The sequence below is a fragment of the Aethalodelphis obliquidens genome, unplaced genomic scaffold, assembly GCF_003676395.1.
Source record: "Aethalodelphis obliquidens isolate GAN/ISIS:26980383/991018 unplaced genomic scaffold, ASM367639v1 scaffold22, whole genome shotgun sequence".
Taxonomy (NCBI): domain Eukaryota; kingdom Metazoa; phylum Chordata; class Mammalia; order Artiodactyla; family Delphinidae; genus Aethalodelphis; species Aethalodelphis obliquidens.
The window spans coordinates 12,489,330-12,768,809 of record NW_020837966.1 but is presented as its reverse complement, the minus strand read 5'-3'; the positions used below and the strand labels follow the sequence as shown (position 1 = coordinate 12,768,809).

Sequence of the window (279,480 nt, the reverse complement as noted above, 5' to 3'; positions counted from 1 at the left end):
GCTTCCCTGGTGGCGCAGTGGTTGAGAGTCCGCCTGCCGATGCAGGGGACACGGGTTCGTGCCCCGGTCCGGGAAGATCCCACATGCCGGGGAGCGGCTGGGCCCGTGAGCCATGGCCGCTGAGACTGCATGTCCGGAGACTGTGCTCCACAACGGGAGACCCCACAACAGTGAGAGGCCCGCGTACTGCAAAAAAAATTAAAAATAAAGTACCGATTTGGGGGTTTTTTATTTTTACTTTTTTAAATTTTTGGCTGCGTTGGGTCTTCGTTGCTACACACGGGCTTTCTTTAGTTGCGGTGAGCGGGGGCTACTCTTCATTGCAGTGCGGGGGCTTCTCATTGTGGTGGCTTCTCTTGTTACGGAACACGGGCTTTAGGCGCATGGGCTTCGGTAGTTGTGACACGTGGGCTCAGTAGTTGTGGCGCACGGGCTTAGTTTGCTCCGCGGCATGTGGGATCTTCCCGGACCAGGGCTCGAACCTGTGTCCCCTGCATTGGCAGGCAGATTCTTAACCACTGCACCACCAGGGAAGTCCGAGCTTGGTACCCTCTTTAGAGGAATTAAGCAGAAGTATGTTTCTTAATGTTACTTTCTTACTATTTTAAAGGTGAAGTATCAGTTGTAAGCTAAGTGATCTTAGTTTGACCACTTAGCTGATCACAAGCTAGGTCACAAGAAATTGGGTCACCATGATGCTTTTCTCAAAAGGGTTTTAAACTTTCCCACAATAAAGTTCTGGTTAAAAAAATAAAACAATCCAACCTTTGGACATAAAGTTAATGTAGAACAGAAGCCGGCAGCTTTGTTGCTCTAAGGATAGCATATGTGTGTAGATACTGAGATCACGAACTTGCGAATCAGAGACCTGGATTTGAATCACAGCTCTGAAATTTACTAACTGGTTGTTCTTGCATGTGTTGGGTAGCCTTTCAGATTCGTGAGTTTTGTTAGCTGTAAGATGGAGATACCCAAGACTACCTCAAGAAATGGTTGGGAAGACTAAATAACATAGATAAAGCATTTAGCCCAGTGCCTGGCGCATCATAGGAACATGAAGCACTGATAATGTTGATGATGATGTTGATAATGAGGAGGAGAGTGAAGCAGAAGACAGAAAAGATGAAGATGCTGATAAGCATGATATTGACGAGCTCAGTGATTCTGTCTCCCACCCAACCCATACCTTCACCTGTGATGCTTTTCTAAAGGCCAATTTTATATATTATATATACAAGCTTGAAAAATAATAGAACTCTATCTTTACAGGCCAAAACTCTTTGAATTGCGTTTCTAATTCTACAAATGTTAAATTATTCCTCTAGAGTCCCTAGGCCAGGCTGCCTAGAACAAGAACAAGAACTTCAGCTGGTAAGATGGTTGTTTGTTTTCAGGCCCAGATAGGGACCCAGCTAGGATAATATCTTGGCCCGACTAGCACCACACTTGTAACCAATTGAGCTAACTAGTCTGACTTGAAGGAAGAAGGAAATCCCAAACTAGTCCCTGAGTTATTTTCTTGGGCTCCCCAATAGAACTATCTGCAAGAAATATTTTTATTATTTGGGTCCTTTCTTATCCTCAGTGAAGTTTCCTTTAGCATATTTTTCTTCCAATTACAGTGACTCTTTGGGTGAACGCTTGAGAATGAGGTAACGTTCTTTCCTGGGCCTTAAGAGGAACCACTCCGTTTCATTGTGTTGATTTAATAGCGACAAAATTACGAGTGTCATAGAAAAATGAAGAAATCAGGGCAATTTGAAAATCTACAGGGAGAGAAGAAAACAGTGAAATTACAGCTTCGCTTTGTAACTACACCTTCTTTGCAATGTGAAAACTACCCATTACTACTCTGCATATGACAAAAAGATATCTGCAGAACAGCCTATTTTTTCTTATACTCTAAGAGATTTTAATGCCCTTAGATGGTAGAATTTCAGCATACTGGATGAAATGAGGGCTGTGAATACCAGGCAACTCAAAATACATTTGCTGAGAAGTATCAGAGCAATGTGTTAGCATTTGACACTACTAAAACCAGGCTGCTGTTTTGGCAAAGTGATACACTTAACCTGTAGCTATTGCAATTTAGTGAAATGTGTCATAAAATCCTCCCTTAGCAATAGGACTTTCAGAAACCCTAATAAATTTTAAATGGAGTCAAGATTGAATTTTCAGATAAGTATCTCATCCTATGACATTTTTATTTAGGAATTAGAACACCAGGGATTGACTTTAAATGAAGTCTGTCTAACACTGAACACTTTATTCTTCAGATCTTAGCCGCTTTATATTTTAAACGTGATCACATTTTGTTAAGAGTTGGAAGTTATATGTTTCAGGGCAAATAGTGAAAACCCTGGGAAACAGAAATAAAGTCATTTAAGGAGAATATAGGTTAGTAATGGTTTTTGACTTAAAACTACTTCCCCTAACGTTTTCATGGGAAGGCTGATAAAAAAATGAATTTTTAAATAGGTTAATAGGTTCAAATAACAGTTAGCACTTACTGAGTACTTCTAATTGGCTGGTGCTATTGTGCTAAGCATTTTGCAGGGATATCTCATTTAATTAGCACAACTCTTTGAACTTGATAATACTATGAAGAACAATTTGTCAGGCTACCCAGTTTAAATGGCATCGTAGGAAAGGAGCATCCAAACCACCAAAATACTATAAACATTATTTATTTATTTATGTAGCACCCCCTAGTGTTAAGAATGGAGAAAGCGATTCCCAACCAAAACTGCTTTTATATTTCATTCATTCACCATTCATTCATTCCACCGATATGCATCAATTTCCTATTATGTGCAAGACACTGTGATGGTGCTGGTATTGAGTAAGGAATAGACCTGCTCCTGTCTTCAAGAAATGTACCATCTATTATGAGACAAACAACAAAAGTAAGGTTAAAAATGTGCAGTTATGGGCTTCCCTGGTGGCGCAGTGGCTGAGAATCTGCCTGCCGATGCAGGGGACACGGGTTCGTGCCCCAGTCCGGGAAGATCCCACATGCCGCGGAGCGGCTGGGCCCGTGAGCTGTGGCCACTGAGCCTGCGCGTCCGGAGCCTGTGCTCCGCAACAGGAGAGGCCACAGCAGTGAGAGGCCCGCGTACCGCCAAAAAAAAAAAAAAAAAAAAAAAGTGCAGTTACAAATTGTGCTGAAGGCACTTATGGAAACAGCTAGAGTCCTGTGATAGAAAGTACAGAGCACTCTAGGCAGGGGATAGCTCGTGTCAAGGTGCTGAGGTGTACAGATGTTTGGAATACTGGGGAAGAATTCCCCCATGGCTGGAACATAGAGACATGCACAAGATTAGGTTGGAGTGAGGGCCAGGACCCAGTGGAGATGGACATGGTTGGGAGTATCTGTTCTAAGTGTGAAGAAAAGCAGGTCAGGGGTTTAGGCTGCTATGTGAACTGATGAAATGCATGTGGTGTAAAGACCTCTCCGACGGCTCCGTGGAGAAAGGCTTTACAGGGAGTGAAGGAGGGTGTAATCCTTACCTGGGAGAGACCATTAAGGAGGCTTTGTAGGAGTTGAAGTAGGAAATGAGAGTAATTTGGGCTGGATCAGTAGTTCTCAACTGGGGAGACTTTTGCTCCCCGGGGAACATTTGGCAATGTCTGCAGACATTTTTGGTTGTCACAAATAGGGAGGCCCTCTGGCATCCAGTAGGTAGAGAATAGGGGTACTGCTAACAATTCTACAATGCACAGGACAGCCCTCCACAGCAAAGAATTTTTTGGCCCAAAATGTCAATAGTGCAGAGGTTGAAAACCTTAGGTTAGAGGTTTAGCAATAGTGATAGAGATAAGTAGATAATTAAATTTTTTTTAAACTGTGTAATGAATGGGACTTAGTGATGGATGACTATTGAGTGGTGAGAGAGAGGGAGGTATCAGGTGTGACTCACAAGATTTCTGGCTTGAGCAAATGTGGGGTGTTGTTTACTAAGATGGGGAGGATTGTGGGAGGAGCCAGATTGCAACAGGGAAGAAATAAATAAATCATCTTTGTATATGTCAAGTTTGAGTGGCTGGGAGATAGCCAAAAGGAGATGTGAAATAAGTTGACTTTCTGAGTCCACAGCTTAATCATAATCATACAGTTAAATTATTGAGCAGTTATAATGCGGCAGGCATCATTCTAAGAATTTCTGGTACATGATTTTATTAATCCTACTGACAGTAAAGATCAACATACATTCTTTGAATCCTCTTGATGTCTACTTAAGTCTCCAAATTATGAGCAAAGGATATATCATTCTAGTCTTCAAAATTTTTCTTTCCACATAGGAAAACACATTGCTGAAAGCTAACAGTAAATATTATGCCTTCTCTAATAAAACAGAATGTGTCAGTAAGATAAAACATCTTAAGCACCGTGCCGTCAAAGATACTCAAAATTATATTTGTCATTTTTCAAAAAGCTTTCATCATCTTTGTTTTAGAAAATACCCTGAAAGTATTTATCTTCCTTATTATTTCTGGTTTGGATAAAATAGCAAAATTTTACCCCAAAGAGGACACTATTTAGGAAATATAAGCATGATGTCTAGAAACAGTTAAGCATTCCAAGGCAGCCTTCTGCCATTTAATATTCTTTCAAAGCCATCTGGCCCTCCTTTTTCTCGGTCAAATGATACAGTGTCTTCAAAACACATTCCCCACATGAGCACATGCAGCTAACTAAAGTCAGGAAGCCTGAAGGAATCAAACTACCCCATTCTAAGTTACATGATATGTAAGTCACTCTTGTGATACTTGGGATGGATGTCTGGGAGTAGTTTTGCTTATTTAGTCTGAGAGAAAGAATCTTAAATAGCAAGGCTATGAAAGCTCATATTGTTACAGTGAGCCCTACTGCACTTGTAAGTTTCAGCTAAGACCTCAGTTAAAAATGGGACTCCACTTTGGAATTTGTTAACAAGGCCAATTCCTGGTAGTGTATATTTGTAACTTGGCCCAGGCCTGAAGTTTCAGGTCAACTCACAGTAAAGTAGAAAATAAAGAACTTTGTTCAGTTGAGAAGGAACCACTCAGCTCAGAATCTAGGAATACAAACGATTTGTGATCCTCATATGTCTTGAGGCAGTCTTTCAGAGATTTTTCTCCAGTTTCTTTTATCTCCACTTTACTGAGAATCTGCTAGTATTAAATCAGGTGAGAAACAGTGCTGATAAGCCTGGATCCTTCCGGTCCTTAGTGGAGGTACTCATCCGGCTGTGGGAGGACAAATAAGGTTTCAAATTGCACCCTGCAATCTATTTTTAGTTTTGTTGGGTTCTAGGTACCTTCCGAAAAATCCTACAAGTTCTAAATTCTTGGCTAGACCATATTGAAAATCCCTCTCTTAGAGCCACCAGGAAGCATTTCCTGCACCTCATTACACAACTTCCTTAGCTGTTCTAAAAGTGGCTTAGGGATTTTCTTTTCCCCTAGGGAAGGAGGTGGGTCAGGAAACTGAAAGAGAAGAACGCACAGTTCTGGGAGTGCTGGTCCCAGTGTCAGTCCTTCTACTGAAATTAGCCCCACGTGCTCAGTGATTTCATGACACCTAGAGATTCTCCCCCAACGTCTTGGGTCAACATGCAAAGGCAGCCTGATCAACAAAGCAGTTCTTACTTATCTCAGTAGTACTCCAAAGAGTATTTTACATAGTCTATGATGCCTAAAGAATGTTTTCTCATCAAAACTCTTCTAACTTGCAACATAGTATTTACTTTTCCACCCATCTTTCTGGAAGAGAATATCGTTTTTGTGGGGGGACGCATCCATAATATTTGCAATTCCACAAAAATATGTGATACATTCTTAATAAACAATATGCAAGTCTACCATCGAGGAACATAGAGTAGTACTGATTCACTAAAAAGATTAAATTGTACTTATTAGAAGACCTACATTCCATCTCTTTTTACCTCCTACCCACATTTCTAAATTGTGTTGACTCTTTTGTCTCTGGTAGTTAGACCTGAATATCATTAGCTATTCCTGGGACACCTGTATCCTGTTGTATGGTTGGAAACTAGTCTGGCCCATATGTAGACAAAGAGAGCTAACCTTGACTGAGCTCATAGTCTGGACCAGGCACTATGCCAGGTGTTTACATCTGGTGATTAGCTCATTTAATTATTAATGTATGATGAACTCATATGCATTTTCATACTGGTGGTGGATAATTTTCTTTAATCATAAAAGAAATACGTGCTTATGAAAGAAATGTAGGCAAAAAGGAGAATAAACTAGGGGGAGGGGAACAGTCATAATGCCATTCCCCAAAAGTAATCACTGGTCAGTATATTCCTCACAAGCCTTTTTCTATGGTAGGCTTTAGAAAAAAACCTAGTTATAATGATGCCATAGGTATAATTATAATATATATACTCTACATATAGTTATGCATAATTGCAATAATAATGTACATACAACTGGTTTACATTGTTTTTTCAATTAAGACTAAAAATGCTTTTCGCTACATGGTGTTGCTACATTTTTTAAAAACAGCTGCATTTTACTCCATACAGAACTATCTCATGTTTACCTTAATTACTCAGAGGTTATGCACAGTCATTTTAAGCAACTTACAAAGGTCAGGAAAGAAAGAAAACTGACACTGTCATTTTAAGTTAAAAAGAAGAAATCCAAGTTAGGCCATGCAAAGAAATCAAAGCCTTGTAAAAAACACATTAATACTCTTTCATTTTTAAATTATCCTATAGGCCATACATGGTTCAGAATTTTTTTGTTAATTAATTTATTTACAGCTGCACTGGGTCTTCGTTGCAGCATGTGGGCTTCTCACTGCGGTGGCTTCTCTTGTTGCAGAGCACGGGCTCTAGGCGCATGGGCTTCAGTAGTTGTGGTGCACGGGCTTAGTTGCTCTGTGGCATATGGGATCCTCCCAGACCAGGGCTCAAACCCGTGTCCCCTGCATTCGCAGGCGGATCCTTAACCACTGTGCCACCAGGGAAGCCCCCAGAATTTTATTAAGCATATTAAAATAAATTCAAATTAACAAATGTGACTGAAATACATTCTCCCCCCCCCGAAAAATAACTAACTCAACTGAAACTAAAATTCCCTAATTCTATATGCACTTTTAAGAGCTAGCTAAAAACGTATAACAGAGAGCAGAAAAGCAAGCCACCATTTCTCTCTTCAAACAAGGAGTTGTCATTCCCCATTGGCAATATTCTTTGGCAGAAATAGTCATTTGACTTACTGTGCTATTTTCCTGGGGCTGCCATAACAAAATACCACAGACTGGGTGGCTTAAACATCAGAAATGTATTGTCTCACGGTTCTGGGGGCCAGAAGACCAAGATCAAAGTGTTGACAGGGTTGAGTTCTTCTGAGGCCTCTCTCCTTGACTTGCTGAGGGCAGCCTTCTCACAGCGTCCTCACATGGTCTCTTTCCTCTGTGTGTGCATGTCTGGGTACAGCCTGCCTCTTCTTATAAGGACATCAGTCATATTGGATGAGGGCCCACCCATTTGACCGCATTTTATCTTAATCACCTCTTTAAAGGCACTGTCTCCAAATTCAGTCACGTTCTGAGGTACTGGGGCTTAGGACTTCAACATGTGAATTGGGGCTGGGGGGCAGGACACAATTCATCCCATAACGCTTGGCAAGATTAGCAATGAGAAGATCGCTGCCTCCTTTTTTCTTTCCTGCTAGGATGTATGGTTAACAAAGTATCTTCCTTTTAAAAAAACAAGAAAGAAAAAGAAAAGAAAAAAGCAAACAAAAACACATGCACCTTGTCTTTAATACTCCCCCATCCCACCACCAAGAAAAAAAAAATTATTTTGAACTTATTTTCTTCGTTTGAAGTCTCATCATATCTGCATTGGGCACATTTTCAAATCTTAGGCAAGATCTCAGAATAGCAAGGGACACAACTTTTGCACTAAATTCCTTTAAGAAATAGCCATAGACTTGCTGCAATTTCACGAAAAAGAAAAAGAAATGAAGAGAAAATGCTGCTGCCGACATACCCTGGAGGCTGTACTTTCAAGCCAGCCTCCTGGTATTTGATGCCACAGAACCATTGTCCTTCCACAACTCCTACCTGCCTGTCCAAACCAAAAATAAACCCTATTTTCTTCTCAGGACCTGACCATAGAATTTCCTACCAAATTCAAACACCTAAAAATCCTCCCTGGAATGTTTCCTAAATGAAAAGAAGAAGAAGATAAAACACTTAACTTTGTAAAGATTTTGTTAAACACCAGCCACCCAAATTCAAAAGTAAGAAAAAAGTAGATTTTAAGTGGAAACAGTCCAAGGAAAGCTCTTCTTTGAAGAAATGGCCACTGGCTCTTTTGTTCTTTTATTTTTGCAGGAGACACGGTGAGGGATTTTGTATCCTTTCCCATATCTTTTTGTGAAATCTAATCCTCTTTTGCTAGAGGTTGCCTTTCCCGTTCAGTTTGCCAGGCCAGCGGGGGGTGAAAAGTTGCATTTTAACGTCGCATAGGGCTGTCTCAAGTTTATTAACACCGTACTGCTGAGGAAATTCAGTCCCCCAGTGACTGCCCTGGTTCCCAGATGAAATATTCCCTTTCCCTATGATATGTTATCATAAATAGAATACCAAAAGGTTATTATATTTTAGACTAGGTGACTGATTTTGAATTAACTGCCTCAACCAAAATGAAAATTAAAAGACCACTCAATAGTGTAGTGGGAATGCATTTGGAAGCCTACTTTCCCTTTCTTGTGGATGGTGACAGTGTGAGGTGAAGCGTAAGACCCTCAGGTCTTTTCGGGTTTCGTGACCTCGGGCCGGCAGATGGGGAGCCAGTTCATCTGCATGGATCAGGGAGGTCCTCGCTCTTCGTGAGGAGCTGGCTGGCTCTAGACTGGTCCATGTGATAGGGAAGAGGACCCTGGACTCCTTCGATCTACTAATCCATGAAAATGTAAAAAGAGGAACCCCCTGGCCTGACCAGACGTGGTCATTTCAGGCTAATTAACTTTCTCCTCCTCCATGGCCAAAGGCTATACTGCAACCCCAAGGTGTCCATGTTGCAAGAAAATACAGACACAGTGGAAACATCTGAGAGTGGGTGGATTCAGAGAAATCCCTAGAAAAACCACACATGAACAATTGCCTGCCAGTAGTACATTTAACACAATGGCAATTTGAATTATTTGTAAGGTAGCTACGTATTAAATGTCTGTGTCTTCTACACTTTAAATTCTATGAGGGCAGGGATCGATTAGGTGAGTGAAGAATTGAATGAAAGAATGAATAAAAACACCGTAGAAAAAGAACGGGATTTGGATTTAGAAGCCTTAGATACGAATCCTAAGAGGTTTAATTCTCTAGTCATAATGGATGATTTTTTTTTAAAACAAAATGTTCCTTACACCGTGGTAAGTATTTTAGTCTTCACTTTTCTCCTCTAAAACAAAAATAGATAATATTTTCTAAGCAAGTTTGAGTTCCTGCCTCTTGGATGACCAGCCATCACAGTTTACCTGGGACTGACCAGATTCTGAGGATAAGGGGTTTATGATGCTAAAACCAGGGAAGTTCTGGGAAAACTGGGATGCGTTGGTCATGGTGCAACACTGAATTAGTTGCTTTTTATTCATTTTTATCTCAGCTAATCCTCAACTGTGCACTGTTAGATAAGTAGACACTTTTATTATCCCATATTACAGATGAGGCTATCGGGGCTCAGGCAGGTTAAGCAACAAAAAGCCAGGACCGTCTTAGTTGGGAGTCCAAGGACTAGTTATCATGAAGCTGTGCTGCCTCTCATCAGAAAAATGGGAACCATGGTAACCCCACCACATGGGTTTCACCTCGTCATTGAGGTGATGATAATGAATTCATATGTGGCATTTCACTGTCTGCAAAGCCCTTTCCCACTGGACCCTACAGTGAAGGGAGGCCATTAAAACTATGTTGTGATCAGTCAGCAATAAAACTTCCTGATCTGGAGCCAGAAAAAGAAAAAAAAAAAAAAAACTATGTTGTGGTCAACCCAGGTTGACCACTCCTTTGGGAACTTCATGGCCCATTACTCTGGGCTCTGGTCAACTCTTTTCTCACTTCTCTTTTTAGAGACACAGAGAAAATAGGAGAGGAAGGGAGACAGAAATTATTCTTCATCAGCAAGTTACTTTCTCCAAAGGCACTTTTTAATCATTATTATCATGAAATGTTTATTTTTCAAAAGTCTGTGCTAAGCTTGAGAGAACAACTTTAACTGAAGAATAAATGAGTGCCTTAAAGAGGTAAGGTTGTAAATTGCCCATCAGGTCCAAGGATTCATGGTTGGTTGGTTGCGTTCTTTGTATTTATGTCTGAGAGCTCCCTGGTCCTTCACCTGAGCTTGCCCATACTAATATGTATTTTTCAGTTTAACCAAACCCCAAAGTTATAGGCAAGAGGGAAATATAATAAGCTGGGGGAGACAGATACATTGAGGAAACATAATGAAACTTTTCCAAGTAGTAGGTCGAGCAAACATATATAGTTTAATTGCAAATAAATGCCTTATAAATGAAGCAAATAACTACAAAACAGACTCTTAAAGAAAATACCAAAAAAATAACTGATTTTCAATTATACTTGATGATATATTTATTATATATGTAATATGTGATGATATTTGGGGGTACTTCTTTGGCTCCCCACTCCCTTTAAAACTGGCCATGTGGGCTTCCCTGGTGGCACAGTGGTTGAGAGTCCACCTGCCGATGCAGGGGACACGGGTTCGTGCCCTGGTCCGGGAACATCCCACATGCCACGGAGCGGCTGAGCCCGTGAGCCATGGCCACTGAGCCTGTGCGTCCGGAGCCTGTGCTCCGCAATGGGAGAGGCCACAAGAGTGAGAGGCCCGTGTACCTCAAAAAAAAAAAAAAAAAAACTGGCCATGTGTGTGTGTGTGTATACACGTATACATACAATGGAATATTACTCAGCCATAAAAAAGAATGAAATATTGCCATTTGCAGCAACATGGATGGAACTAGTGATTATCATACTAAGTGAAGTCAGTCAGAGAAAGACAAATATGATATGTGGAATCTAAAAAATGATACAAATGAACTTATTTACAAAACAGAGACAAACTCACAGACATAGAAAACAAATTTATGGTTACCAGAGAGGTAAGGGGGGGAGGGATAAATTAGGAGTTTGGGGATTAACAGATACTACTATATATAAAATAGACAAAGAACAAGGACCTACTGTGTAGCACAGGGAACTGTATTCAATATCTTGTAATAACCTATAATGGAAAAGAATCTGAAAAAGTATACACACACACACACACACACACACACACATACACACACACATATAACTGAATTACTTTGCTGTACACCTGAGAGTAACACAACATTGTCAATCAACTATACATCAATTAAAAAAACAAAAACAAAAAACTGGACTTAAACACCTTATCCTGACAGTCAAGGCTTTTTATAATACAGTTCCAGCTTAATTTTTCTCTCTTCCTCATCTTGTCCAACTGGACTCTCCTCTCCTGTCTTGCCTCCATGCCTTCATTCAAGCAGTTGCCTGCACCTGGGATTCCCTCCTCATTCTCATCTGCACCTGTGAACCTTGTGATGGACCTCTGTTGTTCTTGACTATCCAGCATCCATTTCTCCTCTTTCTCATTTTAAAGCTTCCTTTGTAATTTGGGGGAACCAATCCTGAGCAGGTTCACTCTGTGGGTTCAACAGGCTGAGCCCATCTTCAATTCCAGAAGTGGGCATGTGATCCAGACCTGGCCAAACAGCCCTGTTTATATATTCTGCCTCATTTATCAGGAGAGAGGCACTCTCTTTATGCTGGCGTGGTGGAGCTGGTAACAAGGCAGCCTAGGAGGGATGGTGTCCATCCTTACCTCTACAAGGAATAAGCCTGTCTGAAAACAAAGCCAGTACAAGGTAAAACCACCAAGAGATAGACGGCTCTCTAATGGCATTGTTTAAATTTATTTATTTATTTATTTATTTATGGCTGTGTTGGGTCTTCGTTTCTGTGCGAGGGCTTTCTCCAGTTGCAGCGAGCGGGAGCCACTCTTCATCGTGGTGCGCCGGCCTCTCACTGTCACGGCCTCTCCCATTGTGGAGCACAGGCTCCAGACGCTCAGGCCCAGTAGTTGTGGCTCACGGGCTTAGTTGCTCCGCGGCATGTGGGATCTTCCCAGACCAGGGCTCGAACCCATGTCCGCTGCATTGGCAGGCAGATTCCCAACCACTGCGTAATGGCATCATTTAGATACCCTGGATCCAACTCTGCCTGATGTAAGATATTCCTGCATTTCTCAGTTAGTTAAACCAACACATTTTTCTATGTTTGCGTAAATTAGTTTCAGTTGGGCTTCTATCACTAAAAACCAAAAAAAAAAAAAAAAAACCCACAAAAAATAAAACCCCAAATCTCGGTTATACAAACTCTACCCATAATTCTGGGTTCATTTCGAAGGTCACCAAATTCCTAAAGCTTTCTTGTCCTCAAAAGAGAGATGGCGGTTTTTTTTTTTGGGGGGGGGGGGTTGTTTTTTTTTTTTACTTTTTGGCCACACGATGCGCGGCAGATGGGATATTAGTTCCCTGACCAGGGGTCAAACCCACACCCCCTGCATTGGAAGTGCCGAGTCTTAACCACTGTACTGCCAGGGAAGTCCCAAGATAACCTTTTTTATTTAACAATCTCCTAGTACTCTATACTTAATATTTCTTGTCATCTGTCATGGGTTAAAATTTCTTATCAATCTCACAGGACTGCAAGCACCTTGAGGACAGGGTTCTGGGACTGATTTGTTTTTGCTGTCCTCACGGTGTCATACATAGCTGAGTGTTCCTACCCACTTGTGAATAAGTGAGTCAAATTTACTTAGCACTAAAACAATTTTTAAAAAGACTTAAGATGGGCTTCCCTGGTGGCGCACTGGTTGAGAGTCTGCCTGCTGATGCAGGGGACGTGGGTTCGTGCCCTGGCCCGGGAGAATCCCACATGCCGCGGAGCTGCTGGGCCCGTGAGCGATGGCCGCTGAGCCTGTGCGTCCGGAGCCTGTGCTCCGCAACGGGAGAGGCCACAACAGTGAGAGGCCCATGTACCGCTAAAAAAAAAAAAAAAAAAAGACTTAAGATGACTTGAAAATAGCTTTCACACTTATTTTGTTTGGAGGTCAGGAAAAAATGAATCAGGAAAGGGAGAGAAGGCATAAATGTGCAAAGAGAACTCATAAATGTGTTTCTCTCTACATCGTTAGCAGTGTGATTACTGTGATTTATAATGTGTACAAAAATCTAATCATATAATCAGCAAGGTAGAGACTTGAAAATTAAGTGCCTATAAAGAACTATAAATTCTTCAGGAAAAGAACAGTGAGAAAACTTGGTCTTTCCAGTTTTGATTTGAACCCCCAGATTTGATCTGAACTTTCCTGCTATGTGACTAAGGGGTGAATTCATTATTATTTGTGATTTTCCATTTCTTAATATCTAAAATGACACAAATAGCTATCACCAAACGATTGCTGTGAAGATGTAGTGGGAAGATAGATATTGTGTATTAGTTGGTATACATATCCAGCTGCTGTCACAGAGATGTATAACATGAATGGTTTAAACAAGAAAGATTTTTATTTCTCTCTCATGTGAAAAACAAGACTCAAGTAGTCTGGGGCTGGTATGGTGGCTCCATAGTAGCATCACAGACCCAGGTTCCTTCTATCTTGTGGCTCTGCCATTCCCACTGTGTTGTTCTCATCTTTAATTGTCCAAGATGGCTTAATGCAGTGATCTCATTCTAGCCAACAGAAAGAGGAAAGGGGAAGTGGAGTGTATGCACCTTTCATTTCAAGGCACAGTGCAGGTTTTCCACATGGACTGCTCACATCCCAGTGGAGAGAGCTTGGTCACATGTCTCATAGGGGACAAGTTAGGAAATACAGTGTTGATTCTCAGCTGCCATGGCTCAAATAATGTTATGGGGTTTTTTTAAAGTTATTATTATTATTACTAGAGATAAAGGGGACAACACTGGATTTATTTAACCACCTGGAAGGTTTCCTGGTACACCTGATATTAGCTCTTTCCATCCCCTTTCTGGTTACTGGTGTGTTAAAAATTCTGAGTAGCATCCTCTCCTTTTTGCTGGCTTTGTTAACCAGCAAAATCCTTCTGGAAAGCAGCATGAAAATGCATAGGATTCATGATAATATAACTGTTAGGAATTTATTCAAATCAAATCATGAATGAAATAATAAAAGGCAGAAGCTGTGCATTCCAGTCTTCCTGGAAGAGCACGATTGTAAAGCGTTTCGCTATTCCACATTAGTAGACCATAAGCCATCCCTTCCTTTTCTGAGACCAGCTTTGAAATCCTCAGGTGTTGGTCTTAGATACCATGACGTTACCCCAGTGCCTGGGCCAGTGCTGACTGGAGTAAAGACTTTAACATGCTGGGTTGCTGAGAAATGAGTCTTGTTTAGGTATTAGTGTGCAGGAGGTACGTTAGGGGTCAGTACCTGTGGGGAATTAAAGTAAGCAGGACTGGGCAGAGAGAAAAGTGAACTCTGATGCAGTCAAGAGAAGGCTTTAGCCAACCTCCCAAGCACCTCCAGAGCTGGAACAACCCCTCAGAGTTGTCCTGCATCACCCGTTCCACGGAAGGAGACATGCATATATGAATAAGGTATCTTAAGGCAAGGGCAAGTCCTGGGGAAGAATTTAGCCAAGAGCAGGAAGCAGCCAACACTGCTGGCATCTGGAGAAAGAGCACCTGAGTCCAGAAGAGGGAGATCTGGGCCGCGCAGTTCTGCGTCCCCGGCAGGGGTCAACACTGATCCATGCTGCGCTAGTAGGATACTGTTGTCCGGTAGTTTGAAATGGGAGACTAGGAAACTGGAAGTGGGGAGGCAAGTTTACTGCAGTGTTCGAGGCAAAGTCCACGAACTCTTGTGGATCCTCAGAACCACCTGGTCCCTGCCCTTCTTAATGCCTGGCTGTTGAATGCTTCACTGGATTTAATTTGTTCCGGTTACCATGAGAACCTTATATATTTTGCCAACAATCCATGAATTACTATGAATGTGACAGAATATTATGCATCCCTCGAAACGATAAGAATGCCATCCTGATAATAATGTCAAACACAAAAATATGTCCACGTTATCATTTTAGGTGAACTGACAAAACAGAAAAGAATATTCCTGGAGGTAAACACTAATAAATAAAAGTAACAGATGCATCCCAGGACATTATCAAAAAAGTGAAAAGACAACCTACAGAATGGGAGAAAATATTTGCAAAGCATATATCTGGTAAGGGTCTAGTATGTAGAATATATTAAGAACTTTCAACTCTCACAGCTCAACAAGAAGGCAACCCAATTTTAAAAAATGGGAAAAGGACTTGAACAGATCTTTCTCCAAAGAAGATACACAAATGGCCAAGAAACCCAGGAAGAGATGTCAGCATCATTAGTCATGAGAGGCATATTGAAACCACCACAGGGCACCACTTCACATCTACTAGGATTGTTATTTAAAGAAAAAAAAGAAAGAAATATAAAAAAGAAATATAGCCAAGAGTTGGCAAGGATGTGGAGAAACTGGAACTCGTAGACATTTTTGGTGGGATTTAAAATGGTTCTGCTGCTGTGGAAAACAGTTTGGTGGTTCCTTAAAAAGTAAAATTTAGAATTACCACATGATGCAGCAATTCTTTGTCTAGGTATAAGAGAATTAGAACTAGAGGCTCAAACAGTTGTACACAAATATTCATAGTAGCTCTATTCACAACAGCCAAAAGGGGGAAACAGTCCAGATGTCCATCACAGAGGGATGGATAAACAAACTGTGGTATATCCATAGAATGGAGTATTATTCAGCCATAAATAGGAACAGACTAGTGTTATATGCTACAATATAGATGATACTTGAAAACATGCTATGGCAAAAAAGCCAGACACAAAGGCCATATATTGTATGATTTCATTTCTATGAAGTGTCCAGAATAGGTTAATCTTTTTTGTTTTTTTGTGGGTTTTTTTGCGGTACATGGGCCTCTCACTGCTGTGGCCTCTCCCGTTGTGGAGCACAGGCTCCGGACGCGCAGGCTCAGCGGCCATGGCTCACGGGCACAGCCGCTCCGCAGCATGTGGGATCTTCCCGGACCGCGGCACGAACCCGTGTCCCCTGCACTGGCAGGCGGACTCTCAACCACTGCGCCACCAGGGAAGCCCCAGAATAGGTTAATCTTTTGAGACAGAATACAGATCGGTAGTTGGCAGGGGCAGTGGGGAGAGAAAAATGGGAAGCATCTTGCTTAATATATATGGAACTTCCTTTGGGGGTGATAAAAATGTTTTGGAACTAGATAGAGGTGGTGGTTGCACAACCTTATGAGTGCAGTTAATGCCACTGACTTGTTCACTTTAAAGTAGTTAAAATTATGTGACTCTCACCTCAACTAAAAAAAAGGTAATAAAGAATAAAAGATTCTATTGGATTAGAAGTGGTTTTAAAAAGCATTATATCACCATGTCATATATATTTTATTTTTCAGTTTCTTTTTGTTTCAGGGTAGACAGTTACTTCCTAAAAGAATTAAAATACTTTGGAATGAGAGAAATAATTGTCAGAGTGTAAGTGGTCCACATGGGCCATATGGAGACAGTGCCCCAGGGTAACACATCCCTTGCCAATAAAACTTGAGGTATAAAGTGACTGGCAACTGGCTCTTGTCCTTCACAGCAGTCTTGGTTCTGTCACTTCGTTAACCTCAATTTAGTGCAGCCCTTCACTGTTTGCAGTTGAATCTTTTGGGGCTGCACTTACATTGTACTGGCAGGGTTTATTTGTAGCACCTTTAAAAATATTCTCTAATTCTTTTATTATACATTTTCTAGTTTAAAATATAAGCATAGTATAGTTCTTTTTGAAAATCCATGTAAGAATAGAAATAGAAAATTAAAATGCCCATCATTCTATCACCTAGAACAGCGGCCCCCAACCTTTTTGGCAACAGGGACTGGTTTCATGGAAGACAATTTTTCCATGGACCAGGGGTGGGGGATGGTCTCAGGATGATTCAAGCACATTACATTTATTGTGCACTTTATTTCTTTTATCATTACATTTGTAATATATAATGAAATAATCATACAACTAACCATAATGCAGAATCAGTGGGAGCCCTGAGCTCGTTTTCCTGCAACTAGACGGTCCCATCTGGGGGTGGTGGGAGACAACGACACCCGACGTGTGTTGCTTATGTCGTCTGCTCCTATGAGAATCTAATGCTACCACTGATCTGACAGGAGGCATAGCTCAGGCGGTAATGCGAGCGATGGGGAACAGCTGATGAAGCTTCGCTCGCACGCCCGCTGCTCACCTCCTGCTATGCGGCCGGTTCGTAACAGGCCACGGACCGCTACTGGTCGGTGGCCGAGGGGTTGGGGACCCCTGACCTAGAATGAAAGTGTTAGATGTTTTACACACATGTGTGTACACCAACACGTATACACAGTGATATGGGTGCATTTGGGGCCACAAATAGTATTATGCTGTACATGTTTTATAGTTTTCACTCCCTAATGTTATAAACAATTTTCTTTGTCATTCTTTTAAAATGGCATTTTTAATGTATAGGTGTACCATAATTTATGGAACTGATCATCTGTTTCATACATCTATTTTTCCCAATATTTCTGCAATCCAGTCCTTCACTCTGCTCCATTATAACCATTCCTTCCTTCATTCTTCTTTTCTTGGGGAGGGGGAGCAGCAGCTTCCAATTTTCACCAAAATATTTACAATTTTATTATAAAGAAAAATAAGATGAAATTCCTGTGTATAAGTCCTTTTGTGTATCACTGATTATTTTATTCAGATAACTTCATGTTGGGATATAATTGACATTAACATTGTTAGTTTCAGATGTATGCCATAATAATTCAGTATTTCCAGTGGTGAAACGATCACCACAATGTTTAGTTAACTTCCATCATTACACATAGTTACAGTGATTTTTTCATGTGAAAAGTTTTAAGATCTACTCTCTTAGCAACTTTCAAGTATACAATACAGTGATATTAACTATAGTAACCATGCTGTACATTACATCCCCTGGACTTATTTATTTTATAACTGGAAGTTTGTACCTTTTGACCACATTTACTCACTTCGTCCAAACCCCACCCCCCTCCTCTGGCAACCACCAATCTGCTCTCTGCATCTATGAGTTTGTTTTTCTTTGTTGATGTTTTTGGATTCCACACATAAGTGAGATCATACAGTATTTGTTTTTCTCTAGCTGACTTATTTCACTTAGCGTAATATCCTCAGGGTCCATCCGTGTTGTCACATATGGCAAGATTTCCTTCTTTTTTATGGCTGAGTAATATATATATATATATATAATTTTATATATATATATATATAATTATATACTACATATATATTATATATAACAACTTCTTTATCCATTTATCCATCAGTGGACACTTGGCTACCGTAAATAATGCTGCAATGAACACGGGGATGCATGTATCTTTTCAAGTTAGGGTTTTTGTTTCCTTTGGAAGTGGAATTGCTGGATCATGTGCTAATTTTATTTTTAATTTTTTGAGGAACCTCCATACTATTTTCCATAGTGGCTAAACCAATTTATATTCTCACCAACAGTGTACAACATTTCCCTTTTCTCCATATCCTCCCTGATACCTATTATTTCTTGCCTTTTTTATAATAGTCATTATAATATGTGTGTTGTGATATCTCACTGTGGTTTTGATTTGCATTTCCTTGTTGCTTAATGACACTGAGCACCTTTTCATGTAACTGTTGCCATCTGTATGTCTTCTTCGGAAAAATACCTATTCAGACTCTCTGCCCATTTTTCAGTTGGATTGTGTTTGTTTCTTTGCTCCTTTGGCTGTTGAGTTATATGAGGTCTTTATATATTTTGGATATTAATTCCTTATCAGATACATGATTTATAAATATTTTCTCCATTCCATATGTTGCCTCTTCATTTTGTTGATCATTTTTTGTTGTGCAGAAGCTTTTTAGCTTCATGTAGTCACGCTTGTTTATTTTTGCTTTCCTTGCCTTTGCTTTTCGTTTCAAATCTAAAAAAATCATTGCCAAGACCAATGTCAAGGAGCTTAATGCCTATGTTTTCTTCTAAGAGTTTTATGGATTCAGGTCTTATATTCAGGTCTTTAATCTCATTTTTAGGGGTGTGTGTGTGTGTGTGTGTGTGTGTGTGTGTGTTGTAAGATAGGGGTTTCAGTCTCGTTCTTTTGCATGTGCCTGTCTGGTTTTCCCATCACCATTAATTGAGGAGACTCTCCTTTCCCCACTGCATATTCTTTACTCCTTTGTCAAAAGTTAATTGACCATAGGTACATAGATTTTTTTCTGGGCTGTCTGTTCCATTCCATTGATCTAAGTGTCTGTTTTTATGCCAGTACACACAGTTTTGATTACTATGGCTTTGTAATATAGTTTGAAATCAGAAAGCGTGGTGCCTCCAGCTTTGTTCTTCTCTCACTTCTTTCCACTTTTTATTTTCTTTGTATTTCTTTCACCCTGACTGCTTTGGCTATTCGGGCTCTTTTATGGTTTCATACAAATTTTAGGATCGTTTGTTCTGTGTCTTTGAAAAACACCATTGAATTTTGACAGAGATTGCACCTGAATCTGTAGGTTACTTTGGGTAGTATGGGCATTTTAACAATATTAATTCTTCCAATTTATGAGCATGGAATATCTTTCCATTTATTTCTGTCTTCTCCAACGTCTTTCATCACTGTCTTAATAGTTACAGTTACATTCTTAAAAATAAATTCCTAGGACTGGAAATACCCAGTCAAAAGGAAAATGTGAAAGTTTTTGATATGTGACAAATTGCCTTCCTGTTAGGTTATCCCATTTTCCCGTTCCAACAATGGTGCATGAGATTCTGCCTCTGTTCTACATCCTTTGCAAAATCAGGGCTCTCTCTAATAACCACTGCCAAAAGTATTACTTTATGTTTTTAAAAATTTGTTTTTGATGAGACAGTACATAACATGGTTTAAATGTCCATGGAACCAAAGGTATCTGGGGGAGTCTCTTTCCTGCCCAGGTGCCACAGTTCCCTGTGTGTTCTTTCCAGAAATCATTTATGTATTCATAAATGGTAGCAGTCTAAACACACTGTCTGGACCTTGCACTTGCTATATCTCATAAATGTAGCCTCTTCATTCTTTTCTACTGTCATGTACTTTTCTATTGTTGAATGCTATATATTTTAAAAGTTCCCTTTTGATGGACAGTTCAGTTGCCTTCAAGCTTTTGCTGTTACAGACAACGTATCTGTGAGTTACCTTGTAATTCCCTCACTTTGTACATGTACAAGGAAATAAGTGTAAGTTAAACTTCTGGGTTCCTAGGTTCAAGGATTTTTTTAAATGTTTTTGTTATTATTATCAAGAAGAAAAGAAGAAAAAAGAATGAGGGAGAGAGAGAAAAGAAAAAAATTAGAAGATTTAGTGAGTCTGGTGGTTATTAAATGGTAGAAAATGTCACATATTTTCCCCAGATTGCTCATCTCTGAAGTTGCTGGTTTTCTTTCAGTAGTCTTCCTTGTCTGTTCAAGGGGTCAGAAATTTCAAAAGAGTAAGGGCAGGAAATAGAATGGGTGCTAAAGACCCAATAGCAGAGCTGCCTCCAGTCCTATAACAGGTGTTTTACCAGCAGCTGAATTCCAATAAGGAAGAGCAAAACCTTAGAAGAGAGCGAGCTAAGCCTTTAAGCCCTGGAGGTGATGTTACACATCTTCTCTTCAGAAATACAAAATGAAAATACGTTTAGGGTTGGAAAATAATTTTCCAGGGGTAACATCATCTGTGACACAAAGGATGAAAACTTCAAAACTTCAGTTAATGTACATTTATTTAACAGTGACTTCTTTAATGGAAAAAGTGACTTTCCATTTAAGTAAACTTAAAAATAAATAACATGCATGCAGCAAAGCGCACAATATATTATATAGCACACAATTATATAGCTTAATGAACTTTTACAAAGTGAACACATCCCTGTAACTGCCACCAAGATCAAGCAATAGAGAGTGACCAGCATCCCAAAAGCCCCCACTGTGCCCTTCCAGATCACTACCCACCACCAAAGTAACCATTTTCTCTCACCACCAATTAATTGTGTGTGTTATTTAACATTATACACGTGGAAAATATAGGATGCGCTTTTCTGTGTCTGGTTTCTTTCACTCAACATTATGTAGAATTCATCCCTGATTTTGTTTGTATCTTTCTTTTGTGTGGCTTCATTCATTCCACAAATATTTACTGAGCACCTACTGTACGCCAAGCAGTATGCTAGGTACTGGAGAAACAATGACAATGATACAGATGCGGTCCCTGCTTTCCTGGAACTTACATAAAGAGACTGTCTTCTGACTCTGAAAATAAGTATCTAAGGATTTAAATGTCATCGCTTCCCAGAGAGACAATGAGGTTTGTCAACACAGGTAGCTCCGAGGTACCCGTTTGTCTAGAAAGTCACAGATATGGTCCGGCTAATGTGTACTTCAGTAGATTTCCAAATCTTTATCTCCAGAATCTCCCAGCATTGTTTACCTGCTATTGAAGAGTCAGAAGCCTGCAAAATAAAAATCTCGACTGCCTTGTTAGAATTGCATTCCAGGATAGCTCCTTGATTGAATAACTAGAATGTCTGCCAGGCAAGGCTCTGGGGAAGTTGTCTGTATCTTTGAAATGCTATTTCAAACGTGCTTCTTTGGCAGAAAAATTCAGAGAAGAGTAACGGCCAAGCAATGGCTTTTTTCCTTTGAAGTTATAGTTTCTGCCCTTTTCTCAGTTTAGGAAATGGATTGGGAGATAATATTTCATGTGGTCACTGAAGATCTCCAATTAACCCCAAAATCAGGAGGGGGGCACAGAGAATGTTATTTCAAGACCCCACATAAAGTCAAAAATTCTAGTGCGTGCATACATGAACTTCAGATTTGCTAGCAATTACTGACTTTCATAAATGACTTTGAAATATTTAAATTAGTACAACATTGATAAAATTAAATATGTGCATTTATCAAAAGTCTTAAAAATTTTAAGAGCATGACAAATCTATAGTGCCTTTACCATCACCCTCAAATTTGTCCCCTCTCCCTTTCTCCAGGTATGAATTTAGAGAGCATCCTTCCAGACCTCTTTTTATATTTTTATACACAAATACACATAGGTGTGAGTTGTTTTTCACCTAAATGGTATACACATCAGGCTGCAACTTGCTTTTTGCCCTTCAACAATATTTTTTGAGATATCGCCAGTTACTCTCTACCTGGTTTGCTCCTTTGAACTTCTGTACAGGGTTCTGTGCCATATAAATGTACCATTTTCTATAACACAGCCATCCTTCTGCTGAGGACACGCCGTCTCCAGTTTTTCACTATGACAGGCAGTGCTGCCATGACAGCCTTGACCTGCATCCTTTTTTTTTTTTTTTTTAAGATTTTTCTGATGTGGACCATTTTTAAGTCTTTATTGAACTTGTTACAACACTGCTTCTGTTTTATGTTTTGGTTTATGGCCACAAGGCATGTGGGCCCTTAGCTCCCCGACCAGGGATCGAACCCACACCCTCTGCATTGGAAGACAAAGTCTTAAGCACGAACCACCAGGGAAGTCCCTTGACCTGCATTCTTGGGCTTGTGAGCAAATATTTCTCCAGGACAGACACCAAGAAATGGATAGATGATGGCATTGCTTTTTTAAAAGAGCAGCTTGGTCCTTAACGGTAAGGAAGCTCCTTGAAGGCTGTGTAGGTCTTATTTGTATCTGCATTGCCAGAGTCCAGCACAGAGCCTGCTGGCTTGTGACTGCCTGCCATGTATGGGGGTCCTGGTTTTCCCTTCAACTCTTTACTTCTCAATCTCTTGGTCTGTCCCTCCTTGCCTCCAGGTCATTTCAAAGGTAGCAGCATAAGGTCTTCCTTCTTGGCCTTCTCTTGTTTCTCCCGTGTGTCTTTCCCTTGGTCAGAAGCTCTCTTCTCAAGCTGTACATTGGAATCAAATGGGGAGCTTTTGAAATTTACCAGTGCCCAGGCCCACTTCCCAGAGGTTCTGACTTCACTGGCCTGCAGTGAGGTGGATCCCAGGTAATGGGTTTTATTCCTTCTTAGCTTTCTGTTTTCTACTATTAGGAGGCTAGAATGGAGCATCGTTGCCTTAGGCCAGTGGTTCTCCAAGTGTGGTTCCCATCCAGCAGTACCAGCATCCTCTGGGATTTGTTAGAAGTGTGAATTCCTGGGCTTGACCTTAGAACTACCAAATCAGAAACTGGAGGGTAGGACCCTAAGTATAGGTTTGGCAAGCCCTGCAGATGATTCTGAAGCATGCTAAATCAAAGTTGAGAACTGCTGCCCTGCGTGATCTCCTGCCTTTCCCTGACTCTGTGAACAGGTAGAAGACTTCCTTTTTCTCACCTCCAACCTCGACTCCTCTCCTGAACACCAGCTGCCCCACTGACATACCACTAGGGTGCCTCGTCCACATCTCCAGTGCTCCCCACCCCACTCCCACCTTGCCAAACTATTTTTCCCTCAGCCTTCTCCATCCCAACAAATAGCACCTATGTCCTCCAGGTCATTAGAAGCAGAAATGTGGAATTCATTTAAAAAATCTTTTAAAATTGGTAATACATTCTGGTGGCTTAAAACCCAGTAGGTATAAAAGGGTAAACGATGAAAGTGTCTCCCACCCTTACCCCCTTGTTATGGACTGAATTGTGTCCCTGCCAAATTTATATCTTAAAGCCCTAATCCCAAAGTGACTACATTTGGAGATAGGGCCTTTAAGGAGATAATTAAGGTTAAATGAGATAAGGGTGGGACCCTAATTAAATAGGACTGGTGTCCTTGTAAGAAGAGGAAGAGATACCAGGAATGTATTGTATAGAAGAATGGACAGGTGAGGACACAGCAAGAAGGTGGCCATCTGTAAGCCAAGGAGAGAGGCCTCACCAGAAAAACCTTGGCAGTACTTTGATCTTGGACTTGCATCCTCCAAAACTGTGAGAAAATAAATTTCTGTTGTGTAAGCCACCCAGTCTGTGGTGTTTTATGATGGTTAATTTTGTGTGTCATTTGACTAGGCCACGGGGTGCCCAGATATTTGATCAAACATTATTCCGGGTGTTTCTGCAAGGGTGTTTTGGGATGAGATGAACATTTAAACCAGTGGACCTAGTAAAGCACATTGCCCTCCATAACGTGAGTGGGCCTCATCCAACCACTTGAAGGCCTGAAGAGAACAAAAAGACTGACCTTCCCTTAGAATTTTTCCTGCCTGACTGCCTTGAAACTGGGACATATGCCGCTTCTTGTCTTCAGACTCCAACTGAAACATAGACTCTTCCTGGGTCTTCAGCTGGCTGGCCTTCAGATGGAATTAAACCATCATCAGCTCTCCTGGGCCTCCAGCTTGCTGACTTACTGTGCAGAGCTTGGGTCTTGGTAGCCTCCATAAGCACAGGAGCCCATTGCTTATAATAAATCTCTCTACATCACACACACAGAGAGTCTTGGATCCATTTCTGTGAAGAACCTTGACTAATATGCAGCCTTAGCAGAATAATACATCCCCTTATGTCCAGTTCCCAATCTTCTTCCTTCCAGGGTAACCACTGTGCTTCGTTTCTTATGTATCCATTCAGACTTTCTTTAGAATATATAAGCAAATAAAAATATGTAATATTATTTTCTCCATCCTTTACACACGCAGACACATGCACAAGAAGTCCCATTCCTTTTACAGATACATTGTCTTTCATTGTATGCATGTATCTTAATTGATTTAATCAGTCCCTATAGTTTATGTTTTCATTCCTTGTGATTTTGTGCCATTAGAAATGATACTGCAGGGACTTCCCTGGTCGTGCAGTGGTTAAGAATCCACTTGCCAATGCAGGGGACAGGGATTTGAGCCCTGGTCCGGGAAGATCCCACATGCTGCGGAGCAACTAAGCCTGTGCACCACAACTACTGAACCTGCGCTCCAGAGCCCGCGAGCCACAACTACTGAAGCCCACGCACCTAGAGCCCATGCTCCGCAACAAGAGAAGCCACCATAATAAGCCCACGCACTGCAATGAAGAGTAGCCCCCGCTCGCCGCAACTAGAGGAAGCCCGCGCACAGCAACGAAGACCCAAGGCAGCCATAAATAAATAAATAAATAAATTTATTTAAAAAATGATACTGCAATCAACAAAGAACTTTGTGCATGTCATCTTTCTACATATGCAAAAATATCTCATTTATATATAACACGTAGAATGCTAGGTCAAAGTGTATGTGATTTTTGCAGTTTTGATAGATGTTGTCAAATTACCTTCTTAGGGCTTATGTCAATTTACATACTCAACAACAATGTATTAGAGTTCCCCAGTCTTAATAATTGACTGTATTTATCAGTATTGTGCCTGATAGCTGAAAAACTAGTGTTGGTATAGGGTTTTTTTTGTTTTGTTTTTTTAATGAGGATTGCCTTCCTCACTTTGTAACAGATTCTTTTTTTTCTTTTTTTAAAATTTATTTATTTATTTATTTATTTTTGGCTGTGTTGCGTCTTCGTTTCTGTGTGAGGGCTTTCTCTAGTTGCGGCGAGCGGGGGGGCCACTCTTCATCGCGGTGCGCCGGCCTCTCACTGTCGCGGCCTCTCGTTGCAGAGCACAAGCTCCAGACGCACAGGCTCAGTAGTTGTGGCTCACGGGCCTAGTTGCTCCGCGGCATGTGGGATCTTCCCACACCAGGGTTCGAACCTGTGTCCCCTGCATTGGCAGGCAGATTCTCAACCACTGCGCCACCAGGGAAGCCCTTGGTATAGTTTTAATTTGAATTTTTTTATTATGATAAAACTGAGTATGCTTTCACAAGCTTGTACCATTTGTATTTCCTTTATTGTGAGCTGTTAATCGATACCTTTTGCAGAGTTTTCTTTTGGATTGAGGAAAGATTTCTCTCTGTGTTATGAGCAGAACATTTTCTTAGTTTGTCATCTGACTTTTGATTTGGATTATGATGTTTCTTGTCAAGTAGAACATTATTTGTTTCATAATGAAGTTAAATATTTCAGTTTTTTTTTCCTGTGTGGCTTGTGCATTTCGAGTCAGCATTAGGAGGTCTTCCTTATGCCACAGATAGAAAGGAATTATTCACTCCTGTTTCTTTCTAAGCCTGTTTTGGTTTAATTTTTACAGTCAATTTTTTATTCATTTGATATGGATCAAGCATATAATTTAAAGTATGAGGTACAGATTTAACTTTTTAAAAAAATTTTTATCCAATTTTTAAAGGTTATACTCCATTTATAGTTATTACAAAATATGGGCTATATTCCCCATGTTGTACAATACATCCTTGTAGTCTATCTTACACCCAATAGTTTGTTCCTTCCACTCCCCCACCCTGACATTGCCCCTCCCACCATTGGTAATTCAGTAGTTTGTTGTATTTTTTAGATTCTACATATAAGTGATATCATACAGTATTTGTCTTTCTCTGTCTGACTTATTTCATGTAGCATAATGCCCTCCAAGTCCATCCGCGTTGCTGCAAATTTTTGTTATTTTTTATGGCCGAGTAGTGTTCCATTGTACATATATATGTATAAATATATCACGTCTTCTTTATTCATCTGTTGATGGACACTTAACTTGTTTCCATATCTTAGTAATTGTAAATAAAGCAGCTATGAACATTGAGCTGCATGTATCTTTTTGAATTAGTGGGGGTTTTGGGGATATATACCCAGGAGTGGATTTGCTGGGTCATATGATAGTTCTATTTTTAATTTTTGAGAAACCGCCATACTGTTTTCCACAGTGGCTGCATCAATTTACATTTCTCCCAACAGTGTACAAGGGTTCCCTTTTCTCCACATCCTCAACATCAACTTTAAATTTATTTTTTATTATTAAAAATTAATTTTAAACCACATGGCTACCAAGTCATTCTAGCACTGCATAGTGACTGGTCCAAGTTTTCCCAGTCAGTTTCAGAAACCATCTCTATCAGAAACTAAACTGTCCCAGTCAGATCTGTTTCTGGATTTTCTAGTCTCTTCCACTGGGTTTTCTGTTCATTCGCAGTCCAGTATCGCCCAGTTTATTTACTGAGGCTTTCCATTATATTTTAGTATCTGTTATTAATACTAGATTCTCCACATTGCTCTTCATTTTCAAAGTTTTCCAAGCTGTTTTTTTGTTTATCTTCCCAAATAAACTTTTGTTCAATTTTGTCTCAATCAAACAAAAGAAGAATAACAGAAACAAAATGTTGGTATTGATGTTGTGTTTCCAGTCATTTTATAAACTGTCTTAGGGAGAATGGGCACCTTGGTGACATTCCGTCATCCTAAGAATATGGTATTTTTCCATCTACTCACATCTCTGAAGTCCTCATTAGTGTTCTAAAATAGTATTCCTACAGGCATTGTATGTTCCTTGTTATTTCTATCCCCAGTGATTTTGTTGCTATTGTATGTGGGGTTTTTTTCTTTTATATTTTCTATGTGGTTGTTATTTGTATATATAAAAGACAGCAATTTCTGCATAATCATTTTGGGACTCATTCTTGATGCCCCCACTTCTCATCCCCATGATAACATCCTTCACCATGTCCTACTGATTCTGTCTTTAAAATATACTTTCTCCATATCTAAATCCTGCCACCTCCACTCCCACTACCCTAGTTAAAGCCAGTGTCATCCTTGTTTGAACAACACAATAGCCTCCTTGATCCCATTGTTCACACAACAGCCAGAGGGATTTTTTCAAAATGAAAGAAGTGTCTTGCTGTCTCCTTGCCTAAGAATTTTCTGTGGCTTGCCCTTACATTCAGAGTAAAATACAAACTCCTCACCTGGAAGGCCCCATATCACCTGGCTCCTGGCTCACTGGCCTGCAGCCCCACTCTCCATCCCCTCCCTTTCATTCACAGAACTCCAACCACAAGGGCTCCTCTGGGTTCTGAAACCCTCCCACTTCTTTCCTATCTCAGACATTGTCCTGCTGGTCTCTCTGCCGAGAATATTCTTCTGCTTGTTGTTTAAGGGGCTGGTTCCTTCTTACTATCTAGGCTTCCATTTAACTAGCACTTCTCAAAGAGGCTTTCTCTGTCCACCTAATCTCAACTATCTCCCTTTTAATCTCCTCCACAATACTTAGAACAGTGTTTAATTATATACTTGTTCACCTATTTACTTATTTTATGTTTCCCTTCCCCCCAGACTGTGAGCTCTTCTGCTATCTGCAAACTTCATGGTGCATAGTAGGTGTTCAATAAATATTTATTGAATAAATAAACAAATGTCTTCCTTGTTTATATAGTCAGGGGTTGGGTAAACTTCTACTTTTTCCTGCTACTCAGTCATTATTCTCTAACCCCGTTTTAAATCCACAGTTACCGTATATCAACTGCTTCTATTTCTGTCTAAATCACAAGCTCCCCTCAAACTTCACTCAGAAGCCTGACTTAGCTATCATAAATCTCTTCTTAGCACCTATCCACATATACACAATATATATAAGGTTATTTTCAAATAGTGAAACACATATTGAATGTTACAGAAAAAGCTAATATTATGCATAATTTATAAGAAAACTTTTCCCTAAGGGTGGTGACAACATCATATTTTCTTTATATACTGTCTCTTTATTAAACCAGAAACAACTACTGGTCTCATTAAGAAAATAATATATTCTCGTCGTAAACATAAGTAAACAATATGAGAATGGGTATCATAGAAATGTAAAATGTGTAAAAGATCTCCATAATTCCCAGTTTCAGAGATCACAGTCATATGGTTATAATACGATGTATATCCATCTTTCTAGACGTTTTTTTTTCCTATGCGGATCCTTTCCTGGCACAGGCTGAGGTTTTGCTGCTTTATTTTGTTTTTACTACTAAAGGAACCAATTACACAAACCACACTGTGACTCACTTACTTAATAATACACCTTGGACATGTTTATATGCTAAAACATACTGCTCTTCCTGACTCTTAAATAACTGCCTAATAGTTCATTGCATTTGCTGTCTCTTGATGGTTCCCTTCCCTTTACACCTGCTTAGTGAAGTGGGGAGGACAGGGTCTTGAATTGTGTCTCTTTTCAATTTTTAGGACCTTTGGCCCTCCTGGACACGAGGGCCAGTCACCGCTCAGGGAAGTCTACTGTGACTTCCGTTCTGTCGGAAAAGGTACGTTAGAGCAAATATAAGTTCCATGAGGTCCAGATTGGTGGTGAGAATTAATGAACGGAATAATCAGCTGTAAGAAGTGTAAAAAATGTATGTGGGTGAACTTGCGTTGCTGAGTGTAATCAGGATTCAGGCCGCATCACCACCATGGTGCGAGTGCCCAGGAGAACATTATACCTCCAACGTCTTGCTTTCTGTAACTGTACCTCTAGCACAGAGCCCAGCAGTAGCTGAACTTTATTCCAGTTATGCTTGCCGTGAATGCCAGAGATATGTACTGTCAGACCTGTTTTTAAGTGGGAAAAACAAAAACCATTTTTTTCATTGCCAACTTCTGATAGGGACTTGACAAGGCGCTAATTACTAGGCTTACATTTCAGGAAGCAACCTATTTTGTGTTATTGGTGCCAGTTTATACAAAGATGGTGCATGGTGAATATACCATTTCCAACTGGCGCTGATTTGATGTCGCATAACCTCATTACTGCGTCAAGCTGGTGCATGCAATGCATCTATGTTTTTGCACATTAATTTGGAAAATGAAGGTATTTCTCCCTGCCCCTAGCCCCTCTCCGTTGTCCTTGGTAGTCACAGCAGCTGAGATATTTTGAAAAGCTCTTTGAAGACCATCTTTGTAGCAGGCTTCCACATAAGCTCACAGGGAATTCAAATCCTGCACTACTTTGTAACTCTAAGGCAGGCCTCTCGGCCATATGCTGTTGTAATAGCAAGGGCCACAGTATGGCCTGAACAACACAAAGATACTGGGCTGAACTGAGGGCCTTGACAGTCTATAAGGATGGTTGTTGCCATGAGACCACTGAAGAAGAGCAGTGTTCCTAAGGGCCAGTCTTACAGTTAGGTCAATGAGTGGTCTGGGCATTGGAAAGGAATTCTCTCCCTCAACCCCAGGTGGACTGATATCCAGAAGCCCCACCATTTGTGACTGACTCCCTAAACCAGACCCCCTATAGGCCTCTTCCCCCAGTTGACCTGATACCTGAATTATTTCTAATGTATAGATTTCTACTCTTTGAGATTGTGTTCCAGACCATCACAGTTTATCCTATATTAAGCTTAAAAAAGCATAACTACACATGAGAGTCAATATAATATTATGGTTTAACAATACGCCTTGAAATCAGAAAGCCTACCTGTGAAGGCCCACTTAGCTGCTCACTAGCTGTGTGACCTTGGGCCAGTTACTTATCCTCTGTGTCTTTATTTCTTCCTCTCAAAAGTGGAGCTCACGGCATTCCTATTTCATTGGGTTGTCAGAAGGATTGAATACTGTCTTATCAATTGTGCCTAGAAGTAGTAAGCAATCACAAAGGTTCACCATTACTGTAATAAATACCTTTACGGTAGACAGCCTATTACGCATCATCTGGCAGAGGAAATTACATTTTTGCATATGTAAATATTGTTTACCATACAAAAATATATTTCTGGGCTTCCTTGATGGCACAGTGGTTGAGAATCTGCCTGCCAATGCAGGGGATATGGGTTCGAGCCCTGGTCTGGGAAGATCCCACATGCCACGGAGCAACTGGGCCCGTGAGCCACAGCTACTGAGCCTGCGCGTCTGGAGCCTGTGCTCCGCACCAAGAGAGGCCGCAACAGTGAGAGGCCCGCGCACCGCGATAAAAGAGTGGCCCCCGCTTGCCACAAGTAGAGAAAGCCCTCGCACAGAAACGAAGACCCAACACAGCCAAAAATAAATAAATTTTAAAATATATATATATATATATATTTCTGTAAATGTTCTATGGGAAAATCATGTTTTGGCTAATGTTTTGGCTATTTAAAATATTCTGCCAGAGGGGCTTCCCTGGCAGCACAGTGGTTAAGAATCCACCTGCCAATGCAGGGGACCCAGGTTCAATCCCTGGTCTGGCAGGATCCCACATGCCACAGAGCACCTAAGCCTGTGCGCCACAACTACTGAGCCTGCACTCTAGAGCCCGCGAGCCACAACTACTGAAGCCTATGTGCCACAACTACTGAAGCCCGTGCGCCTAGAGCCCGTGCTCTGCAACAAACAAGAGAAGCCACCACAATAAGAAGCCCACACACCACAACAATAAAGACGTAGCACAAAAAATATATATATATATATATATATATATATATATATATATATTCTGCCAGGAAAAAAAGCCCAATGTTTGAAAAAATGCCAAGTCTGACTTACAGGAACTGCTAATATAAGCAGAATATGAGAAAGCGTAAAGCTGTTTAAAAATGAAAAAAAAGTTTAAAAGGACAGGGGGGCTAACAACAAGGATGAATGTGAAAAAATACATAGTCAATGAAATATAAGCACGCACATGGCATACTTTCTTTCCCGGAAGAAGAAAGGCCCATAAATCAGTGGTGGAAGAAGGAGGTTAACTGAGGAAGGAGCGCTAGGTGCCAGTGCTCTTCTCTGTAAGACTGAATCAGGAACTGCTCTTCTTAACTAGTAGGTGGGTTAGTCAGCAGGTGAGGCTGCCGATTTGAATGTTTAGAGATCACTTCCTACATGCCAGCCACTAAGCCAACACCTCGGTCCATTCATTTTCACAGCATCCCTTTGAGGCAGGCAACTGTGATTATTACCCTCTTTTCAGGATATGGAAAGGATATGGAAAGTGCCCACACTACTGGTCTCTTACTTTCCATGCTCACAATCTTGATGTAGGCATTGGGGAAAGCCTAGCTCTGGAAATTTCTACTCCAGAAGATTCTAATTAAAGCAGGACTTTCCTCCCCCTGAGAAAGAGATTACCTCCATCATTCCTGCAGAGGTGTGTGTGTGTGTGTGTGTGTGAGAGAGAGAGAGAGAGAGAATGGCTTTTACAAATTAAACAAAATACTGGCTCTGAAAACTAGAAACAGTTTTGTAGCAATTGTAAACTCATTCATTTAAGAAATATTTATAGAGTGCCTATTAGGTAGCACCAAGGGGATACAGTGGGGAGGGCAATAGATTTCCTCCTTGCCCTTGTGTAGTTTAAAGTCTAACAGAGAACACCAAACAACAAGACAAAAGGGATGAAACAAACCAGGACGGGAGAAGTTCAGGGCTCAGGGGGCAGGTAGCATCCTGGCGCATCCCACAGTACTCTGAGCATTGTCAGATTCCACGCTAGCACATCTGTAACAACTGTCTATGTTGAATGTGGACTTTTGGCAAATGGAGAAATTGTATTTGCACACGTTGTATTGCTTTATAACTTGGCTTTAGTTGAAGAGTGGTTTGAATCTGAGCACTTCTGAATCATTTGTAGTTATGATGTTGAACCCAGGTCTGAAGGTCGCATTCTACGGATACTAGAGGGGGCAGAATAAGGATCTGAGGCCCTAAGTGTTTCAACTGATTATTAGTGGGATTCATTTGGGGCTCCAAAGCCTGGGCAATAGCTAAAATATGGTCTTCTGGAATGATAAGTAGGAAAGGAGCACCTGGTATGTAAACACCTTTGTAGAATTGCCATAAGCTAGTCATGAGCTATCTAGAGCCATCATAAAGACCAGACTATGATGTTCCACACAGGCTCAAGAGGAGTTATTTAGAACTTAGATTTAGCATTCACATTAAAGAAAGGATGTTCTTGCAGATCATACTCATAAGGCCAGGTATAAAGGCTGAACGATCAAGAACCATTAGGTGACCGTCTTTCTGTCACTAGGCTGCTCTAATTCATAGAGATGGCAAGCTTTGCAGGTAAAGTGACTCCTGGTCAAATCCCAGCTCAGCACATTCTAGCTCTGTAATGTCACTTAACTTTGCTGAGTCTAATTTTCATCATTTGTAAAATGGAGAGAGTAGAACCCAGACAGCAGGACTGCTATGAGGAATAAATAATTAGCACAAAGTAGGAACTCAATGCAAAGAATCTCATGTTGTTATTACAAATGATATAAACTACTTTCTCTATGTTATGCTACGCTTGAAGTCAGTATTTGGAAGGCTTTAAAAAATATACTAAGATCATTTCCCCTGTGGCAAGTAAAAGATGACACAGTTTCTCCCCACCTCCACTCTGCAAACAGGAAACTGGATCAAAGAGGGTGTTGCTCAGGGCTGCAGAGTTTGACCATCACCAGCTTGGTGCTTCATTTACCAGAATCCTATGCTACCCAGTACCACGGACTCACCTATTCCTGAAACCACTTACTACTGACCACTCGGGAAACAATTCATTTTAATTCTGCCTCCTGGTGTCTCCCTATCATTTGGGTGTGGGTTTTCCCTTTCTGTGGAAATTTGCTTCAGATCTCCTTCCTGTTCTTTTCACTGGTGTTCTGCAAAGTCATTTGGGATGTCATCCTTCGCATTTCTGTTCACCAGACTATCTCTCCCTAGTGACTAATCTCCATCATCACTCCTCTGGGATTCAGTTTTCATGAAGCAGCAGCCAAAGAAGCTTCCCATTTAACCTACAATAACATTCAATTCCAGTAAAGCCTGGGAGAAGAAAATGGGCTAACATCTGTCCTTCCATTAACTCCAGGTGATCTCAGTAAGCGGTTCTTCCTTCAGAGCAAACTTCTGTGAGGGGCCAGCTATTACAGAATCCAGTCTCCCCTCCTGCACTCAGGTAATTTTATATTCTTATTTGTAGAACCAACTTCCAAACTGCATGTACATATATTTTTCTTTCATAATTTACATTTTATTGGTGGTTTTGAGGCTCAATACACATTTTAATTTGTACACAATTTTAACGGATGTACCAAAAATCTAAAAGGTCATGTAGCTGTGATTCTTTCCTAAACAGTTATTCCAGTCAGTTTCCGGCCTAAAATTTGGTGGCAAGTATTCCTTAAAAAGATATCAAGTATAAATTTATTTATCACTTATTAATTTGTATTATTTATATATCACATATATTTATATACATTAATACAATAATTACATATTATAAATATGATAAAGAAGTCATTTTAGCACAATTGAAACAAAATAGAAGGTTTATATTTATTCATTCATTCAATAAACATTTCTTGAGCTCCTACTATGTGCCAGACCTGTACTAGATGCTGAAGGAAACATCATGAAATATGAATGAAATAGATTAAGAGGATTATCATGAAATACTCAACCTTAGAGAAAGGAGCAAGAGAGCCAAAAACAAATCATACATAGCAAAGACAGTTGAGACAATTCTCTTGATGATTTTAGCCACCCTCACCCAAACCAACCCCCCCAAACCTGGCAACATTTCTCATTTATTCATTCTATATGATAACTATGAACTTGGACTAAACTGCTGAAACAGAGTTTGAATCTCAAACAGAGTTTGAGACAAACAAGCGTTTGTCTCTCACTAGTTGGGGGACCCTTATCAAATTATTTTACCTCTTTAAACGTTCATATCCTTATCTGTAAAATGAAATTACTAATACTGCCTGCCTCAAAGGGCTGCTGTAAGAATTAAATGCACAAGGTGTAGCACATGGTATGTACTCAAAGTTGATTATTATCATTATTATTATTCAGATTTTGGCCTGAATTATTTAGTTAGCTAGCTCAATCTACCTATTAATTTCTTATAATTTCAAACATCTTACTAAGATTTTTTTTGAGACTTGTTTATAGATGTAAATTCAGAGGTAAGCTAATAACACTTAAGAAAGGATGAACAGACTCACTGAGGATGAGAAACTTAGAAATCCAGGCTCTTGGTCACCTCAGGAGGTTGCAAGAGATACTGTGTAGTTTTCATCCCTATTAGCTGTGGAAATGATTGGTTGTATTAGGAGCAATTTTAAAGAACCGTAAACAAAGTTCATCCTTTAATGCCAAGTCCTAGAAAGAAAACTAGGGAGAGAGAGTACCCAAAGGAAACTTCTACCCTTACATATAATCATTTCTATACTGTTAGATTCTCTATCAGGAGGGATTTAAATTGAAAAAGAGGAAAATTGTTTAATGGGAAATACTGAACACGTGCTACATTTTAAAGTAATTTTATAGTGGATGTCCTAGAATATTGTCCATAGGAATCACCTAATAGTTTGATTTCTTGATATTTTTCTGTTCCTTGCTAAACTCTCAGCAAACCTTAGACACTGTGATTGTGAGGAATTTTTATTACATAATGGAAAGAAAGATTGTGTATTAGCAGAAATGTCTTTTAGTCAATTACTTTGAAGGTTTTAGAAAAAGCTTTAAATGTTACCCTTTAACAATCTGATTGTGCACTTGACAGGTATTTCTGTTTTGCCATCTTCACGTTGTGTACCCATCCTAAATCCCAGTCAGACAGATAATGGTAACATTGGTCTATCTGGGTTAACAACTTCTTTAGGAAATTTCAGTCTTGCCAAGTCATTTTTCCCTCTTCCAGGAGAAATATATGCATTAATGTTTCCAGAGTAGTGGACACGTATAGAATATTGCTATTTGGTCCCCGGTGTTGGCAATCTGGTATTTTCAACCTTGAGCGCCAGCCTACCAAGCAACAGAAAACTCTCGTTTTGGGACTTTTGGGCAAATACTCATTTTTACAGAAACTCTTTGAAACATCAGGGATTAAACACCTCTCTCCCTCTCTCTTTCCTCCCCCCCCCCCCCCCCCCCCAAACACATCCTCCCTCTCTGGCCTGAATTCTTCTGACTTCCAAATATGCATCCCAAGGCAGAGGTAGTTATAGCTTGCAGTGTCAGCTTTGAGCTGCTCCAAGCATCTCTTTGGCAAAAAGCAAGCGGAAGTGATTGAGAAATCCCTCCAGGCACTGGTGCTTCCCCTCGAGTCCACGACAGTCCCCTCACACTCCTCCCCACCTCCCCCCCCCATGCCCATATCTCTAAACCCGGAGGCAGTCGGGGGCGCCTAAGTCCCCGCCTCCTCTCGCTGCCCAGAGCGGTTCTTAACCTTTTTTGGGCCCGAGACGTACAGAAGGCTATGGACCTTCTCGAGATGGGGACGGAGGTTGGGAAAAGCACAGCTTTAAAGCTTTGCGAAACTTTCAGGAGACCATGGATTTGTAACACACCGCGAACTGCAAAATAAGAACCCCAACTCTAAACCTCTTGACTTGAGGCGATTAAACCGAGAGCGGAGCTCCGATGCCAAATCTCGGCCCTAGTGAGAAAGTGTAGGAAGGGAAGGCGCTCCTGCGCTGGGCCACTTTCACTTGTAAGAAACCAAAAGAAGGGGTAGTCAGGGACAGAAATTCATAAAGGGGGAAGGAGAAGAGGGAGGGATGGGGACAGCAGAGAAAAAGAAAAGGAAAGGGGGATATGCGGGAACTAGAGAAGGAGGGGGGAAGAGACCACAACGGGGGGACAGAGACAGAGCGGCACAGAGATACAGGGCGAGGGAGAGAGATTCGGAAGGGAGAGAGGAGACGGCAGAGAGACAGACTGGGAACGCCAGGAAAGGGAGAGAACTTTCTCCGCTCTCCCTCCCCAGGGCAGGGAGTCTCAGGAAAGCCCGTCCCGGTGTGGTGGCAGGACCGCAATGAGCTGCCCCAGCGCTCCCGGCGCCTCTGGGAGCTCGAGTCCCGCACGGGCGGCCGAGGAGCGGACTCGATCTGGGAGGAGGCGGTCCCCACTCCCTCCGCTTTCTCCTCCCCTCTCCTCCTAGAGGCGGGGACCTGGGTACTTGAGCAGCGGAGGACCCGCGGCCCCCCCCACGCCTCCGCCCCCCAGCCCCCCATTCAAGAAGCCGCTCCGCTATCCCCGCCAGCACAGGGCGCCCGGCGCGCCTCGGAGCGCACGTTCCGCGCCTTCTCCTGTCCTCTCCCTGGACATTATGCGGCCGAGCAGCCGAGCCCCAGTTCTCCTCCTCCTCCTCCTCCTCCGGCTCCTCCTGCGGCCCGAGCGGCTCAGCTCTCGGCAGGCGGCGGCGTTGCTCAGCCGAGCGCAGACGGGACCCTCGCCGCGAGACCTCAGCGACTCCTAAAGTCAAAAGTTGGCGGCGGGCGCCGGGCTCCGAGCGCTCTCCGCGGCCGCTGCCTAGCGTCGCCGCCGCAGCCGCCAAGGAGGACAGGAGGGAGGGGGGAGTGGGGGCGGCGGGGGAGGGGTGGGGAGCACCATGCAGTTTGTATCCTGGGCCACACTGCTAACGCTCCTAGTGCGGGACCTGGCCGAGACGGGGAGCCCAGACGCCGCGGCGGCCGTGCGCAGGGACAGGCTGCACCCGAGGCAAGGTAACGAGGCTCGGCCACCGGGACCCCTCCGCCCCTGTCGCCAGCTCCCCAGCCTCCGTGTCCGACAGCGGGCACCCCGCAGCGGAGGCCTCTCTCTCTCTCTCTCTTTCTCTCTCTTATCCTTTTCCTAGAAAGAATGGTCTCCGCTTTGCAGCCTCTCCCTTCTTTAGGTCATTCCCAGCCTATTTCTAGAGAGAGACACACTGTGGAACGAACTTTGTCGTCTCCCCCTTCTTTTAGCCGGATCTTTTTCCTTCCCCACCCCAGGCCCCAAACTACAGTTACTTAGTAACTGGGGGCACCCCATCGTGGCGTGTTTTATTTTATTCAGGGTATTTGTCAGGATCTGTAATCATGTTATGTTTTGACTTATTCATTGTCTGGCTCCGACAGCGCCTAACACGGTTCCTGGCACATAGTAGGTGTTCAGCAAATATTTGTCCAGTGACTGAAGGTGAAGGGATTGACTCAAATGGGGGGGGGGAAGGGGGAAGCTGGAAAATAACTCAGGACGAAACCGCCCACTTCATTTTTAAATTAAAACTTGCGGAAAATTGAATTATTGGTTCATGTGCCTCTGCTTCTCTCTTCAGTGAAACTATTAGAGACTCTGAGCGAATACGAAATCGCGTCTCCCATCCGAGTGAACGCTCTCGGAGAACCCTTTCCCACGAACGTACACTTCAAAAGAAGGCGACGGAGCCTTAACTCTGCCGCTGACCCCTGGCCTGCCTTCGCCGCCTCCTCTTCCTCCGCTACCTACACCCAAGCGCATTACCGCCTCTCCGCCTTCGGCCAGCAATTTCTATTTAATCTCACCGCCCATGCCGGATTTATCGCTCCAATGTTCACTGTCACCCTCCTCGGGGCACCCGGGGTGAACCAGACAAAGTTTTATTCTGAGGAGGAAGCGGAACTCAAGCACTGTTTCTACAAAGGCCATGTCAATACCAAGTCCGAGCACACGGCCGTCATCAGCCTCTGCTCGGGAATGGTAAGTGGACGCGCACCCCTCCCCTGCCCTCTCGCCTCCTCACCCGCTTCTAGGAGACTTAATTGCTCTCTCGCCTAAGACCCTCACTGCGCCGTCTCTGCTCCGGCGTTAAGTATCAGCTACAAACTTGTTTGCGTCCTACGCTTTGGGTTCGCTACACCGGTGAGTGCGCGAGAGGAGCGCACGCATCCGCCCCCCGGGGAGTTCTGGATGTTTCGGAGCTTTCTAGGGTCCGAATTCGACTCAGCTGAGTGTTGCCCCACACCGGTAGGTGGCTGGGAAGTCGGTTTCCAAACTCGGAGAGAGTTGTCCTTCCTTGCTGCAAACTCGGCTGCCCAGGAGCCGAGCAGCTGAGCGCAGGGAGAACCCGACTCCTTATTGGCGCGTCTTGAGTCGGGGGTGTGGGCTGAGAATCCCCAGCCACGGGTATGGGGAGTTCCTTCCGTGTGTCTTGGAGCGCGCTGCGTCATCTAGAGTCCCCACGTTCTCTCAGGGCCTTTTTTCACGCGCCAGGAACCCTGAGGCTGAGCTGGATTGACAGGGAACAGGTCCCGTCCCAGGAACGGAAGGGTGGGCCGAGGGCTCAGGGGGCGGGGAATGGGGCGGAGGCTTCCCTGGACGCTTTGCATTAGGGAGGAAACTGGGAATGGGGGTGCGGCGCAGTGCGACTCTGCACCCTGCTGGTGGGGTGGCCCCAAGAAGCAGAAATACTGGGAGAGAGCTTGGAGAGGCTGCCCGGAGGAAGTTTCAGTTCTTCTGGGATTTCCACCACCCATGGGGTGCCAGAGAATCGGAAAAGAGAGCCTGCGGCGCGCGTTTCCCTAGAGAGGGAAGGCGAGAGGGCGGGGCGGCCACCTCTCTGCGCTGCAAAATACGCACTTAGCAGGGGATCCAAGTTGATACCCCTACCCCCTGCTTAGTTACGCCCCCCCGCCCCACTTGCCCTCCAGTGGGCCCCACGCGGCGTCCGCCCTCTCCACTCCTGATATTTGAGGACCCGTTGTCATGTTCTGACCCGGGCAAGAGCTGTTCTAGGACTTTCCCAAGCAACGTGCGTTTCTCCCTCGCGCTGTGACGCAGAAACTATCGCGGGTCAGACTCTCCCAGCGCACGGGCGCTCTCCGCCGTGCGCCCCCGTGATACGATTATTTTTCCCCAGAGCACCCATTAACTCCCCGTCGTTACCTTTTCCAAGTGGGAGCTTGGATACTTACCCGGGGCTCTTGGCTGCCCCCTCCACGGGCTGCTGTGAGTGGCTCCAGAGTCCCGCATCTGGATGTTTCATCTATCTCCGCTGCTCAACCGAAGGGTCGGGTGGGGAGCGAGGCAAGCTTGAAGACTCGGACGGGGGAGGGTTAGCCTGCTGGGATGCGAGGACGAAGATGAACGCCTTTAGCCCCCAGCAAAGCTCCCAGAGCCGCCGTGCTTTGTTGACATGGTTTGGGGGTGGGCGGAGACGGCAGTTAGGCGAAGGGGAGGGGGTGCTGCAGTGAGTCACCACTGCTCCAAGACGCCTGGAATCTTTCTGCTCTTAGCAAGGTTGGGGTTTGGGTGGGCACAAGTCGGGTGCCGGAACCCAGGGCATCAGAGTGTACCCAAATCCCAAGGTTGTAACCCACAATTCCAGAACCTTACTGATAGGGCTACGTGTGTACGTCAAGTTTGTAAACAGCCTTTACTCCTCCTCCCTCCCCGCCTCCACACCCCGCTGAGTGGCCCCAGCAGTGGTATGTTTTACTGCGCAGGACCTTAGTTTCTATTGGCAATTTTAGGTGGTAATTCGCACGTGTTAACTGCGGAGTGGTAACTCTCTCAGGGAACTGAGGGCCGGGACTTCAGAAGGACTGTCTAGACCTTGAGGAGTCCATTTATATTGCGTTTAATTTGCAATCTGGCCCTTTTTTGGGGAGGTGAGGGGCAAGGTCTGGCATACATACGAAAAATATGTGAGCTGGCTGTTTCTATCTTCAGGGACGAATCTAGCTCCAAAACCCTTGCCCCTTTGTCTTCCTCCTGGAATTTATCTTTCTTCCCAAGATGCCCCCTTACCGTTTCAGTACTAATAGTATCCTGACGTTCCTCGTGGCCCACACAGGAAACCTTCCTGGAAATGTTTCACTCTTCAGAGTGAGTCATGCCAACCTCCCCCACTCCCGTCACCCCTCTGGTCAGTTACTAGTTTCCCTGAATTCCCTCTCAGATGCGTTTCTCACCTGTTCTGAACATCCCTCCTATGACTCTGGACCTGTTTCCCTCTCTCTTCCTGTGTCGTTAGGACTGACGTCTAAGAAATATTTCCATCTGGCTTCTTCTCTGGTCTTTTTTTTTTAATCCCTGCCACACACTGCTAACAGATGACTGATGACAAGGCACCACAAGATCGCATGGCTACCCTGTTCATTTACTTCACAGACCACCCCACTGCCTAGTGAACGACTGTAAACTCCTCCATCTGGCACGTCAGACCATTGACAGTGGACCTCCTCACCCCTTTCACATCCACATGTCCAGTCTCATCTGTTAAGCTTTCCTTCACAAATCCTGCATTTCAGGCAACCTGCTCTCACGCATTTCTCTGCATTTCCCTCCCGTCCTAGTTCTACCTCATAGCCTTTGGGCCTTTGGATTTACTTGGTGATCTCACCCTGCTTCACATGCTCAAATCATACCCTTCTTTCAAAGTGTAACTAAGGTATCTTGTTCCCCGGGAAACCTCTTTGTCGTCCTTCAGACTGCTGTTGTCTCTCCGTCTCCACTTTCATAGACTCTTACCTGCATTTCTCTTTGATGTTTAGTGTGCTGTCCCTTGTAGTATGGTTCTTGGAACACGTGTTCTATCCCCTTTTCCTTGGCAGTAGGGTCAGCATCAATTCATTCCTCTCCCGTATTGGAGCCTTGTATATTATAAGCACTTAGTACCTGTGTTTGAATAAATGGTCACCTTACCCAAGAAAGGATTACTCTTCAGTCAAGCAATTGTTTTGTGAATCAGCCACAAAATTAATCTGACTTCATATAGATACCATTTATTGAACTCTTACTATGTGTCTTGTACTATGATAAGTATTTTATGTATGCATTATTTCATCTAACTCCTTACAACAAACAGCCCAATCCTTGAAACAACCCATTTTGCTGATGAGGACACTGAGGCTTTGAGAGTTGGGGCCTTGCTGGAGGTTTCACAGCTAGTAAGTGGCAGAGTTGGGGTTCCCACCCAATCCTCTGACCCGTACTCTTAACCATGGGCCAGAGAATGAATCTATGTTCTTAAAGAGAATTTCGAAGTTCTTGTTTTTGTTTGTTTTTAAAGGCACTGGACTAGAGTCAGGGTACCTGAGTTCTAGATTCACCATGGGTACTATTCAGCTGCTTCTGTATCACTGAAGGGGATAAGCCAGTTCCTCTCTCTGGGCCTCAGTTTCCCCTTTCAATAATCAAAGGTGCCAGATCTTCACCAGATGGGCTCCCAGATTCTTTCTCAATATTTATAGCCTGTCTCTAGTAGCTTTCCCATGTTGTAGCCAGCTTCCTGCTCTGTGCTCAGAGAACACCAGAGTTGTATGTTGAAAATGGAGAGAGGTGCCTGGGTGAAAATAAACTTGTTAAATCACTTCTTCTCTGGACACCAGTTACTCTGTCTCTTATTTTGACACCAGACGACACTAGAGCTGTCTTCTCTTTAAGTCAGTGGTTCATGAACCACACGGAGAGCTTTTTAAAAAATACGGATGTTAGTCGTCACCACTGGAAATTCCAAATCTGCAGATACAGGGTGGCACCCCAAATCTAAATTTTTTTTTCAACTTCCTAGGCAATTTTGACACTTAGCTGGGTTTGGGAACCCCAGTGTCTTAGCCAAGTGCTTGAAAACTTTATCATGCCTAAGAATTCTAAAATTTCAATTCCTGGGCCCTACCCCCAGATACTTTGATTCAGTAGATCACATTTGGGGTGGAGTGCGATTATTTGAGTATCTAACTAACTCCTGGATGGTGCCTATGCTGCTGCTGACGTTCAAGGACGCTCATTTCCCTACGTCCAGGGGAAAGTCAAAGGCCTCTGCCTTTTTCCCGCCACAGGGAAAAGGAACAATGGAGAAAGAAGAGCTTGATACTTCCCTTGAAACATTGCCCACCGGCATGGCATGGGGAACTTTTTAGTGTTCTTGTAATGTTTTGTTTGGGTGGTTCAACTTTGAATCACCATTGATCATTTGCAAAACTTGTTGGTACTTGGGAAGGGGAGGAGAAAGAGTTACTTCTTTCAAGGTGCTTAGAGTGATTGGCAAACGCAAATTGTATCCTGGTGGTTAGAGGCTAACCCTGCAACACCAAAAGCCACTCGTGTTCTAAGCCCTTACAAGGTATCACTTTGCTAAGCACTTCACACGCATTATCTTATTAATCTGCACAAGAAGTGACAGTAAGTATTTTTGTCCTTAATTGATAAACAAGGAAGCTGAAGCTCAGAGCAGTTAAGGAACTTGCCCAAGGTGGGTGGGTAAGTGGCAGTGCTGGGATTGGGACCTCTGGCAGCCTGACTGCAAAGTCTTCTCCCATGTCACTCCCTATGGCCAAGGGAAGGGGTGGTAAGAGACTCGTGTGCCAGTGTCATGGGTGGTACCACCTTGAGTGCCTTGTGGTCAACATATGCGTTCTAGTTTGAAGTCATAATAAGGCTTCCTTGGGTAGGCTTTTGCTTTTGGAGCTGATACTTGTCCCTGAGTTTCCAGGCTGTCTTAATGCACAGAAACACTCTCTTTCAACAGTCTGTAGGAGTATACATAATTAGAACTTGAGCACCAAGGAAGTATTTCTCACAGACGGGTTTGGGTAGCAGGTGCAATAAAGTAGAGTCCAATCAAGGGTAAGGTACTGATATGGCAGAGAGTGGGGAAAAAACCAAAACAAACAGACAAAAGAAACAACTGCTTTTCCAAATATGTCAGGAGGACTTTTCAGTTTAAGCAGCCCTCATGGGAAAGGGATTGGGTAATGGTGCCGTTCACTTGGCAACATTCCACTGTCCTTTTCCTCCCAGTGGCTGAGTTATATTAAATCAGCCTCTCATCTCTCTTTATTTGCAGCTGGGCACATTCCGGTCCCACGATGGGGATTATTTTATTGAACCACTGCTGTCCATTGACGAGCAAGAAGGTGAAGAGGAACAAAACAAACCCCACGTTATCTATAGGCGCAGCACCCCTCACAGAGAGCCCTCAACAGGAAGGCGTGCGTGTGACACCTCAGGTATTTGCTTCTTCCCTCAGCAGAGACCCCCCCCCCCCCGCTGCGTGAGCTGGGTTAGTTGCCAGGCTACAAAGATGTAGCCCTTTCACAGGCTACAGAGCCCTACCATTTACATTGTCTTTTATTCAGTCTTCAAGCCAGGTAGGTATATCCGCATTGTATCAGTACAAATGTGGAAGCTATGAAGAGGTTTAGTAACATGTCCAAGGTCACACAGTGAATAAGTGACAAATCCAGGATTGGAACTCAAAGAGCAGGGACTCCAAGCCCACTGTGGGCAGAGCTGCCTCTTTTGTTGCAGTTGCTCATGTTTAGGCTTATGCTTTAGAAATGTCTTGAGGCTATTGTCGCCGTATCCTCAATCAGCAATTGCTTGTGTTTTCTTGCTGGGTTGGTGTCTTCTATTCATTTGGACTTTTTTTTTTTTTTTTTTAACAGTGTAGGGTTATGAAAAAGTCTTAACAAATGCAACGCACAAAAACTTCTATATGTTTATGGGAATTTTACAGTCAACTTCAGTTTAGTTAATGTTCTGTGGCTTCAGGAAGTATAGGAATGGAGCTGTGGGTTGCACTGTCAGGTGTCAATCGAATGCATATATGCCCACCGTAGATCTTCTTCCATCCTGGTCAGATTCTTTGAGGCTCGGTGCTGACACACTTGGCCAGTGTCAGGGGCATGTCCTCTGGGCACACTGGAAAGCTTATGCTTCTGTGTGCTTCTCATTCTGCAGTCCTGAAGCACCCTTTCACTGTCAGTGAAGCCTTGTTACTTTCTCTCTGATGATAGTGTATCATTAGAAACCGTCCATGTATTTGGTCCTGTGTTTTAGGGTGTTTGTTAAAATACCATCTTTTTTATTCTTGGACTTCCTCTTTCTGAAAATTTATCCGTCTCCCTATTCTTTATTTTCAAAAGTTGCTTCCCCAAACTAAATAACTTCTCAGGGTCTTTCTGGCTTTTTCAAATAAGACCAAAATTCAAGACAAAGGGGGTTTTCCTAAAATGATCACTTGTTTCATCTTGTATCTGTATCAGGTTCTTCCACTGTGACAGAGTGTGATGTCCTGTTCTCCCCTGGAATTATTACTTCTAAAGTGAATCCTTTAACAAGGGATGACATTGGCTGCTGATAACCTGGTATAGCCAAGTTGTAGCATATGGCATCGTTAAGTCTTTTGGCTTTATCCCATCCAGTCCTGTGTTCTTAACCACCAGGGCTAGGTGGAACATAACTAAAATATTCTGTCAGTTAGACTCTCTACAGAGCCAAGGGGTGGAGGTGGGAGTCTGAGGGAGGGGTGTACTCAGAAACAATAGCCAGGGTGCCACGACTGCCAGCTGCTGGCAAGTTCAATGGCAAGACATTTATCACATCTTTTTGCCCATGCTAGTAAGAATGTTGACCTTTACTTCTTGAATTCCGAAATCTGAAATAGCCACTGCATATTTTATACATGTGTCTAAAACATACATATATCATGTAATAAAAAGGAAATAATGTGATTCAAGAGAGGAAGAGAAAAGTCTTTCTTAATACTATCATTCCAAAAATCCTCAGGGTTCACTTTTCACTTTAATTATCCAATTAAATAGACATTTGATTTTCTGGACTAGAGGACAAGTCATTGTCAAGTTCAGTTGAAAACACAAAAAGGAGGGAATCTGAAAAAGTAAAGATTGAGGACAACAAAAGATGGCTTAACTTTTCAAAACAGCTTTATTTGGGTTCTAATTATCGGTGGGGGCCTTTGAGTGCCACCTTTCAAATCACCAGTGCCAACTTTTAGTTTTCTTTCTGGTTTTTGCTTGCCAGTGACCGATATGACAGGCCCTTCCTTCACCCCGTGTGATGAATCAGAAGCCTGGCAGTTTTGATTGGCTCTTTCAAAGGTTGCTGCTGGACCATGCCACTCTGGTTTCTCTCTTCCAGCTGCTTCTGCACCCCTTCTTTGAATTCAGATGCAGGCGGCTCAGAACAGTTGGAGAGAACTTTGGAATGTGGCACAGTTCACCAGCAGCCATTAGAGGGATGGACCCGCAGGTCACGGAAACCTCCAAAACCAGGTAGCCTTGGCACAGGGAGTGAAAGCTGGTGGGGCGGGGAGAAGTCCCTCTGGCCAGAGGGGAAAATATCCTCTCTGCGAATGTCACTTCATTCAGCTTCAAGGATTTCCCCTACTAAGAGCAGCGGTTGGTAATCAGAGATAAACTTTAGAAGTACCCTGGGAGCCTCATGCAGAGTCTTTAAACAAACAAACAAACAAACAACACCTCTTGCAGGGAAGTGAAATAGAGCAAGAATCAGTGGGTTTACTAAGTGCTCCAGGTGATTCAGAAGTTCAGCTAAATGTGAGAGTTCCCGCTAAAGTTGGATTTAGGGCAGTAACCACTGTCCATAGCCAGTGCTGCCTTTGCCCTGGACTTGGCTTTCTCCTTCACTGCTTTCCCTCTTCTCTTCTCATAGGGTGATGAAATATTCGAGCTAGAGGAAACTAGCTCTAGGTCAACATGCTAATTCTACCCAGATGAGCAAAAACTGTAGGCCTGGGATGTTAAGTTACTTATTTCCAGGAGTGATACCCTATATATTCAACAAGAAACCATCAGAATTTGAGGTCACCCAAGCCTGGGAGCAGGCCCCTGGAAGCCCCCTGCTGAGCTAGGTGTAACCCTTTAGTTGCTGGATTATGACGGTCTTCCCGGGACAGGGCACTGTGGCAGTGACACCTGTTTCCTATAGATGGAATAGAAGTCTTGCTCGTTTCTGATTGTTGATGTATGTCTAATTTTCAAAAAAGATTCTGAGATAACTTTATCAAAAAGACACGTGTAGAAGGAGTCTTATATAGTGAAAACTTCATGGGTTTAGAAAGGAGTCTACAACATAATTTATTCATTCATGTGTGCATTTATTCATTCAGCCATGAGCGATTTATTGAGTAACTCCTCTGTACCATGAGGATAAAACCAGGAACCATCTTTATTCCATTTAGATGTGTGACCTCAAGCACGTTTAGAGCATAAAGTAAGAATAACATATACCTTCCAAGGGGGTAGTCAGGACTAAATGAGTATGAAACAATGGAAGTTCCCGGGACAGATGGTAGACAATCACTGAAAGGGAAATTTTTTTTAAAAAAAAGATTGTAAAAATAGAAATTAAAACACCATAGCCAGGGAAAGAAAACTCAAAATACCAAAACCCAAAGTTAATCAGATCTCTGTGGTTAAGCTTAGAGCTTCTTGGTTACCTGGTCATAGAGGCCCCATGAGGGACTTGCCCAGGGTCCCCCTGCCAGTGAGCAGCATGACTGAGAGCCCTTTCTGTCCGCATGTTTATCTGTACCTAATGCAGCATTTTGAAATTTTATTGCTTGCAACTTCTTCTTAGCCCAGTGACTCTGTTTCTCTTATGCCCTCATTGGTTGTGTCTGTGTGTATGCATGCGGGCCACTTGAGTACATCTGCATCGATTTGTGGTTTTCATCCTGTTGGTGGGTCCCTCAGAATTCAGGATGGAGTGTGGCATGGCTTCTCTTCCTTCCAGTGTGCCCTTGAGACTCGTCCTCCCTACCCACTGGGTCCTCAGTTGAGGTCACTGAGGTGACTGCCTGCCCACCCTGCACATCAGGGGGGCCCAGTGGGAGGCTCGTGGGAGCCGTTCGGGAGCGTTTGTCGCCTCTATAAGCCACTTCCACGTAGGCTCAGTGGCCACTTCCTTCGCATTGCATTTCCAGATGACACCCCAAGTTTTGTCTCACAGACACTCGCTCTTGGACCCTGGATTTTGCACAGGAGGATTTAGTTGTTTTCATTAGTGACAGAGACGTGTTTCCCAGTAGGTGAATGATGGGAAGGCAGGGGAGAAGGCCAACAGAAGGCTGTTTTGTTTACCTGGGCCTAAAAGACAGTGTCTCGCTGTTACTCAAATGCCTCTCTCACCCTCCCATCTCAGCAAGGCTAGCTGTTTTGTTTTGTTTTTTTCATAAGGCATTTAAAAACTGTACACTTGTTGACTCATCAGTGCCACTTCTAAGGAAGTAATTGGACAGTTGTGTATAGAGGTTTATGTGAGAATACTCAGTCTGATGTTGTTTAGTATAGCAGAAGGCTGAAAACCACCTAAGTGCCTTCGGTTGGAGGATAGATCAAAGATTTATGAAGTCTGCATTTGATGGATTCCTGTGCAGCCATTAAAAATGGTGGCAGACAAACACAGAAATAGATATACTAAGTGAACACACGAGTGATGAAGTTGTATGTAGGGTATGAGCTCATTTTTTTTTAAATGATGGCGAAGCGTGTGGAGGAGCATGTATGTATAAAGAAAAGATCTGAAGCAACGTGCACAAAAATGTAAAAGGGACTGTTTCTTATTGGTAGGAACATAGGCAGTCCTTCCCTTTTTATTTTATATTTTTATATAGTTTTTGCTATAATTCTATAATAGTTTCATAATCAAAAAATGCAGTCAAAAAAATGCAGTTAAAAAGAAATGGGGGTGGTGGCATGTAGTTTTTTGGCAGCCCTGTGGCACTTGTCACCGGGGAGCTACCAAGACAAGCCAAGACACCATGTTTTTGCCTTTGGAATGAGATAATCTCAATAACCAGGAAGATAAAATTCCTGCATCGTGGCTACTTCTTTGGGACACCAGTGTTGGTCAAAGCTGAGGCTTCATCCTCACCCAGCTAAATTGCCTTGTGGCTGTTAGACTCACCAACCGTAGGATTGAGATGGGATTACCATGGCTTAGTCTCTATTAGGCACTGGGGACTCTGCCCGTCACCCGCATTAGAATGTACTGTCACTTCTTGGTTGGGCTCCCAAGGATGCGATCGCAAAGACTGGGAAATACAAGATGATGATTAAAGCCATCATTTTGGGGGCTCTTAGGATGCCCCTATGGAATCACTGTGCTACACACTTCCGTACATTGTCATATGTAATTCATTCATCATTACTACAGGGTAGGTATTATTATCCTTATTTTACAGCTGAGAAAATTATAGCTCGGTGATGTTGAGCCACTGGTCCAAAGTCATACAGCTGGTAGGAAGTGGGCCTGACATTTGAGCCCAGATCTGATTCCAGGGTGCTATGCCGTGAGCCAGACTTCATTGAAAACACAGATGGAAGCTGCCATCTAGAAAATCCTTTTTCACTTAAACTTTCAGAGCATTTTTTTTTTGCGGTACGTGGGCCTCTCACTGTTGTGGCCTCTCCCATTGTGGAGCACAGACTCCGGACGCGCAGGCTCAGCGGCCATGGCTCACGGGCCCAGCCGCTCCGCGGCATGTGGGATCTTCCCGGACCGGGGCACGAACCCGCGTCCCCTGCATCGCCAGGTGGATTCTCAACCACTGTGCCACCAGGGAAGCCCCCAGAGCATCCCTTTTGACTTCTATGTAATCTCATCGTTAACTAATACTAACAGTGGCTAATGTTTGTTGAGTGCCTGTTGCATGGCAGGCACTGTTGCAAGTGCTTTACATGGATTATACTTAATCCTTACCTCAACCTTCATTTTGGCAGATAAGAAAACAGAGGCAGAGAAAGGTCCATAAGGGTTATAGAGCTCCTAAACATATCATTTTCCATAACCTTTTTGTCCTGGTCTAGTTAAAGGATTTTTTGGCCTGTCCGTTTGTTGATTCGATTGCATTTTTAAAAGGTTTTTTTGTTTTGTTTTTGCGGTACGCGGGCCTCTCACTGTTGTGGCCTCTCCTGTTGCAGAGCACAGGCTCCGGATGCGTAGGCTCAGTGGCCATGACTCACCGGCGCAGCCGCTCCGCGGCATGTGGGATCTTCCCGGACCAGGGCACGAACCCGTGTCCCCTGCATCGGCAGGCGGACTCTCAACCACTGTGCCACCAGGGAAGCCCGATTGCATTTTTATATGAATTTTTTTTTTAATAATTTTTTAAATGCCTTCGTAGAATTTGATTTGAAATACGGAGGGTTGCCTGCTGCCCTGAGTTCCCACCAAGGCTCTGATGACTCAGGAGGCCTGTGTCTCCAGCTTGCCTCCATTGGAGTGTGTACTCGTTACACATTAACCTCTTGGATCCCATTAATAATTTAGCATAGATTAGCTGATTAGATTAGCTGCCCTGAAAGTTGGGCCCAAATGGAGTGAGAGACGGAGGTAAGGAGCAGGCCTCTGAGGGGGGGCTTCAAGTAAACAATTCTGGGACAGCTTGAAGGTTCCAGGCAGTGACAGAAGCTTTGGCTGCCCTCGTAGTCCTGGCTGGACGTAAGCAGGTCTGGTAGTTGTGGGTTAATTAGTGATTTGTGTGAGAGACCAGCGTGCTGCCATTTTCCCACAGCCATTTTCTCTCCTCAGATCCTTCCCCTCAACTTTGTAGCCTAAGAACAGGCCATACTGAAGGAACCATGTGCTGGTCAGTGTGAAAGCACACTATGAGTTTTTCCATTTACTCCTGGAGCATATTCCGGGGAGGAAGACGTGCCAGTTATTCCCACTTTCCAGATGAGCAAACTAAACTCAGCGATGTGAATGAACTTGCCCACAGTGTGTAAGGGAAACAGCTGGCCCTCACACCCAGGACCGAGTGGACTCTTTAAAGATAGATTCTGCCATTTGGGGGTTATTGTTTTGGCTTAATTTCTTTTCATTTACCTCTTTCTGTTCCTCATCCATCTTTATACGTTTTTTCCCTTTTTTATGTTTTTCGATGGACTTTATGTCTAATAGTCAATAAAAACAGTGACCTCTGAAATCCTCTGTAAATTTCTAGAAAAGCACTGTTTTAAATAACTGAATTTTTGAGCTTATTTCTTCACCTTTATCTTTCTTGTGGCATTTATATTAAAATAATTGCTTTTCTTTTGTTTTAACATTCGTATTAATAGTGCAACACTCCAAAAAAACTGGCAAAGGAGAGTAAAAAAGAAACTTCTAATACAGGAACTGTGCTCATCTAATTTTTTTTTTCTTTTCTTTTCTCTTTTTTTTTTTTTTTTGCGGTACACGGGCCTCTCACTGTTGTGGCCTCTCCCGTTACGGAGCACAGGCTCCGGACGCACAAGCTCAGCGGCCATGGCTCACGGGCCCAGCCGCTCCGCGGCATGTGGGATCTTCCCGGACGGGGGCACGAACCCGTGTCCCCTGCATCGGCAGGCGGACTCTGAACCACTGCGCCACCAGGGAAGCCCCTCATCTAATTTTTTAAAATTTTTCATCACTTTTTTTAAGAAGCATTTTATTACAAACATCTTCAAACACACAAAAGTAGAGGCAGCAGTAAAATGAACCACCAGCATGCACCATCTACATTTAATGATGACAAAGATTTTTTTTCCACATTTGCGTCTTATTTTTCCTTTTTGTTGGAGTATTTTAAAGTAAACACAGGTATCATGACATTTTCTAAATACTCCAATATGCACCTCTGAAAAATGAGGATGTTTTCTCACATAACTGTAATAGTATTTGGCAGGGTGAGCAGAATCAACAGTGATTTACTCCATATCACCTAAACAGTATCTATGTTAAAATTTTCCTGATTGCCCCCAAATGCCTTTTTACAGTCCATTTGTTTAGATGATGATCTAAACAAGGTCCACACCAGTTGCAGTTGATTGTTAGGTCTCTTAAGGAACTTGTCACTCTGTTGTCATTGCTGTTGTTGTGAAAAGCACTATTTTCGGTCTACTTTTACTTATGCTCCCTATGGCCCTTTTTATCCTTTCCATTTCTTTTACTCCTTGATTCATCTTTATCATAAGGTCAGGGTGCATTTGCACGAGTTTGGAAGAGCAGGGTCAGCCCCCAAACCCAGAGCACATAGCAAGAACAAAGCCACCAGGAATGAGCCACTTATCAGAGTAATTTCCTTGAGCACAAAAGGCGGTGTGTTAGGTTGGTTTTTGACTCTTTGTCTGGAGTACCTTGATAGCCTTCTTTTTTTTTTTTTTTTTTCAAAGCTACCAGTAGAAAGATCCTCAGTTTTACAATATTCACTGAGCCTGTCTTAGCTACCATTCAAGAATTTCACTCACCTGTGTTTTGAAGCCCAGAAGAGCCAGTTTGCAGTTGGGAACGTAAAACGTCAAGTTAGGTTTGGATGTGAAGTTAATCTGCATGATGTATGATGTGCTTTCCTGTCCCCTCCCACGAGCCTTTTGATAAGATTCTGGATCCACAGATAGCCCGAGGGTGGCCTGCTTCACCTTGATCCCAAATCGGGCTTTCCCTGTCACCTGTCATCAAATCTGGGTGGTTTCTTTTCCTTGCTTCAAAAACCCATTCACTGCCCCAAGGAAAAGGGTCAGACAGATACTTGCTAGTTTGTTCATCTTCCCAGTAGCCTCCTGAAACAGATGCATGTCCTCTAAGGAAGGGATGTAAGAAATGGCAGAAGGCTAGCTAGGACAGAGGGCTGCCATCAGACATACAGGCTGCCAGTGGCAGGAGGTACTAGGAGTTAATCTGAGGGCTTTCAGACCTTCACCTGAGCAGGTTTTTGAAGTAAGACATTGGAGAATCTCTCATTTCTCTTCATAGGAGCATTCTCTTCATCTAAACCCATTCATTTAATAAAGTGCTATTTACTCACATAATTGAGGTTTAAATTTTTTGTTTCTTTCAGTTTTATTGAGATGTAATTGGAGGTTTACACTTTTAAATTTGCATCTGCCAAAGTTAGGTTCTTTGTGATAATCAGATCATTATAGGATCATTATTGTAGCTATTTACGGGTAACCAAAGTCTGCTCGTGTCTGGCCCAGACTTCTGCATGGACATTCCGTACAACTGCAGCTCACTAATAAGTACGAAGTGTTCCGCATATCACAAAAAAGGAGCAGGAGGAAATGCAAGATATGGTGGTGTATTCATGTGGGTGGTGGACTCTGAAAGGGAGTAAGATTAAACAAGGGGCTAATGTTCATTTTTTATTGATTCCTCATCTCTCACGTGACATTGGAATTAGAGTGGCGTGTTGAGAATGCACTTAGCCTGTAGTGTGTGGGAAAAGTTCACGTTCATGTGCTGGACCTCAGAATTTTTCTGCTAAGATTTTATTTTAATATTTTACAAATCTTTTTATTTTCCATTGATATTTTCTAGTATTTTCTTCCATTTTTTCTATTAAGGTGTAATTTACATGCAGAAACAGTCGTCTTTTCTCGTGTGTAATTCTGCAAGTTTTGGCATACAGTCAGGTAACGATTATCACCGTCAAGATAGAGAATGATTCCTGCATTCCTGCTGTGCTTTGCGGCAGCCCCCATTTTCTGTCTCTGTAGTTTGGCTTTCTGCAGAATGTCATACAAATAGAATCATTAAGCATGGTGCATTTGAGGTTCATCCACACTGTTGCTTGTATCAGTAATTCATCCCTTTTTATTGCTGAATAGTGTTCCATTGTATGGGTAGACCACAATTTGTTTACCCAGTCGAGGGGTAAAGTTTTGGCAATTACAAATAAAACCACTGTAAACATTTGCATGCAGATTTTGGGGTGAACATACGTTTTCAGTTGGGTAAATACCTAGAAGTGAGATATCTGGGCTATGTTTAACTTTATAAGAAACTGCCTGTCTCCTTTTCAAAGTGACCATACCATTTTGTAGTCCCAGCAGCAGGGTATAAAAGGTCTACTGCATCTTTGCCAGCCCTTGGTATTGCCAATATTTTGTTCGTTTGGTTTTATTTTGTTATTTTAGCCATTCTAATAGATGTGTAGTGGTATCTCGTAGCAGTTTTAATTTATGTTTCCCTAATGACTAATGATGTGCTTATTTGCCGTCCGTGTATTTTCTTTGGTGAAGTGTCTGTTCAAATCTGTTCCATTTTTTAAAAAATTGGAATGTTTGTTTTCGTATTATTGAAGTTTGAGAGTACTTTATACTGTATTATGATATAAGCCCTTTATCAAACATGTAGTTTGCAAACACTTTCTCCCAGACTGCAGCTTGTCTTTTCATTCTCTTCACTTGCGGACACTTATTTCATACATGGTTTCTTTTTTTTATTGCAAACATTTCATGTCTGGTGGATTTCATGCTGGATGACACTGCAGGAAAGCATAGTAGAGAGTGAAGTTTAGTGTTTGTCCAAAACACAGGTACAGAGAAAGGGACTAGGAAAGACTTACTTAGGTCTGGTTATTCAAAGCCATTGTCTGTGCCAACAGAAAGGGATAGTGTTGTTTTTATTTCTGGTTGATATCTGGAAACACAACTTTCAATTTCAAGCCTGTGTAGTTAATGATAGGAACGGGTTCCTCTTGGCTTATGGATGAGAATAGTTACAAAGGAAGCCGTCAGTTCCTAAGAATGCAGCTATGTCCTATTGCACATGTATGCACACAGGAGAGAAAACCAAAGGACAGTGAGACAGAGACACACATAGAAGTTAACAGTGCAAGACCCAGCCCTGGATGGACCACATTCTTGGGGGAATAGGAATGGGAGACATGACTCTATTATTCCACAGTGTTCTTATGCTGTGTTTTGTGGGCAGTATAATGGTTTCCCAAAGGTAACTTTGGTTATGTGTTACTTTTTTTCCTTTTAAGCCTATTTTCCTAATCCTCACATTTGATGCTATTCCACTGTAACAAGTCAAATTAGGGTATAGAAATAGTTTTCAGAAACTATTACCTATTTTAGCAGGTCCAAAATAAACACTGCAATGAGTACTGGAGACACATATAGGAAACCTTCCTTGATATTTTTTAACATCAGCCATACCTCACTTCTTTTCTGTTGGTCTTTCTCCATTGCAGTTATTCTGTCTCCTTCTACCTGCCCACCCTGCGTACCGTTTGGTTATTTCTTTGATACCCTCTCTAAGTGGCCAAGAGAGGAGACTGTTGGGTTTTGCCATTTTTGAATCGTAGGACTTCATTTTTTGGCATTTTTCACTCGTAAAATATAAGAACTCATCATTTTTCAATACTGGAAGGAACTTTAGAGAACTTCTAGTCCCTGCCTCTGTGGATAAGAGGATCGAGGGTCAGAATTCTGAAGGAATTTGTAATCTTAGAGCTAAAACGAATGGAAAAGTGAGCCGTGAACACAGACCTCTTCGTTCCCGGTCCTGTGTTCTTTCCAGGCTGTAAGTCAAGGAAAAGCTGTCCATGGATGGTGCCTGGAAGGGGTATGTTTAAAAGGGCAATTCAAATGAGGTTTTGGGAGTGCTACTGGGTTTATTTTAAGTATAAGGATAGTTAAGAATAAACTAGTGAGACATTATAAACTAGTTAAGAAGTTATATCCAGACTTTAGAGAAAGATATTAGGCTTTTAATTCGCTTAAGGGAGTAAGTTGTCAGAGCAAGAGCTGAATGTATAGCAGCTAATATCTGAGCTGAGCCAGGGTGCTGCAAGATGTTGGCCTGTGGTTGGGAGGGTCCCTGGTGAGTTCAGCCTGTGGTCAGAGTACAGTGTGTCCCTGCAACCACTCACGATCATGGTGGCCAGAACAGGGACATCAGGATGAAGAAGGGTTTCTACTGCAGGCCTGGTGTGTAAACTCGTCCTCAGTTGCCTGTAAACTGGGAGACTTGTGTATCAAAGGAATGTGGGAGATATACTCCCTAAGAATTGGTTAGAAGCCTTTTTAAAGGGCTCCAGCCCAAGTGCTCTTTAATCTCTGATACGGGAGTGATACCTAAACCCGCCACAGGCATCCCAGGGCCACCCAAGAGCTGCAGTGAAATGGCAGATAGCCGGAGCCCCTTGATTCCAGCATAAAAAGGCTGTTCATCTTTAGTAATGATTTGCCACAGCCAATACCCCTAGAGCGCTTACTCTGCACCAGGCCCTAGTTCAGCACTTTCCGTGTATTAAGTCACTTAGCCCTTCCCACCACCCTGTTAAGGAAGAACCATTATTATCTCCATTTCACAGATGAGGAAACTGAGGCACAGAGGGCTTCAGTGACCTGGCCTAGGTCCCACAGATTGAATGCACAGATGCTGGGATTTGAACACAGATCTCCCTGACTCTGAAACTCTTATCAGCACATCATACTGCCTCCTGAACGCACCGCCCTGTACCACAGCCGTAGCCCCATGTGGCTCCTGAGCCCTAGAAATGGGGCTGGTGCTGCATGTTGAAAGGATAATATTTTGCATGTATTAGGGTAAATAGAGTAGATCCTTAAAATTAGTTTCATCTGTTTCTTTTGACTTTTTAAAATTTGGCTACTAGAAATTCTTGCTTCCATGTGGGGCTCACATGCTATTCCTCCTGGAGAGTGCTGGTCTGGAAGATCCCAAGCCACGTCACAAAGGGGCCTGGGAAGCAGCCATCAGAAGCAGGCTGCAGACAGTGCAGGGTGATTGTGGGCAGCTGGGCTCCCGCTGGGCAGAAGGAGCCCATCTCCCCTTACTGCGAAGAGATGGAATGAGTGAAAAGCAACATTTCCTGAGGGGTATTTTGCAGGCTATTAATAGCAAAACCAAACAATTTCTCAGTAAAATACAGGCCCAGGTATGTTCAGCATTTTATACTGTTTCAAATAGATGTGCTTTAAATAATTTCTCAAGTTATTTCAAGGGTGCCTCAGTTTCCTCATTTATGAAATGGAGATGATAGTCCCTGTCTATTATTCTAATAGTCCCTGTGAAGAATAATCAGGTTAAGCCATGTAAAGTTCTTCAAAGAGTGCCTGGCACAGAGGAAAGCGTGAAACAAACGTTAGCCAGTATTATCGTAACAGTATCATCGTCACATCGTCACAGCAGTTACCGCACGCAGTTGAAGGAGCTGCAGGATGTTGAATCAGGGAGCGTGCGGCAGGGCCTTTGGGGCAAGTGTCCCAGCTTGCACACCTGAGTCAGCAAATTTACCTCTGCAGGTAGCTGGAGGCACCCACCCCTTGGAAGGTGGTGTGATGACCCTCAAACACGCCTCCCACTGCCCGCCACCTGTCACCCATCACAGCCCCTTGAACTACAAGAAGCTTCTCAATTGTTTTCTCCCAGTGGCATCTCCTTCTGTCCCTGAAAGGAAAACCCATCAACACAGTCCTCTTCATCTTGTTCTATTTCCAGGGACTTTCCAATCCCCTCATAAATTGGCCAAGATCCCATAAGTTTCCCAATTCCATGGATGAACAAAATGTAGACTGGTTTCTTTCCTGCAAGACTTCTCAGAGTTCTTAAAATGCTAATGTGTGTGCAGAAAGTCCCAGATGTGAATGCTGTGTAAAGCATTTTGCAAACCCACTTGATTTGTTTTTGGAAATATCTTCTGGGACAAACGTTCTGTAAACCACGCCTGGGGAAACACTGTCTATAAAGGTCCTGCCCAGCCAAAAAGGAGATCTCTCCCGCCACTGCCCTTTGCACCCATGTCCCAATGGTGTTGTCCGTGGAGCACTGTTAGATGCTGGGCATGCCACTTCCCCCTCCCCCCCAAAAGCTAACAGTTTGTCCAGAGCAATGGGTTTGGGGACGTGACTCTCCTGAGTATCTAGGGATTCACTGTTGTTTTACAGACTGTCAAATGGAGGACCCCTAAAAAAAATTAAACCTTGGTGATTTTCATTCATATGCTTTAGACCTTTATATACACAGAAGAATTCCTTCCCTTAGTTCCTTCCCCACCCGGTTTCTGGAAACACATTGTTCTTTACTAGAACATTCATTGGTTTTACGGCTATTTTCATTTTTATGTTTTATCTCTTCCCACCCACCCCCGTATTGTGCTTGTTTACCCATCTTCCTCTGATCCCAGTAGACTGTGATTCTCATCCCATGGGGTCCCCGTTTGAAGGCTTCATTGAGTAACTCTTTGAGGGCAGATCTTAGATGGGACTAGAACAGAGGGCCAGGAGCTGCCATCAGCTTCCATGTTTTGTTTCCTGTATGTTATTGGCCTTTGGAGCCAGTTGAAAAGCAGAAGTATTTGTGGCATTTCTTTCCATCTAATTACATCTCTGACTAGGTCTTCCCACGTCAGTCTGCATGTGCCTCTTAACCTAGATTGGAAGTACCGAGGGAACAGGGGCTGGTCTTTATGACTTTCCTTCCTTCCTCCCCTCCCTCTCTCCTTTTCTTTAGAAGATTCTTTCAAAAATAGAACGGTTTTGTTTGAGAAACCCTGACGTCAACACTCTAATTCATAAGGAGGGGCTGTTTTGCATACTACTGGTAAAGCAATAACAACTAAAAATCCTTATCGCATTAAATATTTAATGGATCTTTCCTGTGCACCGCGCTCTGTGCCACGGGCATTTTACGTGTTATCTCTTTTAACCCTCACAGTTACCCTTTATGTGCTGTTAGTATCCTCATTTTACAGATGAGAAAACTGAGCCTTTAAGATAGGAAATTGCCCAAGAAAGGGCAGCTACAGCAGCGCTAGGGCAGGAACGTGAACCAGGGCTGGTCTGGCTCCAGAATCCAAGTGTGAAACCACTACCAACTCCCTGTCCACTTCCTTCTGGCTGTCAAGTCCTGGAGGAGCAGAAAGGGGACTTGCTAAAATCCTTGCTCGCCAGTCTGCCCTTTGGTCCTGTGCTGTGGTCCCCCTGCCCACTTAGACCATGAGGTCACAAGGTGGCTCAGTGCCTTAAGGAAAATTCAGTTAAATTTTGATAAACCTTATAAACATAGAGAGCAATAATTAACTTCCCAGCTGTTAAAGTTAACATGAGGATCTCCTTAGCTCAACCCCAGTGGGTAGGAAACACTCAATGAGTAACTGCAGAATAACCAGGCCCGGATGTTATTTTCTAAAATAATTCCAGTTATTTAGTAATGTCGTATGCATTTTGTTGTATGGTAATGTGAAATGAAGCTCATTTAAAACATTCTTATCAGTAAATAAGCAAATGTTGTTTAAGTTTTTAGCTGTCAGGTGTTTTAATATTGATACCATCTTAAATTTTCATGATACTTTCTTTTTAAAGATCGGCCCCAAGTTTTGCTTCTGTTTTGTTGTTGCTGTTGTTTATTTCAACTTAGCCAAGTGCCTTGCACAAAATAGGTGCAAAAAATAATATTTTAAAATTCAGTTTATAATTTACAAGGAATTTTCTACACACTTTCTTATTTAATTCTCAAAATAGGCTTAAGGTGGAAACACCTATTTATATACCCATTTAAGAGGTCCGGAAACTGAGGCCAAGAGAAGTAATTGGCCATTTACTAATAGAAGTAAAAAAGTCATTTAAGGGTGTAAAACAGCTTGTCTTTAAAATGATTTTAAGCCAGAAAATTGTTTTTCAGAAGAATAGTCTCTCTCCCTTAAATGGTTCCTTTTAGTTCTAACTCACTACATGACTTTATAACTGGTAAAAAATAGAAAAAAAAATTTTATTGGTTGCTTCCTGTGTGCTGCATACTTTATATGCATGATCTCTAGTTGTTTCTCAAAACAACTCCTTGGAAGAGGTACTGTTCTTACTCAGCTTTATAAGTGGAAGAAATGAGGGTGAGAAAAAGTCAGTTATTTGCCCAAGGTCAAATAGACCTTGAAGCTTGCTTTCTTCAGAGCACAAGATCTTAGAACAGTGGCTGTTAGTAGTAGTGTAAGCATCACCGTTCCCCTTCGTAGTTCTCAAGGCCGAAACAATTGTAAAAGTCAACATTAAGTCGTGTTCTTGGAATAAACCATTATAACTATAGTGCCTTTGACTTGGCATTAGAAAGCACACAACTGCAAGTTAGAGCTTTTTAACGTGCCGAAATTTGTTTACATGTACATGTGAGGGTTGCAATGGCAAAATATTTTACTTTTCTCTGAATACAAATGTGCATTTGATTCTTGGAGATATCACATGCTACTTTTTTTAATTGTCTGGGTTTTTTTAGAGCAGTGTTCACATTCATAGAAAAATTGAGAGGAAGGTACAGAGATTTCCCATGTATCCCTGCCCCCGCACATGCAGAGCCTCCCCACCATCAACATCCCTCATCAGGGGATACATTTATTACAGATGATGAGCCTACACTGATGCATCTCTATCGCTTAGGGTCCATAGTTTACATTACAGTTCCCTGTAGGTGTTGTACATTCTGTGGATAGGGACGCATACATAATGACAAGTATCCATCATTACGCTGTCATACACGGTATTTTCACTGCCCTAAAAATCCTCTGAGTGCTCTGCCTATACATTGCTTTGCTGCCCCAACCCCTGGCAACCACTGATCTTTTACTCTCTCCATAGTTTTGCCTTTTCCAGAATGTCATATAATTGGAATCATACAGTATGTAGCCTTTTCAGATTGACTTCTTTCATTTAGTAATATGCATTTAAGATTCCTCCAAGTCTTTTCATGGCTTAATAGCTCATTTCTTTTTAGCGCTGAATAATATTCCACTGTCCGGATATGCCACAGTTTATTTACCCACTCACCTACTGAAGGACATACTGGTTGCTTCCAAGTTTTAGCAATTATGAATAAAGCTGCCATAAACACCCCATGTACAGTTTTTTGAGTAGATATAAATTTTTAGCTCCTTTGGGTGAATACCAAGGAGCACGATTGCTGGATCGTATATTAAGAGTATGTTTAGTTTTGTCAGAAACATCCAAACTGTCTTCCAAAGTGACTTGTACCGTTTTGCATTCCCACCAGCAATGAATGAGAGTTCCTTTTGCTCCAAATCCTCATCAGCATTCGTTGTTGTTAGCATTCTGGATTTTGGTATATCATGGCTGTTTTATCTGTATTTTCTTGATATATGACATGGTGCAAATTTTCATACGCTTATGTACCATCTGTATATCTTCTTTGGTTCAACATGCTACTTTAAGATTTGAACTAGGCCAGGTTGCTCATCAGCTATTTAGTTTAGTGAACATGATTAATTTTTGAGGAATCCTTCAAGAAAAACCATGAAAAAATGATTTCCTTTCTAAATGTCGTATTTGAACTTCAAGAAGAGGCATGAAAATGGTACAGCCACTATGGAAAGCAATTCGGCAGTTGCTCAAAATGTTGAACATAGCCTTACCATACAACCCAGCAATACCTAAGAGCAGTGTAAACATGGCCACACCAAAACTTGTACATGCATGTTTGTAGCAACATTATTCAGTTGAGTTGTTGAACCCAAATGTCCACCAATTGATGAATGAATAAACAAAATGTGGTATATTTCTAGAGTAAAATATTACATGGCAATAAAAAGTAATAGAGTCCTGACACATGCTACAACATGGATGGACCTAGAAAACATTATGCTAAGTGAAAGAAGCCACACACAAAAAGCAACATATTGTATGACTCCATTTGTATGAAATGAGAATCCATAGATATAAAACATAGGTTAGTGATTGCCAGAGACTCACCTACCGAAAGATGGGGCGTAAAGGGGGAATGGGGAGTGACGGCTGATGGGTACAGGGTCTCTTTTGGGGGCAATAAAAATATCCTAAAATTAGATAATAGAAATGATTACACAACTCTATAAATACACCAATAACCACTGAATTGTATACTTTGAAAGTATGAGTTTTATGGTATATAAATTATATCTCAATAAAAAGTAATAACAAACATAAAGCTGTCTGTGGGTGAAATGAAGAGCAAAAGTACATAGACCATTCATACTGTGCTTTCTATAAGGGTGAAATTTCATTATGTAGCTCATTTTGATAAAACTATTAGCAAAGTGACCTTGCAAATTTCAAATACTAGTCTCAGTTCCATTATGCTAAAAGGTCACTAAAGAGAAATGTGAATGACTTTCTTTTTATCCTAACAATGTGTGTCCCTTGGTAGAAATTGTTCTCTGATATTAACAATTTCTATTCAGAGGCCAGAGAGTTGGGTAGATATTACCAGTCATAGTGTCTGTTTTTTCCATTGTCAGTAAAAATGTTCCTGCATTTGTAGTCACAGCGAATATTTGAATCTTTAAAGCTCTTACTCTTTGTAATGCCAAATTCAAAACTGCTTGCTAAAATGGTTAATGAGGTAGAAATTAGTTGGGCTAATTAGGTCAATAAATATTATTCTAACTCATTAGGATAAAAGGTCAGATGGTTAAAAGACTGGGAAGTATGTATTAGAAGATGTTGCTTTTGATTCTGAAGAAGTAATTTTATTCCTGCATTTTTATACCATGTAAAGCATACTGAATTGTTTCTTTGACACACAGATTAGCTGTGAATGAAATGTCTTCCAGGTATATTAGAATTTACATGGGTTTTTCTCTGTTACCACTGTTCTCTGTCAGAAATCTCTTTCAGTGATCAATGCCTTAATTTCTTCAACTTTGCTACTTGAATAAGTGTACCTTTTTTCCAATTAGTGCCTTGATTTATCCTCAGGTATTCCCATGCCCAAGTCCCCTCTGATGAGATGATTCCCCTGAATGGTCCAAAGAGTGACTTCTATATAATGTTTCCTCAGTGTTTTTCTCACTGTGGTTATGCTTTTCTCTAAATTAACCTTATAAGTCAAAATATTTATGGAAGACAATAAGTAAAGATTATCTGCTTTTCACAAACTAAGTGACGTATTTTCTTTTTTTAACAGCTTTATTAAGATATAATTCACATGCCATACCATTCATCCATTTAAAGTGTCCAGTGGTTTTTTGGTGTATTCACAGCTATGTGCAACCATCATCACAGTCGATATTAGAACCTTTTTATAACTTGAAAAAGAAACCCTGAACCCATTAGCTATCAATGCCTCCCCCCATGTCCCCACTCCACCTCCAGTCCTAAGCAACTAATCTACTTCTGTCTTTATAGATTTGCCTATTCTGGACATTTTATACAACTGGTATCATATAATATGTGGTCTTTTTGACTGGGTTACTTCCCTTTATTGATAAAGTTTATCAAAATGTTTTATAGTGATAAAGGGTCATTTCACAGGAATACTTAGCAGTTATAAACAAATATGCATCTCATATCAGAGCACCAAAATACGTGAGGCAAAAACGGACAGAAATGAAGGGAGAAATTAAAAAATCAACAGTAATAGATAGAAACTTTCAATACGCTACTTTCAGTAGTGGATAGAAAACTAAGCAGAAGATTAACCAATAAATAGAAAACTTGAACAACATTGTAAACCAACTATACCTAACAGATATCTGTAGAACACTCTATCTAACAACAGCAGAGCACAAATTCTTCTGAAGAACACATGGAACATTCTCCAGACTAAACCATATGCTAGGCCATAAAACAAATATCAGTAAATGTAAAAGCATAGAAGTAATGCAGAGTATCTCCTCTGACTACAGTAAAATGAAATTGGAAATCAATAACAGAGAAATGGGAAACTCAAATATATTTGGACAGTAAATAGCACACTCCTGAATAACCAAAGGAGAAGTTGGAAAATACTTTGAGATAAATGAAAATGAAGAGACAACATGTCAAAAGTTATGGGTTGCAGCTAAAGCATGGCTTAGAGGGAAATTTATAGCTATGTCTTAAATGCCTCTATTAAGAAAGAAGATCTCAAGTCAATAATGTAAGCTTCCACTTTAAGACACTTGAAAAAGAAGAGAAAACTAAGAATAAAACTAAGAATAAAGATGAGAGCAGAAATAATGAAATGGAGAATAGAGACTTTAAAACCTTTGGAACTTTACTGATTATAATAAATTATATTAAAATATTTACAAAAGACATGAAGGGTATTATTTCACAAAATAAGTAACACATTTTAATGTATTTTAAAAAATCCAATTTTCAACGTGGCTTCCATACACCTGTTGTAAAAAGCTAGTGTTTGTGAAAATATCCACCAGGCACTGTCTTTTTTCCAGTTCAGGCTCAGTTTAGAAACTGTCAACCAAACCATGAGCCCATTTCAGTCCTTAGCTCTTGAGCAGTTTTGCCTGATAGAAAGAGCACTGTTTAGGGTGTTGATCAAATCCATGCCTGATTCCAGATACCACCACATCCTGTATGTGACATTGGACGAGTTGCTCAATCTCTTTGAGACTTATTTTCCTCATCTGTAAAATAGAGGTAATTTTCTCAGCCTGAGAAGAATTATGAGATAACATATGTAAAAGAGCCTAGTTCAATATCTGGCATGAAGTAGGTGCTTGTCTAGTATCCATTCTGTAATCACTAGTGATTTAAAAATGGAATGACAGCCCAGGTACCTATATGGCATGGGTATACATATATGAATACTCTTGAAAGAGAGACTGGAAGAAAAATAGTCTTATGTTGAATCCTACTGCGTACCAGGCTTAGGGCTAGTCATGTTATCTATAGCTGCACCACATATAACTTGTTTGACAATTTGGACTGATTTCACTATTATAACAACCACTAAAACACTCAACTTGACCAAAATACACATCGTGGCCTAAATTGATGGTTTTAGCAATAGGTTATAATGGTTAAATATTTGAGCCCTTCAAATATGAAACCACTCAGAGTTTATAACTTTTTTGTTGTTATTACTGGTGTAATAAATTCTATTTCTTGTGTCTTAGGAAAGCATATTTCTTAGTTGTGCAATTCTGTTGCCTGTTTGGCCTACAGAGTATTGTCATTAAAACTCTGAAACACATTTATGATTTGATAGGCAAGATAACTGATTAAATTCTGTTTTTACTCAAGGCATATTTTAGCAGGCACTTTTATGCTCATTCTGTTTATTCTGTGGTTGATGGCTCTGAAATGGAATATTTTCACCAGCAACAGGAGCTTCAAACCAAGTTGGACACTAGTGCTTGTCAGAACTTTAACATGAATGTGTTAAGTTAGAGATCTTTGTTGAAATCACTTAGAGATCTTTGTTGAAACGTGAGATCTTTGTTAAAACGTGGATTCTGATGTATCAGGTCTAGGGCGGGGCCGGTGAGTCTATATTCTTAACAAGCTTCCAGGAGTTGCCAGTGCTGCTGGTCCACGGACCACACTGTGAGCTGCAAGCTTGTGTAGAATCCAAGAGGTACCTTGGCTAGAATCAGAAATGAGGAGACCTCATCTGGCATTATATATCACAGTCCCAACTACCTCTTCATACTCCCTGAGTGGAATCTACTTCCTCAACTGAGCCCTGAAACAAATTAATTAAAAATTTGGAAGCATTGAACAGCAGTGATTCTGTTCTTACATTTCATGCATTACAGTGATTGAATACGGTAAGAGAATAATACCTTGTCATTCATTTTCTGTAGTTCCTTTGTACTGTCTATTAGCTTGCCCACCTCTTAGGCCCCTTTATACTGTATCTCATTGAATATGAAAAGTGGCGTACATGAAGCATTTCCATTTCCATTCTCTAGAGCTCTATAGCTGTGCTGTTGGCCCTTCCTCCATGTATGGCAAAGAACAATGAATACAAACCACTTAAACCCCAGCCAGGCTTTTGTTACCGAATGAAAAGAATAAGCAATTGTTTCCCCTAAACTCAGGGCTAATTTTCTAACACCTTAAGTGAGCATTTATGGAAGCTTCCAGAAAAGCTAATTTCAAGTCCTTAGTTATTTAGATGAGAGCGCAGATAGTTTCACCCGGAGATTCCACAGCGTGTAGAACTTGATTTTGTATGTAATTTGACGACAGAGGCATCATTTTAAGACGTGTCAAATTAAATTCTTAATATGAAATAGATGTGGCTCAAAATGTAATGCATGCCATCTGATTTGTTACAGAACACAAAAATAGTCACAGTAAGGACAAGAGGAAAACGAGGACAAGAAAATGGGGAGAGAGGAGTAGCCTGGCTGATGACGTGGCAGTATTAAGAAGCAGCCTAACCAAAAGGGCCCTTTCTGCCTATGGTAACAAGACGGACAGCACAAGGGAAAAGAGGACCCACAGGAGAACAAAACGTTTTTTATCCTATCCACGGTTTGTAGAAGTGATGGTGGTGGCAGACAACAGAATGGTTTTATACCACGGAGCAAACCTTCAACACTATATTTTAACTTTAATGTCAATTGTAAGTACATTCAAAAGGAGGTGATTTATGATGTCCCTAAATGTGCCATTGGGGAATGGGTTTCCACCCAGTGCCTTGGAGAACCATTCGGGGCTGGCATTTCAACGATTCAGGCAAGTGACTGAAGAGAACATAAGATTAGACAATGACAATAATGGGCATCAATAGTGAGTGTTTATTCTGTGTTAGACAGTGTGCTTCTTACTTAAAAGGCATCATCTCTAATCCTCCTGGCAACTCTGCTAGGTAAATTGTCATTCTCATTTTGTTGATAAGAAAACTGAGCCTCAAAGGAGTTGGGTTGCTTGCCCATGGTCATGTAAAGCCAGTCTAGTGGCTTAGGGACTGCATGTGACCTTCAGCTTGTCCACTTCCCAAAACCAGTGCCCTTTGACACGTGAATTTGCACAGCCAGGTGTGGGTCGCCAGTAAGACTTGTGGATGCTGGTTGTGAATCAGAAGCACTGGTGGAGCTTTGGAAAATGTCTCTGTCCCCCTCCCCAGGATTCTAATTAAGTAGCTCTGGGGTGAGTCTTAGGAATCTCTCCCATTTTGAATTTTTCTACTCCCATTTTGAATTGAAAAAGTAATAAATTTGCGTGATTGAAAAACAGATCAAGCAGATCCAAAGACTAGTGAGAAAGCTGAAGTGCCTTTCCCCACCCAGGCTCCCAGGCCCCTTCCCAGAGGCAGCCACTGAGACAAGTTTATTTGCCCGTCTTTCTAACCAGCACTGCCCAATAGAAATATAATGCAAGTCACACACGTAATTTTTTTAAAATGTAGATACATGTAATTTAAAATTTTCTGTTAGCCGCACACAGACATAAAAGAAACAGGTAAAATTAATTTTAATCATGTATTTTGTTTTATATCTAAATGTTATCATTTACAAAATTATTAACGAGACTAACTTTTCTCCGTACTAAGTCTTTAAAACCCAGTATGTGTTTCACACGCAGAACACATCTCAATTCGGACAAGCCCCATTTCAAGTGCTCAGTGGTCACGTGACAAGTGGCTACCGTGTTGGACAAGGCAACTCTGGACGTTTCTTAAGCACATATGTATGGCTACACTTTTTTCTTTTTCAGAGATGGCGCATTCTCATTCACGGTGTTACATATTGCTGTTTTCTTGAAACACTGGAGATTGTTCCATAATAGCCCATGTGCTCTGCCTTCATTTTAAGCCTCAGCAGAGCCTTCCTATTAATAGATTGATTCTAGTTTATTTGAATGGGAATCTGCTTGTATTAAATTCCCCCAGTGAATATGAAAAGCAGCCGTTTGGGATCACTGACTTAAAATTTCTCCTTCCTTCTCCGTGGCCTGTGGTTCTCTTTGTGTTTCCCTGCACTGCTGTGAACCACCCCCCACTGTGTTCCCCAATCCTTACCCCACCTGCCTCCCCTCCCCACTCTCCCTCACCCCACTTCCTCAAGCTCAGTCCCATGTGCCCCAGCCCTCTCCTGTCCTGGAGGAGGGAAAGGAAAACCTAGTCAGGCCTTGCATAGACTCAACTCCATTTCTAACCCATATATTCAGACCTGTTAAGGATTTTGACGACAAGCATGGCCTCAGCGTCAAATGGACCTTGGCTGAGAATTCTGGCTCTGCTACTCACTGCTGGCTGTTTAGTCTTGGACAAGTTGCTTAACTTCTCTGAGCCTCAGTTTCCTCATTTGTTGAGCAAAGATTATAGTCACACCTAGCCCAGAATGTTGCTGTGCAGTTTTCAGCAAGGATCTAGTCCACAGTAAGCATTGAATGGATGTTAGCTCTCGTAATTAACAATAATAATGAAAACAAACCAAAAAAAAAAAAAAAAAAACAGGTTACCAGTTGTGGAGAACACAAATGGTTGGTACAACAGCAGTATTAGCAAGTATGTGGTCCATGTGAGATTCCATAAATGGCAATCCAGCTTCAACTGGGATGAAAAAGCTTGATCAAAAGTTAATATCCAGTGTTTTGGCACAAAGAACTGCTAAGTTACATGGCAGTGCAGTTTCCTTGGAAAACACCTTGAAATTTAAAGTTGTTTGCATTCATTACTGTCTAAAGCTGCCGTCTATGAATTTTACAAAGAGACTTTTAAGAAATGTTTGTTGACTGAATGAAAATTCACAGCTCCAAAATGCATATGTTGCATGAACCATAAAAAGAGGTGGAGCCCAGCATAAGAAGTGAATTGCTTATTGCTTACACGGAGTTCACAATTAACTTTGAAAAATTTATCTCGGTTGCAGGTAGCCTCTATCTATAAAGACCCAAGTATTGGAAATTTAATTAATATTGTAATTGTGAACTTAGTTGTGATTCATAATGAACAGGTAATAAAGTTTTTTTCTTCTTTCTTCTCTCTGTATCCGAAATGGCATATCTAATTGGTATTGGTGCAACGGACCAACCATAATTCTTTTCTGTATTTAGGAAGGACCTTCCATATCTTTTAATGCCCAGACAACATTAAAAAACTTTTGCCAGTGGCAGCATTCAAAGAACCATCCAGGTGGAATCCAGCATGATACAGCAGTTCTTGTAACGAGGTATATGGATGTCTATTCCTCCAGTCGTTTAGTTTCTGGTCACGTTGATGGGATGGGGTCATATATTCCTGGTAGCCAGCCCCTAGCCCAGGGTTTTCCAGCCTCAGCACTATTGACATTTTGGATCAGATAATTCCATGCTGTGGGGACTGCCCTGTGCCCTGCAGGATGCTGAGCAGTGTCCTTGGTCTCTGCCTACTACCTACCGGTAACTCTCCCCCGTCTTAACTGTAACAACCAAAAGTGTTGTCCAGACGTTGCCACATGCCCTCTGAGGGTGTGTGGTGGAGGAGGGCAGAATAACCCCCATGGCCGCCAAGTAGGCAATAAACGTGTTAGGCAGGTCTGAAAGTAAACACCTGTGTAGAGCGGGCAGCTGCCATTCCCACTGAGCTCGTTACCATGCAGGATGTAAGTCCAGTGTTGCCAGCTTTTGTGATTCTGTAAGAAACCAGAAATAAGGATACTTTTTTTGGAAAATGTGAAATCTCCCAATTTTTAAATGGTAGCTTCTAGCTCAAAAATATTTAAAATGCTGTGCAGGGCAGCGAAGAGGTCTGCTGGCCTAGTGTGTCTCCCATCGGTCACCTTTGATATGGTCACAAACACTTCCTCTTAGATCCACTTAAATGAAAGGCATTTAGAGCCTTCTCAGAATGTTCTTCAGAAACTGGAATCACTTGCTTCAAGGTATGAGGAAAAATCCTGGACGGAAAGGTTTTCACTTGCCCTTGGCTATCCCTGTGGCAGAAGGAGACCTCTCAGTGTAGCTTTTAATCTGTAAACCAGTGATTCCTAAACTTTTTTGAGTTGCAAATCCCTGACTCTTGTTAGTCTGCTTTTTGTAAAACCAGTACCCTCCCCCCTCACCCCCCTAAAGTGGTGATGTTGTGAATACCTGGAAGATTCTAAAGTGTTTGCTTGTATTGACATTTACTCTTTGGTGTCAAGACCCTAAGTCTGCTTTGCTTTCAGACAGGATATCTGCAGAGCTCATGACAAATGTGATACCTTAGGTGAGTCCACTGTGCGTATCCTCTCTGGCTACAACAGTTTATGACATGTTTTTCTTCCAAGCCACAAATGCTTTTTAAAGTAAATCCTTGTGGGTTTTTTTTTTTTCCCCCTTCTAATAGGTCTGGCTGAACTGGGAACCATTTGTGATCCCTACAGAAGCTGCTCTATCAGTGAAGACAGTGGATTGAGTACAGCTTTTACAATAGCCCATGAACTGGGCCATGTGTACGTTTCTTCTCCATATTTTCATTTAATTTGTAGTGACCTGAAACTTATGTTCCTTCACATCAGTGAGCATTCACTTGACTTTAGAGGGTGTAAGATGCTTCTTGAATCATAGTTGAGTTTGCAGGGTTGAAAAGCTTGGAATGTAGCTGGCAGAAATTACTTTGACTTTGGGAAGCTAAATAAATACAGTGCACCCTCTTCAGCCATAGCTCATGCATCTCTTTGGTTTAACTGTACAAGTTGTCTAGGCAAGGTCTAATATGCTCCTTTCCTACTGCAAAGTGGAAAAAAGGGGGCCTTTCTATCCCTTCCACTGAAGCAGAGGGTATATCAGCGCAGAGAACTTACCTGACACAGCATCTTTGTTTAGTAGGATCCTCCAACATTGCTGTGGTCCACACGATTTTCCCAAACCCAGATCATTCCTGATTTTAGTTATATCTAAGGTTGTCCTTTAGATATTAGCCTCTGGAACAGAGCTATCCCTCTTTTAGGGGAAAAAATGAACAAAGATACAGAGAAGAAACTATTTCCTAATTATGTTCACTAAGTGTCTGGTCGTTATAAAATTGGCTTTTCCTTTTTGTTCTTTAGAGCCACAGCCTGGTTAGAACATGGGGCAAAAGAGTATACATTTATTCAAAATTATTCTGGGTTTTGATCTGCCTTCTTTTCTTTCTAGAATGATTAAATTACTCATACTATATCCTTTTGAAATAATTTTCTCAAAAGATGTCCTTAGTATAATACAGCTGTGTATCAATCTGCATGTCAGATGTTAACTTTATTTAGAGATAACATCATCTATTGAGCAAGCTTTTTCATGCACCAAATGTTTTTTTAAGGCACTTTATGTGCAGTGTCGTATAATAGGCGTAAAGCAAGATGCATATATAGAGGTATCTCTAATCCAACTCCACGTATAATGCATATATTTTCCAGCATATTTTAAGAGCACACCCCTTTTTTTTTCTCCAAAGGAAATATCGTCAGATGCCCAATATTTAGAGAATAAAAGAGGCATGACTTTCAGTTAAGCCCTTGTGGCAGATCAGAGTCCTGCTTAGTCAGCTGCCTCTCTGTCCTTTGATTTCTGAAACATCTTCATGAAACTCAAGGATTTCTTGGAACTAGGTTTGAAAACTATTCATTTCACCAGCATTTCCCAAAGTACAGGGCTCTAACACTGATTCCAAGAGAATGGTCCATGGGGGAAAAATAGAGTTTTGTAATCCAGTGATTTAAAAAAATTTTTCCTAGTCTAGCCATGCTTGGAATGCCAAGGCCAAATGGCATGAAGTAAAGGCTCTGACAAGTCCTGTATTCAAGTGTTGATTTCGTTTAACTCAGTTTCCCCAAACTTATTTTAACAGAATCTTTGGGGGATTTTCATTTGTTTGTTCTACAAGAAATCTGGTAAATTATGTGAGACATATAAATAGGAGGTGTAGATTTCACAGTGAGGAATAGGGTGGCCCCCAGAGAATGGAATGGGGAAAGTTCCAGAGATAGAAATGTATTCAAAGGGCAAGAGTTTGTGTGATTTTTTTTCTTTTCTTTTCTTTTTTTTTGGCTGCTTTGGGTCTTCGTTGCTGCACGCGGGCTTTCTCTAGTTGTGGAGAGCGGGGGCTACTCTTCGTTGCGGTGCGCGGGCTTCTCACTGCAGTGGCTTCTCTTGCTGTGGAGCAGGGTTCTAGGTGCGCAGGCTTCAGCACTTGCAGCATGCGGGCTCAGTAATTGCAGCACGCGGGTTGTAGAGTGCAGGCTCAGAAGTTGTGGTGCACAGGCTTAGTTGCTCCACAGCATTTGGGATCTTCCCGGACCAGGGATCGAGCCTGTGTCCCCTGCATTGGCAGGCAGATTTTTAACCTCTGCACCACCAGGGAAGTCCCTGTGTGATTAACAGATTAACATTTCCCCCCAAAATATGGCTAACAAGAATATACTGGTTAAAGAAATACAATTAATTTCCTGTTAATTCCTTTCCCCAAAAGAGTTTATAAACCCCTTTTAGATAGCCAGTTTATAAAATTGACATTTTAAGGAAAGTAGGAATTTTGAGTAGCAAAAACAAAATATTTTAAGCTATAGAGAAGTCTCAATTCACAGTTAACAAACATCTCCCCCTGCAAAAACCATGTTGTTGACATTGTTCTAGGAGCTTTCATTTACGTTATTTCCCTTAATCTTTATAATCCCCACAAGGTAGATACCATTGTGTCCCTGTGTTTGACTTAGAGATATTAAACTACCCAAAGCGTAGTAGCTAATGCTGGCGTAGGAGCATATGATGTTGGAGCACCAGTTCTAAGGCAGAGTCAGCAGGCAGCCAGATACCCAAGTTCTGGATGGAATTGTTCTAACATTCCCCTTGACTTGAGGAAAATATATGCTGTTTCCCTTCCTATAAGATGGAAACAATACATATACCCCTCATCTCAAAAGTGTCAGGAAGCAAGAAATGAAATAATTGGTGAATGCTGTGAGTTGTGGCTTAAACAGAAAGTATACTGCTAGCCTGGTAATGAATTATTTTTCTTTTGGCGCCTTGTCTCTTTGAGATACCTTTGTTCATATTTTAAGAAAAGTAAAAATCCTTTTTAAAAAAAATTTGCCACCGTACTCTGTAGCAGATTTTCTAATGAACTTTTTCAAAATTAAATGTTAAGTCGTTACAGTCATGACTTTCTGATAATATAAAACCCAAGAGATGTTGGGAGGAAAAAGCAACTGACCTTGTATCTGTTGAGCGTCATTGTATGCTCACAAATAGCTCCTGGCTTCTGGTACCAGCTTCATAGACACCCAGAATCTAAGAATCAGGAAGAATTCGAGAGGTAATTGAGTCTCTACTGAATACAGAAATCCTTACACAGTGTTTCTGACGAATCTTCCGCAACTTGCCTCATAGGAGAGAATGTAGTTTGTATGTTTTCCCAAACAGGAGGTTTTAGAATCAGTCTGAAGTAGACTCCAATCCCAGCTCCCTTAGTAACCATGTGACCTTGATCAAATATTGATAGTTAAACCTCTCTACAACTCAGTTTCCTTTTCTGTAAAATGTGGATAGTAATAGCACACTATTCATTGGGTCAAATAAAATTAATAAATAAAATAATTTTAAATTAAATGAAATCAAGTAAAATTAAATAAAATTAAATGAAATAAAGCATCGAATGCATTTAACACACCAGCTGGAGCATTGTGAATGCTAAAAAAGTCTTGGTAATTATTTTTTAGTAAGTGCTCAATGAATAGTTGTTATACCATCTCTGCTATGAGCAAAGGTGCCTAACATTTGAATGAAAAAAAAAAAGTTTTCTGTTTACACGGTGAAATAAACTGTATTTTATCCAGTCATGGTGGCGTGGGGAATAAACACTAGCTCCTTTGCACCAGAGAGAAACAAACAAGGAAGATTTGAAAACTTTGCTTGTATTAGGTTTGTTGATGGAGGTATTACACTGACTCTGCAGCTGGGATTTGGAAACCTGGGCAGTCATTCCTTTAAGAAAATAGCCTCTTAAGCGTTTATTACTATTAAGCTTAACCAAGACAGTTGGAGTTTTCCCATCTTACATTTCCCATCTGGCAATTATAGAGGGGGCCAAATTTTTAAAAGAAAAAGGAAATCAGACATGAGAAATTACTGGTATGGACTTCACAGACTTTTATTCCAGCTTTTATTGTTATATGAAGCAAGTCTACATACTTCTTTCTGACTCCCTTGTTTTTGTAACTCAAGGTGAACTAGTGAGGGGAATTCCTCCCTAAATGCCAAATTAATCATATACATCAATTTTGTGATTCGGAATAGTCATCCAGAGGACAGCCCCTGTGAGCTTGTTACCCAATGGATAATTATCTTACTGAGAAAGGCATGTGGGTCATAGAACTGATGTTTCTGGATTGAGAAATGCTTCCTGTCATTTTTTTCCCCACTTCCTCTCTCTAAGCCAAGAATGGCAAATATGTGTTAATGCCGCTGCCGAGTTCCCTCCCAGACCCAAGAGGATGTTGGCACTCCATCACAGCCTTTTCTTGGGCAGAACCTGGATTAGTTTAAGAATACTTTTGTGCCCAGATTTTCAGGAAGCTGGTACCGATCAATTGTAATTGGCATGAAGCATGAAACTATTTGCCATCTCTGGGTTAAGCCAACTGGATCGGCGTGCCTCTCGTTTCCATGCTTGCAGTTTTTCTTAATGGGTTTTATTGTGCACGAACTTTGCATGCCTCTATGACGGTATACTTGCAGGGTTTTAGCATCTGTCAGCGTGACCCAAAGAAGAAGAGATGCCAAGACCCACCCTGAGCCTCTCATTAGGAAGCTTTTGACTTCAACTTTTGACAGTTGACTGACTCTTTATGTGCACAGTGTTATCATAACTTGCCAAGTTCTTGACTCTATAAACTGGCCTTCAGCAGCTTATTAGGAATTCCACCTACTGTATTCTAGCACCAACTACAGCACATGCAGAGCCTCTGCAATTCCAAGAAGTACAGCTAAACCAAATAGTGGCCCAGTTCACTTTTTTTTTTTTTTTACATTGAAGGCACTTTGTATTCCGTTGGGTCAGAAGTATGTTTTATTCTACTCCCTGCCTTTAATCCTCTAGTAGGTTTTGTTCTGCTCACCAGGACTCAGGTTCTTATCCATAATGCAGTAGTCAGTTGAATGTTTTCTCTAAGATGCGTTCTCAATGCGATTATAACAGCTCTATCCCTTAGTGTTTATTGACTTTTTTATATCATTGTCTCCTTGGCCTTAGGTTCAACATGCCTCATGATGACAACAATAAGTGCAAAGAAGAAGCAGTTAAGAGTCCCCAGCATGTCATGGCCCCAACACTGAACTTCTACACCAACCCCTGGATGTGGTCAAAGTGTAGCCGAAAATACATCACTGAATTTTTAGAGTAAGAGTCGAACTTTCTTTGAGCACAGCCTTCATGCTAGTATCTGGCCTCCATGCAGTGAACTAATTGTGGGAAAGAAAATGTAGAGTCAAGCATTCCTTTTGAGTTGTTATTTTTGTTGACATTCCTGGGAGGAGGGAAAAGAAAAATACTCTCTGACATCTGTGTAGTTCATGTCCTCACCAGAATTTAGAAGATTACAGACTGAGCTCAAGGAAAAGGTTGGGATCTTACAGAGAATATGTAAATGTTGCTTCATTGTTGGTAAAGCTGTGAAATCTCTGCAGGTCTGGGGGAAGGGACCGTGAATATGGTGACGTGATGAAGGAAGGCCACAGATATTTATGTGCTTCTAACTTAGTAATTCGGTGTCGGAAAGGGGTGGGGAAGTGAGACGCCCCCGAAGAACGTTACATGGGTGGATGAAAATTGCACAGACCTCCATATTGTCGAATTGAGAACATTCTCTCTCTGTCTCTCTCTTTCTCTGTCTCCTTGACTCTTTCTCCTTCTCTCTTTTCTTGTTGTTTTTTTTTTTTAAGCTTCCCCCCAGGCTGCTCAAGGATCCAGTTACATTATACAACATCCTGGTGTAACAGATTTATTGCTCTTCTCTCCCAGATGTACAAAAGGTTAAGTGATTGTCCCAAGGTCACTGGGTGTATGTTTCCCCAGCCACAGGGAAGAGGGGGTTTTGTTAATCAGAACTCACCGGGTGTGAATTTTCCAGAAGAGGTGTTTGCAGAAACATGGAAGAACTGGCAGGTTGCTGGGGGTTTTGTGTGTGTGTGTGTGTGTGTGTGTGTGTGTGTGTGTGTGTGTGAGAGAGAGAGAGAGAGAGAGAGAGTGTGAGTATGTGTGGGTTTTTTAACCAGATGATCTAAAGTGTTTCTTATTGTAACACTAAGCAAATCAGCAAATATTTACTAAACACTTGTTGTTATGGACAGGGCCCCATGCTTGGGTGAAAAAGGCACTATTTTTACCCCTAAGACACTTTACTCTATTGGAGAAGCCGTCAAAAAATAAATAGGTGGGCTTCCCTGGTGGTGCAGTGGTTGAGAGTCCGCCTGCCTATGCAGGGGACACGGGTTCATGCCCCAGTCCGGGAAGATCCCATATGTCACGGAACGGCTGGGCCCATGAGCCATGGCTGCTGAGCCTGCGCGTCCGGAGCCTGTGCTCCGCAACGGGAGAGGCCACAACAGTGAGAGGCTCGCGTACCGCAAAATAAATAAATAAATAGGTAATTGCCCCGAAAGGTGGTAAATTCTGGAACAGCTACATATTTCCTCCTGGTTATGTTGTATGCACAGCCGGTGGTTCCACAAACAAGTATGCACTGAAAATAGAACTTCAGCTTCTGGACTCAAGTTTGGATGAAATGAATAAAACAAATACAAAAAAAGGAACCATCTTCTGTACCATTAAAATGACAGAATGGCCTTCACTGTCATCTGGAGCGTTTGACAGCCATATCTTATCCACTGCCCTCACCATCTTTGTTTTTCTGCTTTCCACAGCACTGGTTACGGCGAGTGTCTGCTTAACGAACCTGAATCCAGACCCTATCCTTTGCCTCTCCAACTGCCAGGCCTCCTTTACAACGTGAATAAACAATGTGAATTGATTTTTGGACCAGGTTCTCAGGTGTGCCCGTATATGGTAAGTATCTGGGGGCCGTTTCTACCCTCATAAATAGATTCTGGACATTTTTGAATTCATAGTTTTCCATTGGATTCTCACTCTTAACATAAACCACTCATTGAGTGGTCCATTGACTATTAATGATGATAGTAATAGTGATGATGGCGATAGACAGTAATAGTGCTCGGTGTTGCATGTGGGCTTTCCCTGAACTTTCTCATTTCACTCTCAGCCCAAAAGGCAGATGCCATTACCATTTTCATTTTATAAGTGGTAAGTGCGGCTCAGAGGGGACAAGGTTGCAAAGCTCGTAATGACAGAGCTCAGCCCTTTTCCCTCCTTGTCTCCTTTTCTTCCCACTGCCTCGTCCAGATGACTTTTATTATAGGCGCTCTTCTAGATTAAGGAATTCATGAGACAGACCTGTTTCCCTGGTTTAGCTTGTCGAAGCTGTGGCCTGTGACCACCTGGGGCTTGAAACTGTTTCTGGTGGTAGCTCAGCTGGCAAGTGTGTGATACTTTGATGTATGTGTCATGGACATTTGGACCAGTGATTTGATCCAGTGGTTATCAGGAGGCATATCAGCAGAACTGTGCTTCTCCGGGATGCCCCATTCTATTCTTTTGTGTATTTGTTTGTTTATTTTGCTGGGAGTGGTTCAGAGATAGCATGGCAGGTACAGTGATTCCATGGAAGTAACCAAATTTTTCTGTAAAATGTATCTATGATTATATTCGTTTCTCTGTTACTCATGCTAGCAAACATGCAGAGTAATGCACATGCCCAAGAATGGAAAGGTTAAGCAAACTATAGTATCTCCATTTACTGCAATATTATACAAAAATTGAAAAGTAACTCTACAAGGGAACATGCTCTAGCTATAGTTTTAAATTAAAATAACAGGATAAACAATTATTTTACAGAGTAGGTTCTCAATGTAAAAGGGGGAAAAAAGCTTCAGGAAAGACTGGATCATTTAAAGCTTTTTTTCTATTAAAAAATAGTAGCTTCTGAATTTTTCTACTATGAATATTGTTTATTTTCATCATCAGGGGAAAAATTATCTTTAAAAACTATGCCTGAAATAGAGCTAAATATGTCAACTTGGATAACTCAAAAAACATAGTGTGTAGAGGGGGAAAACAGGAAGTTGTAGGATGTATCCATATATTCTGAAATATCTAACAGCATTGTTTGCTTAAAGCTGAAATGCTGTATATTATTGATAGATATTTATACATTTGTAGCAAAAGCAGTGGGAATGATGAGATGGTGAGCATCACTAGGACAGTGGTCACCTGTGGGAAGAGGGGGAAGGGATTGGGTTTGAGAATGAGTGTGCATGGCATTCAGCTGAGCCTGTGAAGTCTTCTTTCTTTCTTTGGGTGGTGGACACACAGGTATCCGTTATGTTATTGTTCATACTTTTTATATACCTGAAATATTTCATGATATTTTGTCCCTTCTTTCCTCTGACAACCCCTGAAAGCCCTCGAAAAGAGTCATAATATGACCATGATAATATATGCTTAGTAGGAAAAAACACCAGTTTTAGCATCAAGCCAAACGTTAACTCTAATCACAACGTAACTCAAAACCCACTCTCCAGTCGCAGCTCATTGCAAACCTAAACTCACATCACATATTTCCAGTGTGATACTTTACTCTTTGCCAGGTTCAGTTTCCTTATCTGTAATATGGGGAGATGTTACTAGGACCATATGACATCTCGTATGTTTCTGTTGCACAGTAGTTCCCCTTTGACACCCCGGCAAGTCCTCCCAGGCATAGAAATGTGTCTCCTGGGCTGCTCTCCCTATCCGTTGGAATATTTTATCATTTATCATACCAAGAAAAAAATCCCTTTCTAACCTACGCTCTACATCATTGGCAAAATGTTAGTTGAAAGCAACCATTGCCTTGCTTGATATCATCTAATCACATCGTCACTGAATTGTCATTCAACTGAATTGCGCAGATGCAGTGTAGACGGCTCTGGTGCAATAACGTGGATGGAGCGCACAAAGGCTGCCGGACTCAGCACACGCCCTGGGCTGATGGGACCGAGTGTGAGCCTGGAAAGGCAAGTAACGCCCCGATCCGTCCTTCTGTCTTGGGGCAGACATGGGCAAGATTTGGGCTGTAGGCTCAGTCACCATTGTTTAGAACATAAGTTAATGTAGCATATTTCAGCATGCAGAATACTTTTTTGAGGCAGGAGGTTCAACTTTACTGTTGAAAGTTGTGCAGACTTACCTTATAGCGTAATACTGACACGAGGGACATAGCTATCATTATTGCCTCGATTTTAAGACATACTTTTTCTCATTTTAATGTTTTTTAAATCCCAATGTGCTTTTCAGTTTATGCGTACATTTAATGTGAGGTAACATTTCTTTCTCTCTCTCTCTCTCTCTTTCTCTCTCTTCCTCTTTCTTTTGGGGTGGCACTGGAAGGCCGTTATTAAGCTGGTGGAACATCTTAAAATTACGGAAATACGGGAAGACTTACTGTGCTCACTACTTGGGTACAAGGCTTTTCCCAGCCTGTATTGACCCCTTTAAGGCACTGTGATGCCACCTGAGATACATCCAAATCCACATTCTGAGTTGGTCATAATGGCTCCCACTTATTGGTTAATAACCAAACAAAATCTGCTGCTTGTACAACCCAATGATAACAATGTCCCAGCAACTAGGAATATGATTATTGCAACCTTTTGCACCTGGTGTCCATCTAAAAAAAAAAAAGGTAGTATGTTAAGGCTTTGGTTACAAAAAGTTTTAGATATAAACCTGATTTTTTTAATCCATACAAAAAATGATGTTCACTTACCTATGAGGTAATCCCTATACTATATCTGAGTCTCATGTTATCCTTACATAAGTTTTTTCCTTTCTTCTCTCATTGTCAACTTTACTCACTTTTAATATTTTGTTCTCATCTCATTTTCTGTTCTTCTACTTTGCCTTGTGGAATCAGTGGCCCCCAGAGTGTTTCCATGGAAACATGGGGTCCTCAGAGATGAGGAACTTAACCGTCCCTTCCCCAGTTTTATAGATAGGAAACAGAAAAGACAAGTGACTTGCCCAAGGTCATTCAGCTCATTCAGGGCAGAGTCCTCACACACCCTACCCACGCCCTTCCCAATTCTCTCCTTTGCTTTCTTTGTCTGAAGGAGCTGCAGGGTCCATAGGAGTGTCCATAACTCAAGCTCACTGAGCTCTTTAAGTTTCCATGGTCAAATAGGAGAACGAGTGGCTTATCTAGTCACTTCTCAGAGTGTTTTTTTTATTTTTTAAATTTTATTAGGGTGGTTTTATAAAATTATAATGAAGATGATTTTTCACTTGATTTAGCTTGGGTACTCCATCAGCTCTGGTCTCACTTCTCGATGGCTAGGACCTTAGCAATTGAGAATACAGCTTTCTCCAGGAGCTGCCTGAGAAAACAGCCTAAGGACATAGGCATAACAGTTTCTGCACCGCACCTTTCATTAGATTAAGAAGAAATATATCTCCTTGGCCATCGTGAACCTTTCACATTTTGCAAAACATCTAACTCAAAGTTCTGATGGCCAGAGGATCACAGGTTTGAGTGGGGATATGGTTCTCGGGTTTCCGTGGCAGCCATCAAGCATTCACTCTTTCTTCATAAATGAAGATGTGGCCTCAGAGTTCTTCTAAACACAGTGACCCCTATAGCTGCTCTCAGTTGGTGGGAGATGACAATAGACATGGTATCTAGTTGACAACTTGGCTAGTTGGCTTGAGTTGGAGCCAGCCAACTATATATTTAAATGGAGTCTGTCTGAGCTCAGAAAAATCACTGGTATTATGTCATGGTTCTTAGTCAGTCTGATGCACCCACCTACTATGTCTATTTCTGACACATGTTACTGCTGGAAAAACCATAACAAAGTAGAGCTTTCAATTGTATGATGAAATGAATTGTATTTAGTAAAATAGTCATGTACAGGCTACCACGCTCCATGTAGTACTATGGTATCCCAGTCAATCGTGGAGCACAGAACCTGGGAAGATGTCTGTTGTGTCCTCTTCTAGTCTTCTGTTTTTGTAACAGAAACAGAAAATAAGAGATTGCATGGTAATCTTATACCTGACAAATGGGGAAATAATTGGGGAGATCTTTCAGAAAACATCTCCCTTGTATGCTTTTGTTCAGCAAAAGCAAGAGACATCAAGGCATTCCAAAAGGCAGATTCGGAACACCTTCAGAGAAGCAGCTATGTGGAGAACATGATAGGTACATTTTTAGTTTGTTTTAGAAAAGAGGCTAAGTCTAGCAACTTATATTAAAGATGTGGATGTTCATTTGTTTATTCCCCAGAAGAACATTTATGCACTTTACAAATAAGATGGTAAATATGTTGGCATAGACGTTCTTGGTGTTTTTCCATTTCGCTTTTGTTTTCATAGAATTGGCAGTAAAACCTTATCCTTTTCTCTAGTAAATTCTGTATCCGTTTGCTGCTGGGTTAATTTTTTCTTTTTTCTTTCTCTTCTCTCTGCCCTGCTCCCTCAGCAGTAATCTGTCTTGGGTTGCTGACACAATGTTATTTTGATGAATGACTCTCTGATGTCCTTTTATTTTCTCCATTCTCTTCTTAAGTCCATTAACATTTTCATTTTAACCCTGTTTGTAAATCTGAGATTTGAAACTCTTGTGTTTTAAGCCTCCTTGGGACAAAATTGACCTCCAAATTGTTCTTCCAATCTCAGAAAGAACATTTATGTAAAATATCACTTAAATGGTTTTGAGCACTTTGAGGAAAGGCTGACAATGTATTTCGGCTCTGGCTCCAGTAGCCCCTAGTGCTTTGTTATGATGTAATGGCTTTTCCAGTATATAATTATTGTTTGTTCAAATTCCTGGTAAAATAGATTATCTTGATACATACTCGCCAAACAGTCCCCATGTCCAGCCTCTGTCACCTCAGATTCTTCCCCTCTTCCTCTGAGGTTCTCCCTCCCCTGTGAACCCCTGCCAGTGGTCGTATCAGTAAGAAATGTTTAATTTGCAGGTGAACTTTTAATTAGGTTTTCTTTTAAAAAGGGACCCTATGAGGACATTTGAATCCAGTGCTGAATGGCAACACTCTGCTTAACCTATGCCCTTATTCTTCTCTGGTTTATGGTAATGCTTAATGAGAATTATGGTCGCTTTGAAGATTATTCTTGTGTGGAGGTAGAGTCTATAGAATAGACAGGCCAACAGATTGAAGACTGAAGTGACATGAGGAAAAAAATGTATTTACAGACAAATTTCATTATGAAAGTCCATGACTAGTCATAGGAACATTCTCCTTAGTGTGTAGAATTTATAAAATGTGTACCTGGTGTCAAGATTTGATGGCTGAATTTGGGCATCAGCTGTGACCTCAGTTGTTTATTAGTTAGGATTTTTGTTCAGGTCAGACCAAATTGTAGTAGTGTAAGCAAGTTGGCTCTTTTTCTGACACACACACACAAAAAAAACTAGTCAGAGGTAGGCAGGTCATGGAGCTATTATGGTAGGTCTACAAAATCATCAGAGACCCAGGTTCCTAATTTCTTTCTGCTCTACTATCATATGCAAATGGCCATCATCCTCAAAGTCACAAAATTACTGCTATAGCTCCAGCCATCAACTCTGAGTCCTGGGCAGAATGAAGCCAAAGGGCAAGGAACAAAGGGGCAAAAGGACCTTCCCAGGAATCTGACCCAATGAATTCTGCTGCCATCTCTTTGAGCATTCCTATCTATACAAGAATCCAGGGAAATATAGATTCTATTAATAAGGATGGAGAGAATGGATATTGGGTAGACACATTGGAGTGTCAGCCTTACCTAACCATCGCATTAATCTTGCTTTTAAATTTCAGTCTTTATTTAGATGTCAACAGTTGTTCCCATTTGCTCACAGTTGAGAGGCAGCATGTGTCACAGCTGAGAGTATGCACTCTGGAGCCAGATTGTCTGTGTTTCATTATCAGCTCAGCCCCTTACCAGATGTTTGACATCAACCTCCCTGTGCCTCCATTTTCTTTTCTGTAGAAATGGGGGTAATAGCAGTACCTATTTCATAGTGTGCTGTGAGGACATAGCGCTTAGAACAATGCCTGGCAAATGTTAAGTGCTATGTAAATATTTGCTCTTATTATCACAGACCTTGTTCCAGTTGGGTCTCCTATGTGCTCAGCTGTGTACTAGGTGCTTTCCATACATTGTCTCATGTTATACTCAAAACAACTTTGGCAGGTAGGTCCCCATTTTTCAGCTATGGAAGTAGAGTTCGGTGATTCACCCGAGGTCACAGTTAGTTTGTAGAATGGCCATCCCACACCACCAGACTGTTTGCCTGCTAAGCTTTGTCCCCTTAAGACCTGCTCTGTCCGATATGGCAGCTACTAGCTACCCATGACTGGCGGCGAGCACTTGAAATGTCAGTCTGAACTGAAATGTGCTAAAATGAAAATACACACCCGGTGTTAAAACTCTAGCATGGAAAAGAAAGTGGGGGAAAATCTTATTTATAAGTTTATGTTGATTGCATGGAGACACAGTAATGTCTTAGACGTTCTGAGCTAAATAAAATATATTAAAGTTACTTTCAGTGTTCTTTTTACTTGTTTTAATGTGGCTGCTAGAATTTTTTAAATTACATATGTGGCGCATGTTACATTCTTATTGGGTAGTGGCGCTCTAGACCAAGCCGCCTCTCATTGATTTTCTGTGCATATATTGCAAGAAATGTTCAAGACCGCTGTAAAGACAGCTATAAAATGATCTCAGGGAGTGATGCGGTCACCTCTGCCCTCATTTCCTGGGTGCAGAGTTGCCCAGGATTCTTTGGATGCCGACCCTTTTAAACCTCAGCCAAACAGCCCAGGAAAAGGAATGTGTCCTCAGATACTCAGGAGGGTAATTACAAGGGAGAAGGCAGGGCAGAAGAGAGAAAGCCTAACTGCACTCTTTAAAATAATTGTTCGCCAGACCTTTGCTGGGACTGGCCATTGACTGAGGTTTCACCAGCCTCTTATCTGTTCCCTTTCCCCACCGCCTGGCCTCCAGGCTACTCTGCTTCTAAACTCCGTGCCTGGGTCCTCCCTGTGGATAAATCACAGTGGCCACCACCAGCTCCGCTTCAGAGATCTGAGCGAGCGGCAGGGCGTCACCCTCCTGCTGCCACTGCTGCCCCTCTTCCTTTGTCCATTGCTCATTGACCTCGGCTTTGTGTCGGGGCCTCACACCCCAACAATGGCAGAGGGTTGAAACGGGCTTCTCCACTCACTTGTCCTGCTGAGGAGTTTTACTTTGTTTTGCTTTAAGCATCATGGCCTTCTTCCTGCTCTAGGCTGCAGAATCAGAAACCATTAGTAACCAAAAAGCAATAAAGTTTAGGGCTCTCTGTAGTGTGTCCATTTTTGCTTTAGTCTCATCCCGTGTGCCCTGCTAGAGTGAGTTTATAGGGATCATGTAACTAGCTTTTTTTTCCCTCTCCCATTTAATTAAAATTGGTTTTCAAATCTGTGAGGAGCAGTAAAGCATTGTATTTCACCAGGCTCACAACATCTCTAGGCCTTGTTAATGGAGATGCACTATGTAAATCCAATAACTCATTTCGGCCCTGTCTACAACCAGTAGACAGCCCATTTCCACGCCTCATTTTTCCAAGAAGACTAATTGAGTGCTTCTAGGCTGGCCATGGGACTTACCCTAACAGCCTGGAGCCAGCCACTCATTGGGCAGTTTTATTCAAGCCAGTGGTAAATGAAGACACAGCCTAAAACCACTAAGCCCGAGATTAAACTCCCTACCGTTTCCATGACTCACGTAGATGATGAAATTGTAGCATTTCAAACCAGCACATGGAAAACAATGAACGTATGGTGTATTTAAAAGGACAGCGGGTCCTACAATATCTCAAGCACCGAGCTCTCCCTCACTGTTCCCCTTATTAAATACAGCACTGCAAGTTTGGATTTTGTGTTCCCAAAGAAATGGAGGTCCCTGTGACTGATGGATCCTGGGGAAGTTGGAGTCACTTTGGAACCTGCTCAAGAACATGTGGAGGGGGTATCAAAACAGCTGTTCGAGAGTGCAACAGACCAGAGTAAGTCCTAGAACTCGTCACTCTTATTATTGGGGTAGCAGGGGTGAAAAATTCCTAAAGGGAGTAATTTAGCTGGAGGCAAGGAAAGAGCTCTTTCCAAATTAGACAGTGGGTGGACATCTAGAGCTGCCCAGACCAATGTTATCTAAGCTCTATCTCTCTGTATTAGTATTTTTCTCCTGTGACTCTTTATTATTAAAAGTTTTGTTTCTTAAATGGTAGATGCTTTGTGTTGGTTGGTCAACAATTTTGACAGTCAGGTATATCTCACTGCCTGCCCCACCCCCCGCCCAGAGCTTGGGATAGCACACTAATAAAGTGAACAAGTGATTTTCATGAGGAAACAAAGAAATCGGACATTTCCTTCCAGATTGTAGATAAATGTATCCTTTCCAGTTAGCTACTGAAATGCTGAAAAGGGCACAGAGACCCCCAAGGCGGCATGAGTGAACCCCAAGGGACCTGGAGCCCTAAGTCAGGATTTACTTTTGAATCAAAAGTAAAGTAGGGCTTCCCTGGTGGCGCAGTGGTTGAGAGTCCGCCTGCCGATGCAGGGGACACGGGTTCGTGCCCCAGTCTGGGAAGATCCCACATGCCGCGGAGCGGCTGGGCCCGTGAGCCATGGCCGCTGAGCCTGCGCGTCCGGAGCCTGTGCTCCCTACCGGTAGAACCTTGTTGAAACTTACACGCTCAAATAAAGCCCACAGGCTTCTTTCCCAGCATCTTATCACGACAGACACGTGTTTGGGGAGAGGCTATTTGTAAGTGGATTTAAAAAGTTGCTAACTTCATTATAAGTAATGACATCAAATTTTATGTGGATATAAGATGCATAAAGTTTAAAGGGATAGAAAATAATACATGATATTATTGCCATTGAACCTATGTGGCCCAAGAGGTCTTCCCAGATTCGTTTTTAGATGTGCAAACTCACAACCATTTTTCAGAACCAGCTGCGTTGGGGTTTTATAAAAGGATTTGGCTCAGCAGTACTCATTTATTTTTAACAGCCTGCACTAAGGATAGCAGACTGGATTGTAGAGAGAAGCAAGCAGGTAAAGGAGCAAAGTAGGCTTGTGCAGTAGACTAGGTTGTACTGTAGAGTACTGCAGACCAAGGGTGGGGTGCTTCCAATTTTTTATGAGGAGAATATGAATTGTGTATACCAAAAAGGACATAGCTTTAGCCTGCTCTTGCAAGCCCTGGTCTAAATAAATAATCTGTATAGTCCAAAGCACAGATGATGATCAATTTATTTTACTTTATTTTTGTTCACAGTCCAACATTATTTCATATCCACGTAATATTAATCTCTAAGGACAAGTAAAGAGCTATAAGACATAGGCTCTGGTCTGTAAAAGTAACACTGTAGCTATGGATATAAACTAATACACGTTAGGTTAGATTTTTCCATAGTGTCTATACTTAGTTTTTAAAATAATAATATAAATATAGTAGATGGTTTCAAAAAATTCAGATACACAAGTATATCATATAAAAACTTACTGCCGGGGCTTCCCTGGTGGCGCAGTGGTTGAGCGTCCGCCTGCCGATGCAGGGGGCGCGGGTTCATGCCGCGGTCCGGGAGGATCCCACGTGCTGCCGAGCGGCTGGGCCCGTGAGCCATGGCCGCTGAGCCTGCGCGTCCGGAGCCTGTGCTCCGCAATGGGAGGGGCCACAGCAGTGAGAGGCCAGCGTACCGCAAAAAAAACACACAAAAAAAACCTTACTGCCATTATTATTCTTACCCCCAATACTCCCCCACAAGAAATAACCACTAAAAAATAATTTGTTGTGTGTTATTTCAAACTTTTAAAAGAGATTATAGATGTAATATGTATTATATGAAATAAATATTAAAGAATATAAAATAAGGGTCATCCTATATATATTGTTCCACAGCTTACTTGTTAAAATCAGTTATATATCCTAGCTGCTTGTACTGTTGAAGTTTTAAAATAAAACATTTTAAGCTAGCAGCAGATACGATGAATTTTTTTAAAACTTAAAAACTCTTGGGTGGCTACATTGAACCAAATCATGATTATTATAGTGAGCTATTATTATCATGGTAGTGTGGATATTGCAAACAGTAGGTACTTTTAACATTTTGACTCAAGAATATTCCATTCAGAAGAAGTGGGGGGGTGTTTTTTGTTTTTTTTAATAGTCTTAGAATAATTCTAAAAGCAGTGTGGAAAGTAGAAAGAGATAAATCACTGCATAATTGGAATGGAGCAGACAAAGAAAATCACCCAGTGTAAAGATCTCAGCAGGAAAAGATCTTGAGCTTCAAAGTGAAGCAAAGATCCTCTCATTCAGAAGTTAGGAACCGATCATTAAAGACTTCAATTAGAGGTCCTTGTCCTGGCTGTTTGCTATGGGAGGTTTTAAAATAATACAATCCACCTAGTTGAGTGTCAGCACTGACATCATTTCATTAAAACTCCTCCAAGTTATTTGCACTTCGGGATGTCCCTGGGAACTAAGGAAGGAGTCTGCCTCTTTAAACCAAGGTTATGATGGCACTGGGGGAGTCAATTAGACAAGGGAAGGGGACACTGAAAAGGGAAAGTCAGGTCCAAATCAGTTTAAGAGCTTGTTCAGAGAAAGTCGCAGAGCAAATGGTTCATTATGTAGAATGTGGAAGTGGTTGCTGTCCTGATTCTCAGGAAGTTTCAGAGAATGCAGCCCCTCCCAGCCCCACCCCCACTGCTGGCAAAATGCTCTTCTCAGTTTGCGGAGCCCTTAGACTATAATGAAGATCTCCATTTTCAGAATCCAAGGTATACCTTTATTGAGAACACTGGGTTGTTCTTACGTTTTCACTGTATTCATGTGATTCAAAAATGTATTTATTTAGCATCTGCATACTTTAAGCTATAGTTTTAGGTTTTTTATTTTCCTTGAAAGCATGAAAGCTAAAAAAGAGAAGCAGCCTTGCCATGTGCATGGGATCCTGCTATACTTGATGAGCAAGCTTTAGAAAGCATCTCCTTTCTAATTTCATATCCCAAAAAAGTTGTTGGTCCAAACTGGTTCACCATCATGAGAATGGAGCCCTAATGTTTTATCTTTAAATGCTTTATTTTTTTAATCCCATTTTTGACTAACACCCTACGTATAAGATAAGCATATGTTCTGGTGTGTAAGGATGGTCCCAGTTTACATCTGTTGTCCTGGAGAAGTTATTGATAGCTCCCCTTTCAATTCTCAAAGTGTCCTGAATTAAACAATTATGTGGTCACCTGATCTATAAGAAACATGTAATAGAATAAAATTTAAAATCAGAATGACCAAAAACATAACTTGGAATACCAAAACAAGACAAAGCGCTGGAAATAGACGATGCATTACCAGGCCATTGGCCCATATACTTGTTGTTTTGTGCTCTAAATTTGGCTCTGAGCTTCCTGGTAGCTGGAACAAAATGGTTTATAGAATTGTTATAGTCCATAAAAAAATCACACGAGTTCTTTAGGGAAGGCAAAGTATTTCCTTCTTCCCGTGCTTCTCTTTTGCTTTTAAATTAGGAGATAGGTTAAATTAAAGAATAATAATAAACTCATAGATTTGAGAAAAGACAGGATTTGTGAACTAAATGTTTCCCACTTAGGCTTTAAGCGTAGCAACTGCTTATGAAATCTTCCATAAAAGAGAGTAAACATATGTTTGTTTCATGTAAGAAAACCAGTCTCTCATTTGGGTGTAAAGAATGGCAGCAAAGTTTTTTTGAGCGCTGAGTTGGATGAATTTTATAGATGGTCCCCAACTTATGATGGTTAGACTTAAGATTTCTTTACAGCGGTGCAAAAGCAATTCGCATTCGGTAGAAAGAGTGCTTCAGATTTTGCATTTTGATCTTTGGTCAGGCTAGTGATACGTGGTACGATGCTCTGTTGATGTTGGGCAGCGGTGGCCACTGCACCTCCCAGTCAGCCACACGATCATGAGGGTAAACAACTAATACACTTAGAACCATTCTGTACCCGGATAACCCTTCTGTTGTTTACTTTCAGTATAGTCTTCAATACATTATAAGAGACAGTCAATACTTTATTATAAAATAAGCTTTGTGTTAGATGATTTTGCCCAACTGTAGCCTAACCTGAGTGTTTTGAGCATATTAAAGGTAGGCTAGGCCAAGCTAGGATGTCCAGTAAGTTAAGTGCATTAAGTGAATTTTCGACTTAAGATATTTTCAAATTACAATGGGTTTAACAGGGCGTAACCCCGTCATAAGTCAAGAAGGATCTGTCTTTTGAAATACTGAGAATTGGTTGCTGTGGGAGAGCCATTAACTAATGAATGAATAGAGATATCCAGTCCCATAGACTGCCCCGTTTGGCAGAATTATTAACGATCGCTAGTATGGCTCCCTGGCCCACCCCATCTAATCCTTGAATATTCTTTCAGCATTCTCCGTAATCGGTCATTAGACCCCTTCTTAAAACCCTCCAAATATAGAAAATACACTACCTTCTCAGGCCGCCTGTTGTATCATTAGAAATTTCTTCCTTGTGCTAACTGTAATTCATCGTAAGTAAACATAGATGTTGAGATTTCTTTTCAAACCCATTTGCAGGCCAAAGTTTAGCTTTCCTTGAGAGTAGAATGCACCTGCCATGATCTTGGCAAAAATTCTGTCCTAGCTTTGGCCGTACGGCATCGTGAATTTTCTTTGCATATATGATTCAGCTTGCCTGTGCTGAATATAGTTACTTTCATAGAAATTAATCAGCAATTTCCTTAAGTCCTTTCCATCCCTATTTGACAAGCATTATTTTAAAAGGATCTTAATAGTTAGAAAATGTGATTAGTATTATTTTTAAAGCTACATTTCCTATAATTTTCAGTATTTGCCTATATGGGGAAAAAACTTCCATCCAGCTAAATTATTAAATTAAAACATGAATTTCTCCATGCTGAAACGTAAGCTCCGTTGGGTAAAGCCCTCCTCATTACACAGGACATGGAAATCAAGCAGAGATCCTGTTGTCTAGGATATTAAAAAAGCCATATATTTCTAAAGGACAAATTTATGCTTATTCATAAAATATCATTTGCCTTTCCATAAAAAGCAAATAAAGTCATAGAATCAGTTTTGAAATGGAAAAGAGACCTGTCTGAAGAGAGGCCAGCGTGGGAGAGAGGCCAGACTGTGGGCTTTGGGTCAGGGAGACCTGCCTTGGTCTCTCAGCCAGTATGTCTCACTTAGCTGCATGTGACCTTGCCAGGTTACTTAACATTTCTGAGCCCAGTTCAAGCAAGGGTTCAGAAACAAGGATGCTACTACCTACCGCAGCGGATGGCTATGCAGAGTCAGTGACTGAAGTTGCAAAGTGACATGGTGCCCTGTACACTAGACTACTCAGGGGTCAGCAAACTTTTTCCGTAAAGGGTCAGATAATAAATATCTTAGTTTTTGTGGACCATAGGATGGCTGTCCTTGCTATTCAACTTTGCTGATATAGTGGAAAACATGCGTAGATAATACGTATAGAGTGGGTGTAACTGTGTTCCAATAGAACTCTTATTTATGAACAGGGAAATTTGAATTTCATATAATTCTTGTGTCTCAAAATATTCTTTTTATTTATTTCTAAATTTTTTTAGAATGTAAAAACTATTCTTATCTCACTGGCCATGTAAAAACAGGTAGTAGGCTGGATTTGGCCCACAGGCTGTAGTTTACAGACCCTTGTAATAGCTAAACATTTACTGTATGGCTGGCCTCCTTCAAGTGCTTTGAATCTATTAACCCATTAATCCTCACTCAGCCCTTGAAGTAGATATTAGCATCATCTTTCTTTTACGGGTAGGGAAACTGAGGCTTAGCAACACTGAGCGATTTACCTACGATTGCACCATGGTTAAGAGGCAGGGCTGGGATTCAAATCCTGTTTCCAGAATCTGTATCTATAACCTTTGGCAATATTGCCTTTTACATGGAGTGTTTTCTGTGTGTTCTTTTTTTTTTTTAATGTCATTTATAGAAATAAGTCACAAAATGCTCTTTGACATTTGATAGTGGTCAAAGCAAGTAAAGCTGGATTCTGTTACCATGTGAATCAGGAAGCCACCTGCAAATGTTAACTCTTTGCTGCCCGAGGAACTGCTGCTCTTGATCAATTTCAAGAGTCAGAAAACACTTCTTATATAAGAGAACCGAAAGAAAAAAAAAATCACTGAAAAAAATTTATTTTCAAAGGGAAAGAAATATGAGTTACTTTCAGACAACAGGTAAATGATCTGATGGATCCATTGTTTGTTGGGATTTAAAAAGATTCCACAGAGATCATTTCAATTTGAGGAAAAAATTGAAGGGGTCTTCTTTGTAGAAGGAAAAACAGGTTTTACAGCGTTAGGAGCCCAAGTTATTCATGTGTCATCAGTGATATTTTATGCATGAGACTGGGGTGCTTTGGTACTGAGAGAAGAACTTGGTATCCAGAAAACCAAGGCTGTATCTCTAAATGGCACCAAAAAAGAAAAAGACAGGACTCTGGACCATAGTTCCTGGAGAATGAAGCAGGAAGAGCACAGTGGGAGAACCTGGGAAGCTTGAATTCCAGTCCTGTCTCTGTTCTTTTATTAGCTGTGTTACCTTGGTCAAAGTCCTTAACTTCTCTGAACCTTCCATCCCTTGATACAAAAGTACCTCAGCTACCCTCCCCTTGGGCAAGATATGAGTGAATATGGGCGAGTCAAGCACACAAGGCAGATATAAATCATATGGGCCTAATGGGGAAATGATCAGACATAGATACTGTTGGGTTTTGAGCCGTTTTGCATCCCTAGATGCAGTCTTCTTCATAATAACAATGAATAGTTAGTTATGAGACTCCTTGCTGAGCTCCTTGTTTATAACAAGCCTTTCAGGTGCACAGCATCATCTCTGTTTACATGTGCAGAATGAAGCTTGCGGAGACCAGGTAACCTACACAAGGTTGCCCAGCTTGTAACTGCAAAGCCCATGCTCTTACCTCCCTCTACAAATCTTTGGTGGATGGAACATGTTTATGACGGCATCATGGCCAGGCAGCCCTTCCTGAGACTCAGGCACTCTGCAGTACCACTGAGACCTGCCTCACGGTGCACACGTCATAGCTCGGATTTGGTACTCAAAACAAAGAAACCGCTGAATCGGATGGGATTAGGTTGGGTTGTGCTGACATGTAACATCATAGTCACTAACATTTTTAGGCATTTGCTGTGTGCACTCATTTTAGAGAAGAGGAAAACTGAAGCTCTGGGAGACTAAGAACTCTGTCTAAGGTCATACAGTGAGGGTGGGGCCAAGATAAGAAGCCAGATGCAACTCTAGAGCTTCACGGGCTCAGCTAGACTGCCCCTCATTCTGTATTTTATAGTCATGGATATATTTCCCTTCCCCAAGCCCTGTTAACAAAACAAAGCAAAAAAAACAAACCAAAACAAACCAAAAAAACACTTCTTACGGTCCAAATTACTCTGAAAGATTCATTCTAAAGAGAAAAGGTAGAAATCTTTCAGTTTGAGAGGTGCCCTCAACTGTGGTACCTGTGGTATCCGAGTAGCTCTGGTATCCGAGCTCCTGCAGCCCTGGGCTGTGAGTGAGTCCAATTTCCTCCGATTCTGTGATCTTCCCGTCTCTGTGATGCACTTGGCAAGCTGTTGACTGCCGGGAGACGGGTTGTTTAATATACTCTCTGGGTCACATCTGGAAAATCCATGAACGGGGCTGCATGCTGAGATTAAATTTGCATTGTGATGCTTTGCAAGGCGTCCTCCATACTCTTGTCACACGAAAGTTAATGAAACCTTTACACTCTCTCCTGTTAAGTTAGTCAAAATATGAGCACATCTTATTCCATCTTATTTGTAAAACAAAACAAAAACAACGGTCATGCAGGGAGAGAGAGGAAGAGAGAAGAGGGACAGAAATGAATGGAAATGGAGTGGTGCAAGTTTTAGGATGGTTGCCCATGAAAGTACCATGATACGGAAGCTAGACAGGAGCATTCCAAGTACTCATTTGTACCTTTGTCCTTCTATGTTTTTAAAACTGAAGGACTGTGGATGTTCACGGGAAGGAGGACACAGAATGGCCTAATAGACGCCAGATTTTATGTTTCACACTTTAAGTTAGATGCTCTCCTATTTTATCCTCAAAACAGCCTTACCAGGTGGTGCCTTCCCATTCTACAAATGGAAGGGCTGAGGCTCAAGGACCTTCAGTGACTGGCCCAAGGTTATACACTTAATGATATTGAAGGCAGAGTGCAAACCCCGATTCCAGAGCCCTTGCCCTGGCCACTGTCACTGTCCACTTCACCTTTGCTTCCCTCAAAGACAGGAAGCCACATTGTAATACATGACATTATGATACATTAGAGAAATACGTTATAATACAGTATGTGTGTTCTTTACATTATCAAGTGATGGGGAGAAATACATTATAATACAGCACGTGTGTTCTTTACCTTTTCTCAGGCCAAAAAATGGCGGGAGGTACTGTGTAGGGCGCAGAATGAAATTTAAGTCCTGCAACACGGAGCCATGTCCCAAGCAGAAGCGAGACTTCCGAGACGAACAGTGTGCTCACTTTGATGGAAAGCATTTCAACATCAATGGTCTGCTTCCGAACGTGCGCTGGGTCCCGAAGTACAGTGGAAGTAAGTGCATCTGGAGACGTGCTCGTGGCTGGCAGGCTGGCACGGGGTCCAGGCACAAAAGTCACGTTGCATGGTGTCTCTCCTGTCTAGTTTTGATGAAGGACCGCTGCAAGCTGTTCTGCAGGGTGGCGGGGAACACGGCCTACTATCAGCTCCGTGACAGAGTGGTAGATGGAACTCCATGTGGCCAGGACACCAATGACATCTGTGTCCAAGGCCTTTGCCGGGTGAGTCCCAGATGGCGATTTCTTCACTGTGTTGTCTTGCTGCCAAGCTGGGATGTGTGGCTTCCTTCACAGAATAGCAGCTGCTAGTATCTGTGCATCATCTCCAGGGCAGTGGTTCTCAAAGTGGGGGCCCCCGGACCAACATCAGCACCACCCAATTCTTTCTTTTTCTTTATGTTTTACTTGATTTGATTTATTTTTTTATTGAAGTATAGTTGATTTACAATGTTGTGTTAGTTCCATGTGTACAGCAAAGTGATGCAGTTACATGTGTGTGTGTGTATTCTTTTTCAGATTATTTTCCGTTATAGGTTATTACAAAATATCGAGTATAGTTCCCTGTGCTATACAGTAGGTCCTTGTTGGTTATCTCTTTTCCGTATAGTAGTGTGTATCTGTTAGTCCCAAACTCCTAATTTACCCCTCCCAGCACCACCTGATTCTGATGCATGCCGAAGTTTGAGAACCACTGCCCTCGATTTTTCTGACACTCTCTGTGGGAGTCTGAAAAAAACCTCCCTGTGAAGATTTATTATAATTGACACACATACACACTTCTTTACAATAACCACAGTGCATAAGGTTAAACCCAAAAGCTTCCTGACAGTGAGTTTTATAGATCGAATAGCTGCGCTCCAAAAAGATGTTACGAGGAAGAGCCGGCCTCACTCAGATTTCTGATTTGAAGCAGGATAATTTCTACCAAAGACATACAGGCAAATTATTCTTGGGAGGGAAATCGAGACCCTTCTGGCAGATGGTAAAGCGTCAGAGTGCTGATTTCTTGAGGGCTTGGCGCCATTTCCCAGCTCTCACCAGTCAGAACTCCTCCCTCGCAGCCAGGCTCTGAGATGATGTATCTGTTCCTTGCATGGAGTCCAGGGCACATTGGAGCTCCTCATTGGTAGGATTTGATTGAAGAGCCCCTATGAGCTTCACCCGCCTCCTGACCCACAGCTACGGTGCGGACTTCCTTTTTAGTCCATGCGCTAGAGCAAAACATTGAGTGTCTCCTCAAAGACTAGTTCATTCGAAGGAACAAAATAGTTGAGGATGTGAACTCTGTCCTCCTGGTCTTCTGGTGATTGCCGGTGTCCTTTTCAGACCCCAGTCTACACTGCTGCATTGCATTAAGATGTGAAGAAATTAAAGAGGCCGCTTAGAGCCTGAGGCCTCAACCTGGCAGCCTGGAGTCATGCTTTTGTCCTCCATTCATAGCCTGTATTTAAACATAGGGGATTTCACATAAAATCAAATTTTCCAGTCCCTTTTGAAACATTGGGATACGTCAACACTGGGCTCCTATTTCTGCATGGCAGCAGTAGCCTGCAGTGGACAGCGGCTGCTCCCTTAAGATGCGGTGTGAGCTCTTTAATGGGATACAGTCCTCAACCTCTCTTTTTTTTTCCATTCCTGAGCTATTTTCCTCATTTACTTTACTTACTTGTAGACTAGTGCTTCTCTAACTTTAATCTGTAGACGAAGCACTTAAGGGTCTTATTAGCATGCCAGAAAATCTACTCTGACTCAGTACATCTGGGTGGGGCCTAAGATTCTGCATCCCCAACATCACCGGGGATGCCCATGGCTGCTGGTCCAAGGACCACATTTTCCCACAGCAAGGCTAAAGACAATTTGAGTTCCCAACCCTTGAAAGTTTAAAGAGACTTAAAAGTTCTTGTCATTTTGAATGCACCTCATTCAAAGAAACACATTACTTATCATTTTATAATCTCTCTAATACTTACCATGTATTTCAACTGTTTTCTTTTTAAAAGCAAGCTGGATGCGATCATGTTTTAAACTCAAAAGCCCGGAGAGATAAATGTGGGGTTTGTGGTGGCGATAATTCTTCGTGCAAAACAGTGGCAGGAACATTTAATACAGTACATTATGGTAAGAATTTGTTCCTAAGAACCATGAGAAGGAAAATAGTCGAAGTGTAAACATTGTTAACCACGTGTAATATGTAAAAGTATTCATGTCAAGTGTAAAATGAGTCTTGATAAGGTACATTACCCATCTGGCTATAAGGCACCTAATAGTGAGAATTATATTGTATTCCTTTGTTGCCACCTTTTACACCATGCTTAGAGAAAATGAACCAATCTGTGGGATGCTCAATTTCTGCTCACTTCTTTTCAGGTTACAATATTGTGGTCCGAATTCCAGCTGGTGCTACCAATATCGATGTGCGGCAGCACAGTTTCTCAGGGAAATCAGAGGATGATAACTACTTAGGTGAGATGGGTGCCCCCTGCCATTTGCAGGAATTCTGGTTCTCTGGAGCAGTTGGCAGAGGCTCCTTCCTTTCCCCTATAGCAGGTGGACAGCTTTCAGATGTCATGTATTTTCATAAAAGAAAGAAGTTGATCTTGAAACTCATCATTTTATTTCTCCCTTGTACATTACACCGTCAGCCTGTTGATTTAAGAGTTGTGTAGTTCTAGTAGTCAGTATCAAGGAATTGACTCTGGATCTTAGAAAACAGGCCCCATTAACATCTTTATTGGAGTATAATTGCTTTACAATGGTGTGTTAGTTTCTGCTGTATAACAGGGTGAATCAGCTATACATATACATATATCCCCATATATCCCCAAATCAAATTTTGAAAGTATTTGCCTTGTAAGTTTAGCCTAAAATCATTGCTCTTTTTGAGTCTTTAAAAAAAAAAAAAAAAAATCTGTCCTTTGGGTAACTGACATGCCAGTGTTGTAGTAGAGGTGTTAGTTGACTTAACCAATAGCAGACCACAGGTGGACTTATTCAACATTTCATGATTCCCGGTCATTCCAAAAGGTTCTATACTGGCAATATGTTTCTTATGTCATTGCTAACGTGGCCCATCTTGTTACTTCATAGTTTCTTCATCTTTCTCTCACCATGGCCAGGCACATGATTAATTCATATCTCTTCCTATTTTCAAACCACAGCTCACCAACAACCCTGTGTTCATTTTCAGCTGTTTGCTCAGCCCAGTCCCACTTCAGATTATCATTCTGTAAACTTCCATAAGTGATTAGGAAATCCACCCAATTATTTTTCCTTAAAAAAAGGACATGGGGACTGGGGTAATGACAGAAAGGGATTCAGCTAGTCACCTTGCACAACCAGATTCTTCTTAGCTCTGAAAAGCAGCACGACTTGCACTCAGATCTAGAAGAAATCAGGGCAGTCTTGCTGGGCAGTCAGTTTTTAAAAGAAATGAATGGACTTTCTTATAATGTCCAGGCAGGGACTCCATGCATCTGAATACCGCCTCTGTAGAGGCTTAGTCCAAACATCTGGAAATATTGAGTTAGAAATGAGAATTTGTTGGATTGAATTAGAACCCGTATCTATATTTTGGAATGTCTGCATGAAATCGTTTATAGATAAGCAATGACCCTTTAGCCAAGCGTGCTAATTAAATATAACATTTACACATGCCTGTGTTGTAGCATTTTCTGCAATGTCTCATCATTCATTCAGCCAGCCACTTATTTAATATGTGCCAGGCCCTGTTCTAGGCACAATGAACAAAACAGAACAAAAACATTAAAAAAATAAATAAAAATTTCTGTCTTCTTAGAACTTTGTAGTGGAAGGAGATAGACAATAAACAGGTAATAGAAGGTAATAAGTAAAATTAGAAAACAGAGCAGCATAAAGGAAATTGGGACACTGAGAGTGGGCGGGAACAGTGGAGTTGAAATGCTTGAATTGTAGTGAGAGACAATGGCTGTCTAGGGGAAGAGCATTCCAGGCAGAGGGAACAGCCAATGTGAAATCCTTAAAAGAGGAGTATGTCTAGTTTGTTCCAAGGATAGAGGGAGGCCAGTGTGGCTGGAGCTTTGTAAGCACAGAGGAGAGTCCCAGATGAGATTAAACAGGTATCAGGACTAGATCATATAGGGCCATATAATCATTGAAAGGACTTGAACTCTGAAAGACGAGGGTAGCGACTAGAGGTTTTGAACCAAGGAAACACATGATATAATCATATTTTTATTTTTTAAGGAGTACCCTGGCTGTTATGTTGAGAATAGATGGGGTCGGTAGGTAGGGTACAGGGTAGAAACAGAAAGATGGGTTAGAAAGTTCTTGCAGTAGTCAAAGAGAGATGTGCTGGAGGCTTGTCCCCAGGTGGGAGCAGTGGAATTGGCAGTACACAGTCAAATTCTGGATATCTTTTGAGGGTAGAGCCATCATGATTAGTGGATGGGTTGAATATGGTGTATGAGAGAAAGAGAAGGGTCAAGGATGACTCCATGGTTTTGACCTGAGCAGCCAAAAGGATGCAGTCACCATCCACTCACTTGAGACTTGTTCCTTATTTATCCATGTGACCACTAGTGTTTTAGGGTCAGAAGCTGTGTCTTTATATTTTTAGCTCCTGATATGAAGCCTTCACATGATATGAACTAAGTACATGATGGCTGAATTATTGAATAATTATTGAATAATAATTATTGCTCATGCTGTCTTCACTTACTGAGTACCTGCCATGTGCCTAATGGGGGGATGGAGTTATGATGGAAATATACGGAATCATTCCTTCTTTAAAGACTGTAAAATCTTACTTGGAATCAATTCTCAGTGGTTGCATCAGCTTCTCCTCACCCTAAATATGCAAATGAGTGGTACCTTTTAAAACAGCTAACAAAGTTCTTGAGGACCCTATCCAAATTATTTTTGGGGGATCCCACATTTCTCCTTCAACCACTGTGCACAATGGGTCAAGCACTTTTCTTCATGGACTGGATTATAAATTAGAACCTGTGACTGCTGTGGCCTTACTACTTCCTAATTAAATCCAGCAGCATTGCATGCAGCCTCCTTTATTGGTTAATTTCCTGAGAGCCAAACACCATGTTGAGCTGTTCCTTTCTTCTCATCGAAAAGGAGAAGGATTCTCCACTATTATTCTCCTTCTTGGAAAAACAATCTCTTTCCAAGCAGTGGCCTCAGTTCAATTCAACTTCATCAACCAGGTCAGGTGCCTGAATTGGGGAGGGCCTTCTTATATCCTTTTATTTCTCGCTAGAGGTTTCTTAATCTCCTTGTAAAGAATGAAAGCAAAATTAAAGAAGATTTGTCATCTGGGACAGACAGTCTGAGGTAGTCATGGCTCTTTAATGGAATATTATGGGAAAGTTACCTGTTGGCCAAAGAACGTCTCTCTGGAAACAAATGAAAAGTCCAAGCAAAGATGGCGAGTCACAGTTCACTGAGCATGAAGGTCAAGACCTTAGAGCCTTTGAACCTTACAGTGCTTTCTTAACAAGTTAGGAGGAATATGATGTTGTCATCAAATCTGCCGGGTGTAAATGTTTACTCTTGGCTTGAAGGAAGGCGCAGCAAATGCTCTAAGAATATTTTAAAGCCCCCAGTTGAGTCTTGCTGGAGGCCAGTCCTAGCTGTTCGGTTGCTAAGCGATCATCTGTATACTTCACATTTTTTTTTCAAGGTCAGTCAAGCCATACTCTTTTCGCATGTGTTGGTGAAGGAGCAGTTTCCAGGAGAGAGGGCCTTTGTAGCAGCCCAGCTCTGATGGGTGAAATGGGGGGGAAACCAACCCAGGAAATTAGCTCCCTAATCGCATTAGTGGGAGGTTGGGCAGTAGACTGTTGTTTTCAGGAAACTATTTGTTTCACAAGGTACCGAAGCAGAAAGTCTCCATGTCAAAGGTCATCCTTTCAGCATAGACCCCTCCCTCCCGTTGGGTTGAAGCCAAGTTGCACCCAGTGCTACCATGTTCGTGTTTCTTTAGGAGAAAAAGGAGCCATTTCCATGGTGCTTATTTGTCTACAGGACACTTAGCCCTTGATTAATGGTGGCAGTGGGAAGACAGGAATTGATCCAGTTCAAGATAAAGCAGGAACTCCATTTCACCTGATGACTCCTATCTCCTTTCCTACTCACCGTCTAATGGGATAAGGAGCATGCAGTGAAGGGTGAAATGCCCCCGGGTCAGCATAAGCATGAGAGGAAGCCTGGAGACACTGGAAAGGAGCCCCAGAATTAACATAGGATAGATGATTGCTCTTTGAATACAGCCAGAACTGGATTATCGCTTAATTTACAGAACTGGCCTTGTGACATCTCATTTCCCCCCTTTTAGTGAAACGTCAGCTGAGTAGCTAGCATGCGACTTCACTTGAAAGAACTGGGTGATTTTTCTGGCAGCCCATCCTGCCACCGCCATGTAAGTGACCCACGTTAGGAGGCAGCCTCAGGAGGCCTGAGGTGCCACAGAAACAACCTCGCCTCCAACCAGTGACCCACTGAAACTCCTACATCTTGCATGGCTGGTGGGTCTCACGCTACAGGCACTGCAGGGGGGATGAGGTTGTCAGAGGTTTACACTGACGGGGAACCAGTTATTTGGCTGGAAGCTCTCTGTTCTCCTTGTCACGAATGTCAGGTTCCATCAATCACTTGTTCTTTCGACATCGTTGACTGAGCACCTACTATATGGACTGGGATCTTTCTTAGGCTGAGAAAAGTGCATTTTTAAATGTTGGCTTTACTTAAAGAGGCTCATGCAGTCTAGCAGAACAAATATCTTAAAGTTTTAAAAATCTCTAGCTAAACATATTTGCTTTCAATTTGTACATAAGATAACGCCTGAATTCATTCACTCATTTCGTGGATATGTGTTGACTTTCTTCTTAGAAAACTTTAGTGGTTAACAGGCTCTGGAGACACACTTCTACGATGAGAAGTCACCTGGCCTCAGAAAATATTGTAATAATGTTTAAGTCATGCTTTTCTTATCCATGAATTAAGCAAGTATAAAAGTGTGATGAGGAGATAATGCATTTGAAGGCATTTTGACCCACCAGCTACCAAATCCTATATGCACTATCCTGCTTAATGTTTGTAACAATTCTATAAGAAATCCATTATACAGAGGACGAAACTGAGGCTCAGAGAGGTTGAATAACTTACCCAAGGTCACATGAACAGAAAATGGGAAAAGAGTTAAAACCCTTATTGGTCTGACCTCAGACCCTGTACCCTTAACCACTTCACTTTACTACCTCCATATAGAAAAATGTGTAGCTGACCTGGGGATGAACATGACTGGGGTTGAGGCTTATTGGTGGGGGTGAATGGTGAGGTTGGAAGAATAGGTCATGATAAGATTTGTAAAGATACAGGAAGGTGATGCTAAGGAATTTGAGCTACGTTCTGTTGGTAGTAGAGGGACAATCAAAGGATTTTGGATCAAGAAGAAGCCAAGATCCTGGATTGCCTATTTCAAAAGATTATCTTTTTAAAAGCTTTTGTTCCTGTGTCACCACTCTCTTCCCAACCATTTCCAATGAAGGCATCTTACTTTTACTTCAGGGCCAAGATGGGGCTTATAAGGTAGGAGTTCTGGTAGATGAAGCGCAGGTTTAGGGATCAAATTCGATGCAATTAATTCCTGACCCTGCGAAGAGCAGTCCTTGCATCAGTATAGTGCCCAGCTGGGTGAACTCTGTGAGGTTCCTGTGTCCTCGAAAACAGGGACACTACTGCTACTGAGCCACAGGGAATATTCAGAGCTTCATTGAAGCCTTCATTAATTTCCACATAAGGGTATGATATCTACTTGCCCTAACTCCTCTCAGCCTCTTCTACATATGCATTGCTTCTGGTCTACTTCTGGTGAAAGACAGTGCGCCACCTGCATCAGTGAAGGGCAGGTTAGGATCTGGCAGACGCCTAAGATAACTTGGCTCCCCCCCCCATCCCACAACCAAGACAGATGTCATCGATGATGCTGAGACACGATGCTGTCAGGGAATCCCGTTCTGCATAGTTTCTTGAACGGCTAGTACCAAATGATTGACATTTGTGTCTGGGAGGACACCTGTTTGCCAACCCGGGGTCCAATTTCCACATTCCTTTTATTCACCTAAATACATGGCCTGTGCATTTCAAGGGATCCCTCGCTGCCGAGATTTGCTAATCGTGCACAACTTACAGGAGGTTACTGGCCTCTTTCTAGTATTTTGTTTAGGGCTCAAATGTTTAATAGCTCTGCTTTCTTGAGTACCTGCTACATGTCAAGCTCAAAACATGGGAGAATTCATTATTCAAAGAGCAGTAGTACTGGAAAAAAAAAAAAGGTACTTAAAATAAAACCAAACTTTTATAGTAAATACTAGGGGGAAGATATGATTGGGATATGATTTGATTTGATCATGATATGATTGGGATTTTATCTTGAGAAATTAATCAAAAAGTATGAAAATAAATTTTATTTTTTCTTATATCCAACAAAATTGTATTTTGATTTTAATCATGCCCACGTTTTTAGAATGGAGAATAAGCAATTAATAAATATTTTTCCCTAAGTTTTCCAGTCAAGTCATGTGATAGAGTGGTACGTTCTTTGCTTAAAGTTTGAATTTGACAGTAAAATCTGAAAACGGGTCATTTCTTAAAAAGCTTACTGAGGTTTTTATTCACTTTCCCAGTAGTCTCTCTTGACACTTGGATGAGTAAATTATTCCTTCTGAAGCAGCTGTCATCTCATCTTCTTTGTCCATTTTTATTTCCTTTTCTTAAATGTCTAACTGGTCTAACTCTGTCATGTTCTTAGTTGGCCAGTGTTTTGGCACTTGACTCAAGCTGTTCTCTAACATTCCTTGTTCAGCTTCACTGATGGTTGCATCTTTTGCAAGATTCACAGTGGATTCATTCATTCTTCCCCCAAAAAAACTATTTTTTGAGCATCTACCATGTGTTCTTTCAGAAGCTGAGATATAGCTGTGAATAAAACAGTCCAAAAATCCTTGCTTACTTTCCTGTTTGGAGAGAGAGAGCATCAACAAAGTGATATGGAGAAAAATTAAGGTGGGAAATGGGATAGGAAGTATGGAATCTGTGCTTCCAATGGGAGGGGCTTGCAGTTTTAAAAACAATGATCCAGGTAGGTTTTACCATGTAACAAATTATCTCAAGATCTAGTGGCTTACAACAAGTATATATAATATCCCAATTTCTGTGTGTCAGGAATCTGGGAGCAGCATAGCTGGGTGTTTCAGGCTTAAGGTCTCTCCTGAAGTGGCTGTGGAGACTTTAGTTAGGGCTGTGATCCTGTCCAAAAGCTTGACTGGGGCTAGCAGATCCACTTACCAGATGCCTCACGTAGATGCTATTGGCAGTAGGCTTTGGTTCCTCACTGATTTTTGCAAGACGCCTCTCGATGAGGCTGCTTGAGTATGCTCACAACATGGCATCTGACTTCTCTCCTAAAGCCAGAGATTCAAGGAAGAGCAAGGTGGAGCCCTAATGCCTTTGACCTGGCCTTGGAAGTCACAGTATCCTAGTGATTACTCCAGTGCTACTATTATTACATCAGTGCTACTCAGTGTGGTAGGGAACAACACAGGTGTGACTATCAAAAGGCAAGGATTGTTGGGGCCGTATTGGAGGCTGGCTACCTCAGTGGGCCTCGCCAAGGAAGTGATATTTGAGCATCATATTGGCTGTGGATTTCTACATTTCAACATCTGTCTAAACAGAGAAAACTAACAAAGATTCAGTAGGTTCAGCTAATTCTCATATGAAGTAGAAAGGGTTATTTGTGTGGGAACCAATTTTGTAAGTGTTCATTTTATTAATATGTATTTTTAAATCATAAAACTTTTTTTCTTCTTTTAAATTGGGGTAATGTTGGTTTATAACATTAGATAAGTTTCACACGTACAGCATTATATTTTTGCTTCTGTATATACTACAGCTTGTTCACCACGAAAAATTTAGTCTCCATCCATCACCATCCAGTTGATCTCCTTTACCCTTTTGGCCCCCTGCCCCGCCCCTTCTCCTCTGGTAACCACAGCTCATTGCTTCCATCTGTAATCCTGTGTTTGCGGGGCTTGTATCAAAAACCCCAGGCTAATTAGCACGCTTGTATTATATTTCTAATTTTCAAGGGCACCATGAAGGGGAGGTGTTTTATCTCCACTTAAGAGATAAAGAGATCAAGACCAAGAGGAGGAAAGTGATGTCCCAAGGCCACATAGTTGCCAGGTGGCAAAGTTCGGATTTGAGCCTGTGCGTGTCTGGCTGAACAGTCTACGTTCTTCACACTCTGGCTGTCTGCCTATCAAAGTATTATTTCAAGTGGCAGCAAATCAATGAATTCTCTTTTCTCATCTTTAGCTTTATCAAGCAGTAAAGGTGAATTCTTGCTAAATGGAGACTTTGTTGTCACAATGTCCAAAAGGGAAATCCGGGTTGGGAATGCCGTGATAGAGTACAGCGGGTCCGACAACGTAGTGGAAAGAATCAACTCCACAGATCGCATTGAACAAGAACTTTTGCTTCAGGTAAACACTTGGCAATGAGCCCATGCCCATTTTCTAACTCCAAGAATCACCAGGCCCACACACATCCTCTCCATTTTGTCTGCACATCCCAGGTGTTGTCCGTGGGAAAGTTATACAACCCCGATGTGCGCTATTCTTTCAACATTCCAATTGAAGACAAACCCCAACAGTTTTACTGGAACAGTCATGGACCCTGGCAAGCATGCAGCAAACCCTGCCAAGGTATCTACTTTTAGGTTGAGTTTGGGGGATTCAAGGTGTTTTTTATATTTTTGGAAGCAGCCGAATACATGCAATCTATAAACCTTTCGATCTGCCTGCATTTTCTAATCTTTCTCTGCATCTATCTGGTCACTTTGGGCTGGCAAGTTGAGCTGTTCAAGGGATTCAGGATATGCTAAGTTTCCTCGTTATGTGTGAAGCCAAGCAAAATCAGCTCTGCCAAGCTGATTTTCCAGAGACATAGATTTAGTAGTCGTATTATGTGATTGATCTTGTTTCCTTCTGTCTACAGTATGAGTTGTCAAACTACAGCCAGTGGGCTGAATCCAGCCCGCTTCCTGCTTTTATAAATAAAGTTTTATTGAAACACGGACACACCAATTTTTTACATTTGTAAGCAGCTGCTTTTGCCCCATAACAAGAGTTTAGTAGCTGCGACAGAAGTCATGTGGCCCACGAAACCAAAAATATTGACTATCTAACCCTTTACAGAAGATGTTTGCCAGTCCCTGGTCTAAATAGTTTATGGAATAGGCTACTTTGTCTGAATAATTTTTTTCCTCCTTGCTTAGGGGAGCGGAAACGAAAACCTGTTTGTACCAGGGAATCTGATCAGCTTACAGTTTCTGATCAAAGATGTGATCGGCTGCCCCAGCCAGCACCCATTACTGAACCCTGCGGCACAGACTGTGACCTGAGGTGAGGCCAGTGTTTCCTCATGGTCTTTAGTACTGAGTTGTGAGGGTTTTGTAGGAGGTCTCTGCATGTGAGAAGCAGGTGTGGTTGTTAGTCTTTAGACCCCCTTCCTTGTGTTTCAGTGAAATAAGCTTTAGCCCATTTTCCATCTCTCTGAAACTGATTAAGACACATACCTGCAGATTTCTGGTTCTAATCCTGAGAATTAGAAACAACTACTAGAGTATGGCACTTGCCAAAAAACGTTCTCATTTGACCCTCACAACTCGCTGCATAGGTGTTATTATGAGGGCGTTACGTCAAATGCAAAAGTTTGTTTGGAAAGGCAGCAGAAAAGAGGTAACCTCGTCCATCAAGGTACCCATAATGCTCTGTATCCACCCACAGTGTTTATCACCCAGTATGAGATGAGAACTTTTACATACGTGAAAGTTGCAACGCACTAATGTAGAGTTATGGAGGGAACTAGAAGAAAATTTATATAGAGATATCTAGATATGCAAACAGTTCTATATTTAAGAAAAATCTGAAATCTGAGGCAAGAAATGGCGAGTGAATAGAGAATTATCAAGCGTTTCCATTTCTCTTGGTGAAAAGGAATAACTCTGAGGAGTTTTCTGCTCCATGTCTGTTGCCCGCCCTACTTGCATTCCCTTAGATTTCACTTCCCCACTGACTGAATCCAGCTGGGGCCGGTAGAGTCTCAAAGGATCAGTGCAGATATTGTGGAACACCTGCCTGCAGCGCTGAGCATGCTCTTATAATCCCAAGGAAGGCGAGTTTGTACAAAGAACCGCAAGTAATAGAACATGACCATAAAAAAAAAAAGATTTTTGAAGAACCCTGTTTAAAGTTTATGCAAGGAGCACCAAGTTGAGGTGGAGATCATGTTTGAACTGTTTCTTCGAGAAACTAATATTTTTCACTTCAATCAGATTCTAAAATAAGCTGCCGTTAGTTGGTGATGATGCTGGCGAATTGTATGTTCTCCAGAGTTTCTCCTGCATTGGAAGCTTTCTGACAGAGAACAAAAATTAAGCAAATTGTACAAAGTGAATGCACTGAAAGGTAGCCTTGGATCCATGATACTTTTATGTAGAATTATGAAGATATCAACTGGATTTCTTTTCACTTTGTATTAATGGTTTACGTGGAGTTACATGCTACTCAGAACTTGGTTAGAGAATAAAATACCAAGGGTAATAATAATAATAATAGCAGCAGCTACTTTTTGTGAGTACCTGTCATGTGTGTTAAATGCTACACATGCCTTGTCTCATTTAATCCTCCTAGTAGCCCTATGAAATGGATCCTACTTGCCCCCATTTCACAGATAAGGAAGCTGAGCCTCTGTGAGGTTAAGTGTCCTGCCTGGAGTCACTTAGCTAATAAGTGTTGAGCTTGTATTTGCACTTTCTGATTCTGATTTTTATTAAAACTCATTTCACAATAACTAGGTAAATAAAGTCAGGTCTTAAAGTCTTTGCATTTCATATAGTAGGTATATCAAAGGTACTATTCTAAATTCCCCATTTGGAGAAAGCCACCTGCTTTTTTTTATACTTAACATAAAAAAAGAAAAAAAAAAAAACACCTTAAACTCTGCTGATACCAAAGGAGGACAGTAGCTCAGGGAACCGGCTTGGGTGATGATAGCACCTCTGGCTGATTAAAGAAAAGAAAGTGAAGGAATTTTAGCCATGCCTTTTGGTAGATGTGTCTATGGTAGAAGTGACAGACCTTGTGGGGGAGAATTTAGAAATAAAAAGAATAAAAGGGGAAGTTTAGGATTAGTTTTTAAAGCCTCGTAACTAGACAGGTGCATGCTCATGTCTGAAATTAAGTAGATCTTACTGATTGATTGATTGCACTGGACAGCTTGTGGGATCTTAGTTCCCCAGCCAGGGATTGAACCCTGGCCCTCGGCAGTGCGAGCACAGAGTCCTAACCCCTGGACCCCCAGTGAAGTCCCTAGAAGTTTGTGTTTATATGTCAGCATTCAAGCTCATATCTTACTGGCATTTACAGATTGTTGGAAGAATAAAGTTGTTTACTGAAAAAACAGGCAAAGGCAGAAACTGAGCCCAAAGAAGGCATTACTGTCTGTCTTCTCTCTGTCAACTTGACAGTGGCTGTTTTTATGATTTATACTAATAATTGCCAAGTATCTTTGTGCAAAACTGAACGATTGGAGAGAAGATTTTTAATACTGGTTGCTCAAACTCTACAACAGTTTTTCCCAAAACATTTTTATGGAATGCTAGTTGAACAGGATGATCCATGGCAAACCAGTATGTGTGAGAAGTATTACTGACTGTCTTCTCCACTATGTGAAGATTTGTAATTCAGATTAACATTCTGAAGGCCCTGAGAAGTTCTGCAATAGAGGAACTTGCTTAAATCAGTAGTTCCCCAGATTATTTAATGCCACAATGCTCCACACACCCACTGGAGACATACATTCTTTTCTGTTTTCCACTTATTAACAGACACTTTGCTTTTCTGCAATATAGTAACACATTACAATTGTTACATGACATGAATGAATGAGTTCAGAACACTGAAGGTGAGATGACTTGCCAGTGTGATAATAAGTGAAGTGTTAAGTGATAGCATTTTGAGAACTTTCCTAAAGCAGTGCTGTGACCTTTTCACAGACTACGCCATGTTCTCTGCCTGGGTTCTGGGGATTGTGTGAATATCAGGAAAACTCTGGTACACTTTTCCAGCCCAAGCTGCTGGTGCGCTTGTAGGGGGCAGGATTCCTGGCTCCCTTATCCAGGATGGAAAATAACCCTTCCACGAGGAAATGATGAAGGCAAAGAGAAGGTAGCTGAGAATCAAAGGGCGGATGAAAGTTCCAGATGCCTCTGTTGAATTGGTCCACATTTTTTGCCTCACTTCCTTAGGGAAGTGAGAGTTTGCCCAGATTAAACTTTGACAGGATGAGATAAAGCACTGTTTTACAATCCCCATGTAACATGTTCCGGTTAGAAATAAATCCTCCAAATACTATGTCACTCCCATGGAAAATCTCAGTAGCCCACTTTACATGCCAAATGTAGGAGTGGGTCAACTCTGACCTACTTTTGAGCATTTGTGAGAAATTCCAAGATAAGCTTGTGTCCAGTGCTCTTCTTCTCTTCCTGAGTGTAGAAGGGAGAACTTTTAGGACATTGGTATGTGGCAAGCCACGGAGTTTATGAGCAAGAGAGAATTAACGATCAAGAGCAAATTCAAATGAAGATTATAAAGAAATCATCCTTTTGGGATTGCTAAGTTTGATCAACGAAACACGTTTCAAGCTCATTTTTTAGACTATTCTATTCATTTTAAGCATTTTTTTTTCTTTTTTAAGCTCTAGCTCCACTGCTGGAGCATTAAAAGAACCACTTGATTTATCAGTACATACTGAGCACCTACTGTGTGCCAAAAAAGTCTTATAGGTACTAGGGATATAAAGTTGACAAAAATTTTTTAGATTCATATCTACTTTTAAAAGTGAATAATCGTGGGACCGGAAGGGATGGATAGGTGGAGCACAGAGGAGTTTTACGTCTGTGTGATACTGTAATGGTGGATATATATTCACTAAGCATGTGTCTAAACCCATAGAATATATAACATCAAGAGTGAACCCTAATGTAAACTATAGACTTTAGTTGATAATGATGTGACAACGTAGGTTCATCAGTTGTAACAGATGTCCCACTCTGGTGGGGAGTGCTGCCGATGGGGAGGCTCTGCATATGTGAGGGCAGGGGTATGTGGGAAATCTCTGTACCTTCCTCTCGGTTTTGTCGTGGACCTAAAACTGCTCTAAAAAAAATTAGTCTTTAAAAAAAAAAATTGTGGGACTTCCCTGGTGGTCCAGTGGTTAAGAATCCACCTTCTCATGCAGGGGACTTGGGTTCGATCCCTGGTCAGAGAACTAAGATCCCACATGCTGGGCTTCCCTGGTGGCGCAGTGGTTGACAGTCCGCCTGCCGATGCAGGGGACGCGGGTTCGTGCCCTGGTCTGGGAGGATCCCACATGCTGCGGAGCGGCTGGGCCCGTGAGCCATGGCCGCTGAGCCTGCGCGTCCGGAGCCTGTGCTCCGCGGCGGGAGAGGCCACAGCAGTGAGAGGCCCGCATACCGCAAAAAAAAAAGATCCCACATGCTGCTGGGCAACTAAGCCCATGTGCCGCAACTACTGAGCCCGCCCACTCTGAAGCCCACGTGCCACAATGAAAGATCCCGTGTGCCACAACAAAGATCCCATGTGCCACAACTAAGACGCTAAACAGCCAAAAAAAAAAAAAATTGTAATTGAGTTATATAGACTACGGTCTGTGGCTTCAAGCAACTTATAGTCTTTATTCACAGATAATAATGTACACAGGTTAGCATACTTGAAATTCACAATTATAGTCCAAATTATCCATTCCTTTATTAATTCACAGGATGTTCACTGAGCATTTTCCAGCACAGGCCCACATAAAGTAGGTTTCCTAGGGATTGTTTCCAACAGTGATTCCCTGTTAAAGCAGCCTCCTTGATAAATGAAAGGCTGGGTTGCATGAACCTTTTAAATATAAAATTACTTTTTTTGCTCTGCTGAATTCCAATGCTTTTTTTTTTTTTTTGGTTACTTGAATTTCAGATTGACTGTATCGGGGAGAATCTTCACAAACACAGAACCACTGACTATCACTCTGTGACTTACGTGTACATTGGCAGCCATGAAAAATACATGGAAATGCTGGTTTTAAATTGGATTTCAGTAACTGACTGTGGCTTTGCGTTTCATGGTCTTTGAGTTAAGGAAGAAAACAGAGCTCAACTCTTCCACCAGTCGAGTCTCAATAAGACATATATATTTAATAGAAATGTTGGTTTCTCCCCGTTGTTTATGCATAGGTGGCACGTGGCCAGCAGGAGTGAATGTAGTGCCCAGTGTGGCTTGGGTTACCGCACATTAGACATCTACTGTGCCAGATACAGCAGGCTAGATGGGAAGACCGAGAAGGTTGATGACAGTTTTTGCAGCAGTCACCCCAAACCAAGCAACCGGGAAAAATGCTCAGGAGAATGTAACACTGGTGGCTGGCGCTATTCTGCTTGGACTGAAGTAAGTTGGTTTTCACTCAGAGAGTCTTCTTCTTGGAGTAAGTCTGATTAGCTGATGATGGCTCCTTGCAGAGCTGCATTGAGAAATCCCATTTAGAGTACCATGACTGATTTATAATGGCTGCCCCCATTAAAACTGCAGAAGAGTACCATGATTGATTTGTAATGTCTGATGTGGGCATGGCATGTGGAAAATTGGGAGTGGTGGAACAACTCAACAGAACACTTTTTTCATATCCCACAAATTATGTCCAATTTTGTTTTCCTTTGCCAGTTTGCTAATATTGACTTCAGTATAAACCTGGTAAATAAATTGGTAACATGAACCGATCCCCCTAAAATAACAACTAGAATTGACCAGACTTTGTTGGTTGGTTGTTTCTTAAGGACTGGAAGAGACAAGCCAGCCTAGCCAGTATCTTGAGCATGCTTGATGAGAAACTCAGCAATAATTTTATTTCATTTGTTTTGTCCTTTCAGTGTTCTAAAAGCTGTGATGGTGGAAGCCAGCGGAGAAGGGCTATTTGTGTCAACACCCGTAATGACGTACTTGATGATAGCAAATGCACGCATCAAGAGAAAGTCACCATTCAGAAGTGCAACGAGTTCCCTTGTCCACAGTGGAAATCAGGAGACTGGTCAGAGGTGAGATGGAAAGGCTGTTATTTCCCCCAGCTCATCTCCGATATTCAATTCTGAGTCTCCCCCAGGTCGGTTCAAGGCTAGACCAGCTACACCTTTCTCCCACCTCCTCTTGAGGAAACAACTCCAGTCTCCCCCCTGCCCCATGACTGTCTTCACTGGACATGACTGGTCCACTGGCGACCCCAGAGTCACAGTGGGTTTATCTGGATTACCCACCGTAGTAGCTTCTGTTGGTGATTTTTTTCTCCTCTTTTTTTTTTTTTGCAGTACAAGGGCCTCTCACTGTTGTGACCTCTCCCGTTGCGGAGCACAGGCTCTGGACACACAGGCTCAGCGGCCATGGCTCACAGGCCCAGCCGCTCTGCGGCATGTGGGATCTTCCCGCACCAGGGCACGAACCCGAGTCCCCTGCATCGGCAGGCGGACTCTCAACCACTAGCGCCACCAGGGAAGCCCTGTTAGTGATTTTTGAAGCTCCAGCTCCTCACCTTCCCTCCCCCTTGAGCCCTGGCTAAGTTGCTATAAAGGAAATCAGGGCTTTCTTTATTAATTATAAAGCTGCATTGGCTTCGATCTGAAGTCAAAAATAAGATTCCCTGATTTCTTACCTTTGAAATAAGAGAATTAGACCCCAGTGAGTGACCTATTTGATTACCCATCTAGTTGCTAGTGGAAAACTTGGGAAAAAGAGAAAGTAGCAGGCTGAGTATTCCAGATGTATGCTTTGCTTGTCCCTTACCCGATGAAGCATAAGGCTAACCCTCCATTGTGTAGCATAGGTGGCCCGAGGACAGCAACTTGCTTTTATAGACAGAGTCAGTATTTCCTGGTGAGCTTCTCACCGAGCAAGTGCCTCCCTCCACCTTTCTTCAGGGGAGCAAGTGGCAGGGGAACAGAAATTGCCTCATTTATGGGCCAAGTCAGGAATGTGGCGAAAGAGGTATTTCCCTGCTACAGCTTCTGCATCCATTCCCTTATCTCATCCGTGCAAGTGCAATATTAACTGTTTACTTTCAACATTAAATAAAATCTGAATCGTAAAAGAATACTATTAACGCCTCTGAAATGGCAGACAAGTAACAGTGCATGTGGTTAACAGTGTCTGACTCCTGGACAAATTAACAGCAAACCTAGTTCTTATGTTCTATGTTAACTACGTGGCCTTAGCTTCAATTCTAGTATTTAGTAAAAAAAAAAAAAAAGAAGAAAGAAGGTATTGGGTTTAAGTTCTACTTAGATAGCTAATACTAGCTTAAGTAACAGACCTTTGCAAACATACTTAATGAAATGGAAGTGGGAGATATGAAAGTATATATTCAGTATGATCCAACATTCCATAGCTAAAAAGACTGGGAAGAAAACAGCAAAATTTTAATAATAATTATCCCTAGGTAGGTAGTGAGATTTGGGGATCGTTATAGTTTTCTCTTTTATGTCTTTCTGTATTTCTCAAGTTTTCTACAATGAAAGTAGATAATAATGATGATGTTATTTATTTATTTAGATTATATTTAAGACTCATTGAATGAGCATGTGCTAAGTACTTCACTTGGATTTTTCTTATTTAGTTTTCACAATTCCTGGCAGTCGGCATTATTGTGTTCCCCATTGTACCGATGAGAAAATTGAAGTACAGGGAGATCACTTAGTATCCACAGCTGATTAAAAAACAGTATTAGGATTAAAAACTAGGTTAGTCTGACTCGTAAATTCCCCACCCTTAACTTTTATGCTACCAAACCATGAATGCTGTTTTTCAGGATTTCACAGCATGATGCTGTGTTAAGTTTATTCTGTGCTTGAAACTGTCCCAGAGCCTGGATAAATACAGAATGAATGAACGAATGAGTGAATGCGTGAAAAGCTTGAACCTTGATGTATTTACAAATTGCAACGACTGAGAGGAATTGCTGTGGGAAAAGAGAACACCTGGTCCTGTTAATCAATGACTAATCCCCGGGAACCATAGCACATTGTTCAGAAATGACCCTGACTGGCTGTACCTTTTATTACAGTGCTTGGTCACCTGCGGAAAAGGGCATAAGCACCGCCAGGTCTGGTGTCAGTTTGGCGAAGATCGATTAAACGATAGAATCTGTGACTCTGAGACCAAGCCAGCCTCCATGCAGACCTGTCAGCAGCCAGAATGTGCGTCCTGGCAGGCAGGTCCCTGGGGACAGGTATTTTGAATGATAAAGTTCTTAACTACATTCTTTCCTTCTTATCTGGAGCGGGCCTGCAGAGGGACGTTCCAGCGGCCGGGATTTAACCACCATGGCATGTGGCACGCACTGCACCTCCGTGGCGCCAAGTGATGGAAACTCTGCAACCATTTTGCCCCACTTCTGAGGGTTGCCGCTTGGCCTCCTGGAGCTGATTATTCCTTTTCCAGACCCACGTGCATGTCTTCGCCCTTGGGTTAAAACTGTAGCTTGAGCACACACGAATTTGAACAAATTCACAACAGATCTCGTGCCTGGCTGATGTTATCTACTAGCGTGCAGCTGTGGGTCTGTTACAGAATGTGATCCAGCGCCAGTGTCTTTGGCAGGAGGGTCTGGACTGGGATTTGGAAGGGATGTTTTGGCTCCCAGTGTCATGATTCCTACGTTCACCTCTCATAAATTATTCAGACTTTTCAAACAGAATTAATTAGATCAAAGGTTACAGGAATCATCTCTCTTTGAAAGAATCTTTTCCAAGCCCCCAGTGTAGGTTTCACAGTCATTTGAACTGTTCTTAAAGGAGAGTGAAAGTCTCCCTTGGGCTTGCATTTAAGAAGCCACTACTCTTGGAATTAAGTCTTTCCTAATATAGAAGCAAAAGCGTTTGGGTACTATTTAAGTAGCACTCCACGTTCCCAAGAGAAGCAAAGCAGCTGCTTGCTGTCACTTGTGTAATCTCTTTAAGAATGACTCTCCCTCCACCCTGTCCAGCCACAGCCTCTTCCCTAGCTTACGTCTTCATTTCCAACATACGTGCAGTAAGTGAGAGCAGCGTTATTACTACACCCTTACAATTTCTACCGTTTACATTGGCACTCTTCCTCTCCATTACACAGCATCCTTGGTCAGAATGGTTGATCATGTTTGATCACACTTAATAAACAGGGGGAGTCCACTCATGCCCCAGATCTTGCCTCCTTTTTGTCCATATCTGCTAGCTCTTGTAAATAATAGCAGAAGGAGAGCACAGCTCAGGGCCACTGTTAAGATTTGAATATAACAGCTTTTAGAACTAAAAGGCCTATTTTTTTATGTGTGTTTATACCAGGTCAGTCCTAGCCAGAAATCTGTCCCTCCTTTGACTGAACATGCAATTCAGGGCAACAGACTTTCTTAAAATATTGAAGAATAACGCATGTTCATAAGAGAAGTTTTGCAAAAAGTAATTTAGCAAAAAGAAGAAAACCACACTCCTAGCTCTGCACTGCAGAGTTAATACATTTATGATTGTCTTCTTATGTTTTAAAAACTAAAAATAGGATTGTATTTCATCAATTTTTTGTTAGTTGAAGTAAAACTCACGAAACAAAATTAACCATTTTAAAGTGAACAAATCAGTGGCATTTAGTACATTCAGAATGTTGTACAACCACCACCTCTATCTAGTTCCAAAACGTTTTTGTCACCCCAAAATACTCATTAAGCAGTTACTCCCCATTTCCCCTTCACCCCTGCAGCCAACAATCTGCTTTCTACCTCCATGGATTTACTTATTCTAAGTATTTCGTACAAATGGAATCATACAATACGTGACTGTTTGTGTCCCCAGCTTCTTTCACATAGCATGATGTTTTTAAGGTTCATCCATGTTGTAGCACACATATGTACCTCATTCCTTTTTATGGCTGCATAATATTCCATGTATGGATATACCGTAATTTGTTCATCCATTTATCCCTCTACAGACATTTGGGTTGTTTGCACCTTTTGGCTATTGTGCATAGTACTTAATTCTTCTATAAATGTTTGGTAGAATTCACCAGTGAAGCCATCTGGTCCTGGACTTTTCTTTATTAAGAAGTCTTTGATTACTGAGTCAATATTTTTACTTCTTATAGGTCTGTTCAAACTTTCTGTTTCTTTTTAAGTCACGTTTTGTGATTTTTTGTGTTTCTGGGTAATTAGTATGTGTTTGGAAATTTGTGTGTTTCATCTAGATTGTCTAACATGTTGGCATATAATTGTTCACCGCACTTTCATTATCCTTTTTTATTGCTGTAGAGTCAGCAGCAGTGCCCTTGCTTTCATTTCTGATTTTAGTTGTTTGCGTCTTCTCTCGTTTTAGTCAGTCTAGGTAAAGATTTATAAATTTTGTTGATCTTTTTATAGAGCCAACTTCTAGTTTTGTTGATTCTGTTGTTTTTCTATTCTAGTCTTTTTTTTTTTTCCTTCTGCTAGTTTTGAGTTTAGTTTGTTCTTTTTCTAGTTCCTTAAGGGGTAAAGTTAGGTTATTGATTTGAGATCTTTTTTTTTTAATAATATACATGTTTACAGACAAATTCCCTCTGAGCACTGCTTTTGCTGCATCTTTATATTTATTAAAACGTAAATTTTATGTTTTATTTTTGATTACATTCATCTGAAAGTACTTTCTAATTTCCTTTGTGATTTCCTCTTTGATCCACTGGTTATTTAAGACTCTGTTGTTTTATTTGCACATATGTGTGAATCTTTCAGTTTTCCTCCTGTTATTTCTTCCTACTTGTGGCCAGAGATGATACTTTGTGGGATTTCAGGGTTTTAAAATTTATTAAGACTTGTTTTGTGGCCTAATATATGGTCTGTACTGGAGAATGTTCCATGTGCCTTTGAGAGGAACGTGTAATATGGCAGGGGGGCAATCAGCAAAACTATCTCAACACTTTCCTACTGGAATTTGTCAGTAAGCACTCACCTAGTTGCTTTAAGTGTTTGATTAGCTTCCAGAGTTAAAAAAGATTCTGCCATTTTTTGCCAGCTTAATCGTTGCTGCAGTGGAGGAATCAACTCTTGGAGCTTCCTGAACTGCCATTTCCATGACGTCACTCCCTCTACTTATTGTTTTTTAGATGCTTTTTAAGTCTAACAATTAGGCTTAGTGGCTACATTTTCCTTATGATCTGTTTGCCATGGTGCATTTAATTGACTTTTGGTTCTTGCCTAGTTAAGTGGTTTTTAATATTTTGCCTTTTATAAATAATATTGCAAAGACCATTCTTATACAAAAATATTCATGCGAACTCTGATAATTGCTTTAGGAAAATTTTCCAGAAGTCAAATAACTATATAAAGTACCTATTTTAGCCACAGCATTCTGCTAGGTAGAGTGTGAAAGATGTAAAAATGATTGAAATGTACTCCCCTCCTTCCAGGGGTTCACAGTCAAGGAACTGAACTCCTACAAACATAATTCCAATGGGAGGCAGAAATAATTCCATGTAATATCTTGATAATCGATTAGTATAATTTGTACAGAGTAGGATTACCTGCTTTTACGTAATATCTTTGAGTGCCAGCCATCTGGCCCACTGTGATGGAAATATTTTTTCTCTTGTAGAATGTTATAGGTAAAGTTAGGGAAAGAGAACATTGGCTAGATTGTATATCCTTTCTGTTTTATTTCTTTCCCCCAGTGCAGTGTCACTTGTGGACAGGGATACCAGCTAAGAGCAGTGAAATGCATCATTGGGACATACATGTCAGTGGTGGATGACAATGACTGCAATGCAGCAACTAGACCAACTGATACCCAGGTAAATTTCCTTTGTCAAAATCAGTTATTGGCTTTGGACACTGATGCCAAAACTTCCCAGGAGCTCAGTCAAAACTGAAGTCCTTTCATAGTTAAGTATGTAGGTAGAGGAAACAGTAGACTAACTAAATTGTTCTGGATTTACTTATTTGTTACATTCTGGATCTAATATTTTGATGTACCAGTTTTGTTCTCTGCTTATTGGAATTGTATGTAGGCTTGATTCTGATTCTTATTGGGTGGCAGAGTTTGACTCTTTGGGCTGGTTTTCTTGAACTCAGATTTTTTTAATGATTTCAATGTAGGGTTTGGCAAATAGTATCATATGTTCAGGCTGCATGTGCTGGAGCTGGCTTGTTCTAGCTCACAAGCGATGGTTGGTAAATTTTCAGAAATTTTGCAAGCTGGTTGTTAAATTCAGTCATTATTAAAAATTGAAAATAAAAACCTATAAATAAATAGATGATATTAAAAATTAAGTTGAGAAATACTCACTTTTCCCTTTCTAATTATTTTCCTGTAGTTCACTCTCATTTACATTACATTTGTACATATTTGCATGGTGGAAATACTGTGCAGTGGTGAGCACATCCCTTTTTAACTCTGTGTTCATTGATATCAAGTTGGTAGCTTGAAATTGGCCATGGTGAGAGTACTTACACCACAGAAATCAGTAGATGCTGTAATTCAGAGTTTAATTGATTGTTGTATTGATTGTTTAGACTCAAAAAAGTGAGGGAACAAATGTTAATAATGCAGACTAAACTTTTAAAAGTCTTGTGTCTGCAGCTGTTATGTTGTAAACAGCATAAAAAAATAAGGAAATATTTTTCTGGTACTTGAAAATTATTTACTGGTTCAGCACAGAAATTGTTCATGTCATTGGGTGAGTGAGCGAAGTTCTGACATACATCTTCATTGTTTCTCTTTCACGATACTCTTAAATGTAAACAAAATATCAACTGACATTCATGTCAGAACTACACTTGTCCAGCAACGACAACCATCGCTCAGGCACAGATTCAAGAGTTCAGCAAAAACAACAAACGTGTTCTGTAAGAATCAATGGCTCTATGAAATTTAAATTAAAGAATTGTATATTTTATTGTTATTTGTAAATTTTATGCTACACATTCTCTATATCAGAAAAACTTATAATAAACAAGCATATATATACATGCACAGGTGCATGTAATATGTGTGTATGTATATATGTATACACACATACATATCTGTACACACGCATAAGCACGCCTTGTTTCTCGAGAGAGCTAGTTGGTAATCATTCACCAGCACACTATTCCATGTAGACCTTGATTTTGGCATCATTTGTGTGAGGAGAATATGTAAAGAGAAGACTGGGGTTTGCAGATCAGCTTTGCTAATTGCAGAAGACAGGATTTGAACCCAGACTACACCCAGAAGTTATGCTCTGAGGCCCCATCTGGCCACTGTACTGCCTCGGCTCTGAGTGCCCTCAGTCTGCTACTTGGCAACATGTGTTGTTGATGGATGCAGAGTCTCAAGAAAGGAAATGAATATGGCAGTGTTGTTCATGCTGTCATTGCTGATCAGTTAACGAAACACCGCTTGTGACTTGTGTCATCTTTATTTTTTTTATTGAAATGTTCCAACCCACTGCATGATAAATGCCTGGGAAGTAGCTGCGACATCTAAACACGCAGAAAGTAAGGTCTTAGCGACTCCCTTAGAGATTCACAACATACGTTTCTAAGTTATTCAGTAATATCCATGGACTGACTATAGGGCAGCTCTTGCAGCTGCAGCATGTGAATAAATTTTTCACTGTGCGACAAGTTCCCTGTGCCATTCTTTGGACCCAGGCAGAGGAATAGGCAAGGTCTGAACCAAATAACAGAATTTCCTGTTCAGTTGGTAAACTTCCTAAAGTCACTTCAGCACTGAGCCTCCAGCACTTTGCACTGTGCCCGGGCATCCTGGGCATTTAATGGGTATGTATTTAATCCAAGAACATTTGATAACCACTGAGGCTGGGAATGATTGTGAACAGGTGTGTACTTCCGATTTCCCATTTGGAAATCTGGGAATATTACCTACGCATGGATAACCTCCGTCCATCATAGGAATTGCCTCTGAGTGATTGAGGGGTGTGATATAAATTCTAGGCTTTGTGATATTGAATACACCTCTTGTATCTAGAGTTGACCTTCTTCGGGGCCTCAGGAACTATCTGCGGGTACACTCAGAAAGCAAGTTCATGGTTAGCAAAATCTGATTAAGAAGTGAATTGAAATGTAGAAGCAGAAATTGGCCTGCAGAATGTTTCAAAACATTAACAGTTAATCATGTTAAAAGGGTATGCTGCTCTTTGCTAAATTGTGTGTCATTTTACAATATCTTCTTCACACAAACAGGTAAATAAATGTGGTTTTGTATTAAGGCACCTACAAAGGGACTCAGATTATATCCCATTTCACAGTTGAATTTGTAGTTGGGGCTGAGAGGTGTCACGTGACTTGCCCCAAATCACCCAGAAGTCTGAGATCTTAGAATTCTTTGTCCTTATATTTGTATACGCCATGACTGAAAGGTAACTTTGGCTTTTTCTTCCCGTCCGCGTCTAGGACTGTGAATTACCATCTTGTCACCCTCCCCCCGCTGCCCCGGAAGCAAGGAGAAGCACACACAGTGCTCCAAGGACCCAGTGGCGATTTGGGTCTTGGACGCCAGTAAGAACGGAAGAAGTAGAGAGGGTGGGAGGGAAGGCAGACGTTCTCTGACACGACTTGAGAAAGTAGGTTTCTATCCAGTGAGTGACTGTTTCAGATAACATTTCTGCATTGTTTTATTCCAACACCCAGTGCTCAGCCACTTGTGGAAAAGGTACCCGGATGAGATATGTCAGCTGTCGGGACGAGGATGGCTCTGTGGCTGACGAGAGTGCCTGTGCAACCCTCCCTAGACCAGTGGCAAAGGAGGAATGTTCTGTGACCCCCTGTGGGCGGTGGAAGGCTCTGGACTGGAACCCGGTAAGCAAGTGAATTCTTTGGAATTGGGAGAGGACTGGGGGAGCTGTAAGGAGGATGACTAGTCGTGGGTCCCCAAGGTCAGCGGGCACTGTTTTAGAATTGGACTTGGTTGTGAGATATTCTTCTCCGCGTATGTGCAGCTGGTATGAATCTTAGCCAGATGTGCAAGAAATGCACATTTTTTAAAAATGTGTAAATCAACTTACAACCCCTTAAGCCCACATCCTGTTGGGCTGGTTGGAAAATGCAGTCTTAACTGAGCCAAGTCACATTAGAATGTAGTAGGCTTGTGGAGTACCAGAAGTAGCAGGGAGAAGTGGGGGGAGTAAGGGCAGGGCCTCAACTTGCATCTGGGTGCCTCCTGCATCCCGTGGTCCCTTCAAGTCCTGTGCCTCTGGCTTCCCTGCCGAGAGAGAGAAGTAGGAACCCTCAGGCGATGCTGGGGACCCAGCCTCCTGTGCACACAAGGAACCACCTGTGGACTTTTATAAAAGTAGAAAAAAAAAAAAAAAAGTAGAAAAACCTTTGTGTTCAGGTAACTCCTGCTTTCTGCCTTGCAAAAGCTCCCAAGTCCAGGAAATACAGAGCTTAGGACAGGTGAAGAGAATGGAGATGAATATCTCAATAAATACCATAATACATATATGAAATGTGAGAGCTGGATTCAGAGAGAGCTGTGTAAAAATCCAGACATTGACATTAACTGGCTGCATGACCTTGAGCAGTCTGGTGTTAGTCCTTGAACCTCAGTTTCTTCTGCTCTTAAAATAGGCCAAAAAGAATATCTACCTTATAAGGCTGTTGTAAGGATTATTTGAGATTCTATCTGTTAAACGCTTAGAACAAAGAAGGTGCTCAGTAAATGGTAGATAACCTCACTCTCACGCCCTGAGCTTCCAAACGTACACAGGTACATCTATCAGATCCATCTGTCTACTCACCAGGTATTTAGAAAGAGCAGTGACTGACAAATAAGAAAGTCCTTGCCTTTATGAAGATCATTCCAATGGCAATTCCAGTCAATGAGCAAATAAAGGTATAAATATACGATATAGCACCAGATACTGATACATACCAGAAAAAAGGTCAAACACAGTAATGGCAGAGAGAAAGGGGTGATGTGCTTTTAGACAAGGTGGTCAGAAAAGGCCTCACATTGCATTGAGCAGGGCTTACATGGAGTGAAGCAGTGAACCACATGGATATCCCGTGTTGTACAGCAGAAAGTAGAGCAGCTGCAAAGACCCTCAGACGGGGGTGTTCTTGGCCTGCTCAGAAAGCATCCATAAGGCCCGTGGGGCTGGAGTGCAGTGTGGAGAGTGATAAGAGATGTGTCAAAAAGGTAGCCAGGGCTTCCCTGGTGGCGCAGTGGTTGAGAGTCCGCCTGCCGATGCAGGGGACGCGGGTTCGTGCCCCGGTCCGGGAAGATCCCACATGCCGCGGAGCGGCTGAGTCCATGAGCCATGGCTGCTGAGCCTGCGCGTCTGGAGCCTGTGCTCCGCAACGGGAGAGGCCACAACAGTGAGAGGCCCGCGTACCGCAAAAAAAAAAAAAAAAAAAGGTAGCCAGTGGCCACATCATGAAGGGCCTACTAGGTCAAGGTAAGGACTGTGGACATTATTCACAGTGAATTGGGAAGTCACTAGGTGAATGACATGATCTGACTATAGTTTGCAAGGGTCATGGTTTATGATATGTGGATAACAGGCTTGGGTTGGGAGGAAGGTGTCAAGATTACAAACAAGAGCCCAGCTGAAAGGCCACTGCAATAGTCCTGGCAAGGGAAGGCGGTGGCCTGGACTAGGGAGGTGATGGCAGAGATGGTGGGAAGTGGCTGATGGGGATGTATTTTGCATACTGGGCCGACAGGGCTTCTCCATGAAAATGACCATGAGGTGGGAAGAAAAGAGACGGGGAGATGCCAGGGTTTTGGGCCTGAGCGACTGGCTGAACCACCCTTTCTCTTTCTGAACGTCCAATGTAGTGCTCCGTGACGTGTGGGCAAGGGAGGACCACCCGGCAAGTGGTCTGTGTCAACTACAGTGACCACGTGATCGATCAAATCGAGTGTGACCCGGATTATATCCCAGAAACCGACCAGGACTGTTCCATGTCACCATGCCCTCAGCGGACCCCAGACAGTGGCCTCGCTCAGCACCCTTTCCAAAACGAGGGTTATCGCCCCAGGAGCATCAGCCCTAGCCGCACCCACGTGCTCGGAGGAAACCAGTGGAGGACTGGCCCCTGGGGAGCAGTGAGTATTCCCTGAAGCCTTTGCGAATTTGCTTTCTTCTCTTTCATTTGATGTAGTGCTTGGAGGGAAACAAACTAGAAACACCTCTGGAGCATATTAATGTCAGAAGGGATTGACACTGTGCATTTTCATTTGTTGAGGTTAATTGCAGTCCCAGAAGAGGTGTCACTTGAGACAGTCTGCCCGCACCTCTAAGCTACCTTAACTGGGTGGAGGGGAGGGGGTGTCACTGCTGGATGATTTGATCAGACAGCTTCCTGGAAGGTAATGTGAAGATGCGATGATTGATCCTGGAGATGGCAGGCAGCTGTTACCTGAAGGAAAATTAAAAGGGCAGAAGAACTTTTCTGAAAGGGAGTTTTTAATGAAAGTCATTTTCCTTCTTGCTGTCTTCCAGATGAGTGTAGTCTTGAAGTGTCACAATTGCTATGCCATTTGTAGTAGTAGGTCATTGTCTTGGATTAGGAGAGAAGGAGTGGGCCGGGTAAAATCTGTGCTTAGAGGGAAAATTCCATACCTGAATGGTTATCAGCACAGGCTTTAAGGAAAGATGCCTCTGTCGGATCCAAGGACTTGTACTTTCAGATTTTGGTGTCTTTGGCAGGTCCCCTCTCCTCTTTGAGCCTGTTTCCTCATCTGTAAAACAAAGTTAACAGTAACTCCAACTTTCTTGGCTTGTCGTAAGAATTAAATACAACGATGCAAATAAAGTGTTTTTCACTCTGCCCACCATCGTGAAAATTTAATAAATGTCGACGATTATTTTTATTGTTACCGTTATCTTTGTCCTTCAAATTAGGAAGACCTTGACAAATAATATTTAGCTAGCACTGAAAGGAAAAATATGCTCTCGAAAGTTTCAGAATTTTTATTGAATAATTTTCCAAAAAATAATTTTATTGTGGAATACTGGACATGTCTAAAGGAACTTCAGGAGGGGTAAGGTAGCAAGAGACCCTGGGGAGGTATGGGGAGTTTGGTGTTTATTAATCACTCACGAAGTCTTTTTAATTGTTTACTATTCATTTCCTTCTAGTACTGCTAATTGTGTTTAATTATTTCTGGACTAAAAAGCATTAGAAGGAACCTGTCGGTTTCCCACCATGGTTATGTTTCAATAAATTAGGTTTACTTTCCTGTGAATGCAGTTAGCCACTGAGTGTTTCCACACACTGCACCTGTTGGTTGTAAGCAGAACATCTGCCTGGGACCTTCACCACCTCATTCTCCTCCCTTACTTCCCACTTTGAGGCTTCCTTTGCCTGGGTTAGAAGAAATTTGGGTTCTGAGAAATTAAAGGGTGATCAAGAGAGGTCATCACTGAGTGTCCCATGATTTTTCCAGTGGAAAAAATTCACAACTCAAACATGTCTATTCTAATGATAACACTAGAACTTAAAAAAAAAAAAAAAAAGGGCACTGAAAGCTATTCTTGTTTAGGACTACATTTGTGGATAATACATTCCTTTAAGATTGAATGATTCTGCCCTTGGGCAGAGTTCCCAATTAGGGAGGATTAGGTAACCTTTTTGCAGCAGTGGGCAATACCATTCTTCTCATTGTGCCTGTTTTTTGTTTGGGGATTTTTTTTTTTTCTAAGTTAAGTGAGGCTGAAGGTGGACAATGTGATTTTTCAGCTGTAGGCTGACGTGCCTGACTTACTCCCAGGAGAGTGTGGCATGTGTATACATCTCTGTGTGGTTTGGCATGCATGGTTCTTCCTGCCTGCCACAGCAGGAAAGGCAGCAAAGAATCACGAACACTGGAGAAGGGGAATCTAACGTTTCCAGTAGTTTCTGGAATCAGAACCTCATTTTACAGTATGTTTTTGCGTAAACCTGAACCTTCTGTAAGTTTTTTGGTGTGTTACCAACTAGGGGTCTCTGGTTGCAAGTAAAAGAAAAGGAATTGATTCCTTCAAGGGAAAGCAAAACAAACAATACTGTTCATTTAGCCCCAGTAGAGACTGGGACCAGAACATCTTCAGGGATCTAGCTAGGGGTTGGCAAATTTTTTCTGCAAAGGGCCAGGTAATAAATATTTTCAGCTATGTGGACCATGCAGTCTCTGTTGCAGCTAACCAGCTCTGCTGTCTTAGCACAAAAGCAGGCATAGACAATATGTAAACACATGGAAATGGCTGTGTTTCCATAACACTTTAGTTATAAAAACAGCTTGCAGGCCAGATTTGGCCCCCAGGCCAAATGCCAATCTCTGATCTCTAGATGCAACAGTATCTACAGTATAATTTCCTTTCTTTTTTTTTTTTTTTTTTTGAGGTACGCGGGCCTCTCACTGTCGCAGCCTCTCCCGTTGAGGAGCACAGGCTCCGGACGCGCAGGCTCAACGGCCATGGCTCACGGGCCCAGCCGCTCCACGGCATGTGGGATCTTCCCGGACCGGGGCACGAACCCGTGTCCTCTGCATCAGCAGGCGGACTCTCAACCACTGCGCCACCAGGGAAGCCCCAGTATAATACATTTCTTTAAGGAGTTTCTGTCTTAATGAACCCTTTTCAACTCTGAACCACCCTTGAGTTGCTCTGCTCATGATTCAAATTCCCAGGAAAGTCTGATTGGCAGCCCGTTCCTCTTACTCCTTGATCAGGGAAATGTAGAGCATCTTAAAACACAGTGCCACTAAGATGACATCCATTGGAGAAATGATTCCTTAAAGGAAAATTGGGCTGCCAGGTGTTAAGGGGAAGTATAGTAGGCAGATAAAAATACCAGATGTCCATCATCTCTTGCTTCCCTAGTGGCCATTCTCTCTTGTTCAGTGTGGATGATAGGTACAGGGTTTGTTCAAAGGAATGTTTACCTGGGAAAATACGTCATCTGAAGAGGACAGGAAAATTGTTAACAAAATAAGTCCAGAGTGAAATTCTGCAACATGAGAATGGAACTAAGAATCCCTGTTAATCAAAAAATGGCAAAATTGGACCTGGAGAAAGATGATGTACAGTACTTCACCTGTGTATGAGAGTATAAAGACCCAGGCCAATGCTGGGTTCAGAACTGTGCAAGCACAAGTTCTAGACTGTATGGCGCAATTGCTTGGCCCCCAGCTGAGCGCTCTATCTGTTTGGTCAGATTCTCAATAGGAAGCATCTGACTGGTCACTGGGCAGCCAGTAGATTAGTTGACCTTGGATTTGTTATCCTTCCTTGCTCCACTCAGCCATATTGAAGGGAGGGTAGCATGTGGTTTATGGAACTTTGCTTCTAGAAACTCTAATTGGATCAGGCAGTAGATCCTGTGACCAGCACTATAGGATCTAACAGGGATACAAGTATGACATTGATCCCCTCTGAAGGAGCTTACCATTTTATTGGGACAATAACACCGGTGACATAATAAACAAATAATACAAGATTTTATTATCAAAGGAAAAATTCAAGGGCCAAAATATATATATTCCAAATCTGTTAACAATATGGAAGGTCCTTCCTAATGTTTTAGATTCTGGTCCCCAAACAAAGCTGATTAAAATAATAGTTCTCTGTGTTTCTCACATAATGAGCTGTTTAAAAGTAGAAAACAAATATTTTTAAGTTTCAAGTGAGTATATCAGAACCCTCAGAGAATAGAGGTAGGATTTTTGTAAATCAAACGTTACCGGGCTTCTCTGGTGGCGCAGTGGTTGAGAGTCCGCCTGCCGATGCAGGGGACGCAGGTTCGTGCCCCGGTCCGGGAAGATCCCACATGCCGCAGAGCGGCTGGGCCCGTGAGCCGTGGCCGCTGAGCCTGTGCATCCGGAGCCTGTGCTCCGCAACGGGAGAGGCCACAACAGTGAGAGGCCTGCGTACCGCCAAAAAAAAAAAAAAAAAAACACCTAAATATTTGCTCAGACAGAATTCATAAATCTGTTTTCCTGCTCTACATTTAAAAATTAAACTCAGTATTTTTGAAAATCATTTATAATTTGTCCAGCATAGGCTGGGAAATTGAACTGAAGTCCAGTACAATAAGCAAAAAATAAACATTTTCACATCTTTATATGGAAGAAGCCAACCAGCAAGGAGCAGTATTTATGGGTATTTTGAAATAACACTGGTTTGAGCTGGGGTTTGATAGCACAAATCAGCCATTGGAACCCGGAACTCAAAACAATGTTGCAGATGCAGTGGGAGACTTGATAATTCCTGAGAATTGGATTGCTTGGAGGAATAGATGGTTGTTTTACAAGCAAACAGATTGTACAAGTTAAGGGTCAGAGTGAAGGAGACTAGCAAACACATCGGGTTTCAAAAGATAAGGAAATTATGGAAAGAAAAAAAACTCTCAAGATGTAGATAAGTAAGAGAGCTATGAGAAGCTTGTGTGGGAAATTAGCTGAAGGGTGAACATAATTCTATGACAACTGTGAAAGGGAGTAAGCAGTAGGCTCGTGAACCTGAAGTGAGGTCTGTCAATATGGAATTCAAGTTCACTGGGGAATAAAAATAAAGAAGGAAAACAAATCTTGCTACCATTAGCCTCCGAAGTAGAGGCTTTTGCCAAGGGAGAGACAGGAACGTTACCTGCAAGGAAATGATATGTAAGTGACATTCCGTGATGCTTTCCTTGGGTAATTGAAGGAGTTAGTACAGAAGCTTAATTTCAACAACTGGCAATTCCTGAATCACGTGATTTGACCCCGGTGTTGAAAGGGAAGTTAAATGTTGTTTCTAAATAAGCGCTTGTAGTTTTGCAAAGAAGAGAATTTCCCAGTAGACTGTGGTGTCAGTCAGCACGTCTGTACCTCTCAGAGATGCAAAGGATGAATAGGACAGCTTTGGAAATCCCAAGACGTGATCACTCATTAGGCATTGATGAAACACCTGCTGAGACCTAACCTGCTCAAGGGGGAAGCCGTGTTTCTGCCCTCCAGGTGTTGCTAAGACGTGAACTTTAAACAGCCCCACGGAAGGGAGGTTCTCAGGATTGCTTTCTGTCCATTGTGGATGACTTGAGAATGGTTTCTGCCACATTTGTCTCTGACCCTTCAACCAGCTGCTTTTTGTGTCCCTGAGATGGAGATCGAGGTAGGGATTAACCTGTTGACTGATGTCTGCTGTGTTCAGTGTTCCAGTACCTGTGCTGGTGGGTCCCAGCGGCGTGTTGTTGTGTGTCAGGATGAAAATGGATACACCGCCAACGACTGCGTGGAAAGAATCAAACCCGATGAGCAGAGATCCTGCGAATCTGGCCCTTGCCCTCAGTGGGCTTATGGCAGCTGGGGAGAGGTGAGAGCAAACTCCACTTATACATCCTTTGGGAAAAAACAAACACCAAACAGCGTTATTGTTCATAGTTTATTTGAAGAAAAGAACTAGCTCTAGTTAAAGCTTCTTGATTTCAGGTTAACTAGGAGAACAGTCTTAATTCTGGACTATTTTAAAAGTGCATTTATTACCAAGTAGAGACAGCTTGACTACATAGGAGAGAAAAGTTAGGAAAGAATGCAGATAAATGCTACTTTAAATTGTTAACCTCTGCTGATTAAAACATGGGTGCTTTTAAAGTGATTGAAAATGTGTGTTAAATCAGTGATTGGAAACTTTGCCATCTTCTTCATAGTCTTGGGGTGTTTGTGATGCACCCTTGTTCCCATGGCATCGTGTCTCCTAATATTTCAAATCCCTGATGAACCAGAATGAATAGGAGCTGTTATTCCTATCAAAGGTGATGCATTTTAATTGTAGAAATGAATAGTTAGCTGTATAGTCTCAAATAATAAAATTCTTCAGCTGTTACCTTTTAAGAATTGCCTGCTATGACCGATGAAAGGCAATAGAATATTTGGAGCAGACAAAACTGGGTCCCATTCCCAGGCCTGGCTCTTACAAGCTTTGTGGCTTTAACAAATAATACAACTTTGCCAAATGTCTGTATTCTCGTCTATAAATGGGAATAATAATGGCACTCACTTGACAGTGTTCACATCTATTATATGAGATAGTGCGTGTCAAAAGCCTAGCCCATAGCCTTCAATCACAGTTAACTGCTTTTATAATAATGATAATCAGTATTATTACTCCCAATAATACTGCTTATCATTAGCATTACTATTATTATCGAATGGGGTTTTGAGCCACTATCATGTGTAGGGCTTAGATGCTTATTGTTTTGTATTTAATTAACAAAGAATATATCTCTCTACTCTTGAATCCACAGGGAGAACCCATATTTAGAGTTTGTTGAGTTGTTCTGTCTTGACTGTAAAATTTATAAAATAACACACGAGGATTAACATCGTGGAGACTCCCCCCACCCCGCCAAGAGGGGGAACAAAGACACATGAGATGGACGGGCATGTTTGTCCACACCCCTGGCTAAACGAAATCACGTGTCCACATCTCATGCTTTCATCCACATAACCTAGTAGTCATAGGCACTCATAACGGAGAGTTTGTTAACTTTCGGTGATAATACGTCATTCTGGAGGGCTTTGCTGAAAGGCCGGAAGGGGAAGTCAGGTTTGGAGACGTGTGTATTGTGGGTTTCCCAAAACTCCTCGTAAAGTTCTGTCCCGTGGGGCCTGTGCTTAAGCTTCTGTAATTGGATAGAAGCCAGGAGAGTACACGCATTTACTGGGATGCTGGCTGTCAGCACGGACCAGATCATTCCAAATTCTGTGGGAGATCTGGCCTTGACACAGCAGGGGAACAGTCAGTGTTCCTGGATGTGAGCACAGCGGTACTGTCCAAGAAATACAACTTGTTCCTGCCTCAGAAGTGTGGGTCTAGCCAACAGTCAGAACCTTCTCCAATGTTCCCACCACACTGTTTACTCATCCTAGGGGAAAACCATCATTATCCTCAGATTCAGAGATAACATAAAATATTTGAACGTCAGAAAGGTCTATGGAGACTAGAGTCACAGAATAGACAAAGGTTGGTGACAACTTCTTAGAGGTTGCCCGAAAATAAAACCAGCTAAGTCATTATTTCCTTTATTTGGTCCTGAGTAGTTTTTAGATTTTTGTTTCTTTGATTTTTGGTTCTGAATACCTCAAAAAAAGGCTGTAGTCTTATCCTAGACACCTGCTGTTGAATTGACTTTGATCAAGTGAAACTCTCTTGAGCTCAGTGGCCCCATATATAAAATGCGGCAAATAATTACACTCTCCTCTTGATGAGATAATATATATAAAAGCACTTAGTGCAGATGAAGAGCTCATGCTCAATAAACAATACCTACCATGAAAGCGGAGGGCTCCGGTCTGCTGCGTATATTACTTTTGGTAACTCAGCTTCATTCTGCCTACAGACTTACCTTGCCTGATGCTGTAATAGAGTCTGGCTAAGACGTTTCTCTTACAGGAAAAGAAAATTTGCCACTGGCTCTTCAGGCAAAATAACTGCAGCCTTCCTTTTTCTTCTTCCAGTGTACTAAGCTGTGCGGCGGAGGCTTGCGGACAAGACTGGTGGTCTGTCAGCGGCCCAGCGGGGAACGGTTTCTAGATCTGAGCTGTGAAATTCTTGACAAGCCGCCAGATCGAGAGCAATGTAACACACATGCTTGTCCTCAAGACGCTGCATGGAGTACTGGCCCTTGGAGTTCGGTACGGCCCTAACTATTCATGTTTGTTAAGCAAAATATGTAACTAACATGCCCAATTCCAAGGTGTTCTGGGTCACTCCTTTGGGACAGATAATTATCCTCCTCACAAGGGCATCCCTGAAACTGTGCTATACACAGTCTGCTATTTTCTTCATATTGACATACAACAGAATTAATTAATTTTTTTATGAGATTGCCAAAGTGACTTTACAGGTGACTTGTACCTCAAACAGGCCTTTGCCAATGCCCAGAAGTAGCATCCTTTCCTATAACTAGACTATATATATTTGTGTGTGTGTGTGTGTGTGTATTTTTTAAGAAACTAAATAACTCCGTGCCGTTATTAAGCTCCAAAGTGATTTAAGCAGACAACTCAAAAGCAGATATTCTTTCCTTTACTAAGCTGGTAGTTTTGACTTTGGTGGGAAGATACCTGCTTTTTGAGGCCAAAGCAATTTTTGACTCAGAGACTATACCTTGCCTCTCTGTGACTCGGGTACAGCTCTCAACACAATCACCAAAAAGCTTGTGCCCACAAAATTGACTGAAACCATTTGGAAAATTCAAAAGTGGACTCAGTGACCTGATGCCATTCAAGGCATCTGAAATGTTCTCTCTTCTATCAAGACACAAAGCCTGTTTGAGACCATTTTTTTTCTTTGGTCCTAGGCTTCCTTTGCGATCTACTTTTAAATGACATTGTGAGACAGATTCGCCATTGTAAATACTATGCAAACTTCTGGGGCAGCTCTTGGCAAACAGAAGGATAGGCTATGTCAAAACGAGACTGTGGCTAAATTGTGCCATAGGTTATGGAGTCATTAGGGCTGTTTCATGTAAATAGAGTAAACATTCCTGTGAATACATTCATTGCACTGAAGCTGAATTAATATTATATTAAGTCATATCCAAAAGCCTTTTTTATTCCATAGGGTTCTGAGGAAAAGTCTTAACCATTCCTAAGACCAACTAAAGAGCAGATGAACTGACCTGACATGGCTAATACCTGTTGACACTTCTAAGAGTCAAGGGTTTCAGTGTCGGAGATTGTGTCTGCAGGTAGAACTCTAGCTGTATAACTACTGTACTTTGTATTAAGTAGAAATCTAGAAGAATTTAGAGCGTTATCTCAACTGGTACTATTCAGCTGGGCTCTAAGGATTTTATTCAAGGGCATTTCAGATGTATTGTTCACCCAGAGTATTTTGTCGGCAATACTGGCACTCTCCCAAAATGAACATTTTGAAAAAGATCAGAAATAACCTTAAAATGTCAAGAACATCTTCTGACATTCCAGCTTCCCTAAGTCACCTATTACATATTATTTTTCATGAAATTTTCCCTCTTGAGCCCATTATATTTTCACCCCTTTTCACTCAGCCGACACTAATACCACACTGGAGTATATTTCAAAAAATCTAGTAGCTCTCTAAAAAGTTGTGTTTCTTTAATATTGGCCAAAAAACATCTCCTAACCCTCAGAGGGTATGTGTGTGTGTATCTATAATATAATAATATAATATTATATACTATATATTGTATATAATATATATACAATATATATTATATAGTATATATACATTAATTTCCACAGCATTTTCTTTCTTGAACACTTTCTAAACACAGCTTAATTTCTTTTTACAACGGATCCCCACCCTCTCCCACAGATATTTTAAGAGCTTAAGTGCTTAAATTTTAAAATACGATCTGCTCATTAACTGAAGGCTTTAAGTTTTTCTTATTGTAGTTGTTGTTCTTGGGCCTGCACATAGTTTTCTGAAACACACAGAGAAGAAGAGAGAGAGAGCTTCTAAATGCTCTGTAATGCACAGGAGCAAATACACAGATTTTGAAAATATTTTTGCTGCCTATGCGATTTTAATGCTTCCTTTGTAAAGTGATCATTATTCAAATATATATTCAAATGCCTCTGCAGCCTGGGAGCAAGGCCACTTCTACAAGGCTTTTTATTGTGATTTTTACAACAACTAAATCAAAAGCGTTTTATTTAAATAGATTCATTTGTAATATATTACTTAAATTATGTGTGTGAGGGCAGCCTTTTAGATTCTTAATGTAGGATTTGGATTTTACTTTTATGTTGACTTCTATTGATGCTTTGGTACAATTTCTTAGTAATTCTAGATTGAAGCATACCTCAGTGAATTGTGTTAACAGCCATAAAGCCACTTCTATGGTGCTTCATCATTGTAACTGAGAGTGACATTAACAACAACAAAAACTGTATTCAAGGTGCTAACATGTTGCTTTCAAGAGAAAGTGAACTCGATTTATTAGAGGCCAAGGGTAGCCTTTAGTCCCCCTCCGGCCTTGTTGCTTTCTTTCCCCAAGTACTCCCAAGCTGGAGATAGTGTCGAGAAGCAGCTATTGCTGTGTGAGTCTTTTCCAAGGTCAAAACGAAGATAGGCTAGTTCAACAGTTGTTACCAAGGAGCAGTATTTAGGAGAGAAACTGCAAATGGCTGCTAGCGTGGTGTCCAGGCTCTCTAACATGAAGCTTTTGTGAATGTAGGCTTCAGGTACTCATTTTAAGACCCTTAATTCTGGCTCAAGTCACTAGAGATTTAGAATCGTGATTGTGGAAAACACCTTCCCCAGATTTCGTCTTTTCTGTCCTCTTTTGAACGTGTCCTTGCACTCTGACTTGGTAATGTTTTATTTTCGAAATAAGGTTCTTACCACTGATTTGCCTATTGCACGCACACATCCCGTGACTAGAGGGATAAAGAGGAAAGAGAGCTGTCAAACGGTAGTGGGAAGTGGGTTCAAAAATCTGTAGCATTCTAGAGTGAGCTGCTTCAAGATGAAATCGAAAGGTTGCTAGGCGATGTCACCTATCCAAGATGGTCCTCCAGCCTTCCCTTTTGCATTGCCCCGTGTATCTGCTTGCTGATTGCCTTGGAGACCATGGTTCTCCTTAGGAGAAATCGCTTGTGTGAGTTTTTCATGCCAAAACCTAAATGTGTTCTCTGAGCCTTGCTTTAGGTGCTTTGGAATAATGCCTGTCGACCCGAATAATGAGAATTTATGAGCTCACGAAGGAACTGTGCTTTTGTTTCTGCCTGGCCAACTTATGAATTTGTGTCTACCTCATTTTCATATTAAAGTTTGCAGCTTCTGTAGGTAGGAAGAGAAAACGTCTGACATCAGTATTTTATCACCTCACCACATCTATCTCTAGCAAAAATAAAGATTGTAAATATCACTACCATACTTTCCGAATACATTTTAAGCAGCCAAGCCTAGTATTATCTGAATATTTTGAGCAGTACAGATTTCTATGTGTTTATATAATAAAGCATATTTATTTTTTCCATGTTATTTAATTTTACGTACTATGTTTAAAAATCAGTGTTTATCAGCAGACTGTAAAGGCAAATAGGCTGTGTGCTTAGAAATGCATGTGTATGTTTCTTTTGGTTTTAAAGACACGTTTTAATTTTGTAAATCCCCTCCAACCTGTACCATCCTCTCCCAAATCTGAGTTAGCCAAGTGGCAAGCTTTATGTAATTGGATAGTGCAAAATGTGTATTTTAGGGCTTCCCTGGTGGCGCAGTGGTTGAGAGTCTGCCTGCCGATGCAGGGGACGCGGGTTCGTGCCCCGGTCCGGGAAGATCCCACATGCCGCGGAGTGGCTGGGCCCGTGAGCCATGGCCGCTGGGCCTGCGCGTCTGGAGCCTGTGCTCCGCAACGGGAGAGGCCGCGACAGTGAGAGGCCCGCGTACCGCAAAAAAAAAAAAATGTGTATTTTAAAGGGATACTTTAAAAAATATTTCTGGATTGGAAATGATGCTTAGCGATATAAACAAAAACATACGAGGCCTAATATTTTGTTGGGTTTTTTTTCTTCTCTAATACTGTTGTCCTGATTCATTGAGTCTCACCTATGAAATATGAATACTCCATTTATTGAATTTGTAGATAATGCTAAGGCATAGCCAGAAGACAAAACCAGTGATTAGGAGAAATGGTTCTGAATACGTCAGAGGAGCCAGGTACAGGAAAAAGCTCACCTAATGGGCATCAATTTGATCATACCTTATTCTTTGTGTTCAGATAATTATAAAAGACTTACAACATTTGTCAGTTTTGTTATTTGTTCACCTGAAATACATTTCAGAAGCATTTCTTATTAAAGAAAACATAACAGTAACTTGAAAGTTTTAAGAGAACCTGCACTTTTCAAAAAATGATAAATCATAAAGATGACCTCAGATCTTTGCTGGTTCCACTCCCCTGCTGAGCCTCCATTTTGCACTGCAGTTTGTTATGGTAACTGGGGGGGGGGGGGGGGAAGGACCAAAATAAGGGAGTCCCTATATGCATTTGAGGGTTTTTTTATGAGGTGCTGAATAAGATAACTTCTCCAAAGCAGGTGATCGTAGCTAACGTTTACTGAGTATTTACTGTGTACCAAGCCAAGTTAAGCAAATCTGTGTCACATTTAGCCCCCATGTTACCCTGTTGAGAGAGGTGTTTTTATGAATCCATTTGACTGTGTGATAATCTACTTTAGCGATACAACTTCAGTGTCAGTATACCTTTTTTTGTTTTTCTCCCCTGGGAGAAAGAAGGATTTATAACTTGTAGCCAGTAAGGAGAACACCAAGGATCTTTTCCAAAGCAGTGTCTCCCAATGTCCTGTTTGTTTTGGTAGAAAGAAACAGCTCATGTTCAGAGTGAATTTTTTAAACTCCTGCTTATATTCAATAAAAGGATATGCCTAAAACTCACACTCCATCTAGACTCAACATTATTTAGCTAATACTGGCATTGCCCCTTTGACTCCAGCAATAGAAAATCTAAATTTATAACTTTTACTGGTAAATTCCCATAACCGGCAGCTATGAACACTTCAAACAACTGATTATGTTTAGGGAATGGCAAAACATCTCTCTTTTTTATTTTAAAAATATCATAATAGCCAGATTCGGAGGATGATATAAAGATTTGGGCTATAAGGAATATCACATCAAATGTGTATGCATTTTTATATAAATATAAGATTTTTTTTTCTTTACTAATGAAGACAGATCTTAAACGTACTTCTAGTGTCTTTTAAGAAAGAAATAAGAAACACATTATTTGCCTCTATCAATATGGAGTATAAAAAATAAGATAGGTTTTTTTTTTTTTAATGAAACCATTATGACATATGAAATTACAAAGTTTATTTGAACTCAGGGTAGATTAAGACTCTATAAACCACTCATCTCACATGTGCTCCAAAAAAGCAAAACACTGGCCTGCATCTGTTTCGTTGGAGATAAAACTTAGCTGGACTTTTTTTTTTTTCCCTCCGTATTTACAGTGATTGTACGCCTATCAGAGATTCTGTTCCTGCTTTCTGACAGCTGATATTTCTTGATAGCTTGACAGATTTCTGTTTTTGCAGTCTTAAAAAGTCCAAAGGTGGGGATGGGGGCAAGGGTAGGAGAGACGTTAGACCCTGAGAAGGAGTGAAGGTCCTCCCCCCCGACTCAGGTCAGCGAGTTGCCCTTTTGGAATGGACAGGAATGGAAACTTTGGAATGTGGAGTGGGAGGTAGAGACTGAGTCCAAGTCTAATTGGCTGGGAGGGAATCCTGATTATTAAAGGCAGTTGAGGAAGATTTATGAGGAGGGCGTAAAAGACTGTGGGTCATTCCTTTTTTAAAAAAAAGTCATTCATTTTTCAGCGAATACTTGTTATGGGCCTACGGGGGGGCTAGTCTGTTCTGCATGCTAAGGATACAGCAGTGAACAGTCAGAGCTATTCATCCTAGTGGGGAAACAGAAAATTTGAACACATATAGAACTGACAGTTTTTTCCTGGAAGCCTCACTACAACCATAAAAATACAAATTGCTATTAGGATATATATATATGTTGCTAATGATCTTTGTTCAACCGATATAAATTATTGATCTCGTCTTTCCTTTTAAATGTGCAGTTGCTCAATAATTTTCAGTGATAAATGCCCTCTCGCTGATGGCATGGAACCTTTCAAAACCTCCTGTCAGGAAATACGCGTCTGTTCACCTTTACGTTAGAACCCAAACATGAGTTCAGGGGTCTGAGAGCCAGGGTAAGTGGAGGGCCTGGCTTTCTGCCTCTCCCCTCTGGGGTCCTCAGCCTCCACACCAGCGTGGGAAGTTGTGGCTGAGAGTACATTTCCCCCTTTGTGATTTAATAGGTGCCAATAAAAAGATCTGGAAGGTGTGGATTGCCACATCACCATCTTTGTTCTTGCTGTTGTTCATTTTCATGGATTGTTTTAATCACTGCAACATCCCTTTCCAGAAATTTATAAAATAGGAACTTGGCAGCCAAAAGAGTGTACAGGAAGTAGTATGGAAAAGAATCAGTGTAGGCTGAACCTACAAAGCCACCATTCTTAGCCAGGCCTGCATCCCCTTTCTCTTATTAGAATGAGGTTATGCCTTGGCCAGAGCAGTCCAATAACTTTCCACAATGTTGGAAATGTTCTCTATCTTTCCTTTCCAATATGGAAGCCACTAGCCACATGTGGCTAATATTAAGCACTTATTATGTGGCCAAGTACAATAGGATTTTGCATTTTAAATTGTACTTAACTTAATTACTCTAAATATAAACAGCCACCTGTGCCTGGTGGCTACCGTATTAGACAGGGCAACCTCAGGCAATTAGCAATTAATATTCAACTAGCCAAGGGATCAGTAAACTTATAAAAATAAATTGGGGAGAAAAGCCCTATGTCAGCATGTAATGGGTCCCTATGTAGGATGCCCTTGCCTCTAATATGTACCATCCTCTTGTCATTCTGTTTTGCACTATTGTTTGGGAACACTTTAGTGGGTGTTCCCTGACAGCTGGGCATTGAAAAAGTAGCACAGGGAGATCAGCTAGGTGCTTTGTGACCGCCTAGAGGGGTGGGATAAGGAGGGTGTGAGGGAGACGCAAGAGGGAGGGGATATGGAGATATGTGTAAACGTATAGCTGATTCACTTTATTATACACCAGAAACTAACACAACAATGTAAAGCAATTATACTCCAATAAAGATGTTAAAAAAAAGAAAAATACAATGGTCAAACTAAAAAAAAAAAAAAAAAAGAGGCTTTTAGAACCAGCTGTCTTTAGAGTAGTAACTCCAGGGCCTCCACATAAAAGCAGCTGTTAAAACAAACTCTCCTCTTTTGCATCTCAGAGTTCAAGTTCATCATGGCAGTAAGTTCAGTTAAGGAGAAAGAATGTTTATGTGTTCTGTGGGTCAAAAGGGCAAGGTGTAATGATGCTTTTTAGGAGAGGGCAAGAATGGACAACGCCAGGTAGCCACCTTGTAGAAGCTTGAATTCCAAGAGACCATTCCCTCTTTGAAGGAGAAGTTTCAAGAAGGCAACTTTCATATTCCCTGAGCCCTGTAGGTAAAGGTTGAGTAGATTATTAGGTTTATGGAGCTGTCTCAAAGACACTTCAGAAGAATCAGAGTTGAGGCTGTGTCTCCTCCATCACTATAATTGCCGTCATTTAACTTTGCCTCCCCAGTGTTAAGAAAACCGTTACGGATTGTTTCGTGTTCATACCCTGTACTGATGCACTCAGAAATTAAAATGTATGTAACGACATTGGCTGCAAATTGGCTGATGATGTCATCAGTTCTCTTTTCTAGCGACCAGACAGAGTTGTGGGATTTTTTTGCCCCTTTAGGGTGACATCTGAATTAAACTATAAACCGTTCAGGTGGTCTGTTTTTAGAAGCCCTTTTTCATTTATTATCCTCACTCTTAGGTTGCCTATGTACTAAAATGGGAAATAAGTCAAATAACTCTCTCTAAGCCACCTTCTTCTGAAGTATCTCAGAAAGTAGATGAATGGATTGCTTCAGTTATCTGCAGAAGAGCTGTTTCCCCTCAGTTTTATACAGTGCATTTCATCCCATAATTATTGTGACAGCTTTGACTTTTTATTATAACGATCACTTACATTTTGGAGCATTTATTATCTGCTAGAAGTTATATAAAGCAATTCACTCACATTATCAAATTTAATCTCTTCTACTTGATGAGCTTAGCGCCGTCAGATAAATTAGCTAGTTGGTTCTAGGTCAAACTGTGGCTGAACCAGGTTCTGAGCTTGGTAACCAAGATATAATCCCCTCATCTTGCTGTTTAGTTGGTGAAGTGGTGAAAAGCTATGGAAAGAGGATGTATACAATTTAAGATTATCTGTTTTTCCAGATTGTAAGTGCTTGAAACATTCTGGAATTATTGAGCCATTTACAGATTTTGCTCAGAGCTCTAAAGGGATGAATATGAGAAAATTGTTTTTCTTAAAATTAAACCAGGTAAAGAGCAAGATTGGGGCTTTCTAGAAGACTTGGGGGGGAAAAAGGCATGAAGTATTTATTAAGCACACATTAAGTGATATTTCTGACATTTTAATATACAAAGAGAAATAGAATAACTGGAGGTAATAAATCTAAGTGTTTTCTTTGTTCAGTAGATATACAGGTAATTAGGATGAGAAATTAGATTTTGGTCAAGCCAGTTAGGGGATTTGTAGATGTTTGTACGATTAGGTTTATTGTAGAATGTGATATGCTGTCGCACTACAAGTGAATTATGAAAAATGATGAAATTAAAATTTATTAAAAAGTGATCTCACACTAATAACTGTCTGCTTGAAATAAAACACATTAAATGCATTGAGGTATCTTCCATACTCTTTCTTGAGCTAAAACTAAGCTACAGGAGTTGAACTCTTCAGGCAATGCTAAGGCTTATTCCTTCCCATTGGTGGGACAGTCAACCACTGTGAGTTCTGCCCTTCATTCACCTCGTTCTTTGCCCCTCGTTCGCCCAAATACTGATGTATTCCTCCATCCATGTGGCAAGTGCATGTTAAGATGTGGTTATGGTTTGGGAGGTGTGTAAGATGAAGTGAGGGAAGAGATGACATTAAAAAACAACGAAACAAAACGTGGTTTTGCTCCCTTTTTCTAACTAGAACAAAGGAAGAAATGTAGACATAGCCACCACGTTTCAAGTGAAAATCCTTTTAACCGAATCATTTACTGAATTGCCCCAAACTTTAATTTCCTTTGGGCTGTAGACGCCCACTGCCCAAGCTTGGTGCCGTACACACAGTAGGCATACTGTCAACAATATTGAAATGAATGAATGAATGAGTGAATGAATGAATGAATGAACTGCTCAGAAGCTGATATCCTTATTGCACTGGCCTAAACTATGGAAATAAAGAGCTAACTTGCAGGAGGGAATCATAAAAAGAAACACACAGGTTTGGATGCTGGTGGTGTATCAGTAGTGATTTTCTGACTTGGAGAGTTGTATGGTAGTTATGTAGGAAAGTGTCCTTGATGTGGGGAAATTAGAGTTTGAGAGATGATGGGACATTATGTCTGCAAGCTTTTCAGGAAAAGGAAAAATAATAATGGCATATATGTGTATATTTAGGGAGGACGAAGGAGGGAGCAAATGTGGTGAAATGTTGACAGTTAGGGAATCTGAATAAGGGGAGAGGGAGTTCTTTGTGATGTTCTTATGATTTTTCTTTAAGTTTGAAAATTTTCAAAATAAGTTATTTCTTTTTTAATGCTTAAAGAAACGTAAATATGTTCAGAGTGTGTATTTTACTTCACAAGGAAGCAGAGAGTAGGTCTGGATTTATTTCAGGGCTTTAAAAATTCTGACACATTTTAGGAAGCTGTTTTTAATCTCAGATTTGCATTGTAACATCATAATAAAAGTGGGTGCTCTAGTCCGAGCTCAGCGTAAACAGCATCTTTCCTAGTTTTTCATTGGCTTTTTTCTCATGAACTTCTTCTTCCTCCTCCCCCCTACCTCCCTCCGCCCCTCCCACCCGGGCAGCTAAAATGCAAGGGTCTCTGGGAATGGTGTGGTTTTTTGCTCCCCTTTCCCAGGGAAATCCAGACTTTCATTGCCGGTCTTGCTAGTAAATACTTGGCCAAATGCAGACTCCCCTTTTTTAATCCATTGCTCCCCAGTCAAAGCCCAGAATCCTTTGAGAGCTAAAGAACTTTTCCACAAATATGTGCTGTTTGTTTTCCTTGTGTTCCTAAAAAGCCCTCACCCAACCAACTCACCTATTCCTGCATTGTGGTTGGCACTTTCTTAGTGAAATCACGATTTCCTCCTTGGTTGTCTCTTAATCAGCTGTGAAGCATCTGGGAACCGCTTAGCAGTGACAGGTCACAACTGTGATGTCAGGGAGGAAGTGCTGTCCAGAAGAGCCTGTTTGTTTCATTGTAGTTGCGATCTTCATTGCTGTGCCTGGGAATTGATTTTACGTTGTACACGTCACGTTCTCTAACACCAGGGATTCCCAACCCTTTTCGCCTAGGATTTTCACCCTGTGAATGTTCAGTGGGCCCTTTACCACCTCCCATCCAAAAGAAAGCTCTGTGTGCTCTGCCCCCCACCAAATGAATTGAAATCAATTCAGTTTTGAGAGCTTGTTGAAGGACTTTTTGTAAACCTTGGGATTATTCAGGGTTCTCAATATGGACATTGGGTAATGTCTGGAGACATCGTTGGTTGTCATAAATGGGTTTGGGGGGGAGGGGCGGGTATTACTGGCATCTAATGAAGAGATGCCAGGGATGTTGCCAAGCATCCTATAGTGCACAGCATGGTCCTCATAGGAGAGAGAGGACTGATGATCAGAAGTCAAGGCTGAAGTCACAGTTGCAAGCCCTGTGGAATGACTGTGGTTAGCTGTCAGAAAACACTTCTCTCTGGAGAGTCAGATTTTCCATCAAGTAGTATGTGGAATCCTAGGAAGCCAGCAACGTCAGAGATTTTCAAGAATGAACTGAAAATAGGAGGTTTCAAAGTTGTCTCACCAGACTATGAATTTGCAAACCAACAAGCAGTATCATTCAATCTTTTCTGGAGCCAGGAGGGGAAGTTGTTGATGTGTACAGATGTGCGCAGTGTGGTGCATAGACATTCCGCATGGCAACCTTGGCAGGGGTCACTAACTTTGGATAGAAAGGCATAAATGAGGATGGGAATTTCTACGAAAACAAGCGTTATTCCAACATGTTCATACTTTTGGATTGCATGAACTGATAGCACTGATAGGATAGAAATGATAGATAGATAGGTAGATATCGATAGATATCGATAGACAGCACTTACCTCATTCATGGTAGAATTTGCACATGTGTCATGCACTAACTATATCTAGGAATTGGTTTCAGAGTTGAATATTTAGGAGTTTTTGGGGGGGAGTACTTTTATAAAAGCATAATTAATCCCAGTGAGCATTTTTATCTGGGAAGTTAGGACACCAGTTTCTTACTAGAGACCGAGACAGTGGTACAGAAAGTGTTCCATGACTTGTGAATAGATCTGAAACAGGGTTTCCCAGCCTCGGCACTATTGACATTTGGGACCAGGTACTTCTTTGTTGTGGGGTGTTGTTCTGGGCATCCTAGGATGTTTGGCAGCATCCTTAGCTTCTACCCGCTAGAATGCCAGTAGCATATCCTCTTGGTTGTGATAACCAAAAATGTCTTCCGACATTGGCAAACGTCCTCTGGGGGCAATATCATCTCTCCCTCGTGGTTCAATGAGTGTCTTACAGCAGAACTTTCCTTTCCATATTCTCATAGGCATTACGTAGGTATAGTCTACAGCATTTCCCAAATTTGTTTGATTCCAAATTCCTTTTTTTTTTTTTTTTAAGTCAGAGAAGTCTTAGAGGTTTTAAAATTGTTCTCTTCCTCCTCTCAGGGAAGGTAAATCATTATGTTGTAGAGACCACCAGGTTTTCACAGTTATTTTCCCACCAGTTGTTTTTTTTTAATCTAGCTGATCACCTTTTTCAGATATGTGGCTGGCTGGCCAGATACCTGGCTTTTCAATACATGAGCTTCCCAGGGAAGGAAGTTTCTGAAATTCTACCCCTTCATACCTCTCCTTTCCCACTTTTCAAATCTCTTCTGCTTTAGCAGATGGCAATTGCTATATATTTGCCAACCTCAGACCCCCCTGCCACACAGACACACGTATTTATGATCAGAATGGCAGGTGCAACTCCGAGATCCGTGGCACAGAGAACATTTTAGATGATCCATCTCCTGGCCCTAGAAGGAAAATCAATCTCAATTCTTCTTCTTCAAAAAGGTCACCAGTGATGACCATAAACTCTAATAGTGACTCCAAATCTTTGAGACTGGAGAAGAAATCTATTGGTAGAGGAAAGGCAAGCAAAATGAACCCAGACACTGTCATGAACCTCAGAAGTTTTATGGTAGGACCTAAACTCCAAAGAAATATTGGATTCTTCCCACAATGTTTAAACTTTATTGGATAAAAGACTGGAAATTCTTATAAAAAGAAAGACATACACGTTGGAGCTCAATGTAGAAAGAGACTTTGGTTTCCCATAAGACAAATGAGTGCTACCTTGCAGAAGTAATTGGAACCTTAAATTACCAAAGGACTAACTATGTCAAAAGCTCTTTCAAATTAGAAATGGAGTTTTGCCTTTTACCTAATTATAACCTTACCAGTTATTCTGGGCTATGAGACGATACAGCCACTAATGAAATCTTACTTCTCTGAATGAATGTGTTTCTCCACATCCCAGTCACCAACTGATGACCAGTGGTCTTACATGTCTTGATGTGGCACATAAAAGTGCCTGTCTGGGGCTTCCCTGGTGGCGCAGTGATTGAGAGTCCACCTGCCGATGCAGGGGACATGGGTTCGTGTCCCAGTCCGGGAGGATCCCACATGCCGCGGAGCGGCTGGGCCCGTGAGTCATGGCCGCTGAGCCTGCACGTCCGGAGCCTGTGCTCCGCAACGGGAGAGGCCACAACAGTGAGAGGCCCGCGTACTGCAAAAAAAAAAAAAAAAAAAAAGTGCCTGTCTGCAGTAGGCCAGATGGATTTGACCAGAAGTGGAGAAAGAATAACAAAAGGCCCACATTTACGGATCATCTTCTGTGAGCCAAGCTTTGGGCCTAGTGCCTTGTAAGCATTATTGCAAACCCTCATATAATCCTTACAAAATGGTCCCTATTGTGTCCATTTTGCAGGTAGGAAAAGTGAGCTCCACGCAGGCTAAGCAAGTGTCCCAGCATCCTACAATCAGTCATTTTTGGATCCAGACCCGACTGACTCTCAAGCTTCATGCTTTGCCACTCCCTCTCTGGAAGGGCTTTCAAAACTTCTAGAAATACTGATTTTGATTTGTGACACATCCAAAATTGGCTCTTGCCCTGGTGGAAACCAGTTTAGCTCTCCTCTGCTTTTTAAAAGCCATTGAAACTGAGTCTTTGGGGTCTGAATTTTTGAATAGGCCCTTTTAACACTTCACTGGATTTTGAATGGTTTTCAAAGGAACTCAGAAATTGGACTTGGTCACCCAACACTCTCAGACCAGAGCTCTGAAAAGGGTTGGTTTTCCCCTGCACATTTATAGCATGCTAGAACAATGTGAATTAGCACATCTGTAAGGAAAGATCTGCTGAACTAAGAAAACTAGATATATCTGAATGTGGCCTAATCCTATTATTTGGGTAATAACCACCTCACTTAGTAGGGAGGCTTGTGGTGGCCAGCTTGTAGAGAGTGTACAGGAGATCAAATTCAATCTACAGTTACAAAGTCTCAGGCTTGATGTTGGTCTTGTAATCCTGAATACCCTATACTCTGAGAGCATTTTTCTAAATGAAAGGGAACTTAAAAAAAATCAGGCTCAAACTTAGACACATTATTTTGGAACAGATGGTATAAGTCTTTAGTTTGTTTTGTTTTGCTTTGCTTTGCTTTGCTTTTAGATGTTTCCAGCCAGAATGGAGATAGACAGTATCTGGCCTAGATAGAACCCATTCTGGTCTGTTACATTTCTTTGTAGTCTATTTTCAGTCTGTATATCTACATTTTTTCCATCTGGCAAACGTGTCAATCTAAGGTGACATCTTTGGGAAGGAGAAACAACATTTTGTGACCCTAAGAGTATATGGTGGTCTCAGTGGCTGTTAGCCAAGCTTTCAGTGTTAGCCTTGCCTGTGCAGGACAGTGTGGTCTTCTGAGCTCCCAGCTTCCAACCCTTGCTGTCCATTATCTTACATCATATTCTCAGATAACCTTCCTCTTAGATGTCTCCTGTGCAGTATTCAGTTCTGTAACTATGAATTAAATATTAAACCACAAGAGTGCTTAGCCAGTTTTAGATTGAATAGACACAGGCGATAGGAGAGAGCACGAGTTATTTATTTGGACCCTACCAATGAACTGAGCATTGTGTAGAATGTTTGCTTCATCCTTAAAAATTCTTGTGAGATAAGTGGCTCTAGGCTCTATTAGATACTATTCATGCACACATGCGTTTGTGTGATCCCTAAGTATTCAAGTGTTTGCTATAAACTAGGCACTGCTCTGAGCACTGGGGAGATAGCAGTGAACAAAACAGACAAAAATCCTTGAACTCATCAAGCTTACATTCTAGTGGGGGGGGGAGATAACCTATAAATCACAAATAAAACAAAAGTTGAAATATGTATTGTGAAAGAAAGTGAATGGTGCCATGGATAAAAATAAATTAAAGAAGAGAGAAAATAACATGGAAGAGAAGGTGGGAACTGCAACTTTAAGGCCAGGCAAGTCTCCAATGAAAGGTGACATTTGAGCCGAGATCCGGGAAAACACAAAAGTAAGCTATGTGGATACCCAGGAGAAGAGTATTTCAGGTGAAGACCTGGAGACGGGAGTATGCCAGGCATATCTTGGCAGTCGCGAGGCCAAGGTGGCTGGAATAGAGGGGGTGTGGATGGTAGGGTATGAAATTAGAGATGAAATTGATGGAAGGGAACATGGAAGTTGATCGTGGGAGAGGGAGAGAAAAGGACCATTGGAGGGATTTTTGCTTACACTTCGTGAGGTAGGAAGCCATTGATGGGGAGAGTTGAGTAGAAACGTGGATTTGTTTTAAAAGAATGAGTCTGGCTTCTGAATTTAGGGGAAGCTATAGGAGGAACAAAGATAGAAGCAGGGAGAACATTAGAAGCCGTTGGAGTAACTCAGATGAGAGTGCTCAGTGGAAGTGGTGAGAAGTGGTAGGATTCTTTTTTTGGATTCTTTTGGTTTTTAAAAATATTTAGGCTGTGCCAAGTATTAGTGGCGGCTTCGTCACAGCATGTGAGCTCCTTAGTTGTGGCATGCGAACTCTTAGTTGCGGCATGCAAACTCTTAGTTACGTCATGTGTGTGAGATCTAGTTCCCTGACCAGGGATCGAACCCAGGCCCCCTGCATTGGGAGTGCGGAGTCCAACCACTGGATCACCAGGGAAGTCCCAAGAAGTGGTAGGATTCTGACATATTTTTAAGATAATGCCAAAGGATTCGCTCCAAGTTTAGATATGGGATACAAGAGAAAGGAGTTGGAATGACTCCAAATTTTGTGCAGTGGACAAGTGGATGGATAGTTTCCATTGATTGAAATGAAGATAATAGGAAGATCAGGACGTCCGTTTTAGACATGTTAGGTTTAAGATGCTTACTCACCATCATCTCATACCTGGTTAAGCATCTTGCATAAGATCACAAAGGAATAGATAGCAGTGGTCACAGCAGGTCTGATTGATTCCAAAACTGAATTCATAACTACCACGTGCTTGTGCCTCAACCCTTGGATTTTCATTAGAATAAATCTCAAGAGTAGTGCAGGAATCATTTAAATTTCACAGAAAACCATCAACCATGATGTTAGCCACTTGTATGCCCAGTCTTCCATGTTGTGAGCCACTTACATTTTAGCTGGGTTTTATTTCTTCTCATCCCATCCTTTCATAGCGGTACTTTTGAGCCTTTTCTTTAGCAAAAGGTAAGCAGGAGGAGCAGACAAGGAAAGCCACAAAGGACTTGACTAGCGCATATTGATAGTAACTTGGTCTTATCTGAAGTACCAGTAGAGCATTACAAAGTTGGAGGAGGAACATCTCATTCAATAACGGTTAAGATGACCTTTTTCCCTCTCACCGAGGTATATTTCTCTGATTACAGACTCAGATAGGTATGCATATTTCCATTCTGGGGTGGCATTAATATCTACCCAAAAGCAAATTCATTGCATGAACTACTTTCCCCCAATAGTTGTAAATTTTTCAGCGTAAGACATTTGACATACTGGCAGATAAAGATGTTCCTTTCACACGAAACTGATGCAGGAATGGCCAGACAGGCAGAGAAAGCAAGACTGGAAGAGGCAATTAAATGAACCCTGCCCTAGTGTCTTTTAAATGACTGAAAGCTCTTTGGGAGGAGGAAGAAACTCAAGGACTGGACATTGGTTGGGTGCATGAAAGTCCAGAGACTGCCTGCCTGCATTGCTTTTTTACAGAAACATTCCCAAAGGTGACTTTAGCTTCCCAGGTCTGTCCCTGGCTGTCTGGGACAGTAGCCCAAGTCATGAGTGGGTCTACCCAAGGGCTGTCATCTTCTAGCAGAATGACATCTCCAGGTAGCCTTGAATCCTCCAGCCTGGGCCCTTACAGTCCACCTTCAGAGCGCCAAGAAGCGTGGGGTTCTTGTTCCCACCAGCCATAACTTTTCCATCACTCACTCACTCAGACTCTTCTGCACCCACCTTTGAAACAGCTGAGAATAAAGGATGCTGGAACAAAAACCTCACCCATTACCCTTCCCATCTTCCAGTCTGCCTTCAGAAATACTTCTGTGGCTAGCACAGGGTGTGGGTCCCGGTACCATCTTCACCTCTTTCCTGAAAAATGCCAATATCGTGATTTGGCTGAAGTTGGGTTACACAGAACCATCACGTCTAACCTTGAAAGGGAAAAGAAGGCTTACAAAACGCACTGTGCTTGGGAATGGGGAATCAGAGGGCATGTTAGTGGTAACAGAGCCTGATGACATAATATACCTCAAATCCCTGAGGGCACCATTGGATGTGTCCACTCTAGAAATCACCACGTGTGGCTTCTGCGAATTTTCTTGGTTTTTGTTTCTATCTTGATGGGGAGAAAAACTAATATTTACACTCCTGCAGAATAAGAAGAACCCCAATTTAGGTTTCGCAAGTTCCATAGCTAATTTCATAGGCTACTGTATTTCATGTTAAAATGTATTTCCCACCTCTAATAAGAAGTTGTTATGTTATGAGGGCGCAGGCTGTATGGCTGGAGAGCCCGGTACCTCATAATTCTTGAGGGGTGATGGGAGGTGGCGGTCATGAGCATCTCTCACTGCCTCCCCTTCTGTTCCTGGCCCTGCCATCTCCCTTGCGAGGCATATGCAAGGCCGCCTACTTGGATATAGTATTGACAGGAGCCTTCAAGCATGCTCCAAGAGTTGACGTGTGAACCTTAGTTCCCTTTCTCCCACAGTCTTAGACCTTTGTAGCACTGCAAAGGCTGGGCGTACTGGGGGGTAATGGGGCTGGAAGGATGGCCCGATGCCCCATCCAGCTGTGATGACTGTGATTCCTACATCCGCTTTCTTCCTTGGTGTTCCCTGCCAATCTCATGCTTTCTCAGCTCCTTTTCATGGTAATAAGTGCCGTGGTGGTCCTGGACACGAACGGCCATCAGGCAGGCCTGTCAACACTGGCTTAACGCCCTCAAGTCACAGCCCTTGTTTCCTGGCCAAGCTTTCTCTCCCTCCTCGGTCCTTTTGGATCCCTGATGCCCCTGTTCAGAGCCATTCTTGTATTGTGAGAAGCCCTATAAAAATTTCCCTAAACGTGTTCACATCTCCAATGAGCAGATACACTTTCCGACAAAGGACTCTTAGCGCTGCCACAGCTGAGCTGAACCGAGCAGGGAAGTGAGTGAATGTGTGTTTGGTAATGGTTATCACTGATGCGGACTGTGTGCTTCAGGACATTGAAAGAAACAACATAACAAAAAAACAAACGGGAAACACAAGGAGTTTTTGAGATGATAAGCGTGAGCAGGAAGTGACGGAGTGAAAAAGAGATGTGGCTTTCAGATATGGTGCCTTTCTTTTTCTTGTCTGTCTGTCTTCTCTGGTTAGAAGAGACCATATTAATAAGTAATAGTCTATGAGAGTGAAAAGGGCGCTGCAGAAGAAGAGGAATCATCAACATTTATGTCTGCTCTGGGGATTTCTCTGTGACCTTTAGAAAGAAGAGCTCTTCACCCATTCATAAGAGGGAGATTTTGCCAGACTGAGTTCCTCGTTCACCCAGCAGTGCCTGTATTAGAATGTTAATTTTAGACTCCATGAGTAAACATACATTTTTTAAAATACTCACCTTTTAAACTGCATGTTAGGAGATATTTTTAAAGAGTCCACGGAGTAGAAGTAGTAGTAGCAGGAACAGTGGACGTGTATTGATTTTTACACTGTCGGGCCAAAGCACCAAGAGCTCTGTATGCATTACCTCATCTAATTGTAAGGCAGCCCTGTTGCGTACGCATAGTGCTATTATCCCCATTTTACAGAGAACAGATCTGAGCTGAGAGTAACTTGCTCCAAATGGCACTGTGGTAAAATGGTAGATGGCACTGCAACGTAGGTCTGTCTGACTCCAAAACCTGCGCCTTGAAGGGCTACATTTTAGAGCAAGGTGAAGGCACACACCCATGTGGTGAGCTGTGGAATCCCATGCACAGCCACCCAGTGGAATTTGTTTTTAACTGGTACCTTAGAAGAAGAGGTGGTGAAACCCATGCTTGTTCATATTGGTGTTGGTAATTCCTCAAAGCCAGAGGCGCAGAATCTACACCTGCCTTGGCTGGCCCCAGCCCATCCTGCTAGCTCTATGTGATCATGACTGAGTTGGAGTGGAAGGAATCAGGATGCCTGGTTAGCTGTGGTTCCCAAGCAACACACAGAGCGCCAGAATCTGGTCACAAATCCCCAGTGCAAAGGGCACCAAATGGTGTTCCTTGCTAGGTACAGGAGCTCCTAGTCATAAGCCTGCGTCTGTTCCTTCTTTACTGTGTGACAGTGAGCATGACGTGTCTCCTTTTCCGTAGCATTGAATTTGTAAAATAAAGACATGGACTGAATAAAAATATATATAAAATATGCTGAGATGACCTATAGCTCAGAGATTTGAGAGCTTAATCCCTGGTGGATCGGCAGGCCAAAATTTACAACCTGTAACCTTCCATTCATGACCACGCAAAGCGCCGTTCACCAGTGAATAGAGATGATCGTTCACCATGTGGCATCAGGCTGAATGCCAAGGGTGAATCGACCTTGACAGATGTCCAAGAGAAAACCAGAGTGTGGCTTTGGGCAAAGAGAAATGTGGCTCTTTATTTATATTTATATTATTGTACATGATGGTGTATTTACTTTTCATAGCGTCTTTCTTCCCAGGGTGTTAAAGAGTTTGTGAAGAAAGTATTAAAGTCAGAAATAGGTTGGATAACCATCCTCTTCCTGGGAGACTGAGGAGTCACAGAGGTCTCTAAAATAGTCTTAAGGGACATTTCTTTAAAGTCCTAGATTTCTGTTATCACCATGGGTAAGCAGGGGTGAGCAGCCTGTTTTCTTAACCAAGCCCTCTCTTCAGTATAACTTAGGGAAGAAAATGGCGGTTCTGGAAAAACACATGCTATATGTGAAGGCTAACGCTGCTTGCTTCCTGGCTCTGTGACCCTGGGCAAGTGAGGTCACCTCTTTAATCCTCAGTCTCCTTATTTGTAAAGAGGAATCCTAATAGTACCTGAGCCACAAGGTTGCTGTAGGGATTAAATAGGAGAAGCCAGTAGCCTTCAGCTTATGGTCCCACTGATAGTAAGCGCTCATGGTGTGATTTCTAATAGCTCTGCTCCAACTGAAAGAGTGCCTTTGGGGTGGCCTCTTTGAATTTGAATAACTGCCAAATCAGTTCAGCATTAGCACTGGGCGTCAGATTCCAGGTGGTTCTTTCTTGAAACCTTTAGGAAAACATGACATTTGGTTTATCGTACACTTCTATGATGGCTATAGCTTTCATGTATTCATTCATTCCCATAAATATTTGCTCAGTGCCTACAGTGTGGAAAGCAGTAATAAACATGTGGATTGCAGCTACTGTCTTTTTTCTATGTGACGAGCCCACATGGTTTTCCAGGTCTTGCACTGAGCAGATTTGAAACTTTGATCCCTAAGTCTATATCTCTGCACTCAACATTCTTCCCCCCACCCCCGGCGGAACAGTGGGTACAGGCTGGAATCCCTCTGCCTTTTCTGATTGTGTGATGTTCATGCGATACTCACTTCACTTGTCATTATAACTGGCGAAGGCAGTTCTGAACCATGGGCATGAGCATTGCCTCCTTTCTGATATCATACTTTCCAGATGAGGTCTGCCTTTATGTTTCTTAAACAAAGTCAAAATGAGAGTAGAATCAAGAGCTTGTTGAAAAGAAAGAAAAAAGAAAGAAGACCTTGTTGTTATGAAAAGACACACTTCATTTTTTAGATGAAGTGATTTAGATGTTTTTTTCATATTTTATAGAATCACAGGGGAAAGGCCTTGAATAATAATTAGTACAGTCTCCTGTCTCACAACTGAACTCTGCCCACCAGTCTCAGAGTGATGGTTAAACCTGATTGTCAAAAATCTTTAGATTTTCAGAGTCTTGGCTTATCTTGGTAATGGATTCTAGTATATGACCTTTCTCTTGGCTTCTCAATTCTTACTCCTAACCTGCTGTCAACCAGTCCTCTGGTTGGAAATATGGACTAGTTGATCAACATCCTCCGAAAGACATTCATATAAACAGAATCTTATGTATACAGATCACTTGGAAATAGGAATCACGCAGACACACTCAACTGTGCCCACTCTGCTGGGACTGTCCTCCTAGACCATCTATTAACCTTTATGTATAAGCATCTGCTACGACTCAGGCAGTCCTGGCCCACACCCCATCCACTCCGGTGCTTCCTCTGAGCCCCAGCATCATCTAGCCCCATCGAGAAGCTTCCTTCTAGCCAGATTCTGTGTGCATCCCTGACCTAAGCCCTCCCCTTCCTATTCCTTCTTGGTTCCTCATGGCGTCCTTACCAATTCCGTGTGGTCCTCCCATCTGTATTTGGATGTCCAGGTTCTCAGCAGCCTCGGCAATGCTGGAGATCTCATTCTTTCTAGGTCTTCACCCCTTCTCATCCAAGCAGACACACTGGGGTTGTTTGCTGGCTTCTTGGCGACAGAGACCCAGCCCCTCAGTATAAGTGAAAGAACCGATGCAGGACAACCCTAATGCCAGGGACAGCACACCAGGAACAGTGAGATACAAATCCACACCACATCCAGAGCTACCTCTAGAGAGGGAGCCAGTTCTGTTTCCACCAGATGTGTTGAAATGCAAGGATTTTAAACTCTTAGACCTTCGTCTAAAAAGTAAAGACAGCATCTGAACAAAGCTCCACATTAAACATTGCCTTTGAATGACCTCGCAGAAACAAAAGCCCAGGCATTTGAGATACTGACCTTGGTGTTTCTATGTAACAAGCAGAGATTACTTTGTTTGAGAGTGTTGCCCAAAGTTGGGGGGAAATCATTCTCTTAAACAAGTTGGATTGTTTCCCCAGAGGAAAAAGTCAGAGTCCTACTGGCAAACTAGGAGATTATTTTGGCTGTAAATATAAGGAATTAAATATTCCGCAGAGCAAGAACCCTCAGATATGTAGCCAATAAATAATATGTACTAGGTGACACTCTAAATTTAACTATTATAATCTGTGATGCACATTGATGCAAAAGTCACTGCCTGGGAAAGGACTGGAAAAAATCAGATGGAAATTTCCCTCAGAATAGAAGAGCTGACACCTGTGTTGGATTATCAAGATGATAACTTCTTTATGAGATCATAATAGACCCACTAATAAACCTGTTAGATAGGAAAATTTCCACAAGCAGCTGCTTTTCTTCATTGGTAAGTTAGAAAGCATGAAATGAAAAGTGTTTGCTATCAGAGTAGATATCTTGTGAATTTCCTTATCGCTTTTCGATCTTAATTTGAGGCAAATAATATGTGTAGTATTGCATCCTGTTTTCCAAGTCAGTTCTATTGAAGTTCCCAAATGAGAAAACCACACGTAGGAATGGGTGGGATGCAGCTAATCCAGATATTGAAAAGATCTTTAAGGCTTCATATTTCGTATCAACTTCATCTGTCTTCATTTCATGGGCAATAGATGTTGGTGGCACCAGTGGTGCCCCTCGGATGAATTATTATCAGTGATGTTGTTGATAACTTAATTATTTTCATTGTGCTGTTATGTTCCCAACAGACATCTAGCCACTTGGATTGGAGTCATGTGGGAAGAGATATATACATACAAAGCATTTTGGTTATGCCATTTTGAAAACACCATTTGTCTCCAGTAATAGTATCTGTCTCTATGGTTATTGGAATGATTAAATGAGATAATGTATATAAAGTCTTAGAGCAGTGACTGGCACCCAATAAGTGGGAGAAAGCTGTGCCTTTTCTAATTCTGCCTCTGTAGATTGCTCCCTACTTTTCGGTTATCTCTTCCAGCGACCACTAAATGGGATTTGTTTCATTTGTGTATTCAACATTTACTGAGCACCTACTAAGTTCCAAGAATTATGCAAAGTGCTGGAGTATAGTGATGAACAAAACTTCCGTAATCCCTGCCCTCATGGAACTGACAGATCAATGGGTAGATTACTAAATCAGCATTTCCACCAATTCTCTTTCTCCCCTCCGTACTAAGGGACAGCTTGGCTGGACTGTTTGTATATTGAAATGATGATCCTTCAAGGTAGACTTGCTTTAAGTTGACCCATGTTCATCTGATTAATAAGACAACTATGTCTATTTCTTCACCATAATCAAGCACATTACCACCCATGAATCCATATCCTTTAAGTTCAGCTCATTTCCTACGAAGTAATATATTCTTGACTCCCAATGCAGTTTTTCCCATCTCTATTCATGTCATCACTGTCTATCCAGTTGCCCATACCAGAAACCCAGGAGACCTTCCCTCCTGGGAGGGGAGATCTGCCCTCTCCCCTACACCCCACAGCTGATCCATCAGGAATTATCATTTCTACTTCAAAAAATGCGTCTTCAATTCACCAACTTCCTTCACCCCTCCACTCTGCACCCTAATCTATGCCACCATCACCTCTTGCTTGGACAAATGCATTAGCTTCCTGAGCAGTTTTCTTGTTTCCACTTATGCTGTATTTCCACTCATTGCCTAGCCGGTAGTCAAAGTAGAATTTTTGAAAGAAAAATCAGACTGTGTCTTATCCCAACTTAAATCTCCTCAGTGATTTTCCCTCTCGTGGAGAATGAAATATATTATTATGACCTATGAGCTCTGCATGGTCTGGCCCCAGGGAATGCCTCAGGGAGCCCTCTTGCAACCACTCCAGCTTGTTTTCTTCAGAGTACTCATCTCAGTTAGCATGTATATATTTATTTTTGTCATCACTTGATTAATGCTGGCCTCCCTCACTGGTCCGTAAACTCCATGAGGGCTGGAATTATATCAGTTTTGCTTATCACTGTATTCCCAGCACTTGGCGTAACGTATGAAACTTAGTAGGTGCTCAATAAATGTTTGCGAATAAACAAGTGATCTCACCTCAGATTCTAACTGTGCCTTTATTTTTTGGTGGAAGTAACATTTTTAAATATTAAAATAGTCACTGGTAACAGGGATTATCTGTGTGTAAGTCATTAGACAATTGGTTTATAGGTATACTTCTTGGAGGTTCATTCTAAAAGCCTTCTCAAATTATAGCCCAAAGCCTTTATATACATCAAAACACTGTACGTTGAAGGATGGATATTTTTGTTTTGGTGTAGATATCTAAATTCAGCTCTTTCCTTCCACACATACAGTGTGGAAGGAAAGTTAAGAGTGCCAGAATTATTAAGAGTGCCAGAATGACTACTCCAAATCATAATACTCACAAGATGAGAGCTCAAAACAACGTTTCCATCTCCTAAAGTTAAAAGTTATAGCCAAACATATTAATATACATATTTTAAATTTCTCTAGCAGCTGCTATTGGAATTTTTATAATGGTTTATGTTTACTAGAAAAACGCGTCTGACACATTTACGAATGGGAGCACTTTGAGCTTGCTTGGTAATAGTGTTTGGATTTATGTTAGGCTACATGTTTTACATGGTGCTATTTACCTATTAGGCATAAAAGGGTACTCTGGCCATTTAAGTTAACAAAATCACAGAGTTAGCAGGGGAATTAGAAACATTGAGTAGAAGGAAATGGCACTTGAAATCTATTTTTGTTGTGTTTTCACATTTTGCTCTTCATTGTTAAGCCCATTTCCCTCTGACATGTAAGGACATTATATTGGGAAATAATGTGTCTTGAAAACGGGAGCCAGTAAGCTTATGATCCAAGTGGTAATGACTTCTGTAATCGCTAATGAGGCAATGGACGTTGAATATCTCAGCAGACTCATGGGGGCCAGCCTCTTGCCTATTCCACAAGAAGCTGTCATATCAAATTTTTGTCCTGACGCCATGAGCCCTTTGATTCCTAAACCTTTCTGAGAAACCTACTCTGAAATCAAAGTCAAGTTTCTTAGATGTGGTCAGACAAGGTCACATTAAAACAGTTCAGTGAACCTGCAGATCAAAGTTGAAAGGTAATGCCTCCCTCCCAAACTTGGCACTGACCCACCTGCTAGCTTACCTTTCAGTTTCTAACATGCCTTTTTCACCTCCTTTCCAATGGACTGGGAAAATGAGAGCTTCTCCTCTGAAAAATGGTAGAAGAGTTTCCTTAAATCAGTTCACTAGGAAATGGGACACAGCTGAATTTGGAAACACACCTTTATCCAAAAGAGTGAATTGTGAGGTAGTTTGTTGAAGAAATGTCTTGATCAGCGATTGCATGAAGTGAGATGTCTGAAAGGAATCCTAACTAATTCATAGTAGGACTTCTGTAAATCAGAATTTCATGGTAATTTCAGGTTCGTGGGCTTCATTTTTGGCCTAAATTACCAGGATTTACCCTCGTTCTTGAGTGACCCAAGATACTAAACAGGATTCCTGCTGTCATGCTGTCCACATGGTTTTCTCCATTGCTGCCTTCCTTCCGTGTTGAGCCTTGAGGTGTTATCCAAAATGGCACTGCAAAAGGGGGGAGTGGTGACTCTCGTTAGGCATGATCGTAACATCTCACGACACAGGTTTTTATCAAATTCCTTGTGATTTAAAAAAAAAAAACAACCTTGCCATTGCTTTATATTTCAGTGTTCTGTCTCTTGTGGTCGAGGGCATAAACAACGAAATGTTTACTGCATGGCAAAAGATGGAAGTCATTTAGAAAGTGATTACTGTAAACACCTTGCTAAGCCAAATGGGCACAGAAAGTGCCGAGGAGGAAGATGCCCCAAGTGGAAGGCTGGCGCGTGGAGTCAGGTGAGCAACGCTTCTCCTCTCGTGACTGCTTCCTTACCTTCGGCCACACGGCTGACACCCGTGTGCTGGCTTGTTTCCCTGCGCGGTTTTGGTTTTTCAGAGGGGAGCTTGGGGACAGGGAGGGAAACAGCTTTATGTCGCCAGCTGTGGGACCTTGGGCAAGTGGCTTCAGCCCTTGGCACTTTGGATACCATCTACAGTAGGACAGTTGTGAGGGTTGTGAGGATTAAGCGGTGGTAGATGTAGATGTCAGCCGTCTAGGACGGAGTAGCCCCTCAATCCTTCGCTGATGGCATTTTTATTACTGTTTACCACTTAAAAAACCACTAATTCAGATTCTAGTAAGGTTGACTCTGTTACCTGGCAGGAATTGAGTCTGAATTTACCTTTGAGGTTCTTAAAGAAAATGCTGTCAATATAAAGTATTCGAGAATACTTCTCTGCCTGTTAGCTTGTATACAATAGAGGTGGGGGACAGATGGGGAAGTTCTCTGTCATTTCCTAGCTCTGCAACCTTGGGTGATTTGTTTGACCTTGCCGAGCTGACTTCATATAGCTCTTATGAGGATTTAAAGCAGTAATGAATGCCATGTACCTAGCTCTGGGGTCTTAAATCTAATAAGATCTCAGAAGTAATATTTTTTTTACTTGGATGAGTGTGATGTGTGTATATCCAATGGGGAAGGAGAGTAAGTAACCAAGAAACTGACTACAGTTAGACTCTACTAATTCTAAACCTTTGGTAACCTAGTCAGGAACTGGGTGGGAGAGTTTCCCTATTGAATTCAGGAGGGAATTTGAGAAGCTTCTGTTTACCTATGAACAACTGAGGGGTGAACAAAAGTCACTCATATCTGGCCCTTAAAGTAGATCTTGTCACTCCACACTTGTCCATTTCCTCAGCTTGGTTGAGGTGCTTACTTAAAAGTAATAAGACCCAATTTCTTTTCACATATTCTGTATTCAGTGTGGCCTTTCTCTCCATTAATTTGATTCAGGAAGGTTTTACTGAATTTGTAGCTCTCCTATGCAGTGGAGATGTATGAAGGTACTCCGGAGAATCAATAGAAAACTAGGTTCGAGGTTAGCAGCCTCTAGAATTGATGCTTTCAGGGCCTGGTTCTTGATTCCTGATACCCCAAAGAAGCTTTGCACAGGTGTGTTAGCATGAGGAGGAATTGAGAATCCTCCATTTGAACATGACTAATAGAAAATTCTTCTAGAAACGTGAATTTTTCTTAAATGCCCTGAGCTGCCATCATCGTCTCCCATACCTCACAGTCTTATTCTCTTCACAGAGAAATAAAACATGGCCTGCATCACTCCCCAGCAGGGGAGCCTCATCCCTCAATGCTTTTATCATGATGATCATGTTTTGTTTTTATTTTTGTTTTAACCATCAAAGAATCTGTGCCCAGCCAGAGCTAACTCCTCCTCTGGCTTCCTTAAGGGACCAGATTTCTAGGCAGTATTTCATACTGGTCATCCTTAATGGTTCGTCTTAAGTGACTAGTGTCATCTGTAACTTCCAGCCCTTTTTATTTTGGGAGCTATTCAATGCATGTAAAAGCCTACAGCTAACATTATTTAAGATACCACACTAATTAGCTTGTCCTCTTGCACACTTTCATGCTCTGTTACTTTTCTTTATGTCCCTTGGACATACCTACTATTTGCATCTTGTCCTGAATATTAAGTTGAGAGTATGTAAATGGTATTCATTATAAAGGCCAATTCATTCAATAAAAGGATGATTAAAAGAATCTTTCACTCTTTATTGGTAAACACAGAGTGAGTTTTACTCTAGTATCCTGTGATCTTGATGCGAAGTCTAAAATTGTTCACAAAGCTGCGATGATTAGGTTTGAACCCTTGGGGTTTTTTCAAACATAAGGTAATAGGATTATCGGAATCCCTCCCCAGAAAAGACCCGCACCTGTTCAAAAGGATTGCTTAGAAAAGTCTAGTTACCTTTGTGGAAAATGCAAGTAAACACAGTTATGTAATGATCTGTGGCCAACTTTCTAATGCTCTGATTCGATTTATAGAAATGAATTATAAAAGCAGGCAAGACAAGATGCTGCATGGGTAAAATCCAATTTGTGCAATTTAGAAGCATACCTGAGAATAATCAGACCCAGAGTTTGATGGAGAAAGACAGTCTGCATGATTAAAGGTTATTGGTTTACTAATGATTCCATAGTAAACAGAAATATCCCTAAGGCAGTAACATAAAGCAAGAATAACGATTATTCATTTGCAACAATATTTAGCAAGTTTTATGTCTGGTGGTTCTGTTTTCTGCTGGTAGCTATATTCTAGTCATCTCATCTTCAAGGTAGGGAGAATAATTATTGCAATTTCTCATCATGTCAAAATGTGTGACGATAACAAGGCATATAGAATATTGGGATAGGAAACTAGTATAGCCTTGCTAATCTTCTTTGTCTCTCCCTCAGAATTGGTGTTTTGAGGTTTAAAGCGGAATGTTTCACTTTTACATCTTTTGAAAATCTGGAATGTGTCAAGGACATTTTTCCAAAAAAAGAATAGCTTTTATTGGAAAACATCCTCAATAAAGTTTGAAAGCATTTTTTTTCAAAAGGTCATGTTCAGTTTGTTTACATGATTTTGATCAAGAGCTGAGGGATGAAATTTTCAGACACAATCAGCATCCATTTCTTGATTCAGCTTGATAAATGTGAAGGCTTTGTAGTCACATGATTCAAAAGCATTGGGGCTTCCGTGGTGGCGCAGTGGTTGAGAGTCTGCCTGCCGATGCAGGGGATACGGGTTCGTGCCCCAGTCCGGGAAGATCCCACGTGTTGCGGAGCGGCTGGGCCCCTGAGCCATGGCTGCTGAGCCTGCGCATCCGGAGCCTGTGCTCCGCAACGTGAGAGGCCTGCGTACCGCAAAAAAAAAAAAAATAGCATTCCAGAATAAAAAATTTTTAATGTGTCCTGTTCCTATAGAAAGGCTTTTCAAACAAATGAAGATTAGGACTTCATTTGTAAATCATCAGAGTAGAATGAAAGTAACACTTTATCATCATTTATCAATCATGAATTCATTCAATCCTGAGATGCCTGTTTCTTTCATATTTTGACATTTCTGTGGTCAGGATGGGCCTAACAACCAATGGAAGGCCGTGATTTAATTAGTTGCCCTTGTTTTCTTTCTGAGTGATACAAAATGTAATACTGTGTCTCGGTATCAGTGGTGTCTTAAATTCAGAGAAATACTTAATTTTTAAAAGCTCTTCAGTGCTCATGCCAAAATGGTAACTGGCAGATTGCATTATGAACCTACCAGCCATTTTTGGTTGGGATTTTTCTTGTAATTACAATGAGAGCAGCTTGGTTGTGGTGTCTGATTCTGAAGTATTCTGCAAGTGTCTAATGGAGAAACATGGCAAATATGTAGCGTGTGTCCTTTGAGAAGTCAGGGAAACCATATGCACATGGTCAGTGATGAGAACTAGAGTTGCCTTAGTGATTTGTGCTTTCTTGTTACTTTGTATTTGAACTGCAAGCATTGATGTTGAATTGTTTGAATACAGGCTTTTCACCCACACTCTTGCTAATGTACAAGAGCCTGCATAATATTAGCACCATATTTTAAAACTGGAAGCCAAATTTTAATCCACGGTAGCTTTGGTTTATTGCCTAGGATAGAATTTACTTGGACTATTTTCTGTTTTAGTTTTTGCTTGAGTTAGGGTGATTATCTCTGTTCTTTGCTTTATTTATTTGTGGAGTATCTACTTAAAAGGTTTACTAGGAAGTATGAAAGATATTTTATGCAAGATGCTTAGCATAGAACTAAGGTCTCAACTGGCAGTGATTTTGTATCTCTTGGGACGTTTGGCAGTGTCTAGAGACAGTTTTGGTTATCTCACTTTGGCAGAGGAGGGGAAATGCAGCTGACACGTACTAGGGTAGAGTCCAGGGATGCTCCTAAACTTTCTACAGTGCACAGGACACCCCCAACGAAAATGAATTATTAGGTTGAGAAACCCTAGAATAGAGCCTCGGCTAGTAAATGCTTACTAAGTTTGCTATTGTTGTTACCAGTTATTATTTATTAAAGTTGGTTCATATACTTATTTTTCAAACTAATCCCTCCTTTTAAATAATGTCACTGCCATGGTTGCAATAGTTGTACTGGAAAAAAGTATGTAAAATTCTTTCCAGGTTTTCAAGTGTATACTACAATTCCCTAAACATCAGAAGTTCCATAGAGATTTTTTTTATCTATGGAAATAAGCATCATTTCCCTTTTAAATCGGTGAGTTCTGCATACTAGCATTGCACAGTAGGGAGTACAGAGAGGTGAAACACAGCTCCCAGCTCAGTAGTTTGGAACTAAAAACATCTACTTTCAAACCGGCACAAATAGACTGCCATGCAGAAATGATAGATGGGACAGAGGAGGGGGGGCATGTTAATAGACACCGCTCAACCTCTTTCTTCTGCAGAATAACTTAAAGGTGGACTAAATAAACCAAGAAGAATTAAGCACGCACACGTGCACACACCACCACCATCAGCACCTCCAGGGTCATGCAGAGGTCTTTTTGATGCTGTTTTATTCATGGGGCTTCCGCACAAATCTCTCAGAATTCACCAAGCAAGCCTGGCTGTCTCTGTATGCAAAATGTTGCCTCCCCTGAGACAGCACAGGAAGAAAAGTTAAACACGGAGAACTAACTCTGATGCAGTATACTTCATTTTGAACAAAGATTACCACGGATGCTGTATTCACAGAGGCAGGGCTTACACCTTACTGTGCATATAAGTCCTGTCGAAACTTTTGAATGTGTTAATTCAGGGCTAGCTTTGACACTATGAAAATCGGAAGCCACAGTGACATACTGTATCACTGAAACTTCCTTTATCTTTTGAAAAAATATCGAACATTGTAGAAATAATTTTTAAAATACAGGTTGCTTATGGCTCTTAATGCCTTGCCTTTGCTGAACTGTAAGTAATAATTTACTCAGTAACGAACAATAGCATCAAAAAGAAGTTTCATTTACTTAGAGCCTGAATAGTATACACCCTGAAAGCCTTTAACATTTTTTTCCTTTTTCTTTACCTTATTAAAGCCTTATGAGATTTTGAATATGTATTAGCTCTATGCCAAACTCAAATTTGTTTACTTAATTGTCTTTATTTTTTCCTTGTGTTTCCATTTGGATACATTGTTCCGGAAGGGTACTGTTTTATTTTTTTAAGACCCCCAATTCAAATAGCCAAAGGGTATTTTGGTGGTTGTTTATTGTCAGTGGTTGCTGATGATTTCTGTCATTCATGTGCTAACTCTCCTATGTTGCAGTTCATCCATTTCCTGTGTAATCAATGGGAAATATACACGTAGCTCCCATAGGTATTAAATGGCCATCCTCTGTACACAAGGCAATCAGGCACCCTCTCATTCCACCAAGAACATAATGACATTAAAAGTCTGGTTCCTTGTGGGTCACAAACTCATTCAATCCAATTAATACAATTAAACCCAAACAATAGTAGCGATGTTGCTCCAAAATATTTCCTTCTCTTCAGCTAGCTTTGATGTGAACATTTAAGCTCCTGCCTGGCATAGACTCATCTGAAATGATATTATTTCCCAAGATGCCTTCTAAACACTACCACCTATTTTCTTAGAATCTGAAACGGAAATAATATTATTATGCAGCAGAATTCATTAGGGTGTGCTTCTTGTTAGTAAATTCCCATTAGCCTCAGAGAACATGACTCCTGCTGCAGGTTAATTGGACAAGAATTTTTGTCTAATTTAAAAGCCTGATTCTATTCTTTACCAAGACATCCTCTTAGGAATATGGCTTTAGTGTATGTTAAGCTTGTTTTCTCAATTAGACAAATGAATGACAGCTGAGCTATCACAAAAACTTGGAAACAGTTTTTAATAGCTAAGTGAAGTAATAGGCTGTTCTTTCCAGTCAGATGTTGCCTTTAGTTTCTGAATGTCAAAAGCTTAATAAAGACAGTAATTCTTGGCCTGACCATAAGTGCGATTATGAAACCCAGCAATGAGGAAACCATTAAAAAAATTAATTTAGAGGAAAGTTAATTACAGATTAATAGGGTGTTGTGCAGCTTGGTCAACAAAATGTTTCAGCCTGATTAACAGTATTTTTCACGGACTGAAAACACAACACCCGAGGAAATTTTTTTTTTTTGTCAGCTTTTATTTTTTGTATATTCATCCTAGGTTGTAAATAGATACAAATACTTTAACGAATTCCATAGTTAAAAAAAAAAAAGATTTCCCTATCTCCAGGAATAGGAGCAAGAAGAAGAAGAGAGGGAAGAAACTAATTCTATTTTTAAGGCCCTAAAAGCTTCAGTGATTTACTCTCCTTGAGTTATATTTTCCATCTGCCAAGAAATTCTCTTGTACAGAACTGTATCTCCAATTTTCAAGACCCTTCAACCTTCCAGGATAGAAATCATTTGGGATTTTCATTTCACGTGGCAGCACTACTTCTAGGTTGTACCGAATGTCTCAGAATGATCTCCCCTAGCCTATTCCACTGTCCAAGAGTTTTGTTAACCTAAAAGATTTCCCCCTAACTTGAGTCTCTTCCTCACTCAACCGCCTCTGATAGGCAGTGAGTTTGCAGATTTAAGACATTCTCTTGGGTCCCTTTCACTGGAAATTAGAAAGCCTTGTGATAGCTGTGAGGGTCATTGGATTAGGAATGCGGTCCCCAGATCTGTGACCCTCTCCACCCCGATGATCACTCCCTCCCCCAAATGACCCGAAGCTCCCACTTACGCACTCTTGTCCTTTTAGTGCTCAGTGTCCTGTGGCCAAGGCGTGCGGCGGAGAAATGTGGGCTGTCAGCTGGGAACACACAAAATAGCCGGAGAGACCGAGTGCAACCCATACACTAGACCGGAGTCAGAGCGCGCCTGCCAAGCCCCGCTGTGTCCACTCTACGCTTGGAGGGCAGATGAATGGCAAGAAGTAAGTAGAGCCAGGAAGTGGGCACCTGCCAGTGTTTTGCTCAACCCCTTTGCTATCATCACATCCGTTCCCCCATGAAGCCCTCCAGCATGGTGACAAGGCTGGTTCTTTCCCAAAAGGTTTGCTGTCAGACGGCCAACAGTTCACTCCAGCAAGGGTGGGAGAGCTCCTCCTTTTTCTGCCGTTCCGACGTCTGTGTTCTTGAGTGTTCCAAATCTGGCTGCCTCCAGAAAAAGTTGAACAGGCCTTGAGCCAAATGCATAAAGATAACTTTCCCAGAAGGAGGGGGAGATGGAAGAAATATTTTAAATATGTACATTCAGACGTGGTCATTCTGGATGAGTTCAGACAGCCACTAGGGGCAGACTCTAGGTAGGACCTACTCTGGGTTTTTTCCTCCTTCCACAGCTTTGGCCATCAGCTAGAAGACAGGCACTCATTTGAAACCCTAATTAATGAGCGAAGGATTTCCAGCATTTGAAAACCTGAGGGCATCTGAAGAATGCCCATTCTGCTCCATTGATGCAGAAATAGACTTGTTTTTCTCCTGCCCCAGGTTAATGTCTAGTTAAAGAAAACACTAAGTGTCCCTGGGGAATGGCCTGGCCAGCAAGGATAGGACATTAGTAGGAGGGAACCTCTGTTTCCAGTACAGAAGATTGATTTGTAGAAAAGGGGGGAAAGGATATTAAAAAGCAAAACCGTATCTACTGACATTGGAATGAAACAAAGTACAAGTTGTAAAAGGTTCAGAGACAGGCATAGTAAGACAGGAGTTTCCCACTGGGAATGGTTTTCAGGACAGGCGTGACAGTGCCCGGCACTGGGCTAAGTGCTTTACGTTCATCACCTCACTTAATCTTTTTAACCACTAAGTGGTTTAAAAAGACAAAGTGGGTATTATTATTATCCCATTTTGCAATCAAGGAAACTGAGGTTTAGAGGGCCGATGTCATTTGTCCAAATGTTATACACCTAGTAGGTGGAAGAAGCAAGGCTTGATCCTAAGTTAATTCTCTTAAACCATTATGAGATATTGCAGCTGCTTTCTTTTTCCTTTTTTTATGCAAATGCTAACGGCGTTGCCACTTTTCCCCCTGTTTTTATTGAGATATAATTGACATATAATGTTGTATTAACTTTAAGTGAAAACCTGGTGATTTGACATATGTGTATATTACAAAATGATTACTACAGTGAGCGTACTTAGTTTTAACAGCTATGTCACAGTTACCTTTGATCACCTCACAGAGTTAAATTTTTTTTTCTTGTGATGAGAACTTTTAAGATCTACTCTCTTCGCAGCTTCTAAGTTTAATGTACAGTATTGTTAACTGTAGTCACCATGCTGTACATTACATCCCTAGGATTCATTTCTCTTACTACTGGAAGTTTGTACCTTTTGACCGCCTTTACCTTTACCTTCATGTACTCTGTGCCTTCCCCCCACCTCTGGCAGCCAGCAATCTGTTCTGGGTTTGTTTTGTTTTGTTTTCAGATTATTCCACTTATAAATGAGACCTACAGTATTTGTCTATTTATGTCACTTAGCATAATGCCCTCAGGGTTCATCCGTGTTGTCACAGATGGCAGGATTTCCTTCTTTTTATTGGCTGAATTATATTCATATATATATTTTTTCTTTCTATCACATTTTCTTTATCCATTCATCCATCATTGGACACTTAGGATGTTTCCATATTGTGGCTATTGTAAATAATGCTGCGTGAACATGGGGGTGAGTATATCTTTTCGAGTTAGTGATTTTATTTCCTTCAGGTAAACACCCAGAAGTGGAATTGCTAGATCGTATGGTAGCTCTATTTTTAAGTTTTTGGAGGAGCCTCTGGACTGTTTTCCAGAGTGGCTGCACCAACTTATATCCCCACCAACAGTACATAAGTGTTCTGTTAGCAAGGATCTTGCTAACATTTGTTGTTTCTTGTCTTTTTGGTAATAGTCATTCCAACAGGTGTGAGGTGATATCTCGTTGTGGTTTTGATTTACATTCCCCTGATGATGAGTGATGTTGAGCACCTTTTCATATATCTGTTGGCCATTTGTACGGTTTTTTTTTTTTTTTTGAGAAATGGCTATTCAGGTCCTTTGCCCATTTTTAGTTTGATGTAGTCCGACTTGTTTATTTTTGATTTTGCTGCCTTTGGTTTGGTGTCAGATCCAAAAACTCATTGCCAAGACTGATGTCAAGGAGCTTGCCCCTGTGTATAGGACTTTTGTGGTCAGGTTTTACGTTCCAGTCTTTAATCCATTTTGAGTTAATTTGGGGTATGGTGTAAGGTTGGAGTCCAGTTTCATTCTTCTGCATGTGGTGCTTTGGGTAGTATGGGCCTTGTGTGTGTGTGTGTGTGTGTGTGTGTGTGTGTGTTTTCCCCCCCCTTAAAAAAAGTAAATTAGGACTCTAATTACATAGGTTAAAGCTACATATGAAAGAGAATGCAATTTTTTTTTCTTTTTTTAACATCTTTATTGGAGTATAATTGCCTTACAATGGTGTGTTAGTTTCTGCTTTATAAGAAAATGAATTAGTAATACATATACATATATCCCCATATCTCCTCCCTCTTGCATCTCCCTCCCTATCCCACCCCTCTAAGTGGTCACAAAGCACCGGGCTGATCTGCCTGTGCTTTGCGGCTGCTTCCCAGTAGCTATCTATTTTACATTTGGTAGTGTATATCTGTCCATGCCACTCTCTCACTTCCTCCCAGCTTACCCTTCCCCCTCCCTGTATCCTCAAGTCCATTCTCTACGTCTGCGTCCTTATTCCTGTCCTGCCCCTTGGTTCTTCAGAACCATTTTTTTTTTTTTTTAGATTCCATATGTATGTGTTAGCACACGGTATTTGTTTTTCTCTTCCTGACTTACTTCACTCTGTATGACAGACTCTCGGTCCATCCACCTCACTACAAATAACTCAGTTTTGTTTCTTTTTTTGCGGTACGTGGGCCTCTCACTGTTGTGGCCTCTCCTGTTGTGGAGCACAGGCTCCAGATGTGCAGGCTCAGCAGCCATGGCTCATGGGCCCAGCCACTCTGCGGCATATGGGATCTTTCCGGACTGGGGCACGAACCCGTGTCCCCTGCATCAGCAGGCAGACTGTCAACCACTGCACCACCAGGGAAGCCCTCGTTTCTTTTTATGGCTGAGTAATATTCCATTGTATATATGTGCCACATCTTCTTTATCCATTCATCAGTCAATGGACACTTAGGTTGCTTCCATGTCCTGGCTATTGTAAATAGAGCTTCAGTGAACATTGTGGTACATGACTCTTTTAGAATTATGGTTTTCTCAGGGTATATGCCCAGTAGTGGGATTGCTGGGTCGTATGGTAGTTCTATTTTTAGTTTTTTAAGGAACCTCCATACTGTTCTCCATAGTGGCTGTATCAATTTACATTCCCACCAACAGTGCAAGAGGGTTCCCTTTTCTCCACACCCTCTCCAGCATTTATTCTTTGTAGATTTTTTTGATGATGGCCATTCTGGCTGGTGTGAGGTGATACCTCATTGTGGTTTTGATTTGTGTTTCTCTAATGATTAGTGATGTTGAGCATCCTCTCATGTGTTTGTTGGCAATCTGTATATCTTCTTTGGAGAAATGTCTGTTTAGGTCTTCTGCCCATTTTTGGATTGGGTTGTTTGATTTTTTGATATTGAGCTGCATGAGCTGCTTGTAAACTTTGGAGATTAATCCTTTGTCAGTTGCTTCATTTGCAAATATTTTCTCCCATTCTGAGGGGTGTCTTTTCGTCTTGTTTATGGTTTCCTTTGCTGTGCAAAAGCATTTAAGTTCCATTAGGTCCCATTTGTTTATTTTTGTTTTCATTTCTATTCTCTAGGAGGTGGGTCAAAAAGGATCTTGCTGTGATTTGTGTCATAGAGCGTTCTGCCTATGTTTTCCTCTAAGAGTTTTATAGTGTCTGGCCTTACTTTTAGGTCTTTAATCCATTTTGAGTTTATTTTTGTGTATGGTGTTAGTGAGTGTCCTAATTTCATTCTTTCACATGTAGCTGTCCACTTCTCCCAGCACCACATTGAAGAGGCTGTCTTTTCTCCATTGTATATCCTTGCCTCCTTTATCAAAAGTAAGGTGACCATATGTGCATGGGTTTCTCTCTGGGCTTTCTATCCTGTTCCATTGATCTATATTTCTGTTTTTGTGCCAGTACCATACTTTCTTGATTACTGTAGCGTTGTAGTATAGTCTGAAGTCAAGGAGCCTGATTCCTCCAGCTCCGTTTTTCTTTCTCAAGATTGCTTTGGCTATTCGGGGTCTTTTGTGTTTCCATACAAATTGTGATATTTTTCGTTCTAGTTCTGTGAAGAATGCCATTGGTAGTTTGATAGGGATTACATTGAATCTGTAAATTGCTTTGGGAAGTATAGTCATTTTCACAATGTTGATTCTTCCAATCACAGAACATCGTATATATCTCCGTCTGTTTGTATCATCTTTAATTTCTTTCATCAGTGTCTTGTAGTTTTCTGCATACAGGTCTTTTGTCTCCTTAGGTAGGTTTATTCCTAGGTATTTTATTCTTTTTGGTGCAGTGGTAAATGGGAGAGTTTCCTTAATTTCTCTTTCAGATCTTTCATCATTAGTATATAGGAAGAGATTTCTGTGCATTAATTTTATATCCTGCTACTTTACCACATTCACTGATTAGCTCTAGTAGTTTTCTGGTAGCATCTTTAGGATTCTCTGTGTATAGTATCATGTCATCTGCCAACAGTGACAGCTTTACTTCTTTTCCAATTTGGATTCCTTTTATTTCTTTTTCTTCTCTGATTGCTGTCTCTAAAACTTCCAAAACTATGATGAATGATAGTGGTGAGAATGGGCAACCTTGTCTTGCTCCTGATCTTAGAGGAAATGGTTTCAGTTTTTTCACCATTGAGAATGATGTTGGCTGTGGGTTTGTCTTATATGGCCTTTATTTGTTGAGGTAAGTTCCCTCTATGCCGACTTTCTGGAAGGTTTTTATCATAAATGGGTTTGAATTTTGTCAAAAGTTTTTTCTGCATCTATTGAGATGATCATATGGTTTTTCTCCTTCAGTTTGTTAATATGGTTTATCACATTGATTGATTTGCGTATACTGAAGAATCCTTGCATTCCTGGGGTAAACCCCACTTGATCATGGTGTATGATCCTTTTAATGTGCTGTTGGATTCTGTTGGCTAGAATTTTGTTGAGGATTTTTGCATCTCTGTTCATCAGTGATATTGGCCTGTAGTTTTCTTTCTTTGTGACATCTTTGTCTGGTTTTGGAATCAGGGTGATGGTGGCCTTGTAGTATGAGTTTGGGAGTATTCCTCCCTCTGCTATATTTTGGAAGAGTTTGAGAAGGATAGGTATTAGCTCTTCTCTAAATGTTTGATAGAATTCGCCTGTGAAGCCATCTGGTCCTGGGCTTTTGTTTGTTGGAAGATTTTTTTTTTTTTTTTTTTTTTCTGGTACGCGGGCCTCTCACTGTTGTGGCCTCTCTCGTTGCGGAGCACAGGCTCAGGATGCGCAGGCTCTGGATGCGCAGGTTCAGCAGCCATGGCTCACGGGCCTAGCCGCTCCGCGGCCTGTGGGATCTTCCCGGACCAGAGCACGAACCTGTGTCCCCTGCATTGGCAGGCGGACTCTCAACCACTGCGCCACCAGGGATGCCCTGTTGGAAGATTTTTAATCACAGTCTCAATTTCAGTGCTTCTGTTTGGTCTGCTTATTTCTTCCTGGTTCTGTCTCGGAAGGTTGTGCTTTTCTAATAATTTGTCCATTTCTTCGTGGCTGTCCATTTTATTGGCATAGAGTTACTTGTAGTAACCTCTCATGATCTTTTGTATTTCTGCAGTGTCAGTTGTTACTTCTCCTTTTTAATTTCTAATTCTATTGATATGAGTCTTCTCCCGTTTTTTCTTGGTGAGTCTGGCTAATGGTTTATCAATTTTGTTTACCTTCTCAAAGAACCAGCTTTTAGTTTTATTGATCTTTGCTATTGTTTCCTTCATTTCTTTTTCATTTATTTCTGATCTGATATTTATGATTTCTTTCCTTCTGCTAACTTTGGGGTGTTTTTGTTCTTCTTTCTCTAATTGCTTTAGGTGTAAGGGTAAGTTGTTTATTTGAGATGTTTCTTGTTTCCTGAGGTAGGATTGTGTTGCTATAAAATTCCCTTTTAGAACTGCTTTTGCTGCATCCCATAGGTTTCAGGTTGTCGTGTTTTCCTTGTTATTTGTTTCTAGGTATTTTTTGATTTCCTCTTTGATTTTTTCAGTGATCTCCTGGTTATTAAGTAGTGTATTGTTTGGCCTCCATGTGTTTGTATTTTTTACAGATCTTTTCCTGTAGTTGATATCTAGTCTCATAGCATTGTGGTCAGAAAAGATACTTGATACAATTTCAGTTTTCTTAAGCTATGATCTATCCTGGAGAATGTTCCATGAGCACTTGAATGATAACAAGTGCTAAAAAGTATACCAAAAAAAAACCAGACAGAAACCTAGGACAAATGGTAAAAGCAAAGCTATACAGGCAAAATCACACAAAGAAGCATACACATACACACTCAAAAAAAGAGAAAAAGAAAAAAACATATATATATATACATACACACACACACATATATAAAGGAAGAGAGCAACCAAATCAATAAAGAAATCTACCAGTGATAACAAGCTCTAAATACTAAACTAAGAGAAACATAAAACCAGAAACAAATTAGATGCAGAAAGAAAACCCCAAGTCTACAGTTGCTCCCAAAGTCCACCTCCTCAATTTTGGGATGATTCGTTGTCTATTCAGGTGTTCCACAGATGCAGGGTACAGCAAGTTGATTGTGGAGCTTTAATCCGCTGCTTCTGAGGCTGTTGGGAGAGATTTCCCTTTCTCTTCTTTGTTCGCACAGCTCCTGGTGTTCAGCTTTGGATTTGGCCCCGCCTCTGCGTGTAGGTCGCCGGAGGGCGTCTGTTCTTCGCTCAGACAGGACAGGGTTAAAGGAGCCGCTGATTCGGGGGCTCTGTCTCAGTCAGGCTGGGGGGAAGGAGGGGCACGGAGTGCGGGGCGAGCCTGCGGCGGCAGAGGCCAGCATGACGTTGCACCAGCCTGAGGCGCGCCGTGCGTTCTCCTGGGGAAGTTGTCCCTGGATCACGGGACCCTGGCAGTGGCGGGCTGCACAGGCTCTGGGAGGGGAGGTGTGGACAGTGACCTGTGCTCGCACACAGGCTTCTTGGTGGCGGCAGCAGCAGCCTTAGCATCTCATGCCCATCTCTGGAGTCCGTGCTGGTAGCCGCGGCTCGCTCCTGTCTCTGGAGCTCGATTAGGCGGTGCTCTGAATCCCCTCTCCTCACGCACCCTGGTCTCTTGTCTCTTAGGCAGGTCCAGACTTTTCCCTGGGCTCCCTCCCAGCTAGCTGTGGTGCACTAGCCCCCTGCAGGCTGTGTTCACGCAGCCAACCCCAGTGCTCTCCCTGGGATCTGACCTCCAAAGCCGGAGCCTCAGTATGGACCTTTTAACAATATTAATTCTTCCAGTCTATGAGCACAGAAGATCTTTCCATTTATTTCGGTCTTCTTCAGTTTCTTTTATCAGTGTCTTGTAGTTTTCGATGTACAGATCTCTCACCTCCTTGGTTAAATTTATTCCTAGGTATTTTATTCTTTCTGATGCAGTTTTAAATAGGGTTTGTTTTCTTACAACTGCGTTCTTAACCCTTGTAGGTATTCAGCCTTCCAGCTCTGTTCTTCCCTCTCCTTCACCCTCCTGATGGATTAGTTCCATTGTTTTCAGTCATCTCTTTTCTTTAGGACTCTCACCCTCTCTGTCTACTCAATTTTTTTTTTTTGCTCATTTTCCTTCTAAAGTTTGGTGGGGGTTTTTTTGTTTTTACTTCCACCAGACTGTGGCAGGGAGGAATCGCTAAAGCAGTTACATTTCAGATTAATTGTACTTGAGCCACACGAGTTACTGGGAAACCCCAGAGGCTGTAGAATTTTACAGACGTGGTTCATGTACCAGCAGTGCCACATTTCAGCTGTGAGACTCAGAACAAGGAGGCTTTATTTTCGGAACTGTGAGTTTGCCATTGATCAAGTGGGAATAATAAGTGTGCAAAGCTGTTCTGAGAAAATTGGAAATAATCGAGTGGTTTGGGGATTGACAGAGTCAGATAGAGAAGGAAGAAGAGGTATCTTCATCCCTCTCTGCCCGTGTGTTACCACTTGATTCTCTTTGTAATTCTTGCTTCAGACCTACCACTGCCTGCTCCCTCCCTCTCCCTCTCCATCTTCATGTCGTGCCAAACTCAACCCTGCGTGACTGCTCCAAGGAGCACAAAGTAAGAGAGTGTTCAGAAGTGAATCTCAGCTGACAGCTTATGCTTTAGCCAACTTCTAAAAATGCTAGTGCCATTTGGGAAAATGCAAGCTCCATTGACAATTCCTTCTGAATCCCAAAGACTAGAAACCTTGCCAGATATGCACTGAGGAAATCCTCATCTCTGATCATCTGAAAATGTGCCTAGAAATTTACATCTTTGTCTATGCCATGCAAATCGATCTTTCTAAATCCTTCCTCACATATTGCTCTCAAGCTCTGTATAAGAACAGGAGGCCTACTAAGATAGCCTGACCTGTGGCTGAATTTAAAAGTTGACCAGAGGGGAGCAGCAAGAAAAGTGGATCAGATAGTTGCCCTCCTGCCAACATGCTTTCTCATCTGCCTGAACCCGAAGTGGAGAGTTTGAGGCCAGTGGACCTGGGTGGTGAGGGAGGTTGGAGGACTGTGGGAGGCCCTTACGTGACACTGCATTGGCCAGAGAGAGGTGCAGGGCAGCTGGATGGGGGAGGGAGAAGCCCCATTAGAACCTGTTGTTCCTCATTTGCAAAGCGTGCTGGTAGTCCTCTCTTCAAACGTCCCCACATCCACAAGGCTTCGAGGGAATGTTGCTAGTAGCTGGGCAACCATCTTCAGATTTGCCCCTGGTCCTGTTTGCCTACAGCGGTCCTGGTTTATGCATGGAGTAGGCCTAGTGTAATTATCAATTGCCCCTACTTCCATGATCAAAAGCGTCCTTGTTAAACAGTACATTGGGTGGTCACTTGATAGTACAGCACCCTTCAGGCTCCCCTTAATCAGCCTTCACCTCTATTCTGGCTCTCACCTCCTCTGTACCCACTCAACTCTGCTACCATTTCACCTGATATGCACTTTGTGCATGCACATGTCTTGACTTTCTTCCCCTCATTGAGCTGACGTCAGTAGGATGCCAGGGCGGTCTCAGAGCCCAGTGAATCGGATGCTGGAGACTCCCACCCCACCCCATTAATGGGAGGTTTTCTTCTTCTTAGCCATTCTTTACAACTAACTCAGAACTGTTGCTTGCTTTTTGCGTGTGCATTTTTCCCTTTTGCTTCCCCCTTGGACACTATTAAAAACCCACCTGTTTGTTGGCAAGATATATTTCACACCAGGCACACAGCACATGGCACCCTCCTCTTCATGAGAAATAATCCAAGTGTCCACCTTGAGAAGCACGACTTCCACATACCCACAGTAGCCTGATCATCAGGGATGTCATACACAGTCACACAGGTTGTACACTGCACAATCCCAGGGGTACCATTCCCATAGGCTACAATGTGAGGGGCATCCTCTAGAGTTATACAGTGCAGTGGCCCTGATACTATGATAATAAAAAGAATACATCTCATTGTTTATTAAGCTATGGATCAAGCACTATGTTGAATATTTTTATATGGAGGACCTCATTTAACCTTTCCATAACTCTCTGATGTAATTAAATTTTTATCCTCATTTAAAGTTGAGGTAGCTTGAGGCTTAGCTAGGTTAATTCACCCAGGTTCACAGAATCACTAGGTAATAAGGCTGGGATTTGAAGCCCAGCAGCCTGACCTCTGGAACACACGCTCTGAACCTTTATATTCCACTGCTTCCCATGTCGACATGCACCTAAGGTGCATTCTTCTATTTTTATTGGCTTGGCCAGACTGTTTCAGCAGAGTTGGCATTGAAGTATAATTCTCTGTACTGGTGACTACCTCCACCCGCTTCCGAAGATGAAATTCTCGGTCTAGTTGGTTGACGATCAGACCTTAAGCCATGAGGTTGGTGGGGAGTCTTGGTGGAGTACTTCAGAGGACCTTTTTTGTTCATTGAGGGGCCTGTTGACTGTGCAGGGGAAGGAGCATCAGTGTTCACTCATGATATCATAAGATAGAGCCTGGACTTTCAGACGCAGAGAAAAATTATTAGAGAAGCGGAAGATGCTGTTTCCGGACATTCATGTCCCATTTGTTTATGCCTTAAAGCAGAGTGTTGTAAACAAAAGACCATTCAGTGTGTGGCTCTGGCAAATTGACCTCAAATCTCTGGGCTCCAGTTAGCTCATCTGCAAAATGGGAATTGTATGGCAGACTTTGCTGAATGTCACAGTGAGGATTAAGTGAGATTAAGTGAGAGATGCAGTGCAGTGCCTAGTATATTTTAGGCCTTCCACAAATGGTAGTTCTCTTTGGTACAGTGGACCCCTGATGGAGGATTCAGATGATGACCAGCACTTCAGCTTATCCACGTATCACGATGTTGGGCTTTTAAGATCACCCGCCAACTTTGGGCTAGTTATTTAGCTTTTCACTGCTCAGTTTTACTCACTTTAGAATTATTATGCTCATGAGACTGAGTTTAAAAAAATACATGACCTTTTAATTCTTTCGAAAACTACTATCGTAAAAAACTTATTGATAGTATTATAATCTGACTATGAATTTACTTATAGCTGCAGAGGTTTTTTCATCCAACTTGAATTGTGAGTATGTACGTTATGCATCTCTTTGTTTTAAGGAGTAAGTCTCCCAGTTCTTGCAAATATTCTTTTTTTACCTTTACCCAGAATACTCTCTTTCCTCCCTGGTACCTCTGTGTCACAAAGTGGCTGCTCTGAACCTTCCCTCACATCAGTGACTCTTGCTCATACTTCAGGCCTGAATCAAGATGTCACATCCTTTCAGAAGCTCTTGAAAAATCACACCTCCCCTCAAATGACTGAGTCAGATGGCCCTCCCCTCAGCTCTATCACCCTGAAAATATTCTGCTTCAGCAGCTAGCACTCTGAATTGTTGTAGCCTGTTTTTCTTGTCTAGGTTATCAGCTGTTGGAGGTCAGAAAGCTTGTTCAACAGAGTTTTCCCCAGCATTTAGCACAGTACCTACAGCATTGAAGACACTTGGTGAATGAATGAATTTATGAATGAATGGAGGGACAAAATAATGGGTGGAGAGAGGGAAGGAAGGAAGGAAGGAGAGAGGGAGGGAGGGAGGGAAGGAAAAAGCAAGGCATTACAGAACAAAGCCTGCTAATTGATGGTCTTTCTTCTTTAACTATTTAGAATCACAGCACTCTGCAATGTCTTTTAGAACAAACTGTTTTTCCAGTACGAACAGCTGTTTTACTTTATTGTCACATTGCCATGGACAAGCTATGGCCTTTGTAGAACTGCCCACCCCATGGCTCTGTGACCCAGTGCAGGGACTTGGACCACTCTAATACGTATTTGGATTCTAAAAACTTTTATTGAGATCAGCTGTAGAATGATTCCCAAGTTCATCTTCTTAGCACAGAAAAATTAGTAATGAGCTTCAGGTCAATTGGTTACAAAGATTTTATGAAGTTTACAGTAGGGAGTGATTGGGTTTTGATGTGTGAACAAGGGCCAGCTATTAACTCTTTATCACTCATTCCCTCATTAATTTATTCAACAAATCTTTGTCGAGCACCTGCAAAGTGCCAGGCACTAGGCGTTAGGGATGCAATAGAAAATGTGCAATTGCTGTGGTGGGATTGATGATCAAGTGAGAGAGACAGAAGACAAGCAAACACATGTGTTATATGGAATTGCCAATTGTGAAAAGTGCTGCGATGGAAAACAACAACAAGGTGCTGAGATAGAGACAGAGCATGATAGGCTAGTCCCACCTTCTCTAGGGTGCTTGGTGACAAAGGGCAAAAGGAGGTGATTCTAGGTAGAAGGGAGAGGGAGGACAGAGCCCAGCATGTTTGTGGACAAAAGCACAGCACGTTGGGAGCAGAGTCAGTAAAAGGACCGGAAGGCTGAAATGAGGTTGGACCTGCCGGAGCACCCAGGTTATGACGTGTTCTGTAAGCCAGGGCAAGAGTTTGGATTTTCTCCTAAGCAGCGTGAGACATTTACAAGGCTCTCTGTGACGTGGTCTCTGCCCACCTTCTGAAATCCCCATCTCAAACCGAAGGCTCTGAGGACCCCCAACTGCTGTCATCATTTCCCTGCCCCACCTCCCCGTGACATCCACCTCCAGCCACGCATGCTGAGCCCCCCCTGAGAGTGCCCCCCATCTCCCGTGTGCCAAGTTACCTTGGCTTCTCCTTTTCCACCGCTGCCCGCGCACCGCCTTCAGCGTTGTGGGGATTCCCACCCCCGGTCCTTCCTCTTTTCTCGCTGTCACAACTGCAGATACCCTGATGGCTTCCACCTCCATTATTACACTCTCTGTTATGAAGCTCATACCTGCTCACAACAGCCGTACAAGGCGGCCCTGAGTGCTAAACCCCAGGGGTCACCAGTTAGCCGACTGTCTTGACACACGAACCCCCAGCTGGGAGGAACAGCCACCCCGGGTGTCATAAGAGAGAGAGAGAAGGTGAGTAGGAAGATGTCAGGGCTGTAACCCCATGCCCAGCATAGAACTTGGCCCATTGCAAATAGGCAGACCGCGTTTTATTGTACTTCACTTTATTGCACTTTGCAGGTACTGTGGGGTTTTGTTTTGTTTTTTTTACAAATTGACGGTTTGTGGCAACTCTGCGTTGAGCAGGTCTGTTGCTGCCATTTTTTCCAACAACATTTCCTCACTCTGTGTCACCTTTTGGTAATTCTCGCAATATTTCCGTTTTTCTCTACTATATTTGTTATGGTGACCTGTGATCAGTGATCTTGGACGTCTCTGCTAGGACTTGCTGAAGGCTAAGGTGATGGTTAGCTTTTTTTAGCAAGAAAGTATTTTAAATTATGTACATTTTTTTAGACATGCTATTGCATAGTAGATTATAGCGTAAATATAATTTTTATATGCCTTGGAAAACCAAGCGATTCACATGACTCACTTTATTGCGATATTCCCCTTATTGCGGTGGTCTGGAACCAAACCCACGGTGTCTCTGAGGTGTGCTTGTATGGGTTGAACGAGTGAATGACTTTAAAGTTACAAAGTGTCTCCATACTATTATTTCTGCCTTTTTCCCTTGCAAGTATACTATTTGGGGGCAAAGATGTCCAAACTCCACATACCTGTCTTTTAAAATGAACCCATTGGTAATCTGAAGGTTGCTTTTTCTTTTTTTAATTTAAAGCAATGTTAGATAAATTGATTTGCACTTCCTGTTCCTTTTAGCCAAGGACTCTGTGTAGCACTTCCAGAACGCTATGCTGTCAGGCTCCCCATTTGTTCTTTGACTTGGTTGTCCACACACTATCCGACAATGGTAGCCTGGCCCTAGTAAGGATGCAACACATTCTTTCATCCATGGAGAAAATCAGCAACCTTAAAGGTTGAGCAGGTGAATATGAAGACTGATTTTCTTCCCTCCATGGTTAGTGCATCTCACCAAAAAAATGTAAAGCAACTTGGCTGCAGTCTTTAAGGAAAGACAGTTTCTACCCATTGCATTAAGTGACCCTTTTTAGACCATTACCCTGTGACCAACCAACCTAGCTAAAGAAAATATTTTATTTTAGATCTTCCTCACCCTCAAATTTAAAAAGTTATTTTCCCCTGTTAGTTTTAGCACATTTACAGGCACAGGTAGCCCGTGGGACAATGGGTAAGTTACCCAAGTTAACCCAGGGCTGTGATATTTGCTTTCTGAATTACAGGTGTGCTGAATTTCAGAGCTGCTGGTGGTGTGACTTCCATGCTTGGTATAGTTTTTTTCTAAAATCTGTAATGAAATTGGAGAAGAATCTTTTGTAAATTAAAAGAAGCTTAGTTGAGCTTCTCCAGCTGTTTTTCAGAACACTCCAGATCATATTCCAGGACGGAGGAAGGAGCCGTAAATCCTAGGTGGGTGGGAGAAGTGATATTACTGAAAGCTGATAAAATCCTATAGTATGGGCTGGATTTGCTTTGTGATTACCCAGCCCCTGTGCTCTGGTTAGGATTTAAAACTCCAGGAGAAAAGCCATGCTAAGTGATTTTCAAAGCTGCTATTGACTCATTCCAAACCACTGGGCAAGTCACTTATTTACTTAGTTTAATTTTTCTAAAAGTTATATTCAAAGTAAGGCTCCCCAACGCCCTTTACCACCGCTGGCAAAATAGTTTTTATGGTAGTTAACCATTATTTAAGACCAAGGGAAAAACACCTAACAAGCAGAAAGTATTTAGTAATCCTTGCTTTCTGCTCTAAACTGTTACTTATTGCTACAGATTAAAGCCCTAAAGATTAGTGAAAATGAAAGAGGACACTGGAAGGTTTGGTCCAGGTAGGCTGCTCAATAACCATGATCTTCTCTGAGTCACCTAAGTCCTGATTTTCTAAGGAATTACTTTTTCTATGGGGAGTTAAGTATGTCTTCTGCATAGATCTACACATCACAGATTAACCATTGTTTTGTTTTGTAACATTCAGGGCCTCATTTGGCTTTTTTTAATGAAGAAACAAAAACATTATTCCTTCACGATGGTTCCCAGCATCCTCCAGGGGAAGAGAAACCCCCAGAACTGCTGAGTCAGAGCTGAGCTAGGCACTGAGCTCAGCCAGCCTCCTGCACTGGTGGGAAGGGATCTGCTCCTCTGTGCTCATCTCACACTGTTTGCTGTTCATATTTGTGCCCCACAAAAATTATAAATGGTTCCATACTCTAGATGTAGAGATTTGCTTCCAAGCAGCAGAAGTTTTGAATTAAGTTTGCAAACGATAAGGATACAACCACAGGTTTACAATACCAGGACACAACCACATACATATCCCTACTACTTTCTGAAAGAACAAAGCATCTCACAAAAGACATGGTTATACCAGATGACCCAGCATTTCCACTCCTAAGGATATACCCGAAAGAATTGAAATCAGATGTTCAAATTTGCATATGAATGTGCATAGCAGCGCTCTTCATAATAGCCAAAAGATGGCAACAAACCCAAATGTCCATTAACATTTGAATAAACAAAATGTGGTATATTCATACAATGGAGTGTTCAGCCATGAAAAGGAGTGAAGTACTGATCCAATGTGGCAAGACCTTGAAAGCATTATGCTAAATGAAAGAACCCAGACACCAAAGGCCACAGACTGGATGATTCCATTTCTATGAAATACCCAGAACAAGCAAATCCAGAGACAGAAAGCAGATCGGTAGTTGCCACAGGCTGGGAGGAAGGGGAAATGGGGAGTGACTGCTTCATGGGTACAGGGTTCCCTTTTGGGGTGATGAAAATATTCTGGAAGTAGATAGTGATGACGATTGCACAACATGACCAGTGACTACACTCCGCTGAATTGTACACCTCAAAATGGTTAAAATGGTGAATTTTACGTTACGTGTATTTTGCTACCAAAAAAAAAAGGAAAGGAAAGAAAGAAAAAGAAAGGCAAGAAGTATATCAGGAAAGACATTTCTGAGTCAAGCTGGAATCCAAAGTCAAATGCCTTTGGGATGCTTTGGGTAATAAAAGAGAAGCAGGCTTGTGAGAGACAAAAAAGAGGTGGGGTCTAAGGCCCTCCCTAAAACGACTAGAAGGAAAACGTTTAAGAGACATTATGTGAACAACAATGACAGCTCACAGGAGTTGGATAAGGCCCAGGGGCAACAGAGTTTGTAATCCCTGGTTAAAGGAAACCTAAGCTGTCCTTGACACGGGTTGGTTACAGTGACTTTCCTATGTAATCTGGAGTCTTGAAATGTTGGGTGACGCAGGTGCTTCAGATAGGACAGGCTTTGGGAGAACTTTAACAACACAGATAACTAAGGTAAAACTTCTACAGTGGGGTTTTCTATTGGTGAAAGCAAAAAAGATAAGAAATTTGTGATCAGCACAGAGATCATCCGAGAATGAAACATACCACTTGCTCTATTTTCTCCAGTTGGTTTATGGGAATAAAAAATATCTATGCCATTCACCTGACAAAGAGATGGATAACCAGGAATCAGTTCTTTAGGCTAAGTCCCAGTTTATTCATCTGAAAAGGAGAAATTATAGTAATGCCTAAATCTTGCTGCCTAGCTGTCTACATCTTTAACGTCTGTCTTTGCTACTAAAACACAGCTCCTCTCTGAGGGCAGGGCTTGTGCTATTTGTGTCTGCTTCTGGTCATCCAGACCCATCACAGGGCCTGACACGTCTTAGGAACTTGGTGAATATTGGCCAGATGATCAAGGGGTGAGAGCAGTTCCCCCTGGAGAAGAAAAGGCTATAGGGGCCACAGGAAATCTCTCCTCAAGTCCCTGAAGGGGGTTATTTGTGAGGAACAAAATTTGTTCTGTATGCTCCCTTGGAATCGACAAGTAGGACAACAGGCTGGATTTGGCTAAGAGACAGGCTTAGTTCCATGTTATAAGATGAAATGGGCCACCTGGACGGGGAATAACTTCCCTGACTCTAGAGGTATTTTGACACCCTTTGGCCATAAGTTTTAAAGAGATTCAGCGTTTGTTTGAATGGGTGAAGTAGTCAGGCCTTAAGGCCCTTTCCAAACCTGAAATTCATTCATTCACACTTTCACGGCTTCATTCAGACAGCCACTTACTGAATGCTGATCGCTATGACAGGAACAGTGGTGTTGTTACCGAGTTCAAGTTCATGCTGCTCACTGCATGACAGGCCACTTAATCGAGAGACAAGGTGTTGGGGCAAGGAATAGCAATTTTATTCAGAAAGCCAGCAGCAGACGGAGAAGTTGGTGGACTAGTGTCCCAAAGAACCATCTTTCCAGAGTTAGAATTCAGGCTTCTTTTATACTTACACTTTAAAGGCCAGAGCCTTGAGAATAGGCTGTCCTGTACATTTCAGGCTGTAGGCAACATTCTTTTACAAAAGGTGCAGAGCCAGCACGACTAAGCACAGGCAACAGAAAACAAGGGTTAGAGCTAAAGGAATAAATCCAATATGTAGTCAGCCTTGTTCTTCTATGTTACACTGTTAAGTAATGGGGGTAAAATAATGAGTTCTCTAGTAATGCGTACCCTCAGAGATCTCGCAGTCTTAAAGAGTATATAGGAAGGAAAATAAATCATCATGGTAACAGGATGTAAGAAATCATCTGTTATCTTTCCATGTCACCACCTGTTTTGTCTGTCTTTAACAGTGCACCAAGACTTGTGGGAAAGGCTCCAGGTACCGCAAGGTGGTGTGTGTGGGTGAGGACAAAGGTGACGAGGTTCACGGCATGCACTGTGACATGAGCACACGGCCTGTGGATCGCGAGAGCTGTGGCCTGCAGCCCTGCGAGTATGTCTGGATCACAGGAGAATGGTCAGAGGTACAGTCCTGGGGATTCTGGATCTGCCTTCAGGTCAGCGATGGCCTGAGGGCAACAGAGTGATGAAGGCAGGAATGTGGGAGACTCACACCCACCTGCCAGTTCTATCCCTGAGAACTGGGAGCCCTCAAACAAGTCCCTCAGCCCTCCTGGGCCAGAGTCCTACAGGTGCAGAGTGGGGGGGGGGGGTGCATAAGATGGTATCCACGCTCCTCTCAACTCTACGTCCTGTGATTCCCTTTAATGTCCTAATAGTATGATTAGAAATGAATTCTTACAGACACTGCAAATTCATGTTTCCTGTAGGTGCCTGAAGAAAGTTAAGTATGACACAAAAATGTCTTAGCATCAGGGAGGCAATAGGGAATGGTGGGGACTGTGACTAACTAGCACATGTTGTGTAAGGGGAACAGGTTCTTTTCCACTCCAACAGAGGCCATGCAGAAATGTGGGTCCATTGTAACCAAACCTGATGTTTCAAGAGAGGACAAAACTTTGGACTTTTCTGTGCTATCTCCTAATCTTAAAATGTGGGCTCAGATTATTTATTTAAAACACTGTGTGGGTCGAACCAAACACTTTTGTGGGCCAGACGTTGGTTCCCCATTTAACAACCTCTGATCCAGAGGAATGAAATCGTTTTCCATAATATCCAAGGAATCTCAAGTGTCTGTTTTTCCTTATCTCCTCCCGTACACAATGCCTACCTAGATGCTTTTTATTATTCATAAACCAATAGTAACAGTCATATGATTATATTTTCAAACCTCATGATACTTTCAAATACTGAAAGACCTGTAACATCAACACTAGTTTTCATTTGCCCCAGAGAATTTAGAGATGTGAAAGGGACGTATCTGGGCTCATAGCAAAAGTGCTTTGCTATTGCTGGCGTCTCGTTAGAGTTCAACAGGGCAGCAATTTCACGTTTCAATGGGATGAATATTTGCATTTAGATGATGTGTTTGTTGGGTGTTGAATTGTTTCTGCACTAAAACTGTTCCTAAAGCCTTGTCTAACTATGTCTCCCCATCCTTCACTCTACCCCAGTGAATTTGCCTTCCCCTCCCCACCTCCTGCGGGACATTTGGCGCTGTCTGGAGACATTTTTGGTTGTCACAGCCGGGGGAGGTAGGCTGCTACTGGCATCTGGTGGGTAGAAACCAGGGGTGCTGCTAAACCTTCTACAGTGTACGGGACAGCACCACAACAGAGAGCTATTGAGCCCAAATATCAGGGGTGCTGAGGGTGAGAAGCTCTGCTCTATACCAGCCCTACCTGTTCTTGGTATGTCCTCAAAGAAAGGAGGAGAGATGTGGTCTCGATCATTAGAAATAGATTTACTCTTGCCCATCCAGGAACATGGGAAGTCCAGATGAGTGTTCAAAATAGTTCTTGACTTTGGGTTTGACGCACAGGTTCCAACCCATTCAGATACCAAGGTGGGTGGAGGGAGGTGGGTCCAGGGGGCTCCTCTCTTCTGTTCAGTTCACCCCTCCCAGTGCCTTGAAAGGCATGGTCCCTAACTTCTGGTTCTCTGGGTTGCTGCACGAGGCCACCCCCGGACTCTCAGGAAGGGAGAGCCTTCCTTTCTGGCCTCTCTCCCTCCTCAGGCCTCTGTCCCTGAGACCATTCATCTGTCTGCCTCCTGGGGGCCTCTTCTTCCTGGTTTCTGGCTTGGTTCTTGGTCACTGGCTTGGTCACTCGTCTTGCTGGAGTTCGTGTGCCTGTCACACTGCCGAGGTTGACGTGCTCATCTTAGCTGGATTTGGTGTGTTGTTATTACACTGAAAGAGTTTTGGTCTCTTTCTGAGACTTGCGTAATGTTCCTCCTGTGGCTTTACCATAACCTTAATATTAACCCCCAAAAGAAGAGATAGGGAGAAAATTTTTTTAAAAAGCCTTCCAGACATCTGCAAATTTTCAGGTGTACCATGAGTTGAAAAATCTGCAAGCTATAGGCAAAGATGAGAGGGATGGAGACAGGACTTTGTACAGATACCAGGATCATGGGAAGGGACTCTGCCAGGGGGAGTGATGCCCAAGGAACTGGATCAGAATTCCCTCTAGAAAAGCTTTTCGTAAAATGCCAGAGCCACAGCAGGATTTGCCTTCTGTCTGGGGCCTCCATCACCTGCAGAGTTCTGTGTGCTCCCTATTGGAGAAGAAGACTCCGTCAGCCCTGGCCCATGTGCGCATTTCCCTGGTTGGGCCCGACGTGTATCGCTAGCGCAAGAAGCCCACATTCTTATTGTTTCATTTTGCTTTATGGTTATTTTCAAGTTAGAAAAGTAATCTGCATTCATCGTGAAACATGCACATGGCACCAAGGTGTGGAGAGTCAACCATAAGACCTTCCCCTCCTCTCTCCCCTCCCCAGCGATGAGAGCCTCTTACACTCAACAGCTCTGGCCTGAAATGGATTAAGGAAGCCAGAGGCACTCAACATTTTCAGGATGCTCTTAACAGCTACTGAAGGGTTCTTTTCAGAGCTCTGGAGGCCTCTGAATAAAACCTGACCATATTTGGGGCTCATTTCCATCTGTCAACACCTGTCTCCCACTGCGTCCCCCACATAAATGGGCACTGGGCTGCTTTTGCTTGTGGCTGGTAAGGGGAAAGGGTCTTAGCACTTGCCTTCTCAGAAGTACAGCCTTGTTTAAATTAGTCCACACTGAGGTCAGGGTGTGCAAGCACTGAGTTAGATACTCTAAGATACCCACAGCTTGGACAGACAGCATTTATTAGCCATCTGTCCATGCGTGAAACACCTCAGACTAGCCCTGCACTCCCCTGGCCTGGCATCAACTGCATCTTTGGGCATTTGAACAGCGGCAGCCGGAGAAGGAAGAAACATACGCAGAGCATTTGCGTGTCTTAAGCCAGCTGGAAAGCAAAGCCCAAGGATGCTCTGCATGCCTGTGGCTGGGCCAGTTCCCTGCTCACTCTAGGACCGCGTCAAGGGGAGCCTTCCCCCTGGAAAAGTTACAGGGGCGGCAAGCCACGTGGCTTAAAGCGACAGCGTAGGAGACACCAGGAAAAAGAGACACTGGTTTTAATAGCAAGTGAGAACGTGCAGAAGCTATGGTCCCTCACCCCAGAAAAAGCAAAACACACCACATGCTGCACACTGTTTCCAGGGTTCGTCTGCCCCCACCCAAAGAACCTTTGATCTTGAGAATCCTGAAACTCTACCTTAATTTTATGTTGCATTTTCACAGGGAGTGGCCAGTTATTTGATGACTTGGCCCAAAAATATCATCAAAATAATTTGTTGGTTAATTCAGTTTTCTTTTAAAAGTATTATGTAAAATACTTAGCTGAGGAGGCTGAACGTAATCTAAAATCTTATTAATAACCAGTTAGTTGTCCCATCACAGAAGGAGCTGGGACACCAGTAAAATACCTTTTTCTTTCTCCTTTTCTGTATCATCTGGGTATTTTTAAATGCCGTATAATTACGGCAGAAGGTCTAAATGACTGCATGATTTAGAGAGAGCCGGGCTGGGGGGAGGGAAGCAGAAAGGTAACATTTAAGTCACAGTATATAGCCAGGGAGAGAGAAGAAAGAAGGAAATTAAGTGGAGGGCGGATGGGAAAGCAGACCATCAAGTAGGGAAGGAAGGTTGTCCCTGAGTCCCGGGAGAGCCTGGATTTCACACACAGGTGGTCTCTGGCGCTCTCTCCAGCCCACTTGGTCGCTTCTCTGATGCGGTCATTGTAGGTTTGGAAAGGCGTGATTTGGCTGCCAGTACGTAGGGCTCTGGACACTGTAAGTGGACCCGGTGACAGCTGGAGCACCTCCCCCAGCCCCGTCTCCCCGTGAAATCCAGAGCGGGGGCTTGAGGCACCCCCCGCCCGCAGCGGGGGCCCAAAGGTGTAGTGGCAGCCCTGGATCCCAGAAGGCTCCTGTAGGGCTGCAGGTCCCCCGCGGCCCGTAAGAAGCTAATAAAGTGAGAGCTCTCTGCCCCATTGTCCCGAGGTCAGTGTTCACCATGGAGGTCAGGGGCCTATTGTGGCTGCCCCCAGGCCCCGCTCCAACCTCTGCTCTCTACCCGCTCTCTTCCCAGTGCTCAGTGACCTGTGGAAAGGGCTACAAACAAAGGCTTGTCTCCTGTAGCGAGATTTACACCGGGAAGGAGAATTATGAGTACAGCTATCAAACCACCATCAACTGCCCGGGCGCACAGCCACCCAGCGTCCAGCCCTGCTACCTGCGGGAGTGCCCTGTCTCTGCCACCTGGAGAGTTGGCAACTGGGGGAGCGTAAGTAGACGATTGAGTGATGAAATCGGAAAGCTTTTGGATCTCAAACCCCGACTTAAACATGTCCTGCCTGAGCTGTCCTTCCAGGAGAGCCCCGGGTGAGAAACAGGAGTTAGTATCTTGAAATGGGCTGAAGGGGGAAGGGGGCTTCTCTGCTTGTTGGGCCGTTTGGCCTGGTTAGAGGGGGACAGGGGCGGGGAGGCCAGACAGCCTCCGTCTGATTCTTGGTTCTGCTGTTCCCAACTGAACGACCTGCGATAAGGGGCCAAGCGTTCGTGTCTGTTCCCTCCCCTGCAGAATGGGGTGTTTGTGAAGCTGAAATGCGTTCATGCGTTAAAAAGCACGTGGGCTGTAATGGCAACTTTTTAAGTTCCATGTATTTTACCACAGTTTAAAATTAAACAGCACCCAGAACTCTTGTCTGTCACTGAAAAAGGGTTACAGAGTTGTTCGTTGTGGGTTCTGTGGCTAAGAATTCTGTAAGCACTAGTGCTTCTGCATCGGGAATTCCTGGTTGCATTGGGGTTACAACGAGTAAGAATATCTGATATTGGGAACGCCCTTGAAAATTGCCCCAGCCCCCTGGCTCCTGACTGTGAGGCTTTCACTGATGCAAAGTGATGATCGGGCAAAAGTGTGGGACCAGTTGAAAGGGGTTAAGGTTTAAATTCTGGCTCCACCATGACCGTGAACAAATTTCCTAACATTTGAGCCTCAATCTCCCCTCTGTAAAAATAGAAAAATGCCAGTACTATCTCATAGGGTTGTTGTGAGGCTCAGATGAGGAAATTATATTATATATATATGTTTCATATGTATGACCACATATGTAGGTATGGATGTACGTACGTATAGACACGTATATATAAGACTTAGCAGGGCTTCCCTGGTGGCTCCGTGGTTAGGAATATGCCTGCCAGTGCAGGGGACACGGGGGATCCCACATGCTGCGGAGCAACTAAGCCTGTGAGCCACAGCTACTGAGCCTGCGTTCTAGAGCCTGTGAGCCACAACTACCGAGCCCGTGAGCCGCAACTACTGAGCCCACGAGCCACACCTACTGAAGTCCGTGCGCCTAGAACCCGTGCTCCGCAACAAGAGAAGCCACCGCAATGAGAAGTCCGTGCACCGCAACGAAGAGTAGCCCCCGCTCGCCACAACTAGGGAAAGCCCCTGCACAGCAACAGAGACCCAACACAGCCAAAAATAAATAAGTAAAATAAATAAATTTATTAAAAAAAAAATCTTAGCACAGAGACTGGCCCATAGGAAGTGCCCTACATGTGTCAGATATTTGTTTCCAGCAACACGGGGTTCCTGTGCAAGCCTCCAGGCTTTGAGTTCCACACCACGAGAAGCTCATATCTCCAGGTTCCGCAGCCACAGCTCTGACCCTGCTCTGCCTTATAGTGTTCCGTGTCCTGTGGCGTCGGAGTGATGCAGAGATCTGTGCAGTGTCTCACCAACGAGGACCAGCCCAGCCACTTATGCCCTGATGAGTTGAAGCCGGAAGAAAGAAAAACCTGCCACAATATCTATAACTGTAAGTTGGCCCACTGAAGCCGTCCTTCTGCAGCTTGAAGAACAGGTTTCATTGTTGTTGTGCTTGCCTGCCTTTTTCAGAAATATAGAATTTATTGTTAAGAAATTGGCCCCCTTGCAGACAGACATGAGCATGCGTAACGTAACTCCTTCCGTCGGCGGCCACTGCACATCCTGGAGAATCACAGCCTGTTTTCGCGGTCTGTGTTTTCCAGGCGAGTTGCCCCAGAACTGCAAGGAAGTAAAAAGGCTGAAAGGTGCCGGTGAAGATGGGGAATATTTCCTGATCGTCACGGGAAAGCTCCTGAAGGTACGCGTCGGAGCTCAGTCGTTATTTCTAGCCTGGTTTCAGAGCCAGCGGCCCTGGCCCTCATGGTCCCGTTTCTGAGCCACCCCTTGCAGGTTATTTCTGGTCTGTCTTTCAGGTCTTCTGTGCAGGGATGCACTCTGACCGCCCCAAGGAGTACATGACACTGGTCCACGGTGACTCTGAGAATTTTTCTGAGGTTTACGGGCACAGGTAGGAGAGCTCAGGCTCAGAAGATCCCAGATGCCTGGAGATCCCTGGAAGGACCTCCCCATCCTTACTGGGATGTTCTCTCTGTAATGTAGGTTGCACAACCCAACCGAATGTCCCTACAACGGGAGCCGACGTGATGACTGTCAGTGTCGGAAAGACTACACGGCGGCTGGGTTTTCCAGCTTCCAGAAGATCAGAATAGACCTGACCACCATGCAGATCATCAGTAAGTTCCATGGGACGTCCTGGGGGATGTGTCCATGGGTCTCTGCATTCAGACAACAAAAACATCCTGCACAGGGGCTGGGCCGAGGCCCAGAGGATGGGAAGAGGAACTTAGGGTCCAGTGATGACAATCCCAGTCTGAGCTGCCAGAGGGGGGGATTTTGCACCCTTGGATCACTGCTGTCCCCGCAGTGCCTGGGAAGTGCTGAGCACAGGGGCGGTGCTGCATCAGATTTGCGACGAATGAATGAATGGAGGAGACGGAGGCACATGAAAGGGCACCATCGCCGTGGGGGAGTCAGGGCAGCGTCCCCCAAAATATGACATTGAAATTGAGACCTTAAGGCCAGATGGGAGTGAGCCAGGTGGGCAAAGCAAGCACGGTAGCCAAATTGGTTTTTAAGATTTATTTATTATTTATTTATTTTTATTTTATTTTTTGGTTGCGTCTGGTCTTAGTAGCGGCACATATGCTCTTCGTTGTGGCGCACGGGCTTCTTTCTGGTTGTGGCGTGCAGTTTTTCTCTTCTCTAGTTGTGGCGTACAGGCTCCAGGGCATGTGGGCTCTGTAGTCTGCAGGACGTGGGCTCTAGTTGAGGCGTGTGAGCTCAGTAGTTGGGCTGTGCGGGCTTAATTGCCCCGCGGCATAGGGGATCTTAGTTCCCTGACCAGGGGTCGAACCTGCGTCCCCTGCATTGGACGGCAGATTCTTTACCACTGGACCACCAGGGAAGTCCTGGTAGCAGAGCTTTCGAAGGGAGAAGAAGTTTTAAGGTAGCAGATGCAAACTCCAAAGCTATGACATTCATGTAGCAACATTCACCCCACCCTGGGCTTCCACTAGCAGTGTACATATGCACACACACACACAAACATGCACATGGGCGTAAAACTAATTTTCTCTGATTGTCGATTTACAGAAGAAAAACGGAGGACAGAATTACCATTTTTTAAACTAGCCCGAGCGTGGACTGATGTCATACTCCAGCCAACACTGCATTTTTGTTAAGGATGTTAATCACAGGAGTGGTTAAAGACAGCTCAAATATCCAAACACGTTCCCTCGAGTAGTGGAGAAACAAATAATGAATAATTAATTTTTCTTCATTAACATGTTCCCATAACCTTGCCTTGCTTTCCTCTGCAGGTAGATTAAATCTGATTTGTCCCAAGATATTTTTAATTGCCTTCAGCCAGACTGATGAGGGCTAAGGGCAGAATCTGCAGTTTCCCACTTACCCAGGGCTTCTGCGTGCTCAGGTGGGCAGGGCTTCTGCCCTTGGAAGTTGGGGGACTCAGCTTTCCCTCCCACGAACCTGCAGAAAGATGAAGGCCTTCTCTTGCTGTTCCTGAAAGGCAAAGCAGAAAGGTTTAAAAAGCTGCCTCTGGTCTCTAGTTCCCACCAGATTTTGTAGGATTCTCAGTGTGCCACCTCCTGATACGCCTTCCCCATTCTCAGAGCTATTCTCGGGAGCCACCAGAGGGTTAAAAACGTGAGCACTGTTTTTATTGGCTTTTTTAAAAAAACTTTTTTAAAAAGTTAGCCCCACACTTAAGAAACTGCCGTTAATACTTTCAAGATGTGAGTTCTAATTGCTCCCCATTCTGGTGGTAATAGTGCCTGGGCCACGGGAGGACAGATGAGCCTCGGGGAATAACTGCTGAGTGGCTGGAAATGCCTTGCTGGCTTATTCCCCGCCCCGTCCTGCAGTCCTGCAGCCTCAGCGGCTGCTCCTACAGGAGATTCACAGTCATCCAATTACACTACATTTAAGCGAGGTGATTCACATATTTATTTATATAGGAATCAATTCCAAAGTCATCTTAAGCCCCCCTTTTGGCTTCCATACTGTGAAGAGACAGAAAGCGCTGGTAAAACCCAGAGAAGGAAGCTCTCAGACCCACAGATACAGTGAGGGGAGAGCAAGTGTACATCTGGATCCGTTTGCTCACTAATCATACTTTGGTTTGTTTTCTTTTTTCCTCTCCCATTTCCTCTTACGATTTCTCTAACTCTTCTTCCCTTCTGTCTCCTTGTTAATATCCTGGCCCTTCCCTTTCTCTTTCTCATACTCTCACCTCTCTGCTCCCTGTAACCCTCTCTCCAAAACCCCACAGCCACTGACTTACAGTTTGCCAGGACACGCGAAGGACATCCCGTCCCTTTTGCCACCGCCGGGGACTGCTACAGCGCCGCCAAGTGCCCTCAGGTACGAGTCGGGAGCTCTCCAGCCCCCACCCAGGGATTCACATCCCCCCACCCCCGTGACTGCATCTGGTTCTGCAGATGTAATTAGAACAGCGGCTCTGGAAGGCACTTTGGCCACCTGTATCAAGGGCCTCACAGATGCTCACAGCCCCCAACCCAGTCACTCCGCTACTCAGGGTGTTTCCTAAGGAAATGATCCCAGCCAGGGGCCAAACTTCTGCGTTCAGCAAAACGCATCTGTGATCATGGTAAACGTTTAGAAACCAATTAGATATCACATGGCAAGGGCTTGGTTAAACACAGGACGATGTTAAAACAATGAATATTATGCAGTGACATGTGGGTAAATGTTTAATAACTGGCTCTCCAAGGGAAGAGGCCGGGGCGGGGGGGAAAGCAATGCTTTGCAGCATTTGCCCATTTCTGTGGTGTAAATTTTCTGCCTGACTGGTTACAAGTCATCAATATCGTGTCACGAAATGGAGGGTTTGGGGAGAGATGCACACAGTTGTCTCTCAAAAGCCAGTGCAAGTGGGTTCCAACACCCCGACTGTCAGCCATTAAAGATTCTGAATATTGCATGAGACAGAAAAACTGTCCCTCCTGTTTCAGATGTGTAAATGCGCCGTGTTTAGACCAAGACGTGCAGAGTTGTCTCCTGAATTCGCTTTCCCCCAGAGCAGCTGCACGGCAGTCTTACCCGTTCTAGAGTTGCACACGTTTTTGCCCCTTTAGAGGTGTGGCAGGTTTTGACTTGCCTTTCGGAACAGGCTGTGATAATCTTCCTGGGCTCATTTTGCAAAGCAGGCATCAGTCTTTGCCAGAAGCTTCTGCGAGGAGAAGGTAGGACAGACATGATGAATTAGGTGATTCTGGACAGGAGAACGTGGCCCCAGTCTCTCCGTTGATTTACACGAGGTCTTTACAAAGCTGTTGTCAGACTCTGTGACAGGAGTTTTCCGCGTCGCTGTGGGCCTTCACGGATTCTAGGAATTGGGACTGGGTGGTGTTCAGAATCCCAGGCACTGTCTCCCCAGGGTGCCTTTACACATGGCCACAGAGACCATCCAAAGGCAAACACATCTGAATTTTCTTTTAACAACGTGTTTTCTCAGCCCCGAGCTTTAGAAAGTATTGCTAAACATTTTAGAGAAGTGAAAAGGAAGCACTCAGGGGAGAAAGAAAATAAACAAAGGACAGAATGTTAAAAGGGGCCTTTTCTCCATTACCCAGGAATTGAAAACTTTTGAAGTGCGGTTTCTTTAGAGCACTGGAGACTTCAAACACCCCATTCGTATGGGTTGCATTTAACAGCTTATAGATTGGCCAGTCCTGCCTTTTTCAAATGCCTCAGGATTTTCTTGTTTCGATATGTGCATCTTTGGGGAAACTTAAGTAAATGCGAGGTAATTTGCATTCAGTTATTTTAATAACTCAGAGACAAATGAACCGATTGATTTGCTAAATCCTGACACTAAAGCAGTTGCTAAGTGAGAAAACCAAAGCCAGCGAGAGGTTAAGTTGTATTTTTTCCAGCCCATTCTTCAAACCATATCGGATACTTCTAGAATTCACTTCCTCAGAAGTGTACTGAGTACCAGCTATATTGATGAAAGATGGGAGTTTTTCGTATCACTTTTCCAGGGACAAGTCTGCAGAAAGCATGACTGTGCAAGCTATTTTAGAGCCCTGCTTGTCCTTTGGTCTATGACCACAGAGAAATGAAAGCAGAGGGATGCTCTGTTTGACAATCTGCTGCTTCTTCCTCCGCATCCATTGCTGTTGCTTTGGGGAGGTCCCCAGAAGCTGTGAACTCATGATGCACCCAGAACGTATTTTGTTATCCTGATCACAGTGGATGCAGCATTGTCATTACTGATGCTGGTGTTAATAGCGTTCATTGAGTGTTTACTACACTTGAGACACTGTGCTCAGCCTTGGTAAATCAGCGTAGTATTTAATCATCCACAGCAGCCTATGAGATTGCCCCCTTTTGACCGATGAAGAAACTGAGGTGTAGAGACATCGGGTAACTTACGCAAACCCGCACTAGTGCTCAGTAGAGGCCGGATTTGATCCCAAGTGTGTCTGAGTTCCAACCCATGATGGTAGACACGCCTGGCTGATCCTGTGTCCAGACAAGACTTTTGCAGCATTCACCCTTGTCCAACAGAGAACAGAACCTCTGTTTGTCAGAGGTATTATACATCTTTGGCTAACTTTTCTGGATCATCTAGTGTATGCATGTCTGAATTACCTTTACTCTTTTAAATCAGCAACAGAGATAGTAGCTAAAGCTCTCATGCCCTTTAGACCCTGAAGGTAAGGCCTTTAGGGGTAGAGATATTCCAGACTGGAGCTAGAAAGGACGGGTAGGTCTTGACTCCTCTGGTGACACTCAACTTTTAGAGTGCTAATTATCAACTAGGACGCTGGCTGAAAATGCAAATCCCTGAACCTGAAAAGGCCAGGAAGAGAATAAGGACAAAAACTCTTGCTTATCACTCACTCTGAAAGGGCAGATCTAGCTAGCAAGTTGTCTGCTTGGCTACGTGCTCAGACACTGGACACCCAGATCAGCCAGGGGCATCCTCAGGCTAGAAGCCTGGACCTTCTAAGGACTTTGACGTCAAAGCAGATCAAGTCTGCCTTCTGCGATGCAGGCAGAACAGGCAGTCTTTGTGGGAAACAGGATAGGGAAGGAGAGATAAGGGCATCCTTGGCAGCAATGAGGTCTGGGCATTTGTGATTGGTGTGGACACCCTCCTCAGGGCATGAATGATAGTAAGATAAGAACATGGCCGGGTGGGCTAACACAGCATGTAGAAGCCCGTGTCTGAGGAGGCTGGGCAAGGAGGCTGAGCCTCCGGTGTAGCCACGGTCACGGATACCTGCGTACTGAAGCCACTCAGCATAACAACCACTAACATCTGTGTAGTACTGTCATAAAACAAGTTCCAAAAAATATTTTTAAAATTTCACCTGCTCTGTGCCAGGTAATAAGCTAGGTATGTTATACCTTCTACTCTTATTCACAGATTATGTCTTATTAACCCATTTTACAGATGGGCTCAGGAGAGGTAAGCCTGAGGTCACACTAAAGGTAGAAGAGTCAGGATTCTAGGATAATTTCATCCCCCAGACCACAGCACGATTGATGTTTTGGGCTGGATAATTCTCTGTTGTGTGAGATCATGCTGTGCATTGTAGGATATTTAACAGTATCTCTGGGCCTGTCTGCACTAGCTGCTAGTGGCACACACACACTAGCTGTGACGTAACGACCAGAGACTGCCAGATTTCTCCTGGGAGCCAAGTTGCCCTCTGATAAGATCCACTGACTTAGACCAAACTAAATCCTCCCATCACCTCTGTGAATAGGAATCCTGTTTGTCCCCAGGGTACAGATGTGGAATTTCAGGCTCCTAAAGAGTTCATAAACTCTGTTTAGCAAGTATTTATGGAACCGACATGGAGAGGAAACCTCCAAGTTGCACCTAATCCTGGAAGTCTTCGTGGAAGAGCTAGGATGTAATATTTAGTTAAGACTGTAAATATCAAGTACCTAGTCACATGTTACAAACCATAACTGATATAAATAAAGCAATAGCAAGTCCCCCCCCTCAATAAGCTCACCGTTATATTAGAGAGAGAAAACTAACCCTTACAAAACAATTAGAAAATGCAGGGCTGGTATCAATATTTTTGAGTATCTACTAGGTACCAGGCGTTCACTCCACGGCTAATTTCATTTAGTCCCTCACTACACTACTCTGAAGGAGGCACTCGTATTACCTTCCATTTTACAGATGGACAAACTGAGGTTCTTACAGGGTAATAATCAGGTGAAAAAGCTGAATTTACGCTTAGCTCTGATTGGATGTGAGTCTCCACCTTGATGCTCTCCTTGATTTATTAAAGACCGTTTTGACGAAGAACCGGATGGTAAGGCTCAGAGAGGAAGCCTTCACCCACGTCTGCAGAGAAAGAACATTTTTAACTCCGAAACTGTTCATGGTGGAGTAGGAAACCTCAAGAATCTATTTTAGATGCCTTTGTGGAGTCATTTTTGCGAGAGAAAGACACAGAGACAAGTGGAGAAAGCAAGAGAGATTCTCTGCTGCAGCGTCTCCTTGGAAATAAAAAGGCAAACACCCGAGGCCACGTTTGGAAAGGAATCCCAGAGCGGGGCTGGGAGGTCTAGGTTCCCTGGGCCTGGTGGCGGTGGCGGGTCCCCTGCGGTCCAGAGCAGGCCGCGCGCGCCCTCTGCTGGCAACTCCAGAGAACGCGCCTCTGCTTTGAAGTCCCGCCCCGCTGTGCTTAGGACTCGGCGTGCTCAGCGCAGCGGGGAGCTGAAACCCAAGGAAGCTTTGGCAGCGAGATCTTGTTAGAAAAATTACACTGTGGCATTTTGTTCCTGAAGGAATCTGATAATTGTAAGCAACATCAGGATTGCAGAGTTAGGGACGCAGAATAGCGGTAGTTGAGAGCGAGGACTTTGAAGTCAGGAAAATGTGAGTTGGGTTCTCAGTGTCTCCTGGAGAAGTTAATCACCTGCGCCGGGCCTCGCTGTCCCCCTCTGTAAAGAAAATCCCCTTCTGAGAGCTCTTGCGAGGATGGATGAGATGATGCCTGTAAAGTGCCTCGTTCACAACTCCACTCTCCCCCCGCCCAAAAGAACCCTCAATTATTAGTAGCTATCATAATTAATATCTTTCTCCAAGTTCCCTTTTATTGTGTGGCCTTTGCTTGGGAAGTCACGTGGACTAAAAATCTTTCTCGTTGGCCATTTATTCCAGGGTCGTTTTAGCATCAACCTTTACGGAACCGGCCTGTCTCTAACTGAATCTGCCAGATGGATCTCCCAAGGGAATTATGCCGTCTCTGACATTAAGAAGTCGCCGGTAAGGTTACTAATGGGTTGGGGGCTGGGTTTTGTTTTCTCTTCCTTCCTCCCTCCCTGTGAGGCGGCGGTGCTAAAAGTAACGGGTGTGCTTTCCCATTTCCTCAAACCATTTTACAACGTGTCAGCAAGAAAATTTAGGACATAAATCGAAGGTTGAAGCGTGTACAGGTGCGTGGAGCAGAGAGTCTTGCTTCTCTTCTGGTGAATTCTTCCTGGAGATGTGAACCTGTGAACCATTGGAGCAATTAGGAGGATGCCTAACTAGGAAGCTGAAAGTAGCCAGCAGCCTCTAAGGGAGTGTGTGGCTCAGACACCTTGCAATTAATTAGCCAACATGCAATTCACCTACGTGAGCTTAGGGACAGTGATGTCAGTCTGTTTCAGAAGAATTGAAATACAAACAGGGCTGGAAGAAGGGGTAGTTCATGAGGAGGGTTGAGAAACACAGGCTCTCCAAGTCAGCTTTTCAGGCTCTAAAGTCTTGCTGCTCAAGGTGGGATCGATCCCCCCCAGAGCACCCACATTGCCTGGGAGCTTGTCGACAACGCAGTTTCTGGGGCCGCAGAGCTTCTGAGCAGGACCTGTAGCTGAACAAGGCCCCAGATGGCTCCTGAGCTCAGTACAGCTTGCGACGCTCTGATCTGTGTACTGTTTCTCAGCGTGGGTGTATATAAGAATCACTTGGGAAGGTTTAAAATGCATGTGCCCGGGCCCTACCCAGAGTCACTGAAGGGGAATCTCTGGGGAATTTGAAATTCCCCAGGTGACTCTAATGCATAAGCGGGGGCAGAAAGCACTGCCCTTTGCAGCCTAGAAGTTGCCATGATGTGGGGAAGGAGCCTGACCCGCAGGCAAATGTAAAACTTACGGGGTGTGGCCTGTGGCCCCAGTCCTGCCTCAGCTGTGAGCTCTGCCTCCCGGTCTCAAGAAAGTGAGTAAGGGAGGAAAAAGAAGAGGACTGGAAAGTGTGGTGTTATTCCAAGGTGAGGTTGCCAGACAAAATATAGGATGCCCCGTTAAATCTGAATTTCACATAAACAAGCAAGATTTTTTTTTTTTTACTTTAATCATGTCTGAAACATTGCATGGGACATACTTATTCTAAAAAAACAGTATGTGTTGTTTATCTGAAATTCACATCTGACTGGGTGTCTGGTATTTTTATTTTCTAAACCCTATCAAAATCGGAACATAAGGAAACAGCTCAGTCAAGCTGCTTCCACCAAGGAGGGGAAGGAACATCAATTATGATGTCCGGGGGAAATCTCAGAGGTTCCTGATCCCTTCTTTTAGCTTCCAGTGTTAAATTTGTGTCTTTGGGGGAAAAAAAACAAACAGAAAAATCTCTCTCACTCCCTCTTTTCTCTATCTAAGCCAATCAGCTCCTTCAAATCTGATTAACTAAATGACCAAATCGCTTGCTTATAAATTAATCATTAAAATTTTTTTCTTGTACTGAAAGGAATAAAGAGAGCTGAGAGACAACACACGTGCTTTAGGATGTGTGCTTTACACTCCTGAAATTAAGTTCTTCCCTGCTCCTACTACATATTATGTTTCAGTGACTGAGAGAAACAAACAAAAAAATTAATTGACCGAAATGTGGTCAGACTTAAAGCATGATTATATAGAAAGCCATCTGTGTAAACTGTAATCTAAGTTTCAATTCTGTTTGTTAGTGTCATTACTGCAGTTTTCATCCAGAACCTAACAATACAATTATAGCCGGGAGCGCCACCTTGTGGAGACAAAGATTACTGCCCTGCCAAGACCGGCTGGCTGTTTCCCCAGCTTTTGGGGGATTACGCCTGTGTTGAAGGGAATTGGTTTCATAATTGCCTGTCAGCACTTTTTTTTTTTTTTTTTAAATCTTGGTGTTCCATGACAGCTCAGAGAGCCTGAGCTCAAAATTAATCTCAAGGGTCTGTCGAACACTCCTTATGAATCCCCAGGAGCCAGCACTGAGCACTCTCTAGCTCCTAGCAGCCCCGAGAAACGATGCTTCGTGTGCCTGACCTGCTACGCGGTCCACAGAGCAGCATCCCCTAGGGATACTCCATGAAAATAGGCTCCCGCAGGCAAAGACACCGGGAAAAATTGTATATTTTTTTTCCTTCTTGAAGAGTCGCAGTAAGCGTGTGTGTATTTTAGGGTGGAATAAAGTGTACAGGAGGGAAACCTGTGTGGTTTTATTCAAACCAGCATTTCCCTAAATCATTCGTTCTCAAACTTGGGCCAGGACTTGCTAAAACACAGCCAGCCTGGGGAGGGGCCTGAAATGTACACTTTCAACAGTTTCCCAGGTGATGCCGATACCCTGGTCTGGGATCACATTTTAGGAATCACTGACCTAAGTTAAACCAACCACAGGGCCTTCTTTTCAAAGTTATACCTTTTAATTTCCCTGAATTACCAGTGGTCCATGGAACACACTCTGGAAAACTGTGTAATGTCCTGCTCCCACCATGACTGAGCACCGTCTTGCTTCTAAGGGACCGAGGCTAGTGTCCTCTACAGCACGCAGATCCTGGCCAGTCCTAAGCCCTTCTCCAAATAGCCCTGATTTGATTCACCTGTCACATCATCACCCTCACTTTCCTTCACTTTTCTGCTGGGAGCTACAGAGAGAAAAACACAGCGAAACTCTCCATTTTCCAAATCTGCTTGGCGATAAAATGTTTTCCCCAAGCGAAACTAAAGGAAAACTCTAGTCATTCAGGGTAGAACTGAATTACCAGAACCACGTGCAGGGCAGGAACGTGGTCTCACCAGCAGGAACAAATCTGGTAAAAACAAGACCCAGTGTCAGGGTTCATTCTTGGCTGCCTGTGTGTGTATAAGAATAATGATTTTTGTTATTGAAATAGCCCCTGTGTATTGGGCAGTGTATATGCGTTCAATCCCGTTCCTCCAGCTTTCTCATCAGATTCTTGGAAGGGTACTGAAATCAAAGCCTACAGAGGCTGCAGAGTATGGAGGTTAAGCCCCAGACCCTTAAGTCAGATCGCTGGATGTGCTGTTACCAGCCTTGCCACCTTGGGCAAGTTATTTAACTTCTCAGGGGTCTCCGTTTCTTCACGCATAAAATGGGGACCCTGGTGGTCCTTACCCAGTTGGGTTCTTGTGGAGCATAAATGAAATAGGGAGATAAAGCTGTTTACATGTCACTGGGCAGGCAGCAGGGGCACAGTAAGTATTAGCTGTTAATGTTACAACATTTTCATAGGCCTGAGGCTTGCCTTAAGGTTGCAGGATTGGTCAAGGTGATGAAGGAAGCAGGCTTGCTAGCAATGGAAGGACAAGGGACTGCAGCCTGAGCAGAGGCTGAGCCTGGACCTGGCTGGCCCCCACTGCACCACGTGGATTTTGTCCATGTGGGCCCTGCCTCACCTGGGAGTAAGGCATGTGGGACGCCCCCTGGACCCAGGGATGGACCTCGAGACAGATGCTTCAGCTGTAGTGGCTTGACTTAGGGATACCAAGTTTCTACTCTGCTTGTGTGTGAGGGGCAGCCAGACAGAAAGGGGGGCTTGGCCCGGCTGTGAGATTGGAGAGCACAGGTTGACGTTCTGAGCTTCTTTGCCAGTGATATTCTGTGCATCCTCAACTCATGAATGTGCTCAGGATGTGAAAGGGTCCTCAGGCCCCATCCGGACGATCCCCCCACCCCCAGAAAGATGCCCCTTCTCAGAGCTGTTGTCTGGCCTTCTGTCCAGGAGGAAGTTCCGGAATGGCCTTCAGAGCCAGGCACAGTGAAGGGAGGTTCAGTTAGGCAGGATGGGAGAGGTACCCTCAGGGCTCTATGCTGCTTCGTGTACCTGGGGGCTGGGCAGGGTCCACAGAGAGCTGGGGACCTGTGTTTCCGAGGTACCTGGCCTTGGGGCCCAACGGTCATTCCTTATTCTAGGGGAAGAGCTGTAAATGGAAGAATTGCTTTGAAATTAAAAATTAATGAAAGTTGCATTACTGTAGGGGAGATGGACTCAGTTCCTGTCTTTTAATCTTTTAGTTCATTTGCAACCGGTGGAGTTAAGGTCACGTGATAAATACCTGTGTGTGTGCACGCATATAGCAAGCATAGTATCAGTCCTCGTTTATCTACCATAAGCTGCCTCCTAACCCACAATTCATTTGTGAAAACCCAATTATCCACCAAGTATGAAAATCATATTACAGACAAGTAGAGTGAAACTACCTTTTATAGATGTGTGCATTTTATTCTGTACAAACCGATAGAAGATTAGATGTTTATACATATATTCATATATATAAGTGTGATTCGGACTATAGTCAGGAAAAAAAAATACTGTGTTTTATGGGCAGTTTCATCCCCAGCATCCTCCGAAGAAATGCAGATAAGCACATTTCAATCAAAGATGTGTTGGCTTTGCTAAATTACATGAGTCAACCTACCTTGGTCACATTGACTGCAAAAAGCAGAGAAAGGAGTGAAAAGTATGAACTATAAACTATTCCTTTTTTTTTAGTAAATTTATTTATTTATTTTTGGCCGTGTTGGGTCTTTGTTGCTGCGCGCGGGCTTTTCTCTAGTTGCGGCGAGCAGGGGCTACTCTTCGTTGCGGTGCGTGGGCTTCTCATTGCGGTGGCTTCTCTTGTTGTGGAGCACGGACTTTAGGCACGCAGGCTTCAGTAGCTGTGGCACGCAGGCTCAGTAGCTGTGGCATGCGGTCTCAGTAATTGTGGTGCATGGGCTTAGTTGCTACACGGCATGTGGGACCTTCCCGGGCCAGGGCTCAAACCCGTGTACCCTGCATTGGCAGGCAGATTCTTAGCCACTGTGCCACCGGGGAAGCCCTATAAACTGTTCTTAATGGAACAGAGGTCATTCATTTTAATTATATGTAATAGCTCAAACTCTACTAACAAAATATTTATAGAAAAGAGATTTCTAGAGGGCTTGCTTTAATGAAGAAATAAAAATGCTTTCCAATTAGTGTTTCATTGTATGGGAGCGGGTGCTTCAAAAGTGCTGGAAAACATACCGTTTTTCTCTGAAATAGGCACTGTTTCCATGGCAATCATGTATTTGCTATTCATTTTCTCAGTATATTTTTTTTATTCTGTAATAGAAGTAAGTTTTAGTTCAGGCTTTACCTAAATCAAATTGAGTCCTAGTTAATGCAGTAACATGAACATTGCAGAGCTAGTATCAGCGATTTTGTCCTTACTCAGGCTGCTCCTCACCTCCATGAACAGGCTATGATGGTAATCCACACATAAAAAGCACCTTTATGACAACGATCGCTAATACTTACAGAGTACTACATTAGGCCAACTGCTATGCTGAGCACTTTGTATCTTCCTTTCATTTGCAGCAAACCTATAAGGGGAGACTCATATTATCCCCATTTTACAGATGCACCAGGAAACGGAGGTTTAAAGAGGATTTTTTTTTTTGTTTTTTTGTGGTACGCGGGCCTCCCACCGTTGTGGCCTCCCCCGTTGCGGAGCACAGACTCCGGACGTGCAGGCTCAGCGGCCATGGCTCACGGGCCCAGCCGCTCCGCGGCATGTGGGATCTTCCCGGACCGGGGCACGAACCCGTGTCCCCTGCATCGGCAGGCGGACTCTCAACCACTGCGCCACCAGGGAAGCCCTCCTTTTTCTTTTTTTTTTTAAGTGAGAGTATCCATTGTTTTCAAGAGACTTTCATAGTTTGACCATATGAATCAAATACAGCCCAAAGATATCCTGAAATGCATGCACAAGTATGGTTCACACCACTGTTAGTCCCAGTAGAGGAAAATGTAAAACACCTTAGATGCCAAACCTTGTTCAGCAGTCAGGGGTAGGGGGTGGCTCACATGACATGGTAATTTTCAGACTGGGGTATGGTGCCACAATGAAGCAAGGAGCTTTTCATAGCACGGGGAAGCATTGAGGGGACTGATTAGCAGGGCCATCTGAATTGCAGTTCACCAAGAAGAATGTACCTGTTCAGCCTTCTTCTTTCACTCATTCACCAGATGTGTATTAGAACCGTCATGAGCCACACACAGCTAGCTTCTGGAAACACTCGGATTTTAACAAGGCACCGGCCTTGCCATCATGGGGCTTACACTCTAGGGGAAAGACAGACATAAAGAGAGAACTACCCCATGTTATAGGGTGCTGTGCAGCAGGTAACTGCGTCAGAAAAGTTTCTCAGGGGAAGTGGTCTCTGGGCTGGGTTCTGAAGAATATACTGGGCAAAAGTTGGGTGGTCCAGTGCACACAGAGAGGGCGAGGGAAGAGAGTTCCAGTGAGAGGAGTAGCATGTGCAAAGGCCCTGTGTTATAAGAGGCGTGTTAGAAGAACAACCCAAAGAAATGCGGAGGAGCAGGAGTAGAGAGAAAAGATGGGACAAGACAAATCCAGACAGGCAGGCAGGGTCAGCCCGTACAAGGCTGGAGACCAGGGTTCAGCAAACTTTTTCTGTAAAGGACCAGCTAGTAAATATTTTAGACTTTGCCAGCCAAGAGGTAAAAACCATTGATATTATATATGTATTTATATGACAAGAGCAAGAACAAATTGACATAAAAATTTTAGTGATTCAATTCAAAGTGTAATAATAATTGAGTATAAATTTTTGTTATCCAGATCTACCAAGGAAAAGTATGAAATATTGAGAGAGGACAACATTTTGCTTAATTAGTGTTCTCTGCTGTCAAAATTGATTCTAAATGTTTATTTGTTAATGCGGATCTGAAATGAGATTTTCTGTACTTCATCTTTATAAATGTCATCTTGCAGGGATAGGTATTGCCAAATACTAATATTGTCCACAACCATATCATTTTAATTGACCGTATTCATGTCTTGGCAGGCGTTGGTAGAATTCTATTAGACTTTTCACTTGATATCTGCCTTTCAGCGTGTCATTACATTACAGATGAATCACTTGTAATTGAAGGTGAGATGGAAGCCCCTCAATTACCTCATTAGATGGATTTTGAAATATGAAAATTTCCTTTGCGCTTACGTCCAAGTGCAAAAAATACTGGTGGAACTGTATTTCACGCTCAGAAAATATATCCACTATAAATGTACGTGGAATAGCGATAAAGCTTCTTGTTTTAACATTTGACAGAGTGGGAAGTGTGCAACCTGCCTTAACATGATTTATGATTCAAACAATGTTAGTTATTGAAATGACTTCACCACAGTATAACTTTTGCCTATAAGTGCAGTTTTTGCCTTGTAATTTTAGCTCCCATTCATTAAGAAACATTATCAAGTCAGTAGCAAAAGATAATGTCCAAAGCCATTAAGTGTTCAATGACAGTGATTGAGAACAGTTCTTCTTGTTCAGAAAATTTTTAATCCCAGCCCTGAGCTCAAAATCACAGTAAAACTTTACCACTGCTGAGTCATCAATCTGCTCTGTGTTAGGATAAGTCAGGGTATTCAGCTTCTGGTCCTGACCCCAAATTTCCAAAACTGATGCAGGTAAAGTTTATGATAGAAAAGGAAGTTCATTATTAACACCACCGGTTCTGTAACACCAGGTAGGTCCACGTATTTTCCACAATGAATAATCACAGGCTTTAAACATCTTACATTTTCACAAGCTTTGTAAATCGGTCCAACTAAAGCTTTTCCCGCTCCGCACATATTTCTTCCCATGATTAGTTGTGAACGCATCTTAGCAGATTACACTTCAGTTTTTCTGCACTAGTGTTTTCTCAACCTCTTTGAAATACTTCCACACAGACCATTCATGGAGACTAATTCTTTGATCACTTCAAGCTCAGCATGGTCTCCTCAAATAAACAACTGAAGAGTATCAGTAAAATCTATCTACTCACCAAAAACCAAAGGAAACCACTCCAATTATTCGCTTTGTTTTTTAATTGATTATTGGTGCGGCTCCCAAATGTCATTAAATTGTTGAGCAACTGGTCTTACCAAAGGGATAATAGTCTTAAACAAGTTGATTTTCTCTGGACACATTTTTTCAGCAATTACAATTAAAGAAGATACCATTAACTCAAAGAAAACATTTATTTGTTTTGCTAACAAATGAGCCATTTGGAAACTTACACATTTTCATCTTTTATTCTTACTCATTTTGATTTTTTATTTTTGTGAAGAATTACACTATGGTGAGATATTCTGTTCTAAGTTTTCTAAATTCTTTTTTTTTTTTTAATTATTTATTTATTTTTGGCTGTGTTGGGACTTCGCTGCTGTGCGGGGCTTTCTCTAGTCGCGGCGAGCGGGGGCCACTCTTCATTGCAGTGTGAGGGCTTCTCACTGTGGTGGCCTCTCTTGCTGCAGAGCATGGGCTCTAGGCACACGGACTTCAGTAGTTGTGGCACGTGGGCTCAGTAGTTGTGGCGTGGGCTCTAGAGTGCAGGCTCAGCAGCTGTGGCGCACGGGCTTAGTTGCTCCGTGGCATGTGGGCTCTTCCTGGACCAGGGCTCGAACCCGTGACCCCTGCATTGGCAGGCGGATCCCTAACCACTGCGCCACCAGGGAAGCCCAGTTTTCTAAATTCTTGACCGTTGCTCTCCTGTGAGTTGGGAATATTGTGACACATGCTGAATGTGGTGATGTTGGTATATTGTATTCTTTTAGCACAGCTGCAGTGCCATTGCATGATGAACACAATGCTTTGCCATCTAAATGTGACAACAGAATAATCCACATGCTACTGTACCTTAAAAGTGCAATAGTCAGGACTTCCCTGGCAGTCCAGTGGTTAAGACTTCAGCTTCCAACGCAGGCGGTGCGGGTTCGATCCCTGGTCGGGGAGGTAAGAACCCACGTGCCTCATGGCCAAAAAAAACAAAACATAAAATGGAAGCAATGTTGTAACAAATTCAATAAAGACTTTAAAAACTGGTCCACATCAAAAAAAATCTTAAAATAATAAAGTGCAATAGTAAAGTCTATGTTTGTCTTCTTTTCTTGTTTTGACATATACTGGTAATAAAAGAAACGAAAGAAAATATTATGATATAGCAACACTCATGGCACTCAAAACGCTATCACGTTACACTGTGTCACTGTGACGTGTGTGCAGGGTGGCAGCGTGAGGCTGCAAGGGCCATCCTGACCACTCACCCCTGCTGTAGTAAGTTGAAAGCAACCACAGACATGAGGGAAATGAATGAACGTGGCTGTGTTCCAATAAAATTTTATGGACCCTGAAATTTGAATTTTATATCATTTCCACATATCAAGAAGTAGTATTCTCGGTTTGCTTCTTAACTATAAAATATAAATGCTGTTCTTAACATTGGGAGCTACATCAATAATCAGTTAAAAAGCAAAGAACTTCCCTGGTGGCACAGTGGTTAAGAATCCGCCTGCCCAGGGGACGTGGGTTCGAGCCCTGGTCTGGGAAGATCCCACACGCCACTGAGCAACTAAGCCCGTATGCCACAACTACTGAGCCTGCGCTCTAGAGCCCATGAGCCACAACTGCTGAGCCCGCGTGCCACAAATACTAAAACCCATGGGCCTAGAGCCCGTGCTCTGCAACAAGAGAAGCCACCGCAGTGAGAAGCCCACGCACCGCAACGAAGAGTAGCCCCAGCTCGCCACAACTAGAGAAAGCCCACGCACAGCAACAAAGACCCAACACAGCCAAAAATAAGTAAATAAAAATAAAGTTATTTTTTAAAAAAAGCAAAGCAGTGCTTTTGAGTGGTTTCCTTTGGTTCTCGATCAGTAGGTAGATTTTACTGAGACTTTTCAGTTGTTTATTTGAGAAGACCATGCTGAGTGTGAAGGGACTAAAGAATTAGTCTCCACGAATGGTCTGTGTAGAAGAAGTACAGGTAAATTACACTTCAGTTTTTCTGCCCTAGTGTTTTCTCATTCTCCAAGAGGATGTAATCTGCGAAGATGTGGGCCATACAAAAACAGGGGCCCACAGGCCATCATTCATCAGCCCCTACTTTAGACCATGGTGAGGATGTTGGGCCCCACTTCTATTCAGAAGTGCTACCTACTGTGTGTACAGGAATGATTTCCCTAAAAGCCAGTGCAAGCCCTGGAAACCTATGAGCCAAGCAGGTGAACTAAGATGATGCATCTTTTTGCAGGATGGTACCCGGGTCGTAGGGAAATGCGGTGGTTACTGTGGAAAATGTGCTCCATCCTCTGGCACTGGCCTGGAGGTTCGAGTTTTATAGTCATGGTAAGTGTCTGTCTGTCCCTGACTCTGTCTCATTCTTTCTGTAGCCTAATGATTAGCAGATGTGGGCGGGTCGTTGGCCCCTAGGCAGGTGAAGCTGACTCAGTGCTATTTGACCTTTGTCTCTCCTGCTCATCTATCCTCATGTGCCTGAGGCCGTCTGTGCTCCATTCTTGGACATGCAGTCCCTAGACGTCCTGTACCAGATTCCTCTGTAGTGCTTATTAAAAGTGCTGCTTACTGGGCTCCATCTCTAGAAGTCCTGCTTCATTAAGTCTCTGGTGGATCCAAGAACCTGTATTTTTAATGCAGGGAATTCTGATGCAGGTAACTCACAGATCACCCTTTGAGAAATACTGCCAAGGAGTGTTCCAAGTGTAATATAAATGACGTTCATGAAGCCCTGACTGTGTGTCAGGCACCGTGCTGAGCGCCGGGCAGGCGTTATTTCAGTGAATCCTCACCACGAAGCCACAGTCTGGGGCTGTTATCCTCATTTTACAGATGGAAGCTGAGATCCACAGCAGTTAAGTAGCTGGCTTAAGGTCAGATGGATTCCCTTGGCAATAACCCAGGAGTGTCCTACCCCAGAGCCTCTCAGTTAATGTACTCTTCCGCACGCTTGTAACTCACAGTGGGATCCAAGGACCAGCGTGATCCGCATCGCGTGGGGACTTACTAGGAGTGCAAAATCTCAGGCCTCCTTCTAGACCTACAGAGTCAGGATCTGCGCTCTAACAAATCCGCAGGAGAGTCGTGCCTGTTAAAGTTTGACAGTTCCTGGTATAACTATAGTATGCCAGCAAGTTGTCCCTCTGCTGGGCAGAGGACTGAACTGATCACTCTTTTTCTCATCCCAGTGCCTTTTACGTACAAGGGCTCAGCCAACTCAGGCGACCCTCCTACAACTTCCCTCAAGCTTCCAGCAGCCCATTACCCCGTTAGGCTCTTCAGGATCCTGGCAAAGGAATACCTAGTTGACACTTACGTATCAGTGTCAGTGTTTAATTAAAAATCCATATTCAACCTTATGATCTCACATTAGGATTATTTCCACTTCAGGAGGCCACGGGGGGAAAAAAAAAGAAAGAAAAAGAAAAAGAAACTTACTGTCTTAAGTAACTGAGATGTCCAAGCGGCGGTCTGACTTCAGGCATGGCTGGATCTAGATGCTCAGAGTCATCAGGACTCTTTCTTTCTCCATCCATCAACAATGCTTGCTTCTTAAGTGTCTTCATTCTCAGGCAGATCATCTCCTCCACACCATGGTCCCTGGCAGTTCTAGGCTTACATCATCTTTACAGCTCACGGCTCCAAGTAAATGCTCATCTCTGGCATCTGTTCTGCACAAGAACTCTGGCTCTGATTTGTCACATGGCCATTTCCAAACCAGTCACAATGTCCAGGAGACTGGGATCATATACCCACCTAGAGTTGGGTGACTGACTGACAGCTTCATTTGGAAGAGGGATGGTTGCCAAAGAACCAGAAGGAGTTTATCAGAAAAGAGGGGAGAGAGGCAGGCAGAGTCAGCAGGTATCCATTAGAGATTCCCATTCAATATGTATTTTATATATTTTATATCCAATAAAGTAAATTTTATATGTATTTTATGTACAGTAACATTCGAGTGAGCACAGATACACAACATTTACGTGCATGTATAAAAAAGGCTAGAAGGAAATACAGCAGTATTTGAAGAACGTTATCTCGGGTTGGGGGAATCACAGGCTAATGGTTTTTATTTTATTCTCTATACACCCCTGGAATTTCCATGTTACTTGTAGCAAGTGTTATTTTTTAAATCCAGAGAAAATAGTGTTATTTTCAAGTTCTCTATGTACAAATTTATGGTTTACCTTCTCTTGACTTATGTCATTTGAGACAGAAGATTTACATTTCCTGGTTGGTTCATTTGTTTTCAGGTGCTCTGAAGAGGAAGCCGTTATGGGATGGATGAAGGATAGTGATGAAATACCTCCACCTTAAAATTTGGGTGTATGTGTGTGAGCGTGTTTGTGTGTGAGGACTTGTATGCCTGTGTGTGTGTGTGTACATATGCATATATATATACGTATATACACACATATATTCACATGTATGTATGTGTGTGTATATAAATGTGGAATATCCTTATGATGTAAAGTTTAATATTTATGTTTGAAATTATTTATTGTGATGTAATATTTTTGTACGTAAAATGATTCTTTTATGACTGCCTTTCACGTTACTTTGTCCCCTGCAGTCAGACCGCTGCATTTTACGTACTCTACGTTATATGTAGTACTTTGACAAAAGTGATCCTTCCTTATCACGGTACACTATTGTTTACTTTCTATCTGTAAATGTTTTATTGTTACTTTTTTAAAACTGTAATTTTTTTTTAAAAAAACAACCTAGCCGCCATCAAGGTGCTACAAGAATCGTATGAGGATATTTTTGGCCTTTCTAGGAACGTATCATTAGCCAATCAGTAATTCAGTGATGTCACAGTTTGTACCAGCTATTAATTATGTTAAATATCTATTCAGTTTCATGTGATCTCTGGGAAAAAAGTGGCTGCCTTGGTGCTAATGTTGTATGTATTTAAGTGATCATCAGACTCAGAAATGTAAACGCTTTTAATAAAAGGGAGAAGCTAAAGGACAACTTCCAGTGGACAGAATCACTTGGAAAAAATAAGACCAACTGTTTACCCCTGTTTTTGGACATGCCTTTTTGGGAAGAGAGTTGGACTTTGTTCTTGTTGTTGTTATTCTTATCAATACTTTACTTCAGTTCATGGTGCCTTGGTCTCTCTGTGGTTAAATGGAGGGTCCCCCAAGCAGCTTCATTACAGAGTGACATTAAGCAAATGAGAGCCGCTCAGCGTTTTGCCAAGATTCTGAAATGGTGTCTGTGTTAACAATTGCGACAGAGGATGCACGAGGTGGGGGTGACCTTCGACACCTCAGCACACCTGGAGAAACTCAGAACCGGATTCTTAGTTATCAGGATTGACTTTTGTATGAAAATATTAGCTGGTGACTTGACGCCTTTGAGCCCTGAGCCTGAAACCCTGCCAGTGTCCATGGCTGCTGCAGTAATTGGTGGCATTTATGAGAAGAAATGAACTGTGGAGTACAAGATGCCTGAGTCTTATTGCCCATTAATCTTTGGATTCCATTCATCTTTGGAAGTCCTGTTTTTTTCTCCTTTCCAAAATGGAAGTGCCAAAGCCGTGGTCTTTCTGCCCTTCCAGCCTGATTGAAGAAAGGTCACGGCCCATGTCAGACACTTGATTTGAGGAGCCCTCCCATTTCCAAAAACCAAAGAGATTAGGAGAAACCTGGCAGCATTCCCCAAAGCCAAACAAACTCCAGAGTGCTCCAGGAAGTTATATCAATATATGAATAAGTGTTATCCTCCATTATTAATACAGTGTGAAAATATACTATGAATAAATACCATGACCACATCCAAACATTTGTGTTTCACATGGTTTCTGGACTCTTGATTCAAATTGGAATGAACATATCTCTAGTTTTTAAGATTTCCGGACTGAGAAGAAATGCAGACTTTCTTAATCCCATTGATTGTGTTTGTCATTCTGGAGACAGATAAAGAATGGGGACTGTCCCCAAGGTTTGTCTTTTCATCACTTAAATCAGTTGAAGTGGTTATTCTGAAACTTAGAGACAGAAACCTCTTGTTTGTGTGATGGGGAACAAGTGAGCAAACAGAAGAGGAGATTTAAGTGGGGTTTGGGGGCTTAATTGTTAATATTATGTAACAGTAGTTTCTATTCTAGAGACTGACGGTGTCCTGGGAATTGAGAGCTTTCCAAAGAAATCTAATGAACAGCTAATAGTAAGTGAATATCCACCATATGCCGGGGCCCTTTACTAAATCGTTTTAGCTCATTCTTAGAACCACCAAGTGGAGCAGGTAATAGACTTGCCATCATTTTTTGTATAAGGAGACAGAGCCTTCAAGATACACATGGGCCCAAGGTCACATACAGTGAATAAGTGACAGTCTCAGAAAGAACTTTGGCTCTGATTGGGTTACATGACTACTTCTGGACCAATCACATTGTCAAGATGGCTGGGATTATGTGCCCACCTAGAGGCACGTGATCACCAACTTCAGTTGAAAGACCAGCTGTCCCAGAAGAGAAGGGTTGTGTTACCAGAAAAGGGTAGATGGTATGGAGACAGGCAAAAGCAACACATATCCACAGGAGATTCCGTGTGTGTGTATGTGGTTGCATGCACATGCATGTGTGCAAGTATAAAATCTCCAAATCCCATAGCTCACACCACAGTTCCATAGTTCCTTGTCACCCCTCAGCTTCATCTGAGACTTGGGTTCTAGTCCTTTCTCTGACATCTAGTAACTGTAGCATCCTGAACCGTAGTAGGATAAAGATGTGTAAAATGAGGCTATTGAAATGCCTCCTGTCTACCGTGCGGGATTGTGTTTTCTATAGCTGCACTCAAAATACGCATCCGCACATTTAAGCCGACAGCGTGAAAGCCATGGGTTCTGTATCAGTTAGGAATTGCGTTCAGCTGATAATTACAGAGACCTGACTGCAATGGCTTACACGTTAAAAAGTGTATTTCACTGTTATATTCAAGAAGCCTGGAGAGAGGCGATCCAGGGCTGGTATGGCAGCTCCACAAACTCCTCAGGGACATAGTTTCTTTATCTCCTTCTCTCCTCAGTCCTCCCTATTTCCATATGGCTGCTAGAGCTCCAGCAATCACTCCCAAATTCTAGGCAACAAAAACAAAGGAGTGGGGGCTTCCCTGGTGGCACAGTGGTTGAGAGTCCGCCTGCTGATGCAGGGGACATGAGTTCGTGCCCCGGTCCGGGAAGGTCCCACATGCCGCGGGGCGGCTGGCCCCGTGAGCCATGGCCTCTGGGCCTGCGCGTCTGGAGCCTGTGCTCTGCGGCGGGAGAGGCCGCAGCGGTGAGGGGCCTGCGTACCACAAAAAAAATAAATAAATAAATAAAAATAAAATAAAGGAGTGGGGGAAAGGGTAAAAAGTAGCCTCGTCCCAGCTTTCTACTCTGTGAAAGAGGTTTTCCAGAAACTTCACCCAACAAATTCCACTTATATCTGCTCAGCCAGAATTGAGTCCTGTCTTACACCTAGGCCGCAGAAGCAGTGGAGAATTAGGGTTATTTCACAGAGTATATTGCCAAACTAAATAAAATGAGGGATCTGTTCCCGGAAGACGAAATAGACTTAAGAGAAGCAATTAGAAGTCTCCGCAACAGGTTCAACTACACTGACAAGAGGGAATGGTTTGGAAGCAATGATCATAAAGTAAGCAAGAGATAATAGGATCTGGGCTGGAGATGTGACCATTGTAATGGTAGAAAATTGTAGAGTGATAGAGGTGGTAAAATTAACAGGAGCTGACAGTGGGTAGATTCGGGGTGGCCTGTGGGAGAGAAGGCACTGATCGGAATTCAAAGGTGAGGTTTCATTTGCCTGAAAATACAACCAGGGTGATAGAAAGATGAATGTTTGGATGGGTGAAGGCACAGATATAATCTATTAGATTCTGTTCATTCTTTATATCTTTATAGCACCGCACAGATTAAATATTGTCTTTGTGTTCTATTCACTGTTTATCCAAATACTATTTGTTGCACATCATTGTTCTAGGCACTAGGGATGCAGCAGTGTACCGTTGATCCTTGAACAACACAAACTTGAACTGCACAGGTTCGCTTAGGCGTGGATAGTTTTCAATAGTAAATGCTACAGCACTACCTGGCCTGGCATTAGTTGTATCTACAGCTATGGAAGAACTGTGGATACAGAGAACACAGTAAGTAATAGGTGGATTAACCCCGGTGTTGTTCAAGTGTCAGCTGTATTAGGGTACAGGCTAAGAGTCTGTGTCAGTCCACTGGGGCTGCCATAACAAAACACCACAGTGTGGGTAGTGTAAACAACAGAAATGTATTCTCTCGTAGTTCTGGAGGCCAAAAGTCCAATATCAAGGCGCCACCAGGGTTGATATCTAGTGAGGCCTCTCTTCCTGGCTTGTAGACAGCTGTCTTTTCACTGTGTCCTTTCCTTGGTGTGAGCATTGAGAGAGAGAGAGAGAGAGAGAGAGAGAGAGAGAGGTGTGTCTTCCTCTTTTTATAAGGATACCAGTCCCTGTTGGATAGGGCCCCTCCTTTATGACCTCATTTAACCCTTATAATCCATATCTCCAAGTTCAGTCATATTTGGGGTCAGGGCTTCAACATATGAATTTTGGGAAAACACAGTTCAGTTCATCACAGAGCTGTAAGAAAGAGACCCCAAAATAAGACTGACATTTATTTTTCTCTCGTTCGCCGCGTAGAAGTCAGCAGGCAGCTGGGCCTGCTACGTGACTCTGTTCTGTATGTCTTCAGAGGACTTGGGCTCCTTCTGTTTTGTGGCCTGGCCTTTCTCGAGGTGGTGTCCTTATGTGGCTCATCCTCACTATGTCTGTGTCCAGTCTGCAGGAAGGGGCCAATCATTTTCAAGCAATACCTGAAAATTAAAAAATGACTTAAAAAAATTTTTTTAATACTGGAGTATAGTTGATTTACAATATTGTGTTAGTTTCAGGTTTACAGCAAAAGTGATTTAGTTATACATATACATTTATCTCTTCTTCTCCAGATTCTTTTCCCATATAGGTTATTACAGAGTATTGAGTAGAGTTCCCTGTGCTATACAGTAGGTCACTCTTCATTATATATTTTAAATACAGTAGTGTGTATATGTTAATCCCAAACTCCTAATTTATCCTCCCCAGTCCCACCTTTATCCTTTGGTTACCAGAAGTTTGTTTTCTCAGTCTGTTTCTGTTTTGTAAATAAGTTCATTTGTGTCATTTTTTTTAGATTCCACATGTAAGTGTTATCGTATGATATTTGTCTTTCTCTATCTGACTTCACTTAGTATGATAATCTCTATATTCACAGTTTATTAGCAATTGCTTAGCTGCAGAGCCTGATTTAAAAGCAAGAGGAAATGTGCTCTAGTTGGCAACCATGTGCCCCGCTAATGCTGAGTGGAGGTGGGGCTTCCATGACTAAAAAGAAGGAGGGAAGGATGGCCCCTGGGCAGATTAGCTGCTCTGCCACAAGCAGTGAACAAGACCCACAAGAATCTCTGGCCTTCAGAGCTTACATTTTAGTGGTGACAGATGAGAGAGAAAATAAACCAATGAGCAAGTAAGGCACTCTGCAGTTCTTTTCCAGTAATAGATCTGAGCGTATTTTCCATGATAGCCACCCATATACCATCGTGGCACGTCATGCTTCTCCCTGAATCCCAAGAACTTTCATGCCCCAAAGCTTTCACACGTGTCTGTTTTTTCTTTTTTTTTTCCAGTACGCAGGCCTCTCACTGTTGTGGCCTCTCCCGTTGCGGAGCACAGGCTCCGGACACGCAGGCTCAGCGGCCATGGCTCACGGGCCCAGCCGCTCCGCGGCACGTGGGATCCTCCCAGACTGGGGCACGAACCCGTGTCCCCTGCATCGGCAGGCGGACTCTCAACCACTGCGCCACCAGGGAAGCCCCGTGTCTGTTTTTGCCTTAGCGTGTCAATGTTTGTTTCTCTTCTGATTCATACAAAAGTAATAAAGAGTAAGCAAAACCTAGTATGGTAAAGAAGTACCAGAGGGAGAAATAAAGAAGGGAGAAGAAGGAGGGATGCCTGGCGCCCCAGGGTGAGCATGTTGCTGTTTTAAACAGGGTGGTCAGGAATTTCTTCTTTATGAACTTACATAGCTCCTAACAAAGCCCTGGATCACCATAAAAGCCTGGCACCAACCGCAGTGGGTGTGGAAACTCTCTCTGCCACCAACAGATGGCCTGAGAGGTCCTGCTCTGTTATTTTGGTATCAAGTCTAGGCATTGCACTATTAAACCTGCAGTTTATTTCTGCTGGTATTTTAGAGGTGATTTTTCAGGGTGTGCATAAAACCTTTAGAGGCCCTAGGCCCTAAAAAGTTTATGCTACTCCCCTTAAATATGTACCTCAGACCATGAATTTAGGGTTTTTTTTCCCCATGAAGACTATTTTTTTAAATAATACCAAATATCAATTTTTCCCCTGAAACCTGAAGACCATCTTTGGTGTAGCCCTAGGCACATGTTTTTTCTGTTCAGTAGGTGATACAGCCAATTTTATAGCATTATTAATTGCAGTGATTTCTGATAAGGACAGAAGGAGCAAATATTTAAAGTGCTAATAAGAAGGACATTCAGTTACAAAGGAAAGAAGATAAAATTCCTATATAACTTATACTATGTCACTTTATTAGGATTTAGAATCAAATGCCTTGCAGGCTGTTGATAGGAGAGTTACAGTTAGATCAAATGGTGTCTGTAGGTAGAAAAGACAATTAATATTCAGTTTATTACATTTACAAGTTCAAAAACCTAGCTCTTCCTTCAGCTTTGGAGTTCGGCTTACAAATCCTATTATTTTACTATTTATTTTACTATTTATTTTATCAGCCTACTTTTTAGCAATTACTTTTTAAAAACTTCTGAACAATATTTTCTCCATTCGTCACTTACTCAACAAAAAGCCTTTAAATATTTTATATGCTATTTATATATTTAATGAAGTTTTCCTGTCTTAAGCCCTTTAATTATCTGACAGAGGTAAATATTTCTGAGTACTTAGATAATTTTTATAAATATAAAAATATAAATATTACGTAAATCAGTGACCTTAAAGTTCTTTTAAATACTCCTAAGTGGCAAGTTGATTTAGAATGGTTTTAACTTAAAATTACAAATGAAAATCAAGTACTCAATGACATGTTTGTTTGGGTTTTTTTTGCGGTACGCGGGCCTCTCACTGTTGTGGCCTCTCACATTGCAGAGCACAGGCTCCGGCCGCGCAGACTCAGCGGCCATGGCTCACGGGCCCAGCCGCTCCGCGGCATGTGGGATCCTCCTGGACCGGGACACGAACCCGTGTCCCCTGAATCGGCAGGCGGAGCCCCCACCACTGCACCACCAGGGAAGCCCTGGCAGGTGGATTCTTAACCACTGTGCCACCAGGGAAGCCCTCAATGACATGTTTTAAATTGGCCTTATAAGCTACTACTCTAATATTTCAGATGTTTAAAATTATGACAATTACATAAGCTATCAAATTTTCACATGTCCCTAAAACCAAAAATCTTAATAGTGGTTCTGATTCCCTTAGACATTTTTGTATTCTAAATCTTGCTCTTAGCATGAGTAAAAGTTGTGAGCTCATCCAACTGTTGTAAAAACCAGAGGTTCTCCTCGAGCATAAGAGTTGGAACAGCAGAGACTGGGATGGTTCTTCTCACTCCATCTAGGGAAGACTTGTGTGTTTTTTTTTTTTTTAAGCTGTAGATGCTCTTTAATGAGGATTAAATAGGAACAGGTGGGGATTCGATAGAAAAGCATGTCAGCAAGGCCCTGGGATGCCCCCCAAGGCCGCCGGGCAGGTCCTGTACCAGCCCAGCACCTGTCTTCTGGGGCTCCTGGGGCACTCGCTGCTTCAGGCTCAGGCCTGGGTCTTCAGAAAGCCGGAGTCCTCTGCTGGGCAGAGAGCTGCTCTGCGGCTCTCTATTTCCTGTTGCTGCCATAACAAATTACCTCAAACCAGCCTTAAAACAATATAGGTTTATTATCTTATAGTTGTGAAGGTCAGACATCTAAAGTGGGTTAGTAGACCTGCATTCCTTCTCTGTTCTCTAGGGAAGAATCTGTGTCCTTGGCTTTTCCAGCTTCTAGAGGCTGCCTGCATTCCTTAGCTGGTGGCCCCTCCCCTCGTCTTGGAAGCCAGTAGCGTAGCATCTTCCAGTCTCTCTGTCCCCTTCTACTTCTGCTTCCTTCATCACATCACCTTTTCCTAACTCTGACTCACTTGCCTCCTTCTTTTAAGGATCCTTGTGATTGCATTGGGTCCATCAGGTAACCCGGGATGATTTCCCTATTTTAAGATCCTTACCTTGATATGATATCTGCAAAGTCCCCTGTCAAAAGAAAGGTCACGTATTCCCAGATTTGGAAATTGGGATGTGGACATCTTTGGGGTGGGAGTGAGGGGTCATTATTCTGTCTACTACATTTTCCACACATTTAAGGACTAGAGAGATTGGCCAGATGCTGACGTGATTGTCCAAATTCCCAGTGAGCCACACTGACCTTTATGTCAGTGAACTTCAACTTCAAGAGAGGGATGTTCCCATAGCCCATGTTCCTGGATTCAAATTCTACATATTACGCGATTTTTCCACCGGCATTCCAAATTCTATAACAGTTAGATTGCTTCATTGGCTTTGGCATGTGGCCCTTATATATATAGACATCTTCCTGTCTTGGTCCAAAGACTTTTGAACTTGTCAAGAATTTTGTGCTCTTGCATATGCTTCCCAGGACATAGAATTCTTATGGTACTAAAGTGATGGTGCACTGAATTCTGAATCTCTCTCATGCTTGGATAGATCTGACCTGCCATCAGGCTTATAGGGCCATCTTTATGTTATAACAGCCTTCTAGGACATGAGCCATTATTAAGTATAGAAACTTTCATAGGTACCCTTGGTAACAGTGCCTTCTTCATCTTTCTTGTTAAGCCAGGATATCTCTTCAGTGCTTGGTGCTAAGTTTCACAATACCGTAGAATGGGTACACATCTGGGAGCCTTCTCGGCCCCAGCATACTCTGGGCCAAGGCAGGAGACTTCAGGGGGTCCCTTTGTGGTTCGTGGGCATACCACCAAGCTTAATCAGTATCCTTAGGTGTGGAACCTGAGAATCTGCCTTTTAATAGGCTCCCCAAGTGATCCTGTGTAGACTAGGGAAAGCTACCTTTCAGAGCCTCTTCTTTCATGCAGCAGTGAGGCTGTCCAGGCAGTGTCAGTTCCCTTCACCCTGTCACCCCAAGCACTTCGTATTTGTCCTCTGTGAGCATGCAGTTGGTACCCATAAGCTCTAGAACAAGATGGAATGGCTTGTCTTGCTTCCCTCACTCCCTAGCCGTGTGACCTGGGACAAGACTCGTACACTCCCTGGCCCCCCCCTTCCTCTTCAGTGGGATGAGGGATAATAATGGTACCCATGGCACGTGGTTGCTGTGAGGCCTCAATGTGCTCCTACATTTAAAGCACTTGGAACACTGCCTGTGTTAAGTACTCAGTATCTCTTAGCTACTAGAAACTGACTAAATGCTATAGAAACCATGGTTTACTTTGGGAAGGGGTACCGTGGGAAAGGTATGAAGGTATTGGCCCACACTCTTACCTCCACTCCATGTCCTAGAGTTGAGAAAACTGCGTTTTCATGTATGTGCCTTCCTCAGGCTCCACTTGTTCGCAAAATACCGTAGTTCTTTCTGTTTCCCTTCCCAAAGTGTAAATGAAAGCTGTGTATCAGAGGATACCGTCAGGGCTAGAAGGGGCCTGAAAGGATATATAGATCAACAACAATAATAAGAACTATATCCCAAGCATCATAAAACTGCATTTATTGAACATTTACTATGTGTGATGGTTAATTTTATGTGTCAGCTTGGCCAGGCCATGGTACCAAGTTTTGAGTCAGACACCAGTCTAGATGTTGATGGGAAGGTATTTTTCAAATATGATTAACATTTAAATCAGTGGAGGGACTTCCCGGGTGGCGCAGTGGTTGGGGGGTCCACCTACCAGTGCAAGGGACACGGGTTCGAGCCCTGGTCGAGGAAGATCCCGCATGTTCCACACGCGGAGCGGCTGGGCCCATGCGCCACGGCGGCTGGGCCTGCGCTCTGGAGCCCGCGGGCCACAACTGCTGGGCCCTCCTGCTGCCGCTACTGAGGCCCACGTGCCTGGAGCCCGTGCTCTGCAGCGGCAGAGGCCACCGCGGTGAGGATCCCGCGCACGTCAACGAGGAATCACCCCCGGCCGGCTCGCTGCAGCTAGAGAAGAGCCCGTGCACAGCAGCAAAGACCCAACGCAGCCAAAAAAAAAAAATCAGTAGAGTTGAGTAAAGCAGGTTACCCTCTACACTGTGGCGGAGGCTCAGCCATCAGCTGAAAGCCTGGAGAGAAAGCGTGAGGCCCCCTGAGGAAGAAGGAGTTCTGCCATCAGACGGCAGCAGCAACTCTTGCCTGGTTCTGCAGCCTGCAGTTGCAAATTTCGGATTTTCTAACCTTCACAATTGCATGAGCCATAAAATAAATCTCTTCCCTAAATAAATCTTTCTAGATAGATGATAGATAGAACAGAATATTATATATTATGTATCTATACAGAGAGATAGCCATAGCTATAGGTATAGTCCATATTTATATCTATGTATAAATATACCTCTATTTCATATTGATATCTATAGGTAGATATCTCCTGTTGGTTCTGTTTCTCTGGAGAACCCTGACTCATACACTACGTGACAGGCCAGAGCTATTCCGTTGCACAACTCCAGGGGGTGCCATTCACCCTGAGCCCTAAGTGCTTTGCACGTGTCCTCTCATGGAACCATCATGACGGCTCTATGGGGGAGCCCCTTTTTAAATTCCCATTTTAAAGATGAGAAAATCGAAGGTTAAGAGAGCCTGATAGCCTGACTCCCAAACCCAGGGGCTTACGCACTCAGCGTGCACGAGACCCGAAGCAGCTGTGTCCAGGGCATTAAATTAGTGAAAGGACGGTACCAAGACTGGAGCCCATACCTCCTCACTCCTGACACACTGACCTGTCACACCAGAGAGCTTGCTGGCAGAAAGAAGAGAAAATTTAGAACCTTGTTTCACATGAGCGAGCAGAGAAAGGAAGAAAAGAGTCCCGCCGGGAATATTTCCTGTGATTGCTCAAATATATTCTGGACTAGATACCAACAGTTGAGAGCCACAGGCCCTGTGAAGTTAAGATGAAGTCAGTTTCCACTGAATTGGTTAGACTTTGCTCCTGTTCCATTTGTCTTTGGGGTTCAACTTTTAATATGACTGAGCAACACTTAGAAATGCTGCCTCTGTGTCCTTTCCGCTGGAGCAGCCATCCCCATTCCATCAAGGAAAGGTCAGGCAAGAGGCTCTGGGCTCATTTGCATCCCCCCTGCCCGCCCCCCCCTCCAGAACTTGGGCCTGAAATAAAAAGTCTTTGTCCGAGGAAAGAGCCAAGCTCTTCACTCAGCAGCTGTCTGGTGCAGAGACCTGCGGCTTTTAAGAAGCCCTCATGTTGTCTGAAGTCAAGTTTGTTTTCCATCTCCCCAGGTATTAGTCCACTTAGGAAATAAAGTGTTAAAAGCAATTGCTTGACCACTTTGGGCTAACCCAGGGATCGGGCAAATCCATGCTTCTTGTGCAATTTACAAAATATTTTCTTTGTAGTTGTCCTTGAAGCCCAAGTGGGACTAATGGCTTTAACTACCAGCCTACACGTTTCAAAGTGATTTCCACATCAGGAAGCCGTTGTCGGCTTCCCCAAACGCTTAATTGGTACAGGATGTGAGCAATTCCAAAAGGCCATGCTTCTGTTCTGAGTCCTAATCCGTCGCTCAGGTAGGAGCTGGTTTTTAGCAACGATTTCCATTTCTGTCTCCTTGTGTGCGCTCAATCATTTATGGCTCCACTTTCCTGTGGAATAAAAGGTTTCCTTGGTAATGAAAAAGCATTGTAATCATCCCCAGCACCCAGGAAGTGGAGTTGGCTTGGCGGTCACAGACCACAGGGCTCTGTGTTGGCATAAACTCATGGAGAAACAGCATCAAAAACAGCCTTTGCAAGTGTGTGGTGGTGAAGAGTGCAGTTTCTAAAATCTGGACAAGTTGCTTACTTCCCTAGAACTCAGTTTCCTCATTTGTACATCAGTTATAATGGCATTGAACTCAGAAGACAATTCAGGGATTAAGTGCAATAATGTGCATCAGGCTCCTAGAACAGTGACTGGCCCACAATAAAGGAAGTAAATATCGTCCTTCCCCTCCCTCCCTCCACCATCATCACCATCGTCATCCTTGTCATTACCAGCATCTTCCACTAAGATGATTATTATTTTTGGAAATGACGCAAATCCCAGAAGTTATAAAGAAGAAAAATTAGCAATTTAACCACATAAAAGTAAAACCTTTAGAGACAAAAACAAAAAGAAAACAAGGAAACCCATAAACAAGGCCTAAAGATAAATTACAAACTGGGAGGAAAATGTTTGCCAGATTAAGGCATTATTCCCGTTTACAAAGATGATGAGCAAGCTGTTTTTAAAAAATAAGTGTTTACTGAAGAAAAATGAACAAACAAAATAAAACAGAGAAAGGATGAGAATAAAAGAAAATTGAAGAAAAATGTTTAAAAGACACAAGCAGTCTGTTTTTTTTTTAATTAAAAAAATGACAAGCAGATGAAAACTGCCCAGTTTCGTTCATAAATCAATAGAATATAGATTAAAACATCAAGGATAATTTTTTTCATCTATCAAGTGAGGAAAAATTGATAATACTCAATATTTGCCCGAGTGTTCTCTACCTCTGCAATGCTTTTCAGCAGTGTTTTGCAATAGAAATTGGTGAAACTTCTGGAGGATAATTTAATCATTCTCAAAAGTAGGAGTGTACCTTAATTATTAACCTATAGTTAACAATACTATATTTCATATTTGAAAGTTCCTAAGAGAGTAGATCATCCTGTGGTGGCGGATGTTAACTAGACTCATTGTGGTGATCATTCCACCATGTATACAAATGTTGAATCATTATGTCCTACACTTGAAACTAATAGAATGTTACATGTCAATTATATCTCAATAAAAAAAAAAGAATGCTTTCCTAAAGGTATGAGTGGACTAATACGTGTGTAATACAGCATTATTTATAATAGCAGAAGTCTCGGAAATAACCTAAATGCCCATTAATAATAGATTAGTTAAATGAATTATGGTAAATCTCTATAATAATGGTATATAGTTAATCTATTGATATATCTGTTTATCTGTCTATATATCTGTCTATCATCTAATGCTGCATAACAAATCACCTCCGAACTTATTAAGTTAACACACATTGGTGTGATGTCACAGCAGCATCTGTGGGTCAGGACTCCAGGTATGGTTAGCTGGGTCTGAGACCCCTTTAGGGTCTCTTACAGGCTACAGTCAGGGATGTTGTAGACACCTCTAGGCTGACTGGGGAGCAATCTGCTTCCAAGCTCACTCTCATAGATATTGACAAGATTCAGTCCTTTACAGGCTATTGGCCAGGGGCTGCCCTCAGTTCCTTGCCCAGTGATGTCTCCCTATGGCAGCTGATGACGTGGCGAGTTGCTTCATCAGAGTGAACCAGCGGAAAGAGCCAGAAAGAGAATGCCAACAAGATGGAAGTCCCAGGGCTTTTATCACCTAATCTCGGAGGTGACATCCCATCACTTTGGCTATTCTCTATTCATCCAAAGCATGTTTAAAGCAAATTTCAAACATGAGTTTTCACTCGTAAATTCTTCGATATTCATCTATGAAAAGTAAGGACATTCTCCTCCTTAAATGCAATGCCTTATTACATCTGAAGTAATTAAAAGAATTCCCTATTGTTACCTAAGATCCTGTTTCCATCTTAAAATGTTTCCAGTTGTTTCAAAAATGTCACCTTACGGGCTTCCCTGGTGGCGCAGTGGTTGAGAGTCCGCCTGCCAATGTAGGGGACACGGGTTCGAGCCCTGGTCTGGGAAGATCCCACATGCCACGGAGTAACAAAGCCCGTGCACCACAACTACTGAGCCTGTGCTCCGCAACGAGAGAGGCCACGGCAGTGAGAGGCCCGTGCACCGCGATGAAGAGTGGCCCCCGCTTGCTGCAACTAGAGAAAGCCCTCGCACAGAAACAAAGACCCAACATAGCCAAAAATAAATAAATAAATAAATTTATTTTTTTAAAAAATGTCACCTTATAGATGGTTTCTTGGACCCACGATCAAGTAAGATCCATATATTGTATAAATCTGATTGTGATATCTTTTAACTGTCTCTTCGTCTGAAGCACCCCACTCCCTTTTTTCATGCCACTGATTTGTTCAAAAGAAAGGAGGCCAGTGGTCCCACCTTCTGGGTTTGTCTAAGTGCTTTCTCGTGATGTCTTTGAACTTGTTCTTCTACCTCCTGTCGTTCGTATAAACTAGATGTTGGATCTAAGTACTTATATTCCAGGAGACTATTTCATAAGTGATGTTGTGTCTTTCATATTCTGTTTTATTAGGAAGTACATAATGGCTTGTGCCACTGCAAGTGATTTTATAATTGATCAGTGTGGTCTTTTTAAAATATTCACATCACTCCTCTGCTGACACCCCATCCCATTTAGAATGAAATCCCAGCTCCTTACCATTATCTGGCTCAGGGCCAATTTTCTCCCCATTGGTCACTGCAACTCAGCTACACTGAGTTACTGTCCCTCACACTTGCCAAACTCTCAATTTGGACCTTGGCTGTTATTGCTTGGAACACTCTCTCCCTAGAACTTTGCATGGCTGGTTACTTCTCACCTCTCCCGACAGCCCTCCTTCCCAAACCAGCCTCTAACTTGTAACCCTATTTTATTCACTTTTGGCATTTCTCCCAACCTGAGACCATTTCATCTTTTTATAGCTTGTGGATTTCTATACGGGTTTATGAGATTTTTGTCTGATTTTCCATACTGGAATGTAAACTCTGCGAGATCAGGGACCTTGTTGTGGTTGCTCACCACTGTACCCCAAAAACTTGGAACAGCGTCTGACACTTAGTAGATGCTCAATAGATATTTGTTAAGCAAATAAATGAATCTTATCAGCACTTTTTCAAGGTAGTTTATGTTAAGAGACAGCCTCTAAGACACCTACCCAATGAGAATAGATACAGCACTGTGTGTATTTCTCGGTTTCTGGGGGGGTTGTTTTGTCGTACTAATGTTTTTAGAGGGGTGTATGATGCTTTCCTACCACAGACCATTGCTGTTCAAAATGCTTCCCATGGCCCAGCGGCACTGGCATCACCTGGGAGCTTGTTAGAAATGCAGACTTCTTGGGCCCCAGCCCAGACCTACTGAATCAGAAGCTGCATTTAACAAGATGCCCAAGTGACTTGTGTGCATTTTAAAACTTGAGAAGCCCTGGTCTAAAATCCTGGTCTCTTCTATTTCTCCTCCTTCCATTTCAACTTATTCTCCAGCTCTACCCAGCCACCCCCATTGTTAAGCCCTAATGGCCCATCCCCAGAAGCAGCCTCTGGTACCTCCCAAACTATTTACCTAAAGGCTTATCTTCCCGGGCTGCTTCCCTCCGGATTTCATTCTGTTTATAAATATCGAAGCTGAAATGTAAACCACATTGAAACTCTTCCCCCAGAGGCCTGCATGTCCCGGTAAGTCTTTACATTTGCAGGTATCTATTGACATATCTTAAACAAACAATTTTAAATGTTTCCAGGGGCATCCTGAGTTTAGCATTTCCCTTCATCTTGTCTGGTAGCAGATTGAGGCTAGAGTTTATTTTTAAAGGTTGAAGAATTCATAATATTTCTTAAACATGGGTTGAGGGTACCCACCACCACCACACCATGGAACTGGGATGTGGTCTCGTGCAGCCTGGTTGCAAGACCTGGACTGTTAACATCTATGGCAGCAATGGGCACAAAAGTCGCTTCACAAAAGTGCCATTTGTTTGTCCCTTCATTTATATATCCATTCATTTGGAAGGCATGTGAGGATACTGGCGTGGTATAGAGATGTAGAGCCCTTCAGGCCATCATCAGAGGAGATGAAATAAATACAAAAGTAACCTCACAAGGTTGAGTCATGTCAGTGATGTCAGGTACTCTTTGAGTCCAGTGGAAGACTTCATGGAGGAGGGCAGCAAGTAAAGATGCCTTTAAAGAGCAGAGGACCCAGGAAGTCGTGGTCCTTGGACCGCCTCTGAACCCTTCCGTTTGACTTCATTCAGGATCTTGGCCATCTTCCATACTGTCACTGGGCTTTAGTCTCTCAGAATATATTAAGCACCTGAGACTCATATAGGATCTTGGGGCAAGGAGAATTATCTCCACTCAGTAACCTTTTCCTGAGCGCTTATTATGTGCTAGATACAGCCCTAGGGACTGAGAGTACAGCAGTGAATTAACACACAAAATACCATTCTTGTGGGGCTTATATTCTAATGAGGGGTAAATGAGGTAAATAACGATTGAAGTCCTCCATGGTGTGTGTACAGAAAAGACTGTTCTGAAGTATATCTTGGTTTTAGGAATTAATGATTGCTTTATTAAAGTCACGTGAAGAAAGCAAGTGTTTAAGCTCAGCTTATGCATCTATTTCTAAAACATATAAGCCATTTTTAAGGGCACTTGAAAAATGTTTGATTGCATTTGCAAACTTAATTAAGCTATGTGGATAAATTCTCTATATTCAGTTTAAGTTTTTAGTAGCTCCTGTGTGTTTTTGACACATCCTCCTAGGTGCTTAAGTCATTTTGGTAAACCTTTAAATTAAGCTAATAAATAGGGTGATCCTTAAAGTGTCTTAAATGTTTTAACACTTGATAAAATTTTAGTAAGATTTTAAATTAAAATCCTAAGTCAAGATCAGTTATTACTCAATTTCATAGTTTAAATGGGTGTTGCTTGGCTGATCTCGTCATTCTACTAGACAAAATCAGCATATAAAATTACCGTTTTGGTGTTAAAATATTTAATATGTAAATATTAATACTATAGATTTGATTCTCTTAAACATTTTTACAATTAATCGGGAATTCCTAAGGGTTGAAATATGCTTAACCTTTAAGGAAACAATATCGGCCCCTTCCGGTTTGGGAGGTTGCCTTCAGGTTCACTGAGTTTAATAATCGTGATGCAGGTAGATCTTTGACGTGTCACCTGCCACCTGAACCCCTTTTCCAGAGTTGCCTGAAGAAAAAGGCCGTGGCTTCACCCCTGTTCCTTAAATTCACATGTAATTTACGACTCTTCACCCAGATGAACACGGTGTTGGTTTTTGCATTTCTTTCACTCTAAGTAAATCCATCTATTCCCAGGTCTAAAAGACACAGGTACTTGACCAGAATCGGGCTTTTTTTTTTTTTCTCACAATTCTTATAGATTTCTGATTAAATTGTAGATATCTCTCAGCAGGGTGTGGAATTTTTAAGTGCCGTGTCCAAGGTCATTTTATTGGCAGGATGTGCAATATGGAAAGAAGCAAGATAAAGCAGGGTAGAAGAGTTAGAAAATGATGGGGGGAATGCTGTTTTATAACGTGGTCAGAGATGGCCTCTCTGAGGAGGTGACTCTGGATCGGACACTGAATAATGGAAGAGACAAGAGGGAATGGTAGGTACAAAGGCCCTGAGGCAGGAGCAAAGGCTTGGAGCAAAGAGACCAGGAGGTTCCATCTGTGTAGTGAAGGGAGAGTGGGAAGAGATGAAATCAGAGAGGGAAGGGGCAAGATGGGGAGATGGGAACAGTTTATACGTTGCTTTATGGACCAGGATAAGGAGCCTCAATTCCATTCTGAATGAGCTTGGAGTCCTTTCGACCTGATTTAGCTTTTTAAAATTTATTTATCTATTTTTTAATTTATTTTTGGCTGCATTGGGTCTTTGTTGCTGCACGCAGGTTTTCTCTAGTTGCAGCAAGCGGGGGCTATTCTTCGTTGCGGTGCGTGGGCTTCTCATTGTGGTGGCTTCTCTTGTTGAGGAGCACAGGCTCTAGGCACGTGGGCTTCAGTAGTTGTGGCACATGGGCTCAGAAGTTGTAGCTCGCGGGCTCTAGAGCGCAGGCTCAGTAGTTGTGGCACACGGGTTTAGTTGCTCCGCGGCATGTGGGATCGAACCCCGCATCCCCTTCATTGGCAGGCAGATTCTTAACCACTGTGCCACCAGGGAAGCTCTGATTTAGCTTTTAAAGAGCTTTCTCTGGCTGCCAATTGGAGACTAGAAGGTAGTGAGACTGTGAGAGAAGCAGAAAAACCAAGTGGGAAGAAGTCCTTAAAATAGTCCAGTCTAGAAAGCATGGTGGTCTCTGGTACCAATGGAGATTGTGCAAAGTGACTGGATTCTAGGCATATTCTCAGGATAACACCAATGTGTGGGATGAGGGATCTGAGACCAAGAGAGGAATCAAGGAGAACAGAGTATCTGGAAGAATGAAGGGGCTAAATTTGGAGGTGGAAAAGTCTGGTAAAGTAGCACATGGGGTGGGGGGAATCAGTTGGATACACAAACGTGGAGCTCAGGGTGGAGGTTGGAACCGTTCTGAATGCCAGCTCTGGTCCCTGTGAAACTCCAGACTGAATGTCCACCTGCTCTTTGGTGTCTCCACTGGGTGTCTAAGGGGTGCCTCTGACTCTCAGCAGCAAACAGTGGGTATTGTCTAGAAGCATCATCTGCCATGGGTGTCTGGGGGGCAGGGCAGGGTAAGGAAGTACGCAGTATATTCTTCTAGGAAAAGCGAGCCGTGACATCTAGTGGCTTTTCAGGATTTCTTCTTCCTTCTGCTGTGGAATTTCAAAGGTTAATGTGCCCCCACCCAAATTTGCGGTTTACAGCTGACCTGACTTGGATAAACTGCTCTGGGTATACAGTAGAGTCCAAGGAGTTGGTACGAAAATGTGAGTCGGAATCTCTTCACTTTTCTTCTTCCAGTGTTTTGTGAGTGCCTCCCACATGCTGGCATATGAGTTTCCCGTGGCTCCGAAACACATTACCACCAATTGGGTGGCTTGAAACAGCAGAAATGTATTCTCTCACAGTTCTGGAAGCCATAGGTCGGAAATCACGGTGTCAGCAGGACCATGCTCTCCCTGGAGGCTGTAGGGGAGAGTCCCTCCTTTTTCTCCTCCAGCTTCTGGTGGCTGATTTTATTCCCTAGGGCTGCATTGTTCCAATCTCTGGCTCCATCTTCAAAAGAACTGCTCTGTTTCTGTGTCTTCTCTTCTATCTCTCATAAGGATTTAAGTTTGCTATAAGTTGAATTTTTGTGTCCCTTCAAAATTCATATGTTGAAACCTAAGCCCCAGTGTGATCATATTTAGAGATGAGACCTTTGGGAGGTCATTAGGTCACAGGAGTGGAGCCCTCATCAATGGGATTAGTGCCCTTATAAAAGAGACCCTGGAGAGATCCCTTGCTCCTTCTGCCACGTGAGGACACAGTGAGAAGATGGCTGTCTGTGAACTACTAGGAAATAGGCTCTCACCAGACACCAAATCTGCTGGCTCCTTGATCTTGGACTTCACAGCGTCTAGAACTGTGAGAAATAAATGTTTATTATTTATAAGCTGCCTAGTTTATGGTGGTTTTGTTATAACAGCCTGAATGGACTAAAACAACATTCCACCCAGATAGTCCAGGAAGATCTTATATAGAGATCCTTAAATTAATTATATCTGCTAAGACCCTTTTTCCAAATACTGTCACATTCACAGGTTCTGGGATTTAGGACACAGACAGGATCGTTTGTGGGGGGCGGGCACCATTCAACACACTACAGCTGGCTAACGTTGCAGACACAGGAAAAGATGTAACCCATTCCCACACTCATACGTTTGTTAATTAATTCAACAAATATTCGTTGAGCACAGCCTAGAATATAAGGCCCCGTGCCTGGCATTGCAGACACCGAGGTGTGGTGAGGCAAAGGCCTTACAAAGACCTCACAGCCTTGTAAGAGGAACAGGGTAAACAGGACTCAGCTCCCCTTGGAGTGCTCACAGAGTTCTCTTGTACATTATATTATTGAATATTTTATCCTCCCAGTTCTGAGAAGTAGCTATTAGTGTTTCCATGTACAGTCGTGAAGACTGGCTCAGAGAAGTGACGTGCACAGGGAGACAGTTAGTAGGTGGCACAGTCGGGATTTAAACCCAGATCTGCCCGATGGTGGCAGGTGGAGACTCCAGCTCCACAATAAACACCCACTGGGGATACCACACGTACGTGTCATAAAATGCTGACTTCTATGCCACTGAGTTCCAAATGGATTATGAGAAGTGACCCCATTTAAATACACAAGGGGTGAATATTCTTGGCATCTTCTGGTCAACCCTTTTTGGGAAGCACTCACTTTTTTTAAAAAATTAATTTATATTTGGCTGTGTTGGATCTTTGTTGCTGCGCGCGGGCTTTTTCTAGTTGCGGCGAGCGAGGGCTACTCTCGATGCAGTGCGCGGGCTTCTCGTTGTGGTGGCTTCTCTTGTTGCGGAGCATGGGCGTTAGGCACGCGGGCTTCAGTAGTTGTGGCAGGTGGGCTCAGTAGTTATGGCTCGTGGGCTCTAGAGTGCAGGCTCAGTAGTTGTGGCGCGTGGGCTTATTAGTTGCTCGACGTTATGTGGGATCTTCCCAGATCGGGTATTGAACCCACGTCCCCTGCATTGGCAGGCAGACTCTTAACCATTGCGCCCCAGGGAAGTCCCACTTTTTTTTTTTTCTCCCACTTTTTAATTTTATATTCTGCTAATCTAAACGTATAGGACTGGGATTTTCTTAAAATTCGGTGGTCTCAGAGACCTTAGTCCTGTTAAATAAAATGAGAGTGATAAAATGGCATCTTTGTCTGGGCCTCAGCAACCCAGGCCTGGTGTTTCCCTCAAAGTGATAACCTCAAAATGTGTTGCAACTGAAAAGCAACAACAGTCCCTGTAAATGGTTGTAATTAGATGCAAAGCAGAGTTGCCCACCAATACTCTGGAAAAGCACCCTTTGTATTCAGAGAGACCAAGTAGATAGAAACGCAGCTTTCATTTATACTTTATGCCTGGTAAGAGAATTAGGATTCTTCTTTTTTTTTTTTTTTTTTTTTACTTTTTCTGCTATAGCCTCTGGAATAGTAAGGTGGCAAACAGGTGACCTGGGTGGGTATCCTCTTGCAATGCCACCTCCAAGCTGAGTGAACCAGGGCACGTTGCTTCCAATGTCTGAGCCCCACTTTGCCCATCGCTAAGGTGAATGTTTGTTCTGGGTGATCTTTGAAGTCTCTTCTGGCTCTGAAATGTTTTAACTGTGAGGCTAAATATTTAGTGGTAATTATATTTACTAGGATGTATGTTCTGTATGGCTAGGCTTAGTTTACAGGTTTTTTTGTTTGTTTGTTTGTTTTTTATTTATTTATTTATTTATTTATGGCTGTGTTGGGTCCTCGTTTCTGCGCGAGAGCTCTCTCTAGTTGCGGCGAGCGGGGGCCACCCTTCATCGCGGTGCGCGGGCCCCTCACTATCGCGGCCTCTCTTGTCACGGAGCACAGGCTCCAGACGCGCAGGCTCAGTAATTGTGGCTCACGGGCCCAGTTGCTCTGCAGCATGTGGGATCCTCCCAGACCAGGGCTCGAACCCGTGTCCCCTGCACCGGCAGGCAGACTCTCAACCACTGCGCCACCAGGGAAGCCCTAGTTTACAATTTTTATGAGACAGATGAATGAGGTTTAATAAGAATAGTTAATTGAAAAAAAAAAGATTGAATTCCCAGAGGCATTTTACTATGAATTTAATTATGAAACTTGCTAATTGCATCACTCCAAGGCTTGAGAGTTATCCAGTTGCTGGATGCACTGGATAAGGGGCAGTTTTTCTCAAGTTGGCCTCAACTCTGAACTAGTACCAGAGATGTGGAAACAGTTTACTTTCTAGGTATGGAAAGAAAGAGAAGATGGGAGAGCCTGGCAGTTGGCGTAATTGGTCTCTTCCCTTGTCTTTGGCAACTTCATGTACCTGTAACAGAAAAGAGATGTACCTTCTAAAATACAGCTCTTCTATTATCACCTACCGTGTGCTCTGACTGTACAGCTGATACTTGACTGTATGGCATCTTCATTGCAAATTAGCAAAAGACAGTCCTTTTCAGAGAATGCAGCTCCAGAAACAAACAGCTTGGTGAGCAGATGGCTCTGCACCAGGGTGTGGCTTAGCAAGTGGAGCTTGGGGTGAACTGCAGACTCCACTGGCCCCCTCGGCTGAGTGTGCAGTGCACACACTGCCCCACTGAACAAGGCAGCCCTTCCAGGCTCAGTCACGTAAATCCTTTCTACTCCTCCCAGGCAGCGGCCTGTCTTTATTTTGAAAACTCCCACCGTCACTGCCTTTGAGGTTCCAGTTTAGAGGGTCTGGAACACTTGAGGGCCTTGGGGTAGGAGGGAGAATGGCATTTTTTTTTTTTTTTTTTTGCGGTACGTGGGCCTCTCACTGTTGTGGCCTCTCCCGTTGCGGAGCACAGGCTCCGGACGCGCAGGCCCAGCAGCCATGGCTCACGGACCCAGCCACTCCGCAGCATGTGGGATCTTCCCAGACCGGGGCACGAACCCGTGTCCCCTGCATCAGCAGGCGGACTCTCAACCACTGCGCCACCAGGGAAGCCCAGAATGGCATTTTTGAGAAATGGAGAGAAAAACCATTGTGGTTGGAATTAGCAAACAGGGGAGATGAAGTTATGAGACAAGGCTCTGGAGATGGACAGGGGTCATTCTGTAATCTCTAGGCTGTGGGGGGCTTTTTCCTAAAAACACTGGAACTCTGTGACTGGTTTTAACCACAGAAGGGTTTGAACAGATCGAACTCATTTCTGTGGAGAGAGTGAATTACAGGAAGTCTTTAATCAGAGGCAAGAGTTGCTGAGGCAAGAGAAGGGTGATGATGGAGAACAGTGAATGGATTTTAGCGATATTTGTACAGTAAAATTATGTGGAAATGGTGATGGATGGGCTTGAGGAGTCAGGAACAATTCCAAAACTAAGAGTAACAGCTAACATAACACATCTTTGCGCCAGGCGCCATCCTGAGTGCTCTACGCTTATCAGCTTATTTAATCTATGAAGGAGAGACTGTTAGTTGCTTCACTTTGTAGAAGGGGAATTGAGGCACAGAAAGATGGAGTAACTGACCCCACACTCCACAGGTGAGTTAAGCTTTGAATCCACAAAGTCTGAGGTTTAAATCCTTGCTCTAAACCAGTGGTTCTCAATCCGGACAGTTTAGCCCCAGGGGACGTTGAACAGCCTCTGGAGGCATTTTTGGTTGTCACAACTCAGGGATGGGGGTGCCCCTGTCATCTCGTGGATGGAGGCCAGGGATGCTGCTAAATGTCCTATAATCACAGGACAGCCCCACCACAGTGGATGACCTGGCCTCGGACGTCCAGTAATACCGTTCCCACCACTGTGTCACAGTACCTCCTGAGGATAGCGCCTGGGCTTCTGCCTCAGACAGTTGATTTCACCAAGACTGCGGGAGAGCAACCTGAAAAGGGCTGTGAGTTGCTTTCTGGACACACCCAGCTGAAGCCCTTAAAGACACCCCAGAGGAGTTGGCAGGTCGATGGCTGGGTGTTTGCTGGGCTCTGTGGTCCGCAGGAGGAGCCTGGCACTGCGGTAGAGTAGGCTTCTATTCCTGGATACTGCAGACCCCCAAGTACCTTGTATATTTTATCTCGTGTGTGTTTGTTTATACACTCACCCTCCTCCAGAAAGGGTATAAAGCTTCTTACAAGGATAAGGAATAAAGTACAGGCCATAAAAGGTAACAGTAGGTCATTAACATGCGGGTGGAGACGTAGGATGGAGCCAGAAAGGAGGCAAAAAAGGACCCTAACCATAAGCCTGGCTGCTGCAGGGCTGTTATTAGGGGCTTACTGGACTCCTTTCTCTACCTCCCTGCCCCCTTCAGCTCCTCTCCAACAGATGGAGCCCAGGTCTCATCTCGTGGCCTCTCTGCAGCTGAGAAGAAGCCTGGATTTGTGTCCTGTCTTTTAAGTTCCCGGTACATAGTGGGAGAGCAATAAATATTTGCTCAGAGAATCTCTGGGGTACAGTTCTGAAGCAGACACAAACCCTCCCCTCGTCAAGCTGCCTTTCTAATGGCAGAGATCAACCAAAAAGGTAGGCATTTGGTGCAGGGATTCATGGCTTTGTTGGTCTGTTTGTTGTTGTTTTAAAATCAGATAATAGAGTAGTTTTAAGATGTCATTCTTGCTATAAAGAAACAAAGGAAAAACAGAGTCAAGAAAGAAGGATGAGGGGAGCTCTGTTAGATGGCGTGGTAGGGAGGCCTCTCTGGGGCCTGAAGAAAGAGCCAGCCCGCATAGAGCAGCGTGTGGGTGTCCCAGGGCTGAGGGAGCAGCATGGGTAAATACCCCTGTGTGGGAAAGAGCCTTGGCCTTTGAGAGACCCCAAGTAGGCCAGTGGGCCTGCAACATGTTGAGGGAAGGAGGCTGGGAGGAGAGATGGTAGGAAAATGGGCCTGGCCATTTGGGGCATAGTATAGGTTTTATTCTGAGGGCAGAAGGAAGCTGTGGAAGGATTGTGTGGTAAAGATCAATGGTTTCCAAGTATCCATCCCCCACCCCCATCTTCCTCATTAATAAAACCCACAACATTGAACTGGGCACATGGCTGCCTGGAATAGAGACAACTTTTCCCAGCCTCTTGTGTAGGTGGTATGGTCATGTGACTTAAGCTCTAGCCACTAGAATGTCAGCCGAGGTGGTGTATGCAACTCCTGAGAAGTATCTTTGAAAGGATGGAGTGTCCCCCCAGCCTTGCTGCCCTATGGGATGTAGATTCAATGGCTGGAGCCCTAGCACCATCTTGGACTTTGAAGTAACCTTGGAAATGGAAGCCAGGGATGGCCATGCTACCAGCTAGACGGGGCTTGGATTCTGACCATCGTGCCGCCTTAACAGCGCCAGATGCTTCTGTGAGAGAGAGGTAAACGTCTGTCTTATTTAAGACACTATCAGTGTGAGTTGTCTATCACAGTTGAACCTAACCCCAGCTGATAGAGGTTTTCAGGAGAGAAGGGCACAGTTCTGTTTATCATATAAGTAGCTCCCTTAGGCTGTTGTGTGGAGAGTGGATTGAGAGGAAAGAGCGTGGAAGCCGGGAGATGGGGTAGAGGCTGCTGCAGGTGTCCAGGCAAATGAATGAATGAATGTGTAAATGAATGAATGAGTCACTTCACAGTGCTGCCTGCTGTCTCACCACTTCTCTGATGACCTGCTTTTCTTTGCCCTTCTGTTCCATCGGTTGGTGAGCCTTCCTTACAGGCTGTATCAGTCTGCTCAGGCTGCTGTAACAGAATATCACTGACTGGACTGCTTAGACAACAGACATTTGTTACTCACAGTTCTGGAGGATGGGGTGTCCAAGGTCAAGGTGCCGGCAGATTCAGTCTTGGTGAGGGCCCTCTTTCTAGCTTGCAGATGGTCCCTTTCTCCCTGTATCCTCACACAGTGAAGGAGGAAGCTCTGGTGTCTCTTCTTCTTAAAAGGGCGCTAATTCCATCAGTGAGGTGAGGGTGGGCTCCACCCACATGAAGTCATCTAAACCTAATTGCCTCTCAAGGCCCCACCTCCCGATGCCCTCACGGTGGTGGTTAGGGCTTCAACATATGGTTTGTGGGGGAAGGGGGCTGAGTGGAAAAGCCTACAGTTCTCCTCCTGCATCTTTCTCCTTTACTTTCACACAGGACACCTCACTTCTGACACTTCCGGTCACCAAATGCTTGGGTGGGGGACGGTCCACCACCAAGCAATTCTGTGACACCAGCTGGCTGTCCTACAGTTTAACTCAATTCTGACACCACCTTCCTGGAGGTAGCGTCAGATCCCGCAGGGTAAGGGCTCAGTCTCACGAGACTGGCCCCCACTTCAGATGCCAGTCGCCGTTTCATGTGACTCACAACTTCTGCCTGATTTGGCTACAAATTAGAGGTTCCCATGAGCCCCTCCTCAGGCTCAAGTGATTTGCTAGATCAGCTCACAGAACTCAGGGAAACACTTATGTTTGCCAGTTTATTAAAGAATATGATGAACAGCCAGATGAAGGGATACATAGGGCGGGGTCTGGGACGATCCTGAGCACGGGAGCTTCTGTTCCCGTGGAGTTGGGTGTGTCACCCTCCTGGTACAGGGGTGCATTTACCAACCTGGGAGCTCTCCAAAGTCTGCACTTTGGGGGTTTTATGGAGGCTTCCTCACGTAGGTGTGATCGATCATAATTCCATTTTTAGCCTTTCTCCTTTCTCAAGAGACTGGCGGATGGTGGGACCAGGGGCTGAAAATTCCAAGCTTGTAATCACCGCTTGGCCTTTATAGTGAGCAGCCCCCATCCAGGAGCCACTCAGGAACCCACCCAGAGTTACATCATTAGAACAAAAGACAGTCCTATCACCCAGGAAATTACAAGAGTTTCCCTGTGTCAGGAACTGGAGCCAAAGACCAAATATTAGAACAAAAGATGCCCTTAGTATACTTATCACTTAGGAAGTTACAAGGGCTTCAAGAGCTCTGTGCCAGGAACTGTGGGGAGAGACCAATGTATATTTTCTATTATCTCACAGGGGGACACAAACATTCAATTCATAACACAGGTGATTGTACTTCCCTCCTGGGCAGAAGGAAGAGACCAGAAATATCCCAAATATTTACTTCCTCCTCCAAAAGGAAAAGTCCCCTCAAACAAAGGAGGGGAGGAGAAAAGGCATGTCTTTGAGCATTAACCCTGGAAGGGTGCTTCAGGAATTCCCACTTCACAGATGGGAAGACTGATGCCCAGAGAGGGAAAGGGACTTGCCTGTGGCTACACAGCATGTCAGTGGGACAGAAGTTATACAATATAGAAGCTGGAAGGGGATGTACAAACCACATAGCCCCATCCCCTCACCCACCTCATTTCGAGAAGAGGAAACCAAGGCCTAGAGAGGGGGAGTTAGTGACAGCCAGGATCAGAGCTCAGGGTCACTGTGATGGTGTAAGACCAGGACCCGCACTTGGAATTGAATGGCCTGCTGTCACATCTTGAATCATTTTAATGTTTAAATTTGTGGTTTGGAAGCTGAGTCCGGTAGGACAACGGAGCTTGTACCGAGGGTTGGGAACCTCAGTTCACGTGAAGCCCTACCTCCCACTACCTCCCCAGCTGGGTTCTCAGCCCCCAGCTTCCCTGCTGTCCCAGGACTGGCCCATTCTGCCCCTCCCCGCTGCTCTTCCAGCCCCGTTCCCCCCACCCATCCCCATCAGGGGCCTGGGCATGGGGAGGGCTGCCGCCCGTACCCCAGAGCATCTCAGGGGAGAGCATGACCACAGCCGTCCCCGCCCTAGGCTGGCAGCACCATGGTGCTTTCAGTGGGCAACCCGGCAGGAGTGAGTTTCTCTTGACCCTGACTCAGGTGCCTAGTGCACCCTGGTGTAGAGATTGCCATGTTTGGTGTCACCTGTCCACCACGGGTTGGGATGGAAGGCCTGTGGGAAAGGGAGATGCTAACTCCCTATCCTGCTCCCCCAGGACCCGGGCAGCTAATGGGCAATGCACACACACACCAGGCTGCGGGGTGGGCTCCTGGGTGCCTGTGAAGGTGTGCACTCTCCCCACGCCCATGGCATTAAGTAGCAAGCAGAAAGTACTGTCATCCTGAGAGACTGCCGAAGGAGAAAAAGAAAAAAAGCTTTCTGTTTTAGTGCCTTTAATGGAAGCACCTCTTTCCTGCTTTTTGACCGAGGGGCCCTGCAGTTTGCACTGGGACCTCACATTGGGTAGCCTGTTCTGACTCGGGACTTGCACTGCTCCCTCCATCAGCCTCCAGCTCTGGCTGGACAGCGCTAGCTTTTCTTACGGTCAGCCTACTGTGTTCCAGTCCCCGTGCTCGGCCCTTTTCCTGCATTATCTGTTTGGAAGCCTTGCTGGACCCCGGTGAGGTGTGTACTATTATTAGACTCACTTGAAAGGTGAGGAAGGGAAGGCAGGGATAGGCTACGTCAACTTGCCCAAGTCCTCCAGCTGGTCAGCGAGTGAGCGAGGCTCCCTACCCACGTGGCTGGTCCGCTTGTCCTGGCCTGGCCTGTGGGCAGCTGGAGGTGGGGGAAGGAAGGCACCACATCTAGATGCTGATGCTAGCTGTACCCCTCCCCGCCGCTCCCCTGCTCAGCACCTCACCCTCAGCCTCCAGGGGAGGAGACCTTGCAACCCAGACTACCATGTAACCAGGCAACCGTTCCACGACGCTGCTTTTCCTCCCTGCTCCTTCTGCCTTATTCAGTATCTGCCAGGCGAGCACAGCTCCTGGGAGTGTCCCAGAAGTATTCGTAAGGAAGAAGGCTGGCTGGGGAGGCCTGCGGGGACATCTGCTATTCATCTCGCTGCACCCTCCACCCCAAAGTCCTGAACCTGCTTCTGGGGGATTCTGAGAGATCTGTGGGCATCCAGATTCATGGGACTGGAAATTGCCCTGGGCTTGATGGAAAAGGGCGTGGACTGTGGGGAAGATGGGGCAGGTGTTACACTTGGTCCTCAGCTGCTCTCTGGATGCCCCTGGTTCCCTAGCATGGAGGTTCAGATACCCTCTGCACTCTTAGAAGCAGCTCCCACGATCTGCCTTCTGCTCCCACGATTCCTGCCATCTGTAATCAGATGCGAGATGAAGGGGGGGAACCAGGATTAATTGAACTCCTATTATATATCCTGTGCCAGACACGAGGGAAAGAAAAATTAGCAAATCAGACCCAATGCCAGTTTCACAAGTGGGAAAACAAAAGCTCAGATAGGTAGAAAGAACCTGAATCTGCCTGATGACAACTTCTGCCCTTCCCAGTGGTGGTGCTGCTTGTACAGGAACAAAGGGATTTAGGAATCATCTGAGCCAGCTCCCTCTTTTACAGAAGGGGGAACTGACAAACAGGAAGCAAGAGCATCTCCTCCAGGGCCACCCAGCTTGCTTCGCTCCAGGCTCATCTTGCAATTACTTGAGCTCAGTTTCAACCTGTTCTTGGATTCAGTAACTGTTTAGAACTCCAAACCTCCTTCTCTTCTCTAAAGCTGACTGCATTATGCCTGTGCTTATGTCAATATGCATACAGCCCTGTAGTTTAATAGGTACAGCATAATATAGTTAAGACTCATTCCTGCGTCTTTAGAGTGGTGGGACTTGGGACAATTATTTCATCTTTATTTCATTTTTCATCTCTGTAAAATGGAGACAGTAATAGTACTTACCTCATAGGATTATTGTGAAGATTAAATGAGATCATTTATGGCACATGTAGAATATAATCTTGAATATTATTTGTGTCCAACTTGTATCACAGGTATTTTTAAAATCTCAACGAGATAAAGAATAGGGCTTACGTCGTATTCTTTATTTCTTTATTGGTACCCCAAGTGCCTAGGACTATGTCTGCAAAACAAGGGATAATAAATGTTTGCTCAGTTAGTGAAATTTTGAAAAATCTAAAAGTGAAGTCAAGGTAGACTTTGGAAACCACACCAAAATGGTGGGCAAAGCTGTCGTGCTCTCTTAGCCAAGACTGGACTTGAGCAAACTGCATCTAGCCTCCTCTTCCTTCCTTGTCCTTCCCCAAACCTCCAGCCTCCTCTCAGGGGATCACTGAACACCTGTCATTTCCTCTGTGATGTGAATTTAAGATCAAGGTTGTCCCTCTCCTAGGACTGGTTGCATTTGTAGTCTTCTCTGCGATTGTAGAAATTCTGTCATCAGAGAGAGGAGGTGCACTGGGGTGGAGAGCTTATCACAGAGCTCAGGGCATGAGGCAGAGACTGGCTGGCTGTTGGCTAACCTTGACGGCTAGGCTCTGTTGCCCAGCTTCCCTTGCAGTTAAGTATGAGCACGTGACGGAATTCTGGCCAGTGTCTGGCAGTGCAAATGATGTGCACAGCTTCCAGGCCTGGCTCACGAAACCCTCATAGTCTGTCCCTTTCCCCAGCCACAAGAGGAGGACACGTCCCCCCATCAGGAGCACTGATTTTGGACTTTAATGGAGAGATGAACTTCTGTCATGTCAAGCCATTGAGTCTGGGGAGGGAGGTGGCTGTCTGTTCTAGCATCTAGTGTTACCTTAACTAATACAGTCGTGAGACGGTGGCCACAAATGGAAGCTGAGCGGGCTGTTCCCAGGTGTGATGCGTGGAGGTGAGGGCCAGCTGAGCAGGAAGCAGGGCAAGATTCAGGTCCTGCCTTTATCATTTCCTATCCAGGCTTTTCGTCCAAAGGCTCTGGGCAAGCTGCGAAAACATCTTTGAAGTTGAGATACCCGTCATTGCTTGATCATTCTCTTCTGAAGAGATACCGGGAGGATCAGAGAGCTGGAAAGTAGGGCAGGGGTTCTTTGATTTCAGCCCAGTTTTTTATTTTCTCCTTGGCTAAGAGTTTAGAGTTAAAAATTCCCCAAGGGGAGGGTTCTTCAAGCTCTGCCTTTGCTGCCCCTCCCGCCATCTCTTTCTCCTTCCCTCGTTCCCTCCCTCCCTCCCTTCCTTCCCTCTTTTACAGTGAATGTGCAAGCACGCAGCCTGGGTTCCCAGCTGTGTGGCCTCATCAAGTTTCTCTACCTTTCTGGGTCTTCATTTCCACATCTGTACCTTGAAGATGATACCATTTACCTTGCCAGGTCCTTGTGTAGATTAGAGATGTAATATCAAAAGACCAGCACACGGCAACCTCTCAGGGGAAAAGACGGCTCCTGCTTCCATTATTACTATTATGTCTATGCCTCACGTTCTCTGCTTCTGTGTTTCTCTTCACTCCCTCACTCAGTGACCACTCATTGAGCACCTACTATGTGCCAGGCACTGAAGAAGAAGATGAAAGCCCTTTTCCTCACATTGATACAACTTGCATTATGGCAGACAGGAAGATGTCATATAAGTGAGCAGACAGATAAAATAATTGAAAATTGTAATCGGTGCTAGAAAGGAAACAAACAGGTTGCTAAGATAGAGAATAAGGGGTGAGGGGAAGGTGAGGCACAGCCTGGATGGGGCAATCAGGGAAGGCCTCTCTGAGAAGGTGACTTTTCTGTGGGCCTAGAAGATTAAGGGGCAACCAGACAAGAGAAGAACTAAAGGAGAATCCCTCTGGGGAGAGACAGCAGCAGTGCCAAGGTCTTTAAGTGGTCAAGAGGCAGACAGGAGGCGGTGTAGCTGGAGCAGAGGGGAGTGGGGGGCCAGGGTATATAGGAGGTGGATTTCTATACACACGTAAAGCCATTTAAGTGGGGTTTTGTGGTCCGAGTTACATTTTTACAGCAGTTGTCTCACAGTGTGGTCCCAGACCAGCAATGTCAACATCACCCGGGAACTTGGGAGACATGGAACTTGTCAGGCCTAGCTCCAATCTGCTGAATCAGAAACTCTGAGGTGGGACCCAGCTGTCTGTGGTCTGCCAGGCCCTCCAGGGGAAGCTGATGCTGCGGGTCCCGACAGCAAGCCCCGTGGTTCTCGTTCCTGGCTGCAGGCAACATCCAGGCCTTTCAAGATCTGTGAATGTTGAAAACCCCACCCACCGCGAGACTCTGATTGCGTTGAGTGCGGTTGGCACCTGCGCGGCGGTAGTTTGTTAAAGCTCCCCAGGGCGTTGCCTGCAGCTCCGCGGCGAGGATCTCCGCTCTAGCGGCCGTGAAGACTAGACTGGAGGGAGAAGAGAGGAGGTCGATGCAGAGGTCCACGTGAACCAAGTGGCCGCTTAGACTGGGGGGACGGCAGAGAAGGTGGAGAGGCAGGAACAGATTTTAAATATATTTAGAGGGAAAAAAAATCAACAGGACGTTTAGATGGATTGGATATGGGGTCAGGGGTGGGACTTCACGTTTAGCATCATTGAAGGTAACTCCATGGTGGTAGTTACGACCCTGTGCTTGTAGGTGGCCTGTAGCCAGAAGCCCCTGGGAACAGGGGCTGGACGGTGAGCCTAGGAACGTGAAGAGGTGCATCTTCTCTATCTGCTTGTCAGTTAAGGCAGCGACGAAGATCAGATCGCAGCAAAGTTAGAAAGCCCTGAGTTTCTCCTGAGTGCTAAGAGGAGACGGGATGTGAAAGACCCCTCTCCCTTCCTCCATCCTCCTCTTCCCCTCACCTTACCCCCTTTCTCCCGCCTCCCCCCAAATGCTCAAGTGGGACGTTCTTGTTTTAGAGTCAAGTTGCCCCAGAACACTCAGGAAGGTCCCCTTCAGGGAACACCCGCCCGGGTGATGTATCCAGGAGTGGCCAGCAGAGGGCGTGCTAGACTCGGAAATGTGCATTGCTGGGAGCGAGGCAAATCTTGCTGTTTCCAAGTCAACTAGGAGAAAGGGATTCGCTCCGAAAATAATAATCGTATCTGCATGTATTAAACGGCCTCTATGTACCAGATACTGTGCTAAGTACTTTCCGTGTACCGTCTCATTTAATCCTCTTAGTTTTACAAGGTAGGTGCTGTAAGCAGCCCCCATTTTACATATACTTAGGATAAATGACTTGGCCATTGTCACCCAGGTAAGTCACTGGCAAGACCGGGCTTGGTCGTCTAGCCTGTTTGACCCCAGAGGTGTGTGGCCACTCCTCTGTCAGGAAGGCCAGAATCCTCAGCATTTCTTTCTTATCCCTGGTGCTGCTTTCACTAACGCTTGGGGTCGGAGGATGCCCTTGGAAGGTGGCGTCACCTGAATGAGCAAAGCCATGGCTCTGCAACTCACTTGCTGTGTGATGGTGAGAAAGTTACTTAGCCTGTCTGTGTTCAAGATCTTTCATCTCTAAAATGGGGTGAGATGATCTTACATAACTGACCCAGAACCTTGTACAGCCCAGAGGACGTGCTCAATTAATGGCCGCTTTTCTGCCTAAAATGATTTCAGAGGAGGTGGAAACAGCTCTGAAGGATCTAGAAGGACTGTGCTGTCCAACAGTCCTTCCTGTGATGATGGAAATGTCCTGTATCTGCGCCGTGCAGTGCGGTCATCTGTAGCCACGTGTGCCTCTTGCATACTTGATACATGACTAATTTAAAATATAGGAGCTGAATTTTAAATTTTGTTTAATTATAAGAAATTTAAATAACCACGTGTCTGACATCAAAGTCTGTGTATCCTTGAAAGTCCCTTAGGTATTAAATAAACCATATTCAACATTTAGAGCCTGGCATAGAGCAAAGGCTCAATGAACTTGAGTTTGTCCGAAGTCAACATAAAAGACAGGAAAATCAACCAGCAAAGCCATGTTCTGCGTTTAACACATTTTGTTCATTTGTGGGACTAGAGGCTCATATTTCCCCAAGAAAAATCTCTGTCAGGGTTCACTATCCACAGGGCGCTGTCTGGGGCAGGCTGTTACTTTACTTTTTCATGCTAAAATTCTTTCAATATTTATTCAACATGTATTTAGTGGGGATAAAGAACAAGCTTATGTTCTAGTTCATGGAATGTGCGTTCAAAACAAAATCCCTTCATTCATTCACTGACTAAAGAAATCCCGCTTCCTTTTCTATGCCCTTCTCTTTAATTTTCTCTTGCAATTTTATAAACCAGACAAATTCCTCAAAAGTTTTTTTTTTCAGGTTTAAAATGTAAATAAGAAAATACCTGGTCCCCAGGAAGCAGCACTACATCACATATGTCTCGGTTCTAAATTTCACCTGTGTAGACTTTGCTTTTAAGCGACGGCCAGTTGGCAAATCTGGAAATTCAATGGTTGGAAATTCCAGCTCATAGTGGGGAGTGGCATCGATTTCCTCCAGAGGCAGGTCCGCCCTGATGGACGCTGTTGTGTGTTTCCACCTTAGGGTAATTTCTACTCTCGGCTTGCTTCCAGCCGGTTGCACAAGGAAACCTGAGTTGATGGGCACCTAATCTCCAGTATCTTCCAGAGGAGTGTAGTGTTCCTCGTGGACTGGCCCCTCATCAGGCCGTGACCCAGAATAACACGAAGCCCCTGTCTTCGGGGCAGCCTTGTCTGCTCCCAGGGCTGGCTGTCCTGTGTTCAGCGCCCTGCAGATCCTGGGCTTCCTCTCTCACCGTCCTGAAGACTTGCACGCTCTGGGTGCCCTGACTAGATGCCCAGCTTCTTGAACAAGAGCTGTGGTTCTAGCCACACACAGCCCAGCGTAAGGAGGCATTTTGTTTGTTTTTTTTACTTTTACTTTCACTACGTGTCCAAGCCCTTAAGAACGTAGAGAGTCCTCTGCTTGAACGACGTGTTCCTTTTTTTAAACTTTTTCTGAACATGGCTCATTCCCAACTCTATCACCAAGGTCCCTTAGTCCCTTGGGAGTGGGGTCCAGATATGAACAAAGAGATGCCTTCCTAATTGTGCCTTTGAGTGAGAGGTGGAAGGATCAGTGGTCTGACTCCTTATCAATCACTCTTCTCACCTCTGTTCGTTGGCCCGGAAGGCTGGCAGTCCTTCTCCTGAGTACCCATGTCCAGCGCTCCAGCAGCCCTAGTAGGTGTCGGTACACCCTCTGTGAGGCCCTGTGCTACGTGGTATCATGGAGGGAAACATCCCCGGGGCTCCCGGAACCTGCACCACCATGAAGTGCTTCACCCAGGTCTTAGCCAACCCGCTGTGGAAATGGCATTTCCCACCCAGTGGCTGAGGGTGGGTTTTCATGTGACGTTATGACTCCACACACGAGCCAGTACGTAACCCTCAGCCCTTATCTACCCACTCCTCTGCACTGTCTCTTGGTAAAAGCACTGTCTTCATCCTCAAGGTGGGCATCGTGGGTTCCCCCTACCGCCTCCGCTGTGCCTGGTGTCTGGCTGACTGTCACAGGGCATCCTTACCCTTTGGCATTCAGGTGGGGTCTGCCCCTGCAGAGCCCAGGGGAGACTGGAGGGAAGGAGCAGAGAAGGAGTGTGTGTGTGTGGGGGGGGGGTTGTTGGCCCTTCCTTTCAAGGTCACCTTGGCCAGGTGTGCTCTCTAGACTAAGGTCTTGGCTTCTCTCAGGCTAACCCCTCTGTGCAATGCTGTCAGCTCTGCTAACAGCTCCCTCCCCCGTCCCTTCAGATCTGAGGACATGACCCCTTAGCTGCTCCCAGCCCTGGGTGATTGCACTAGCCCTTATGGTCCTTTGCGCCTGCAGCTATTTAAATAGGCCCTTTCTAAATAAACCTTCCTCCAATTATCCTAATTTGAGTGTGTCATCTGTTTCCATTAGGTCCCAGATTGACGTGTCTTCCTTTGGCATGTATGTGCAGTCTGGTTTTGCTGGATTGATATTCCTGGTTGCTCGGTGAACCTCAATTTATTTCCCCCTCCAAACATTGCTTAGGTTCAAGATGTTTGCTGATTGTTCCAAAGCCTGAATTTCTCAATTCTAGTCTCTTTCAAACTAACCATCCCTCCCTCCCTCTTTCCCTCCCTCCCTCTTTGCCTCCCTCCCTCTTTGCCTCCCTCCCTCCCTTCCTTCCTTCCTTCCTAGCAATTCTGCATATAAATACTAGAGTCAGACTGCCTTGGTTAAAGTTCCAGCTCCTCTGCGTACTGATTATGTGACCTTACCTCTCTAGCCTCTGGTTTTCTCATCTGTAAAATGGGGATGCTGCCTGGGTTTTGATGCGAATTGAAGGAGATCTTACGATGATGTCTGCAGCTGGAGGCTCCTCTCTCTCTGTTGACTGTGATTATTCCTATGTCCAGGCCACGCTGTAGCCTGCAGTTTCTTAACTTAGGTTTCCCAGGTCTGTCTTCCTTGTCCTTCTGGCCCGTAGATGACTCCTTCCTCAGCACTATCCATGATCTTTAGGTGACCTGGGGATTCCTGGTCTTTAAAGAAATCCTTCATTTCCATGGGCCAAGTATAGTCAAAGAACACACTCTTACCTAATTCTTGTAGTTGAGTTTGCTGATTCCTCCCAGTTTCTGGTAAAGAGTAACAAAAAGGAGCTTTGAATTATTTTTAGTTTCTCCTATGAAGTAGGGGATATTCAGAATGCCTTGGAGGGAGGCATAAAGAGGCCAGGGAATCTTTTTTTTTTTTTTTTTTTTTAACAATACGGGCCCAGCAGGAGGGAGAATTTGATACCAGTTCTAGCAGGCTGGGAGAAAAGAAAAGTACAAAGTGCTTTACACATGAAGACTGTGTAAGTATTTTGTGGTTTCTGCAGTGGATTCGGTCAGGATTGTAGAGGAAGCAGTTGAGACCAACAGTTAGCTCGGAGATTTAGGAAGATCTGTGGCTATAAATTCTCCATCACGTGTCTGATCCATTGACGATTTTTAAGTGTTGGTTGTATGATTTTTCACCCCTAAGCTCCTGAGAATTGTTAAGAACAGGATTTAGGAAGGAGGTGTGTGCCTGAAATTCACCAAGAAAGAGTGGAGGAAGCAGTTATACCCCATCCACAGCCGAACGCATTTTCTTTTTCTTTTTTCTTTTTTTTTTTTTTGCATTACGCGGGCCTCTCACTGTTGGGGCCTCTCCCGTTGCGGAGCACAGGCTCCGGACGCGCAGGCTCAGCGGCCATGGCTCACGGGCCCAGCCGCTCCGCGGCATGTGGGATCCTCCCGGACCGGGGCACGAACCCGTGTCCCCTGCATCGGCAGGCGGACTCTCAACCACTGCGCCACCAGGGAAGCCCTGAGCATTTTCTTGATGCTGTTTATTTCATATTTTTATGTTCTCAAGAGTCTCCCAAAATAGTAATTTGTGTGCGTTTGTCTTCCCATCTAATTTTGCTTTAACAATAGTTGGAAGAACATAACCAGATGCTTTCTTTAAAAAAAAAAAAAAAGAAATTGACATGTTGACATCAAAATTAATACTACTCTCCAAAAAGTCACTTTTTCAGTTGAGTTAGTAATGCAGTTGGCAGACCCACCTCTTAAATTCCGGGACCACACGGTGGGTGGGTGGGTGGGAGGCTGGACCCTGACCTGGCCTCAGGGAAATCAGCCAGCTAAGCTTCTTGAAGTTCCCTGGAGAAGCATGCTCTAAGCCAGTTTTCTTATTTAAGCAATTAAACTTTAATTACCCAAGTAAGAGATGAATCCATTCTCCTTTTTAAAAAACTTAATACATCATAGATGAGGCTAAAGTTCCCTTGGACCACCACTCTTTTTTTTTTTTAACATCTTTATTGGAGTATAATTGCTTTACAATGGTGTATTAGTTTCTGCTTTATAGCAAAGTGAATCAGTTATACATATACATATTTTCCCATATCTCTTCCCTCTTGCATCTCCCTCCCTCCCACCCTCCCTATCCCACCCCTCCAGGCGGTCACAGAGCAGGGAGCTGATCTCCCTGTGCTATGTGGCTGCTTCCCACTAGCTATCTATTTTACGTTTTACGTCACTTTGTCCCAGCTTACCCTTCCCCCTCCCCATGTCCTCGAGTCCATTCTCCAGTAGGTCTGATGTGGACCACCACTCTTAATCATGATGCTGACCCTCTTTACTGGAGGTTCCAGGTTTGGCGGTCTGTCTTTCCTGAGCTTGTACTTTGCATTTTCCTACGTGCATATATACACATAGAAGGTAAGTAACATTGTTGTGTGTTTTTCTCACAGACCATTTTCTCCTTGATTACTCACAGCCAGGACTTGTGGGAGAGAAGAACTCCTTATTACAGCTGAGTTTGGGAATTTGAGACCTTCTTCTCTCTGCTGCATTTCCTTTTGCAGAAACCAAAGCTTCAATTTTTACACCCTGTGCCCTTTGCCCCTTCCTACCTTACCTTTTCCTGTTTGTGGATCGTTTTGCCTTTATTTGAAATGTCAGTACTGTTTGCCATGCCTTCTGGGGGCAGCTTGCCCATAGTCGAGGTAGGTAGGCAGCGAATCATGTGATCTACACCTTCCACAGCCATGATGAATCAGTTACGGTGAGCACTTGACCTTCAAGGTCATAATGTAGAGTTAGGGCTGGCCGCCATCTTGGGTCACATGCAAGATGAGTAAGTGGATGCAACGGCCTGAGTGAGGCAGTGCGGTCACCTCTGTTCTTGGTTTTTTGGTTCTCATGCCTGTGTCACCAGGCTAATCTCTGGTGCCTAAACTTGGATTCCATAACCTTTTCTTTTCTTTTTTTCTTAGTTGAGTTAAATTGAGTGAGTTTCTGTTACGGGAATCCAAAAGAGTTTTTACTTTGTATTGTCTAATCAGGTAATTAAACTCTTTGAGCCTATAGTCCCCGTGTGCCTTTCAAAGTACAGAATGCTGCCTATTACACTGTAAGTATTCTGTAAACAGGTGTTTCTCGATAATGGGGATTTTATGGAGTGAGAATTATCTTGACCTGTAGATTCGGGTTGTACTTTGTTTCACTGGGGGAGAGAGGCCATGTGGCAGTAATAGAAATCATTCATTTGTTCATCCAAAGACATTGCTTCCAGAGAACAGAAAATGAAAAGTAAGGCAAGGCCCAGTTTCTGACCTTGGGAGGCTCCCTGTCTCGCAGGCGAGATAGCCACGGACAGCAGATTCATTAGAGTTTGATTGGTGAGTGTAGCCCAAACAAAATGTTCCCTCCCTACATCTGCTGTGATTGTTGTTCCTTTTTGCAAAATCCAATAACTCTGGCCAACGGTGTAAATACCAGCACTGCCGCTAGCCCAGGCCTACCCACGGATCTGTGATTAGGACGCCGTCTCCTGGTGATGGAGGAAGTGTCCCTTACCTTTACCCCCAACTAATTCTAATGTAGAATTCCTCCGTTCTGCACTATCATTGTTCACTTCAAACGAATCACTGACACTTGCTCGTTCTATGCTATTAGTCATGTCTGAAGTTCAGGATTGGTTCCCATTTGTCTCTGTTGCATGGGTAGGACACTTTACACAATGCTGGAAATGTCTTTCAGTCCCCTTTCCCAGATATCACGAGTTGAAATATGTTCAAATCAAAGGATTTTCCCTTCCTCTTGTTCTCCTGTCAGACGGAGGACCAGGTGGCATCCTTGCTACCATCCCCTGCATCCCAATTCAAAAACTTACCTTGTTTCCCATGGGGAAGGTCCAAGCCTCTGTCACTGATTAATGAATTTATTGAATGAACTTTTTTTTTTTTTTTTTTTTTGCGCTGTACGCGGGCCTCTCACTGTTGTGGCCTCTCCCGTTATGGAGCACAGGCTCCGGACGCACAGGCTCAGTAGCCATGGCTCACGGGCCCAGCCGCTCCGCGGCATGTGGGATCTTCCCAGACCGGGGCACGAACCCGCGTCCCCTGCATCGGCAGGCGGACTCTCAACCACTGTGCCACCAGGGAAGCCCTGAATGAACTATTATTAATTACTGAAAGATGAATTTGTAATTTAACATATATTGCTGAGTATCCACCATGGGCCATGCCTCAGGAGAGGTCCTGGGGACATTGCAGAATAAAGTCAACCCAGTCAGCGCCTGTCCTCTGGAGCTTGGTGTCCAGTGACAAAAACCACTGGGAATTAGCAAGTAATATGAGGGCAAATCACAAAGGGCCAATGGATCTGGAGTGTCTAAAAACACACCACAAGGTCGCACTGAAGCGAGAGTGCTGTACGAGTGAATGAGGGTGCAGAAGGAGGGGAAAGCGTTTGGATTCAGGGGATAATGTGTCCAAAGGCCCCAAGCTGGGAGGCACAGCCTAAATAACTTGGTGGCCGCACCTGGAAGGCTCAGGAAATGAGAACAACTATGCTTCCAATCGTCACCTTTCAGAAAACAAATGCTCTCCTTTAACCAGAATAACTGGCTGGTGGGTGAGAAGCCCATGATCAAAACAAAAGCCTCAGTTGTCACTGAACTGGAAGCTGTTTTATTGACGTCAAGATATTTAAAAATATGAGTGACGGGCTTCCCTGGTGGCGCAGCGGTTGAGAGTCCGCCTGCCGATGCAGGGGACGTGGGTTCGTGCCCCGGTCTGGGAAGATCCCACATGCCGCGGAGCGGCTGGGCCCGTGAGCCATGGCCGCTGAGCCTGCGCGTCCGTAGCCTGTGCTCCACAACGGGAGAGGCCACAACAGTGAGAGGCCCACATACCGCAAAAAAACAAACAAACAAACAAACAAAAAAAAATATATATATATATATATATATGTGATGATTCTCAAACAGCCCCTCCTCCCTCCCCTGTCCTCTTCTCCCTCCCCGTCATCAGAACTTCTCACAACCCTGAGCTTTCCAGGGGGTCTTCTCAATAAAGAAGAGATACTGAGGCCTGAAGGGTCCTGGTTTATTTTGTGAACCTTTTGCCTCCCTGTCCGGGTGAAGACAGAAATTGCAAAACTCCCAAAGAGCAAGATGTAGGGGAAAATAAGCAGAATTTTCAGTCAAGTTGGAAAACTGCTGCTGTTAGCTGAGGCTGTTTCTCTTTGCTTTGATTTGTGACTGTTTCTTCATCATCATCACCATCATCATCACTGTAGTAGTAACAATTAACGCTTAATAGTACCTCAGTGCCAGGCATCGTGCTAAGAAATGCACATGTATCATCTTATTTAATCCTAGCAAAACCCCATTCAGATGGGAACTATTAGGTTGATCAGTGTGAAACTGTCAATATTCAACCATTTCTTGACCTGCAAAAATGATCATTTCGTATGTTCGTATGGTTGAACCAGAGCTTTGCAGAAACTGTCCATGTTTTCATAATTGGGGAATGGCTGAGCTGAGATGCGTACCCGGCTATGTGTTGTACCAAAGTGACTGTGTCCTTTGGCCTGACTTGAGGGCGGGAGGGAAGGAAAGATTAAATACCATAAAGGTTCTATATTTTCCCCCCCCTGTCCTAGTTTACTGCTCTGTGTGTCTCGTGGGTTGAGAGAGGAGAGAAAAGTCAGAAGATGCTGAGGTCTGAACATATTCCAGCAATCCTTACCCTTTCCACTCTGCTGCCCCGTTCCCACCCTGACTCCATCGAAAACTGGTTTTCCCCACAAAGGGAATCATTGGCACACGCTACCTCCAAGCCCAGGGGAGTGGTGACCGCAAGCACAGCCAGACCCAGGTCCCCGAACAAAGCTGAGAAAAATCTGTCTCTGCACCTCTCCACTCTCCTTCCCACTATCTGTTCCAGGTCCACAGCCCACTGCCTAATATCCCCACCAGAGAGAGAAGGAGGAAGGAGGGACGGGGTGGGGAATGCGACTTGCTCAGTACTTCCAATAAAATCCTAGCAAAGATTCCCATCAGCCTGGACAGGTAGTGTGCCCATGCCTGGATTAGCAGTGATCCCGGCTGTATCTTGCTGAGGGTGTGTAAAGCGTTCTTTACATGCATCATCTTAATGCTTCCTCATAACAACTCTACAGAGGTTGGGGGGGAGGATATTATTATCATCCCATTTTACAGACGGAAAGACTGAGGCACAGAAGTGCTTAGGTAAGTGGCCCAAGGTTGCCCAGCTAGTAGACTCTGGCCCCAGCATATCATGTACCTCTCTGACCCACGTCATGGGCTGCACCAGTGGGGAGCTGAGGCTCAGATGCCCAGCCCTAGAGTAGGGAGCAGGGGTGCAGCATCACCTGTGTGGGTCCAGGCCCACCTCAGTCACCTGAACTGAGGGATGGGAGAAGATGATTCCCCAAAGGAAACCTGGGTGCTCTTAACCGGAGGAAGAGGGGCTGGGTGCGGGCAGGAAACCACAACTGCCCTCCAAAGTGAGACTCTAGCAAAGTTTTTGACAGAGAGGGTATTTTTCTCTCCAGTCTGATGTTGGACCCCCATTTCAAAGAACAGTAGGCTATAAAAGGGCAAGGGAAGGAAGTATTCATTAAAAGGTCCCTGCGGGCTCTGAGGTCAGAAAGAACAAAGAAAATCGTAGTGAGGGAGGCTCGCAGCCTGGTCTAAACTTCAGGGGCTCTGGGGCAGGACAGAGGTTCAGCCCGAGGACCTTGGACAGGGATGGAACGTCTCTAACTGCATCTTCCTTGTTTGTCAAATGGCGATAAAATACCCTCTCGGGTTTCTCGACAGGATTAGGTGTCCTAATACATGACAATTCCTTAGCCCTGTGCTTGGCGTGTGGCTCATTTTCAATAAATAGTACTGTCTGGAGTTAATGTCGTTGCTAAGACTATTTAGATATGAGCGTCCTTGTGATCCTTCCTCTTAGGCCCAGGGTCTCATTTGCTCCTCTCAAATCTTTGGTTCCTTTTTTAGAATCACAGGTTCAAGGACTTTGTTTAGTACCTACAACCCTAGAAGTCCTGGTGGTACTTTTGCAGAACTTAAGTTGTTTTTCCTTTGCGGGGGAGGGGCAGCGCGGCTGAGTCAGCAGGGCCTCCTCTGCTCGGCTTCATCTGTGTCTGTCGGATGCTGGAGAAACAAGAGCCCACGTAGTCCTTTGGTCCACAGTGATCACATGGCAGTGTCCTCTAGCGCTCCCACTGGCCTTCTGTGGGCATCTCGTGAGAGGCTTCACGATCCAAGCCCAGTGGCCTCTGGCAGCCATTCTGGGCTCAGCTTCTAGAACCTGCTTGTTCTATCTTGCCTTCTCTTGGGATCCTGCCTCTCGTCTCTCTGGCTTGACACTGTAGACTTCCCGAGTGTCCTGACTGATACAGATCAGTCAGGTGTCTTTTTGTTGCAAACAACAGAAACCCAATTGAAACGGACTTAAACAATTAAAGTAAGTGAAAAGTCAGGACACACAGCAGGATTCAGGGACTCCAACGATATTATCACATTTATGTCTCCAACTCTTGCCTTTGCTCTCTTTTCTGGTGGCTTCATTCAGGCAGACGGGTCCCATCAGGTGGTAAAGCGGCCACCAGGGAAGGTGGCTTACACCACGTGATTGCACAAAGGCTCCCAGTTCGGCACCCTTCCTGCGTGCCTACCCTCAGCCGGTGACTGCATCCACCGCCGATGTTGGGCGTGACCATGTAACCGCTTCTGGCCAAAAGCATGTGCGTGGAAATGACAGTGTGCCAGTTTCGAGCCTCGCCCTTAAGAAGAATTGCCTGCTCTTACGCTTCTGGAATCAGCGTGAGAGTATGCCCCAGGTAGCCTGCTGGTCCTGGAGGGAAAAAAGACATTTAGAGCAGAGCTGCCCCACCGACCACAGATGTGAGCCAGAGGCAGAAGCGTGCCAGCGAATCCACAGAGCCGTCAGTGTGACAGCAGTGCTTACTGTGCCCCTGAGCTGTGGGAGGGTCTGTGATGTAGCCTCGTGGCCATAGGTGAGGGATGCACAAGCTATTCTCCCAACCACCGCTCCCAGAAGAGAACTTTTCCTTCCTGATGGTTCCAACAAAAATCCCAAGATTGATTTCAGTTGGCCAGACTTAGGTCTCTTCCTAGAGCTGGGGTGAGGGGGAAAGAGAAGAATCTAGAACCAAGACATAATTGCTGAAAGTGAAGAAGCAGTGATCTCCCACAGGAAACTCACGCTGCTCTTACCAGGAGAAGGTAGAAATGCTGAGCAGGCAGAGTGACTGACTCTCAATACCGCATCCCTGAAGAGGACGTAGAAACCTGTACCCTTGGCTCCGTGTTCAGCCAGGAACCAGGCTTGTTCATGTCTACACCCATCGGTGTAGGGTGGAGCTCAACTGGAGCTAAGAACCAGTCATCAATTGGCCAGGTAGGGAGGCCCAGGACCCAGTGTTTGATGAGCCACCCAAGTTAACATGACCTTGTCCCTAACTTCCATCTCTTTCCAGGCTGGAATGGGTTAGGTGGCTTCAGCCAACTGGCAGGTTACTACTTGGCAACTTGCCCTCCTTCCGCGCCACGCCAGCTCCACTTGGAGGTGAAAAGTAGTGGCTGGAATAATTGCTGGGTCCACACCTGGACCTGATCGAGAGCCGTTCTTTCTTTCCAGCCCCAGTCCTCAGTTGCACTCTTGGGGCTTTCATCTCTGGTGCAGTTCGCGCCCTGCTGCCTCTCTGTCTTTGAGAGAGAAGTAAACTGAATTGGAAGCATCACATGCAATAAATATAACCCCCTTGCCCTTTTTCATGGGGTCATTCAACTTCTTGCTGAATATCATTTAAAATGAAGTTGAATTAAAAACTCAAGTGGCTGTATTTTGCCTGCTTCCTCCAAATCCCACCTTCTCTCTTGACCTTTTCCCTGCTCCGTTTAGCGGCTGCTATCTTTAAGGAATGACTTTTGGCTCCAAGATATTCATGGGGAACTTTTGATGAACAGCACACTGGGAAAGGACACATTTCTGTCTCATTCTGGCAGTATCACACCCCATAGCTGCACGACAGCCTGTGCTTTCTCCAGGGCTTCTGTCAGGGAGAAACACTTAGAGATGTAAAGAGAAGGCTACCTTTTCTCTCTTCCTCAGGGGTCACCCATCACACTCCTCTCCCCACCCTCCCTTAAATGCCACATCTCCCTGTGGGGCTGGGAGAGAATGTTGGAAGAAGGCCTGGGTGAGGGAAGGCAAACACTGGTCCATGTATTCGCTCCAATTTCACCATTAGGGATGAGACAATAGCTCTTGTGAACACGAGCAGGCAGTGTTCAATGCAGCGTTCTTCCCCTCCTCAATGCAGCTTTGATCCGGCCAGGGCTACCCAGAAGGAATTTCAGTGTAACTGGGGCAGCCCAACCTGGGAACCACGTCTCATTCTGTGTCCCTCTCGTGATTTGGGAGGTTATTAGGACCGAGCTTGGACCATTCCATGAACGTGGAGTGCTGCCATCCCACCAGCAGCTCCGCACACCAGGCTGATCGCATTTAGCACATAGCCTTGCTCTAGGTACAGTGGCAGGTGCCAGTTATTAAACTGTCGTCTCTCAGCCTCAAAGTCACCACTGTTTGGTGGCCGGAACTGTCCTTTCTCCCAGCCACCTGGTGCCATGCTAGGTTCTGCCACTAGGGGGTGCCAGAGGGGGATTGCAAAACTGGAGGGCAGAGAAGGGACTTTGCTTCTAGTTGCCGTGGGCTTCCTTCTGGCAGAGCCAACTGTCTCTAGCTTTTTTCAACACTCCCAGTGCCAGCCTCTTCATCATGTCTCTGCCCCATGGTTTACAAAACTCTCCTACTTTTAAAACAACCTCTGGGTTTTTCAAACAATCCCGCCTCTCTGTGTACAATTTCACTCACAACAAAGAAGAGAAACATAAACAGCTGGTCCAGTGAGGGAGGGGTCTCTTCCTGCATAAAGATCCAGTTTCCTCCCGGGGTGGGGGCGGGGCGGGGCGGGGGGTGGGGGGTGGATACAGCTAAGAAGATAAAAAAATGACCTTTCACCTCCGGGAACAGTAATGTAAGATTAATCTGAGGCTTTGAAACTAATGAGTTGGCTTGTCCTGGTGCGGCACCCCGTGAATAACACGGCGTTTGCAGAGCCGGCAACCCAGTGATCTTTTTCCTGGGGCTGGGGAGAAAGGAGGCATAAGAAAGAAACTCATTTTTAAAAACAAACCTCAGAGGAGAGAGATCCCCGTCAAGCTGGTATTAGAGGAAGAAAAAAAACCAAAAAAACAAAAAACAGGGAGAGTGTGCGAATTACACGTACCTTTAATCTGCTTAGCTTTTCACTGTCGGCCGGCTGAAGGGCTCACCCAGGCAAGAGTATTGTGCGGTAGTTAAATACAGAAACGTGGAGTGCATCCCTCGGGGTCTAGGCCTGATGTGTGGCAGTCTAGCTGTGTGATCTTGGACATGTTTTTCCACTGCGTTTCAGGGAGGTTTGGATTAGAGAGTGCATGGAAAGCGTGTATGTTCAGGCCAGGAATCTGGTTATTTTTGCATTTTTGATGATGATTGAGAGAGGCAGGAACAACTTGAGGGTGCTTTCTCCACGCACTGGGAAGGCTGAGTTTTTTGCTCTGCCAAAAGGAAGTGTCTGAGAGCAGAAGACCAAAGCAGAACCAGGCTGATGTGAACCATGGGGAAACTGGTTTCCGCACCACCCAAGAAAGAACCGTCTCACAGTCTAGCTGACCGACAACGGGCATGGCTGACAGAGGGGAGGCAACGAGCGCCCCATCCTTGGAAGTAATCAAGCAGGAGCTCTTTCCACTATATTAAAGGATGGGTTGGATTATTTCTAAAGATCCTTCTCCCTCTTCACATTCCGGATCTTCTGCTTGTTAAATGTGTTGCCTGGGGTCTCAGAGCCTGGGTTGCCTTATCTGTGAATCAGGCTGATGGTGCTACTGGCCTCCCTCTTACAATCTCTCTCCCTTTTTTCTTCATGCCTTCCCTTCAACACAATGAGGACCATGAAGGTAGACACTGTGCTAGGCTCTGCGGATACCAAAAGGAAGTAGATGGTATATAGACACTGACTTGGAAAAACTCAAGCATATAGTGAGGGAGACAGATGAACAGAACATTATAAAGCAATTCCACAGATGCACTGAGAGAGCTACGTCCTGAGTATTCTGGAAGCACAGGGGAGGGGCATCTAACTCAGCCAGGATGAGGTGGGGAAGGGGCATCAGAGAATGTTTCCTGGAGGAGATGCTGTAGGAATTGGATGCTGGGAGTGTATGCTTTGGAAGCAGAGTAAACACTGTGATCAAGGCCCTGGGGTCAGAAACAGTGTGACGTACAGGGAACTGTACCAAAGGCAGTGCCGGTGGGATGCAAAACATCAGATGAGTGTGAGGGGAGACGAGATGAAGAGAGAGGGACTAGATGACGGATGCCCTTGTCTTCATGCTGAGGAATGTGAACTTGGATCATGTAAATGATGAACTGTCATTGGCTGGTTTAAATCGGCGTGTTCAGGTTTCTGTTTTAGAGCGATCTCCTGGGAGCCTATGTGGAAGAGAAATTAGGAATCAACAAAGCTGGACCATCAGTTGGCCGACTTTTGAACCCTGGAAGTCATCTAAGCCAGAAGTGGCAATGCCATGAACCAGGCCTCTCATGGAGTTGCAGCAAGGATGCCATGGTGGGCTGCTCAGGGAAGCTCCTAGTAAAACATGAACTGCTTCCCAAATGTACAAGATCCCTATAACTATGATCTCTCTATAAAACTTTGGTTTGGGGGGGCCATCATATAAATTGAGTCCACCCATCACTTACCACGCAGTGGCAATAAAAGCCGTACATGTCATCCAAACCAGTATAAATGGTACTTGTGCTTAACAGGAGCCTTTAAAAAGGTAATGAAACCACTGGCTTGAGAAATAATTTTGCAGATAATTCTGGGATACAAAGTTTTCCATTCCAAGACTGAATATTGGTGCTGCTGGGAAGGACGGGGGAGAAAAGCACAAGATTAGATTTCACACAGACAAACGAAGAGGGCAGACCATGGTCTTTGAATGAAACTTCTGATGGATTTGGCACTGGAGGCACGAGAGGGCACTGGAGCTGGGCCCAGATGTCTCAGATTTGCTGAACTGCTTTTGCAGACAGTTGGACCTTTACCAGGATATATTGTATCTTGCAGACATGCCCTGGAATGCCTCATCTCAGGGAAGGCGAGTGTGGTGTCTGCTTCTCGTGCTGTTTATGGCAGAGCTGAAAACTGTCTTTGAAATTAACGATAGATGTGCATAAATCTTCTTCAGTTACCTAGCAACTCATACGAGACAGCGCAGGGGTTCACAGGGCTGGGAGGAGGTGAACCTGTTTTAGGAATACCTGGGAGCATCTTGGTGATACTCGGGGATTGCTGGGAGGGAAAGAAAGAAACACGACTAATTAAATGTTTGCATTTCTTTCTTTCTCTTTTATTTCTCATAAAAATAGAATCAGATAACAAAACCTTTTCCTTAATCCCTGAGGTTTCTAGCAAAGTGAGGGTTTACGAAGACTAGACAATTTGCGAGCCCTCTTCCAGAGCTAAATTTCTGTTTGTAAACTAGCTGTGTGACCTCAGGTGTAAAATAATAGATCTGATTAGGGAAATTGTAAAGTTTCACTCATTTTTCCAGGATGTACGGGGTGATAGCGTTTTTAGATTTCAGTTTTGTTGAATCACAGATATGTGTCCTGAGTCAAAGTGGATTTTTTAAAAGGAAGAGGTGTTGAAATAGTGAAGTCATGAGGTATGTGACTTAACACACACACACACATGTTCTCTGTGTGTATGTATATATATATATGTGTGTATTTTATTTATAAAAATTAGTTTATACGTTAAGCCTTGGGTTACAAATTCAATACAGGGCCTGGCAGGTGACACGGATGAGTTCTGTGCCCAAGGACCATAGTGAGCCAGACATCTGGGCAGTTGCTAGGTGGCCCGGCTGAACACGACCATAAGAGAATAGGACCCGGCACTGCCAGATCTTCTGATTCTTCAAAAAAGGCAGAACTCCAGAATCCATGTAGCACCTCCTATTTTTAAAATATTGACAACCAATTTGAAGTTTTAAAAAGCATTGTGTGGGCTAAACAAAGCAAGTCTGCCTTAAAGCAAAAAGCTCTGAGCACATAGGTCTCTTTGTAAAAATCGTATGGTTGCTCATGACCCACTTTATGTGCTGGGATGGAGATGAGCTCGCCCAGGCCACGGGCTAATAGCGTTCATGCAGTGCTGCTACATCCTGTGCTCGGTGATTTTTCACATTTGTCATGTTCAGTGTCCGCCCGGAGGTGGGTGTTACTTATCACAGGAGTTAGGATCTTTATTTTCAATATAAGGATGCTGAGAGCCACATACATCAAGGTTATACTGAAGGTCACTTAGCTCCTGAGTCCTGTGTCTCCAAATGTCTCATTTCTCTGACTCTACAGCTGCCTGCTCTTAAGGGTTTGACTCCCCTGGAATAAAAGGGGGGTGTTTATTACTTTTATAAGGAAAAAATCATTTTAACAGAATTTCTCTTAAGAAGAGTTAGGGAGCTGTATTTGTTTGCTGGAACTGCCGTAACAAAGCACCACAAACTGGGTGGCTTAAACATCAGAAATGCATTCTCTCACGATTCTGGAGGCTGGAAGTCTGAGATCAAGGTGTCAGCAGGATTGGTTTCTTCTGAAGTGTCTCTCCTGGCATGTGATGACTGCCTGTCTTCTCCCTGTGTCTTCCCATGATCTTCCCTCTGTGTGTCTGTGCACTAATCTCCTCTTCTTAGAAGGACACAGTCGGGCTTCCCTGGTGGCACAGTGGTTGAGAGTCTGCCTGCCGATGCAGGGGACATGAGTTCGTGCCCCGGTCCGGGAGGATCCCACATGCCGCGGAGTGGCTGGGCCCGTGAGCCATGGCCGCTGAGCCTGCGCGTCCAGAGCCTGTGCTCCACAACGGGAGAGGCCACAGCGGTGAGAGGACACAGTCATAAAAAAAAAAAGGACACAGTCATATTGGATTAAAGCCCACCCATGTGACCTCATTTTATCTTTTTTTAAAAAATTTTTATGTAACTTTTAAAGGTTACTTTCCATTTACAGTTATTACAAATGTTGGCTGTCTTCCCCTTGTTGTGCAGTACATCCTTGAGCCTATCTTACACCCAGTAGTTCGTACCTCCCTCCTCCACCCTTATACGGCCCCTCCCTGCCCTCCACTGGTAACTGCTATCTTGTTCTCTATATCCGTGTCGGCTTCTTTCATGTTATATTCACTAGTTTGTTGTATTTTTTAGATTCCACATATAAGTGATATCATACAGTATTTATCTTTCTCTGTCTGACTTATTTCACTTAGCATAATACCCTCCATGTTGCTGCAAATGGAAAAATTTCTTTTTTTTTTTTTACGGCTCAGTAGTATTCCATTGTGTGTGTGTGTATATGTGTGTGTGTGTGTGTGTGTGTGTGTATGTATATATATATATATATATATATATATACACCTCATCTTCTTTATCCATTCATCTGTTGATGGAAACTTAGGTTGTTTCCATGTCGTGGCTATTGTAAATAATGCTGCTATGAACGTTGGGGTGTGTATCTTTTTGAATTAGTGCTTTGGGAATATATAACCAGAGTAGAATTGCTGCATCATATGGTAGTTCTATTTTCAGTTTTTTTAAGAAACCTCCATACTGTTTTCCACAGTGGCTGCACCAATTTACATTCCCACCAACAGTGCACAAGGGTTCCCTTTTCTCCACATCCTCAGCAGCATTTGTTATTTGTGTTCTTTTTGATGATGGCCATTCTGACAGGGGTGAGGTGACATCTCACTGTGGTTTTGATTTGCATTTTCCTGATGAGTAGTGAAGTTGAGCATCTTTTCATGTGCCTGTTGGCCATCATTTCCTCTTTGGAAAAATGTCTATTCAGTTCTTCTGCCCATTTTTTAATCAGGTTGTTTGTTTCTTTGATGCTGAGTTGTATGACCTGTTTCTTTGATGCTGAGTTGTATGACCTGTTTCTTTGATGCTGAGTTGTATGTTAGATACTAATCCCTTATCTGACCTCATTTTATCTTAATGACATCTTTTAAGATCCTGTCTCCCAATACAGTCACCTTCTGAGGTGCAGGGGGTTAGAGCTTCAATCTATAGATTTTCAGGAGCCACAGTTCAGCCCCAGACAGAAGCCACCCACTTTTTTCCCCTCTTATATCCCTGTAGTATTATTGTTATTGGAGAAACTGAGAGAGGTTTTCTAAGTCTGGGAGCCAGAGTGTCAAATAGGGCATTGGCGAACCTGAGGGGATCTGCTTGTCTGGCCCAGCATCCCACCAGCTCCCCAGAAGGAGTGGGGTGTGTTTGCACACTTGACAGTCAACCCGTTCCCAAAGCATTGCTTCAGTGTTTTAGGATAAATAAAACGACGTTTAGCAATGTCACTCTTTCACTTGGCATCACTTCTTATATCTGTGTGTCTTGCTTTAAAATAACATTAATGTGGACAGGTAGCATTATTTATCATATCAAAATTGGAAACAACCTCAGTGGCCAGCAGCAGGATTTAATAGGATTCTCTGTAGCCTTTGGAAACTTGGCTATAGAACAATATTTGCAGTGTGAGAAAATGCTCAGGATAGATGAAATGGAAAAAAGCATGTTAAAGAAATATGTACAGTTGGATTCCAACTTTTTGAAAACAATTTATTACATGTACATATATATTCATATATATGTATATGCATCTGTGTTCATTTGGAAACATATGCTCTAAGATGTTTAAAATATCTCTTGGTCATGGAATTGAGATTCCATGGAATTGAGAATATTTGAGATTTTTTTCTTCTGTTTTTCTCAATGTTTTATGTTTTCTGCAATAAATGTATATATTATTTTTGCAATTAGGAGAAAATCCTTAAAAACCCAAACCTTGATATACACACTCAGTTTACAGAAAAATCCTTCTAACTTAGCCTTTGCCATAAGCTCTCTTACAGCTTTTCACGTGGGACTGCGTTTATAAAAATTTCATTTACTTGCCATTTTCCAGATACAACCCTTAGCCATGATTACCTGGACTTCTAGAAGGACTTTTGTGCCAGGCCTGAGAATCTCTTTTCTCTTTTTTGTCCATCTGACTTTCTTTTCCCATGAAAGGGGTTTTTGGAGTGAATTCAGTGAAAGGGTGGTACCCCACAGACCTGGATAAAGGGTATGAAAATAAATACGTATGTTAGATATTAATCCCTTATCTGACCTCATTTTATCTTAATGACATCTTTAAAGATCCTATCTCCAAATACAGTCACCTTCTGAGGTGCAGGGGGTTAGAGCTTCAACCTACGGATTTTCAGGAGTAAAATCCAAGCAGATCTAAAAAGAAGTAGGATGTAACTTCTTAGTGATTTTGTGCCTTCTAGTTCTCTGTATTTATTTGAGAGATCCTTTGGACACACTTCCTTTTTAATAGAATGTGCTTTGATTGGCTAAGTATCTCCACCATATACATTGTATATTTTTATGAAGGAGAGGTTTGTGGAGGCTGATGCTGTCATGTCAAACTTGGAAGAGGCAGTAGTGGTCACCTTGATCAACTCTTGGCATCATTGGTTCCCAGACCTCTGAATCCCCTAGAGAAACTTTATAAAGGGTTAGGGTCCCATACCATTAAAGAAAAAGAAGGGGCCTGGGCCGACGGATTGTGAAAGCTCTGGTTCTTTTGATGTTTGATCAGGTTGGAGAACCCTTTTTCCACATGACTCATGAATTTCTCCCTTCAACCTCACAATAGATGGTTACATGAACACTTCTAGAGAAAGAGAATTTTCTACCTCATGAGCTATTGTATTCCATTCTTGGACAGCTATGCCTGTTATAATTCTCTTTTGCATACAACTTGGAAAATTCCAACCATTTCAGAGGTTAAAAAAAAAAAATGGAGTCACTTTGCGTGTGTAACCAAATAAAAATTCCATGGTCCCACATGGCCCAATCTCTGCATAGGGCCACATCTTCAAAAGCAAAAATAATAATAATGATAATTCAGGGCTTCACCTGCAGCTCCCAAAGAATGTTGTCAGGGGTACAATTCATTATCCGTGGTAACATTTCTCAAAATTCTTTTCCCTTTTTTTTTTTTGCGGTACACGGGCCTCTCACTGCTGTGGCCTCTCCCGTCGCAGAGCACAGGCTCCAGACGCGCAGGCTCAGCGGCCATGGCTCACGGGCCCGGCCGCTCCGCGGCATGTGGGATCTTCCCAGACCGGGGCACAAACCCGTGTCCCCTGCATCGGCAGGCGGACTCTCAACCACTGTGCCACCAGGGAAGCCCTCCCTTTCCTTCTTGATTCTCTTGTACTCCTCAGTTATACCAGAATTCTCATTCACTGTCCCAGCCCTAAATCTCCCCAAGATCAGCTTGCATGCCTCTGCAGGCGCTTTTCTTTTTCCGTTCTCAGCAGCTCCGTACATAGATTGATTTTTATCCCTGTGGATGCTCTTCTCTCTCTGGTTTGTCCACTACCCAGACTTTCCACAACAAAGGCGAGCCCAGGAAATGTGTAACAAACAAAAATCTTTCCTCCTTTCTTGCATTCCACCTGGGCCTATTTTTCTGTACCCAATTCCATGATATTGCTTTTTGTGTTCAAGCCAGGAACTGGAGAAAGGAGAAGATAACATCAAAGATAAAATTCTCTTTATCACACATGATGGGGGAGGGCTAAAGTTGGGCACCCACCGTGGCACATTAATAAGCCATGTGTTCATCACAGTAGTGATTTTCTTCATCTGCCATGGTAAGACCTTGGACCCCTGAATAGTTTACATAGTTCCTCCTCATTCTTCTAGCCTCCTCCCCCCAGGCATCATAGGTATTCATAAATAAATCCCACCGACTACCAACTGGTGTCTATAATTTTTTTTTTTTCCGTCTCTGGATCTAATTCCTCCTCTTTAGTATTGTCTGTAGGTAAGTTCTTCCCTGATTAGCACGTTGGGGGATATTAAACAATAATACCGTGCACCCCAATGACTTACAGTGAAGTATACGCCATGCATTTAGAATCTCAGCTATTTGCATCAGCCAAACCTGGCTTTTGATCCCAGTTCTGTCCTTTACCTGCTGTGTGATACTGGGCAAGTCACTTCATCTCTGTGCCTCAGCTTTCTCATCTGTAAAATGGGGCCATCACAAAATCTAACTTAAAGGGTTGTGAGAATTAAATGAACTTCAGCTAACTCATGTAAAGTGCTTAGCACAGCAGAGAGCTGGTTCTATGCATGCATCCCTATTTCCATTTTTCTTTTAACCATCCTTTTAGGAGGGGATGGACAGAAGAAAGGGTTATTTTGTTAGAAAGTGAAGAGGACCTGGTAAAAGACTTAGGGTAGAGGTCAGCAAACTAAGTTTGCAGGCCAAATTTGACCTACCACCTTTTTAACAGAAAAACATTAAAGCTTTAGTAAAACTCAGTCACATTCATTCCTCTCTGACTGCTTTTGCACAACAGTTATAGAATTGAGTTGTTGTGATAGGGACTGCATGACCTGCAGAGCCCAAAATATTTGCTATCTGGCTCTTTACAGAATATGCCAACCCCAATTCAGAGTAAAAAAAACAGTGCCTTTCCCACATGGTCTGCCATTGAAGACATGAATGTCATGAGGCCTTCTCTATCAGGTGAAGTGGCTGACTGTTGTCAAAGATTTCCTGTACCTAAGAGTCAACCCTCACCGACATCTGAATTTCCATGTCTTTCACCAAGAATTAACATCTACAACAATTGAGAATAAGGCAATGTTCCTTCGAAGATTGGCTAGTTCTACTAGAAACACAAGGAATGGAGTATTGCACATCTGAGAAGGCTACCAGGACCAGGATGCCCAAGGCCTCACCCATGTCTATGATTCTGTGCTTCTTCCTGGGCTGCTTGTCCCTTCCCAGTGCCCCTGCCATAAGGTGGGCCCGGTCTTGTGTTTTTACAGGTGGAATTGAGGGGAAATATGTCTGTGATTCCCACCTGATCTGAATCCTCACTGACCCTCCATCCTCTCTCCTCTTCCTTCCTGCAGGCCAGATACAGACAATCCAGTGAAGGACCCTGAAGTTTAGAGCAAGCTGTCCGATAGAACTTTCTGGAATGATGGAAGTCTTCTATTCTGCACCAGGACAGTAGCTTCTAGTCTTGTGTGGCTATCGAGAACTGGAAATGTGGCTCGTGCAACTGAGGAAGTGAATTTTTGCTTTTCATTTAAATAACACATACGACGAGTGACTTGCTGTATTGGACAGTGTACTTCTGGAAGATGGCAAATGCAGACGTTTGGAGAATCCTAGGCCTGAATGTCTGGGTGGAGACGAGCATAGCCCCGCCCCCACCGCTGCCCCCACCCCTTCCCCTGGCCTTGGACAGTGACCTGAGCAAGAAATTAACAGCTCTTTGGATTGGCGTGTGAGAGTTACTGTTTTACCAGCTGGGCTGCCATGACTGATACAGACCCATGTCTTAGCAGCCACCTTTATGAAGAAAGGACAATTCAGTCTACTCATCCATTTTACAAGCTCAAGGAATGCCGGGAGCCTCTGCTGAGATCTAGTTTTCAACCTAGTCTGTGGCATCGATTATCCTGCTTAGAAGATGAAAGAGGTGGCTTTGTGGGCCAGAGAGTAAGTAGTTTTACTTAGCGGCTTGGCCGTACTGACCCCAGCTATAAGCTAAGTAGGAAGGTTCGGTTCTGTTCAAAACTAAGTTCCAATCATTTTTTACAACTGCTTTAAACTGTACATGTCCTGTTCACGACAGAGAAAGGGCCATCTGGTTTGATGATTTTTTGGCTTGAAGAAGAGAAAACGAAAGACAAGTATAAGCTTTAATACTCAAGAGATCCGATTCTCTGCCGGAGAGGAAATGAACTCCATATCCAGGAGAATTCCACCAGGAAGGGGCCAAACAGACCGTGCTCTCTGGAGGATTCTCAGCAGTGCCGTGAACACCATTCTGACACTCCTTTCGGTCATTTCCAAGGTGAGACAGTGACACACCGCTGGAGTAGGACAGCTGATCTCACCTTCTCTGGTATCATCAGAAAGAGAATCTAGGAAGCTTCCGTGCAACGCCAGAAGGGCTAGGATGGCGGGAGCCATCTCATCTGCTCTATGTGCCTGCCCGTTTCTGGGAGAAGCACCTTGACACCTGTTTTACTGTAAAGGGAACCAACTTTGGAATCAAACAGACCTCTACCAAAATCTCAAGTCTGTCACTTACTAACTTGGACAAATCATGTCACTTCTGTGAACATTGTTTTCTTTCATTTAGGGATAATACTAAACTGACGTCACAGAGCTGCCGCAAGGATAAAATGAACCGGTGTCTATGGCAGCATTTAGGACAGGGCTTCATACAGAATCGGTGTCTTGGAGAACTCAGGGTTTGGAGCATAGAATTCCAGTCCTGGTGCATCAAGGAAGGCCTTCAGGGTGGTCCTGTGGATGAGGATGTGGGCTTATGTGTTAATTAAAACACTGCTTCTCAAACTCCAATGTGTACTCATACCACTTGGGGAATTTTGTTTAAATGCAGATTCTGATTTAGCAGGATAATGTCATGTAAGTGAGCTTCCAGGTAGTAATTTCAAGGCTGCTGGTTGCTGACATCACCTTTGAAGAACAAGGAATCAGAGGTGTTTACCTACCCTGTGTTTCCCTCCTCTTTCACCCACGTAGAAGAGATGTACTGTCCACTTTGAGTAGGGAGGCGGAGGGGAGGAGTGGGGGATAAGGGCGATGCAAAGTCGGCAGACAGAAGGGGAATCTACGCAGATGAGGAAAGAACTCATGGAAAAAGAGATGGATTTGAGGTTTTAAACCCTGACTGGACTTTAAACTCACCTGGAGAGCTTTAAAACTCCATTTTCAAGTCTCACCCCAGGAATACGTATTTAATTGACTGGGATGGGGCCAGACGTGACATATTAAAGCAGATGACCCCTCAGGCTGTCCCTGTGTGCAGCCAGCGTTGAGAACTGCTGGCCTAGACAACAGAGGCAACTTTCCCAGCTGGAAAGAATCAGGAAAGTGTCTCATTAAGATAGTAGATCAGGCTTGGTGTTAGGGGGCTGCTAGTTTAAGGGGAAAAAACCTCATGAAAATGGCAGGTAAGAGCAAGCCAACTGGTTGATACCTTGAGAAATCTGATCCGTTTGATGGGTCAAGAACACCCGATCTCTGGGTCTCTGAAATGATAACTTAGCTCGGGGCCTTTGAAGAAATGTGTTTTCCTGTGGAGAAGCCAATGGTAAATGGGAGATGTGAAATCCATGCCCCTTTTTTTCTGGAATCGGACGCTTTTTCTTTCATGGACATTGTGGATTCGATCGTCCTCTGTGTTCACAGAGGCTAATGAATGATTCTCATTGGAGCACAGGAGCCACCTTGGCTGGTAGCCTTACCCAGGCCTCAATCCAGTGGGTCTCCATCAGGGTGCCCTGAGCCCAGCACATGTGCTCCAATGCACTCTGACCCATGAACATACTTAGTGCTGCTGTGGTTGAGTTTTGACTCTCGAGGCCCAGGTTTAGGCTGCCTTCTTGTCACCAGAAGTCAGCTCAGAGCTGGCTCTTTGCCAGCCTGGACACAAAGCCCAGCCGCCTTCCGGGATCTAAGCCTGCCAAGTATCTGCGAATATTGTGGTTTTATGGCAGATTCCTTATGTCTTGGGGTGGGAACCACATCAGACACCGTACAACATTTCCCTTGAACAATCCCCGTTAGGTATATCTTTCCCATTGAAAGCCTGCGCACACAGCCAATGAGGAGACACTCCTCCATCACAAACCCCTAGCCCCCTCCCAATCGTTTACTCCTCTGGAGCAGAGTTGGCTCTGTCCTTTCTGCTCCAAGCATAGCAAACATGAGGCCCTCCAGACACCCAGACCCACCTTCCTTAGGTATATGTTGTCACCTGTTACCTGGGTGTTGAGCAGTTTATTCCGAGGGGTGCAGAGCTGGGCACAGCTTCTGGAAGGAAGAAAAAAGCATAGCAGGTGCAAGTCACAGCCAAAGAAACTGCCTGTGAGAAACCTTTGCCTAAATATTCCCAGGGTCAATAGATGTGCTTCGTGACTGCGTGTTGGAATCACAGGGGGAGCTCGTAAAATGCTGATGCCTGGGCCATCCTGGAGATTCTGATTTAATTGGCCTGGGGTGTGACCTGGGTGTTGGGATTCTTCAGAGTTCCCAAGGTCATTCCTAGCGTTTAGCCAAGTTTGAGACACGCTGTCGCATCCAAGCTGGTGAGTGCTAAAGAGGAAGTAAAAAAGACAGCTGCGGTCCTTACCTTACTGGAGCAATTGCTTTGTCCTGATGGCTGACCCATTTAGTCTTGTCTTGAGTGTTTTAATTCCTTCAAGTGAGCCCTCCAAGAGTCTACCGTCAGAAAGTATAAGCCTACAAAGGTTGAGAACCACTGAGTAATCCTGTGTCTTGGTGAGACAAAGAGGCCATTAAATAGGAGGGTAGGGGCTGGAGTCAGAATTTATTTCTGAGTTAGGATTGAGGAGAAATACCAGCATCTTGTGTCAAACCAGTATCCTCATTTGCAGGATGCTTCTCAAGCACAGACTACGGCAGCAGGGGAAATGGGTACCAGGAAGCTCCCTTCGCTCTCCTTTCTATGGTTCCTATTCATGTGACAGAAGGCGCTGCAGGAAAATGATACAACAACGACTTGAGAGCTGGAAGGAAAAGGGCAGCCTTGAGAGGTGAGCAGTGCGGGGCAGAGAGGCTGGGGAAGAAGCAGAAACAGGTAGTCAAGGGGGAAGGATGTCCACTCACCTTCCTCAGTACATGCTGGTCCTTCTAGCGCACCTTGGGTAAATTAAAAGGTGTTGGGACTTCCCTGGTGGTGCAGTGGTTAAGAATCCGCCTGCCAATGCAGGGGACACAGGTTCAAGCCCTGGTCCGGGAAGATCCCACATGCCGTGGAGCAACTAAGCCCGTGCTCCACAACTACTGAGCCTGCGCTCTAGAGCCCATGAGCCACAACTACTGAGCCTGCGCTCTAGAGCCCGCGAGCCACAACTACTGAAGCCCGTGTGCCTAGAGCCCGGGCTCCACAACAAGAGAAGCCACGATAGTGAGAGGCCCGCGCACCGCATTGAAGAGTAGCCCCAACTCCAGCAACTAGAGAAAGCCCACGCACAGCAACGAAGACCCAACGCGGCCAAAAATAAATAAATTTATTTCAAAAAAAATTAAAAGGTGTCCCCTTAGATGCACCCACATCCCACCTCAGGCACGTGAGAAACCCTGAACACTCTGTGTGTGGATGTGTGAGTGGCAGAGACAGAGAGAGAGAGAGAGAGAGAGAGAGAGAGTGCTTTAATAGAAAGCGATCCCCAAAGGCAGGAACAGATCACGAAATCCTCGGACAACAAAGCGGGGCTTCATTCCTTCTGGAACCACCTCTCTGAACAGCACAAGGTGATGACAAAGCCCACCACCTCAGCGAGCATCTGGTTCCTCTTCTGACCTTCCTGGGAAACTTGGGGTTCTGATGTGATATTTATGAATGTACTTTGCAAACAGTAGACTGCTACCTAAGTGCAAAGGATTATTAAAAACGTCAGCTTTGCACCTTTGTGTTTTATAAGGGTACTAGGAAAACAAGGAGCACAGCATTATAAGCCCTCACATGCATGGTTGAAAGGAGTGTCAGTAGAAGGGAAAACAAAAACATATTTTTCTGTTATTACAAAAGACACACGTCATGGGGGAAAAACTTAGACAACTGCAAAGACATAAAACCTGAAATGCCTCCTTCCAGGCATACTGGTATTTATCTTCCAAGGGAAGTATTTGTGCATATTTAAAATCCATTATTTTTCAAATTTAAAAGCCTGTTTTACTTCAAAACAATACATGTTTCTTGTAGAAACACAATAGATAGTTAAAAAAAGAAAAGAAATCTATATTCTACCACTTAGGACCTCCTAATCTTCTAGAACTTTAAAAAGTTATGTAATTATTTTTATATTTCATATTTTTACCTTTATTTATTATATAAGGAATACAGACTCATTTTATAAAAATTAGATGAGCAAAAGGGAAACTATTAAATCACCTGAAACTCAAACCTCAAAACAATCGATCACAATCTGTAGTATTTTTTGTTACAGTCTCTGGACTTTTAAATATTCAAATATGGGACTTCCCTGGTGGTCCAGTGGTTGGGACTCTGCATTTGCACCACAGGGGGCACGGGTTCGCTCTCTGGTCAGGGAACTAAGATCGCACGTGCCCCGCAGTGTGGCAGAAAAAAAAAATCAAATATATGTGTATTTTTTTAAAATTTATTTTATTTATTTATTTACGGCTGTGTTGGGTCTTTGTTTCTGTGCGAGGGCTTTCTCTAGCTGTGGCAAGCGGGGACCACTCTTCATCGCGGTGCACGGGCCTCTCACTATCGTGGCCCTTCTTGTTGTGGAGCGCAGGCTCAGTAGTTGTGGCTCACGGGCCCAGTTGCTCCGCGGCATGTGGGATCTTCCCGGACTGGGGCAGGAACCCGTGTCCCCTGCATGGGCAGGCGGACTCTCAACCACTGTGCCACCAGGGAAGCCCTTAGTGTAGTACTTTTGATCATTTCTAACATTTTTGCTTTACACATATTAGAATATATTTATAAATGTAAGATGATTTAATGCCCTGTGAAATATTTAGCCTGCCAACACTGTCTTTTTATTCCAGTTTTCTTCTGATTTAATTTTTCTTTTTTTAAAATTTATTTATTTATTATTTATTTTTTAGCTGCGTTGGGTCTTTGTTGCTGTGCACGGGTTTTCTCTAGTTGCGGCATGGGGGGGCTATTCTTCATTGCGGTGCACGGGCTTCTCATTGCAGTGGCTTCTCTGGTTGTGGAGCGTAGGCTCTAGGTGTGCAGGCTTCAGTAGTTGCAGTGTGCAGGCTCAGTAGTTGCAGCATGAGGGCTAGAGCTCTCAGGCTCAGTAGTTGTGGTGCATGGGCTCAGCAGTTGTGGCTCGCAGGCTCTAGACCACAGGCTTAGTAGTTGTGGCGCACGGGCTTAGTTGCTCCACGGCATGTGGGATCTTCCTGGACCAGGGCTTGAACCCATGTCCCCTGCATTGGCAGGTGGATTCTTAACCACTGCGCCGCCAGGGAAGTCCTGATTTAATTTTTTCTGATTGTGTATGTCAGTTTCATGCTCATACAAGAAAATTTGTAGACCACAGAAGCGTGTGCATTGGGAAGAAAGAAAAAAGTCTCCGATAAGCCCACTGCCGAGAGAGAATCGTCTCTCTAGTTACCTCCATCCACTCCCTCACCACGCATGACTTTACACAGTCTATTTCAAAATACTATTTGTAGACTTCTGACTAGGAGGATGCTGTGATGGAGTGTCTAAGTGTTGGCTGTTGTTCAGGGAGATTTTAGCCCTGTTGCAATACTCAGAATTGTTTCCAGTAAGTACCTGAAAGAAATATGCACCTGGGTGAGGCCGTGCTGAGAGGCTGTGTTCTTCTTCCCTATCTTAGAAAGTACCGTGTGGATAGATCCCTAAGGTTCGCTGCAGCTATGTAGGAACGGGGCGTCTGGAGGCTTCACCTGGCTTAACAGTCACAGACTTAGTTAAGATAAAAATGTAAAGGCCAAGATACAGAAGACAAGTACATACAGGCCAAGGGGGAGGGGAGATAAACAGCTCCTTGCTACACCCGATCCAGATTTGATGGTAGACTATTTCAGGCAACAGGACCCTATTCTCAATCTAGATAAATAAGTTTACATTTCTGACTATAAAATGAATACATATTATAGGAAATACATTTAAAAGGCAAAAAGAAAAAACTTATTTCACCATCAGTCCATTTTAAGGTTTTATGTGTTTCTTTCCAGTTTCTCAACGCATGCGTTTTAAGACTAGTTAAAGCCCACAGCTCACACTGGTTTTGTTTTTCCACTTCATATTATAGCAGAAGCATCTGCCCATGTCAGTAGCTGTGGATGAGGATTTCTTCAGGTTCCATTAGTAATTGTATTGCCTTGAGAGATGAGGAAGAAACATACATCAAAGATGTCTGTGAGGGGCACATGCAGTGATAAAGCAAAATAAAATGGTCTACTGTTCCCCTAAAGCTGACAGTGAGGATACATTTTCCTTCCTGGGTTACTAAGCTTTATCTTCCTAAGCAAGAGAAAGTGGTTGTTGAATAGATAGGTAAGATTCTGCCACTCATAAGTGAGCCTGAGGTGTAAATAAGTTCAGGGAAAACGGGTTCCTGCTCTGAAGAGATGGACCCAGGGGCACTCGTCCCCGAGGACATGCTTTTACGGCAGGTGGTAGGGGAGACACTCTTGGCGCCCCCTTTGAGGTGGGATTGGGACTTGTGCATGTGGCTTGTTCAGACAAACATGTGGAGACCACTTATATCTTGTCTCCTCTTTGATCAAGTAACAAAAGTTAAGGTCTAGAAACACTCAAACCATGTTCCCCAGGGCGTTACTACTGTTGCCTCTTGTACCACCCACATCTACCCAGGAGCAAGATGTGGGCAGGGTTACTGCCACTGGCTCTTGGGTTTCCTTCCAGGGAATTTGAAAAAGGTGCTGCTTCCTCTGTATGGAGAGCATTCCCTCCATCTGTTTGCAACTTGTAATGCACCGGTTTTGTTACTGACCTTTGCTAAACATCTTTATAATTAAAATACAAATAGGCAATGACTGCATTGTGAACACTGCCCTCCCAACCTGTTCCTGCCAGTCACAAGGCCATGTGCGGTGTGGTGCAGAGCTGGCTGTGTGGTAGCCCTGCTGAGAAGACCAGGTGAGCATCCTGGGCTGGTACTGATTGTAACTGGGGTTTGAATTGCTAACACTCCCTGCCCCCCAGGCCTACCAAAGCTACTGCCTTCTATTTAGTCATTGAACAAACATGGAGCGTTTGCAATGAGCCAGACCCTGCGCTAGGCCTGGGCAAATCAAGAGATGAATGGGCCGTGGCGTTTACCGTCTGCAAGCATACCCTCCACTGGTGATGGCGGGCGGTGGGTAAATGGAAAAATGCAATATAGGGGAATCTACCCTTTAGGTGCCTGAGTTTTGGAGCATTTTTCCCAGAGCTAGGATTAGGGTGAGGTGAGTTAGGCAGAGATGTGTACGTGTAGGATAGGATCCTATCTTTAAAAGGATTTTCTGTTCATCATGGACTTTTTTTGCATTCATTTTGATTCTTTAATTTATTGCCTAAAAATCTTGATTACTGAGTTTGTGGGCACCCCTGTAAATTTTGCTCCTGAGGCCAAGACCTCACTCCCTTCACCAAACTTGAACTCAAACCAAACCTTGCCCTCGGGGCACTGAAGGTCATCAACTAATACATACAGCGGGGGCGGGGGGCAGTATGGAAGCTGCGTCATCCTCTTGTTTTGGATTTGGGGTACAGGTAGACTGGCCTTGCCACTAATTTGCTGCATTCCCCCCGCCAAGCTGCTTTTCTTCACTCAAGTTCAGTGTCTCATCTGGAAGAACACTAAACTGGGGGAATTATCTTTTTGACACAGACAAGAATGTCTTCTTTTGACAAATAAGTAAACGAGATCATTTCAATGTATGCTACATGCCATATGAGGGAGTGCGTGTGTGAGAGATGTTACAATGGGGGATCAGGAAAGTTCTCTCAGGGGAGGTGGTGAGCTGAAACATCAACGTTAAGTGGACACCATGGCTTGCAATTTTTTTTTTTTACAGCTGATTTTAATGAGCCCTTAGTTTGTGCCTGTTATAACATGTATAACAACTATTAGGTGTCCCAGCTCATCTTTCTCAACAATGCTGTGAGGTTAGGACTCTTGTTATAGCTTTTAAAATTGATATGGATAAGGAGACAGAAGCAACAAGAAGTCAGTTAATTTGGGAAGATTACTAGCTAGCAAGTGGTGGAAAAAGAATGGGCACGTGGTCACGGGGGATTCAAAGCTTGCCGTCAGTGGTTACTTAATGAGCATCTCCTGCAGAAGTAGATATAGGGCCATTTTTCATCCTGCTTCGTCTCATTTACCAACACTTAGGAAATACTAAATAGATTACACGCATGGTGCAGACTTTTAAAAGAGTCCACTTTGGGGGTGATGGGACTTCGGTATCTTGATCGTGCTGCTGGTTACAGGTCTGTATGAATTAGTCAAAACTGGCAGAACTGTGCACTAAAATGGGTGATTTTTACTGTAGGTGAATTATATTTTAATTAAAAAAACAAAATCTCCATGCCCAACCCTCCACCTCCACCCCCTATCCCAGGTAACAGCAGCAAGGGCCTTGAAGTGGTCCGTGCCTTTAACTTACGTGGCGAGGGTGAGGGAAGAGACTTCGGGGGCGGGCCCAGGTGAGGGAAGGGAGTAATCCCCGGTGGGCCGGCCGGGAAGCAGGGGAAGGGAGAAACTAGGCACAGCTGGGCGCCCCCCGGGGAGCGACGGGAAGGGCCCGTGGACCGCGGGGCGAGCCCGGGGAGGGCGGGGGGATGCCGGGAGAGAGGGAGGGACCTGCGGGCGGGAGGGCGAGAGGCACAGGCGAGGGAGGAGGGCGAGGCGTGTGCTCCGGAGCCAGCCTGGGGCTGCGAGGCGGAGACAGCCCACCGGCCGCCGAAGGTGCCCGCCGAAGGTGTCCGCCCAGGCGACCCGCCCTCGCGGCCGCGGTGCGGACGGACCGACGGACGGCGCTGCGTGCAGGAGGCGCCCGGACATGTTCAGCCGGAGCTCCCGGAAAAGACTCTCCAGCCGCTCGGTGAGTGTGCCCCGCCCGAGCGGGGCCAATCCCCGGGTACCCCGGCCCTCCGCGAGCGCCCCAGCCCAGACTCCTTCCGCCCGGCGGCCGCGCACCTGTGGCCCCAGGTAAGCCGGCCCCGCGGGCGGGGGTGTGGCCCGGGCGCGCGGGACAGCTCGTAGGGGCAGACGGGGTTAAGTCCGGATCCCGAGTCCCGGGGAGAGCCACACCGGGAACCGTGACCCTGAATGTCACCGCCCCCCGCACCCCTCCTTCGCCCCTTCCCTTGAGGCAGGTCGCATTCCCAGCACCCAAGCTCCAGCTTCTTGGAGCTCTAGCCGCGGACTTGACTTTGGGGCTGTTTTTTGGGGTGTCCCGTGCTGCCCCCTTCCCGGGAGCCCTAGCCTGGTCTAAGGCGAGCGCGCTATGGTCGCTTCTTAGGGACTCTGGGAAGCAGAAAGGTCTTGCTTTTGTTTCTTAGAAACCCGTGACCAAGGTGTCTGGGGGAGACAAAGCCCCAGCCAGGGCCATTTCTTGGTGGCTTGGTGCCCACGCCAGAGACAGCCCGCCTAGACTTCCCCAGGCGAGAGACCACCCCAGGGGCACCGGCAGCGCCCCACCCCAAACCCCCTACCTCGGAGAGGAGCTTCGGAGTCAAATCAGAGGAGGTGGGGTGGGAGAGGCAGGCCGTCCCGCCTGGGGCACAGTGGGGCTCTGGAGGGAGCCCCGGCGGCGGAAACATGCTTGTGTTGTCTTTTTGTTTTGAAGTTGACCGGACTGGGGCGGATTGAGAGAGGCCAGCCATGTAACGCCTGTGGTGACCAGTGCCCAGGGTTCGCCTTGCATAAATGGAGGTAGGACCCCTTACATGGGATTCCTAAAGACACACCACTGCAGGGGGGAAATCTATACATATATGTCATATATGTGTATATAGGAACACAGGCACATTTTTTGCCTTTTAAATTCACGCGTAAGTCACATGGAAAGAATGCAAAGGCTGTTCTTTTAATAGTGGGACTACATCTGCTACAAATATTGAAGGTGGAAGTGGTGACCAGACACTGAGAATGCAGGAGAGCCGGGCTCAGGCTGCATTTCCCTGATGTGAGAGTTTTGGGTCTTCTGCACCCACCCTCTGTGTATCTAAGTCACTCTGTCCCAAGCGATTCAAGGCACGACAGTTTTTCCAAGTGCCGCAGTACAGCATGTGTAGGATTCCTGGGACTAGCTGGTGTTTTCCAATTGTGTTTTTAATTCAGCCTCTGTAACGCTGGGTCCCAACCACAAATCCACCACTGCCTGCGTGTGCTGTGTCAACCCTCTTCGGTGGCCAGATGTTTCTTATTAATGTGCCGTGAATGTTGACTTCCAGGCAGCCCCAGCCTGGATTGGAATGATTATGTTTGGGGGACAAGGGATCTGGGTGCCCTCCCAGTACATCTGGCTGCTGGGGCTCCGGCTGGGAAAAGTTAGGGTGCAGGCTTACAGGCCCTCTGTTTGGCTACATAAAGAGAAGAGATGGAGCCTTCTTGGCAACTTCATGAAAAGGCCAGAGCCGTTGCAGGAGAAAATTCTGCAACATTGGAACCCTTTCTCTCTTTGCTTAATGCATCTTCCTGCCCCCCACCCCCATGTCCCTTTGAAGAATGCTGTTTCTGGATACTGGGGAGAAAGGCCTGCCTTGATTTGGTGTGGTGTGGTTTGGTTTTTTCCCCTCTGTGTGTGCTTCTCTCCTTTCTCCCAGTTGGTCATGTGTGCTGGGCACCCAGTTCTAAGGAAACTCCCAACCGGCTCCTTCAGAAATTAGATGCTTTTGTTCCTGCCTCTGATGGCTCTGGCAGCCTCTTTGCCTTTGTTTCAGGACACTGAGTGCAGCCCTTATGGCTCCCTAGTATTTAATAACTTCTGTGGCAGAGGCCGGGCCGGGCGACCTTATAAATATATAATGCGCAGACGTAGGCATCCATCAATCCTGCCAATGTTGTAGCCCAGATAGGTGTTCTCTGGACTGGCCCCTGGTGTGTCCCCAGTGTGAAAGTGGCGATACATGGGAATAGGTGCAGAAGCGTCATTTTTTTCAACCCGATCCTGTGTGACGGTGCTGATTGCTTCCTGTATGAACCATCTTGTGCTCTAATGGGGGTGGGAAAGGCAGAGTGATGAACAGGAGAGTGATTTCCGGCTCCTCTCCTACTCTGGAGCCTTTGGGTCAACTTCTGACCAGAGGCCTGTGGGGCAGTGGTACAGTGTGCGTGTGTACCCAGGTGCCCCTCCTTTTGGTCTCTGTGACCTCTGACCTCCAGCCACTCTCCCTAGTTCTCAGTTTCCCTCTTCCGTTAAGTGGGAATAATTATGGTACTTAACCTCACAGCTTTATTGTAGGGATGAAATGAGATATTGAAAACACATTGTTCGCTCCATACCAGGCACACAATAAACATTAGCTACTTTTGTCAATTATTTTTAGCTTCCTCTCGGCTGTTGCCCTGGAGGAATCATAACTAGCTCGCTCGAGGCTGCTGGGCGTCCCCCGGTCACTTTAGACTGTCATGACCACAGCTTCTTAGAGCCCCTTAAGCCTTTTTAACCCAGCTGGTTTTGTGAGGGGAAAACGAGCATTTGATTTTCAGCCCATTATGGAGGCTTTCTTTCGGAAAGAGCCTTTCATGAGGCTGAGATGGGTTTTCGTGCAGAAGCAGTTTCTTCACTAGCAGCAGAAAAGCCTCCATGAATGCGGTTTTTATGGTGTTTCCACCCATTGCTGGAAGGGAAGCAGATCCTTGCTTTTTGCCCCCTCCTTTTCCCTCATGGGCATGTTTTGGGTGACCTTTGAGAGAAGGGGGACAGCCATTTCTGGGTTAGGGCACAGTATTCTTTTTGGCAGTTTGAAATCCACAGTATGCTCCGTTTCTACTCCTCTGACTGGGGGGGGGGGGGCACTCTGAGCCCCTGGGAGAGACAGTTGTATCCGGATAGGAGGAAAGGCTAGCCTGACACAGGCTGAAAGGCTGCCTTCGGTCTGTTGCAAGGAGACCAAAGGCCTTTGCCCCCAAGTACCAAGGCACACTAGATATTACGGCTCATGGGTGTCAGCTCGTCCCTCTGCTTCTACAGGCTCCCCCTCCCAACCATTGTCCACACGGCAGGCAGCTCCTAAAAGCAGAATGGCCTCGCGTTCCTGCCTGCAGCACTGAAGGTACTGAAGTTCTTGGGAGGAAGCGGGTGGTAAACAAACTTCGCTTCCCTTTCTGGTGTGCTGGAGAGAGCTGGGGCTTTGAAGTCCAGAGAGAGCAGGGCTGTGGTCTTGCTCTGGTTTTGCCAAGCTGTGTGACCTTGGGCGAAAGACTCAGGCTCCCTGAGTTGCATTTTCCTCAGCCGTCATGCTGGGATCTCTCCACTGAACAAATATTTGAGGGCCTGCTGGTGCCAGGTGCTCCGCTGTGCCGGGGATACGGCAAAGAACGAAATAGACAGGATTCCTGCCCTCATTCAACAAATAATTACAATTTAGATAAGGTGGTCCAGAGAGGACTCTCTGAGGAGGTGACATTTGCACAGAGACTTAGATGAAGCAAGGGAGGAGGGTCCTGTTGATTCAAACCTGAGGCAGGAACCGGCAGCATCACCGTCTCACGGGAGCCGGTTAGAAATGTGAAGTCTCAGGCCCTGCCCTGGACTTGCTGAATCTGACTTTAGGCCTTAACAAGATCCCCAGCTGATTCATGTGCAGAGCAAAGATTGAGGAAAGCTGAGCTACAACACCTGGCACCGCTTCAGCCAGCTGGCTCTCCGCCCTCTGGGGCTTCTGTGTGTGAGCAGAGATGCCTACGGTTCTGTGGAGGGCTGTTATCTTTTATGGAGATTTTCCTGAGGACTCATTCTCCTCCCCCATTTATATTGTCACCCGTACCTTTAGGTGGCAAATGTGGGGATTTTTAGGATTTCTAAAAAAACAAACAACAACAACAAAACACACACAAAAAAACAAACCCCGCAGGAGTTCCATGTGTTGGAGAGGGCTCATAATCGCCAGCCAAAGCACTCTCCTCCACCTGATGTAGGGCAGCTGGGGAGCAAAGATGGGCACTGCTCCCTGCAGGTGACCTGGCCCCAAAAAAGCTGCCCCTCCAGGCAGCCCGGGACAAATCCCGCAGTGGCCAGGCTGCTGAGGGAATTCTCATTAACAGGAAGATTAAGGCATCTTTGTGGACTGTGGCCAGAAGAAAATCATTAATAACTAGGCACTTAGTGTACTCTGCTTACGAGACGGCTTTCTGAGCGGGGATTAATTGGACTTGCTTGTGTGTACCCACTTTGAGCAGGAGGGGGAAATAGCCATTTTTACAGGGACGATTTGCCCTGTGAATGCCTAGGCGCTGAGGACTCGAGATGCTAATAATGATACCAAGGCAGCATCAGCAGTGACAAGGCTGTGTGTGTACTTACTCTGTCCAGAGCTGTCTCCCCGCATTTTTATTGATACGTACATTTCTGTTGCGTCCTCACCAGAACCGATGAGGCAGATGTGGTGATTTTCCTGATGAGAAACTGAGGCTCACAGTTGTTCAAACGGTGGCCCAAGGTCTCCTGGCTACTGAGAATGAAGCTAGGATTTGGCTCTAAAACCCAGGCTGGTTTCCCTGTGACTCCCTGCCTCTTGTGACTTCTCTATTCTAAGGCAGAGGTCACGGACTAGAGGCCCTGGGCTCACATCCAGCCTGTGGATGGGTTTTGTTTGGTCTGCACAGTGCATTAAATGAGGGGCTTTTTCTAACATGAAAATCCAGGTTTCCAGCTTCTCTTGAAGAATCCAAAGATGTGGTAACATGGGGCCGACTTTCCTATGTGGCAGCACACAAGAGGTCTCCCTTTAGATGGGTGTGACCTTGACTCACCCTAGCCACCAACATTCCAGTCGCATTCGGGGACCTCTTTAAACACTTAGGTGACCTGTCAGGTCCTGGAAGTGATTGGAAATTGTGAACCCTAAATGAGTATTCTCATTTCTCCAAAAATCATATTAAAAAAATAATATCTTCTGTCATATTAGCTGCCATTGTTAAAGCGTTGACACTGCCAGGGGAGTGTCTCACATGCTTCCAATCTTTCACTTGCAACAGTCCTTGGAGTTGGGTGCAATTATTTACACCCCTTCTGATAGTTAAGGAAAGTGAGTCTCAGGTTAAATAACTTGCCTAAGGTTCTGCAGCCCTTAGTCAGTGGGGCTGTCTGACTTCCAACCCTGTCAGACTTGAAAATTCGGTGTTCTGGACCAGAAATTCTCAAACTTGGCTGGCATATGAATCACCAGGGGATCTTGTTCAAATGCAGATTCTGATTCAACAGGCTTGAGGGCAGAGGACTAAGATGCTGCATTTTTTAACAAGCTCCCAGGTGATGCCGATGCGTCTGGTCCTGGCACATACTTATAATAGGAGTTGGCAAACTCCTATTTGGTCCTGCCGGCCAAATCAGACCCTTCACCTGTTTCGTATGATTCATAAGCCATGCATGGTTTTAACATTTTTTAATGGTTGGAAAAAAAATCAAAAGAATATTATTTCATGACATATGCAAAGTCTATGAAATTCAAATTTTAGTGCCCATAAATCGTTATCTGAATAGAGTCACTCCCACTTATTTCCATATTGTCCGTGGCTGGTTTTGACCTACGGCAGTAGAGTTGGGTACTTGAAACAGAGAATGTACAGTTTACAAAGCCAAAAACATTTACTCTGTCCATTTACAGAAAATGTTTGCCGACTCTGGGTCTGTACCGCTAGTAAGGGAATATGCAAGTAGCTTCTCTTCGTTTTAGAAGAAAGGAATCTGAGAACCTTTTGGGAGGTTCAGAGCTAAAGGAAACATCCCCTCCAACCTGGTTGAGAATGGTGCTAAAATCAAAGGCAACCAAAGAACCAGGGAACAGACTAAAGCCATTTCTGAAGGGCATGTGGAGATGAGGCTGGCAAGACCGGATCAATGAACCGCCGGTGGATTCTAAGCTCCTTGTAATCCCTTTAACGTTTCAGCTTTGCTGATAAATGTAGATTTGACTCTTGCATTAAAAGGCTGGCTTTCAGAACAAGCCTCCCGGAGTTGCACTTTGATGAGCGGCTGATACGGAAAGCCCAGAGCAATGGTAGCCTTGTGAAGTCATTTTAATTATGCAGAGTGGTTAGTCTGGGGACAACGGCCGCCTTTCCAGGCAGGATGCTTGGCCTCTGAGCGGCTGTTCCCCAAGCAGCGCTCACTGGATCAGCCAGGACTGCGCCTTGAAAAGCATCTTTCCTTAGTTGCCCTGGTAATTGTGTTGATTGATGACTGAGGTGGTAACTTGGGGAGATGCTGGCCTGGTTTCCTTTAGTGGTTGTAATTTGGCTGAGAAATGGGTTCCCACTGATTTTTTTTGCTTGGGCAGGAAAAACCACTCTGTCTCAGTCAACTGGTGTGCCAAGAAAAGGGGAAAAAAAGGAGGTGGGGTGCGTGTGCGTGTGTGTGTCCACGCGCTTGCGCCTAAGAAATTCTTGGAATCCTCTAGGTAGGGAAAGATGCTTAGGAGCTAAGAAATGCTGGTTGGCTCACCTTCCTTATGTTATTAGCATTTGATAATATGCCAGGTAGAAGCGGAAGCACCTAAATAGAGGTTTTTCTTTTGAGGAAATATGTATGTTCATCCCAAAGTATCTGTATTATCTCTGATTTTGAAATAAGACATGGCTATTATAAAAGATTTAAAAATCACAGGTTTCCCTGGTGGCGCAGTGGTTAAGAATCCGCCTGCTAATGCAGGGGACACGGGTTCAAACCCTGGTCCGGGAAGATCCCACATGCCGCGGAGCAGCTAAGCCCGTGTGCCACAACTACCCAGCCTGCACTCTGGAGCCTGTGAGCCACAACTACTGAGCCTGCGCTCTAGAGCCCGTGAGCCACAACTACTGAGCCTGCGTGCCGCAACTGCCGAAGCTCGTGCTCCTAGAACCCGTGCTCCGCAACAAGAGAAGCCACCACAAGGAGAAGCCTGCACACCGCAATGAAGAGTAGCTCCTGCTCCGGCAACTAGAGAAAGCCCACGCACAGCAATGAAGACCCAACACAGCCAAAAATTAAAAAAAAAAAAAAAAAATTACACGAAATTTCGATTTTAAGTCCATAAATAAAGTTTGAATGGAACACAGCCATGCCTATTCATTTAGCATCATCTACGGCTGCTTTTACAGTCGCAGAATTGAGTAGTTGAGACAACCCTCATGGTCCACAGAACTGAAAGTATTTACTAGCTGGCCCTGTACAGAAACAGTTTACTCACCTCCACAGCTAGAAATATATGTTGTTTATGGCTTGGGATTTATTTCTTTAGATTCATTCAAATAATTATTTATTAACAAGATTTTATAGAAAATACACATTCCACATATGGTCTTTTATAGCTTACTTTTTTCTTACTTAGAAATACGTTTTAGGGCTTCCCTGGTGGTGCAGTGGTTGAGAGTCCGCCTGCCGATGCAGGGGACACGGGTTCGTGCCCCGGTTTGGGAAGATCCCACGTGCCGCGGAGCGGCTGGGCCCGTGAACCATGGCCACTGAGCCTGCGCGTCCGGAGCCTGTGCTCCGCAATGGGAGAGGCCACAACAGTGAGAGGCCCGCGTACAGCAAAAAGAAAAAAAAAAAAAAGAAATATGTTTTGGACATCTTTATATGTCCGTGTATAAAGGACATAAAGATCTAATATATTTATTAGCTTTTAGAATCCAGTATGTGGGTTATCGTTGAATTAAATATTTTTGGTTCATGGCTGCTTTGGCTGTTTTCCCTTGTTCCTCATTATACACCATATGACAATAGCTTTTCTTATGCTGCGACATGCTGTTGTGGAGCTCTTGTCAAATTGTCCTCCAAAGAGATGTTGCCAACTTCCACCCCCATTCCTTGAAAAATTGGAGTGTATTTGTGTGTTTTCTTTGGGCTGAAACTTTGAAACATCTCAGCTTGTGGAGCAACCTGGCAATTAATCCTTGTTTAATCACCCTGAGTGACAATTTGTACCTGATGAATAGTGAGAAAACACAGAGCACTGATGTCAGTCATCTTTTTTTTTCAAAACACATTTTATTTGTCTTTAATTCCCAAAGTGATATCCACATTCTGTTGAAAGGTTGTCATTCATCCTTATGCTTCTATTGTTTAAGGTTGGTAGAATGAGGGGAATCTAATGAGTTTGTTATTTTGTGGTCTCAAAAAGCTGGAAGATTATCCTTTAACTCTGCGATTAATGAGTATCCCAGAGGGAATTTCCTGTGAACTGAGGGAGCATTCCCTAAAGGGAATGATTCCTAGGTCATTGAGCATTTTGAGATCAAAAGGATTCTACCTGCATTGTATATGAGAGAGCCATGGGGGTTGAACTCTGGGAAGAAATGTGTATTTCTAGGCAGTGTCATAAAGATTTCTGTGAAGCTTGTAAGGGCTGCTGGGGGAGCATTCTAGCTGTGTGGTTAAAGGGACAGGCTTTGAAGATACTTTGCTGGAACTGTAGTCTTGGTTCTGCCTCTTACAGGCTGAGTATCCTTAGGAAAGTGACTTTACCTTTCTGAGCCTTTCTTGGTTTTCTCATCTGCAGTGTGGGAATAGTACTACTTATTACCATGAGGTTATCTTACGTGGTTATTGTGAGAGTTAAATGGGATAGTGTGTGCCTTGTGCCTCATTGGGCATGATGCGTAACGTGGGCTCCATATACGTTTGTGGTTGGAAGAAGGGTTAATGGAAACAGAATTAGATAAGAAGCAAGAACACCTGGGTTCACGGCCCTGACAATTGTAGGTTATGTGACAGAACAAGTCACTTCCCCACCATGAGGCACAGCCCTTCACTTGCTAAAAATGGGGGTGATGATTCTTGTCTTAGGGCCTTAATTCAGAAGAGATAGAGTCGAGTCCCCCCTCATGTGAGGATTTAGGGTCTAAAGGAATGAGACTTGCTGGTGGAATAGCAGATTCATATGGCTCATCACAGACACACCTGAGGACATGTACACTTTAGATGAAATGGAGTTTAGAAGAATTGGACCTTATACGCTCACAGTCTCTTTGCTTAAGTGAAATATGCATATGATGTTTGTAAAAACAATTTGCAGCCTATAACAGGAAGACGACAGTTAGACGCTGCCCTTGGGGTCAGTATATGAAAAGGGGCTTTTTTGTGCCTGGCACCCATGAAAATTCATGTCCAAGGTGAAAATCACACATCATCAAGGCAATACTTAATTCGTTTTACCCAAGCCTGCTTAATAAGTATGAATTTTTGTGGTGCCTAGTGTGCCATGCTGAACACTTCCATTTACACAGTCACCAGTCCTTAAGCAGAAGCTTCCTTTTCTAAGCCATGAGAAACAAGGATATTCATACAATATTTGAACCCAAGATGATACCCTGGAAACTCCTGAGATAAGATCTGGACTGTACCTACATTTTGTTGACATTGTACAGGATTTAAAATTTTGATTAGTTGCCAACCTGTGATATTTTGGGTAAAAATTCAGATTTAAGGTTTTCTCTGGAATAATGAAAAAATTATGAAAATTTCGGGCAATTCGTATTCCTTCCGTTGTTTTAGATAGAACACACGTGTTCAGCTTTTTCCACAATCCCCACCATTCCCTATTGTTTACCTGACCTGCCTCACCCATTTACATTCCTGGCTTCCCGCTATAGTCGTCTGATGTTGTGACTGCTGATTTGAAGAAGTGAGTGAGGGAATATGTACTATTAGAAGGATGATAAGAATGGAAGATTGGAATAAAGGTGCCACTTGGTGGGAACAGCTGTGCTAATAAGCAAAACATCCAAGCAGCTAAATCCTCCCTGTCCTGGAGATACTCTTGGGATGGAGCTGATATGACTGAGGACCTGCTGTGTGCTTGCCTTCTTTCATGCATCACCTCTTGTCATCCTCAGAACAATTTTCTGAGGCGTGTACTTTATCTTCTCCTTTCTAAATCTGAAGAAACTGAAGCCCAGGGAAGTTAGGTAACATGCCGTAGGTCATGCAAATAATAAGTAGTGAAGTCAGGATTCAAAACCAGGTCTTGAGGGCTTGAGATCACAAATTCTTTAACCAAGAGAGACTCTTAAGCTTTGTCATTTTGACCCTCCTGGTCTAAATATAAAACAGTACCTTGGCAAAAACAGAATCTTATATTCTCACTGGCCTAGGGATGAGATCTGACTGTTGTCAGATATCTGAAGAACCCTAGGCTAGTTGGCTTACTTGAGGCTGGGGTCTTAAAGGTGAAACTCCTGTAAAATTAGAGGGTGTGGTGTTGAGCTTATTGGGGTATCTGAAAGGTGAGAAATTGAATTAAATATAATGCGATTTCCAGTAAAAGGCTACTTGCAATTTTCTGATCAGATCTGCATACATTAAAGGAGGCTCCATTCAGCTTGTTTATAGCTTTGGTGTTAAATTGGGGCCTCTGGGGAGTTTGTGAAAGCAGGCAGGTGGGGGGCATTCTTCAGAAATGCCATTTGCATGTTTCCTAGAGGAAACATCCACCAAAGGGATCAGTCAAGGGAGGGAGTTAACAGCGCATCCCTTCAGCAGCCAATTTGAGATCTAAACAAGCTAAAAATAAAGAAAATGGTCATTATCCAGTCTTTGGACCTGTTTTTGAACTTCTGCTCCCCATTGCTTTAACAATTCTGACACCATGTTGCAAAATAGACCCAAGCACATTTGACTGTCGGAAGGCATTTAATGAGAACATTATTTGATTTTATGTTTGGTAAACGACTTGGTGGTGCAGAAACTGCTTTCACAATTCTTGAAAACTGACTCATGATGTGTACATGTAACACCCACAGCGGGTCCTCCAAGTTTGCGTGCTGAGGAATTAGGCCCCCGGGGGACTTTTTAAAAGAATGCAGGTGTTTTCTTTCTTCAAGGACACTATGAAATGACTCTAATAATATGATTTCTCAAAGTCTTTTGTTCCGCAATCAGGCCCCCAGGAGGGCTCCTGTCATTTGCATCCTTGAGGACTGGGCCTTTGGAGCTTCTCCAGCGACTTAGTGAGTTGTTTGGAAATCATAACGACAGGCTTCTTTCATCTTTAAGAAGTCCCAGATTTGGAGACAAGAGATATCTGGGAGAGTCTCCATCATCTTGGGTCTGGAATATTTGGAGCCACAGGGAAGGACACATACGTATGTTTTCCTTTGCTCTGGGAGACAAAAGCATTTAATAGATGTGTCCACCTGCAAGGGATTTTGGAAAATTTTTTTTAAACTTCAAAATCCTGGTGATAACAGAGTTTAAGGCAGTTTTATTTATTATTTTACATTCATTTTGATCCAATTGTTGCATAAGTGTGCAGTGTAGACAATTTGGAAAATTCAACAATGTCAAATGATTTATTTTTTTAAAAAAAGAGCATTAACTCCATCACATGAAGAGGAAGGTGTATAGACCTCTTAGCTTTAGGGTGTGATTTCCTTCTAGTCTAGTTTCTTTATGGTAGAGTTTTATGTAGTTGTACTAGTTTTCTAGAGCTGCTGAAACAAATTACTACAAACTGTGGGTTCAGACAACAAAATGGATCCTCTTACAGTTCTGAGGGCTGAAAGTCTAAAATCAAGGTGTCGGCAGGGTTCGTTCCTTC

General features: G+C 43.3%; 2 protein-coding genes and 1 long non-coding RNA gene across 9 annotated transcripts in view; 2 read left to right on the top strand and 1 right to left on the bottom strand.

Annotated features, from left to right (window-relative positions):
• Window positions 1-36,959: 36,959 nt before the first annotated feature.
• On the top strand, window positions 36,960-205,958 carry ADAMTS9 (ADAM metallopeptidase with thrombospondin type 1 motif 9). 3 transcript variants are annotated; one of them, XM_027121316.1, is made up of 40 exons: window positions 36,960-37,428; window positions 38,022-38,422; window positions 43,512-43,674; window positions 65,256-65,545; window positions 67,797-67,880; window positions 67,981-68,096; window positions 69,072-69,112; window positions 69,233-69,338; window positions 74,114-74,260; window positions 75,784-75,925; window positions 77,887-77,991; window positions 83,878-84,023; window positions 92,499-92,680; window positions 92,771-92,907; window positions 94,686-94,803; window positions 95,053-95,148; window positions 103,057-103,223; window positions 103,316-103,445; window positions 104,018-104,144; window positions 109,043-109,253; window positions 109,733-109,897; window positions 111,913-112,077; window positions 115,515-115,634; window positions 118,240-118,344; window positions 118,477-118,644; window positions 120,629-120,898; window positions 125,964-126,125; window positions 128,270-128,446; window positions 153,678-153,845; window positions 160,665-160,838; window positions 178,206-178,379; window positions 182,450-182,644; window positions 184,055-184,187; window positions 184,402-184,496; window positions 184,612-184,706; window positions 184,799-184,932; window positions 187,050-187,141; window positions 191,940-192,044; window positions 202,105-202,199; window positions 204,122-205,958. In XM_027121316.1, exons 1-39 carry the CDS (start codon window positions 37,314-37,316, stop codon window positions 202,192-202,194), a joined length of 5,811 nt encoding a protein of 1,936 aa, XP_026977117.1. In that variant the 5' UTR covers window positions 36,960-37,313; the 3' UTR covers window positions 202,195-202,199; window positions 204,122-205,958. The 3 variants fall into 3 exon arrangements, with proteins under 3 accessions (XP_026977117.1, XP_026977118.1, XP_026977119.1); XM_027121317.1 differs by lacking the exon at window positions 67,797-67,880; XM_027121318.1 differs by lacking the exon at window positions 153,678-153,845.
• Window positions 205,959-244,040: 38,082 nt separating this feature from the next.
• Window positions 244,041-247,391, bottom strand: LOC113628076 (uncharacterized). Its single transcript, XR_003435871.1, has 2 exons — window positions 247,229-247,391; window positions 244,041-246,845 (listed from the first exon to the last, which is right to left on the bottom strand). It is a non-coding gene; the product is annotated as an uncharacterized LOC113628076 (long non-coding RNA).
• Window positions 247,392-267,674: 20,283 nt separating this feature from the next.
• The window catches only part of PRICKLE2 (prickle planar cell polarity protein 2), a 344,499-nt gene continuing 332,693 nt past the window's right edge, over window positions 267,675-279,480 (top strand). For 3 of the 5 annotated variants that reach the window (XR_003435869.1, XR_003435870.1, XM_027121311.1), the window contains exons 1-2: window positions 267,675-267,839; window positions 268,587-268,672. Coding sequence is in view for 1 of the 5 variants with exons in the window: in XM_027121311.1 (XP_026977112.1) it covers window positions 267,798-267,839; window positions 268,587-268,672 (128 nt within the window). In the remaining 4 variants the exon portion in view is untranslated. The other 2 variants (XM_027121315.1, XM_027121313.1) reach the window with 2 other exon arrangements.

What these genes read in the sequence shown, in the direction of transcription:
- ADAMTS9 (XM_027121316.1), top strand. Translation starts at nt 37,314, where the DNA reads ATGCAGTTTGTATCCTGGGCCACACTGCTAACGCTCCTAGTGCGGGAC. An exon ending in TTGTGATTCATAATGAACAG is followed by an intron (nt 67,881 to 67,980) that starts GTAATAAAGTTT and finishes TTCTGTATTTAG; the next exon opens with GAAGGACCTTCCATATCTTT. An exon ending in GATTTGGGTCTTGGACGCCA is followed by an intron (nt 118,345 to 118,476) that starts GTAAGAACGGAA and finishes TCCAACACCCAG; the next exon opens with TGCTCAGCCACTTGTGGAAA.